Source organism: Marmota monax, unplaced genomic scaffold (assembly GCF_021218885.2).
Source record: "Marmota monax isolate L192 unplaced genomic scaffold, Marmota_monax_Labrador192_F-V1.1 WCK01_AAM20220418_F8-fsc00151, whole genome shotgun sequence".
NCBI classification, from domain to species: Eukaryota; Metazoa; Chordata; class Mammalia; order Rodentia; family Sciuridae; genus Marmota; species Marmota monax.
The window spans coordinates 3,233,858-3,513,883 of NW_026694226.1; the positions used below are offsets into that span (position 1 = coordinate 3,233,858).

The following is a 280,026-nucleotide window of genomic DNA, read 5'->3' on the forward strand; positions in this document are numbered from 1 at the left end:
GTGAGGCACTGGTTTCGAGCCTCAGCAACACAAAAAGATAAATAAAGGTATTGTCCATCTACAACTAAATAATAAAGATATTTTTTTAAAAAAGAGTTTATGGTTTTAGCTCTTATTTAAGCAGTTAGCCAATTTTGAGTTCATTTTTGTGTTGTGTTTAATGTAAGGTGGGATCCAACTTCATTCTTTTTTTTTTTTTTTTTTGGTACCAGGGATTGAACTCAGGGGCATTCAACTACTGAGCCACATCCCCAACCCCATTTTGTATTTTATTTAGAGACAGGGTCTCACTGAGTTGCTAAGCACCTCACCATTGCTGAGGCTGGCTTTGAACTCACAATCCTGCTGCCTCAGCCTCCTGTCTCAGATGCTGGGATTAGAGGCCTGGGCCACCAGGCCCAACTTCATTCTTTTGTATATGAATATATGGTTGTTGATGCACCACTTATTGAAGAGACTGTTCTTTCCCCTATTGAATGGTCTTGGCATCCTTGTTGAAAATCAGTTTACCAAAGATATGCTCTTTATTTTATCTTATTTTTTTATGTGGTGCCGAGGATCAACTCAGTGCCTCACACATGCTAGGTAAGTGCTCTCTACCACTGAGCTATACCCTCAGCCCCTAAAGATATACTCTTTATTTGTGGATTCTCAATTCTCTCCCATTGGTCTGTATGTCTATGTATATGCCAATAACACTTGTATACTTGATACTGTAACTTTGTAGTAGGTTTTGAAATTGGGAAATGGGATTTCTCCAACTTTGTTCTCCAAGATTATTTTGGTTTTCTGGATTCCATATAATTTCATATTAATTTGAGGATTACCTTTTCCATTTTTGCAAAAAAGGTAATTGGAATTTTGACAGGGATTTCATTCAAACTGTATTAGAGGATAAGGAAAACCAAAACCAAAAATAGTGTTTGATCCCCTGCATCTCAAGGGAAAAAAAGAAAACCTACACTTTTCCCTTTTCCTATTTTCTACTCTCATTCAACACAATACTTTTGGCAGCAGATATACAGGAAGGTTTACTTCCCATACACCAAGAAATTCTGCAGCAGATAGCAGCTGTGTCCTCTAATTCAATCCAATTCTAACACAATTTACCTGGAGATAGCATCAGATCCTATAGATTGAGGGTTCAGTTGTATAAGAGTACCCCTCCCCACTTCAGGTACTGAGGTTGCCAGGCTCCTCTTCTTGTGTTTGATTAATCTGTTAGAGCAGCTCATAGAACTCATAGAAGTAACTTTACTTCCTGCTAAGGTTCAAATGTCCCCTCCAAAACTTATGTTGAAATTTAAAAAAAAAAAAAAAAAATATATATATATATATATATATATATATATATATATATATTTTTTTTAGTTGTCAATGGACCTTTATTTTATTTATTTATATGTGGTGCTGAGGATTGAACCCAGGGACTCACACATGCTAAGCAAGTGCTCTACCCCTGAGCCACAACCCCAGCCCTCATGTTGAAACTTAATATTCACTGTTTTAGTCAGCTTTTTCACTGTGCAACCTAAAGACCTGATAAGAACAGTTTTAAGAGGAGGAAAAGTTTTTGTTTCAGAGGTCTCAGTTCATAGACAGCCAGCTCCATTGCTCTGAGCCCTAGGTGATGCAGAACATCATGGCGAAAGAGTGTGATAGAGGAAAGCAGCCGGAATATGGAACCAGGAAACAGACGGAGAGAAAAAGAGAGAGAGAGAGAAAGAGGTATGGGGGGGAGAGAATCCCCTGACTACAGATAAAATATTAGGAGATTAATGCACTGATTAGGTTAAAAACTCTCATAACTCAATCATTTCATCTCTAAACCTTCTTGCATTGTCTCACACATGAGCTTTTGGGGGACACCTCATATCTAAACCATAACATCCATTGTAACAGCATTAAAAGGTGAGGCCAGGGCTGGGGTTGTGGCTCAGAGGTAGATTGCTTGCCTAGCATATGTGAGGCACTGGGTTCAATCCTCAGCACCACATAAAGTAAAATAAAGATACTGTGTCCACCTAAAAATTAAAAAGAAAGAAAGAAAGGTGAGGCCACTGGGCACACACCTGTAATCCCAATGACTCTGGAAGCTGAGGTAGGACGATCAAGTTTGAGTCCAGCCTGCACAGCTTGGTCAGACCCTGTATCAGAAAATAAAAGGACTGGGAAATAGCTGTGTTAAAATGCCTCTAGGTTCAATCCTTAGTGAAAGAAAGAAAGAGAGAAAGAGAGAGGAAGGAAGGAAGGAAGGAAGGAAGGAAGGAAGGGGAAAGAAAAGAAAAAAAAAAACTTCCATTACTTTAGTCACTTAGGATATTTCAAGGGAAATTTTAGGAGCTGTGAGCCAGGAACCATGGATGGAAACCAAAAAGTACATTTCATAAAATCAGTCTCTAAATTATTTTGGGTATTATTGTCACATTAAAAATATTAATGTAGCTGGGCGTGGTGGCCCACGCCTGTAATCCCATCAATTTAGGAAGCTGAGGGAGGAGTTATCACGAGTTCAAAACCAGCCTTAGCAATTTAGTGAGGGTCTAAGCAACTCAGCGAGACTCTGTCTCCAAACAAAAATATAAAAATGGCCTGAGCATGTAGCTCAGTGGTTAAGCACCCCAGGTTCAATCCTCAGTAGCAAAAAAAAAAAAAAAAATGTAGTAGAGCTGGTGTGTAGCTCAGTGGTAGAGTGTATATATACATATACACACATATGTATACACATACATACATAAAGGGGGCTAATTAAAATAATCATTTTATAAATGTCCTTTTGTTAGTTTTTAGGAAGGACTATCTTCTGGGAGTGACTTTTGTTGATCTATCTCCTGGAGTAACACATAGTCCCATACGAAGTGACTGAAATGGGGGAACAGAGAAGAGAAAAGGTTAGGAAATAATTCTTTGCAAATATCTCCGAGATGGTTTTACACAATAACCACAGGTCTACATGTACATTTTTGGTAAATGTGCTAATTGTGGACAAAATTCATCTTTATTTTGAAACATCTAAGTTTTACAGGTACCTAAAGGTGACAACGTGTGACGATAACAGAGGAAGTAAATTAGTCAATTGGTAAATATCTTTGTTATAGTAGAGAAGATGTGTCTCAGTTATGGAATTGTTAAACTGCCTCTGAGAGGTGTCTACCAGGACTTGTTCATTAGGTTGACAGCAGCGGAGTAAGGTTAAAGGCAGAGATGTATGCAAGTATGTTCATATTTAAATTCTGACACCAGACAATGAATCAAGTGTGTGCATCTTTTGGTTTTATGGTCTTTCACTGCATAATCGTCACAAATTTTATGCCAAATCTTTTGCAGAAAAAAGTGGGGTGGGCCAGTGCATGCCTGGGAGACTGAGGCAGGAGGATCTCAAGCTCAAAGCCAGCCTCAGCAACTTAGCAAGGTGCTAAGCAACTCAGTGAGACCCTGTCGTTAAATAAAATACAAAATAAGGCTGGGGATGTGGTTCAGTTGTTGAGTGTCCCTGAGTTCAATCCCCAGTACGAAAAAAGAAAAACAAAAGTGGGGACGGATCATTTTGTAAAGCTTAAAAATATTGTGCCAGTATTACTTAAAAATCATTTACTACTAAACTGTTTTTGGTACAAAATTAGGATACACAGAATATTTATGAAAATACGTTAAAATTGAATAGACCAAATGGATGAACATCATTTCTTCATGACAGTTTATGGAACATTTTTCTGGTCTGAAAATAAAAGTTAACATATTAATTTTTATTCATTTGTGCATTACAGTGAAAATATCAGACTTGAGAAAATTTACTACTATGTTGCAAAGTATGAATTTAGAAAATTTAACCTTCTGTCTGAAGATGCTGCACTCCTATCATTTGTTTCTTTATCTGACCAGCCCTCTGCAGCCCCACACCTTTTAGATGTGTTTATGGTTAGTACTGCAGGTTTCTTAACAAAGGCAAGTTGGCTTTTGGGGCTGAGAATTCCAGTCATTTGGACTCATAGTGCATAATACAAATGTGTATCTGTATGCCCCTGGTGAAAATACTGCTATTCTATTTTCTTTTTAATTCTGTAAGGAACAGAATTAAATCATGCAATGATTCTTCGATGAAAGGTTATAATTCAATTTTTGGACTGAAAAAAACAGGGTGTGACTATTATGCAGTGGCAACAATTATGAGATAAAATACAGTAATTCAGTGGAAACATACTTCCTCTTCCTCTTTTGGTGTACTGGGAATCAAACCCAGGGCCTTGCACTGATTAAGAAAGTGCTACTCTACCTCTTCTTTAACCCCAGATAAAACATATCTTCTTGATAATATTTTAGTAGTATAGATCTGATAATTCTCTTAAGAACACTTAGTGTAAATTGAGCATTAAGAGAATGCAGTATTAGCAGGGTGTGCTGGTACATGCCTGTAACCCCAGTGGCTCTGGAGGCTGAGGCAGGAGGATTGCAAGTTAAAAGTGAGCAACCTAAGGAGGCCCTAACCAACTCAGCAAGACCCTGTCTCTGAAAAAACATAAAAAATGGCTGGGGATGTGGCTCAGTGTTTCAGTGTCCCTGGGTTCAATCCCCAGTACCAGACAAGAGAGAGAAAGAGAGAGAGAGAGAGAGAGAGAGAGAGAGAGAGAGAGAGAGAGAGAGAGAGAGAATATGTAGTATTGCTAGGTGTGGCAGAGCACAGCTGGTATACCAGCGGCTGGTGATTGAACCTCAGTGTTAACATGTCCTGGGTTCAGTCTCGGTGTTGTTTTTCCCCTCATTGTTTATTTGTTTTTAAGAGATAGGATCTAGCTAGGTTGTCCAGTCTGACCTCAAACTCCTGGGCTCAAGCCATCTTCCTGCCTCAGCCCCCCAAGTAGTTGGGACTATAGGGGCTTATCACTGCTTCCAGCTCAGTGTTTTAAATGTAACTCTGCCAATTTGTGTGTGTGTGTGTGTGTGTGTGTAGGCATGTGTCATAACAGTGCATGCTTCTAGGAATAGAACAACCCAGGGCCTTGGCATGCTAGACAAGTGCTGTATCATTGAGCTACACCCCCAGCTCTGGGCCAATTCTTTTATTTAGAAGCCTGTTGTTATTTTTATATTCCATGAAATTTTGTTGCCAAGAAAGTCAAGATTGCTTTTTTTTTTTTTTTTTGCCTAACAGATTGAGTTGGTAGAGTGTATTCTTGGTTATCAAAATACTCATAAAGCTTTGGATTTTGAACTGGTAAATATGCATGATGAAAGCATGACACACACTGCAGTTTTAGTCACATAGAACTGGATGTCTGGGTGTTCACACATAGGCCCTAGAGGACTGGTCAAACTGTAAACTGCTCGTGATGGTGGATGGTCTTTTCTCTTTTCTTTGCTTTTGTGATTTTCAGATCCCTATAATGCACATATTAACTTATAAAAAGTAGAGGTCATTTTATAAACCTTGTAAAAAAGAAAGGGAGAGAGAGAGAGGAAGGAAGGAAGGAAGATAGGCAGGTAGGTAAATTGATTTGCTCAGCTGAACACCCAAGATCATCCCTCATAAATTCTTCCTTCCACAAAATACAAGAACACAATTCAGCAATGTTCTTTCCACATTATAATAAGGACCATCTTTCTTCCAGTTTCCAATAACATGTCCCTATATCCATCGAGATCTCACCAGAAACCCCTTAATAGTGTGTGTGTGTGTATATATATATATATATATATATATATATATATATATATATAGCATATAACTATATAACTATATTCATATCAATATCTGTATACGTAACTACACACACACACACACACACACTCACACACACACACACACACACATATATATATATATATATATATATAGAGAGAGAGAGAGAGAGAGAGAGAGAGAGAGAGAAGAGAAGAGAAGAGAAGAGAAGAGAAGAGAAGAGAAGAAAAGATTGAACCCAGGACCTTGCACATGCTAGGCAAGTGCTCAACCACTAAACTATACCCTGGACATTGTTCATATTTCTAACAGCATTTTGTTTATGATCATGTTGATCATGTATGTATTCTCTGAGGTAATAGGAGCTTTCCCTACAGTTCTCCCCCCCACCCCACCGAGCCCTTTTGATTTCCATGAGGTTCATAGCAAGTCTACATTTTTATTTCTAGTTTTAGTTATTTGTGTATCTCTTTTTTTGTTAATTGGGCTAGCTAAAGGTTTGTCAACTTTGTTGATCTTTTCAAAGAACCAACTTTTGGTTTTGTTTATTCTTTCTTTTTTCTTTATTTTGGTTTTCTTTATTCTATTGTTTTTTAAATTCACCATTTCTTTTATCTCTGCTCTAGTCATTATTTCTTCCTTTTGCTAACTTTGGGTCTTGTTTGCTCTTTTCTAGTTCCTTGAGATACAAAGTTATTGATTTGAGATCTTCCTGGTTTTTTTTCCCCCTTTTGGGGTGCTGAGGATCAAACCCAGGGCCTACTGCATGTTAGTCAAATGCTCTACCACTGAGCAATATCCCCAGCCCTTTCTCTTCTCTCTCTCTCTCTCTCTCTCTCTCTCTCTCTCTCTCTCTTTCTCTCTTAGATCTAGATGGACAGTATGCCTTTATTATTTATTTATATTTTAATATTTATTTTTTACTTGTAGTTGGACACAACTGAATTGAACCCAGTGCCTCACACATGCTAGGCAAACTCTCTTCCACTGAGCTATAGTCTCAGCCCTCTTTCTCTTCTTTTTGACTTCTAAATGGTGGAGAGTTCCAAGACTCGGTGGATGAACTGTTTCATCTACTTTCACTTTCTGGATTAGGAACAGGAAGAAGATCAAGTAGAGAGAGAATGTATATTCAGTGAAGTAGAAAGAAAACTAAGAGAGAGGGGTGTCCCAAAAGACAAAAGAAAAAGATTTCAAAGAAGCAGAGACAAATGCTTCTGAAAAGGCAGTAAAGATGAGATCTGAGAATTGGCGCAGGATTTGATCACATCTAGAGATTTTTGATGACCTTGACAAGTTTCTCTCAAATGATAGGGATTAAACCTGCTATATGTGGGTTGAAGAGAGAATGGGAGTATCTCCCAAAGACTATTAATGTTGTTGCCAAAGGCTTCAAGAGCCATCCTGAAGAGTCTCCTAATGTCATTATCAACAAGGATAATAACCACAATGGATTAGAACATATTGAATAGATTTAAATCTATGAGTCTTTCTTTCTTTCTTCCTTCCTTCCTTCCTTCCTTCCTTCTTCCTTCCTTCCTTTCTTTCTTTCTGTACTGAGGATTGAACCCAGGGGTACTTTACCATTGAGCTACATCTCTGTTCCTTTTTATTTTTTTATTTTTATTTGAGACAGGGTCTCACTAAGTTGCTGAGGCTGACCCCAAATTTGTGATCCTCCCACCTCAGTCTCCTGAGTTACTGGGATTACATGTGTGAAACATCATGCTGAACTTTAAATCCATGAATTGTTTTTTATTTGTTTATTTTTATTGATACTGGGGATTGAACCCTGGAGTGCTTAGCCTTTTTAAATTTTTTTTTTTTTTTTTTTTTTTTTTTTTTGAGACAGGGTGTTGTTAAATTGCTTAGGACCTTGCTAAATTGCTGAGGCTGTTTTTGAACTTTTTTTTTTTTTTTGGTACCAGGTACTCAGGGGCATTTGACCACTGAGCTACATCCCCAGCCCTATTTTGTATTTGCTTAGTACCTCACCCTTGCTGAGGCTGGCTTTGAATTTGCAATCCTCCTGCCTCAGCCTCCTGAGCCGCTAGGATTACAGGTATACACCACCATGTCCAGCATTAAATCCATGAATTCTTAGTATTGTTTTTAAAAATGTGAACTGAAGCCAGGCATGGTGGTGGATGCCCATAGTCCTACCTACTCAGGGACTAATACAGGAATATTGCAAGTATGAGGTCAGCCTCTGCAACTTAGTAAGACCTGTTTCAAAATAAAATTGGAAAACAAAGGTAGGGGGTGGTGCTGGGCACGGTGGTGCTTGCCAGCAGCTTGGGAAGCTGAGGCAGGAGGATCAAGAGTTCAAAGCCAGCCTCAGCAATTTAGCAAGGCACTAAGCAACTAGTGAGACCCTGTCTCTAAATAAAATACAAAATAGGGCTTAGGATGTGGTTCAGTGGTTAAGTGAGTTCAATCGTCGGTACAAAAAAATGAGGGGTGGGTACTGGGGATGTAGCTCAGCGGTAGAGAACCCCTGTTTCAATCCCCAGTAAATACACACACACACACACACACACACACACAGGAATTGCTTATCATTGGAAAATGATAGGAAACCAATCCATGATTTTGAAAACTCTAAATAAATAAAAAGTAATAAATTTTTATTCTTCCTGTCTTACATGAACAATATGTCAGAGTAGCAATTTAGGAACAACGGGAAGTTTCTCATAAAAATATAGAGCTGAGGCTGGGTGCAGTGGCACTCACCTATGATCCCAGCCACTCAGGAGACTATAGCAGAAAGATCACAAGTTTGAGGCCACCCTCAGCAACTTAGGAGGCCCTGTCTCAAAAAATAAAATGGGCTGGGCATATGACTAAGTATGCCTGTGTGTTCAATCCCCAGTCCCCCTTACTCCCCCACAAAAAATAGGGCTGAGGATATAGTCAGTGGTAGAGTGTTTGCCTAGCATGCCCAAGGCACTGCAAGGGGAAAAACAAAAACAAACAAACCAGCAAACAAGTGAAGAAAGAATAATATAATTAAAATATTACCATATTTTGACTAATAGATTTATTAATTTAGGCTTTGAGCATCAATAATTGAGAACAAAAGTCCAGGGATATACCTCAGTGGGACAGCACGTGCCATAAATGATAAATAAAGATATAAAAAAATAAATAACACAAAAAACTTGTGGGGCTGGGTTTGTGGCTCAATGCTAGAGTGCTTGCCTGGCATGTGTGAAGTACTGGGTGTGATCTTCAGTACCATATAAAAGTAAATAAATAAAATAGAGGTATTATATCTATCTATAACTAAATTTTTAAAAATCTGTTTACATGTGCTTAAAATACACAAGAAACTGCTTCTAGAAAAGGGAAGTGAATATAAGACATCACTATATGTATTTTTACATCTTCTATGTTTTGTTCCTGTTTTTTTTTTTTTTTGGTGTGTGTGTGTGTGTGGTGCTAGGGAATGAACCCAGGGCTTTGTGCATGTGAGGCAAGTACTCTACCAACTGAGCTATATCTCCAGCCCTTGTTCCTGTTTTTTTTTTTTTAATATTTATTTTTGTCGTTGTTGTAGTTGGACACAATACCTTTATTTTATTTATTTATTTTTATATGGTGCTGAATCAACCCAGGGTCTCACCCACGCTAAGCAAGTACTCTACCGCTGAGCCACAACCCCAGCCCCTTGTTCCTGTTTTATGTGATCAAAATATAACATAATTGGAAAGAATGGGGAAGGGAGGAAAGAAAGAAGAAATACAGACCAAGTTGTTTTTCTTGGTAGCTTCTGTCAAGCAGATCTAGTTCTAACTTCTCTGCCTTCTATGTAACAGCTCTTCAGATCTTTGAAGATGTTTCTCTTTCCCTATTAGTTTCCTTTATTCTAGCTAAATGTCTCTAGGTCTTCTTTTTGTTCTTCAAGCGACTTACTCAATAATGCCTCTTCTGTTACCCTGGCCTCTTTTTTATTTTATTTTATTTTTTTAATTTTTTTTATTGGTTGTTCAAAACATTATAAAGCTCTTGACATATCATATTTCATACATTAGATTCAAGTTGGTTATGAACTCCCAATTTTACCCCAAATACAGATTGCAGAATCACATGGGGAGCAGTTACCAGGGATTGAACTCAGGGGCACTCAACCACTGAACCACATCCCCAGCTCTATTTTGTACTTTACTTAGAGACAGGGTCTTACTGAATTGAGTTGCTTAGCACCTCTTCATTGCTGAGGCTGGCTTTGAACTTTGTGATCCTCCTGCCTCAGCCTCCCTAGCCTATGGGATTATAGGTGTGTACCCGTCTGCCCTGTTCTCTTTTGGCTTTTCCCAGTCTAGTTTTTCAACGTGTGTCGCCCAAGACTGAATATCAGATTACAGGTGGGACTATAATTTAGCACATCAGGAACACTATTAATGGAGCCAAGAGTAAATTAAATATACTCATATATTGTTGGTGGGACTGCAAATTAGTACAACGACTTTGGAAAGCAGTGTGGAGATTCCTCAAAAAACTAGGAATGGAGCCATATATGACCCAGCTATCTTATTCCTCATTATTTATCCAAAAGAACTAAAATCAGCATACTATAGTAATATAGCTACTTTAGTGTTTATAGCAGCACAATTCACAATAGCCCAAACTATGGAATCAATCCAGATGCCTGTCAATAAATAAATGGATCAAGAAAATGTGGCATATATACAGCATGGGATTTTACTCAGCCATAAGAATGAAATAATGGCATTTGCTGGTAAATAGATGGAAATGGAGAAAATTATGCTAAGTGAAATAAACAAGACTCAGAAATCAAGGGTTGAATATTTTCTCTCATACGTGAAGCTACAGCAAAATAAGGGACAGAAGGCCATGGGGTAATGGAATGAATATCATGAAGATGTAGGGAAAATGACTGGAGTAGAAAAAGGAGAACCAGAGGAAGGGAGGAAGGAAGGAAGGAAAAGAGAAAGAAATATGGAAGAATCTAACAGCATCACGCTGTATACATATGTAAATGTACCAAAGGGAATTTCACCTGTATGTATATGTAGAAAGTACCAATTAAAAATAAATAGCTGGGCATGGTGGCACACACCTGGAATTACAAGCGCTTATAATTCTGCAGCTTGGGAGTCGAGGCAGGAGAATCACAAGTTTGAGGCTAGCCTCATCAAATTAGCGAGACCCTGAGTAACTTAGCAAGACCCTGTCTCAAAATAAAAAAAAAAACAGCTGGGGATGTGGCTCAGTGATTAAGCACCCCTGGGTTCAATCCTCCCAGTACCAAAAAGAAAAAAAAAAAAAAAGAAAAGGAAGACCAGTGGAGTAGAGGAGGGAGAAAAGGAGAGGGATAAAGGGAGGAAATAAAATAAAATTGAAATAAAATTCCTTGTATGTATTTTGTCAAATGAACCAAAATACTATATATAATTAGAACACTCTAATAAAAAGAAAAAGAAAAAACTCAAAACAAATTGGTAAAAATCTCCTGTGTCCAGCAGCTCAGGAGGTTGAGGCAGGAGGATTGCAAGTTCAAAGGCAGCTCAGCAAAAGTGAGGCTCTAAGCAACTCAGTGAGATCCTATCTCTAAATAAAATACAAAATTGGTCTGGGGATGTAGCCCATTGGTCAAGTGCCCCTAAGTAGTTCAATCCCAGGAAAGGAGAGGAGAGGAGAGGAGAGGAGAGGAGAGGGGAGGGGAGGGGAGGGGAGGGGAGGGGAGGGGAGGGGAGGGGAGGGAATATTTGATTGTGGGGAAAAAAAGAGTAAATTAAATGATCTAGTAATTCCTATCCTGAGGGTATACAAGAAAAATAAAATCATAAGTCCTTACCACCAAAACTTGTACATGAGTATTTATAATAGCATCATTCATAATAGCCATGAAAACCACCCAGGTGTCCCTCAATGGAAGAGTGGATAAATGAAATGTAATATACATCCAAGCAGTGTAATATTGTTCAGCTCTAAAAAGTATCCAGTTAAGTTTTGTATAAAATTATTGTAAAAGCCTATTGGCACATGCCCAAATATCACTGGGGAGGCTGAGGCAGAGGATCACAAATTGCGGCCAGCTTCAGCACTTTAGCAAGACCCTGTCTCAAAAAATAAAAAGGACTGGGGATGTGGCTCAGTGGTAAAGTGCCCCTGGGTTCAATCTCCAGTATCAAAACACAAGTTATTATTAAAAGAAAATACGGAACAGAAAAACATCTCTACAAAGAAAGCATGCCAGAAAGAGTGAGATATGCTCACAAAACAACTGAAAATTATAACATTTTGATTTCAAAACGAGTTAAAACACATTAAGAAAGTGATGTGAGACATGAAAGATAACAAGTCAGAATTATAAAAGTTCCAAAACAAAGTGACAGAACTTAATACATAAAAAGAAAAAAATTTAGCTGGGTATGTGGTGCACACCTGTAATCCCAGCGGCTCAGAAGCCTGAGGCAGCAGGATTACAGGTTGAAAACAAGCCTCAGCAACTTAGTGAGACCCTATCTCAAGATAAAATATATAAAATATATATTTTTTTAAAAAAGACTGTGGATGTGGCTCAGTGGCTAGGTGCTCTCCTGGGTTCAAACCCCGGAAGGAAGGAAGGAAGGAAGGAAGGAAGGAAGGAAGGAAGGAAGGAGGGAGGGAGGGAGGGAGGGAGGGAGGGAAGGAAGGAGGGAAGGAAGGAAGGAAGGAAGGAAGGAAGGAAGGAAGGAAGGAAGGAAGGAAGGAAGGAAGATTTTAGATATTAAGACTAAACTATTAGGGCTGAGGGTATAGTGCAGTGGTAGAATGCCTGCCTAGCATTAGTAAGGCACTGGTTCCAATCCTAGCATCTTTAAAAAAAAAAAATCAAAATGACATATTGAAAGAATATAGCAGGTACTGTAGGGATCCAGTTAGACCTGACTGTAGCTATCTTGAGTGATAACCAACATGATTGCTTCTGCATAACTCTGACCTGTTTTTCTTCATACTTTCCAGCATTTTACAGATAAACAAAACCATTAGAACGGTATGTGGAGTGTTACAATCAGATCTTGGCGCCATAAGCACCAGGAATGTACTTATTTTCTGATGCCCAGATTTGCCCTGAACTCCTGGGCTCAACTGATCCTTGTACCTCAACCTCCCCAGTAGCAGGACTACAGGTGTGCACCACTGCACTCAGCTGGCCTAATGTCTTTGAATGTAGCTTGGGATAAACCAGGTATGTTCTGGCCTGGATGAAAATTACTTTTGTCCTGACTAGTAAATGAGCCCAATCCTCTGACAAGTCCTGTCTCTTTCTTGTCTTGGCACTTTCCACGTATGGATTTTTTTTTGTGTGTGTGCTGAGGATTGAACCCATGGCCTTGTGCAGGGCAAGCATTCTACCAACTGAGCTGTATCACCAGCCCTGTATTTTTATTTTTTTTACACTGGATTTTCCTAGAACAGGTACTTAAAAATATTGAATTAGGGGCTGGGCTTGTGGCTCAGGTATGGAGCGCTCGCCTGGAGCATGCGAGGCCCTGGGTTCGATCTTCAGCACCACATAAAAAGAAATAAATAAAACAAAGACATTGAATCCAACTACAACTAAAAAATAAATATAAAAAATACTGAGTTAGAATGACCATCACCAAGACATATTTGATGATAATTATTGGACTTCCAAGGAAAAAAGTATTCTTTACCTGGCAAAAAGAGCTGTAACTCATAAAGGAAACATTAGAAAACTGTCACACTTTTTGATAACAGTGTTTTATGCAAGAAGAAAATGGAGTTGTCCTACTTAAATATTTAAGAAAGAACATGAGCCAAAGCAAAATTAATATTCAACTATAATGGGCACAAATTGTTATAAACATGCAGGTACTCAGGGAATATTTTCCCCATGAGTCTTTCCTAAGAAATCCAAAAAAGAATTAACTTTAGACAACCAAACCATTTAGAGAGTCATCAATTTAAGGACCAAGAGTCAGCACCGTATATTACTGAGACTAAATGAAGATTAAAAGAAAGAGTACAGGGGCTGGGGTTGTGGCTCAGCAGTAGAGCGCTTGCCTAGCACATGTGAGGGCCTGGGTTTGATCCTCGGCACCACATAAAAATAAATAAATTAAATTCAATTAAAAAAGAGAGAGAGTACAGAATGTAATGGTCATATGATCTGAGAGTATAAATATCATAACTATAAGGAACAGAAGAATAACTGGGCATGGTGGTTCATGCCTGTAATCCCAGCAACTCAACCCAACTCTTCCTTAAATTTTTTTTGTAGTTGTAAGTGGACAACATGTCTTTATTTTGTTTGTTTATTTTTATGTGATGCTAATGACCAAACCCAGTGCCTCACATATGCTAGGCAAGTGCTCTGCCACTGAGCTATACAGTCCCAGCCCAACCCAACCCTTTTGTAAGATTTTATTTTGAGGCAGGATCCCATTGTGTTGCCCAGGCTGGTCTTAAACTTTTTTTTTTTTTTAACCAGGGATTGAACCCAAGGGCTCTCAACCACTGAGCCACATCCCCAGCTGCCACCATCATCATCATCATTATCATTATTATTATTTTAAGGCTATGAACTTTTTAAACTTTATTTATTTATTTGTTTGTTTATTTTTATGAAGTGCTCAGGATTGAACCCAGTGTCTCACACATGTTAGGCAAGCACTCTACTTTACCACTGAGCCACAACCCCAGTCCCTCCTTTTTATTTTTATTTTTTAAATTCTGAGACAGGGTCTCAGTAAGTTGCTTAGGGTCTCAATAAGTTGCTGAGGCTGGCTTTGAACTTGCAATCCTCCTGCCTCAGCCTCCCAAGCTGCTGGGATTATAGGAAAGCATCACTGCACCCTGACTTAAGAGACATGAATCTTGTGTGTGTGTGTGTATATGCGCACTTAAACCAAGGGCCTTATGTATGTGAGGCAAGCACTCTACCAACTGAGCTATATCCCTAGTCCAAAAGCCATGATTCTTTTTTTTTTTTTTAAAGAGACAGGGAGAGAGAGGGAGAGAGAGAGAGAATTTTAATATTTATTTTTTAGTATTTGACGGACACAACATCTTTGTTTGTATGTGGTGCTGAGTATTGAACCCGGGCCGCACGCATGCCAGGCGAGCGCGCTGCCGCTTGAGCCACATCCCGAGTCCCCATGATTCTTTTTTTTTTTATATATATTTTATTTTTTTAGTTGTAGACGCACACAAATACCTTTATTTTATTTATTTATTTTTATGTAGTGCAGAGGATCAAACCCAGGGCTGCGCACGTGCTAGGCAAGCACTCTACCGCTGAGCCACAACCCCAGTCCCAAGAGCCATGATTCATGATTCTCCAGACTTTCTGTAGTTTTGTAATTCTAAAATGAATTAGAAATATCAATATAAATGCTGATATGTATCAGCTTTCTACATTGCCTACTGAAAAGACCTAGAATGACCAACCTAATGAGCATTCCTAGTGCATAGATGGTGTTCACTACCATTTCTCATTAAAGAAACCAAGATTCTTAGAGAGAGGTGGAGTCTGCTAGGAGCTGGGGAAATGGTAAAAATGTATTGGAAGTGAAATAAAAGAGACAAACTGTTGAGGTGGACTTGGTGAGCAAGAGAACTGGAAAGATAAGTGACTATTGGAGACATGGTTTGAGATTTCTAAGATGATGGTTTTTGCGTGATGCCAAGGTCTAAACTATGACTGGTGGAGTAGAGGAAAGATTATGGAGGACAAGGTAGTTAAGAAATCAAGATTTAGATGTAAGAGTGATCTGGCTGCAACATCTGTTACTCCAAAGATTGCTAGGTTTGATTTGGCTGATCTGACTGGCTAGGTAGGTGTCCCCTTCCTCCCTCACTGCTTCTTGTGTATCCCTCCTGAAGCTGTGTGCCCAGTTGAAAAGGGCAACTGTCCCTAATAGAGAAGGACGTTTTTCAGTGAAGGGTATACAAATAGCTCCCCCTGCCTCCTACTAGAACTTCTAAATAAGCTCTCAAGAAACCAAGAGGTCAGAGTATGTGCTGGATGATCCAAAGAGATGTTGAGTCCATCAAGAAAGATGAAAGAGAATGGTCTATGGAGGAAGACAGTGAGGAGCTGAAGTTTTCAGTGAGTTTGGGTAAGTGAACTAAGGGTGATGGAACCTAGCTAATGGAATCTGCAGGGAGCCAGGGAGGTTAGGCAGAAAGGCGTAGTAAGCGGTTCATGAACCACTTAAGGAGAAAATGGGATAACACACACATCCCTGAACCCAAGTTACTTGGAGTATACAGAAATGACAGCGTTTTCTGGAGAAAGCTGTTCACTAAGAGGTGTGCTTTTGCCTTGCTGAGCACAGTGGCACAAACCTAGCTATTTAGGAGGCTGAGGCAGGAGAACCACACATTCAAAGGTAGCCTTAATATCTTAAACCCTAAGCAACTCAGCAAGACTCTGTCTCAGAACCAAAAATAAAAAAGGGCTGGGGATGTGGCTCAGCTACCACTAGATTAAATCCCAGTACGGGGGTGGGGGTGGGGGTGGGGGTGGGAGGTGTTCTTTAGGCTTAGCCAGGCAGGTTCCAGTTAAGATAGACAGTAAGAATCTCCTAAGGTGATCATTACAGAATGGGGATTGAAGACAAAATATTTTTTGAGGAGGGGAAGAAGGCGAGATATAGCAGATCAGGGAGTATAGACCAATACTGGAATAAATATCTGGGTGATAATGAATGAATGAATAAATGTATGATAGGAATGGTCCAGATGGTTTCTTTGTGCAGGGAGGAGTACTAGGGATTTTTTTTTTGTGTGTGTGGGGGGGAGTACTAGGGATTGAACCAAGGGGTGCTCTTTCTACTGAGCTACATCCTCAATCCTTCTTATTTTTTACTTTGACACAGGGTCTCAATAAATTGCCCAGGCTGGCCTTGAGCTTGTGATTCTCTTACCTCAGCTTCCTGAATCACTGGAATTACAGGTGTATGCCACCATGCTCAGTGGGGCAGTTTTTCTTAAATACCTTTATTAAGTTATAATAAATACAATAAACTGCACATGCTTATAAGTGATCAGCTTAAGAAGCAAAAAACTTCAGCCAGAATTTCTGCCTCCTGGTGGTCCTGAGCTTTCAGAGTCCTCCTCCCTACTAGATAGTTTTAGTTCTTCCTACTAAGTATTACTCTTCCTTTTTTCTTTTTCTATGCTTAGAACATTGGCCAAAAGCTTTAGTGGTATGTGTGTGTGTGTATTTTTTTTTTTTTTAAAGAATTTGCTGTGTATGGTGGCTTGCTCCAGTAGTCCAGCTACTAGGGAGGCTGAGGTAGGAAGATCAATTGAGCCTGGGAGTTTGAGGCCAGCTGGACAACATAGCCAGACCTAGTCTCTTTCAAAAATTCAAATTATCACCGGGCATGGTGGCTCATGCTTATAATCCCAGTGGCTCAGGAGGCTGAGGCAGGAGGATTACAAATTCAAAGCTAGCCTCAGCAATTTAGCAAGGCCCTAAGCAACCTAGACCCTGTCTCAAAATAAAAATTTTATTTTATTTTTTTTTAAGAGAGAGTGAGAGAGATAGAGGTAGAGAGAGAGAGAATTTTTTAATATTTATTTTTTAGTATTTGGCGGACACAACATCTTTGTTTGTATGTGGTGCTGAGGATTGAACCCGGGCTGCACGCATGCCAGGCGAGCGCGCTACCGCTTGAGCCACATCCCAGCCCCTCAAAATAAAAATTTTAAAAGGCTGAAGATGTGGCTCAGTGGTTAAGTGCCCTGAGTTCCTGGTACTGAAAAATTAATTTAAAAAGTAAACAAACCAGATATGATCTTTATTCTCAAAGAACTTATGACAATATCCATCTGTATTTAGCTTTTCTTTTTTTTTTTGCAATACTAAAGATTGAACCCAGGGCCTCAAATATGCTAAGCAAATGCTGTATCACTGAGCTACATCCCCAGCCCATCCTCTTTTTTTTTGTCGGGGGTATGGGGATTGAACTCAGGGTACTTAGCTACTGAGCCACATCCCCAGCCCTATTTTTTTTTTTTTTTAATTTTTTAATATTTATTTTTTAGTTTTCGGCAGACACAACATCTTTGTTTGTATGTGGTGCTGAGGATCGAACCCGGGCCGCACGCATGCCAGACGAGTGTGCTACCACTTGAGCCACATCCCCAGCCCCCCAGCCCTATTTTGTATTTTATTTAGAGACAGGGTCTCACTGAGTTGCTTTAGCACCTTGCCATTGCTGAGGCTGGTGTGCACCACCTCACCGGGCCCCCAGCCCATCTTTTTGTATTAAAGAGACTATATCTAATATTTACCAATTAAGTATAATGCTAGCTATAGGTTTTTAAGCTAAAAACCTTCACCAAGCAAAGAAAATTTCCTTCTATCTTTGATTAATAAAAAACATTATTAGTGCTGGGGTTGTGACTTAGTGGTAGAGAGCTTGCCTACCATATGTGAAGCACTGGGTTTGACCTTCAGCACCGCATAAAAATAAACAAAATAAAGGCATTATGTCCATCTACAACTAAAAAAAAAGTTTTAAAATCATTATTAGTATTATTTGAAGAGCTGGGGATTGAACTGAGGGCCTTGCAAATGCTAAGTCAATTCTACCACTAAGCTACATCCCCCGCCTCCTCAATCCCCTTCTATTTTTATTTATTTTTGGTTTTTTTGGTACAGGATTGAACCCAGGGGTGCTTAAATACTGAGCCACATCCCCAGCCCTTAGTTTTTTTTTCTTCCTTTAATTTATTTTTGAGACAGGGTCTAAGTTTCTGTTTAGGGCCTCACTAAATTGCTGAAACTAGCTTTGAACTTTCAATCCTCCTCCTAGCCTCCCAAGTTATTGGATTACAGGCAGGTACCACTGCACTTTTCTTCCTCAATCCCTTTCTTAACCCCAGTAGAGGAGTTATTTCCATCACATATTTACATGATGGAGTTTGCTACCAGACAACAGTTTTGTTTCTACAGTGTTCCCTTCCTTGCTTCAGGACCTGTTCTTCAACTGTAGCATTTAAATTATTTATCTCAATATTTTCCCAATCGTGTTCTTGGAAACCCTGGGAGTGTTTCAGGGGCTTTTGAGGGGTAGGATGGGATGAACAGAAGGGAGTTAGCACCTCTGTAGTTATAGAGAGAAAATAAACTCAAACTGTTTTTCCTACCCTATGCTCATAACACAGATCACTTCTGTGATTTCCAAATGTGTGGGGATTTCTTCCCATCAACAAGCCAGCAATCAGTTCTGCTGTGGTAGATATCATCTGGACTTCCTCTAATTCAATTCATTCAGACACTCTCTAGTTGGAGATAGCACAGTTTGAGGGTTCAGGCCTACTAGACTGTCCCCCACTTCAGATCAAGTGCATGTTCAGGTTTTTGAGACTTCTGACCTACTGGCCACCAGCTAGGGTTTCTACAACCTCTCCTGGAATTCAATTAAATTACTAGAACAGCTTAGTGACCTGGTGGTGCATACTTGTAATCCCAGCTATGCAGAAGGCTACGGTAGGAGGATTCCAAGTTTGAGGGCAGCTTGGGCAATTTAGCAAGACCCTGTCTCAAGATAAAAAAATAAATAAAAAGAGTTGGGCATGGGGCTGGGATTGTGGCTCAGCGGTAGAGCGCTTGCCTAGCATGCGCAGAGCCCTGGGTTCGATCCTCAGCACCACATAAAAATAAATGAATGGAATAAAGGTATTGTGTCCAACTACAACTAAAAAAAAATTAATTAATTAAAAAAAAGAGTTGGGCATTTAGTCTAGTGGTAGAATGCGTTGGGTTCAATCCACAGTACCAAAAGAAAAAAAAAATTTTAAGGCCTGAGGGTGTAGCTCATTGGTAGAGAGTTTGCCTAGTATACCTAGCATACCTAAGATCTAGGTTCAATTCCTGACACCACCAAAAATAAAAATAAAGAATAATGAAAATTGTAAAATCAGCATGCAGAACTCAGATAAACATTGTACTTATTTACCATTTTTTTTCTAAAAGATATTTTAAAGAACACATTTAAATATCAACCAAATGAAGAGATCCATGGGGCAAGGTTTGGGAGGGTCCTGAGTGCAGGAGCTTCTTTCTTTCCCTACAGAGTTGGAGTGCCTGCCTGTGGATGAGTTCATTTCCCTTCCTGTAAGCCTCCTACTGTTCAGCCATCCAGAAGCTCCCTGAAATCTATCCTTTTGTTTTTTATGGAAACCTCATTTCATAGACATAATCAAAGCATATACAGTTAACCATGCAGAAATGTGATAGGACAGAAAGGATATAATCTAATGCTAATCAACTGAGTGGGGGAAACCCTGAAAGGCCTGTCTGTTCAGATTCTTCTTGGTTTCTCTGTGCAGCATTCCTGCCTCCTGGGTATGGGGCAGGTCTCCTTTGAAATGGGAGTCTTCTGACCCACTATCAGACAAGGTAGATCAGAGAATTTCTTTATGGTCATCTCTAAGAGATAAAGATGGGGGAAGATTAGAGTTTCTATGACTTGGCTTGGGGAAGACAGATAAATTCTATGCCTTACTCTGGGGAAGGGAGTTTTGAGTCAGGAACAGTAGATCAAAACATATATATTACAGCATCCCACAGACACATATACAACCTGCTTCAAAAAATCAGAATTTAGCCAGTTATATGTTGAACTTATAAGTTAAGTAAGGATTCTGAAACTTAAAATAAATGGAGAGACTCAGCATGGTGGCATATGCCCCAAATCTCTGAGACACAAGAGGCTGAGGCAGGAGTATCACAAGTTCAAGGCAAATCTCAGCAATTTAGTGAGAATCTGTCTCAAAATAAAAATTCCTTGGGACATGACTCAGTGGTAAAACCCCTCTGGGTTCAATCACTGGTACAATAAAAAAACATAGCAAGGAAAAAAAAAAAAAAGCCATAGTCATTTAGGGTCCCCCAACTTGGGGCAGAGGGAACATTTTTGTCTCTTATCTTTGGAGTCCAAGGACCTCATGTAGATAAATCTCTGTTGCTGCAACTATCAGATTCTTAGCCTTCATTAAGTCAATCTTCATAAATTCAGACTAACATCCAGATTAATAGACAAAAAAAATATAGAACAATCACATTAATCAGAGTGCACATTCAATACATAGGAAAGAGATGGGAGTCAGAGTAGAGAATGAGGAAGGGGGAAAGAGAGAAAAAAATGAGTAAACCACAATCAGGGAAATTGAACCCCTTTTACTTAAGCTCACCAACACTTCAGGGGATCAGTTTTATTTTCTTGTGGTGATTTCCAGGGTGATCAACCCTGGTGAGGACCTCCTGTGTCACCACTCAAATGGGTACAACTATGGACCTTGTTCCCCAATGGACATCTGGTGCCCTGATGCAGGGACTAAAAGACAGAGGAGAAAGGGGGAAAAGGAAAGGATTTCAAGGAAAAGGATCACTGGGGGGCTGGGGGCATAGCTCAGTTGGTAGAGTGCTTGCCTTGCATGCTGGATTCAATCCCCAGCACCACACACACACACACACACATACACCCCCCCCCAAAAAAAAAAAGTGTGTGTGGGGTCCACTGATTTCCTGTGCCTTTAGAGGTCATAGAAAGTCAAAGGGGCTGGGGATGTATCTCAGTGGCAGAGCACTTGCCTAGTATGTGGGAGGCATTGGGAGGCACTGGGTTCAATCCTTAGCACCAAATGAAATAAAGATATTGTGTCTATCTATTTAAAAAAAAAAAAAAGTCAAGGGTCTTATGTTTTCTCTCACATGTGGAAATGAGAGAGAAAAAGGGAAAAGATCAGAGAGCCAGAGATGGTGGTGTATTCCTGTAATTCCAGCAACTGGGGAGACTGAGACAGGGGGATCACAAGTTTGAGACCAGTCTTAGTAACTTAGCAAGACCCTTTCTCAAAAAACAAAACAAAATAAAAAAACACCTGGGAGTGTAACTCAGTGATAAAGTTCTACTGGATTCAATCCCTGGTACCAAAGAAAAAGAAAAGAAAAAGAAGATTTCATGAAAATCAAAGGGAAAATAGCAGAATAGAGAATAAAGAGACCAGGGGAGGGACAAGGGGAGGACAAGGGTAAATATTGAAGAACAATATTGACCAAATTATATTGTTACATTATGTGCATGTATGGATATTTAACATTGAATCCCACTATTATGTATGATTATAATGCACAGTAAAAATATGAAAAAACTGTTAACTTTCATACAATGAAATCCTACTAAGCAATAAAAAAGGAACCAACTATTAATACATGCAACATTTGATGAATTTCAAAATAATTATGCTGGGTAAAAAGAAGCCAAGACAAAAATATATTTATGGTAGGATTCCAATTATGTAACTTTCTAGAAAATGCAAACTATTCTGTAGTGACAGAAAGCAAGTTCATGGTTAGCTGGGATAGGGCTGGGAGTGTCAAAATGAAGATATTACAAAAAAACTTATGGGGTGACTATATGTTCATTATCTTGAGAAGGGTGATGCTTTCATGAATATATGCATATGTCAAAACTTTTAAGCCCACTGAGCACCATGCGCATACCTGTAATCCAAGTGGCTTGGGAGGCTGAGGCAGGAGGATTTTGAGTTCAAAGCCAGCTTCAGTAACTTAGTAAGGCCTTAAGCAACTCAGTGACACCCTGTCTCTAAATAAAAAAACAAAAGGGCTGGGGATGTGGCTCACTGGTTAAGTGCCCCCTGGGTTCAATCCCTGGTACCAGGGCGGGGGGTGTGGGGGGAGAGAATTTGTGGTTGCAGAGGCCCTGGGAATTGAATCTAAGGTCTTATACATACTAAGCATATGCTCTACCACTGAGATATGCCCCTAATACCTATAAGGTTGTTTTTTGTTTGTTGGTTTGGTTTTTGTTCTGGGGAGTAAACCCAAGGCCTCATGCAACCTAAGCACACACTCTACATTGAGCTACATCTCCATCATAAAAAGTTTTGTTTTTTTTTTTTTTAGTATTGGGAATTAAACCCAGGAGCATATTACCTCTGTACTACATTTCCAGTATTTTTCTTGATTATTTTATCTTAAGACTGGTCTTGCTAAATTGCCCAAGCTAGCCTGGAACTTGTGATCCTCCTATATGAGCTTCCCAAGTAGCTTACAAGTGTGCACCCCAATGCCTGACAAAAGTTGATTTTTAAGAAAGATATACAAAAGTGGGGCTGTGGCTGTGGCTCAGCATTAGAGCACTCGCCTAGCATGTGTGAGGCCCTGTGTTCGATCCTCAGCAACACATAAAGTAAAACAACTAATATATATATATATATATATATATATATATATATATATATTTTAAGATATACAAAGGTGAAGAGTGGGCTAGGAATAATAACTCCAGCCATTTTTAAAGTTGCAAGCTACATTACATGGCAGATACTATGCAAAGCCCTTGGGGTGCTTAACCACTGAGCCATATCCCTAGCCCTTTTTTTTGTTTTGAGACAGGGTCTTTCTTTGTTTGTTTGTTTTTGGTTCTGGTGATACTGGGGATTGAACCCAGGGTGCTTAACCCCTGAGCCACAACCATTTTTTTTTTTTAAAGAGAGAGAGAGAGAGAGAGAGAGAATTTTAATATTTTTTTTTAGTTTTTGGTAGACACAACATCTTTGTTTGTATGTGGTGCTGAGGATCGAACCCGGGCCGCACGCATGCCAGGCGAGCGCGCTACCGCTTGAGCCACATCCCCAGCCCCGAGACAGGGTCTTTCTAAGTTGCTTAGGGCCTTGATAAATTGCTGAGGTGAGGCTGGCTTTGAATTTGTGATCTTCCTGCCTCAGCCTCCCAAGCTGCTGGGATTACAGGCACGTGCCACTGCATATGGCAACTATTACAATTTTTAAATGATGTTACAGAAACTTAGAAAGTATAAGTAACTTACCCAAAGTTGGAAGGCATCAGAATGGCTTGAGAAGGTTTCAAAACCAGGTCTGTCAAACTTTCAAACTATGCTGTTAACTGCTTCACTATGTTGCCCCCTATGGTCACCTCAGGGTACTAACATGAATGATGCCTGTCTTTCTGGCCCTGACATCTTTTACTGTAACCGGAGAAGCTCACCTTTCATTCAGAATGCCTGATGCTGATAGGCTCTGTATACTGCTTTATACAATTTCTCTCCTGGGCCTCTTGCACCCCATTCCAAGGTTTCTGTGCCTCTCTCTCACTTTACTGCTTTCCCAGGTAGCCTCTAAGGTCAGGGAAATAGCCTTGGGGAGGAGTTATGAATAGGTGAGATGGGACTCCAGGCCACATGGCACACTGGGCTTGTGAGGCATGATGTCTGCCCGGATTAATTGTACCTGGCCCTATTGTGTTCATATAAAGTCAACTTAAGAAGCCCAGATCTCTCAGAAAACTGGCTCTCCCCAAAGGACCTCTGAGCAGCAGCTGCAACTTCTTCTTGGTTTCGTTTGTTTTGGTTTTGGTGTTGGGGATCGAATCCAGAGCCCCATGCATGCAAGGCAAGCACTCTACAAAACTGAGGTATATCCTCAGCCCTTCATAGTTTCATTTGCAAACATCCCATCTCTGAACTTTTTTTTTTTTTTTTTTTTTGCTGCTTGTTGAATCCAGGGCCTTGCATGTTAGGCAAGTGCTTTATCATAGACTGAGCTATAACTCCAGCTCCTGGCCTTTTATTTTCACCATCTTGAAAGTCCTAATACCAACCAAAACTTGAACCTATTAATCATATACCACCATTTTCATTGGACATCATACCTCCCTTACCTTGCCCCCCACCCCTAATCCTATCTTTTCCTCCTCATGCACTTTAACTTTCATGGTCAGTCATTGTAATTGCTCCCTTGACACTACCTTCAATTTCTTTTTAGAATTAGGTTTAGGGTTAGTTACTCATTTTGTAACTCACAGTTTGGGTTAAATCCAATTCTCCATCTACTTTGGGTTTGTATCTGTAAGGAGAGCTGGTAAAAAGTACTTGACTATGCCAACTGGGCTCACTTTAAATACCTGTCCTCTAACTTCAAGTGCTTGTTGGGTATCACTCCATTCCCATTGGCCCACCAGGAGTGTGTAGCTCACCATGCTTCCTGAGCCGCTTACCCATGTACTCTCCAGATGGCTTTTCTGTTCTTACTCTCCTGAAACCACCAACTCCACCATGTATCCTCATTCTCAGCTGATAAACCTTAACTCCTACTTCACTGAGAAACAGAAGTAGCAAACAACCCATCTACATTTGGACTATATATTCCATCTTCTCTCTTGCTTTTATAGATAAACTGTCCACACCTGTATACAAGGCCAACCTTTCTGAGTACTAAGATTCCATCCATTTTTCTTGACTATTTAAGGATATGCTTTTGTCTTCTATATTACATACTTGTCTAGTTTATTTTTCCAATCTCCAGCAAACATGCTATTTCTACCATTTTATAAAATCCCTCTTCTCCCAGCTACTTCATCCCACTTATCCTTCCAGCATGGCCCTATTTCCCTCCTTCCTTTTTCAGCTAAGTTCTTTTAAAAAGATGTCTCCAGAGTTCTTTCCTCCCTCTCTTACAGTCACAATTTAGGATAATGTATCTTAAGGAGACATTCCATCCAATTTTCTTTTTGGTACTGGGGATTTAACCCAGGTGTGTTTACCACTGAGCTACATTCTCAGCCTTTTTTAATTTTTGAGACAGGGTTGGAGTTGCTGAGGCTGGTCTTTAATTTGCTATCTTGCCTTGGCCTCCAGAGCTGCTAGGATTACAGGTGTGCTCCACCATGCCTCCCTTTTATTTTTTAGTTGTAGTTGGACACAATAGCTTTATTTTATTTATTTTTATGTGGTGCTGAGGATAGAACCCAGGGCTAGGCGAGCGCTCTAGAGCTGAGCCTCAACCCCAGCTCCCACACCTGTCCTTTTAAAAATACTTTTATTTTATTTATTTTTTACATACATGACAATAGTGGAAAAATCTTTTTTAGTTGTAAATCGACACAATACTTTTATTTATTTTTATGTGGTTCTGAGGATCGAACCCAGTGCCTCACACATTCTAGGCAAGTGCTCTACCACTGAGTCAGAACCATAGTGCCTGGCTTTTTTGTTGTTTTTGACAGGGTCATTAGGTTTCTGAGGCTGGCCTTGAATTTGCCATTCTCTTGCTTCAGCTTTCCAGGTTGTTGGGATTACAGACATCATTACCATGCCAGCTTCATTATATACTTTCAAAAACTTCTTCAAAAAAAGGAAAGCAAGCTGGATATAGTGTTACATAACCGTAATCCTAGTGTTTCAGGAGGCCGGAGACAGGTGGATGGCAGAGTTCAAAGCCAGCCTCAGCAAAAGCCAGGTACTAAGCAACATCAGTGAGACCCTGTCTCTACTTAAATACAAAACAGGGCTGGGGATGTGGCTCAGTGCCCCTGGGTTCAACCCCTTGTATCTCCCCCCCCACCAAAACAAAAAAAAGAAGGAAAGCAAGATGAAAGTGTGCTAAATATATTTGAAAGTAGTTATGCATTTGCCTTCTAGGTAGCTGGGGACTTATTTTCACTATAGATAGCTTCACATCTCTTGCATTTTGTGCCTTCTGAGTTACCCTGTCACCCTTATTTGTCCCCACCCTCACCTATTTGGGGGGATTGAAGACAGTGCCTAGCATATTAGGCAAGTGCTCCCATACTGAATGTTCCCTAACCCCTTTTCCCAGCATCTTCCTTAATTGAGCTTGAACTACCCATCAATCATGACTGAAATAGTACCATGTCTTTTTCTCTAGTATAATTGCTTAATATTTTTCAAAGTTAACAGCCAGACATGGTGGTGGTATGTGCCTGTACATTCAGCACTAGGCTGAAATTTGGTGGGAAATTTGTTCAAAGCCCGATTTGGCAATTCAGCAAAACCCTCATAGTGAAAAGTTAAAACCATTCAGTGGTAGAGTACCCCTAGGTTCAATCCTCAGTATCACACACACACACACAAAAAAGCCAAACCAAACGCCAAAAAACTCAAACAAAAGACCCAAATATTTCTCAAAATATAATTTATAGACCAATTTCAGCAGTCACTTGGATTGCTGTTAAAAATGCAGATTCCTGGACTCTAATCTGAATAATGCTTTGGGGAGGTGTGGCTTTAGGACTGCATTTTGTTCAAATGGTACAAGTGATTCTCATTCATAGATTATTTCATAGGCTGAGCATACTTATTCATCCACAAATGGTAAGCACTGGCTGTACATCAAGCAATGTAACTGACCAACTGGACACTGTCCCTGACTTCATGAGTTCACAGCTCAGTTTCCTAGGGACACTTTCAGGATACCTTTGGTTGTTACTGAGCTACAATCATTTCATTTTTTGAGACAAGGTCTTGCTAAATTACTGAAGCCAGACTCAAACCTGTCATCCTCTAGCCTTAGCCTCCCAAGTCATTGGGATTAGATACATACCTTCCTGGCTAGTTTTAATTTAAAAAGCTATCTAAACTGAGTGTATGGCACACACCTGTAATACCAGTAGTTTGGAAGGCTGAGACAGGAGGATCCCATATTCAAGACCAGTCTCAGCAATTTAGCTGGGTTTTAAAAAAAAATTTTTTTTTAGTTATACATGGACATAATATTTTTTAAAAAAATATTTTTTAGTTTTAGGTGGACAAAATATCTTTGAGGATCGAATGCCCCACGCATTCCAAGTGAGCGTGCTACTGCTTTAGCCACATCCCCAGCACGACACAATCTTTGTTTACTTTTTTTTATGTGGTGCTGAGGATAGAACCCTGGGTCTCTCCCGTGTGAGGTGAGCGTTCTACCACTGAGCCACAACCCCAGCCCTTTAAAAAAATTTGTATGTAGTACTGAGGATTTAACCTATAGATCGCTACCATTGCGCTACACCCCCAACCAATTTTTCTTGGCGTGTGTAGTGCTGGGGACTGAACCCAGGGCTTTGTGCATGTAAGGCAAGCACCCCCAACCAATTGAGACAGGCCATGTTGGCCTGAAATTGTTATCGACCTCAGCTTCCCAAATCACTGAAATTAACAGTGATTTAATCACTGAATTGATCACCACCATGCCTGGTGATTTTTCACAAGTTTCTTTGAAGCTATTTGTCATAAGTTTCCAAATAAATAGTCCCCCCACTAGGGATTATTAACATCTGTTCCCCCCCCCACCCCAGTTCTGGGAATTTGAACCCAGGGACACTCTAGTGCTAAGCTCCACATAGATTTTTTATTCTGGGACAGGGTTCACGAAATCACTGAAATCAGCCTTCTAGATAGGCATCGAAGAATCAAACCAAACCTAGGGCCTTATACATGCTAAACTCCCAGCTGCTTCCTCAATTTTAGGGTGCCAACTTAAACTTGTACAGGCTGAATTAACCTAATATTCATATATATATAAAAAAAATCTAACATGGTTTAAACCTCCATGTTCCACACAGCTATGCAAAATTATCAAGACCAAGTACTCAATACAAAAGAATTAAAAATTAAGGTTCCCTATGAAAACTGTGGTACTTGAATACACAGCATAAACACACATACACAAAGCCTACAGATACACTCAACATGCAATATGAATTATAATTTCCATTTTATTTTTTTCCAGAAGATAGATTTTCTTCACTCATTAAGGATGCAGTTCCTTACATGGGCTTTGGTGGAGGTCGTGGGGCAGCACCCTGAAAGGGGGGAAAAAAAAAAAACAATCGATCAAAAACCATGAATCTGGTGGCACACACCTGTAATCCCAGTGGCTGGGGAGGCTGAGGCAGGAGGATTGCAAGTTCAAAGCCAGCCTCAGCAAATGGCAAGGTGCCAAGCAACTCTGAGACCCTGTCTCTAAATAAAATACAAAATGGGGCTGGGGATATGGTTCAGTGGCCAAGTGCCCCTGAGCTCAATCCCCGGCACCCCCACCCCCGCAAAAAAACAAAACAAAACAAAACAAAACAAACAAACAAACCAAAAAACCCCAAAAACATGGATCTGAAATTAGAATACAGTTCAGTGGCTAAGCACTTGCTTACCATGTACAAGGCCTCAGGTTCCTTCCCCAGAACAAAAACATAACAACAAAACAATGACAACAATAACCAAAACCCCCACATAAACAGTTAGTAAATATGGAAGGAGAATACACTATTCAACCCAAAAAACTCCTGAGAAGTATCTATGCCCTTTTATGAGTTTTAGGTGTGGGTCCCACCTGCCCTACCACAAAAGATCTTAATTTGATATTTCTCTGGCCCTCACTTATATTTTTATCCATAACTCCTCAAATGTACACATCCTTCTTTTAAAATACTCACAGCAGGTCTAAAACGAGGTGGGGGTGTCCGGTCCTTCCGGGCTTCACGAGATCGATTCCTGACTACCTTGCTGTGAATGGCACAACTCACACAGTAATGCAGCTTCACATACAGCTTGGGAAGCACATAAGCTGACAATAGGGGAGGAGGGAAAAACATTATTAGGTATCATATACCCACCTTATATTATTCTTTCTTGTTCATTCTATCAGTCAAAACTAAACCTATAGTCAAGCATGGTGGCCTACACCTGTAACCCCAGCAACTTGGAACCCTAAGGCAGGAGGATCACAAGTTCACTGGAGATTTAGCTCTGTGGTGGAGTACCCCAGGTTAAATCCACAGTACTAAACAAAGCAAAACAAGTATCAAAGCATATGTCAGACACATCCATGAAACTTTGTTACTTCCAAAACTGTTCAGCTCTGACACCTAAAAGCATAACTGTCAGTTTCACAAATGAATAACAATATCCCCTCCAAACCCATCTTGACACCATGGGAACCAAAATCACATCCTGTTTACAAGTAATAAACCCAGAGTCCAGTTCCTTCAACAGCTTTATCAGTTCTAAAGCTGGCCCCCTTCTTGTTGCCTAAGAAAGTAATTTGAGAAAAAAAAGTTACATCACTATAAAAACTAGTCTTCTTTCATCCCATTCCCTACTCCCCTATACCGATGAGCTAAATCCCCAGCCTTTTAAAAAAATCTGAAAATTACCCAAACTGGTCATTAACTTAGCCTCCTCTTGCCTCTGTCCTCGGGGTGGCTTGGAGGCCAGGACCACCCCACCTAGCCTGCTTCCATTCTTTAAATAAATCTTCGTGAAACTCTGACTCATTTGTACTTTTCTACAAGCATTTAGATGCTCTTCGCTAATTTAAGAATTGTTACGTTCACTAGGTTTGTCTACAGAAGAGTTTCTGGAAATACAGGCAGTCACATGATGTAAACCTCGGAGTAAAGCTAGGGCACTATCACAAAAAGGCATACTATGCTTCAAGCCAAAAACGAGAACAAATATACCATTCTCTTTTACCAACAACCTTAAAGAAATTGTCTAGAATACTCCAGAAATGCGCCAACAGAGTCTGCAAAAGCGCGAGGTCGGGGGATAAGTTCAGGTACTAGACCCTTACACAATTAGCTCCAGTGGCTCACTTACCGTCGAAAACACTTGCTTCGGAAATGTCCCTGACGGCTGCGGCCTCCACGATGTTTCGAATGACGAACTTCTTAATGGCCTTGTCCTTGGGCACGCACCTGGCACAGTTCGTGCAACGAATAGGCTGCACATGCCCGCGGCCCTTTTTCGCACGACCATTATTCCTTCTTTTTTTGGTCTGTATCAGGAAAGAGATCCCATTAGGAATTAAGAGGGTGGAACTCAACCAGAGTCAGCCATCTACGGGTTCCATTTCGTGCCGGCAGCCTAAAAAGGCGCCACTCAGGTTTCTCGAATTTCTAAATCCAAAATCATACGTCTCTCCTCCACCATGGCACTGGCTCTCAATTCCCCACAAACCCCAAATCTGCTCCTTTCAGCCTCCACCCGGAATCCCACGCTCACCACGCGCCAGAACTCACCATCTTGGAAGCGAGGACCCGAGAGAGGACGTGACATCCGGCCGGACCTCTTATATAGCGCAAGATCCCTACGCTCACGTGGGGAAAACCCGTAGTATCAAGAACGGAAAACCACTTCCAAAAATTTCTTGATTACTTAGCGTTTCCAAAGAAACCCAGAGGAGACAGAGGTTCCTAGGGTTTATTTATGCATGGAACAAGTTACCTTTGGAACTACTTAGCCTGCTGGCGGAAGAAAATTAGTGTTATAGGTTTCGCGAGAAACATCGCGACACCGTAGGCCGGAAGTTGTAAATTTGCGTCATGCGTCGCTAAGATCAACTTCCTCCCGGTGCTAGGCCCTAAAACGCTCTTCCAATTAGAGGGCAGAGGAGGAAAGATGTGTGTTGGGGATTGTAGTACAAAGCTCAGAGGTCTCGGCCCCACGTCCTTAGGCCCCAAGTGTCGCTGCACGCGTTTCTTTTTTCTTGTTGTTCTTCTTTTTTCTTGTTGTTCTTCTTTTTATTGGCACGGTCATTTAACCCAGGGGTGCTTTGCTGAGCCACCTCACCATCCCTTTTTTAAAATTTTGAGACAGGGTCTTACTAAGTTGATTAGGGCCTCGCTAAAGTGCTGAGGCTAGCTTCAAATTTGGAATTCTCCTGCCTCAAGCTCCCGAATGTCTGGGATTACAGGTTTGTGTCACCAGTCCCGGCCCCTCATATTTCTTTTCTCTGCCCTGCCACAAGACATAGAATTACGAAGTGGAAGACCTTGAAGGAAACAACATTTTGTGAATAAAAAGACCGAAATGCGAGACAATGAACTAGAACATTTGTGCTGAAACTGTTTCTTTTTTGATACTTGGGATTGAACCCAGGGGCACTTAAACACTGAGCCACATCCCCAATCCTTTTTATATTTTATTTAGAGGCATGTCTAACTGAGTTGTTTAGGGCCTCGCTAAATTGCCAAAACTGGCTTTGAACTCAGGATTCTCCTGCCTCAGCCTCTCTAGGGATTATAGGTGTGCTTCGCTGCACCCGATCTAGAACTGTTTCTTATCCGCCCTTTTAATCCTTGGATCTTTTTAGCACAGTGCCATGAATTGTAGTAGCTCTTTGTAAATATTAACCCATTTAACCTCAATAAGTCTATAAGTTAGGCACTATTATTATCATCACTTTAAAGTTCGAAAATTTGAAGTGCAAAATGACTAGACAACTTGTTCAGAATACACAGAGCTAGTAAGAGGTGTATTGGTGCCACTGTATTATGCTGTCTCTCAACTAGCAAACAAATGAGTGCAGGTAAAGGGTGGGTCAGAGATTTTTCATATTTTTGACCCGGACACGTGGCAGAAATGCATTTCTCATTGGTACCCAAACATAAATCCAAATATACACATATATAAGCCTCATGAAATAACACCCTTATGACATAAGGCGCACTGGTATGTTTTGTTCTCTATTTTATTTTAATAAATGCTGACCAAGACCTACAAAGGTGATTTCGCTATTCCTTGGTGTAGTTCAATGGTAGAGTGCTTGCCTAGCATTCTGGAGGCCCTGGGTTGGGTGCCCAGCATAGCAACAACAAAAACAAAAGGCTGAAACAGGAAGATAACAGCTTGTAGATCAACCTGGGCAATATAGTGAGACCCTGTCTCAAAATAAAATTGTGGTAATGGGGTGGGGAGCTGGGGTTGTAGTTCAGTGGTGGAGTGCCTGCCTGGTATGTGTGAGGCGCTGGGTTCATTCCTCAGCACCTCATATAAATAAAATTTTAAAAATAAAGGTATTATGCATGCCTGTAATTCCAGCACCTTGGGAGGCTGAGGCAGGAGGAGGATTGCAAGTTCAAAGCCAGCCTCAGCAATTTAGGGAGGCCCTAAGCAACTTGGAGAGACCCTGTTTTAAAATAAAACACAAAAAGGGCTGGGGATGTGGCTCAGTGGTTGAGAGCCACTGGGTTCAAACCCTGGTACAAAAAAAAAAAAAAAAAAAGAGAAGGGGACCTGCTGGGGATGTTTTCAGGGGTAAAGTGCCCCTGGGTTGGATCTCCATTACTACAAATAAATAAATAAATAATAAAAATCCACACCTCCTTCCCTCACACATTTTCAGCTCCCTTTGAAGAGCCATCAGAAGGCTTGCGCCTTGAGCAGGAGAGGCTATCCTGCAACCACCTAGTAGCTCCAAAGTTAAGGACACTCTTAGAATACAGGCCACTTGAAAAACTGCTCTAGAGCATGATTTGTGAACTGATGGCAAGTGAGCCTCCTTGGGTGGCATTTGAGCCCAAGATGGAATAGATAGAAACCAAACATTTATTCATATGTCATTCTAAATTCTGAACACAGCAGATTCACTCTCTCTCCAACAACATTTCATTTAACCTTAACCCACTTTATTGGGGCTAAAATCTATTTTCTAATTTTTGGTTTTAGGCGGAAGCAACTATATACATTTTTTCTTTTAACTTTGAATATGTTATTTTCAATGAGACATAGTAAATAATCGATTTTAGATAGGAGTGTCTCCAATTTTTACTTCATTGTAGTATCATAGCAGTGAGATAGATCAGAGTAAAAACAAGTTTAGAATGAAAGGTATAGAAAATAGTTAACACTTAAGACATAATGAAGTTGATTTTTCTACTTTGTTTTTCTTTGGGTTTTTGTTGCCTGAAGGTTTCACTGTCATAAAGGCATAGGCAGGCTTTAGACTTACATATTCTTGGGTTCAAATGCTGCCTTTTACTTATTGGCTGATTAGCTTTGAACAAATTATTTAATCTCTCTTTGTCTTTTATTTTTCACCAATAATTGTGATTATTCTTATGCAGGTATTTCTCCAGTTAAATAAAGACTTGGACCGGGTATGGTGGCACATGCCTGTAATCCCAGTAGCTCAAAAGGCTGAGAAGGATTACAAATTCGAGATCAGCCTCAGCAACTTAGTGAGGCCCTAAGCAATTTGGTGAGACTGTGTCTCAAAATAAAAAATAAAAAGGGATGGAGATGTAGCTCAGTGATAAAGTGCCCCTGGGTTCAATACCCAGCACCAGGGGGAAAAAGAAAGATGACTTTGTACAGTGCTTGGGAATTATGAGACGCTGAAGTGGTGGATCCTATCATTATCATCATTCGTGTTATCGTAACTTACATCTCCCTAGGCATGTAATGTGTTTTGCACATAGTAGGTACTCTACAAAGGTTTGATGAATCTCTGCTTTGAATAGATAGGCAAGTCAGATTTTCATATCCTGAAGATACTTATAGGAAAATTTCCTCCACTTCTCATTCTAGGCTGAAATTTTCCCTGTTCTGTAGCAACAACTTGAGCTCTCTGGTCTGATTTACTCTCAATCTTTTTCACCTCCAAAACTTGTTTAGTACAGCTTGCTGCAAGGAGATCCCTCCTCCCTCCTAGCAGGAAAGTAAGGCAAAGGAACTCTGTAAAACAACCAGGGGTGTTAAATTACTCATGTTTATTTATAACAGACCTTCAGCCAGTACAGTACAAAACTTACAGTAGTATATCTCCGTTACACAAATATTTACTTACAATATATTACATATACAAAATGCTTTGCAATAAGTCTCAAAAGCTAGTTTAACTCCCATAGAGAAAGGAGAAAAACTTAAAAAAAGGTGGGGGGCAGAGGAAGAGAGGAGGAAGTGGAGGGGCAAGGGTCAAAGGAAACACCAAACAGGCTACAAAGGAAACCTTGGGAGAGAGGGAGAAGAGAGGTGGTATTGCACTTGCTTCTGTGTTTTTTTTTTTGTTGTTGTTCTTCATAACTTCTGATTAAAAATATATATATATATATGTATATTATGTACACAAGGAAAGAAGCTGCCAGAAGTATTACAAAATCCCACCCGCAGCTTGGACATTGACAGGAAAAAACAAAGTTCTGGAAAAGTGTCTATTTAGAAATTCTTATTTCTTTTTGTGGTGTTGATTTTGAATAGCAATATAAAAGGAAACACCTCTTTACTCCATGTGGGTTTCACCGTGTGGTTTTTGTTCTTTCTTTTTCTTTCTTTTTATTTTTTTATGTAAAAGGAGCTGGGAGAGAGCATGAGGATGTTTGAGGTTCCAGAGCTGGAAGGCTCTGAAAAGTAGGATTTTGTACCTAAGACCCTGGTTAAAGTGCAGTGATGGTCTAGAGAGAGACAGGATGCCCCTCTCTCTCCTCCCTAGCACCTGGTCTTGCCCTTCCAGTCTCTGCTCTCATGGGCACAGAGTATAGCCTCAGAGCATAGTCCTTCATGTTCTGGGAGGTTACAGGTGCCAAGGCTGGTTAGGGGAGGGGATGAGGGCACCCTAAGGCTTTGATACCCCAGAAGGGATAAGTCCTTATGAGGTATCATCAAATACACAGCAGACATAGAAGATGTGGGATGGGTAGGTCCAACAGGAAGTGGCTCAATAACCAGAATAGTTCAGGAGAAGCCCAGGTGTTAATCTCAGCTCTGCTGCCATCCTGAACAAGGAGCAAGTACCTAAGGGTGCTGTTGAGAAGACTCTTTACTTTCTCTAGGGACCACTCTCCTCTGAGCTGACTCCCCCATCCTCTGCCCTTGGCAGCACCTATTTATTGCTACATTGTCAAGGAGGAACAATCATCCCACAAGGCCTCTTCCTGCCAATCTGGTTCTCTTGGGAAAACCACAATAATGGGGAAGGAAAAGGGGGAAAAAGAGTTTTTTTCACTTCCCATGATAGGGTAAGGTAGACTCTTCCCAGACCCTTAAGAGCCCCAATCCCAGGATCTGATCCTTAGCCCACCTTTTACCAACCCCCAAACAAATATCCCTGATAGGGAGTGAGAAAAGAAGAAGAGGTGAAAGGCCAATAAGGAAAGGACACGTGGCAAGAAAGATGGACAGGAAAGGAAGAAAAGGAGAGAGAGAAGGACCAAGAGTTACAACTTGTGAGGTGTTGTGTTTGGTTTTTCACTTTTTTTTTCTTTTTTTCTTTTTTTTCTTTAAATATAGAAAAACAGCCTTTGGTTTGAATCTCAAGGAAGCAGAGAGTGGGATGGCTGTGGCCCCGGGCAGGGAGCTCTTTGTAGAAAGAGACCTTCACTTGCAGTGGAGTTGTACCTCCTCCTGCCCCTTCTCATGAATCCTTGGTTATCCAAATACCAGGGGTCTCTGCAGCAGCCAGGAGAAGAATGCCCCTCCTGCATGTCTGGGAGCTGAGTATAGAAGGGCAGTGAAGGATGACCCCCGGTGAGTTGTACCTACTCCATTCTTGATGGAACAAGGATGGAATGGATGAGGGGCACATATCCTTGCTCATCCTGGGATAATTTTTGGTTACACTGAAAATTAGAAGAGAGAAAAGAGACATCCTTTTCTCCCTGCCACCAATAACAAGAAAGAGCCCACGAGTGCAGGAATGAGAGAGTGAATCCTGCTGGGAAGGAGAGGAAGAAGGCAGCATGACAGAGGGGTTGAGAGACCCCTGGTTATCAGGCAGCTACCCACCAGTTTCTCATAGGATGGGGACTGAAAGAGTCCCTGTAAGCCCATGAAGGTCACTAGAGTGAAGAAGTCTGAGAGGTGGAGGAGAGAAAATATTTTGACCCACACCCTTCCCATGCCCTGGTTCCTAATTAGGCACCTGTGGCTCCCAATGTGCCTTAGACAAAGGGTTGCAGACCTAGCCTTGGCCCCTGAGAATATAAAATGGGGTTACTCCACAGAGAGAAAAGCCACCACTGAGCAGAGCGGCAGGTTGAAGAGACTAGGGTGGTGATGAGGATTGGGCTGGGGACAGGGACGAGCTATATCACATCCTGGAGAGAGATCCTGAAGGTAGGCTTTGGGGAGCTCAAATTCCCAGGGGCAGTCAAGAGGATCCTCAGTCTCACAGTGCCTGGGGAGAATTTCTTCAACCCCTCCTACTTCCAAATGAGGAAATTCTTCATTCATTCAAGAATAGTGCAAGCTGCCTAAAGTGAGAGGGCACAAGAGGTATGGAGTACCAGGTTGAAGGGTCCCAGAGAGGAGATATAATGCCACAGAGCTAAGGTAGGGCCATTGGGAGGTATCAGCATAAAAACTGAAAAATCAGATAAAGGGTGAAGATTAAAGCAAGAAGCTCAAGGTCTCTTAATGTGAAGAGGAGCTTCTGACCCCTGGGGCTATTGGATGCTAGATCCACAAGAAAAAAATTAGGCCTACAGTAGAAGGGAGCTGTGGGCCAGAGGGTGAGGGAGTGGCAAGGGAATGCCATAAATAAAAAAGGCAAAGTCAACTAATTAATAAATAACTCAGTGAATATGCTGAGATGAGAAGAGAAGAGAAAAAGAAGAAACATAAGCAAAAGATCTGTTTCATCACAATGCTTAAACAGGTCAGGGTAGAAAAGAATAGGCAAGGAGAGTCAGGGTTAGGTGTGAAGTCAAGTGGCCAGTGGTGGGGGCTACAATGCAAAACTCCTTGGGGTGTGGTGGGGACAAGGCTAGACACCTATAGTGGGGCAGTGGAGTAGTGGACTAAGGGCAGGGGGAGAGGTCACTAGCCCACCTTATGCTCCCCTCGAACAATGTGGGAAGAAAATTCGTACCGGTCCTGGCTGTGATAACCACAGATGTTGCACTCGAAAGGGTCTCTGAAGCCATGACAGCCCATGTGGATGGTGAACATGACGTGGTCCAGGAAGAGGATGCGGCAGTGTTCACACTTGAAGGCCTTCACCGGCTCACCGCTTTCCCCCACCACCCGAAGCACTTCTTTGGAGGGGCCTGGGGTGCCCCGTAATAACCCCTCCTGTGGCTTGGGGTCCTCTTTGGCATAGGCAGGACTGTGCCGGCCCACCACTATGGTGGGAGGTGGCTGGGGTGGGGGACCTTGAGGGAGAGACACCACCCCCCCAACTCGATCTTCATGGTTGCTCTCTGTGTCCGTGGAATCCTGGCAGCCATTGCTAGGGGATGCCCCAGGATCAGTCAGGGAGCTTCGGGCCCGGTAGAGGAGGGGACCCCCATCACCTAGATCCTCAGGTCCCTCACCTGCTTCTCGGGACCCTGGAAGCTCCAGGCGACCAGGGAGGGGTTGCATCTGGGTGTAGACAGAGCTGATGACAGGAGTGAGTTCTGAGATGCAGTTGGTGGGTGGAAGGCGGAGGGGACGCAGATGTTCTGCACCCACAAAGGCCAGAGAACTTCCAAAGCCAGGTTCCAGGCCATGGTGTGCCACCAACTCCACATCCTTTTCATAGCCACCAGAATTCACATCATAGGGGAGGTCTGAGAGACTGAAGCGCATCTGCTTTTCACCTGTGGAGAAAGATCTCAGCAAGGCTGTCTTTGAATAATTCCTAAGTGCTCCCCAGGATTGCTGGTTTGTTTCTTTTAACCCATGGGGCTGGATATAACATGATCATCATTATTATTGTTTTAATTGTAATTATTATTTGTGGTGCTGAAGATTGAACCCAGGTCCTCACACATGCTAAACATGTGTTTCACCACTGAGCTACACTCCCAGCTGCTTGTAACCTTATTTGTTACACCTCATTTCCTTCCCCCAAGATGGAATGATGAGTGCAGTGTGGTGGGCTCACTCCCTGACTGTAGGCTGTAATTTTAGACAAGTATTATCCTACCTAGCATGAATACTTCTTTCATCACTCTCCATAAAACTCCAGATCCTTAGGGACCTCATGCCAGAGTCATGTGGGGGAAGTACATGCTTACTTCTCCTCCAAGTCTTGCAAGAGCCTACACAGACTGAAGTCCTTCTAGCCTCAAAACCTCAGAGGGCTTGAACTCCCAAACACCTCCCCTTAGGCTACCACAAGTTCTCAACACTGACTCCTTTCCACCCTCTTGAGGTACATCCTTCCTCATTACTTCCCTCCTGGTCTGGGGAAAACTTTTGACACCAGAATTATCAGGTTGTTTTCTTTCCCTAGATCAACCACCAGACCAAAATCTCTGGTCTAATGGCAATCAGAGCTCAGATTTATTTGAGCTATGGCTTTAAGCTATCGTCTCCTTTCCAACTGGACTCTTACCTACAAACTTCTGGGGGGTGGAACGCTTGCGTTTGGTGAGGCTGTTGGCTAGACGATCGATGAAAGTTGGCCGATCAGATGATGAGTGCAGCATGGAGTCTGGCACCATATCCAGATCACGGATCTCCTCACCTAGTGGGAAGGAGTGGGGGCAGTAGTAGCTGAGTAGGAGTAGTACTACCTCAAGAAAACCAGTAGGTCAGTAGCCAAGGAGGGTCAGACCTAAAGCCTGGGAAACTATTTACTTTACCCTTCTAAAGCTCATCCCCATATTTCAGACCATTTGAGGATAAGTATACACATTTGACTCTTGATTCTATACTTCTTGTGTTCTCTCCTCTATTAGACTGAAGATAGAGACAACCTTTCACTACCTCTGGATCTCCCTATAGTACCTAACATAAGACCCTACTCTACACTGATGAGGGTACGTAGAATGGGGTGTTTGGAAGATTTAATAGTAGATTTAATGAGGGTAACTGTTTCCCATTTTATATATCTCATCCTTCTGTAGGAGGAGGAACTGGAATCACCCTTGACCTGCAATCCTCTGGATCTTCTCTCAACTCCCCCATAGTACTGCTCAGGGCCACACCTGGTTGGCCAGCCAAAGCTTGGGCTTCAGTGCTTAGACTCTGTAGGTAGTTGTGGCACCGTTCCTTGTGTTCCTCCAGGGTACTCTGCTGTTTGTAGCTCCGGCCACAGTAGTTGCACTTATAGGGCTTGCCCACTGTGGGAGAGGAAACTGTGGAAGATAGACAGCATCAGAGTTACTTCCATGCCCTTGTTCTCAAAATTATCCAGGAGCAAATATACACTGGCATAGGGAGGAAAAGATGTTGCTAAGTTGAATTCTTCTGCTTGTCTACCCTTCTCCAATTTTACCTGTAACAATGGAAAGATGGACCAATTTGGGGAAGAGAGACAATGTGCAGCTATGGGAGTGAGAGAATCCCAAGACATACGGCCTCAGACTGGTAATGGGCTTTGATGACCAAGATGCTGCTCAAGGGAAGTGAGGACCCAAGGCCTTTGTAGGGGAGCAGCAGGCAGGCAAGCAAGCCCCACCCCAGGATCTCAGAGTCTGGGGCCCAGACTGCGGTTTAACCTTTCCATGTGGCAGGCAGGTGTAAGTGCTGTTTATCAGACAAGGGGATTTTTTTTTTTTTTTTCTAACAGACTATGTGCCCTGGTTTGGGGGAAATTGGTGGGCTGGTGTGACAGAAATGAGAGCCCTTAGATCTGCCCTTGTGGGGAGAGGCAGTTTTCATGGACCTTTACTTGTATTTTTACTTCCATCTCTTGCCTGATTTAACTGATTATTTTCTCTTCTGTCTCTCTATACTGAGGTACCTACCAAGAGAGCAGCAGAAGTACCATCAGTGACAAGAAATACTGAAAAAAGAAAAAGAATACAAAAAGAAAGAAGAAAATAAGGGAGAGAGTGAAAAAGAATACCAGTTTTTTTTTCGGGAGTGGGGGGAGCTGGGGTTTAATCCGAGGGGGCTTAACCGCAGAGCCACATCCCTAGCCTTTTTTTGCATTTTATTTAGAGACAGGGTCTCACTGAGTTGCTAAGGGCTTTGCTAAGTTGCTGAGGCTTGTTTTGAACTCTTGATCCTCCTGCCTCAGCCTCCCAAACTACTGGGATTATAGGGGTGGGACTATGCACTTGGCTTGGGTTTTTTTTTTAAAGAATGGGTTATAAAGACAACTTTTTTTTTTTTGTACCAGGGATTGAACCCAAGTGTTAATCACTGGTATCTTAATCACTGAGATATATCCCCAGTCATTTTTATTTTTTATTTTGAGACAGAGTCTTGCTAAATTGCTTAGCGCCTTGCTAAATTGCTGAGGCTGGCCTGGAACTTGTGAACCTCCTGCCTCAGCCTCCAGAGTTGCTAGGATTATACGGTGTGCCTCCACACCAGCTTAAGGCAACTTTTGAGAGATGATATTTGTGAAAAGAGAAAAAACAGTGAAGAGTACAAGGTATTGTATATTTTATGTTTTTTTGCTTCTATTGAGCAGGGAGACAGGAGAAAATATCTCCTCTCTACAGGAGATACTCACCCCCTACACATGCCTAAGCTGTGCCTTGACTAAATCAACATTTTGCTATTTTGCTCTTGTTCCATAAACCCTAGTGTTTGGGATGAAATGAACACCAGAGTTCCTATCTATCCAACACCCTTGGGGAAATGACTTAACATCTGGGAGAGGAATGATCCTCCAGCCTATTTTTTCTTATGTGTCAACTGTAACAGGAAGCATCTTAACAGAGATGGACTCTGACAGTTTACCTGTCTCCTTTTTTTTCCCTTAACTTCCTTCAGAACAACATCCAAAATCTACCCAGCTGAATTTGTTGGGAAGAATTCTGGGGGCCAAGCCATTCTGGTTTCATAACAGCAGGGGGAGCAGCCCATTTCCTGAGAAAAAGGAGCACCTGACACTGGATCTTTTTTTCTTTTTTTCCCTTCAGTATTGGGGATCAAACTCAGGGCCTTGCGCATGTTAAGGCAGATACTCTACCACTGAGTTATACCCCCATCCCTTTTTATTTTATTTTTGAGATAGGGTATCACTAAATTGCTCAGATTGGTCTTGAACTCATGATCCTACTGCCTCAGTCTCCTGAATTACAGTAGCTGAATTACAGGCGTGTGCCATCATACCCAGCTCTGGCACTGATTCTTGATGGGGGTCCAGTCATGCTGCATAAAAACCATATGGCCTGCAACACCCCCCCCCCCCCCGGCTTCAGTTCTTTGTCAACAAAATGGGGATAATCACATCTATCTTGTAATTATTATGAGGATTATATGAGGAGACACAAATGAAATGCTCTGTAGATAATAAAGCATGAATCAGTGATGATCTTTCTCTCTATTCCTCCATGTATATAGAGATAAAGAGGTCCCAGTTATAAAGTGGAGAACCTGAAAGAAGGTGGGTAGATGGAGAAAGCAGAAATGATTGCTCTGTTCCTTTAAGTCCTGGCCCAGGAGAGTTTAAGAGAAAAACAGCAAGGAAAGTTTTCGAGGACAGACCCTGCTAATTCTTTCCTCTCTTCCCCTTTTCCTGCATTTTTTCAGTCTTGAGTTCCCTCCTTCCTGCCAGCTAAGTTCCTGGCATCTTCCCAAGTCCAAGCCAAAAGCCCCAAACTTAGTAAAATTTCTGACAAGTACTATTTGTCTAGTTGATTCTGAGATATACTGATTCAAATAGTCTTGATTGATCTAGAAAACCTTGCTGATCTAGTTCCCCAGCACTATTAAATACTGACTCCTAGACACTCTCTAGACTTGCTCCTGACTCTTGGAAAGTGACAGCCTTTTGGGATAGAACAGAAATGGGATACTTGTTTCCTAATTGGAGGTCTGAGGCTCCTTTTTTTTTTTTTTTCCAGTTTGGGAGGCCCATGGATATTTACAGGATCCTGTAGGAAGTAGAGGAGAGGATAGACAGTGCTTGCCCAAAAACTTCTGGTGTTATAGATGGCAGATTAAGATGGTGATAAGTGCAGGGCCCAGGGTAAATGGGAATGGGAAGAGGGCTTTCCATGGGCTCAAAAGTGTGGGTGTGGGTGTGGGGCACAGATGGCACCTGCATCATCACAGTCTTTAAAAAACAAAAATCAGAGCGGAGCCAAGACCATCCATGCTCCTTTTGTTCCATGTCACACAGTGTGGCAGTAAAATACCTCAACAAAGGGTCCTGCAAATTTCTCATGGGCCCTGCTGCCCAGAGGAAGAGTTAAAGAGGCAAGGCCCTATTTGCTCTGTATGAGTGCTCTCCCCTCCTCAGTGATAGACACTGTAACTCCCCAATACAGAAAAGTCTAGGAGCTCTATTTATTGGGTACGCTCGGGGCCCCACTCTCTCTTCTCCTGCTGGATGGTCACTGACCTGAGTGTGTGCGGAGGTGACCAGTGAGTGCATCACGCCGGCGGCAGGCATAGTTGCAGAAAGGACATTTGAAGGGCTTTTCCCCAGAATGCAGCTTAATATGGCGCAGCAGGTTCCCCTTCTGGGTGAAAGAGGCACCACACTGGTTGCAGTGGAAGGGCCTCTCACCTGCAAGTGAAAGAACAAGTTCCAGAGGGCCGGCATGAAAAATGTCAAAGGTTGAAGATAGTCCCCAACACTGCCAAGGGAAGTTTCACTGAACATATTGCTGAGGGGCAGGAGTGTGCCACACATGCTAATACTGCTTTATCAAGCATTACTTTATCAAGTATTAGTATCAAGACCTAGGGACGGTCTTGTCCTGGGAAGGTGTGAGTTAGAGGTGTGTGGCAGAAAAGGAGTACTGGGTCTGGAACACCAGACCACAAGTCTGTTACCCAAAACTGAGCTCCACAGGGCCCATTGGCCCCAGGAGCTCAAAGTCTGAAGAGGCTAAGAGGAGGAAGCCTTTGTTTCCTGCCCCTTACCTTTTGTTTTTTTAATAATTATGAGCTAGGAAGGCCCAAATGATACTCAGGAGTCCTATTCCTGTTGGACAAAGGGATCCTTTTTATTCTTTTTTTCCTTCTTTCTTCTTCTTCTTCTTTTTTTTTTTTTTTTAATTTTTGGTGCTGGAGACGGAACGTGGTGCCTCATTGCATGCTAAGCACAACTCTACCACTGAGCTATAAGAATCCTCCTTGAGACTACAACATCTCCTTTTCCCTCACATCCTCAGAAAAACAGTAGCTTTCCTTTATAACAACAGCTGAGGAAAGTGCCAGGAAGGTACAGGAGTTAATGGAAGTTCAAATTCCCTCTTTTTTTTTTTTTTTTTGTCAACTAGAAAATGTGCTGGGAGAGACCCTTCCCTTTCTGAGACTACCCCACTCCAGCATGGACTCCTGCAACCCTCTTATTGCCATTGCCCCAGCATTGTCTCTGCCTCTTAATCACCCCTCACCCAGCTCCTCCCTGAATGCCTCTGGCTTACTCACCAGTGTGGCTGCGCTTGTGCACCATGAGCACGTTGGGTCCAATACAGACCATGCCGCAGACATCACACTTGAGCTTGCCATTAGGCAGCCGGATGCCACCAGGGGAGTGAGGCTCTGGCCCACTCCCATCACAGTAGCCCAGGGGCTCGGACAATGAGTCCTCCACAATCACACTGTCGTCTTTTTCCAGGAGCCGCTCATCTGGCCCCAGCAGTCTGCTCGACTCCTCATCGCTGTACATCTCCACCTTGATGGAGTTGGCTGGAAGGTGGGATGATGTTTAGAACAGATATAGGCAAAGGAGAACCTGTTCCCAGGCCAGAGCAACACTCCTGAAGTCCAACAGGGTGTCTCCAGGTGCTGAGACCTACAGGCCTTAAGACAGAGTCAATACCCTAGTATCCTGGGTGGTGATAACAGAGTCCTCTGCAACCTGAAACAACATTCCCCTTTTCTCCCACCCACCAAAAAAAAAAAAAAAATCAAAACAAACAAACAAAAAACCACACAGGCTTCAAGAAGCCAGGTATGGTAGCACACACTTGTAATCCCAACACTCAGGAGGCTGAGGAAGGAGGATTACAAATTCAAAGCCAGCCTCAGCAACTTAGCAAGGCCCTAAGCAACTTAGTAAGACTCTGTCTCAAAATAAAACATAAAAGTGGCTGGGGATGCGGCTCAGTAGCTAGGTGCCCCTGGGTTCAATCCCTGGTATTCCCCCACTCAAAACAGGCTTTAAGAGAAAAAAGTTGAGGTACATAGGATGTATTCTGTCACTGGGGAAAGGAGGCAGCTTATTCTCTATTCTCTTGTCATTAAGAAAGATGTCTGGCTTGGGTCTGGGCAGGAAGCCAACAAGTAACAGTGGCGGGAAAACAGTCCTAGGAAGACTGAAGAGGGACAGCAAACTAAAGAGAGAAAAACTGGAAGATAGGCATGGCTTCCATTATCCTCCTGCCCCAAAAGACTGAACCCCCCCCCAATTCCCTCCATACAAATCTGAGAGGGGGGTAGTATAAGAGGGAGGAGCTATTGAGGAGAAGGCTTTGGCTCTAGCTCTGACCTACATTCCTGGCTATTTCAACCATTTAGAGAATGTCATAGATCTAGGGCCAACTGGGGAGGGGCAGTCAGGGAGCTCCTGCCTGGGCAGGAGTACATGGTATGGGGAGATGAGGTCCTTTTACTCTGTTTCCTATCAATCTCTAATGACCATTTCTATCTACCGACTTCTCCAGTTCCAGAATTTACCTACTTCATCTTAATGCCACCCATGTGTTCCACCCTTGTCTGGCAGTGACTACTGTTTTCAGAAGCCAGATGCTAAACTCCTTTATGCATTTATTTATTTATTTTGGTACTGGGGATTAAACCCAGTGGTGCTTAACCACTGAATTACATTCCCAGTCCTTTTTGTTTTTTATTTTGAGACAGGGTCTTAGGGCTAAGTTGCTTAGGGCCTCCCAAGTTGCTGAGGTTGCCCTAGAATTTGTGATCCTCCTGCCTCAGCCTCCCAGGTTGCTGGGGTTAGAGGTGTGGGCCACCAGGTCCAGTTCTTTCATGGTTTTAGAGACTCTAAGCAGGAGACCAGAAGGAGGTGATGATGGGAAAATGGTTGCCTATGGAAGGTGAATTGCGGGCCAAACAAAAATAGGGGTGCTGAGTGCCAGGAGGGGTAGGAGTTTGACTTACCACTGAGTGAGCGGCTGGGAGAAGAGTGCTGGCTGTTGGGGGTGCTCACCGAGGGCCCCACTGGGGCCCCAAGGAACTCCTTCTCCAGAGATGAGTCCCCGCTACCTTAGAGGAGAGAACAAGAAGGCAGGTAAAGCTGGGGCTGGGGCTAGAGCCATATACTGTCCATTGCCTAATTTTTAAAAAAATTCAGTTAAACTTCACAAACACTAATCCCATAGCCATGTACAAAGCTGTGTTGTATGCATGGCACCATACCTTGTGCCCCTACCAGCTTAGTGCCCAATGCCAACTTCCGTGAGCTCAGTGCTGGGCCTTGTCTACTCTACCTTTATCTAGGCCTGAGGGGAAGAGCATCACTGCCTGACGTCTGCAGGAAGCAGGACTGGCTGGGCGGGCCAGGGTAGAGAGGAAAATAGGGGCCTGAAGAGGAGGTGAATTAGAACAATGTTCTTTCCTACTGTTCCTTTCTTTTCTTTTGGTATCAGGGATTGAACCCAGGGGTGCTTTTCCACTGAGCCACATCCCTAGCCCCTTTTATTTTTGAGACAGGGTCTTATTAAGTTGCTTAGGGCCTTGCTAAGTTGCTAAGACTGGCTTTGAACTTGTGATCCTCTTGTCTCAGCCCTCCTGAGTCACTGGAATTACAGTACCACCATGTCCAGTCCTCCTGTTCCTTTCTGGAGGCCCACTACCGGGTTCAGGATCTGTAGGAAGGGCAGTTGGAATTGTCCCTGAATCTAATAATAATATTAGTAACAACAGTAATAGTAGCTAATGTTTCTGGTGCTTACTATGTGCCAGGCATTATTCTATATAGAACCCAGATAAATGAATTATCTCCTTTGATCTTTAAAACAACTCTACAAAATAATATTGTGTTAATTTTTCAGATAAGGAGTCATAAGAGAGATTATGTTACTTATCTAAGGTCACATAGCTGGTAGTGGTGGAGCTGGGATCAGGTCACAGAGAGTAAGTGCCCATTCCTTGACCATCACTTATTCAGCCAACTGGGAATCACTGTCCCAGGGGGAGTTGGGTCCATTACACTTTCAAAATTCAGCAAAAAATTTGAGTACTTCAGAAAGCTGATCTGATTTCAGTCACATATTTACTATTTGATGTTCCCTTGAGAATTAAATAATGAGTTTACCCTCAATATATTCATTTTAATTTCTTGATAAATTGTTTTGTAAAATGCTTGTGAGAGTATCATAATGTTTTCAAAAATCAAATAACATACCTGAAAATATGAGTGTCTTTTAAAAAATCCCTCCTCCCCACAATCTTCTGCATAAATATAACAGTGAAATAAAAACACATGTAGATAAACACATATACAGACACAAAGCAATATGTAGCTACATAGAGAATAAAGAGAACATACCTACTGAAATAAACATACCCATAGCCTTCTATATTATCTGCTAACATGAACATGCATTGTTATGTGCACATAGGCCTAAATATGGATGAGAGAGGGGGGAGAGAGAGACAGACAGACAGACAGAGACAGAGAGGGAGAGGGAGAGAGAGAGGAGAGACAAACCCTAAAATTCATCCCTAAAGTCCACCTATTAGTACTTTACCCAATTGCCCAGCTATGCACATACTTACTTTCACAAAATAAAGATTCCATTATAAAATGGTTGGAGTCTTGGGCCTGAGGCAAGAAATCCGGAACACACCCTCCTGAGGGATCCCTCTCCAGCTTTGGTCAGTGGGAAGAAAACAACCACTCAGGACTTTGGGACCATTTCCCATTCATATCCTCTCCTAAGAGTCCCATTTCCCCCATGCTATCCCATCAAAACCTGAGGAAATTTGTTCACTATCTATAGAAAAAGCCTTATGTATAGCTTGAATCTGAGTTTTCCCAGCTGGGGCTCTTTAGGTGAGCCATGGCTTCCTTGAAAAGTTGCCTGAAATCAGAACCACACACATATCATGAAGCGAGCATCTCAGGACTGTGGGTTAAGACTTGTGGACTCAGACCCAGTTTTAAAATATGACCTTTCCATTAAGTGTAGGATTACCAAGGTTAGAAGGTCTGAAAAGGGCATCTTCTTATTCATTTTCAAATGTTAGTAGTGACTTGCTCTAAATCACTTGATATTAGTTACAGGGAAAGAACAGGGCCTGGTGCTAGACCTTGATCCTAAAAGGATAGGTGAGCTTGCTGAAATCCATAGCTAGCCTCAGCTTACCAGGGCTGAGGCTGCCTTATGGGGCCAGGGGCTTACTATATGGGAAAGGTATCCTTAAAGGAATATTTAAGGACACTGAGGAGAAAGCATCTGTGGCTTTCCCAATTAAGGCCTGGAAACAGGTGAGAAAGCTCCAGGAGCCTCAAGTCCACCAGTAATTCCAAAGGCTTACTGATGCTATTGCCCTCCCTAGGATAAAGGTAAGAGAGAAAACAGGATTAAGTCTACTTTCATGGGACTAAAACATAAGACTGAATTTGTTTTGGGGGTCAGCAAGTATTTGTGGGGCTCCAGGGATTTTTGAATTCTAGCCAGAGGGTGAAGGGGACTAGAGTTGGATTTAGAAAATTCAGCAGTTCCTCTCTCAGCCCCAGAAACCTCAGTGAGGGAATTTCAAATGCCTGGGACTCCCAAGAAATCCCAGACTGTCAAAGCCAAGAATTAAGGCTGCTCTAATGTCTTAGAGAAATTTTCTTGGTCAAAGTCATCATAGATTGGCTGAACCCCCAGAGGGCAAAGCCAAATCATGAGGTTCACATCAGAGGAACTGAGAGGTAGGTAAAGGGCAGAGAAACAGGAGGCAAGGAACTGGGAAGCAGTGCAAAAGATAAATGTGTCTCACATGTTTAAGGAGACAAGCCCTCTGCTCCCGCTGCCCTCTCCCCATCCTTTCAGAGAGTGGCTACCTCTAGAGAACAGCCATGAGCTCAGCGAGCCTCCACACTTCTCTGCAAGGGACCTCATCCTGACTGCTTATTCTGTTGACTGTGGGCTCCAGGTGGCAGGATGCTAGCCTGCTAGCAGGGAACAGTGGGTACATGAGCAAAGAAAGACGCCCATCCTCAGCTCTATTGTGGGGAGGAGGCTGAGGCCCCTTAGATCTTGGTTCCAGGCTGAGGCATTTGCTGTCAAGGCGCCTATTCCTTACCTCAATTCTCTATCACCCATTCCCACCCAGGTCTGCTTTGGTATTTCACCCCAGGCAGCAGTACCTCTGTCCCCAAGGCCTAATCAAGATGTCACCACAAGCTCCCACTGTCCAAGTCAATGGTCTTTGCTTAGCAACACCAAACACCCTTTCCCATCCTCCGCAAGTGTAAGGAGGAACGCCCCCTCCCCCGCTACACACACACAGCCCCCATCCTCTCCCTCTCAGGCTTGGGAGTTGTTACTGAATTGGCTCCCTAGCCCCAGCACCCCCCTTCCCCCCTCCACTAGCCGCCTTCTGCCTGAACTTACATTATCCTTCCCTTGCCGGTGAGACCCTGGGGTGCGAACACGGCCGCCGCCTTGGAAACGGCGAGGGAGTGCGGGTGGTGTGTGCATGTCTGCGTCTCGGTGGCAGGCAGGGGTGAGCCCAGCCACTCACCTTCCAGGAAGCGTGGATTCCTGGAAGTGAGGGGAACCGCCGTCATTTCGCAGGCAGCGGCAGCGGCACGGTGAGCAGGGGCCCACGGCTGCAGCCAGCAAGAAACAGCTCAGTCCAGAGTGTATGTGTGTTGGGGCGGGGGGTGGAATGAGAGAGAAAGAGAGAGGGAGAAAACACGCTTGGATGTGCTTGGGGAGGGGGCTGGAGAAAATGTATATATGTGTATGGTGGGGGGATGCTAAGCTACAGCATCCCTTTTCTAAGACAGTGAAGGGGTGGGGGGTATACAGGGAGGGGAGGTGGGTGCTTTTGCCCTCCTGCCCAGCAGACAAAGAAGAACTGCACGACAAATGCTTGAGAGAGGAGGGAGGGAGGGAGGGAGGGAGGGAGAGAGAGAGAGAGAGAGTGAGAGAGAGACAGAGAGTGAGAGAGAGAGAGACAGAGAGTGAGAGAGAGAGAGATGGATGGGCCTGCGGGCAGGAGGGAGAAAAGGGGGGCCCAAGGGAAGGCTCAATCCTCTGCCAGCTGGGGAAGCCAAGGCCCCAGAGGTCATGGGGCCCAGGACACGGGGCAGCTTCAAGGCTTTCCAATTGGCAGACAGCCCCTCCCCCAGCAAACTCAGGCACCGTGTTCCCTTTTCCCCTCCTCCTCCAGGAGGGAGGTCTGGGGACTGACAGCCCCCTTTCCCAGCAATCAGAGGGCCCAGCACAATCTGGTCTCAGGATACTGGTGCTCTGTGGCCCTGAGCCTTTTCAGATCCCAGGCAAAAAGGTTGGTACAAACTCCCGGCCTCTCCTCCTTCCTGTGCCCCTGGGGCTCCAGCAGCCCACAGCCCTGGATGAATCTACCCTCTTAAAGGACAAGGCCTCTGCTCCCTTCCCTTCCAGAGGAGCTGTTCACTGAGGAGCTGACCTACTTTGGAAGACTACATTTTCTAATTCCAAGAATTTGGGGATAGGAGGGGCCATGAAACTTCGGGCTGCCTACCCCTGGATCTTTTTCTCTTAAGGTTCCCTTAAATATTTTACAGCCCTATAATACTTTGGACAAGCATTGCTCAGTCAATTAATTGCATGAGCTAGGTTTGAGCAACTACATTTCTTTTGCAAGATAGGGGCATGTATGTGTGGGAAGGGAGTATAGAAATCTGTGCTGTAAATTAATGGACTCCTTTTCTCTCTCATGGTAATAATGATCTGTGCCTTTAGAAAGAGAAAGGGAGAGGGAAAAAATGGACTTTTCTTTTTGTTCTTTTGGCAGAGTGGGTACTGGGGATTCGGCCCAGGGGCACTTTACCACTGAGCTATATCCCTAGCCCTTTTTACTTTTTGAGAAGAGTCTCACTAAGTTGCTTAGGGACTTGTTAAGTTGCTTGAGGTTGGTCTTGAACTTGCAGGTGTGCACCACCACACCACACACACACACACACAATAAAAGGACTTTCTGAATCAGGTTCTGTGAGGTAAAATCTCTTTAAAGAACAGGAAAGCTACTGCCTTCATCAGTGGCCAGGTGAGGGAATACAACCTGGCATGGAGGCACACAGTAGTGACAACCTGATAAGGAGCTGTGGTGTTTATTAGGAGGGTTGTACACTGTAGCCCACCCCTCTGCTTCCATATCAATCCAGGAGAAGGTGGGTCAGTGATGGGCTCTCAGATGCCCCTCGGGTGAACTGTCTCAGCAATGCCCAGTCCTACAGGGGGCATTGTTTAAAGCCAGTGTTAGCCCTATCTTGTTTTTCCCTCTAAGGTAGCTTCTGACATCTAGAATTTTCAAAGCACAGATAAGGAGTTTTAGGCCTCTACTCTCAATCAAGAACCATCAGTGCAGAGCCTGTTTCTTATCTAGAAAATGCCAACTTTCTCTAAGCAGGTGAAGTTTGATTTCACGACACAGTGAAGCAAACATCCTCAGAAGTTTTCTGCTAGTATCCAGTAGTTTCTAGAGACACTACTGAAAAGAGCCCCATGGGATAGTCCCCCAGCAACTTTCATAGTTTCTCATTAACCTACTCTGCATGAGGGATTGGTTTTTATCCATATGAGTGCTCCCCAGCACTAATGCAGGGTCCTGAACATATTTCTTGCTCAGTAATGAATAGGCTTAACTAAGCAGGAGGTAGGAGGACTGGCTGGTTCCTTAGAACCATGACTTAGTTCCATTAGTCTTTTTCAATTGGATCAGCCCATCTGATCCCTGTCATTCTGTTCAGCATGTGGCAGGTACTGAATGTCTTTATCCATTCCAATTCCTTCTCTCTTAAATGAGAAATGGGTCAGAGTCAACATCTTATGCACATTACCTGGGTGTTGCACAGAGTGTGACCCACCCGTCTTGCTATCTCTCGTAGTGCATGCCAATAATTCCTTCATTGGTCCCACTCTAGAGTAAAAACAAACTACAGGTCATTACAACAATGGTTCTTGGATTTCTGATGGGGAAACTCATCACATCAAAACCTAATTCTGACTTCCCTTACCTCTTATAATCATTTCTTGCCCTGACGTTCTAATGGTCCCAAAAATAATTCTTTCCATCTTAGAGACTCTTTCCTATACTCTCAGAAAAGGATCTGGATAAAGTTTCTGATTTCTTTTTACATCATTAAAATTGTTAAACCTGATTATTCTGATATCTCCAAAAGCAATTCATACTACATGTAATGATTTCTTCTGCCTCAGTAAGAATATTTGGTAGGTGTGAAAAGCTATATCATGCTAAGACTATGGAAAAGGATTGAGGGGAATGTGAATTGGGCTCTCTATTCCTACCTTTGAAGGTGCAAACTGGTAGTCCATGGGCTGAATTCAGCTCATAGATAGTTTTGACTTGTGTTATGGAACATTTTCTAAAACACTGACAGCCAGGCATGGTGGCATACAGTTGTAATCAATCCCAGCTACTCAGGAGGCTGAGGCAGGAAGATTACAAGTTTGGGGTCAGTCTGAGTAATTTAGGGATGTAGTTTAATGGTAGAATATCCTTGGGTTTAATTCCAGTACAGAAAAAAAAGTATTATTGTAAAACAGAATTATTTCATATAAAAATTCAGATTTCTGATGTCTAATGAAAAGTTGGAAGATACAAATTACCATATGGCAATCACTAGTGGACTCTGAATAGCTGCTGTTCCTTGAGGTATGTTCTCTAGTTCATGTCAGTCCTTCCTATTCTCTTCTGCTAACTGACCTAGCTCACTTCATTCATACACCTTCCTAGGCCCTGTGGGCTTCTGAGGTTTGAAACACTGCTCCACTTTCTACTTGGATGGGACAGAATTTTATTTTGGCTGGTTATTTCAGAGCATGGGAAAAGAAACCACATCTTCTATTTACTTCAAATCATCCCTCTAATAGTGTCCACTAATAGTCCTCTCCTATTTCCTTTCCTCTTCCTTATTCCCCAAGAAGTCTGGGAAAGAGTTACTATTTTAGGGAATATAAAAATCACAAAATGATTGTGTGCCACTATCAACTACCACCAAAAGTGAATGTCAGCTCAATGACTGATGTTTATGTTGAGGTGGTGTGCTTGAGTTAAAGGCTCTCTGCCCTGCCCCACAGATCAGTGTCTGCTCCCAGCCTGTCCAAATGAAACACATAGAAGGCATACCAGATACATAGGAGCGGCCATTGCAGTCTTCTATGTCCATCTTAAAGAGATCTGTTTAAAGAGAAAACAGCTGCTATTAGAAGTCAGATCTAGGAAGGGATAAGGTTTTTCTTTTAACATTCTGGAGTAAGCAAGAAAACTAGAAGATCACGTAAGCATGGTCTGAAACTATCCTAAAGTACTTTGTCCTGGTGAGAAAAATAATGTACTCTGCCTTCCAAGCCCCAAGATTTCCTCCTACCTACAACCTCTTCAGGCCTCCCCAGCCTCTGGGGTAGAAATACTACCTTGGTCTAGAATGGTCTTGGTTTTGAGAGTATACCTTCTCCCTGTAGTGGAGCTGATGCCATAGGAGCTAGTTTATACTTCAGCCCTCAAGAGATGAAGAAACAGCCCTGTAGAGATGCCAGACCTCAGTTAAGAAGGAGTAGGAAAAAATATAAGCTCAATTCAGTCTTTCATGGAATTCTTTTGTTTTTTTTGGGTACCAGGGATTGAACTCAGGGGCACTCGACCACTGAGCCACATCCCCAGCTCTATTTTGTATTTTATTTGGAGACAGGGTCTTACTGAGTTGCTTAGCACCTCATTATTGCTGAGGCTGGCTTTGAACTTGCGATCCTCCTGCCTCAGCCTCCCAAGCCTCTGGGATTACAGGCATGCACCACTGTGCCGATTGTGGGATTCTTTTTTGGGGTGTGCAGCAGGAGTGGGGATAACAGGAAGGTGGAATATGATAGAAAGAAGCCCACCTTAGGGCTCAGTGATAAGTTTTCTACTGAAGGTATAAACAAATTTGATGTGTGTGTGGGAGGGGGTGATGCTAGAGATTGAACCCTGTATGTGCTAAATATAGGCTCTACCACTGAGCTACATCCCAGCCCTTTTTATTCTGAGACAAGGTCTCAAAATATTGCCCTGGTCTTGAAGTGTCCATCCTCCTGCCTCAGCCTATTGAGTAGCAGGGATTAAAGACATGACCCACTGTGCCTGGCTTAAACAAACCTTTTAAGTGGCTTTCTATACCCTCTGGTCAATTACTTTGTTATGCTTATTTTTTAAAAAGCAGATGGGTAGATTAAAAAGCAGGTTGGTCTATTTGAGGTAAGGTGAGCAATAATTGGCAGTAGAGTATTAAACTAATAACTGGGCTGGGGATATAGCTCAGTTGGTAGAGTGTTTGTCTTGTATGCACAAGGCCCTGGATTCAATCCCCAGCACCACCAAACAAATAACTGAGAACAGGACTGGCGATGTAGTTCAGTGATAGTGCACTTGCCTAATATGTAGGAGGTCTTGGGTGTGATTCTCAGCATGGCAAAACAAAAAAACTAGAGAACAATTAAAAGTGATAATTTTTGCAATGAATTATCTCCATAGGAGAAGATTTCTCCTTTGAGAAGATGGGGAAATCTAGCTGGTGAAATTTTAAAAACATTTAAAATTGCTTTTTACCATTCATCTAATAAAAAACAAATGCCCCAGAGGCAGATTTGGTGGAGCCAAAATGGAGCAAGGTAACAGCCTGAGCTACCACTAGGATTCTTAAACTCTTTGAAAGCTGTCACAGAGGCAGATGGATGAAAATTTGGTTTGTTTGTAATACTACAAACAAACCAAAGTAGGGAGAGTAAGAGGGTTCAGGGAGGTACACAGGAGAGAAGTATCTGTTTTCCTGCCCCTTCCTCATTCTTATCTGGAGGAAGGCTCATGAGAAACCCTGAATCATGGGTTTAGCTTCACTCTGCAAAGTAACTCTCCCTTACATTTCATCAGAAAGATTTGTAGTCTCAATCCTAGGTGTGAGGGGAAAATTCTCTACATTTATATTTGACCCCTATTTCCTTATTTTTTCATTTCTTTCTCTTCTCTCACTCTCTCTCTTTAGTACTGGGGATTGAACCCAGGAGTGCTTTACCACTGAGCCACATCCCCAGTCCTTTTTATTGTTTTTATTTTGATACAGAATCTTGCTAATTTGCTCAGAATCTTGCTAAACTGCTGAAGCTGCTCTGGAATTTTCTGGGATTACAGACATGTGCCACCATTTTGGTACTGGGGATTGAAGCCAAGGGTGCTATTTCACTGAGCTACATCCTCAGCATTTTATTTATTTATACACACACACACACACACACACATATATATTTATTTATTTTATTATTATTTTTTTTTTGAGAAAGTGTCTCAATAAGTTGCCCTGGCTGACCTCTAATTTGCAATCTTCCTGCCTCAGCCTTTGGGGTTGCTTGGTTACAGATATGTGCCACCATGCCCAGATAGGGGTCTCTTTCATTTCCAAATCAATAGTTTCAAAAGTCCCCTTTGGAATTTTTCAAAACACCTGCAAAGTTTGAAGTGTCATGAATTAGTTCTCTCATACATTCCCCCATATAGAAAAAGCAAGAGCAAGTCAGATTTCCTCCATTTTCTGCTCAGAGAAACTGAAGCTCAGAGCAGTTGTTTGTCCCTTAACTCATAGTGAGACTGGAATAAGGAACAAGAACATTGGTTTCCTGCCTCTCCCTATGGCGATCCCTTTCCATTACACCATATTGCTTTTTATCAAAAGCCAGGCTACTCAAGGCTTTCATGGATTTTCTTGATTTCTGCTCATTCTAACAGCAATTAAAGCCGCTTTTCTTTGGTGTGATCCCTGTAGGAGTGGGGTCTGTTACTCAAAAAGGAAGAACAAGCCAGGCACAGTGGCACATTCATGTAATCCCAGTGACTCCAGAGACTCAGACAGGACTGCAGGTTTGAAGCCAGCCTAGGGGTGTAGCTCAGTGGTACAGTACCCCTGAGTTAAATCCACAATACCCCCACTCCTCTCCCCACACACAAAGTAGCAGAGTGCAGTTTACTACAAGGAAGAAAGTCCAACTCAGAGAGCAATCCTTTAGACCCTTCTGGAAATTGTTTTGGGACTATTTGATCAAGAATGCAAGAATGAAATGCACTCTCTGAATCAGTGTTAGCTGAATACTATGATTCAACTGCTCTGCCCACCTAGTGCTTATCTAGATCCTGGTTCACACAGGCATACACACACAGACAATATTGCATTAGCATATTTCTCTCTGTAGAGCCACTCAACTTGTTCTTTCTTATTAATTTATTTGTCGGTACTGAGGATTGAACCTAGATGTGCTCTACCATTAAGCTACATTTCCAGTCCTCTTTATTTTTCATTTTGAGACAGGGTGTCATTAAGTTGCCCAGGCTGGCCTCAAACTAGGGATCTTCCCATCTCAGTCTCCCCAGTACCTGGAATTATATGAGTGAACCATTATGCCTGTTCTCCTAAATTTTGAGGTGGGGAGGGGTACTGGGGCTTGAACCCAGGGATGCTTAACCACTGAGCCACATCCCCAGCCCTTTTTATTTATTTTTTTTATTTTGATACAGTGTCTCATTAAGTTACTGAATCTGGTCTCCAACTTGGGATCCTCTTGCCTCAGCCTCCCAACTCACTGGGATTACAGGCATGCATCACTGCACCTGGCTCTCCCACTTCTTAATTGCTCTTAACAGGTGTGCTGTGACACATCTTGGGCAAAATCAATACTTAGCTGCTTTCAACTGCTCTAAATGCCAAGTTGGTGATTCTGGAAGTTAGAGGTATTGAGACTCTGTTGTCCTCAGTCCTGGTTTTCTGAAAGCTAGGAGCAAATCAGCAGATGTACTTGTCCTTTTGTTCAAATCTCCCCTCAGCACATCCCTCCCATCAATCCCATTCTTTATCCCTAAAAACCCCTCCTCCCCTACTTGCCCAGGCAGGCAGATCTTAGTGTCTCTTTGAGGAACTGGGTCAAATTAGTGCTAATATTACAGGAGGAGAAGGTTAAGAGAAATTGGTTATACAAGACAGGTTTGGCTCAAAGTGCTTTAAAGTAACATAAACATCATCCAGTGATGGAGGTAGACACACATGTACTGTGAATTCAGCTCAGTGAGCTGAATACAAACCAACTAGAAACAACCAGCCTCCCAATTCAAATGGAAGAATCTGTGAGCAGAGAGCAAAGATTGGTCGTTGTAACCTTTGGAAACAAAGATCCTCCCAGCTCATCCTTCTGCTTCCCCCCAACCCCAGTGGTGGAGGGCCTCACACATGCTAGGCAAGCACTCTACCACTGAACAATATTCAGATTCTTTTTTTTTTTTTTTTGGGCGGGGGTACTGGGGATTGAACTCAGGGGCACTTGATCACTGAGCCACATCCCCAGCTCTATTTTGTATTTTATTTAGAGACAGGGTCTCACTGAATTGCTTCAGGTCTTGCTTTTACTGAGGCTGACTTTGAATTCTCCACCCTCCTGCTTCAGCCTCCTGAACCACTGGGATTATAGGCGTGCCCAACTGAGCCTCTCAGATTCTTCACTTTTTTTTTTTTTTTCAGTTGTACATAAACATAATACTTTTTATTTATTTGCCGCAGTCTGGCTGGGCACAAATAACCGAGCCGCCACAAAGCCTTGTAGGTTCAAACAGCAACTCTTTATTCCCGAACTCTCACCGGCATCTACCCACACCTCCGGGAATACACTCCCTCCAAATTCTCCCGGAACCCCCAGGAGAACTCAACAGGAACTCCAAAGTAGCATCCGCCCTAATCCCAGAGCCGCCTTGATCCTGGAGCTGCCTTATTCCGGAGCAGGGTCACCTTTCAACCATTCCCTCTAGCAAAATGCCAGGTGTCATTCTGACTAAACTGTGGCTCTCAACATCTCCCCCCTTCTGTTTAATTAAACAACAAGCATGTGGCTTAGGGTTAAAAAACCTGTCTTAGGTTGTCTAATACTACATATGGTCCTTACCCGTCATCAGATGAGCTGACCTCAAGGCGTCAGCCTCCTGTCTTAGGTTGGTACCATTGTAATTGGATCTTATCCGTCATTGGCTACCGGTCCAGCATACAGCCATACTTGTGGATAGGCCTTTGTAACAGTGCGGGGGTGAGGTTCTTTGCCTCACTTCTATTGGCCCCCAAATTTGGCCTTTGCACCAGTTGGGGGGTGAGGTTCTTTGCCTCACCTCTGTTGGCCCCCAAATTTTAGACCATCACAAGCAGAAGGGAGGAGGATGCAAAATGCCACGGCACCAAGCCAAATGACGGCTCTTTTTGGAAAAATTGTACCACCGATGACACCATCAGCAAAGATACCCCAGCACTACCATAATTCGCTGCACCAACAGATAGTTCACAATGCATGCAAGTGATACATAGTCCAGGCAAGTTCTGCAAACAGTTCAAAGCAGAGGAATCTATTAATATGTCCATTTCCTCCCAAAGTAAATCGACTCCTTGATTGAGCATCACTTGCTGAGTTATTATTTATTGATGCATCAGTTTATACAGTTTGTTGTGATAGCTATCGCAGAAGCTGTAGTTTGGTTTTATCTTTGTCTTCACCGGCACTGGGATGAAGATAGGAATTCTGGCAATAATGGCTAAGAAAAATTATGTAACATTTCAGCAGGCACTAAAAGAAAGCAATTTTCTGAACAATTTACATTATCCTGAAGAGAATTATTAAATATAATGAAAAGGAAAGGTGAAAGTAAATAGATCTGTTAACCTCCTTTTTTGTTCACATATTAAAACAATCCTCAATAGCTGTTTACCCAATTTAAATTAAACCATTTAAATCACGTGAATAAAAAAAATATTTGGATCCATATTTTTATGAGTGCTCCTCATATATGATATATGGACATACGCACATACAGATATACAACACAAAACAGAAGTGTGCACACATAACATAATACATACAACACATAACATAATAGTAAAGGCCTTGTAGCTTTTCACAGGTGAAATCTCCATTGCAATGTTTAAAAACTCCACAGTCAAAAAATAGAACTGATTAGAAAAACATTAACCTAGGTCTGTATGAGCTCAAAAATAAAATGAAACTTTATGATGTGGGAAAAGGCAATAATAAAATAGATATTGAAAAAAAGCATCTTGGTTACCACCTAGGTTTGACTCTTTTTTTGATATCTCATTCACTTACCTCCAAGCTTCAGGCGTTCCCCGTATGGGCCACCAAATGCCGCAGTCTGGCTGGGCACAAATAACCGAGCTGCCACAAAGCCTTGTAGGTTCAAACAGCAACTCTTTATTCCGGAACTCTCACCGGCACTCTACCCACACTTCCCGGGAATACACTCCCTCCACCAATTCTCCCGGAACCCCTTGGAGAACTCAGTGGGAGAACTCAGTGGGAGCTCCAAAGTAGCAGGTGCCCTGAGGCAGCAGGATCTGCCCTAATCCCTGGAGCCACCCTAGTCCCTGAGCAGGGTCACCTTTCAACCATTCCCTCTAACAAAATGCCAGGCGTCATTCCAACTAAACTGTGGCTCTCAACATTTATTTATTTTTCCAACCTTTTTTTTTTGGTATTGAGGATTAAACCCAGGATTACTAGTAATAAAAACTCTTCAAATCCTCCAAAGGATCCGGTTTTATTCAATGATACTCTGAAGGATATGGAAAATGACAACCCCCCTAAGAGAGTGTGACCTGGGAGGCAGGCGGGAGGAAGAAGGCAAAACTAATATTTCCCAATAAATCCTCTCCCAGTGATAAGACAATCCCTGGGAAGGAGGTGAACATCAATCCTAAAATGGCAGTCCATAAGAAGAGGACAAATATTGACTCTTTTACAATATATTCTTTCCCAGTGATAATGAAGCCACACATTAATCCTATCCCAGTGAAAATACAATGAGCGTTGGAGGACAAGATAAGCACTGGGCCTGAGCTCTGGACCTTCGATTCTTGCCCAGTAAAAACAAGTTTCACATTTTTTTTTTTTAATTTTAATACTATGTAGACACAACATCTTTGTTTGTATGTGGTGCTGAGGATCGAACCCGGGCCGCACGCATGCCAGGCAAGCGCGCTACCACTTGAGCCACATCGCCAGCCCACAAGTTTCACATTTTTAAACCTATTTCCTGAATGCCCAAACTGACACATTCTGTTGAAGTAATAAAGTTGCCCCTCAGTGGAACCTATAAAAACCCAGATCCCTTTGTAACCAGAGGCCATTTTCTACCCAGAAAGTGAGCCCCTCTGATGCCTGACTCTGCTGCTGAACAAAAGGCATTGCTGATCCATGAAATCTGTTCCTGTTCCAGTTATTTGTGGTTTCATTATAATGTCAAAACCATATTGGTTATTTTTGCTTATATACTCTAAAATTGGAATTTAAAACACAATCATAAGCCAGGCAGGGTGGTGCTCGACTATAATCTCAGCTACTTGAGACACTGATGCAGGTGGATTGCAAATGCAAGGTGAGCCTCCGCAATTTAATAAGACTGTTTCAAAATAAAAAATAAAAAGTTCTGGGGCCAGGCGGCACATGTCTGTAATCCCAGCAGCCCCAGAGGCTGAGACAGGAGGATCAAAAGTGTATGGCCAGCCTCCTTAGCAAGGCCCTAAGCAACTTAGAGAGACCCTGTCTCAAATAAAAAGCAGAAAGGGCTGGGGATATATCTTAGTAGTTAAGTGCCCCTGGGTTCAATCCCTAGTACCAAAATCAACCTACCAATCAACCAACCACATTCATTGGGGCTGGGGTTGTAGCCCAGTAGTAAAGCATTCATCTAGTATGTGTGAGATCCTGGGTTCAATCCCCAGAACTGAAAAAAATAAAAAATAAAACATACTCATTGTGGCCTAATGGGTAGAAAGGTGGCAAGGAGAATGTTCAGAAAGAGGGTGAAGATGGAGACAGTGGCAAGGCTCCATGTCATCCTTTTGGTTATTATTCCCAAACTGCAGCTGGGAGAAGTGGAAATTTTTATCTGGTTTCCCTTAGGACCTGGGTTCTGTGGTGGAGCCCAGTGGTTCTTTTTTTTTTTTTTTTTTTTTTTTAATGTTTATTTTTTAGTTGTAGTTGGACACAAAATCTTCATTTTATTTATTTATTTTCTATGTGGTGCTGAGGATTGAGCCCAGGTCCCTGTACGTGGTAGATGAGCATTCTACCATTGAGCCACAACCCCAACCGCCCCCCACCAGCCCAGTGATTCTTAATAAGAAAGAACTTCCCATGTGCCTTGGGTGTGAGCAGTTCAGGTACTCCAAGTAGACCAAACCCACAGCATCATCCTCTCCTGTCTGTGCCTTCCTGAACTGAATAAGACATGAACAAAAATATGTTGGAGTCACATAGCTGGCTCTATTCTCTACCAGGGCTTTGCAGAATTAGGGATAGGGAAAGGGCTGGGAAGATATGGAATTAGGCATTGTCTGCAAACTGCATCCCCCTTTCCAAAACACAGACCTAGACATAGAGAGCAAGTTGAAGCTCTGAAATAATCTGTAGGATACACCTAGAAGCTTTTGAAGGAAACTCAGCAACCTTTATTTCATGTATCTGTCTTTATAGAAGAAAGACCTCAGATTTTACCAGGTTGTAGATGGTGGCTGTGTATGTATAATACACATGAAGACAGCTCAGCTTTATTATCCAAATGCTTGAAGAGCAGAGCAGAGGATATGAATTCCCAATTATCCTAGGAATGGCCAGTCTCTAAAATAAGAAAAGGTAAAAGGTAGAAACATAACATCTGGGTGGAGGAAAATAATGTCACCTCATTGTCTCCTTTCAGATCTCAGATGAAGCACATCTTTTCTCTTGTTCTTTGTGATTCCCTGTCTTCCTTATGCAGACTGGAAGAGAGAGAAGGCTGAGGTTTATTGGTGGGAGAAGAAACAATCCCATGTCTCACTGCAGGATGTAAAGAACTAAGGAAAAGGGCCAATGTAACACTTTAAATTGCCTGGTGTGATGCACAAGATACTTTCTGGGTTTTTTTGATATATCTCTGAGTACACAAATATTTATGAAAAGGCCCCACAAGGTCACTGCTGTTCAGTTGTATGCTTGGGCAGCTGGGAAAAATAGAGCAGGGGAGTTCAATTTGAGTTTTATAATAATCAGTCTTTTTTTTTTTCCCCCATTTGTTACAGGGGATTGAGCCCAGGGGCACTTAATCACTGAGCAACATTCCCAGCCCTTTTTATATTTTATTTTAAGACAGGGTCTTGCTAAGTTGCTTAGGGCCTTGCTAAGCTACTGAGGCTGGCTTTGAATGTGAATCCTCCTGTCTTAGCTTCCCAAGCCACTGGGATTATAGGCATATGCCACCATGTCCAGCTAATAATCAGTTTTGAAGCCAAAGTTGCTCAAAACAGGAATAGTTCTCTCAAGTGTTTGAAATTACCATTAACTATTCTGATTGGGGTAAGGTGATAAAAATGACAAAAATGTGGGAGAGATGGGAATAACTATCTTTAGTAGCAATTTTGGCTCAAAGTCCCTAATACACACTAATCAAAAGAGTTCATTTTGGGGCTGGCAATATGATTCAGTGGTAGAGTACCTGCCTGGCATGTGTGAGGCCCTGAGTTTGATCCCTAGCACCATTGAGAGAGAGAGAGCGAGAGAGCGAGAGAGCGAGAGAGAGAGAGAAATATTTCTTAGGCTTCTCTGCTAACAAAGAATCTTGCTTTGACAAACAAGTTTGATAAGCCTCTCTTCTTTGTATGGAGGGCCTAGGACAGGTGTTGGAATGGAGTTAAGAAATGATCTATAATCCCATGATTTTTAACAGAAGAAACTAAGCCCAGAGTCATTTATGTGTTTGACAACAGAAGTAGCACCATTAGAATCTTCCAGTGGTTCTCTTCTCTGGAGTAGAAAGTTTAATCTCACTGCAACTAGAAGGTTTGGGCCACCTTACTTGCCTTCTTTCTTAGGTTATAAGGTGAACAGTTTTTAGATCTTCATCTTGGTGACTTAAATCCTTGAACTGGAAACAAGGACTTATGCATAAGAGAAGAACTAATCCTCTTACTGCCATGTCTCTTTTCAGAAATTATGGGCCTGAGGAAAATACCAAACAAAGTCTGATGCTAAGTCTTGTTACAATAGAACAACATTCCTTGATTTAGGGATTACTCCAGCAAGTGTGTCGCATCAGAGTCTACAAGGTGGATACAACATCCAGGGACCAGCTCATTCATAATCAGCAGTGTACTTTTTAAGATGTTTTTGTCTGTTAAACCTTGACCCTGTCTCTCTGTTTCCAGAACAGAGTCCATAACTCTACTAAGAAAAGAAGGCAAATCATAAAGCCTAGAATTCCAAGTTTTCTCCAGCAATCAGTCAAGAGACCAATAAAGAAAGGGAGTCCCTCTGCCTGTGACATTGTTCATACCAACAGGGTCCCACACTCTTATTGTTCCTGCAGATTAAAATAAGGCTAAAAATATCTGCTCAATATCAACTTATCTTTAATTTCCTTAACTACTCTGGTGGGGGCCTGGGGGGTACAGAGAGGGAGGGAGATAGTGCACCAATCTAAGAGTAAAGAATTCCTTTGTGGATGTTGGGGACTGGGGTAGAGTATAAGGAAGGATAAGTTTCTCCCATGCTGGGAAGTACAAGTTTCAGATTTGAAACTAAGAGGAAATAAAAAGAAACGTTCAGTTGCATTTTCATTGGAAAAAAGTTAGGATTTATTTCTGAGTACGTCCTAAAATATGCCTTGCCTTTAACCTACTGAGAGGAAGAGGACTGCCTAGAAGCCAAAAAACAACTAACTGCACTCAATGGCCACAAAGACATTACATCTTGTGCATGACACATCAATATCTAGTGACTACGACAAGATACAATTCTGAGGCTGCCCAAAAGAGGGTAGCTTCCACTACCCTGAGGCCCACTCCAGAAGCTCCAGTGAAACCTCTCTACTCCCCAATGGTAGGATTATTTTCTTCTAAGACTTTATCTCAGGAGTCACTCATCTGACTGTTCTCATGATCCAAGGGGCACCTGGATTCCAGCTTTAGGTTGTTAGTAGGGAAGCCTGAAGTCCCTTGCATACCGCCAAGGAAGATTCACTGACTTACTGGCCAACATTTTTTAAAAATTATTTTTAATATATTTAGTTGTAGATGGACACAATACCTTTATTTTTATGTGGCACTGAGGATTGAACCCAGTGCCTCACACATGCCAGGCAAGCACTCTACCACTGAGCCACAACCCCAGCCCATTCCTAGGCATTTCTTACATGCCTATTAATCAAGGCACTATGCTTTCAAAGATTATCTTACTTAGCCTTTTATCTGGTCCTTTCCTCAAAATCCTACTTAACTAGAAATATTCAAGGAAGTCAGACACCTGTTTTTCATGCTTCTTAAGGATATGTGTACTTTCACACAAGCAAAATAAGCAGCATCAGTGAAGAGAGATAGCCAGGTCCCAATGGTCTTCTGGATGGCCATAGGGATGGAAGGCCTAAAGCTGACAGGTGAGCAGGTCAGGAGGATACCAAAGTTACCATGGATGCTTTGAGGTCTTAGACCATTAAGACAGGTACAATAGAAGTTACTAAACATGTAAGAATAGATAAGACTCACACAGATAATTTTGCTTATGAGAGAAGAGGCCAAATAAGGTATGCAAAGCTGGACACACAGTGGTTGGTAATGCATCAAATCTTCCTGGAAGCAGAGTCAAGTAAATTCTTGATCTGAAGGGGTAAATGGGTTACCTTAGTTCTCAAATATCTCATATCTAAAGGTCCATATTCCACTAAACATTCTACTGTCCCCAAGACAGGACTAGCCATAATTTAAACAAAAGAAAACAAAACAGAAATCCAATAAAAATTTAAAAGTGAAAATCTACAACTCTAGCAGACAAGGGGTAAGGAAATAACTGGGGATGGGTCTATACAAAAAGGCACATGGAGGGCTGTTTTAGTACTGAAGAAGCAGGGAGTGCTCCCCAAGTTTGTAATTCCATCAGGATGTCTTCCCTAGGGCTTCCTAGATTGCATTTCTTTCTTAGGACTCTTATACAGTGAATCCCTTCCTTCCCAGCCTTGCTTCCCAAGTTCCTTACACTTCTTACCCCAACTAGTACTGTAGACAGCACTCCATCCCAAGTTTCTTCTCTAACACATCTCTCCCACTTTGCTCATTGCTTCCCAGATGTTCTCACCTAGGCCTATGTTTTTTCCTCCAGTCTTCTCGATTCTCGTCCTCTGATACCCTCTCCTTTCCCGGCTGTCCCTCTGTTCCACCCTAGCCATACCCACGGAGAAGCCTCGTGCATGCCAGTTGCTCCCTATTTTCAGTCTTCTGGCTTGACCCACCTCCTGCCTTTGGACCCTCAGATCCCTGCTCTCCCTGCCCCAATACTGGGGCCTCAAGCCAAAGTGCCCCAGGCAAGCTAACGTCCCTCCCTCCTCAGCTCACCCCTCGCCCGCCCACGTCTCCCCTCACTTCACGCCCAAGCCCCTAAGGCCCCGCCCCCGTTGCTGAGGCCCCGCCCCCACTTGGTCGAAGCCCCGCCCCTCACTCACCTGAGGCGTCTCCGCGCGCGCGCAGGCTGTTTAGGGTGGGGAAGAGGGGGGCGGGGGTCCCCCACTCTGGCCCGGGTGGCCCAGTGCGGGGGCAGTGGGGTCACTGAGGCGGCGGCAGCCAGGCCGGAGCCAGGACTTGTGCACTCAGCGGCGGCGGCGGCGGCTTCATCTCCATCAGCGGCTTCACCTGAGGAGGGACCGGCCCCCCCACAACTCCCCCCCCATCAGAGCCGTTCCCCCCTCCCGAACAACTTCCGGTCCCACTGCCAGGCGACAGGCAGCTGGGCCGAACGCCGAGCGCCCCCAAGCCGGGGAGACTGCTGGGGAGAAAAAAGAAGGGCTAGGGGAGAGTAGCCGAGTGCCGAAAGATTCAAGTCCGAATGGTTCTGTAGCTCCTAGAGGATAACTCGAAAATACTACCCCTTCGTCTGCATCTAATTTGCAAACTAGGTCTACTTTGGGCGCCACACACGTTCTGACACGTCTGACCCTAGTACCGAGGTTTTTTAAAAAATTTTTAGTTGTCATTGGGTCTTTATATGAGGTGCTGAGAATCGAACCCTGTGCTTCTCAGCCCCGCTAGTGCCGAGTTTTGCCCCTGCCGTTCCTAAGACTATTGATGTCAACCTCTTAACATTCTTTGCCTTTCCTGCCAAGCGCATACAGTTAGCGGGATAGCGGTTTGAGGGTACCAAATGTTTTTAAAATAATCTCTTAAGGGGTACCCCGGGGTCAATAACGTAGGCAACACAGCAGATGACGACGGACCTCAAAATAACAAACTGAAGCCCCACTCCTTGACTTCCCAGAGATTGCTTTCCTCCACTTCCCACCTCCTACCAACACCACCATTTGTTGGCTTTGGTATAATCTCACCTGTGCCAATACTTCCCTCTTGCAACATGACAATTCCCCAGGCCCCAGAGGCCCCAGACTCACAATCTTAAATAGACACTTTATTGATGTATTTAGATAAATGGAGAGGGATTATGCCTTTCAATGCCCCCACAAGCCCATTACAACCCAGAGAAGCAGTAGAAAGTAGTATATGTTTTTCTTACACACACCATACACATTCTCTGAAGAATCCAAGAAAAACAAAATACAGCCTGGACAGCAACAAGCATTTAGAAGTGGAGGTGGCATAGGACGAGAAAATGGTGCTTGGCTCCAGAATTATTTTTCTTGCCTCTAGTCTCCCTTGCTCCAACAGCTCTTATCTTCTGGCACAGGGTTAGAGGCCAGGAGGGGTATGTAACATACTGTCAAAGGAGAGAGGATGCCTGGGTGGGAATGTGCAATGCATGAATACCTGTATATGACTTAGGAAGGCACAGTACAAGTTTTTGATCCAAGAAGTGGAGAAGAGGAAAAGGTTTTTCTGTGGCAGAAGACCAAAGGATGGGTGGGGAAAGGGGTCAAGGTGTTTTCTATAGGATAGTTGACTCCATTCCATGCTCTCATGATGTGACATGGACATGGACACGGTGCCAGGCATTGCTGAGTACACCTCGCAGGTTCCAGATTGGGGCTACTGTGTCTGGCTGCACATTGTAACTGTCATCTACAGCCTTACAAACAATGTTCAATTCTTTTTGTCCAGCTGGCACAGAGGCTTGCAGCTGCCATAGACGCCAGGCCCAGGCCTTCCTGGGTGGCTGCTTTTCTCCATCCAGGTCAGCTGCATGCCAGGTTAGCCCCCCATCCAGGGACACATCTACCCGGATCACAGCCCTGCCACCACCACTCCATGCATAGCCCTTGACAATTACCTCCCCTGACTCTATAGTCTCTCCATCCCGAGGCTCTGTGATGGCTGACTGGATAGGGAGTTCTTGAATAGATGGAGCTGAGTCAAAATCTACAGTATCCCAGTCCACAGATGGAGAGAAGCCTTTATAATCCCGCCGCTGCCAGTGGCTGTAACTTTCCTCTGGCTCCACACTCACTCTGCCCAGCCATTTGACGTGGCGGGCACCTACCACACCAGGAACCACCACCCGCACAGGAAAGCCATGGTCACGAGGTAAAGGCTGCCCATTCATCTCATATGCCAGCAAGACCTCAGCTTCAGGATCCATGGCCCGAGCCAAAGGGATAGAGGCTCCATAGGCAGTCCCAGTGGGGTCTGAATCCAGTCCCTCAAAGCAGACATGGGCCTCATTTTCAGAAAGTTGGTGACCAGCCTGGGCTAATACATCACAGAGCCGTGCCCCAGCCCATCGTGCAGTGCTGATGGCCCCTGTTCTCCACTCTAGACCTCTTACTTCTTTGACTTGAGTCATTTCAGAGCGCCGGTTGCCAGCACACTGCAAAGTGACTGTGACCTCATGTTTGGGAAACTTGTACAAGTCACACAAGGATAGAGACAGTGACTGACCTCCAGGTGGCCCTACTATATGCAAACGATAGGTGTCTGGGTCCAGATTAGGCACAGGCAGATGATTCCGGGTGAAGAAGATAGGGTTAGGTGTGATGTAGTTTTCTGTCAGCAGCTCAGGAGGAGGCTCCGCATTAAAGGGACGTTGGCTGTTGACATTTAGGGCTGGATGTCGCATAGGATCATGAGCATAAGGGTCAGATATTTCCAAGGTGGGGGGTGCACTGTCTTCAGGTTTCAGCTCCCCAATCTTGTACTGAGTCAGTAACTCATATACATGGGGCTGGTTGTGAATAGCATAGAGGGCCCAGAAGGGTTCTAGGGGACCCCCAGCTGCTAGCATCAACTTAGATGGTCCCCCTGGATGTAGTTCCACAAATTCTGTGACATCAAAGACCTCACAGCCCAGAGTTACCCAGATCCCAGTCTCAGGGCTTCTGTGGGAATACACTTCCTCCTTAGTGTACAAGGGTGGTGACTCCTGAGAAGCCTGCAGGAAGGGAAGGAATGAAGCAAAAAGAGAGCAGAATATTAAGAAATAACTCTAGTTCACTCCAAACCAACCCACAGTAGTAGCCTTTGGGAAATGAAAGTGGAAGATGCCATCTATACTGTGCATGAAGACAATGCCAGCATGGGCTCTGTGGTAATAGCAAGAACATGAGTCACAGCCTAGGTTACCTAAGGACCCCTTTATTTTAATAATGAAGCCCCTCTGCACTTACCCTACACCGATGATCATGATAGGCCAATGCTGTGCCAAAGCCTAGCAGGGCCCCCATGATTCTCCATCCCCTAGTGCTGGAATTATCACCAGAGAAGTTCAGGCTGGGGTGCTGGGGCTGAAACGATTCATTTGTAGAGCAGGCCTGGATGCAGAGCCTTGAGGGAGGTGGCCTGAATCTGGAAGAGAGAGATCTTAGTAAACACATATGGTCATGTTCTGTCTCTCCCTGGTTGGTCATTACTGTTGAAAGTTAGTTTCTCTAGGAATGGGTGGGACAAGTGGAATGTGGCTTTCCTTTTCCTCCTTGGCTACCACTCAACTATCTTTATCTGCCAGATAAGATAATCACCTGACAGATAAGATAGTTATCTAGGAGATATGGTAAGGGGGCGAGTCCTGGGATGGGATGGCCTACCTGCAGGCCTGTCGAAGTGCTGAGACCACAGCTCTGTGCAGCAGCAGCATTGTGGTAGAACTGCAGGAGGAAGATTCCAGGATTAAACTATGAAGTCCCTTAAGAAGGGATATTAGGGAGGCCTGAGGAAATAGGTTGGAGGATGAAACAGAAAAAATCAGCAAGGAGCTCTCTGGGAAAATAGAGCACTTTAGAGATAAAGATTGTGCTAAGAGGATGGAAGGAAATGGGGGGACAGGTGCTTTTAAAATCACCTATTTTCCATCCTCCAGTGTCTACTTTGTCCACTATAGAGAGCAATACCTGAAGCCAAAGGCCTAAAGGGCAAAAGACAAATGCCTACTGTCCAATTTGCAGTTTGTTTATTTATTTATTTTGGATTGCTGGGGCTCAAATCAAGGGCCTTGCCAATGGTAGGCAAGCACCCTATCAATGAACTACAGTTCCAGTTTTCTGGAGATTATTTCTGAAGTCAATAGAGGATAACTGAGGGTAAGACTGATACAAACAGGGACAAAAGGTGAAAAAGGTAATGGCAGCCTAATAAATGAATAAACCCAGATTCTAGAGACAAACTACTTTGGGTTTGTAAAGCAGCCCTGCCATTAACCAGTTCCCTGGGCAAGGTACCAAGCCTCTCTGAACTTCTGTCCTCATCTCTGAAATGAGATCTACCTAGAGAACTGATATAAAGAGTGAACAAGCAATAACATTGTCTCTGAAGGCCTTTCTCCTTCTCTCCCTCTGCCTCATGCTCTCCAAATTGACCCCAGCTGGGAATTGGATCCTAATTCCATGTCCCCACCCCAACCTTCTCTATGCCATTCTAGTGAGCTCAGCAAGTTGATGAGTCAATGGCCAGGGTGTCAAGGTATGGGCTGGAGAAAGAAGTTAATTTTTCTCCTCTGTCCTGCAACACATCTTCTTCACAATCCAGTGCCTCTGAGCAGAACACAGACCCAAGAAAGTCAAAGTGGGAGGATAAGAACTGTCCCAATTGCTAATGAAATGATGGAACATGGGTGGGGAGACAAAGAAACCTCCCGAGAAATGGGAATAGGAACAGAGACTATAGTTTACCCTTGGGTCATGAGACCCTTGCTCACTCTGCCACCTATCCTTAATTCCAGCAGCCTTTTTGGACCAGACTGGAGTTCCAGGTTTGGGAGGGTGGCTTTCTGCTGCACTACAGAAATGCTACACCTTGGTGATGGACCTTTATTCCCCAGGAGCACTTTAGGTAGAGGATACGTCTAACATTCGGGGGAGAGCAGAAGACCCTATGCCCCTAACTAGCAGCTGGCACAAAAAAAGTCTGGTATCAATACTCAGCAACCCCAAGAGCATCCGGGCATCGGGAGTGGAGGCAGTGGTACCTTTGTTATCCCTAAGGTTCAAAGACTCCTTGAGACAAAGCCCCAGCCGCCGCCGACCCCTCTCTGCCCCCTCTGCGGCCCTCCCTCCTTTCCCTCTCCGCCGCAGCCTGCTTACCCTGCTTACCCTGCTCAGTGTCCACACCTCGGCAGTTTTACCCACCCAGCGCCTAGCGAGTGCTCGCGCAGGGGCGGGGCCGGCACGGTGTGACGTGCACAGAAGCTTATACAGACTCCCTCACGCCCCTCAGCGGGTACCCCAGTCATTGGCCGGTCGCAAGCCGCCTCCCAGCCGCCAGGTCCGCTTGCTGGACGCCGGCCAAGGGAGGCGGCGCGCCACGAGGGCTCGGGACTGAGCTGGCGATGTTGTTTCCACTTTTGCTGCACAGCCGTTGACTTGAGTAGATTACAGCTCCGGTGGGCAAAGAAGGGACCCTCGCCTATGTCCGGAACCCAATGGAAGGTGATGAGGGATCCAAAGATTGAGCTGAAAGATGGGAAGACTGAGACTCCCCGCCTCTCCAGCTGGAAGGTCTGGGCAGAGACCGAAGTTCCCCTGGAGGCCTCCGGATCCAGCTAGTCTCCCGGCGCTGAGTTTCGTCTCTACTAATTTTGACAAGCATTCGTATTGCAACTACGACAGCCCTGTTTGTCTTTTAGGGAAAATAAGGTCAGTCGCTTAATTCTCTTATATCCAAGAATGACAGCAGAAATGAAGCCTAAAATAGTGGTTCCAAGACGTCGAGATTCCTTGGACTAGTTGAATTTTCTCGTTAAATGTATGGAGCCAACAAGGAATAGCCATCTTTTAAATTTTGCGTAGTTTTTAAAAATCATCACCCCTTAACGAGACAATGGCCCCAAAGTACGAATATTATAGTCTCTTATTCTAATTTAATTCTCTTAAATTAGAATAAATTTGTTATACCCTTTTAACATTTGCGCGGGATTGAAATTTTGTCAAACCTAGTTCCTGAGCCTGGAACAAACGTATCCAACACTGCCCTCTAGAGATCAGAGTGTTGAGCTATAATTTAATCAGTTTTAAGTGAAGGTTTGATTAAATTTGTAAGATCATTTCCCTTTCTGCTATCCACTAGAGTTTTTTACCAGGAATCATGGACTCTGGTTTGTGGTTGGAGGCTGTATTAACAAATAGAAAGGGAAAATGACAATGAAGACACTCTTATAAAGATTTTGGAAATGGAAAGATTTCCAACCTGTGTATAATTAAATCATTGGAGAGACCTGAAGTCAGACCTATTCTAATAGTTGTTTAAGGAAAAAAAAAAAAAAAAGGGCATGGGCCAGGATTGTAGCTCAGTGGTAGAGCTCTAATTTAGCATGGGTGAGGCACTGAGTTGGATCCTCAGCACCACATAAAAATAAATAAATAAAGGTATTATATCCACCTACAACTATAAAAATATATTTAAAAAATATTTAGTTTTTATAAGTAGCTGGACACAATACCTTTATTTTTATGTGGTGCTGAGGATCAAACCCAGAGCCTCACACATGCTAAACGTGAGCTCTACCACTGAGCCACAATCCCAGCCCCTAAAAATATTTTTTTAAAAAGGCCTTGTTACGTGCACATATGAATGTCACACAAACCCCCACTACTATGTATGACTATAATGTACTAATAAAAAATTATTAAAAAGGTTCAATTTTAGAGAAATGCACTTCCTATACCTATTTGTGTGACACATACTTCTTTACTACCGAGCTTAGAGCTTCTCCAATGCTAGACAAGTGCAGTACCATTAATCTATATCCCCAGCCCAACAAGATCCACCCCCCTATCCTACCCCAACACTGGGGATTGAACCCAGGGCCTTGAACATGTTAGGCAAGTGCTCTGCGTTGAGCCACTTCCTCAACTCTTTTGAGAAAGAGTCTCGCTAAATTGCTGAGCAAATTCAAATTCAAAGTCTGGCCTTGAATTTGTGATCCTTCTGCCTCAGCCTCCCAAGTAGCTGAGATTAGAGGCATGCACCACCACACCTGTCCACAAATTACTTTTTAACTTCAACTTTTATTCCTTTTTACAGATAAAGAAACTGAGGAAGAGAGCACTAAGTAACTTGATCAAGGCCACAGCTGGTAAGTTGGCAGAGATGGAACTGGAATGAAGTCTATTTGGCACCAGTACTCCTTAAGACTCTTTGGAATGTAAAACTCTTCCTGCAAACACCAACCAACCAATCTAATCTTTTCTGTTTTATTCCTCCTCACCCTGCCCCCACCCCCTTTAAATTGTGATAGACTGAAGGGCTTCACGTACAGTAGGAGTCAAAAGCAGATCCAGGAAAAATTTTCCTGTTGGGGTGGAAGCTACATGAGCAATCAAAAAAGCTAATTCAGGCCAGGTGTGGTAGGTAGGCATGCTTATAATCCCAGCAATTTGTGAGGCTGAGGCAGGAGGATTCCAAATTTGAGGCCAGTTGTAGCAACTTAGTGAGACCCCATCTCAAAATATAAAAAAGACCTGGGGATATAGCTCGGTGGTAGAACACCCCTGGGTTCAATTCTTTTTTTTTTTTTTTTTTAGAGAGAGTGAGAGAGATAGAGGTAGAGAAAGAGAGAATTTTTTAATATTTATTTTTTAGTATTTGGCGGACACAACATCTTTGTTTGTATGTGGTGCTGAGGATTGAACCCGGGCCGCACGCGTGCCAGGCGAGCGCGCCACCGCTTGAGCCACATCCCAGCCCCTGGGTTCAATTCTTGTTCCACAAAAAAAAAAAAAAAAAGAACGAAAAGAAAAGCTAATTCAGTAATTTCTTTCTTTCTTTTTTTTTTTTATTCTTTGAGACTTAGTTTTGCTGTAGTGCCCAGGCTGGTCTTAGCCTCTTGAGTAGTAGGGATTATAGGCATGTGCCAGCATGCTTAGTTTTTTTTAAACCTGTAGATCATAGACCTCTTTGATAAATTAACATAGTAATGCATCCTAGAAAAATGCACATACATTTCTGCCTATTACTTCAAAGGATTTATAAATAGAGAATTCTTCCAATCACATCAATGAATCAAGAGATTCATAGACCACATCTCCATACATATATATACATCCTTGTTCCCCCCCCCCCCAGTGGTGCTGGGGATTTAACTTAGGAACACTTCAATAGTAAGCTACCTCCCAGCTATTTTTAAATTTTACTTTGAGACAGGGTCTCACTAAATTACTAAGGCTGGCCCCAAACTTGTGCTCCTCCTGTCTCAGCCTCCTGAGTTGCTGGGATTGTGGATGCACCACTGAGCTGGCAACATACTTATATACATTCTGTTAAGAGAACCTGAAAGATAAAACAGGTTCAGATTTGATAAGCTATCTATCTATCACCCTCTTTGAATAGGGGTGATTCAACAGCAATAAAAGAGCTATTTTCTAAATTGGATTCTTCACTGTTCAAGAAAAGATTAAAGGGAATAAGAACCAAGGTACAGAAGAAGGTATGTTTTTCTTTTTCCTAGTACCTGAGAATCAAACCCAGAGCCTCAAGCATACTAGGCAAACACTTAATCACTTAATGGAATGTATGGTTCTGATTCAATAAAACAGTTGTATGCCCTTTCTTCTAAATTTCTAGAATCAGGAAGACAAACAGGAAAAAAACAATCCAACACTCCGATGCGCTTTTTTTTTTTTTTTTCCTTTTTTACTTACATTAAATACATCGGTAAATCAGCAGTCGCATTCTGTTACCACGATTGTTATGTTGGGAGAAGAAGAAAGGGAAAGAAAGACAAATGCTTTCTTTGAAGGAGGGGAAAAAAAAAGAGAGAGAGAGAGAGACCCCCTCCTCCCTAAAATGAACAAAATAAAAGAAAACAAAAAAACTGATCAGAAGGAAAGAAAATGAAGAGCTCGGAAATAAAAAACTAAGAGGCCCAAGCCCAACAGAGCTCAAAGGAGGGCAGAAGAGCTGGTAGGAGTAGAAGGCAGACAGGCCCAGAAGCTAAGGCCAATACTGTTCCTAAGGAGGTGAAGGAGGAGAGAAGCCTGGGGAAATGGTTTCCCAGCCCCAAGGCAATGAAACATCTTCACTCCTATTCCATGAGGAAAACCATACAAAGAATTTAATTCTAAGAGACTTGGTGAGCCATTCTAGTTCTTCCACTTGTAAAAAGGATGCACTAGGTACTTGTAGGGAGTGTGGAGGCTAATGGTTTCTGGGAAGGAAAGGGAAATGTATGTTGTTTCAGGGCCTTGGGAACTAAGGCTGCCCCTGGAAAAGGAAGGGAATTGAGGCCTAAGTGGAAGAATCTAAGCTGGGTCCTACAGATTCTCAGCTTCCTGGTTTCTCAGCTGGCCTGGGACACTCGTGGCTTTTCCTGTGTTTTTTTCCCCCCAAATTTCTCCAAAACTCTAGGCCAGAACAAGAAAGAACTTAAGAGTTCTCCCTTGCCTTGATGGCTTCCCACAGACATCTAAAACACCTGATGAGGGATGTGAAGAGATTAGAGTTTAGAAAAGACCAAGGTCCTCTGATGATGTGAGACAGCTGTGAGGCACATTCAGTGCTAGTCACTTCCTGTCCGTAGGAACAGGTGGTATGATATGAAGGGACTACAACCAGGCCTCTGTGGTACTAGCCCCTAGTGGTATGTGGATTAAACTATTGGTTGGGGAGGGTAGGTATGGGGATAAGGATGGAGGAACTAAACTCAAGATACTAACAAAGGAGAAAAGGAATAGATCCTGATGGGAGACAGGGGATAGAACAGACTGTATAGTGAGAATAAAGATTATACCTATTTACAAGGAAGTAGAAAAGACATGGTAATGGATAGCAAATTGAATGTGAACCCTGGGAAAGGATATAAAACTACTCCCTTTTTCCTGACCTCTCTTACTCCCCTACTTTGGCCTATGCTACTCTGAGGCCACTCCCCAATTGCTCAGTTAATTCTCCAGGAAAGGCAAACCTATACTCACGAACTAGGTTGGCAAGAATATAGGTTAAGAATCAAGAGTTGGAGGAAGCCAGCAGTGGAGACTGGGCTTGAGTAGCTGCCACTGGTTCTGTTCTCTAAAGCCCCTCCCCAAACCTCATATACTTCAGATTCCATTTACTTAAAAAGGAGGGAGGGCAGGTAAATCAATCAAAACTCCCATAAAACAAGTATCCCGACTGAACTACCATCAATTAAAGTGCAAACTGCAGGGGGATGTGGTGGCTAGGACTGAGGCCATCTAAAGGCCAGAGGAATGGGGGAAAATGCATATGTATAAATCAGAGGATAGGTGTCAGAAACTCCTCTAATTAGATCACAGCAGAGCCAAAGATGCAGGCAACCAGTGAAGATTCTTTGGAGGACTCTAGGGTCCAGTCCCCACTCTAGGGGAGAAGCTACCTAATAGGCTGGGTGTGAGGAAACTGGGCCTTGGAAGAGTTCCAGAGCCACATCACCTCCACTTTGTCCAATTAGCTAACAATATGACTCCCACGTGGTGCCTGAGAGCTTGCCTCTCTATTCTCAACTCTATCTAGGAACACCCTCCACAGGGCCAACTAATATATGCTGCAATGTTTTCAAACACGAGAAATTCCAACCATAAAAACAAAAAGGAAATGTTTCCTTACTGCCTCTTGCTCTGAGCTTTTACTCTTCCCCAGGGCCATTAATATAACTAAACTAGAAATCTCCCTCCAGTTCATGGATTCACTACCTTCTCCATCCTGGGGAGAGGAAGAAAAGAGGATCAAAAATAGGGACTGATCAAAAGTGGAAGGGAGAAGGAGACAAAAATGTTTTCTGCAAATATGGGAAAGAACAAGGGGGAGGAGGAGGAAAGATAAGATCACTGTCTTGCACCTATAATACAACGTGAAGAAAGTTTGTTTTGGAAGTTAAGTCCTGGGGAGATTTGACCCCTAAACCCCAAAGTAGGGGGTAGGAGGCCAGTGGCAACAGCTGCCTGGTGTTGGTTGCTGAAGCGTTAAAAAGTGCCATGACGGAGCTGTCAGGAGGCAGCCCTTGGGAGCCAGGGCTCAGTGTGCTGTTACCGTAGGGGCTGTGTGCTGAGGGGTGGGGATGGAGGTTATTTCTTAGCTCTCGTGCTAGCTCCATACTCGTTTGCTGCTAGCCACCCCTCAGTTGCTACAACACTGGCTCTTGTTTTGCTGGGAAGGCTCATGGAGATCCACACCCCGACTTCGGCCTGCTGTACCTCCCAGATTCTGGGGTTCGCTCTTTGGCAACTTCTTAGCTAAAGAAAAAAAAGAGAAGGGAACAAAGTAGATTTTACTTACCCCATTCACACATACAAACAAACACAGGCTATTGGGTACAGGAAAAATAAAGGGAAAGGAGAGATTAAAAGAAATGTCCTGAAGAGGGGAGAGTTCACTATTTGCAAAGTACATTGAACACAAGGGAGCTAAAGCTGCAATCAAAAGATGGAGATTACAACAGAAAGTTAAAGTATTTTTAAGTTTTTTCATTTTATTCTTTTGTGATGTTGGGGATCAAACAGGTACTCGTGCTCCTAGGCAAGCACTTTACCACTAAGCTACACCCCCAGTCCCATACCTAAAGTTTTTACAAAAGCAGACATTTCCACCTATTCTTGATTTGGGTCAGTAATAATTTTTACCTATATACAAAGGAAAAATAGGAAAACCTCAGGGTGTCTGACTTTACCTATTGCCAGGAAGAGATCATTCACGTTCATAGCTGTCTTGGCTGAAGTCTCCATAAACAATAAGCTGTTGTCATCTGCATATGCTTGGGCCTCCTGCAAGGATGAGTGATTGGTGTTCAGAATGCAGAGAGGAAATAAGTATTGCTTTTTTCTTTTTTTTTGTGGGGGGTACTGGGGATTTAACCCAGGGTGGTCTATCACTGAGCTATATCCTCAGTCCTTTTTATTTTGAAACAGGGTCTTGCTAAGTTGTCTAAGCTGGCCTTGAATTTGTGGTCCTCCTGCCTCAGCTTCCCTAGTCACTGGGATTATAGGAGTGGGTCATTGCACTTGCTAAGTATTGCTTTTTTACTCACATGTAGCACCAGAATTAGGCAGTGTCCCTCCCTTAATTAATGCCCCATTCTGCCAGGTGGCCCTAGACTCATAATTTAATGATGACTCCCTTAAGATAAACCTATGACCACTCAGTTGAACAAACAGATGTCAGGATCTTAATTATAGAGAAGCAAGTAAGATGGTGGGGGCTTTGGATTCTGACACTTGAATAGTCCCTTTACCTCAAATTTAATTGCTCCCTCCTTCCTGTTTTCACATTGGTACCCAACAGCTGGTACTTCTCTAACCCTCTGATATTTCCTTCTGAATCCTCTAAAAATCACTTGGCTGTAATTAGGATCACAATGTTGGTGTAGTTTTATTTTTTATATTTTGGGTAGGGGGAAAGGAAATGCTAATATTGATTTTATTATTATTGTTTTCTTTATGCTGGGGATCAAACCCAGGGCCTTGTACATGCTAGGCAAGCATTCTACCACTGAGCCACTCACTTCCCAGCTGTATTAACTTGGTGTTCAACTAGGGAATGAGACAATGAATGTCTTCAGATGAGATTTTCAGAGTGTTAGTTTGGAAAAGAGGTCCCAGGTACAGAGGGAATGTGTTCGAGAGGGATTCTATGGGCCCTCTTACTTCATACTCCACCATGCGCTTGTTAGCCAGGTCTGCTTTGTTCCCTGCCAGGGCAATAACGATGCTAGGACTGGCCTGCCGCTGTAGCTCCTTTACCCATGTCTTCGCCCGGGCAAAGGTTTCCTAGGAAAACATGAGGAAGAGAATGTATGGGCTGCAATGGCTGCCAATCAACAACCATCACCTTCAAAATCTGGTCTCACAACTCACCTCTTTTAGGTGTGTTTCCCTCACTGAAACCATAGGTCTCTGATAATTCTTGACCTCAGTCTTCTTAGCACTTGGAAGTATAATTTGTATTCTTATTTTGCTATTTCAAGAACCAATTTCCGCTCCCCCAACTAATTTAATTCCTATAAACAAAAGTAAGGACTGTCTTCTTAGCCCACTTACCTGATTAGTAATATCATAAACCACAATTGCAGCTTGGGCACCCCTGTAGTACATGGGAGCTAAGCTGTGGTATCGCTCCTGCCCAGCTGTGTCCCAGATCTCAAACTTGACAGTTGTGTCATCTAGACAAACGGACTGGGTGAGGAAGGCCGCTATGGATTAGAGAATAGAGAGGAAGAAGTTGTAAGTGGGAGGATGAAAGGGAATATCCCACCCACCTTCAGAGTATTTCTCCATTCTCCATCTAAGACTAGTCATTATCCATGTCACTCAGCTACAGGAAAAGGTTTAGAGTTCTCACATTCAAATCCTGGAGCCAGGATTAAGACTGCCTTTAGCCAAGTCCTTTCTGCCAAAAGTTTTTCTGGCTGGTGGGTGCAAATTGAAAAATATGGAGGGGAGAAAGGATCACTGCAATTATACCAGTCAACCAACCCTCTTCTAACCAAAATAAGGGTATAACAAATAATAGGAGAGACAATAAACTTCAGATAAAAGTCACATCATGAATTAATTAGAGGAGCTGGGTTTGTGGCTCAGTGGTAGAGCGCTTGCCTAGCTTGTGTGAGGCACTGGGTTCAATCCTCAGTACTGCATAAAAACAAATAAATAAAGGTATTATCTATAACTAAAAATATTTTTAAAAAATATGGTAGAGCGCTCGCCTAGCATGCACAAGGCACTGGGTTCGATCCTCAGCACCACATAAATGTAAAATAAGATATTGTATCTACCTAAAACTTAAAAAAAAAAAAAAAAAAAAAGAGGGCTGGGGTTGTGGCTCAGTGGCAGAGCACTTTTGCCTAGCATGTGCAAGGTCCTGGGTTTTATCCTCTGCACCACATAAAAACAAATAAATAAAATAAAGATATTGTGTCCAACTACAACTAAAAAAAAAATATTAAAAAAAACATTTAAAAAAGAAAGTATTAATTAGAATTAGGGCTGGGACTGTATCTCAGTGGCAGAGTGCTTGACTTACATGTGTGAGGCACTGGGTTCAATCCTTAGCACCACATAAAAAAAAAAATCAACAAATAAAATAAAGGCATTCTGTTCATCTACAACTACAAAACAACAACAAAAAAGAATTAGAATTGAGGTTGTGATTATGGCTTAGTGGTAGAGCACTTGCCTAGCATGTGTGAGGCACTGGGTTAGATTCTTAGAACCGCATATAAATAAAGACCCACTGACAAATTATTATTATAGATAATTTAAAAAAAAGAATTAGAATTAATGGCAGATCCCATCATTATTAATATTATTTGGCTATTGTTTTCTCATGTAATCTGGTACATGTCCAGGAAAACCACATTTCCAAGGTGATTAGTGAGAAGAGGACAGAGTAATATGGGAATTCTCATAAAAGATCCTTTATTGAATTAGTACCTTATTTTGGCTTATTAGCAGGGTAGTATTAGTAGTAAAGGTAGAAAAGGCAGATGCCCTTTTATATTCTAGCCTCTATCTGATCAGATATGTACATCAGATCATCTAAGGAACTTCTCCAAACACTTGTCTGTGCTGCTACAACCAATTTCACCCTACCTCCAATATTAATCAGTAGATTTAGGGTATACCTAAACACACATAGGTAAAAAATACTCCCAGGTTAGTCCCCCCAACCCACTATCCCATACTAGGGATTGAACTCACGGGTGCTTACTACTATTGAGATACACCGACAGTCTTTTTAATTTTTTGAGACAGGGTCTCTAACTTGTCCAGGCTGGCCTAGAACTTGTGATCCTCATGTCTCAGTATACTGAATAGCTGGTATTACGGATGTGTGCCACCACTCCTACATAATACTGACACACATCTTTTATTTGGGAGGGGCGGTGGTATCACGGATTGAACTCAGGGGCACTCAACCATTGAGCCACATCCCCAGCCCTATTTTGTATTTTATTTAGAGATAGGGTCTCACTGAGTTGCTTAATGCCTCATTTTTTGCTGAGGATGGCTTTGAACTTGAGATCCTCCTACCTCAGCCTCTAGAACCACTGGGATTACAGGCATGTGTCACCAAGCCTGGCATCTGACATACATCTTGAATTATGACTCACTGCTCCAAACCAACCTTTATTTGCTTAAGATGACACTCAGCTGAATTTCATGGGATTAAGATGATATTGAGGAGCCAGTTGCAGTTGCACATGCTCGTAATACCAGCTACTTGGGAGGCTGTGCCAGGAGGGTCAAAGTCTGAGGTCAGCCTTGGCAACTTAGTGAGACCCCGTCTCAAAATAAAAAAATAAATTTAAAAAATAAAAAAGACAAAATGAGATGTTCTCCTAGAAAGTGAAAGGATGAACAAATACCTGATTTTTGGCATTATGACAATTTTTTTTTTTTTTAAAGCAATACTGAGGATTAAACCCAGAGCCTCATGCATGCTAGGCAAGTATTCTACCACTGAGCTATATTCCCCAGCCTGCTTTTCTTAGTTTTCATTCCTGGGGGAATGAGAGGAACAGTTCCACAATCAGGTCCTAGATCTCCTATTCAAAAATCTTACCAAGCTTTGAGCTTCTTTCCCTGAGGTACTTACCTCCAATAGTACTCTCCTGGTACTCATGGAACTGTCCTTTGACAAAACGTAACACCAGGCTAGATTTCCCCACTGCAGATTCCCCCAGCAGGACCAATTTGAACTGGCATATTTTGCTGGTTTGAGGCTGCCCATTGGGCCTGGCCGTGCTTCTGCTAGTCATGGCCAGATTATCAGATGGGAAAGGGCAGAGGGAGGGGGATGCCACAAAGCGGCAGAGGGGGGAGGGGAAAGGGGAAGGGACTTCCAGGCTTCAACAGTCCTGCAAGAAAAAAAGTGAGTAAATTTAGACGCAGATTGCAGTTGCAATCACTTTTTAGAGAAAAGACAGAATCTTTCCTTTCTCCTATGAGATGTTAGTTCTTGTAATCATCCACTACTAAAAGACTATACCTCTGAGAAGGACCTAGGCAGCTCTGATACTCAGTGCTAAGAGTGGAGAACAGTAAAATAAGAACTGCTTTTGAAATAGTTTGCTCAACCACAAAGTCTCCAACTGCCAAGGGAGCTGAAATGGAAGAACTGAAAACTGAGATTTTAATCCCCCATTATTTCTCCACCAGGTCTTCACAAAGTTTTTTTTTAAACAATATCCAGACCCACTCACAGGATTCCCAGCAGCTTCTTGGTATTGTGATGTTGTGCTTTTTTCTAGCTCTCAAAATAAGAGATTCTACTCTAGGAGTGGGTTAAGAGTCACCCCTCCTAAGGGTAGAAAGGTAGCTTCTGGTTCTGTATCCTTCACATATGAACAGTCTTTTTGCAAAGTCATTTATTAAGATCTAAGTCAGGGGCTGGGGTTGTGGCTCAGTGGTAGAGCGCATGGCTTGCATGTGTGGGGCACTGGGTTCGATCCTCAGCACCACATAAAAATAAAATAAAGGTACTGTGTCCATCTACAACTTAAAGTCAGTGAGACCCTGCTTCAATAAAATACAAAATAGGGCTGGGGATGTGGCTCAGTGGTTGAGTACCTCCCAAGTTTAATCCCTGGTACCAAAAAAAAAAAAAAAAAACAGGGAGAGAGATATCTAACCAGGGTCCATCCTATTTTTTTTTTTTTTTGAGAGAATTTTAATATTTATTTTTTAGTTTTCAGCGGACTTTGTTTGTATGTGGTGCTGAGGATCGAACCCGGACTGCACGCATGCCAGGCGAGTGCGCTACTGCTTGAGCCACATCCCCAGCCCCAGGGTCCGTCCTATTACCAGGCAATTTCCTTTCTCATTTCTGGTCATAGGTAAGGACAGAAACACAACCAACAGATCACATTTAGTATCAACTCTGTTTCTGCCACCTCTCTGAATCTGAAAATCTATCAGTTCCGAGTCAGTAAACTCAGAACTGATAGATTACCCTCCACACCAAAGGGGACTAACAGTTGTAGCTCTCCAAACTAGAAGCAAAGTATACCTTTTAAACATATGTAGGAGTCTCTAGGGGATGATACAGACAGAGGATGTCTTTAAGTAATCAATGTTTAAAGAAAGAGTACTCTTGAATCAACTTGTCTACCTTTCAAGGGGGCTAAGAAAGTTGGTGTTGGCAGGGGGGAGGTAGAGAGAAAAGTTGGGGCTTTTAAATTCTAATCAACCATTCCAATTCATCATAGGGGGCTGGGGCTCTAGCTCAGTGGCAGAGCGCTTGCCTTGCATTTGAGAGGTGCTGAGAATCAAACCCAGCCGGATTCCATCCTCAGCACCACATAAAAATAAACAAAATAAAGGCATGCTGTCCATCTACATCTACAAAAAACAAACAAACAAACAAAAAAACTCATCATACTGACTCTGAGGGGAATGTAAGGGAGCTATGAAATTCAAAGAGGAGTTAGCATGGGCAGAACACACAAAAACCTCTTTCCAAAACACAAGTATTACCTGAGTTATACTTTGCTTGTTCAAATTAATCTTTCTCTTTTCCAAGTTTGATCCTAGTGACTTCATAGACATCATACTCTTATGTGTGGGAAAACACTACAGTGAGCAGCTTTCGTGTCAAATTAGTGTTAAAAAATCTCAGCAATTCTATTTATTAAAGACACCAAGATAGAAAATCATACAGGAGACAACGCAGAGGAATAAAAGCTCTTAAGTCCAGTTTTCTGGGTTTGTTTTCCGATTCTACTTAATGGCTATGAAACTTTGAGCAAATTGCTAAATATATGTGTACATTTGTTTCCTCATCTGTATAATGGGATAACAGCTTTATAAGCAACTACTGCATAAGGTTGTAAAGATTAAATGAGATAATATTTGTATCATTATTAAATTTCTTTGGAACTCATTTAAATAAGTATTTGATATAGACTACATGCTCAATAAATATTGAGCTACTAATCAGTATCAATAAGACATGAAGAATTTCTTTACATCTCTGAGCCTTACTTTCCTCCACTAGAAAAATGAAAGAAAAAAAATACTATCCTCATAGAATAGGCTATGGGGATTAAATGAAAGATGTATTTAGCATAAAGATGTAGTAGCTAGTTGTTATTAAATAATGGCCCTGCTTTTTTTGCGTCCAGAAAAGATTTAAGTTAATATATTAAAGAATAGCTCAATGTTAGTTATCAATAATATTCTACACACAACACACACAAATTTTTTTTAAAAAAATTTTGTACTAGGGATTGAACCCAGTACAAAATTAACCACTTAACCACTGAGTCATACCCCTAGCCCTTTTTTATGTTTTATTTAGAGATAGGGTCTTGCTGAATTGCTTAGGGCCTCGCTAAATAGCTGAGGTTGGCTCTGAAAAAGGTATAAAGAAAAAGAAAAAAACAAAAAGGTTAAAGAAGATTATGACAGAGGTAAGAATTCAAAGTCCCAAAGTAGACTAATTTAGAGGAATATCAGAAATTACTATGATCCTATTGAATATTCTGTAGTGTCCTAGGTCAAGGAGTTCTGAGAATCCAGATATACATGTACATTTTGTCATTAAGTTTTCATTGGTTTATGATGAAATGATCAAAATAAAGAGGATACAGCAAAATTTTCATTAAGCTAAATTTATTAAGTTTGTATATTCTTATGAGAAACCAAGAATCTCATAACAGTTTTCTCTGGAAAAAATAAAACAAAACACAGATTAGATCCTATTTCTGTGTAAAAAAAGGTATAGAAGGGGCTGGGGTAGAGTGCTTGCCTAGCATGCATGAGGCATTGGGTTCGATCCCCCAGCACCACATAAAAATAAATTAATTAATTAATTAATTAAAGGTATTTTGTCCATCTACAACTAAAAAAATTTAAAAAGAAAAAGGTATGGAAGGACACACACTTGCCTATTAACAGTAGTTACTTCTGAAAAGAGTAGGATTAAGCAAGGCATGATGGCACACACCTGTAATCCCAGTAGTTTGGGAGGCCTGAAACAGGAGGATTACAAATTCAAGGCCAGCCTCAGCAATTTAGTGAGATCCTGTCTCAAAATGAAAAATTGAAAAAAAAAAAAAAAAGAGCTGGGGATGTAGTTTAATGGTAAATTGCCCTTCGTTAACTCCCCAGTCTCCCACCCCACCCCCAGCAAAATAGTTAAGTTTAAGGTGAGAAATATATTATGGATTCTAAATTTTTTTCCACTCTAAACAATCCCTTTTTAAAAAAATAGGGACACACAACACACACACACACATAATTAAAAAAAAATTTTTTGTACTAGGGATTGAACCCAGGAGCACTTAACCACTGAGTCACACCCCTAGCCTTTTTTTATGTTTTATTTAGAAACAGGGTTCTTGCTGAGTTGCTTGGGGCCTCGCTAAATAGCTGAGGTTGGCTCTGAACTCCTGATCTCCCTTTCTCAGTCTCCTGAGCTGCTGGAATAACAAGAGTGCACCATAGTGCCCAACTAGGGAACATATTTTTAAAAATAGTTGTCTAAAGAAAAAAATTTTTTTGGTACCAGGGATTGAACCCAAAGATTCTTTACTAGTGAGCTATGTCCCCAGTCCTTTTTCTTTTAGAAAAAAAAAAAATGTGTCTCTGTTTGTGTGTGTATACACACACACACACACACACACACACACACACACACACACACACATATATATATATAATGGACACTTTTTTATTTTTAGGTGGTGCTGAGGATTGAATTCAGTGCCTCACACATGCCAGGCAAGAGCTCTCTACCACTGAGCCACAACTCTATCCCCTTTCTTTTTTTGAGACAGGTTTCACTGAGTTGCTAATTTGTTAAATTGCTAAGGCTAACCTTGAATTTTCGATCCTCCTGCCTCAGTCTCTAGAGCTGCTGAGATTACAGACATACACCACTGTACTGAACTACCATGTTATTATGTTATTAAAAACAAAACAAAAATACAGGTCAAGAAATATCAAGCCCAGCATGGTGGTGAACACCTATAATCCCACTAAACACAGTTCTTTAGCTGTTCTTCATCTTCAAACCTTTAGGGCAGTGTTTCTCAAACTGTGGGCTGTAAGACAAAAGTGACCTTGACATCAGTTGATGGGTTACCATCAGTTTTTTTTTTTTTTTTTTTTTAATTTTTGCAGTACTGGGGACTGAACCCAGAGCATTCTATCTCTAGCTCTTTTTCTAAGACTGGTTTTCACTAAATTGCCAGGCTGGCCTCAAAATTGTGATCCTCCTGCCTCAGCCTCCCATGTAGTTGGGATTACAGGCATACACCACTGTACCATGTTATTTAAAATAAGAATAAAAATAAAAAAGGACATAGGTCAAGAAATATCAAGGTCAGCATAGTGGCACACATCTGTAATTCCAGCAACATGGGGAGGCTAAAGCAGGAGGATCTCAAGTTCAAGGTTAGCCTCAGCAATTTAGCAAGGCCCTACACAACTCAGTGAGACCCTGTCTCTAAATAAAATACAAAAAAGGGCTGGGAATGTGGCTTAGTGGTTAAGTGCCCCTGGGTTCAATCCCCAGTGGGGGGTGGGGATGCTAACAATAAGCATAAGAATCATTTTGTGAAAATGTTTCACTTATATGTATGTGTAGTTTACACAGAGTCAGGATGTAAACTCCTTTTTTCACTTTTAATACCAAGGATTGAATCCAGAGGTGCTTAACCACTGAGATATATCCTCATCCCTTTTTATTTTTTATTTTGAGACAGGGTCTCACTAGGTTACTTACAGCCTGGCTAAATTACTGAGGCTAGCTTTTAACCTGCAATCCTCCTGTCTCAGCCTTCCAAGCCACTGGGATTACAGGCAAGCAACATAATGATGACAAGTTTTGTGTTTTTAACTGTGAATCATGATCAACAAGTTTTAAAAACTTTGGGAAGGACTGACAATGAAAGATGGGTTAATAGGAATGGAAAGAAGTCGACTCTGAACGGCTTATGGTTATGGTTACTATAAAGCACTTCTAGATAACATTTGGATAAAGGTTGAATATATAGCTCTCCAGGGATCAGAAGATTCCCGAACCCTGCTACTTAAGTTATAGAGCAATCACGAAAATGAGAAGAGCCAACCTAGACAGAAGCAAACCCATGTATTGGTAAGGGCTTTGGAATCAGGCAAACTTGAGTTCTTCTCTCTGCTTTGCCACTTAACTTACTGTGAGTTTAGGCTACTCCCTTTGCCTTTTGGAATCTCAGCTTCCTTATTTATATAAGGATATTTGGGAAAGAAGGGGATTTGTGAAAATATGAAATAGCAGAATTTGAATTCCCTTCCAAAGTTCTGGGTACATTTAAGAAATTCACTTTTCTTCTTCCTGTACTGGGGATTGAACCCAGGGGCATTTTGCCACTGAGTTATATTCTTGGTCCTTTTTATTTTTTGAGACAAGTTCTTGCAAAGTTGCTGAGGCTGGCCTCAAACTTATGATCTTCCTGCCTCAGCCTCCTTAGTTGCTGCAATTATGGGTAAGCAAGCAGAAACTTGCTTTCCTTTTTTTTTTTTTGCTTTTTTTTTTTTGTGTGTGTGTGTGTGTGTGTGGTGCTGGGGATTAAACTTGGTTTCTTTAAAGCATCTATGTAGATGAATTATATCTAAAAAAACAAAACAAAAAACATACATTTATGTGATACTTCATATACACTGTCTCAGAAAAGAAGATGGGCCCTCGTAAGTTGAAACTTTAAAAACAGAAAACAACTGACACAATAGAAAAAAAAAGATAAAGATGATAAGTTAACAAGTTTTTTTTTTTTTTTTCAGGTGACATACTCTCAAGAAACATAGGAAAAGTTACTAGTTTTTCAGCTTATTCCCTCACATTTTTATCTATTTCAAAGCATGTTATCTAAGGGGCAAAACATTAAGCCTCAATGTTACTATTCTACAATAATAACATGGAAGTTAAAACGGATTAAATTCTCATGGCCAGACCCATTACTCTAAGCCTGGGAAAACAGTAGGGGGTTGGAGCAGTGTGAAGATAGGAAAGTTACAGGTACACTTGGGTTGCAAAGTCTTTGTCACCAACCCCCAAACACTCAGAAGTCAAGCCAGAGCCCAGAATCAGTCAGCAAATTTTCTTGCTACTAAACAACCTTGGATCATCAGAGGTTAGTAATAACTGGGTTAGAAAAGACTACCTCCCACCCCAATATGTAACCTCAAAAATCTGTCCTGCCTTACTTGTTCATACTAATTGATGGGATACCCATCTGTAAACCTTGAGCTTGAATCTCATCATGTTTATAAGGATATCATTTTTTAATGTAAATAGCTAGACTCTTGAAACATCAGGAATATAGAAATGAAATAATACATAAAAGATTCAATTGATTTCCTTCTTATTCTGGTGGTGACTTAAATTTTTTTTTTTTTTTTTGGCTGAGTTAACAATGGGCAAATGATCCATTCAAAGGCAAAAAAGAAAACCAAAGCAAACTAGTCCAAGCAGTGTGATGTTTATTATCTTCAAACCTGAGGCCAAAAAAAAGGGAGGTTACACTTTCCTCCTTCAACCCTTTCATCTCAGAAGAAATCAGATTTAACTTTCCTTAGATGTGCAGCTCCACAAAAATGGCTTATTAAAAACCCAATAACTAGGAAAACTTGAGGCCTGACCATAGGTCAGTCCACTGAGGTGGGGTAGAGGTGGAAGATGTTCTTTAGTGTGGGCAGTTCTCCAAGCAATGCTGGAAAAGAGGCATAACAGGAAAGGTTTTTTAGCCTGCCCAGCAAGAGCCAGACTTTTCTTGAGGCCCCCCTTCCACCTGTTAGCTTTAAATCCTTATGGCAAATCTACAGACAACCTCAAGAATTTCATCACCTATTAGTAGTCAGAGTTCCCAGTCTATAGTCATCAGAGTCTAGTCCAGTCCCAAAAGTCAGCCCTATAAGGTCAATTAGCCAGGTAAGAGTCAATCTTAAAAAAAAAAATCAATCTAGATGGGTGTGGTGGCCCACAACCAATAATCCCAGCAAGTGAGGAGGCTGAGACAGGAAGATCAAGAAGTCAAAGCTAGCCTCAGCAATTTAGCAAGGCCCTAGGCAACTCATCAAGACCCTGTCTCTAAATAAAAATACAAAAAAAGGGCTGGGGATGTGGCTCAGTGGCTAAGCGCGCTGCGCACTCACCCATACACACGCTCTCACATCAATCTGCAGGTCAGGTGATCTAGTCCAGTCTCTGTATTTTACAGGTAAGGAAAATGAGGCACATAAAATTAGTCAATTTGCCAAGTGTTAAATACAGCCAGCTATCAATAGCTACTGTTTCTCCCTTTTTTATATCCCACCCTCATGCTGAAGATTGATGGGATTAAACTCAGGGTCTCCCATGTGCTAAGTAAGTGCTCTGCCACTGAACTACATTTCCAGCTCTTATAATTTTTTAGTTTGAGACAGGATCTAAGTTGCCAAGGCTGGTCTCAAACATATAATCCCCTTGTCCTAGCCTTCAAGTAGTTGGGATTACACTTACAAAATAAGTGGTGCATCCTACATCACTTATTTTTTCTGGTGGTCCTGGGGATGGAACCCAGGAGTGTTCTATCACTGAACTATATCCCCAGCCTCCAATTTATGATCCTTCTGCCTCAGCTTTCCTCATAGCTGGGATTATAGGCATGCACCAACATATTTCTTTTTGGTACCAGACTGAACCCAGGGGAGTTTAGCCACTGAGTTTTTTTTTTTTTTTTTGCAGATGGACACGATACCTTTATGTGGTGCTAAAGATCAAACCCAGTGTCTTACATGTGTTAGGCAAGCACTCTACCACTGAGATACAACCCCAACCCTTCGTTTTTTTATTTTGGGAGAGGTTCTCACTAGATTGCTTAGAGCCTTGCTAAATTGCTGAAGCTGGCTTCAAATTTGTGATCCTCTTGCCTCTGCCTCCAAAAGCAGCTGGGATTACAGGAGCTGCTGGGATTATAGGTACCCGCCACCACACTCAGCTCAACAATATATTTCTTAAGGAAGCAGAAAATGCTAAACTCTTAAGTAGACACCAGGACAGGGACATGGACTTAGAATGGATATTTCCTGCCTCTTCAGTATAGGTAAAAATACTGCCTGTTGGATTAAAAACAAGTTAGGAATATCCAGGCCCTCCCTAGAAATCAGGATTTAGTCCCATTTTCTTCTTCTTCTTCTTAAAAAAAAAAAAAAAAATGTATATATATATATTTAGTTGTAGATAGATAACCTTTTTTTCCCCCCATTTATCAATTTTTTTCTGTGGTGCTGAGGATTGAACCCAGTGCCTCACATGTTCTAGGCAATCGCTCTACCATTGAGCCACAAACCCAGCCCATGTCCCATATTCTTCTGACAGAATGATTAATTAACAGTTCCTCTCTCTAAATGGTCTTAACCATTCTCTGCCAGGACAGTTGGAATTGAAGCAATTTTCAATTGGGAGAAAATAGGGAAGGAACTGGTAACTTTTACATCATTTGGTGGGCCTTAAGACTAATGTGAGAGATTTACTAAGCACGGACTATAGAGCAGAAGCCAGTAAATGCCTTTGTCTCCTTTCCAATTTTGTTTAGATACAAATCGCCCAAACCTTGAATTTATGCTACTTAAAATCTTGAGCTATGCTACTTAACTCACCTTTCACTGTGTTGATCCAATGCTATCCAATGACTCATGCCTTAAATGAAAGTCATTCTACTTCCCCCACCCTCTCCCTTATAGTTCTCCAAGAGGCAAAACACATACTTATCTCTTATCAGATGGTAGTACAAACTCTGTTATTGACCTAGGAAAGGCTGGAATGCCCTTCCCTTCTTTTTCTGCCTAGCAAAATCCTAATATATCTTATAAGGCCAAAACAAATGTCACTTCTCTGTGAAACTGCATAATTATCTTCTTACCTCAGCAGAATTCATCATTGCTTTCTCTAGTATCTCACACAAGGTCTCACAGTGTTAAGACTATTTCTACCATAGCCTTTATCACATTATAGTTAATTATGTATCTGGTAAACTATAAACTGCTCACAAAGTAGGAGTATTTTTTGATATCATGACTCTTCAGAGTAGAGTACAATGCCTGGTCCCTCGTAGGTGCTGATTAAATGCTCCCTAAATTGCTTGTAAGGACCAAAGAAATCCTGCTTCACTTCCCTATTGTGCCATCTAAATAGATCTCACTCGGTTTTGTTTGGGATTTTTTTTCCCCCAGGACTAGGGATTAAACCTGGGCACATTCTACCCAAGATACATCCCCAGCCCCTCTCCACCTTTTAAAAAAAAAAACTTTATTTTGCAACAGGGTCTTGCCAAGCCTGGCTTCAAATTTGCAGTACTTCTGCCTCAGACTCCAGATTCACTGAGATTATAGGTGTATACCACTGTGCCTGGCTAGGGAATGTTTTTAATAGGCCTCAGAAAGGTCTCTCCCTGGACTCTTTGTGATCTCCCTTGAATGGGGGGCCCCCTTGGGACCCAGCCCACAAAGGTACTGTTGTAACTCACATGGGTTAACTGCTTTTCCTGTTACCATGTCTCAGATGGCCTAATCACAACCAGTATGTGGCCCTCTCACCCTAACACTGAAGTGGCTGTGCCTAAAAATAAAATTCCCTGTTTTAAAGATTGATGTTAAGTAGTTAAAAAGCTTTGAGTCATTACCTCTATTAATTCCTGGACTTGAAAAGTAAGTTTTATAAAGAAATTCATACCACCACAGAGCCAGGAGACACTTTGAAAAGGTACCCACTACCCCTAAACTGAAGCTACAACCTGGCTCAGAAATCTGCTTAGCTGGGTGGCTCCTTATTCAGCTTAGTTACTGTTCACAGTCAATGACAAAATCTTTCCTAAAACACTCTTGAGAAGTAGGAATATAATGTGTAGGGTTTTATGGTACCCTTTCTCCCAAAGGACTGGTGCATTTCCTTATTTTAAGTTCACTGTCTCATATTCTGGTTACTTTCCAATCAGAAATGCTTTAGGATTAGGGAGTGGGCTGTATGCTTGCTTCTACTCCATGCCGCCTTCTCAGAAGTCAAATTCATATTAATGCACACAAACAAACTATAGAAGAGTAATCCTTGTTCTCAGGAAAAGTAAGCATTAAAAGATTGAGATATGATCAAGGGCAAGAGAAAAACCCTCTTCTCCAAACATATTTTTGTTTGAAAGTCCACATTGATAATTCCACTCATTAACTTTCTTAAGATGAACAAGCCAATGGGAGAATACTTTTAGGGATTATGTGCTATTTACATTTTAAATTTGAGCAATTCCATACCTTTTCTTTCTTTTTGGGTGCTGAGATTTAACCCAAGGCTTCTCAAATGCTAAGCAAGCACTCTACCATGGAGCAATCCCCCTACCCCAGAACCTTTCTTAAAAGTAATCTCTGATTAAGAAGATGGTGGGAGGAGGGGGAACATACAGAACAGGATACCACCAAAGTTTAATAAGTGACAAGGACTACAGAGGATTAATACACACATACCCCTAGTTTTCTCTAGGACTGGCTTTTCAGGTGAGAAAAGTTCTGTGATGGTGGTAGGGGAATAACTGAGGTTTCCACTGGGTAGTGTAAAAAGGTAGAACATATTAGAAGCCTTCTAAAGCTAGTAAGGTCAAATTCAATTAATAAGGTGGTAGCATGAAATGCCCCAGCTGTACTGAATCTAAGATTTAAAAGGAAACCAATTTCAAATCCAGAGAAACTTGGGAACTTCTCAGGTCACTATAGAAAGTCAAATTCCAAAGCCTCTTAGGCAATCATCACCATCTTCTGAGATAAGGGACAGTTAAATACTGCCCACATATAGAGAATACCAAAGGACAGAAGTCTCAAATGCTTCACTTTGTAGCAGAGATGACAATAATAACCCCAGGGGAAAAAAAAATGATTAACCTTCAGATTTCTTTCCTTCCCTAAAAAGAGGAAAAATATTTTGTCCATCTATTTGGGCATGGATACCCAATGCACAACTGGGCTGTGTATTTATTTGGAAGAAGGAAAAATTATAACCCAATGATGCAAACAAGCAGTACAACCCTCTGCTTATCTGAATTGGATAGAAGATAAAATGAACTGTGAAAGGAGCACAATAAATAAAAGTATCATCCAAGAAGGGAAAACTAGAAAGAATGAGAACAGAATTTAGTGAGAACATGAAAACAGAATTGCTTAGGTGGTAAATCCCCAAAACAAATATAAGTCTGATCTGCTGTCTCTGATCTCTGACCTTCCTAAATGAAATATAATAAGATATGTGTGGGAGAATTTACATTTTTGATACTTTATAGCACTTAAATATTTTAAGATATGTATATATTACTTTGGTAATTAAAAAAAAATGTAGTGATAAGATATACTGGTATAGAAGGGAAAGATGGGGAAGTACCAAAGGGAAAATCCATAGGCTCCAAGCTATGGGAGACTAAAAGGTCAGCAGACCATTAAAAATATATGGACTGGGTGCAGTAGTGTGTGCCTAAATTCCCAGCTACTTGGGAGGTAGAGTCAGGAGGATCACAAGTTGCAGGCCAGCCTCAGCAACTTAGCCAGACCCTATCTCCAAATAAAATATAAAAAGAGTTGGGGATGTAGCCCAACTGTGGAGTATCCCTGAGCTAAACCCCAGTACAGCAAAAAGAAAAGGAAAAAAAGCCAGGGGGCTGGGAGGTGACACTCTACTTCTTTGCCTTAGTAATCCATCTTCATAAAATACCTCACCATTTGACCCAACTTTTTAATTGCATTCCTGGGCTCCTGAAGAAGTAGACAAAGAACAAGAGGTGATGCCAACCTTCTGGAATGGAATTTCTCTTCCCCAAATCTCTTCCTCAGTGATATCACCTCACAGTTCCCGGACTGGTTAACTCCATTACCTGCCCGGGAAATACCCAAATCTAAGTCTCTCAAAAGTTTCACCAACTATGATCAAAAGATCTTTTGATGGCTGGGAGGCTCAAAGCCCCTTTCCATGCAGATAATGAATCATTCCCCACTTCTAGGTAAAAAATATACTATTCAGTACAGGCCACATTATTAAATGGGAAAGCAACAGATAAAAACATCCCCCAAATCCAACTTCTTAGCTCTTTCACAAGATATGAAACAGAAGAAACAGACTACAGTCTAAACCAGCTAAAAAGCCAAGAGAAAGAGTAAGGGATGTTTGGTGGAGCAGCCCAACAGTGGGGGGGGGGGGAGTTTACATTTGTCTTCATCTCCTACCCTGGGAGTACCAAAAAAAAAAAAAAAAAAGGAAAGGAAAAAAAAATTCAGATTACCACATCTGAGCACTAAAGAACAAAAGAGTCAGTACTTCCAAGACCCAGAGCCTCTAGCCCACCCTTGAACACATTCCCAGAAGCTCCCCAAACTGACACCAGGCTCTCCTTCCATTTGCTCAAACTACGTTGGTTTTCTAGATCAGTAATGCCTCAGTTCTCCCTCAGTGAGCCCAAATCCCTCTCGACTCAACACTAGCGCACCCTCAGTTCTCTTTACAATAGCCACTTTCCCTGAAAATAATGCCTCTCACCTAGCTAAGAACCCTTCTCAGGCCTTCCAATTACACATATCTCGTGAGACCCAGCCCCGGTTACCCTCCGAGCCGGGCGTCAGGGTTGACCCCTCCTCACCTCCCGGCAAATGGGCTTACCTCACCCGCAGCCCCGTCCCTTTCCCCAGCTCCTCCCTCTTCAGCACTGCTTAATGGGTAATGAGGCCTGTGGCTGCCCTCACAGAGGTTCTGGGCCTCCCGCACCCGGCCCCCAGCACCCTGGAGCCTCCCCAACTTCGGGCTCCCAGCCCGCCCGATCCCCTCCTCAGCGCCCCCATTAGGCCTGCTGGGGCCGGCCTCCTTCTCCCCTCTCTAGTGGGCCACTCTAACGCCTCGCTTAGGCCTACACCCGCCTCCGCTCTCAGGCCAGGCAGCTCTCATCTCCCGGGTGCCTCCGCCTCTGCCCTTGTGGGCTCCATCAGCTCGGTACCTGGGGCTCCGTCTCCCCCGTCGGGCCCGAGCCTGTGTCGAACAGACAAACAGCTGCAGCTCAACCAAACCCTCTTGCCCCTCCTCCTCCTCCTCCTAGCCCCGGGGCGGGGGCTTCAGCCAATAGCACGATTACCCGCCTACCGTCGAGGGTGGGCTATATGTGCATTCATCCGCCAATCCTCTGGAGAAAGGCGGGTCTTTAGGGGCTCTATCTCCAACGAGTTCGAACGAAGGATTGGAAAGGCGGATCCCCAAACCAGTACTAAGAGAGAAGCCTTGAAGATGAACGAGGTAAGGAGCCATTAAAGAGAGCGCCAGGAAACACGGGGCGGCACTGCGCTGACAGGCATATGTCTCAACCAATAAAATCTCGACACCCCATGACCCCGCCTTTTGACTCATAAACATCTAATCAGGTGAGTGATGGAGGCGGGTCAAAGTGAAACTTTAACCAGTACTACAAAAGTTCGGGACTTGAGTGGCAGGCCAGGCGAGGTCGTACAAGCCTTAGGAAGCCGCTACTGACCTTCGCCCCTCCCGCTGGATTTGGCGGGGGGGCGGACTACTGCCCCGCCCTCTGTGACAAATTCGCCGGCGTAAAGGGAAATGCTTTTCTTAGGGAGCTGGATCCTGGGAATTTAAGTAACCTTCAAGTCAGAACTAACTAATTTTTAGTGGGGCTTCAGACGACAGGAGTTTTGGAGGTGACTCGCGGTCTGAGGTTGTTTTTTGGTGGAGGGAGTCAATGGCAACTACATAAAGTGGTAGCTTGAAGACATTTTAGCCCTTTCCTGATAATTTTTCATATAGACAATTGATATTTTCTGAATCGCAGGTAAATGTAAATAAAAGAATCTTTAGTAAAGGGCTTTTCTGTTTGTGATAAGCAACAAAAAGGAAAAGTGGCAAGCTTAATGGAAAATGAAGCGTCAAGGCGAATTCCCCTGGAGTCCACTTCCAACCCATATTGCTACTCCTAAACCCTTCCTAGCTTGGAAATTCTATAACAGCCACTTCTTACGTCTTTGTACAGTGGTGTGTATTTGGAGGAGGGGGAGCTGCTGGTCCATGAGGAAAGTTAACTAGAAAATAAAGAGGCTTTAGGGCTGGGATTGTGGCTCAAGGTAGAGCGCTCGCCTACTATGAGTGAGGCACTGATATCGATCCTCAGCACTACATAAAAATACATAAATAAAAAAATAAAGATATTGTGTACAACTAGAAAAAAAAAAAACACAGAGGCTTTAGTTTCCCCAGCTGTAAAATGGGTGGGAAGGTAGCCCTGTATAAACACAGATTAGGAAAAAAGGGGTCTGAAATCAATTATCACACATTCAGATTCTTTCCCACACCATTCTTTAAGTAAATCTTAAAGAGGAAGAAGATGAGCTATAAAACTAGGAACATTTCTTTTAATGAATTACAAACTAAATTACAAATAATGTTAATAGAGAAAGAGCACTCAAGGACAGGGTGGGAGATGAGAGACAAAATCATAAAAAGAAAAAGTACTTTTTTTAAACATTAAAATTACAAAACCCCAAGGTGCACACGGCAACAAATCCAGCCACTCTGACAAAAGACCAAAAAAAAAAAAAAAAAACCCAACTATAACCTGATATATAAATATAATTGTTCATCCTTCTTTTAAAGAAATAATTTTTTCCCAATGCCCCCACTCAGGCACAATCCTGAAAAAGTACCAGCATTCTCCAAATGATATCTAGACCCTAACTTCACTCTTATGGGGTAAGAGACAACTTCCAAAGAAGATGGGAGCAGAGATCCCTGGCAAGAACTAAAATCATAAAAGGAAAAGAGAAATTCAAACATCTCACCTGCCTCATAAGGCCATGGTGAAGCAACAGGTCAGAGTGCAGCACAATCCCTGTCCCCTGGGCCTCCCAGACTCCTCTTGGCCCCTAGGAGGGGCAGACAAGGGGTCTATAGGCAATCATTTCTTCTGCTTCCCCAATGGGGCTCTGTCTTGAGTTTCCCAGCCTGTTAGGCAAGATGAAACACTAAAACTAGGGTATAAACTGATTGGATCTATTTTTTAACCTAATTCTTTAAAATAGATCCCTCCCCATGGTTTTGTTTTGCTTGGTTCTCAAACATTCCAACTCTGCCTCCTGCTATCCTCTGGTCTTTACAAAAACAGTGGCAGCAGGAGGACTGGGGTCACTGGTCATCCCAAACGCAGGAAATAATATCTATGGGGCATTCAAAGATATTCAGAGATTGGGATGGCAAACCCCACGTGGGGAGAGAACAGTCAGTTTTGTTTTGTTTTGAAAACCAGCCCTCCTCAGCAATGACTAAAAAAAGAGAGAAAGGGTGGCAGAAGCTGAGTTAAGTGCATCTAATACTGAAACTTCTTTACATTTTCACTTATTCCTCCTCTCTACCTCTGGATGCCCAGAGCTGGTTGGATGAGAGGGGAAGGCAAGTGTTAAGGCACCCAGGAAAGATGAGAGGGCCCACCTGAGTCCAAATAGCCCAGAGTCAAGCCAGGTCAAACCCACACTGGAGGACAGAGTGAGACTGGGGGTGAGGGCTTGGGGAAGAACATCAAAGTCGAAGGTGGGGTACTGGCTTGGTCACATCTTGGAAGAATGGGTGAGCCAGAGCTGCTTTTGCTGAAATCCTCTTGTTGGGGTCGTAGTGCAGCATTTGCTAGAGGGAAAGATGTATGCTGACTTCAGTGATGTGACACTAGACTAAGTGGGCAGCAACACATTCTTAGAAATCAGGAGACCAGACTACTTTTACACAGGTTCTCATTTCCCTCCTCCCATATATATGAACCAGCATGCTGACACAGGGAAGCAAAGGACTAGGGAAAAGCTGAGGCCCAGCATTCAGGGTGTCAGCCTTCCTTCACCCTGGAAAAGCCCTTCCCTTAGAGAATGAATGAAGTGCCCACTCCCCATTCTTACCGATAACAAGCTTCGTCCATCTTCATCCAGAGGAGGCACAACTTTGCTAAAATCTTGCCGGGCCCATTTGGGGAAACTAGGCTTATAATCAGGCATAGAAGTAACTCCTGGCCAAACCACCTCATCTGGAGTCCCCAGAGTCCGAAAAATCCGGAAAAGCTGGTCAATCTCAGAATCTCCGGGGAATAGGGCCCTGCGGGTCACCTGAAAATGGGAAAAGAGGAAAAGCCAAGACCCACAATGGTGTCAGTCAAACTATCCCCTGTCAAAGGAGGTTCCCACAGGCAGTAGAAGGTCAGCAGGGCCCCATGACTCCCTCCCCAGGGCCTTTCATGGGGTCGGTCACACAGAGCCTGAGACAATGAAGTCCCTTCATCTGTCTCCTTTCCCCCTCCTTCCTTCCCCCAACCATGGCTTTGCAGATCCCCAAGGCTGGGTGGGGCTGGGAGGGGGTGAATGTCTGGGGTGCCACTGACGTGTAGCAAAGGGATCCCAAGCCACTCACGGGGTGTGGGGTAGACACTGCGGTCATCCCCCCTCCTTGTGATGCAGCCACTTCTAGATAGGAGCACAGCGGGCAGAGACTGTGTCTTCCATTTCTTCTGTGTTCCCCACAGCACTTAGCATGGTGCTGGGTACACACTAGGTGCTTAACAAATATTTGTTGATGAATTGAGAGAGGAATATGGGCAATTGTAAGGTTATGCACTGGGGGATAAATGCACATTATGTATGCTTATATGTGTGTGTGTGTGTGTATATATATATATATATATATATAATATTTATTTATAGACTAATGGTCTCTAAGCCACCAGTTATAACCCAGATAAAGGATCACAAAATGTCTTTGCTGATTTGAAGACTCAGCTTACTCCACTGTTGTATTAAAGAGAATGGAAGAGCCCATGTAAGGCTGGGCCTCAAGGATCCTTCAATCTGAAAAGCCAGAGGTTGAGGGGGGACATGATTGAAGTCTTTAATTAAATGAAGGGTATAGATAAATACAGTTGGCTTCACTACCTTCTTGGCACCCTACAACAAAGTATACAGGGCAGGTGTGGTGGCACATGCCTGTAATCCCAGCTACTCAGGAGGCTGTGGCAGGAGGATCACAAATTTGAAGCCAGCCTCAGCAACAAGGTATATAAGCCAAAAGAAGGAAGCACCAAATGGAACTCATTCTTCCAAATATATGCAGACTAAAGCTAAAACAGCCTAACAACCACATAAATGATTTAGTTCACTTCAGTGATAAGAGATGTATACTAGATACTAAGTCTGTCTGAGGACATTCTAACTTTGTAGTTGATATCAAGGGCAACAGTCCTATCTCCCCAAATCCTGCCCCTGGTGCTGATCTGGTGAACTCTGTGACAAAAGGCCATAGTGCTGAGCCAAAAAATAATTCTGTTGTTGTTGCATGTGAGGAGGAGTAGGTGGGGTGAAACTTGGGCAAGCTTCCATACCATCTCTGCAAAGATACAGCCCAGGCTCCAGATGTCCACCGCTGTGGAGTAGTATTTGCATCCCAGAAGGATTTCTGGTGCCCGATACCATAGTGTTACCACCTAGGGGACAAGAATAGGAAGGAGAGGGATGGTTTATGGGACATGGAGATTCCCACATCTCAACTCCTCAACAAAACTCTGCTCTCAGCCTCTAAGTAGCTTCTTTCTCTCCTTTTGATTTCTAATAGAAATGACTACACACAAGTTCTTAGCCCAGAGTTAGCTTAGTCCATTACTCTAGGAACCACATTTTCTGAACCCCTATTTGAGACCTTCCTGAAAAACTCGAGACAAATGGTCATAATTTTAACAGTATGCCATCTAGCCATCTTGGCTTAAAATCTAAGCCCAATTTGCCTCAAATTATGACTTCTGTATATACCTAAGACTACTTAAGGTGTCAGAGATTCTTTCCATCTACCAAGAGAGAAATTGTTTGCCACATATTTTTAGTAACTTTGTGAATGCCCTTGTTAATACTTCCCAGGATGATCAGAGAGGAAATGTGTAGAGGGACTTACCTCATGGGTATAAGTACGAACAGGGACTCCAAAGGCTCTGGCTAATCCAAAGTCTGCTAGTTTGATGGCCCCCTCTGCATTGATAAGCAGATTCTGAGGTTTAAGGTCTCGGTGCAGGACCCGATGAGAATGGCAGAAAGCTAGGCCCTGAAGCAGCTGAAATAGATAGCTCTGAAAAAAGAGACATGAAGGATTGTGTTTTTTCCATCACAATGAGCAGGTCAGGGTTTGCTCTTTGCCCCCAAAACTCTACTTAAAACTATGTTATATCATAACTACACACTTAAAAGCTATTTCTTCCATTGTATTGTGAAGATAAAGACCAGGTCTTATGCCAGGTGCTGTGGCACATGCCCATAATATCAATGACTCTGGAGGCTAAGGCAGGAGGATTGCAAGTTCAAGGCCAACCTCAGCACCTCAGTAAAACCCTAAGTAAGTTAGTGAAATCCTGTTTCAAAATAAAAATTAAAAAGGGCTTGAAATGTAGCTTAATGTTAAAGCAGCCGTGGGTTCAATCCCCAGCACTCAAAAAAAAAAAAAAAGACAAGGTCTTATTCAGTTATGGATCCCTTTCTATACCCTAACACATTTAAGGTATTTAATAAATGTGTGATGAATAAATGTCTGTTGTTAGATTGAAAGAAAGTAGTTCCAGAAGTGAAGAACCCAGGCTTAAACAGACAATAGAGATTCACTAGCTATTTTTTCCACTAATAGGTGAAAGGGCTTTTTGGAGGAATCTACCAACTCCCATTTATCTCAGTTTCATCTGACCTCTCACCTGAGCTTCTGAGTTGCCTCACTAGAGTTTCAACTTTGATTCTTCAGCCCAACCCTAGGGTTAATGAATATAATGAGCAGGGAAAGAGACACAAAAGAAAGGGGGTTGGGGGTAGACTGGGAAGAAGGAGGCCAAGATAACAAATTATCATCCAGTCTGAATTGCCTACCTCTAGACCCCTAAAACATGTGCCCAATAGATGATGAGCATTACCTTGATGAGGGGAAGAGGAATGCCAGTGAGGGCAGAGGCATCCATGAATTTCTTAAGATCTTGGTGCAAAAATTCAAAAACCAGGTAGAGTTTGTTTTCTGTGTGGATGACATCAAGCAGCCTGTGGAAGAGAAGGTCTGGAAAATGGAGGTGCAGGAGAGAAATGCCCAGGCTATCCAGAAAGAATTCATTCTCCTTCCTTGTTAGATCACCTCTCAGAACATACTTACTTGACAATATTAGGGTGGTTAAGTTCCTTGAGCAGAGAGATCTCACGGATGGCAGTACTAGGTACACCCTCAGTCTCACTTGGAGAGGTTGGAAAAGCAGAGATGGGAATATGGTTACAAATATTCCTTCTTCCCAATCTAGTCATTCCTTTCCCCCAAGGAGACACCACCCCAGTATCCCCTTGGAAAGTCAAAGAGGAAGGGTGCTGTAAGGAGGTAATTCTTGGGTAGTCAGGGTGTGGCTTTCAGACAGACACATTAGGGTCATTATTTCCTTTTTTCCAGGGGTAAGTAAGTAAAGGCTCCTGGTGAAGGTGAAGCAAAGAAAAGGAAATTAAAAAAAAAAAAAAAAAAAGAGTAGCACCCAGTCTCCCCAGAGGGGCCAGCGAGATTCAACTGCCATTCTTTTGAAAGAGAGAGAGAATTCTAAGATGAGGGTGGGGTTGGGGCCGTGAGGCCAGCTGCTCATTCAGAAAAGTGTTCTTTACTGGTTTCCACATAACCCAAATCCATGGAAAGTCCTTGACTCAATCCCAGAGGCCTCCTTTCTTTTCCCGAGTCTCTCTTACTGCACTTTTGGAGACTTCAGTGGGCTCAGTATGGGAAGGAAGTTTTCCATGGATTCTACACTACCCTACACTCTGCTCAGGGGAACCCTCTACTACCCGCAGCCCACCCCTTCACTTCAAAAGAAGTCCCTCCCTGCTACCTTCCGGTCCCTGGACGGCTACTCGCCTGTTGGGGGTGGGGGTGGGGGTGGGGGTGACAGTCAAGGAGCTCCCTAGTTAAGAGTCCCGGTTACAGAGGCCACTCACGTGTCCAGGCGGATTTTCTTAAGCGCCACCACTTCTCCCGTTAACTTGTTTTTGGCTTTGTACACAACTCCGTACGTGCCCTCTCCGATTTTTTCCACCTTTTGGAAGTTCTCCATGAAGCGCCAGCGAGTAGGGTCGCCCGGCCCTGGAGCGGGGGCCTGGGAACCCTGCAGAAAGCGGGCCCCAACTCTCGGAGGCGGAGGAGGGGGAAACAGCTCAGCACCGTGGCCCCAGGTCGGGATGGAACGCAGTCTACGTCTGGCTCTTGTCAATTTGTCCAACTTGAAACAATGTTGCCGCCTCCCCCACCAGTTCCCGACCGCCACCAGAGGCCCCTCCCCTCCTTCCCGCGTTTCCCTGGCTCCGCCCCCTGCCCTTCCAATTGGTGGACGTCAGAGGGGACCCGGCGAGCCCGGCGAGCCCAGCTCTCCTCGCGGTGAAAGACATCGCCCGCTGCAAGTTTGATTCTGAGAGGCGAGACTAAGTTTCCTCCTCTGTGAGGCGGCGAACGTCTTTTCCCAAGTTCCTGCTTAGGACTCGAGTGTCCTGTGTCTCTAGTCTGTAGGAATTCCCTGATCTTTAAATCAGTACTTTCACTGCCTTTTGGGAAAATGGGTATCGAACTGAAATTAAATTTCTCTCGGCCCAGGGAGCCTACTTTGAAAAGCAGAAAGCCGGGAATCTTAAGGGGTTCACGAGCCTCAGAGGTGTTGTTGCCTCCGCCTCTCAGCCTACCCTGATACTGTCTCTCTGCTTTTGGATGCAAAGGTTCTATTTCAGTGTTTTTGAAAGTTCTTGGTTTGACGCAACTTATTGAATCAATAAGTGAATCACTCTCTGAATTGTGTGTGACGGGTGTGTGTTATATAGTTATCTATCGGTCCCCTCTTTCTCGGGTGATGGAGTGTTGACAAGGTGAGAGTGACACAGTAAAACCAGAAACTGTCATTGAGTAGCCTGATGGGAAAGGAATGTCTAGGGACCCGGATCCCTCATCAGTTCTGACTCTCTCCAGTCTTTTCGCTCCTCCCACACCACTCCTAGAGGGAGAGGAGGAAGGGCTATGTAAATGAGCACTCTTTTCTTATATAGGGTTTTTTCCCAGTCCCCCAGCGCCTTTGGTTGCTGAAGGGAAGAACAGGATGGATGTGGTGTTGAGAAGGTGCTTTCTCCATTTGTGTGTGCTAAGTGCTCTGCTGGCTGTGGGGGCCACAGAAGGTGAGTGTGGGTGTATGGACAGGAGCAGGTGTTGATTAGGGATTGAACACCTGTTCTGGTTTTCCCGCTCTTAATGTGAGATACCAGTAATATTTCAGGCTTCTCCCACCTGTTTGATTTAGTGAGATTATGGGCACTGGCTCCCTCCCTACATGGAAAATTGGGATTGAACATGAAAATAATCCTGTCTGCTTGGAGGGGCAAAAGGATAGTGGGTCTTTGTGGTGCTAAATCTGAGGACCCGCAGGCAGTGAGCTGGAGCTGGGACTCCACAAGGGTGAAAAGATCTTTCAGGTAATGTCTCAGGTACTTGGGGGTAGAGGATTTAAAGTGGGGAGTGACAGAATATGGTGTTGGATAAGAAGGCTAAAGAGGTACAATGATCCCCATCTTGGGATGGGGATGGGTGAACACAGCCTAGATCTTTTGTTCTGGGGTTGGGAGAAACAGGCAGAGGGGGGGTCTCAGCTGAGCATCACATGAATAGGCTCTGGGGGATTGGATCCTCGTGACAGGAGCAAGGGGTGGTGATGGTGGTGGTGGTGAGAGGGTCTGGAATGTCCCGTGCTGCTCTGAGGAGGGAGGGTTGGAACTGGAGAAAGAATGGCGCATCTCATGACTTCTCTTGCTCTACTGGTGGGAAACTCAGTGAAATGATTCCAGATCATCCCCCAGAAGAATCATCAAGGTTTCCAGTGTGCATTAGAAATGGGGTGAGGAGCCAGGCATGGTGGTATATGCCTATAATTCCAGCAACTCAGGAGGCTGAGGCAGAAGTTTGTAAGTTCAAAGCCAGTCTCAGTAATTTAGTGAGGCCCTAAGCAACTTAGGGAATGAATCCCTGTTTCAAATAAAAATAAAAAGGACTAGGGATATGACTCAGTGGTTCAAACCCTCGTACCAAAAAGAAAGAAATGGAGTGAGGATAAACCAGGTGTGGTGGTGCATGCTATAATCCCAGCTACTTGAGAGGCTGAAGCAGGAGGATAGCAAGTTTGAGGCCAGCCTCAACAACTTGGTGGAATTCTATTTCAAAATAAAATAAAGCCCTTCCTTTTGGCCTGAACTGCCATCTTCCAGTAATTTGCCAAAATGATGAACACAAAGGGAAAGAGGAGAGGAACATGATGTCTGTTCTCTAGACCTTTTAGAAAAGATGGAATTGTTTCTGTGGCCATATATATTCGAATCTACAAGAAGGATGATATTATAGACATTAGGGAATGGGTACTGTTCAAAAAGGAATGTCCCACAAATGTTAGCATGGCAAAACTGGGAAAGTTTACAGTGTTATCCAGCATGCCGTTGGCATTGTTGTGAATAAGCAAGTTAAGAGCAAGATTCTTGCTTAGAGAATTAATGTGCATATTGAGCATATTAAGCACTCTAAGAGCCGAGACACCTTCCTGAAATATGTAAAAGAAAATTATCAGAAAAAGAAGGAAGCCAAAGAGAAAGGTACCTGGGTTCAGCTGAAGTGCCAGCCTGCTCCACCCAGAGAAATATATTTTGTCAGAACAAATGGAAAGAATCCTGAGCTGCTGGAACCTATTACCTATGAATTCATGGCATAAGAAATGTAAAATAAATAAATAAAGACTACAAAAATTATTTTCTTAATTGGGAAAAAAAGAAATAAAAAGATCGGGAGATATAGATCAATGGTAAAGCCATGGGTTCCAGAAAAAGAGGAAAAAAAAAAAAGGAGGAAAAGAAATGAGGTGAGGGTGGTTTTTGCTATGCTGAAATGTATATATCATATCCCAACCTCTCTTTCTCTGTCTAGATCCCAATTTCACAGACTTCTAGGAAGTTTTCCTTGATTGGCTTTCCTCATTTGTGCTGCACTTTCAAGTCTTTTTCTTTCACTGTTTCTTAATGTTTTCTGAAAACATTCTGTTCACGTCCATTCACCTAAGCTCTTAAAAGATCATGCTTACATATTGAATTCTGATTTTTTTTTTAAATCATAAGAATAGGCTGAGGATGGAGCTCAGCATCAGAACTGTGATTAGCAGGTGAGAGGCTCTGGGTTCAATCCCGTCTCCCACCACAACCAAAAATAAAAAGCAAACATTTTTCTAGATATTCATGAAATTTTATATGGACTGCTGTTTATCTTATAATTTTTTCCTAGTGTGAAAAGACATTGTGCTTATGCAGGAAAGTGTTTTTTTTTTTTAAAGTCCATAGGGTTGGGGCTGGGGTTGGGGCTCAGCAGTAGAGTGCTGACCTAGCATGTGTGTGAGTCTCTGGGTTCAATCCTCAGCACCACATAAAAATAACTAAAATAAAGGTATTGTGTCCAACCAACTACAACTAAAAAATAAATATTAAAAAAAAGTCCATAGGGTTAACATAACCCTTAGAGTCACTTTTAAATATCTTAGCCAAAAACAAAAATAACAATGAAGCTGAGCGCAGTGGCCCATACATGTAAATCCTAGCATCTCTGGAGGCTGAGGCAGGAGGCTTGAAAGTTCAAAGCCAGCCTCAGCAACCTAGCAAGGTCATAAGCAACTCAGAGAGAACTTTTCTCTAAATAAAATATTAAGGGCTGGGGATGTGGCTCAAGCGGTAGCGCGCTCGCCTGCCATGCGTGCGGCCCGGGTTCGATACTCAGCACCACATACCAACAAAGATGTTGTGTCCGCCGAGAACTAAAAATAAATAAATTTTAAAAATAAATAAATAAATAAAATATTAAAAAGGGCTAGAGGTGTGGCTCAGTGGTTAAATGCCTCTGGGTTCAATCCCCCAATACCTAAAAAAAAAAAAAAAATCAATAAGGATAAAGCAAATACAGCAAAATGTTGATAGCTGTTGGATCTAGGTGAGGGTATATGAAGGCCCAACATATTCTTTTTTTTTCCCCTCAGACCTCTCTCTTGGTCAGTTACAATAATTTTGCTGCTCTGTCCCTACCCCGAACTTCTGCCTACTTCTCAACCATCCCCTGCTTGCTATAGTGATCTTTCTAAAATACTAATACAATTGTGTTTTAAAAGGTTTCAAAGCTTCATATGAAAATTATAGTTTTTCAATTTTGATCCCAGTTCCAGTTCTGATACTCTGTCTCCAATGAAGTTGACTTGGAAGAGTTACTTCCTTTCTTGAGTTAACTGATGATTCAAAACTTGGTTTTCTTTTTAGTGTATAACCCAAAAGTTGAACCACAACTGCAGTTTTGTATTAAAAAATGGAATATATTTAAAACCAGATTTATCATGTAGTACAATATTTTAAATAACTGTAAGAACTTCTTTGTTATTTAAAAAAAAAAAAAAGCTTTCAAAGGGTTGTTGGGCACAGCAGCACATGCCTATAATCCAAGCAATTCAGGAGGCTAAGGAAGGAGGATCACAAGTTCATGGCCAGCTTCAGTAATTTATTGAGGCCCTAAGCAACTTAGAGACAGCCTGTCTCAAAATAAAAATAAAAAATAATAAAAAGTAAAAGCTTTTGAAGGGTAAATTTTATGGTACATGATTAAATCTCAATTTAAAAAAAAATAGCTTCAAAGGTGGCTTGCCTACAGGATAAAGGCCAAACCCCCGAGTGTGACACTCAAAGTCCCCACCCCATCTTCTCAGCCATAGTGTGCAACAACACAACGCTGGTAGTCCCCTAGCATGTCAAGTGCTTCCATGCCTCCATGTGCTAGTCCTGGGGCAGCTCCTCATTTAATGTACTCATTTAATTCCACAAGAGTACTTCCCCAATGTACTCTTGTGGAATTAGTCTGTTTAGTTTCTCATTTTGTTACACTATATGGTATGTCTGTTATGGTACACATTAAACAGTGCCTTGAATTATAATAATGTGTGTATATGCTCATTTCTTATACTCAACTTTGAATCCCTTCAGAGCCTTATTATTCTTAAGTCTTTTGTGCCTAAAATAGTGCCTAATACGTGATGGGTATTCAGTAAATTAAAATGCCTTTGAATGTGAGAATGAGTGGAGTGACATGAATGGAGTGTTAGCCTTGAAAAGGAACTGATTGATCCTAGAGTCCTCATGGCACATTCCTTTTAGGACCCAGAAACCAGGACTGGCTTGGAGTCTTGAGGCAGCTCAGAACAAAAGCCTGGAACAGACAGCTGTATCCAGAGTGGACAGAAGTCCAGAGGCCTGACTGCTGGAAAGGTGGGAAATTGAAAGTTCTGGGGAGAATATGGTGAGAATAGGATGGGGAGGAATGGAAGAACTTGGGTGAATCCACCTTGGGAAGACAGGAAGGGGAAAGATAAATGGGAAAAGGAAGCCACAGAGTCCTCACTAATGCAACTTCGCTTCCCAGGTGGCCAGGTGGCCCTGGAGCTCAGTAATGATGGGCCTACACTGATTGGTGCAAATACCTCCTTCTCTATTGCCCTGCACTTCCCTGAAAGCCAAAAGGTACTGCCAGATGGGCAGGTTATCTGGGCCAACAACACCATCATCAATGGTAAGTACAACCCTACTTCAGACCCTTATTCCTAGGGCTCAAATTCCCTGATGTCTCCAGTGAGCTTCAAGAATGTCCCATTCCTGCTCTAATATTTATTTATTTGTTTGCTTATTCAGAGTGGTTCTGGGAATTGAGCCAGGAGCACCTCTGAGCTATATCCTCAGCCATTTTATTTTATGACAAAGTCTTGCTAAATTGCCCAGCCTGGCCTTGAACTTGTGATCCTCTTACCTCTCCCAAGTCTCTGGAATTATAGATTTGCAATACTGAACTCAGCCTCCTTTTATTTTTTAAACAAATTACATATGTGATACAAATTCATTATAGTAGTATCAGAAAACATGGATAAAGCAAAAAGTAAAGAAAATTATAATTCCCAAACTGAGGGACAGCAGAATCCAGAAGTTGGGCAGACCTAGTTTTCAATTTGTCACTAGTTTGTGTTCTAGACTAGTAACTTAACTGTTTTGTGCTTCCATATCCTTATCCATATAAGGGGGTGGTACCTTTCCTGAAAGGTGTTGTAAGAATAAAAATGTGATATTATATGAAGAACTCAGTATTAGGTTTCTCTAGCCTACAGGAAAGGCTCAAAAAATGTTAGCTGATACTGTTTTTTTTTTTTTTTTTATTTCACTGATTAGAGAAAATCACCATAAACATTTTGATATATGGCTTTCCAGTCTTTTTTTTTTTTTTTTCATACCAGGGATTGAACCTAGGGGTACTTAACCACTGAGCTATATCCCTAGCCCTATTTTGTATTTTATTTAGAGATAAGGTCTCACTGAGTTCTTAGGGCCTCGCTAAATTGTTGAGACTGGCTTTGAACTTGTGATCCTCCTGTCTCAGTCTCCTGAGCTGCTGGGATTATAGACATGTGCCACCATGCCCAGCACAGTCTCTTTCTTATGTATGTGTGTGAATGTGTGTATATAAGTGAATTTTAAATTGTAGTGTCCACATACCCCCAGCCCCAACTACAAGCCCAAATGGGTTATACCATAGAGATTGTACTTTCTAGCTACTATTACTAGAGCCCCTCTCTGATACCCTAGGAGCTATTATAGGGGTTTTGATGTATACAGTAGAATGCTAGGGCCAGTGGCGCATGCCTGAAATCCTGGGGACTCCAGAAGCCAAGGTAGGAGGCTTGCAAGTTCAAGGCCAGCCTTAAAATTAAAACTAAAAAGGGCTGTGGATGTAACTCAGTGGTAAAGTGCCCCTGGGTCCAATCCCCAGTACTGGAGGAAAAAAAAGAATGCTAGGGTTGAGGGTGACTGTATTTACATTTTAGGGAGTCAGGTGTGGGGAGGAGAACCAGTGTATCCCCAGGAACCTGACGATGCCTGCATCTTCCCTGATGGTGGACCCTGCCCATCTGGCCCTTGGTCTCAAAGAAGAAGATTTGTTTATGTCTGGAAGACCTGGGGTGAGAGTTTCCCTTCTCTGACCTGTCTCTACATACTTATATTTTCTTCTTCTTACATGTTCACCTTTCTTTTTGGCCTCAGCCCTTAACTTTTGTGATTTCCCCTAATCTTCATTTCCCCCCATGGCTATTTCTTCATTCATAGCACCTAACTCCCTTTCAATTCTTTTTCTTGGAGATGGGGGGTGCTGGGGATCAAACCCAGGGCCTTGTATACACCATGCACTATTGATCTATAGCCCCAGCCAACGCAGGCAACCCTTTCTCAATTATAGTCCCACTCCATGAAATGCCCTCTCACACACAATAGAACCCTTTCTCTGCCCCGTTATGTCATAGCCTTCCGAACACTCTTTGAAGTAATCATCCTTAATATATCTCCTGATGTTCTTTCTCTGGTGTTCTTTTTCATATCCTGCTCCAGTTCCCCCTGACCAGTAGCATCTCCCTTTCTGATTTTCTTTTCAAAAACCTCAGGCCAATACTGGCAAGTCTTGGGGGGTCCAGTGTCCAGGCTGAGTATTGGGACAGAACAGGCAATGCTGGGCACACACACCATGGAAGTGACTGTCTACCATCACCGTGGATCCCAGAGCTACGTGCCCCTTGCTCGCTCCAGCTCAGCCTTCACCATTACTGGTAAGGGTCTAGGAATTGGCAAAGCCAGCAATAGAGCAGGAGAATATGGAGAGGCTTGGGTGGACTGGAGGGGAGAGAGGAAATGGTGTGCTACCTTCAAGGGGCAGGGCCAGGAAGACCTTAGCAGAGGAATGTGGGGTTTAGAACCAGTGAATTGTCAGATACTACCAGCTTCTGGGTTAGATGGTATGGCTATGAAAGGAGAAGCTCTGGCCCAGGTTTGGTTCTCACCTTTTCTGGCTCCAATCCCAGACCAGGTACCTTTCTCCGTGAGCGTGTCCCAACTACAAGCCTTGGATGGAGGGAACAAACACTTCCTGAGGAAGCAACCTCTGACCTTTTCTCTTCAGCTCCATGACCCCAGTGGCTATTTGAAGGGGGCTGACCTCTCTTATACATGGAACTTTGGAGATGGTACTGGGACTCTGATCTCTCGGGCACTTGTGGTCACTCATACTTACCTGGAGTCTGGCCCCGTCACTGCTCAGGTGGTGCTGCAGGCTGCCATTCCTCTTACCTCCTGTGGCTCTTCCCCACTTCCAGCCACAACAGATGGGAATATGTCAACTGCAGAGGTTCCTAGCACCACAGTTGGGCAAGTGCCTACTGCAGAAGTTATAGGTACTACACCCAATCAGGTACCAACTACAGAGCCGTCTGGAACCACAGCTGTGCAGGTGCAAACCACAGAAGTCATAAATACCACATCTGTGCAAATGCCAACTGCAGAGGGAACAAGTACTACACTGCAGCAGCTACCAACCTCAGAGGTCATAGATACCACACTTGCAGAGGTGTCAACTACAGAGGTTATAGATACTACACCTGTAAAGATGCCAACTGCAGAGCCCTCTACAAAGGTGACAACTATAGAGTTGGTGGAGACCACAGCTGAAAAGATACCAACCCCTGAGCCTGAGGGTCCAGATGCTAGCCCATTCATGTCTACAGAAGGTACTACAGGTAAGAGGACCAGTGTAGGGTTGAGGTTGTGGCCCAGTGGTAGAGTATGTGCTTAGCACATGTGAAGCCCTGGGTTCAATCCTCAGCACCACATAAAAAGATAAATAAATAAAAATAAAAGGGGGCTGGGGCCGGGCATAGTGGTGCACACTTGTAATCCCAGTGGCTCAGGAGGCTGAGGCAGGAGGATCTCAAGTTCAAAGCCAGACTCAACAAGAGCACTAAGCAACTCAGTGAGATCATGTCTCTAAATAAAATTCAAAATGAGGCTGGGAATGTGCCTCAGTGGTCAAGTGCCACTGAGTTCAATCCTTAGTACCAAAAAAAAAGGGGGGGGGTGGTGCTTGGGTGGTAGAGTGCTTGCCTAGCATGTGTGATGCACTGAGTTCGATCCTCAGCACCACATAAAAAATAAATAAATAAAATAAAAGTATGTGTCCATCTACAACAACAACAAAAAATTATTTAAAAAAAAGGGGGGGGCTGGGGATGTGGCTCAAGGGGTAGCGCGCTCACCTGGCATGCGTGCGGCCCGGGTTCGATCCTCAGCACCACATACAAACAATGATGCCGTGTCCGCCCATAACTAAAAAAATAAATATTAAAAAAAAAAAAAAGGGTATTGGGCTCAAGCGGTAGCGCGCTTGCCTGGCATGCGTGTGGCCCAGGTTCGATCTTCAGCACCACATACAAACAAAGATGCTGTGTCCGCCGAAAACTAAAAAATAAATATTAAAAAATTTTAAAAAAGGGTATTGTGTCCATCTACAGATAGATAGATAGATATCTAGATAGATAGATAGATAAAGCGGGGGAGGAAGAGAGAGAGGAGACACACACACATACACACACACCAGTGTGCATGAGGTTCATTGAGAAGGGATATTTCTTACTTCTCTACTCTGAAAGTCTTACCCAGATGTTATCTAATCCTGTTTAACACTGTGATCTCCTCAGAGTTCTTACTAGCTCTAAAGCCCTCAAGCGTCTCTTGACATGCAAGAGATTTGGAGTTCAGTTATCTGGGGTCTTCCCCAGTATATGAGGAGAGAGCTTGTTGCTTTTCTACCCCTGAGAACAGCTGGGAAGGCCAGGGAACAGACTGTGATCATTTACATATTTATATCACATTTTCTGTTCAAGCATAAATGCACAGAAATCTTTCTCAGATTCTAAGACTCTGATCCTACCATTTTCCACTCCTAGATTCTTGTCCCAAAGTGAAAACAGAAGGGATGAGTTAGTGATGTTTAAATGAGCTACATCAAGTATCTAGCCTAGGACCTAGCATAATGTGGGGTATGATAAATATTTGGGAGACTTTTAGAAAACTACAACTCTTGCCTCTAACCTTGTGACTCTAAGGCAGTAATTTTCTTCTTCTGGGCTTCAGTTTATTTATCTATAAAATGATATTTCTGCTGGGTGCAGTGGTGCAAGCCTATAATCCCAGCGGCTCAGGAGGCTGAGGCAGGAGGATTGCAAGTTCAAAGCCAGCCTCAGCAACAGCGAGATGCTAAGCAACTCAGTGAGACCCTGATTCTAAATAAAATACAATATAGGGCTGGGGATGTAACTCAGTGGTTGAGTGCCCCTAAATTCAATCCCAAGTACCCCCCAAAAAAGATATTTCCAAGATCTTGTCTGACTTAAAGCCAGTAATTTCGGGATCCAGTAGCTCTACTTGGGAAAATGTCTGCTTGGCCTCTTCCTCCAAGTGAGTCTTCTTATCTGTCTCTTAACCTTGCCTCCTCAATCCTCTCCTGCCAGGGTCCCTGAGCCCTCCGCTGGATGGCACAGATACCTTAATGCTGGTGAAGAGACAAGTCCCCTTGGATTGTGTTCTATATCGATATGGTTCCTATTCTCTCACCCTGGATATTGTCCGTAAGTCTTGCTTACCCTGGGGGTTGATGAAGAAAGGTATATGCTGCCCAGGACCATCAAGTGGGAGCATACCTTGAGAGGAATTATTTACCCAGAGAGAAAGAATGCCCCAATGACAGGGTCCTCCTTTGAAGACAAAGGGATGGGATTGGGAGAGTAGCCCTACGGCTTTCCTCTCTATGGACCTGCAGAAGGAATCCCAACTTATACCTTGCAATTCTACAGAGGGCATTGAGAATGCTGAGATCCTGCAGGCCGTACCATCCAGTGAAGGGGATGCATTTGAGCTGACTGTGTCCTGCCAAGGCGGGTGAGTATCCTGATGATTGCTCTGATGATTCTTGAGTTGACCATTGATCTCTGGAGTCATGTCCCTTCCAAGATCCCCTGATGCAAGATGATCCTTATTCTAGGCTGCCCAAGGAAGCCTGTTTGGATATTTCATCACCAGGGTGCCAGCCTCCAGCCCAACGTCTGTGCCAGCCTGTGCCACCAAGTCCAGCCTGCCAGGTGGTTCTGCACCAGGTACTAAAGGGCGGCTCAGGGACCTACTGCCTCAATGTGTCCTTGGCTGATGCCAACAGCCTGGCAGTGGCCAGCACCCAGCTTATCATGCCTGGTACGTATTTAGATATAAGATAGGATGAAGGGGAATGGGCAGAGGCCAGAAGGGAGGGAGAAGACACTGTATGAAGCAGTGCCTGGGATTCTGTTCACAGGTCAAGAAGCAGGCCTTGGGCAGGTTCCCCTGCTTGTGGGTATCTTGCTGGTGTTGATGGCTGTGGTCCTTGCATCTCTGATATATAGGTGAGAACCCCACCATCTAGCCCAGACCCGCAATCCTTTATTACACCTCTTCCTCTTCCTTAAGGGGAAAATGAACTACCATTCCCTTTGAGGAAGCATGGTGTCTAGGAAAGAGTCCAGGAATATAAGTTAAAAAGACCTAGGCTGCAGTCTTTCTTGTGGGATACTGGGGAAATAGCTTAAAATTTCTGAGCCTCTGAGATATAAGAAAAACAATGCCTTCCCTGTGGGACTGTTGTCAGGATTAGAAACAATGTGAGTAAACCACCTGGCAAGAGTGCACCAATTGAGGACATTGATAACTGTTGTTAATATTCTATGTGTAGCACTTTTGAGAGGGGCAGATCCCCAGGCCAAGGTCTTCAAAGCAGGGAAGTTTATAGGTAAAGGAGAGAGGTTACCATAGAAATAAGAGACGATGAATCCTGGAGTTGGGAAGAAGGGAAAGGAGCTAGAATTAAGGCCAAGCATGGGATATGGGTGTGTCCCTTCTTTGGAGAAGCACAGATAATTGGCCTTTGTCCATTGCTAACCATTTCCCCCCCTTCTCTCAATATCAGGCGCAGATTTATGAAGCAGGGCTCAGCTCTCCCCATTTCCCAGCTGCCACACAGTAGCACTCACTGGCTACGTCTGCCCAGGGTCCTCCGTGCTTGCCCCACTGGTGAGAACAGTCCACTTCTCAGTGGGCAGCAGGTCTGAGTACTCTCATATGATGATATGATTCTCCTGGGGTTGACAGGAATGCCTGTCTTTTCTGCAGTCTTTCCTTGGAGACCACCATTACCTGAAATAAATACTTGGAACTTGGTGCTGTTTTTCTTGCTTTCTTGAGATCAGTCTTTTAAGGCATGAAGGTGGAAAAGAAGGAGGTGTATCACTTAACAAATAACCCGGTAAAATAAAAGTCACTTTATTTAGAAGAGGCACTTTTAACATATGTGTGGTGTATGTGCATATATGTATGTGGGTGGGGGACAGGTGAATCAGGATAATAAATACTGTGGGGGCAAAGGAATACTCCCCTGAACTAGCAGGAGGATGTGGCAGCAATGTACAGAGCCTAGGGGGTGGAATTCAGGGACAGGGAGGTGGATTCAAGGCTAGGTTGGAGGCTAAGTGGGACAAGAAAAGAAGCCAAAGAAATTGGAGGAGCGGGGTGGTGGGCCCATGAGCATGGGCATCTGGTTCTTGTGCGTGATCTTGATCTAGAAGGGAAGGGAAGGGAGCATGTTCAGAGGCTGAATCTGATACCTTGGAGATGGAACAAAAGGATTTGGGGGAAAGATGTGGCACTGTTGGTGGGTTTCTGGGGTTCTGGGGAGATCATGGTAGGGAGCCAGTCTGAGAAATCAGAGTTTTAGAGGAAGGGTATCAAGGGGAACTTTGGGTATTGGGAGGAAGTCAAGAAGGTTGTGGGATGGAAATTGAGGATCCATGGAGCCTGAGGATTCTGTTTTTGGCAGGCATAGGCAATACTTACTGTACAGGGTGTCTGTATCCAGGGTTCCCCGTCAATTTGCATGGGGAGGGTTTTTATGGTGCTGTGGGAGATCAAGGAAGATTGGTATAGATTTTTTACTGACCAAATATCAAGACTCTGGTTCCCCTTGACCCTGAGACCCTTTGTCACTGAGGATGATCTCTAGCCCTTCCCACTATTCCCATGCCCTCTTCCCTTCTTCCCTCAGGCTACTGACTGGAATCTTCCTTACTGAATGGTGATCTCAGAGCACTTGGCCAGCCGATGTCCAGCACTCTTGAGCTTGGTATAGATCTGGCCCATTTCAATTGCACCCTCCAGCCCCACTACTTCCAGTCGTTTGTCACTTGGGTCTGCAGTGAGAAATAGGGAGATAAGTTTTATAGAGGCAGTGTTTTCCCAAAGGGAGTCACACTTTCCCCTTAGTCCTGCCCACTCAACTCCTCTCACCTTGTACACAAGTTTTCAGGATATCAGGGTCAGTGATGACTTTAGCTGTTGTGCCCAAGGCCTGGTTGATCTCACAGCTATCCCCATGGGGTCTCTTGATATCACCCCAGAGGTTGGAGCCACCGTGCATGCTAGGTATGTTCAGCACTGCGATGCCTTCTAGGGACATGTTACTCAGATCCAGCGGTTTCCCACAGATCTGAGGGGAGTGGGGCACAACCCCAGTTGGGAAGAGCACAGATCCTCACCTCATGTTATAATCATGGATGTAACTGTTCCCTTGACTATGTAACAAACTAGGAAGGCCAGGATTTGGAGGTTTGTAAGAGATGAAAGAAAAAAGGAACTAGTGCATCTTGAGGACTTAGGAAGTCAAGGTTGGAGAGCTGGGAGGTCAAAGAAGTATAAGTTCAAGAATATGGGAAGTAGGGGCTGGGGTTGTAGGTCAGTGGCAGAGGACTTGCCTAGCACATGTGAGGCACTGGGTTTGATCCTTAGCATCACATAATAAATTTAAAAAATAAAATAAAGGCATTTTAAAGAAGAAGAAGAATATGGGAAGTTCCTCGGGGTGCCTGTGCAGGGAAATGCTTGGCTATAAGAAGCAGAAAGGACGTAGAGTAGGGTCTCATCATACATACCTCAACTGTCAAAGACTCCTCCAACTTTTTGCATGTTGAGAAGATGGATTCAGATGTGGCAAATTCGAAGTACCATAGCTTGTTCTTCATTCTGTAACAGCCCCAGCACAAGGCCCAGTAGGGAGGGAACAGGTTATACAGTGGTGGTAGAGGTGGTAAATAACAGGGAAGAGCATCAATCTCCCAACTCCAAGGGGAACAAGGGTAGCTTTATTTTTCGGAGGTGCAGGGTTTCCTAGAGATATCACTGCCCATCTAAACATTCTGAGTCAAACTTGGTCACAAAGCCAGTCCCTGACACCATGTATGCCCATGCTCCTCCCCTTTTTCCTTCACCTGCTATTGAACTTCTCAGGATATTTCTCTCGCATGATGTGAAATCGGTGAGCAATAGAAGCATCCTGGAGAGTTAAGGGCATATGATATCAGAAACTGGCCTAATCTCAGAGCATATTCATGTTCGTGTTCTCTCTCTGTCTCTCCCTCCCCCCCCTCCCCCTCTCCTGCCTCTCCAGTCTAGGTGCAGCATGTTCCACATGTTCCACATTCTTTATTTGCAGCTCACACCACTATACCCCATTTCTAATTTCCCCATATCACTGCTTCTTTAACCTCTCCCTTCCCTTTCTGTCCTCCTCCAGCCTCTGCCTGCTTAACCCCCACTTCCACCCTTCCCTCTGTGCCCCAGTCTACTGACCACACCAATGGAGAAGTAGTTATTGATGATTTGAAAGGGGACTGGATCAGTCTTTTCTTCAGTTTGTTGGGGTATCACTTCCAGGGACCATCGATCTATATATACCACCGTACTCATCTCTAATTCCCTGAGAATCTTTGCCAAATTCTCTCCTTCATACCCTAAAGGTGGAAGAGAAGACAGATTAGCACTGAGCCCTGAGTCTTCCAGAGCCCTCCTCTTATCCCCAGATCTGCAAATCTCCAAGAACCCTCTGCTCTGGTTCTGCAGAATCTCCTAGCCATCAACAGTGAAAGGGTAGGGGGCTGGGGATGTGGCTCAAGCGGTAGCGCGCTCGCCTGGCATGCGTGCGGCCCGGGTTCGATCCTCAGCACCACATACAAACAAAGATGTTGTGTCCGCCGAGAACTAAAAAATAAATATTAAAAAAAAAATCTCTCTCTCTTTCTCTCTCTCTTAAAAAAAAAAAAAAAAACACTGAAAGGGTAGGATGTGCAGCCTCTGTGGACCAAGGTTAAGAGGGGTCAGCCTTGCTGGGAATGGTGGGGCACACCTGTAATCACAGTGGCTTGGGAGGCTGAGGCAGGAGAATCTCAAGTTCAAAGCCAGCCTCAGCAATTTGACGATGCCCTAAGCAACTTAGTGAGACCCTAAAACTTTAAAATTAAAAGGGCTAGGGATGTGGCTCTGTGTTTAAGCACCCCTGGGTTCAATCTCAGGTATAAAACAAACAAAAACAGATACAAAATTCATCTGGAGAATTGGAGAGAACAGCTAGGAAAATGCTGAAAAAGATGAGTAAAAAATGGGGACAGTCTCCCTCACTCCCTCACGCTTTCTTGCTTCATTCCACCAGGAAGAACACAGAATAAAGGAAGTATCTAAACAGTATGATACTGGCACAGTGACTAGAATAAGCAATTTAATGGTAAAGAATAGAGCTGGGAATGGTGATGCACAACTGTAATCCCAGCTATGCAGGAGATCAAGGCAGGAAGACTGCAAGTTGGAGGACAGCCTCAGCAACTTATTGAGACCCTGTCTCAAAATAAAACATAAGCTGGGAATGTAGCTCATTGGTAGGCTTGCCCAACATGTGCAGGGCCCTGGATTCCATCCCTAGCATCACAAAAATAAATAAATAAATAAACAAATAAATAAATAAAAATTAAATTAAATAATAAGGATAAAATAAAATAAAAATAACTGAGGAGGATTTAGCTCAGTGCCCAGGTATTCAATCCTCAGTAAAAATAAATTTTTTTTTAAAAGGGCTGAGGATGTAGCCCATTGGTAAGAGTAGTTACCTAGCATGTAAGAGGCCCTATTCTTAGAACTTAAAAAAAAAAATAGTTTTCCAAATAGATTTCAACATATTTGGGAATTTAGCATACTACAACATTTCAAATAAATGGAGAAAAATAAATTATTCAGTACATGGTACATGGTACTAGATGAAGAAGTCTTTTTTTTTTTTTTTTTTTTTTTGTCCCCAGGGATTGAACCCAGGGGCACTTAACCACTGAGTAACATTCCCAGCTCCTCGCCTTTTTTTTTGTATTTTATTTAGAGACAGGATCTCACTGAGTTGTTTAGAGCCTCACTAAATTGCTAATTGCTGAAGCTGGTTTTTTAAATTTTATTTATTTATTTATTTATTTTGAGAGAGAGAGAGAGAATTTTTAAAATATTTTTTAGTTTTTGGCGGACACAACATCTTTGTTTGCACGTGGTGCTGAGGATCGAACCCGGGCCTCATGCATGCCAGGCAAGCGCGCTACCTCTTGAGCCACATCCCCAGCCCTGAAGCTGGTTTTGAACTTGTCATTCTCCTGCTACAGCCTCCCAAACTGCTGGGATTACAGGTATGCACCACTGTGCCTGGATAGAAGTCACTTTTTAAACCAATCTGAAGCAAAAAAAGCAAGTATGAAAAACTAAAGCAGTAGGGTTGGGGATACAGCTTCATGGTAGAGTACTTGTCTAGCATGTGCAAGTGCCTGGGTTCAATCCCCAGTAAACAAAATAAGCAAAAACAAACAAGCAAACAAAAAACAGGATTTGTACTAGAAGAAAAATGAGTGAATTTCTTTTATAATCCTTGGATGAAAAGGTCTTTATAAAGCATAATAGAGCTGGGGTTGTGGCTCAGAGGTAGAGTGCTTACCTAGTATGCGTGAGCCACTAGGTTAGATCCTCAGCACCACATAAAAATAAAATAAAGGTATTGTGTCCACCTACAATTAAAAAATAAATGTTTTTTAAGCATAATACAAACCTAGGTGCCAAAGAAGATGGATAAATATAATTATATTAAAATTTAAAACTTTTGGCCAGGTGCTGCATGCCTATAATCCCAGTGGCGGGAGACTGAGGCTGGAGGATTACAAATTCAAGGTAAGCCTCAGCAACTTGATGAAGTCCTAAGCAACTTAGCAAGACCCTGTCTCAAAATTGAAAAAAAAAAAAAAATTATAAAGGGCTAGGGATGTGGCTCAGTGGTTAAGTGCTCCTGGATTTAATTCCTGGTATTAAAAAAAACAAAAACTTTTGTATGGTTAAATAAACACACACCTAAAAAAATATAAAAACAAGGCTAAAAGGCACATACATAATAGGATTAACTTTCCCAACATTCAAAAAAATGCTTATAGAACTAGGAGTGTAGCTCAGTGGTAGAGCACTTGCCTAGCATGCCTGAGGCCCTGGGTTTGTTTCCCAGAACCACCCACACCAAAAAAAAAAAAAAAAAAAATTACAAATCACTATATTAAAGTCAATAGAAAAATGGGAAGTAATGCAAATAAGCCTATCACAGAAGAAATACAAATGGCCAATATGCACAAGAAAGATAATCAATATTACTAATAATTCAAAGAAATGTAAAATGATTAGTTAACTTTTTGTTAATCAAATTAACAATTTATAAGAAGATTAAGAAAACTGTTTATGAGTTTATGAGTAAACTGTCATTCTCATTTGTTGTTAGTTGGAGCATGAAATAATAACTCAGCCAGGCACAGTGGCACAGCTACTCAGGAGGCTAAGGCAGGATGATCACAAGTTTGAGGCCAGCCTTGTCTAGCCTCAGCAACTTAGTGAAACCCTGTCTCAAAATAAAAAATAAAAAAGATTGGGGCTGTAGTCAGTGGTAAAGCATCCCTGAGTTCAATCTTCAGTAACCAATAAATAAAATAATATAGCTCAGTGGTTGAGTATCCTTAGGTTCAATCCCCAGAACTGTAGGAAAATAAAAAACAAAAACACCTCATCTTTGGAAGGCAATTTGGCAATTTTTAATCAAAGCCATTTCAAATTTGATCAAAACAGCTAGGCATGGTAGCACTTTATAATTCCAGCTACTCAGGAAGGTGAGGCAGGAAGATCTTAAGGTTGACCAGCCTGGATCACTTAGGGAGATCCAGTCTCAAAACCAAAAATAAACAGGGCTGTAGGTATAGCTCAGTATGGGATTCAATCCCAGAACCATGTGCACACCAAAAAAAAAAAAAAAAAAAAAAAAAAAAAAATATATATATATATATATATATATATTGTTTTGACAAAACAATTACTTTTAGGAATTTCTCCTACAGAAATTAATGCACACGTACAGAGATGGATCTTTGTTGATGTGCTCTCTGAAATACTGGAAACAATCTAAATGTCCACCAGTAAGGGAAGGCCATATAAATTATGGCAAATTCATGGAATACTGTACAGATATTGGATATAGAGTGAAATCTATCTATATGTACTAGCATGGAAAGATTTCCAAGATATATTCAATGAAAAAGAAGTACTAGAACAATCTGTCTAGTGTGATTCCATTTATTTGTTAAAACGTCATATGTGTGGGTACACATACGTGTATACATATAAAAACACAAAAATTATGTTGGACATGGTGGCACACTCCTGTGTAATCCCAGCTACATGAAGGCTGAGGCAGGAGGATCACTTGGACCCAGGAGTTTTAGGACAGCCTAGGTAATTTAGGGAGATCCATCTCAAATAAATAAAATTTAAAAATAAAAGAACCTTACATGGCAAAAGAGACTGTATTTAAAAGAGACTGTGATTAAATTAAGGATCTTGAATGAGAGATTATCCTGGATTATCTGGATGGTCCCAATGTAATCACAGGGGTCCTTAAAAGTGAAAGAGGAAGGCAGGAGTGAAGAGTCATAGAAGAGGTGACAACAGAAGCAGAGATCAGAGTGATAACATTGCTGGTTGGAAGTGGAACCACAGCCAAGGGATGTAGGCAGACATTAGAACCTGGAAAAGGAAAGGTGAATGATTCTTCCCTAGGCTCTCAAGAGAAAAACAGTTCTGCCACTTCCTTGATTTTAGCCCAATGAGTCCTATTGTGGACTTATGACTTTCCAGAACTGTAAGACAATAAATATGTGTTGCTTTAGGCCAGCATTTATGGTAATTTGTAACAGGGAGAAATGGGAAACTAATAAAGACTATTTAATAATTCCTCTTTTTCTGCTCAGCCATTAAATATGGTGTTTACTAGGATCTTGCTATCCTTATCTCCTTGGGTAATCTCATCTCCTGTTAGGCTATCAACTACCAGCACTGGGAATAGATGACTCTCCAAGGTGTATCTCTATCCCTGATTTTTCTTCTAAATTCCTATTAGAAATAGACATCGACTTCTATCTTCCTACCACATCATCTCCATCTGGTTGCTCCAATGACACCTCAGCTCAACATGTCCAAAAGTAAATCTATCTTTCTTAAAATGGTCTTGCTTACATAGTCCCCATCATAACAAATGGCACCCCCATCTGCTCAGCTCAGTCTCTAAACCTAGAAAGTGTTCTATGCTTATCTCTACCTCCTCCTCAGTAATCCAGCAGATATCAAATGCTGTTGCTTCTATCTCATTAACTCCACTGCTGTTCTTTGCCTTTATGTTTATCATCTCTTATCTGAACCATTGTAATAAAGGTAATTTCCTATCCTATCTCTTTCTTCACCTCTTATCCATGCTCCCCAGAGCTCCCACGGTGACACTCCTTTCACTTCCTTCTGTTCAAACCTTATGGGTTTTTTTTTTAAATGCTGACATATAATTTTCATTTATATTCTTATAGTCATTATTCAGGTCAAGTCAGCAGAAAACTGCTTTCAGAGTTTCATTCATAGAACACACAGTGAAGACTCAACATATCTAATATCAAAGTGACTAGTACCAAATGAAAAATTTAATTGTTGTGGACTCGAAAACTGGTTTAAAAAAAAATTGGTCAAATGGCTGGACACAGTGGGGCATGCCGGTAATTGCACCTACTCAGGAGGCTGAGGCAGGAGGATTGCAACTTTGAGGTCAACCTCAGGAAGATCCTGTCTCAACATAAAATAAGAAAAGGGTTGGGAATGTAGCTCAGTAGCAGTGTACTTGCTTAGCATACAAGAAGCCCTGGGCCTCAATTCCTAGTAACACACATATACACACACACACACACAAAAAAAAAAAAATGTTGTATATCTACATACCTCAGTGCCTCAGTGGCTTAAAAGGTAAAACAAATGAGTGACGAGCAGAGAACAAGAGGATTGTGGAGAATTGAAGAATATATGCCCCACTTCAGAAATAATCAAGTTCAACTGCCCACTGTGGCATACTCCTGTAATCCCAAAGGCTGAGGCAGGAAAATGGTAAGTTTGAGTCCAACCTCAGCAATTTTGTGAAACCCTGTCTCAAAATAAAAAATAAAAAGTTGGGAGTATGGAGCTCAGTGGTAGAATGTCACTGGGTTCAATCTCCAGTACCATCAAAAATAAAAATTAAAAAAAAAAAGATTAATTCCAGAAATTCAAAAGGCTAAGGGTTGGGCTGGGGTTGTGGCTCAATGGTAGAGTGCTTGCCTATCACATGTGAGGCCCTGGGTTCAATCCTTAGCACCACATAAAAATGAAATAAAGATATCGTGTCCACCTACAACTAAAAAATAGATATTAAAAAAAAAAAGAGGCTGAAGGCTGAGGCAGGAGGATCATAAAGTTCAAGGTCAACCTCATCTACTTAGCAAGATTCTCAGCAATTTAGCCAGACTCTGTCTCAAAATAAAAAATAAAATGAACTGGGGATGTACCTTAGTGGTAAAGTGCCCCTGGTTCAATTCCCATACCAAAAACAAAAACAAAAAAAAAAAGAAATAATCAAGTTCAAAGAAATTGAAAACACTGCAAAGCAAACTACAAAATAATACAAAATCATTTCTGTAGGTTTTCAGCTTGCCAACTTTGGCAGAGTGTGGATAAAAACTCTTCAGCACAGCATTAATAGCTTCCAATAGCTTCCATAATCTGTACCTGCTCAACTGGGTCCTCCCTTTGTCCATCTCCCACCTTGCAGCCTAGGTTCCAATCACAGACACCACCATGTTGTTTGTTGTCTCCTCTGTCCTTTACCACTTTCCCCACCTAGAATTCTTTCACTCTCCTTAGCAGACCTTTATTACCTAATCTCCAGTGAGATTTTGAAGCTGAACTCTGAACATGACAGCTTCAATACCAAGACACTTCAAACACAATTTTTTTTTCAAACAAAAAACTCTTTTCTTTGAAAGGAATAAGATTAGAAATGGGAGTGCAGTTAGGAGACTACTGCAGTAGACTCAGAAAGAAATGATAGTGAATGAATGAATGAATGAATGACCACCTTTTCATCATTTGAATGAATGAATTAATCACTGACAAGCTCCCTTCTAGCTTCATTACTCTTCATCTGGCTTAGCTCTTACATAACCTTCCTCATTCCCACATGGTTCCATCTACCCCCGCTATGTTCTTTGATCCTCTGAGCCCTAAGAGTTGTTTAGGAGAGACAGACATTTATTTTTAGGTTTATAGGAAAGAAGACAGTCACCCTTGGTCCTTCTAGGCTCAGAATATGTTCCCTATTTCTTCCAAAACTCTCTTCTTTTAGTTCTTCCACTTTGGTACTCACCCATCTGTGCCTCTTTTTCCCCAATGCTCTTTCTATACCAGATGCCTACATTACTCCCCATGACTTTCCCTTCTTAACCAACTCCCTCCAACCCCTAGCAATTTCCAACCACTTACCTCCTCCCCACCTTAGGCAACGAGCCAGATCATTTCCAGTGCCCAGGGGCAACACAGCAACAGGAGGTACAACAGGCAAGTTGATTTTGTCTGGGGAGGCAGGTGAAGAGATATATGGGGAGAGTGGTTCTGGAAGACCACTGCCCCCATATTCCGCCTAGAGCTTCTCCTTGCACTGACCAATGGCCTCTAGAATCCAGCCTACTGTGCCATCTCCACCACACACCAAAATACGGCTGTCAGGAACATCTTTGAAGAATCTGAGCCTGAGACAAAAGGGGAGAGAGAAAAGATGAAGGATAATAGGACTGAGGTTATCTAATTCCTGGACAGCAGATTACTTCTTTTTTTTTTAAATATTTTTTTTAGTTGTAGATGGACACAATACCTTTAGTTTATTTATTTTTGTGTGGTGCTGAGGATCGAACCCAGGGCCCAGCAGATTATTTCTTGTGTCTCATTCATATTACCTTTTTCCCCTTTTTCAAAAGACTTGAGTTTTGGGCTGGGGATGTAGCTCAGTGGTAAAGTATTTCCCTAACATGCCCTGGGTTTTGTCCCAAGCACCTTAAAAAATGATTAAATTTTTTTTTAATTTGCTTTTTTTGTTGGTACCAGGCATTGAACCTGGGTTGCTAAACCACTGAGTCACATCCTCAGCCCTTTTTTGTGTTTTATTTAGAGACAGTGTCCTTTAAGTGTTGCTTAGGGCCTTGCTAAGTTACTGAGGTTGGTTGGCTTTGAACTCATGATCCTCCAGTCTCAGCCTCCCAGGTTGCTGGAACTACAGCTATGTGCCACCACACCTGGCCATAAATTATATATATATATATATATATATATATATATATATATATATATACACACACACACACACACACATATATATACATATATATATATACACACACACACACACATATATATACATATATACATATATACACACACACACACACATATATATATATACACACACACACACAATTATATATATTTATATATATATATATTTTTTTTTTTATTCCCCCCTGGTACCGGGGATTGAACTCAGGAGCACTAGATCACTGAGCCACATATCCAGCCATATTTGTATTTTGTTTAGAGACAGGGTCTCACTGAATTGCTTAGCACCTCGCTTTTGCTGAGGTTGGCTTTGAACTCGTGATTCTCCTGCTTCAGCCTCCCTAGTCGCTGAGATTACAGGTGTGCACTACAGCTCTTGACAATGATTTTTAAAATAAAGAAGACTTGAATTTCTAGAAAGAGAAAAGGACAATGGAGAAAATTATAGCTACTCCTTAGTGGTTAGGGGAAAAAATGGATCTTCATCCCTTGAAAACAGGACAAAGGACTGGGGATATAGCTCAGTTGGTAGAGTGCTTGACTTGCATGCACAAGGCCCTGGGTTTAATCCCCAGCACCAAAAAAAAAAAAAAAGAAAGAAAGAAAACAGGACAAAGATGGAAAGAGAGCTGAGAGGAGGAGATACCTTAGGGAAAGAAGCATTCGAAATTCTGGTGTCTTGGGTTCCCCTAGGCCTCCTCTCTCAATATGCACTGTGTACTGTTTACTCTCAACATGTATAGACACAAGAAAACACTGTGATATGGCCCCTAGCCTATACTCACCCTTGTTCAGGACCATCCTTTAGGAGGTTGATCACCTGCCGAGGGTTTAGTATATATTGGAACTTCCAAAGGACCCTGTGTGAGTAAAAAAAGGAAAGCTTCATGTTTTCCTCAAGGTGATCCAATTAGATACATATTCCTTTTCTCCCTCCAAGCTCTGGCCCTCCCTCTCCATCTAGAAAGACCCAATGTCTTTTTTTTTTAATATTTATTTTTTAATTTTAAGTGGACACAATACCTTTGGCTGAGGATTGAACCCAGTGCCTCATGCATGCTAGGTGAGCCCTCTACCACTGAGCCATAACCCCAGCCCCCCTAATTTCTTTTTCCTCACCTCAGTCCCTGCTTTCCACCACTCTTGGGATTGACAAAGACTAGAAGTGGGTGGGTGTTAGAAACAGGGTTGATCTGCAGTTGGGGAAGAAAATAAGAATAAAGAAAGCAGGATTTTGTCAGTGTTAAAGTGGGTCCTGGAGACAGGGGCAGAGGACTGGCATTTCCCAAGTGCTTTCCCCCTCCTTCATGTTCTTCTCTCCTCTCCTACCCCATGGAGCCTCTAGAAATCAGGCAGCACTTCCCAAGGATTTCCCACTTCAGTCCCTCCCATGTCAGCTCCAGCCAAAAACTGACCCCACCATGAAGCCCAAGACCTCAACCCTGTACCCGCAGAGCTTCAGAGATGCACAAATTTGAGTCATCTGTGGTCTTTTGGCTTGTTTTGCTGTGTTTGCGTTCCTGTTCAGATGCCTGGGAGGGGAGCAAAGCAGAGGGAAGGAGAGCTGGATTGTGTATAAATCCCTAAACAGATGGGCCTGACTCGAATCCTAGAAGTATAGGGTCTCCTGTTCTAAATGACATTCTATGTGTCTCACCAGGACGCTGGGATAGATGGAAGATGGAGGCAGGATGTGATCCCGGAGCAGCCCACAGTCACACTCAGAGCCCACGGCTTGCAGGCAGTCATCATGAATCTGAAAGACAAGATGGGCATACAGGATCATGCAAGGGACTCTACCACCTTTCAACTTGGGTCTGGATTGGAAAGAGAGCCCTTGGGAGCGAGGACAACTACAGCTGTAAAGGAGGTGGGATTGAGGAGGCCTGTGGAGAGAGGGCCCTTGAGGAGAGACCAGAAGGCATATAGACTGGACGGAGAGCTCTCACACCTCTAGGTGGCACCATACGCAATGCAGCCCGGTTAGACTGTGGTAGGTCCGGATCTTTTTCTGACAGCGGTCACAGCGCCCGGACTCACAGCCTCCTCGCACCCACACGTGTGATTGGACCTTAGGGAGAAAGACAGTTCCTAGTCTGCAGAGACTGGGGGAGGAAGAGGCCGAGGGGAGCAAAAAACTAAGGACCGGGGCCAAGATGGGGGTGGCAATGTGGGGAGTGGGAGAAGCTTCCAGGGATCACTCACACCAATGTCTTTCCGAGACTTGGCATAGGTGCTGACTTCACAAGGCAGGGCCTTCATGGCACACTGGTCGTGAACAGTGTACTTACAGACTGGGGGAAAGGGAAAAAGGTCAGAGCCTTAGCTGCAGTCCTTTCCCACATCTGTTCTTTACTTGGGGAAAGGATCACCCTCTAGAACAAGACATCAAATTCCTTGCTTTCAAGGGTGTAGCAGATAATTAATTTTTTTGTGGGGGGGATTCACCTCCAAAAACTGTGACTTCTTCTCACTCCTCCTCCTAAAAAAGCAACTACCACCCTAAGCCTGTCTCCACACCATCCATGGGCCAGCTGGAATTAGGCTGGATGATCTAAGGGAGGCCCAGAAATAACATTATCAATAATAACTAATATTTATTTATTTCTTGGTATTATGGATTAAGCCCAGGGGAGGTCTACACCTACCTACATCCCCAAACCTTTTTTAAATTTTGTTTTGAGACAGGATCTCACTAAATTGCTTGGATGGCCTTGAATTTGCAATTCTACTGCCTCAGTATCCCTGGTTGCTGGGATTACAGGCATGTGTACTAAACCCAGCCAATAACTACTTTTTGTATGTGTGGTGGGGGAGGGTGCCATGGATTGAACCCAAAGGGGCTTAATCACTGAGCTACATCCAAAACCTGTTCTTGCTAAGTTGCTTAGAGTCTCACTAAATTGCTGAGGCTGGCTTTGAACGTGTTATCCTCCTGCTTCGGCCTTCTGAGCCATTGGAATTACAGGCATTCACCACCGTGCCTGGCTAACTACTTTTTATTGCATTTTATAGTGTGTGATTACAACGTGTGAAGCACTTTTCTTTTTCTTTCTTTTTTTGCAGTACTGGGGATTGAACTCAGGAGTACTCTACCACTGAGCCACATCCCAGCCCTTTTTATTTTTTATTTTAAGATAGGGTCTTGCTAAATTGCTGAAGCTGCCCTTGAAATTGTGATCCTCTTGCTTCAGCCTATTGAATAACTGGGATTACAGGTGTACACCACCAAGCTTGGCTGTGAAGCACACTTTTTTTTTTTTTTTTTTTAGTATCAAACTATTTAATGCTCACAATGACTTCATTTTCAGTAGAGGAAACTAAAGCTTAAAAAAGATGCATGAGACAGTGGGTTTGATTCCCCAGCACTACAAAACAACAAGTTATGTGGCTTTCCCAAGATCACATAACTAGTTAGTAGCACAACCTAGTATTCAAACCTAGTATTCAAACCCATGTCTTAGTTCAGTGTCATGCTCCTGCAGATAATTGGGCTCCAATCTTCTCCCACACTCCCGGGTCCCATTACTTACGGTTACAGCTCAGCCCCTGTTTGCCAAGACCAATGCTCAACTCGCACAGGTTGCAGTAGACTGGTCTGGGAAATCTCTTGGGTCTCCACATGTGCTGCCCATCATCCTTCAGAGTCTGGGAGGGCACAGAGGATGCTAAGGAGTGTCTAAGCCCTTAGCAGGCTAATCTCTGACAAGTAGAAGCCATCCTAACAAGCTTCTTCTACTCACCATCTCCAGCCCCAGCAGTACTAGCAGCGGCACCGTAGTGGCCCCAGCTCGGACCCACTCAGCTAGGGAGACAGAGCCACTGCCATCATAGTCAATCTCTTTCATCATCTCCTGAAAAATCTGAACAGAGTGGGAAGGGACTTGGGTAGATATGCCCCTCAGAGACCTCTCCACTGTCTCCTGGGATACCCAGCACAACCCTCCTAGCTGAGGGAACAAGGTGGCCTATCAGAGACAGGGTAAGGCAGATGTAGGATCACCAAAGAAGAAGGCATAATAAAGGACAGGGAGGAAGAACTGCCTTACCGGCCTCAGCTCTGACACATCCCAATCCAGATATTCAGCCACTCGTGTCATCTGGAGTATGATTCTTTCCACTTCCTGGGGCAAAGAGGAAAAGAGCCACAGCCATACCCCCATTGCTACTGCCACACTAGACTCTTCTCCAGAAACCAGGGTTTCTAAGCTCCATTCCCAGACCTCTCTCTCATTCTTAGGTGCTTCTACCAAGTAAATAAATGTGTTTGTATATTTGCAAGTCAGCTTCCAGTTCATGTCTCCAGGCTTCTCTTTTAGGGGTCAAGAGCTTAGGACCTACTCCCAAATTTAGTCCCTAGAGGATTCAATGTCTTCTAGCCTTCTCTCTCTTTTTTTTTCCTTTCTTTCTTTCTTTTTTTTTTTTGTTTCAGTGCTGAGGATTGAACCCAGGACCTAGAATGTACTAGGCAAGTACTCTACCACTGAGCTACATTCTCAGCCCCTTCTCTGCTTTTTACCCTGGGGCAGGAAAGCACAGACAAGTGGAAGCACACTCCCTTGCCCAACATACAGGTCCCACAACTCACTGAGCTGTCCAGGATCCCATTTCCGTCCGTGTCATACAGCTTGAAGGTGACTGTGGGGTGTTTTAGGGAGGCTGGGGTCAGTTTGTGAGAGATAACTAAATAATTACACCAGAATACAGGGGAAACAGAGATAGGGAAAAAAACTTTTGGGTGAAGAGCCTAGGACTTAGGGTGGAACTGAAAAAGAAGACAAAAAGGGAAGGAAAGCAGGCATAGATGCCACTCTCAGTGAATCAGATGGGGGAGATAACACACATTCCCATATCCCGAGAACATCCCAGACTGCCTACATAAGAATGTACAAAATGTGGGAATTCAAGTGACTATGAGGGATGGCATTAGGTATAAGTAGTCTGGAAGAACAGAGGAAATGGGCCCAATCTCTGGCCCCACCTTTGTCTGGCCCTGTCAGCCTTTAGGAATCCTGAAAGAATGAGGGAAGGGAGGCTAGGGAATGAATATCTCCCTTTTCCCTCACCTTTCCTCCCCTCTCCCAGTCCAGAATAGCAACTCACATTCTAGCTTATCTTCTGGCCGGCCACCCTCCAGAAGGGAAAAGTAACAGGAGACATCACTGAGACATACCACATTTGCTACAAAAAAGTACAGCAGATCTGAGGTCAGGGCCCCTCCACTTTGGTTCTCTTCTCCTTTATTTATTACAACTTTCCCCCTTGAACTTTCCTCCAGCTAACTCCTAGTCCAGCCTTACTACCCTCCACCACTCTCTCCTGACCCACTCAACATGTGACTCAATTCAACCTCATCCTCAAACGCACTAATTTTACTTTTCTTCCACAGGCCCAGCCCAGTCCTACCATGAAACATACCTTTCCTTACATTCTCTTTTAAGCAGTGATCAGTGTGGAAGGAATGAAACAGTGCCAGGCTTAGGTGATGGGGAACATTATCCACTTCCAAATAGATTTTCAGGAATTGCTCAAATCCCTCATAGCCAATGGCCTGTGATGGAAGTGAGCATTACTCTGGGAGTTTGCAGGGTAGGAGTTGGGGACTGAAGAACTAGGAATAGTGGGCCCAGATACAGTAAGTGCAAAGCTGAGAAGCATTTGAAACAGTAATATGCTTCTTGGCAAGCCAAATCCAAAGGATCTCTTATTTTGTCTTAAAGCAAAAGCTGCAATGACAATGGACAATGGGGCATTTAGAGGCGAGCTGACAAGAATAATCCCTGAAGTGGGGATTCCAATGGAGTGGCAAAAAAAAAAAAAAAAAAAGAAGAAGTTGATTAAGGAGCAGAATTTCCAGCTGCCACTCACATCTCCTTGGAGATATTTGGCCATCTTCTCGTTCTCGAAGAGTTTTAGGACATCACTGACCTTTTGGTTGGAGTCTAGGTGTGAAGAGAGTAAGAAAAGAATATTAGTCCATCTTGGCATCTTGGCTCTTCTGGCCTTCTGCCAGAGTCCCACTCAGACATCCAATGGGAAAAAAAAGATTTGAATGAGATGAAGGAAGAATTCTAAGGAGAAACACAGAAATACAAAGGGAAAAACATTTCAGATCCTCTAACATGGTACCACTCTTTTCTTTTCTGGGGCTTGCAGAAAGCAGTCAAAGTATACAGAAGGTGGGTAGAGAGCTGAGACCCCAGGCATCTCCTTATCTGTTTTTCTCCCTTACACAGTCATGGGTCCATCTGACAGACTGGCTTAAAGCCACTGGGGAAACTGGGGCGTGATGGGGAAAATATAATAGGAATAAAGAGGGATTCTTTGGGTAGTCTCCAAGAACTGAAGAGCTGGGAGGAAGGCTCACATTCCATGTATTTTTGCAGCTGGGCAAAGTCTTCAGGGCTTAATAGTCCCCTTTCCTTGGCCATCTTTCTGTTTTTCTGAATGATGGCCAGAAAGATAGCTTCGTAGTAGTACTTCTTGCGGTTTGTCCTCTTCAGAGGGTAGGCCTGAAGGAAGATGACAAGAGCTACATGGAGAAGAGCCAGCTGTCTGGATTTCTTTGTTTCTCTCTGATCCATTCAGTCTTTACTCCCACTGTGATTTCTGTGCTTTCCTTCTCTGTGTCCCTCCCTAAACCTCCCCCTCTCTATTTTCCCTTACAGAGCCTGTCCTCTATCTCTGTTTCTCTGACTCATTTCTTAACTTTATCTCCTTCATTTCTGGATCTTTTCCCACTCTGACTTCTCCCCAAATCCATCTTGATTCACCTGACCCTCATCACCTCCCCACCTTCCACCCCTCCTTTCCAAGTCTATATATGTTTATATGAATATATCTCTGGCCTGTTTCTGTGTCTCACGCCACCCCCAGTCTCTGTAGTCTCTTCATAGCCCGACTTCTCTTCCATCTCAGGTCTGCAGTCCCCGCCAGCCCTCCGGGTGGTTCTTACTAAGCTAGCACGCCTCCCAGGCCAGGACCCCATCTTGCTCCGCCTCTAGCCGGGGTCCCCAGGGCGCTCAGCTACCCACTTCCCCGAGCCACCCACGCCCCGCAACGACCTCTAGCGCTTCTGACGCGCGACACAGAACCAGCGCAGGCTCTGGCTGGGTCCCTAGCTCTGGCCCCGCCTCGCCGTGGAGCTCCACTGGGAAAGGGTGGGGACCCAGGCGCGCGGGGCTGGGAGGAGGTAGTGGTAGAATGCTCTGTACACCAGCCTCATTTCCCAGGCGCCGCACCATGGAGCTGCGTGCTGGAGTCTTGGATGCCAGGGTCTTCCTTCCACCCTCCTAAGTTTAAGGAACCTAGGAGGAACCCTAGGTTTAGGGAACCCCAACTTTCTGCTATTGGACCCAGGAAACAAGGAGGAGCTCTCACGTGGATATTGCTGATCCTCACACTCCATCCCCCCAAACAGGGACCAAGTTGCAGAAGGCGACTTGCCTTGATGGTTCAAAAACAGCAATACAATAATTACATGTTACGGCTGAACGTGGTGGTGCACGCCTGTAATCCCAGCGACTTGGGGGTGGGGGCGGTTTAAGGCTGGAGGATCGCTGAAGCGGGAGGGTCTGGAGTTCAAAGTCAGCCTCAGCAATTTAGCGAGGCCCTAAGCAACTTATTGAGATGCTGTCTCAAAATAAAAAAATAAAATAAAAAGTCTGGGGATATGGCTCAGTTGTTAAACGCCCCAGGGTTCAAGCCCCAGTACCAGAAGAAAACAAAAAGTACGTTATTACATATTACAATAGTAAATAGTACAGCACGATTTTAGAGTCAAACAGAACTAAAAGTCAGTTCTATTTGGTTCCAATTCTTAGCTCTGATAGCTCTGTGTGTCTCGGGCAAGTTAAATCTGTAAAGTGGGGAGAATGATACCTAGCTTTCACAATTATATTAAATAATATAATATATGAAAAATGCCTAGTATAATGCCTTGCATACAGGAAGCCTATAAAAATGGTAGTTATTATATTAAAAGTTAAGTTTTTATTATTTATTTTGGATATTGGGGATTGGACCTCGAGGCACTTTACCTCTGAGCCATGTCTCCAGCCCTTTTTACTTTTTATTTTGAGACAGGTTCTCACTAAGTTGCTTAAGACCTCACTTAAGTTGCTGAGGCTGATCTCAAACTTGCAATCCTCCTGTCTCATCCTCCAGAGTCACTGGGATTATAGTTGTGCAGCACTGCATCCTCCTCCCCACACCTGGCAAAGCCAATTTCTTGCCTCAACTGAATATCAGCTCCTCCAAGAGAGCTTCCTTGACTGTTCCATCTTAAAATGGTATTTCTTCTTTGTTTCCTTCATAGAATTTATCACAAGTAGAAATTATCTTCCCTATTTATTTGTTTCTTTGTGTGTGTGTCCCAGGCAGTGGGGGAAGGGGAGTTATGGGATTGAATCCTGGATAATTCTGCTTCTGAGTTACATCAACAACCCTTATTTTTATTTTATTTTATTTTTTGTGGTGATGAGGATTGTGGTGCATGCCAGGCAAGCACCCCACCACTAAGCCACATCCCCAGTCCTTATTTTTATTTTATTTTGAGACAGGGCTTCACTAAATTGCCCAGGCTGGCCTTAAACTTGTGATCCTCCTACCTTGGCATCCAAAGTAACTGGAAATTTGCTTTTTATTTACTGTTCTCTTCTATCAAATGTGAGTTCCATGGCTGAGTCTGGAGCTCAGTGGTAGAGTGCTTGCCTAGCATGTGTTAGGCACTGGGTTCGATCCTTAGCATCACATACAAATAAATGTAATAAAATAATTATTTTAAAAAAATGTGAGTTCCATAAGGGCAGGAACTTGTCAGTCTTGTTTGCCAATATAGTCCAAGTACCTAAAAGAACGTCCAGCATATAGTGAGTGCTCAATATAGGTTATACGAATGATTGTATAAAGCAGGGGAGTCTTATTTTGGAACTGTTAATCAGTATGATTAAATGGATAGCAGTGTCTACTTAACAGTAAGGAAAGGATGAGATAATTTGGAACACATACAGTAGATGGTAAATCAATAGTTGGTAAAAGAGTAGATGATTCTATAAAGCATTTATTGAGTTACTTCATCAAACATTTTGACCTCCATTTACTCCTTTGGGGCTTATGAGATCAGGCAAAGCAGGGAGGCCTTTAGGGCCTATAATAGTTCCGCCCCCTTCCTTTCTGATGGCGCAAGAACCTTCTCTGCAACTTCTGCCCTTGGGACATCTCTGCTGTCCACCTCTATGCAGTACAACATTCCTGTTCCAGGGCTTTCTGGGAACACTTGGAAGAGGGTCCTGGGACACTGACATCCTGGAGAAAAGACTACCCATTTGGCCTTTACCAATTACTATAATTCAACTTCTGCTGCCAACAGATCTAATGAATATATAACAATCTTAGTATCAATAGGGCCTGCATTGCTTAATTAGCCTTTCTGATTAACCCCTTGGGGATTTTTACATTACTCCAAAGTTCTGGAAAAAATAGAATCTGAGGGAGAAAATGACAGCACAAGGAAAAATAAAAGAGAGGAAAATAAATCAACTATTGATTTACCACCTACTGTATGTGTTCCAGATTATCTCCTTGTCTCTCTTTTCACAATGACTCAACTTGTTTTTGCCTCTTCCTAGCTCTCCAGGCCTTAAACCTGGAGAAGTAGTATGTAGCAATTACTATATATTAGTAACCACTAGTTACTAGTTAACTAAGAAAACGGACTTTGGGACAGGTTTGTGGTATAAACCTGTAATCCCAGCACTTTGGGAAACCAAGGCAGAAGAATCCCAAGTTTGAGGCCAGCCTGGGCAACTTAGTGAAAACTGTCTCAAAAATTTAAAAAAGGTTGGGAATGTATCTCAGTGGTAGAGCACTTGCCTAACATAGCAAAGGTCTGAATTCAATCCCTCCTACCACAAAGGGGGCAGGGATGGACTTTCAAATTAGGCATAGGTTAAAATCCTAGCTTGTGGATGAGTCATTTCATTTCCTTGAATCTCAGTGTTGTATATGTATGCATAAGTGCCTCATGAATGCTGAGTAAGCATACTGCCACTGAGCTATGCCTCCAGCCCAACCTCAGTTTTCATCAGTAAAATGGGTACCTAGAGAAATCTGTCACAGAGTGGAGATTAAATAAGATTGTATAAGCAATGTATATAATAAACTGTGTGTCACAAAGAATTCAATAAACATTAGCTATTATTCTACCTAGAGAAGGATATGTGGACATTATGAAAAATTATGCCACTGAACCAGAAAGGCACAAGTTCTAGGGACTTCAAGCAGCAGTGAAGCTCGGGTGTATACCTTCCACCCCTTTTTATATATCAGGTACCGACATATAGTAATGTCAGAATCCTATACTTTGCTCTGGAATTTTTAGAAACTAGACTGTTAAGAGTCCAAGGACAGAGGCTGGGGATGTGGCTCAAGCGGCAGTGCGCTCGCCTGGCATGTGTGCGGCCTGGGTTCGATCCTCAGCACCACATACAAACAAAGATGCCGAAAACTAAAAAATAAATATTAAAATCTATCTCTCTCAAAAAAAAAAAAAAAAAAAGATGGGGAAATCCTTTAAAAAAAAAAAAAGAGTCCAAGGACATCCCTGGGTTGAGCTCTTGGACATAAGGACTCCTGGATCTGTTTAATCTTCTTTTTGACTTCTTTCATTGAAAGTTTGGATGCCTCTGGGGGTGAAGGACAGCAAGCTGCAGGATCCTGGGCCCTTAAAGATCTGGAACAAGTTCAATTTTGTCCTCTAGCTCCATCCCAACCCTGAGGCTATAACCTGGGCTAGTCCAGGCGAATGCCAGGGCTAGAAGGGTGGGGTCTGCTGCCTGCCTGCCAGCTATTTGTGACTCACTCTACCCTTCTCTCTTCTGGTTTCCCTACCCACCTCTTCCAACTTGGGGCAAAAGGAATATGTTGATTTAAAGGTGAAGAATGCTACAACATTCTCAGCTGGGAGTTGCCAATTCTCATATTTTACAAAGGAGGAAACTGAACAACAGGGCTCAGTGGCACATGCCTTTATATCCAGGTTCTCAGGAGGCTGGCCAGGAGGATCCAGAATTCAAGCCCAACCTGGGCAACATACTGAAACACCCTCCACCCCATCTCTAACAAACAATCAAACGAAGAGAATGGAGGAAAGTAAGACTTAGAGAAAATGACTGTCAGAGTCTTAGACTCTAGATGTGCTGTCCTTACTCCATCCCACTAAATCTTAGTATCTCTCATTCCCTAGATCTAATTTTAAACATCAAACACTAAAATTGGTGTTAACCAAGAGATAAATATCATTGCTAAAGCCAGTGCTAACATTTAAATTTTCACATTCCAGGTCATAAGCTGATCATTACTCAAGAATTAGCTATGTCCCCAGGACATTCAGGCTGTCCCAGCAAGAATCCCCAAGGGGCAGGCACTCCTAGTTTGAGGGCTCAGGCCTGATTACCTGGGCCTCTGAATCCCTTAACTCTATCAGGGACTGTATCCTCTTCCTCTCCCAAGACTGAAAAAAGGTTTATTATTCCCTGTTCATTCCTGCTTCTGTAAGTCAGTGGTCCCCGAGAGAGAATTATTTGGCCCGAAGCCTCAAAATTAATTAAACCTCCACAAACATCGCAGACGATAGTGTTGTCTGGTTAAGGGGGTGGTACATGTGGAGGGTATCATTGCGTAGTACTGGAGGAAGTTACGATATTGGCATGGTTGTGGGGATGTGGCCATGTATGTTCTGAGGCTGAAGAGATGTCTAACACTATTTGCATTTCTTCCGCGAGAAGACTCATTTCTTTTACTTGAAGCTGAAAAGTGGGATTCAGAATCAGGGATTTTTAGAAACTAGCTGGTGACAGGTGTGTAAAGGATGAGGACAGGAAGTTGGGGACCAGGAGGACAAATAAGAACCCTTCTCCACCTGTGCGGCACTGTGGAGATTCCAAAAGGGACTTCCTTGGGAGTCGGGTCCCCAAGAAGCAGAGCTTCATCATCCTTCCGAGTGACCAGGAAGGATGGAAGAAAATGTCTGTGGAGAGGCTGCCTACGCGGTTCTGGCCCAACCCTCCCCCTGCCCGCGGCGTCCCAGCGCAAACCACCCTAGCCACCCACTCCAGCTGTTACGCTTCCTCCTTCGCTGCCTCGCAGCCCCAACCCAGCCCGCGAGGCGACCCCTTTGGAGGCCGGCCTCCTACTCCAGTGGGAGAGCGTGGAAGGGCGGGGTCTCTACCTTGCCCGAGGAGGGCGAGCGGTCGGAGCTGAAGCGCTGGCGCTGGCGCTGGAGGAGCTGGAGCTGGAGCTGGGCTGGAGGGGACGGGCCAGGCAGACGCAGCGGCCTCGGGGCCGCCCCAACTCCTGACGACACAGCTGCCCGCCCCCCACCCAGCCTGCTCGGCTGCCGCTCCCGCGCCCCCAATACCGGGAACTTCGAGACCAGAGAGGCCTGTTTCCAGATTTCCAGTTCAACATAAACTGCTCCCTGTCCCCCGAATGTCTCCAGGTCTCTGTTCTGTACCACTTTCTCATTTTCTGCCCTCCATCTAGTCTTCTAGTGCCTGGGGTAGCTCTGCTTCCATATCCCCTTCTTTCTAATCACGGCCTCTCCCCTCATCCCAAACCTGGGAAGTCAAGAGCAGAGGCAGGCAGATGAGAAGAACAGCTTCATAGCTGTCCAACCACCCATCAGTTCCCCTATCCTAATTGCTGCCACCCTGGGCTTCCCTGTTCAACTCCTTTCCATCCACCATGACTTCTCACCCAGGAGATCCCACAAGGGCAGGGCAAGGTTCCACACTCCACTTCCTGAGATCCAGTCACCTCCCTTCTTGCATGGCTTGCTTGACACTTCTTGAAACAATCTGTCAGCCTTTCAGACTTATTCCTCCAGTCTATGGACACCTCCATGCAAAACTCATATCCTCTCCCTAATTCTAGGGTGCAAAGAGCTCTCTGGTCTGTGTGCACCATTCCTCTATGCCCTAACCCTCCCATTTTACCTACTGACCTCAGCAAGTGATGCAGAAGGCCCTAGTCAAAAGTAGGGGCTAAAAGGAGATCCTTTCAGTTTCTCTTGCCTGGAATCTGTTCAGGAGCTGTCAAGGCTCTGGGGGCAGCATGGATGGTCCTCAGACTGGTAGAGCAAGGGAGAGAGACACAGCCTAGGGACTTACTGTTAAGACCTGGGGACCCAGGCATCCTGCTCCCTAGCCCCGCCCCAACCCCTAACTCCCTCCTACCCTTCCTTTGAAGTAGGGCAGAATGACAAAGCCTTGAGTTCCTGGAATAGTCCCTCTTACCTTTGAGGTGGAAGGAGGGGGAGGAGAGACCTCTGACTGGGAGTGTGTATGTGTATGTGTGTGTACACACATATATCACATACACAAAATATATACTTATGCTTGGTAGGGGTCACAGAGGAAAAGAAATGAATGAATGCATGAGGCCCTCTAGTGGAAACAGAGGGAGGCAAATAATTCCCAATTGTCTCAAGACAAGCTAGTTGAAGAAACTGCTCCACTTTTTCCAGAAATATGGCTGCTGAGTAGTAAGGTTTGAGAACATTATTATATCTAAACTGGAGATCTCTAGCAGAGATTGGAGGAGGGGCTGTCTCTGCAACTGTGTCCTCTCCAGGTTTTATCCTCAGTTTTTTTTTTTTTTTTTTTTGGTACCAGAGATTGAGGAGCACTTAACCACTGAGCCATATCCCCAGCCCTTTTTGAGACAGAGCCTCACTAAGTTGCTGAGGCTGGCCTCAAACTTGCTATCCTCCTGCCTCAGCCTCTAGAATCACTGAGATTACAGGCATGTGCTCATCCTTCACTTGGAAAAGTATTTGCTTCATTGTTAGCAAAGGTTCTTTTTTTTTTTTTATTTTTTTTTAGTTGTTGATAGACTTTTATCTATTTATATGCGGTTTGAGAATTGAACCCAGTACCTCACACATGCCAGGCAAATGTGCTACCACTGAGCCACAGCCAGAGCCCCAGCAAAGCTTCGTTTTGTGACCTCCTTAGTCATGGCCAACAAATACTTTTGAAGGCCAACTATATATCAGGTTCTGTACTTAGTTCTGCAGGATAGGCAAAAACAGCCCAGTTTAGGGACTGTAGAAAAGAGTGTAAATATTATAAAGCTTCTCTGCTCTGAGTATACAAGTAAGAATAGGTCCATAACCCCTCTTCCGGTCTTTACATAAAGTTAAAGACACGCCTTTGAAGACTTTTTTTTTTTTTTAACTTCAATGGGTGTTATTTGTTTAGTAAGGAATAAGATGAAATCAATCTTACTCTAGCCTTCTTTGTATCTTGTTTGGATCTGTGCTCCATCATACCCCAAGTTAGTAATTGAAGGTGGGGAAGAAAGGCAAAGAAACATCTAAAGAGGAGGCATCTAATGCCTACAGTTCCAGATGCTCATTTCTGTAGTCAACCACATCATAAAAGTCAGAAAGAAAGAAACCGCAGTGAACAAAGGGAAAGGAAAAAACAACAGCCTGTTCTCCCCAGCCTCTTTTTACCCCCTTCCTCCTCAGGGTGGAGGGTCACATCCGGGGCCCAGGGCTGGGTACTAGGTTGGTCTACTAAGCAGACAGTTGAGTTTCACTTCCTGTCACCCAGAACTGGGGCAGGAGGTTTTGGGGCACAGTGGGGGATTAGGGTTAGGTAATGAGCAGTGCCCACTTTAGGATTCCCCTTGCAGAACAGGCCCATCAGAAGCCACAAAGACCATTCCTTAGATACTGATGTAGTCCACTAATTTTTAGAGGCTTCCTATCATACTCACCTCTTATTAGTTACAAGGCTAAGGACAGGATGATGGATGGGGCAGGGCTGAAGCACAACGGAGTCTGTCTTGGATTCTTGCTTTAGCCTCCCTAGTAGCTGGGACTAAGTGTGTGTTGCCCTTCCCATCTGTATGTAAATAGGTTTATTTTTCTGTTCTGAGGATTCAACCCAGGGCATTTAACCACTTAGCCACATCCCCAGCACCAACTCCCCCTTTTAAATTATATTTATTTATTTATTTTTAGGTATAGGTAGACACAATTTCTTTATTTTACTTTATGTGATGCTGAGGATCGAACCCAGTGCCTCACACATGCTAGGCGTGCATTCTACCTCTGAGCCGCAATCCCAGCCCACCCAGCCCCCTTTTTATAAAATATTTTATTTAGAGATGGGGTCTCCCAGTTGCTTAGGGCCTTGCTAAGTTGCTGAGGCTGTTTGTTTTTGAACTTGTGATCCTCCTGCCTCAGACTTGCCACTGGGATTACAGGCATGTACCACCACACGCATGGTTTATAGTTTTTTTTTTTTAACTATTAAAAAGTTTATTTAACAAAAAGTTTAATATGAAAATATACATGACCTGATTTTTAGGTCATAGTTAGTCCCTTTGGAGAGGGGTGATGGATTTCTCTGCTGAATAGTCATTATTTGTACCTGTTCCCAAACTTCTAACATGATGATACTATTTCCTTGTATTACCACCATTCCACTATTGTTCTGTTGCCCATTAGTTGTTCTGTTGCCCATTAGTTCCGATATCCACACATTCATCTATCACAAGATTCTTTTTTTTTTTTTAATTTTTAATATTTATTTTTCAGTTTTCGGCGGACACAACATCTTTGTTTGTATGTGGTGCTGAGGATCGAACCCGGGCCACACGCATGCCAGGCGAGAGCGCTACCGCTTGAGCCACATCCCCAGCCCCGATCACAAGATTCTTAAAGGGGTCAGATTCCCCATAATATTCCTTGGACATGTGTGGCACCATTTAATTTCAATGATAACTTCTTGTCCATAAATTTTTTCAGCTCAAGAGGGTGAGCTTGGTTTATGTTGTGTACTGAGCAGGCTCAGAGATGCTTTTTTTTTTTTTTTTTTAATAGTTGTAGGTGGACACAATATCTTTATTTATTTATTTATTTATATGTGGTGCTGAGGATCGAACCCAGTGCCTCTCACGTGCTAGGCAAGTGCTTTACCACTGAGCCACAACTCCAGCCCAAAGATGTAAATAGTTTTTAAATAAATCTTTTTGAGACCTGTGAGTTGGGTCCCAGGTAGAAGTCAAGGAGATGGGAGAACGGAAAGAAAGCACAGGTGTGGCCCTGAAAAAAACTTCTGAGGTTTAATTTGCTTGACTAAGGTCCTAGTCAGCCAATTGCTGTTTTTATTTTTGTTTTGTTTTTTTTAACTAAGGCATGCTGCCTAGTGTTAGAGGTGGTCACTAATATTCACAGAGGTACTGTGGGCATTAAAATAAGGGTTACAGAGGAAGGTAAAGGGGTTGCTGAAGAAAAATAAATAAGGGGATACCTGAGGAGAGGAAGCTGTGACTCGCCCCTCCCAGGCCAAAAGAGAAACTAGTTTAACAAGATTTAGCCCTGAGGAATTACAGCTACAGAGGAGTGGGGGAGGGAGAACTTTGAGGTTCTTTGAAGAACAATTGAGGCTGGAGGCAGGGCAGACCTGCCAAGGGAGTTACCGTGTGGGCCGGCTGGGATTATAGGCTAGCTATCCCGCTTTAGATCCTCAGCTCCCAGAGACTTGCACGAGGTTGAACCGAATACTAACTGGGTCCGCCCAGATGCCTTCACTCTGCCTTGACCCTAGGGCTCACCGTGAGGAGACTCCTCCGGTAGGCGGCCAGGGCAGGAAGTCACTTCGCCACCGAGTGCCCAGGCTGCCCGGTGCTGCCCGCCCGCCCCAACTCGGCCATGAAAGCCAGCCGCAACCCTGAGGGTGTGGGGACAGGTGACCAAGCCGCAGCGGCCACCGACTTGCAGGCCTCTTTCTTAGGTCTCGATCTAGAGTTAGCTGGGCTGTGAGGGCAAACAGCATGCCAGTTTGACCTCCCCACCTTCTAAGGGTTAGTTGGGGTCTTCCACATGCCTCCAGCAATATTGGTGCACTCAAGTACGTTGCTGGAGTTTGCCGGCCCCGTGTCACCAAGTCTCCTTGGTACCTGGGTCAGGTCAGAGCATGAATAGTCTTCCTTTACTTCTGTATCAGCCCCCTCTTTCGGGTGCAATTGGGCCTTGCGCCCCTTTCCCCTCGCATGTCCTAGATGTACAGTTCTGGGATGAGAGAAATTGTGTGTCGGGACCTCTCCCGCTCCCAGCTGATTTACACGCACCAGGCGCTTAAGGGTGATATGGGTGGCAATAAGAATCCAAGGCTTTATTTTATCAACTATCTCAGCTTTTAGTCCCCTCTTCCTTTCCCTCGCCCACGAAATGGTGCACTCTTCCTTTAAGACTAAAATGGTGGCTTGCTACAAACAGGACTCCACTTCCGGTAGGGAGGGGGCGGGACCCCAGTCCGCGCACGCCGGAAGTGGTTTGCGTTTTCAAGATGGCGACTCCCTATGTAACTGACGAGACCGGCGGTGAGTGCGGGAGTCGCGGACTCGCTTCTCCCTGGGCTCTCGGGGTAGGGGTTCGTACTTGCAAAGGGGTCTGTGCCCCGCCCATCCCGGGGCCCCTCCTTTGCCCCGCCCCCCGGACCGCCTTCCCCATTCATTCTCTCCTCCGGGGTGTCACCTGCGCCCCCTTCTGGTCTCGTATTTGGGGGGTCTCTGCTTCCGGTCACCCAAACCCTGGGTCTTTCAATGCTCCCTGCTTCAGGACCCTCACGGGCCCTCAGTTTTTCTGCAGCGATTGGAGCTCCTATATCTCTGTTTGGTTCTCCAGCCTTATGGACTCCTACACTCTTACTTCCGTCCAATTCCAGCCCCCTGCCTCCCCCCCCTCATGTCTTAGTTATACCTGTTTCCTGTCCTACCCATCCCTGTTTTCATTCTTTTTCTCGAAGCTATATCTACTGAAGACCAATCCATTGCTACCTAGTTCCTTTCCCACTCTCCCTCTCATCTTGATTTGTTGGGTCACTGAGGTCTAGATGTGTGAAGGGAGGAGGAACTTAATATAACTTTCAACTTGAGTTTTTTCCTTGATGGAGCCACCTATCTCTACCTCCCCCGGTGATGATGATAGGGATTGCAGAATCTAAGGTGAGAGAAGGCAAACAGGAAGGTGTCTAGTGACTTCTCCCAAGGTCTTTGGTTGATAGAACCTACTATTCCTTCTGGCTTGAGAAGAATTTTAGCCCGATTATTTGAGATGCCAAATAATGTCTGCTGTGTATGTGAGAAATTGAAAAATAAAGGCTTTCTTCATAGTTTTGTCTTATTCTAGTAATCTTGTCTTTAGAAAAATGTGCATGGTAGTAATATCGACCCAGTGAAGGTGAAATAGGGTAATATATACGAAAGTAGTTTGTAAAATGCTATGTAAGTGCGAGGTGATTATGTTTTTGTAGCCTGTATGGTATATGTGAGTCTTCTGTGTAGGTGACACCGAGCATATGCAGTGGTATGCACAGTGTGTTTTAAAATGTGCCATTCATGCCGCTTGTTCTGCTGCTTTATATGTTTCTTATATCTCAGCCCTCTATCTTATGGTACCTAATGACAACCCACGTCTCTCCTCTTCAAAGTGATACACCATCTTTGTTTGTGCTGACTGTTCAGTCTTTCTTTAATGTGTTCAACTTCTAATGTATGTTCTGAAAATACTACTTATCATCCAGTCCTTTTTTTTCCCCCTTAATCCTGACTTAATAAAAATCCAGATATCACATCTCCCTTACCCTGCCATAAAGAGACATTTTCTGTTCCCTTTGCCTGTGTGGGAAAGAGGGAGGAATAAACTGTTCTTTTCCACTCCTATACAGCTTTCTGATAATTGGCCTACCATTGTCACTGCAATCTTTGTAGAAGGTATTGCCATGCAATTATAGTAGTTTCTTTAAAACTTCAGTGCCATTATTTACTGTCCATAAGGACCCAGACCCATCAAACCATATTGTTTTCTCTATGCTGTTTCTTGCTATTATTCTCAGTGTCTTTAGCACTTTTGAAATTCTCTGATCTCCTGGTTCTCAGCATGAGACCATTGACTTACCTTTCTATTTTCAAACCAGATATATGTTAGAATCACTACAACCTGGACCTCATCAGTGACACTTATAAGATCAGGCAAGGTGGGCAGTGACCAAAGGACGAAGATTTAAAAAGGCCTCTGAATGAGGCCTTATTTGAGATATCACTCCTGGGCGGAACTCGATCACACCAACAGAGTGTCGTTAAATTTCCAGGTGTCATTAAATTTCCCATGACCATCTCTCTAATCTTTTCTACTCTCTGTGCCCCTCCCTTTTAATTTTTCCTTTTATGGCAGATAAGTTCACTATGTTTCATTGAAAAATCAAGGAGAAGGGTCTGAGGAGAAACCGCGTGGGAGCTTGACTGGACTGGAATTTTATGGGGCTTAGGCAGGAAGGGAAGGGCTTGGGACAGGAAAATGTGTTTTAGAGTCCCTTGTCCCGCTGGAGTTGGTGGAAAGCTGGCTGAACTCCAGGATTGTCCAAGGGGTCCTGCTGATTGACAGGTGGTAGTCAGGAGATCCTGCTAATTGGCAGGTGTTTCCGTGGGGGCCTGGTTGATGTTTCTTTCCCACACAGGCTGCTTTGTTCTAAGTCACTGCCACCAACCTGACAACACTACCAGTACCTTCCCTTCAGGTACCCTCCAAGTACTTACTTTAGCCTCCTTACCAGTTACCACCTTCTTCTTTTTTTCTTCTTTTTTGTGATACTGGGATTAAACCCAAGGTTTTATGCATGCTAGGCAAGCAGTCATCCACTAAGCTACATCTCTAGCCTTTTTATTTTATTTTAGGACAGGGTCTCACTAAGTTGCTCAGGTTGGCCTTGAACTTGTGATCCTCCTTTCTCAGCTTCCTATGTAACTGGGATTACAGGCTTATACCACTATACCCAGCTCCTTTACTTTTTTTTAAACTGTATTTATTTATTTTTTAGATGTTAATGGACTTTAATTTTATTCATTTAGTTATACACAGTGCTGAAAATCAAACCCAGTGCCTCACACATCCTAGGCAAGCCTTCTACCATTGAGTCATAACCCCAGCCCTCCTTCCCCTTTTTGACTACCTCAGATCTACAGAGGCAGCTATTTGTCTTTTTTAGGTGCTCTGATTCTTTTTTTGTGGGAGTGTGCAGTGTTGAAGATCAAACCCAAGACCTTGAGCATGCTAGGCAAGAGCTGTACTATTAGAGCTTCATTCCCATTTTTCTGGTTCTCGATCCTTCCCATTTTGTTGAGTCTACCAGTACCTTATGATTACCTTTGCTGCTGCTTAGTTAGACCTATATGGCCAACCAATTTGATACTATCTTTTTCATTTTCTTAGTAATTTTGATCTTCTATACTAAGGCAAGGGCTTCTGTTATATTGAATCATACCTATCAACTAGTTTCTTGGCTTCTGTTTCTAGACTGTTGCATGTTGCTAGAGAAAAAGCATAGAAACTAGCAGATTCCATATAATGTTAACTTCTGTCAGATCACAGCTTCTCTACAATACTTTTTTCCAGGTGTCATTAAATTTCCCATGACCATCTCTCTAATCTTTTCTACTCTCTGTGCCCCACCCTTTTAATTTTTCCTTTTATGGCAGATAAGCTCACTATGTTTCATTGAAAAATCAAGTCATGTCATTTCTGTTTCTTTCCTATTCACAGGCAGATTTATTGAATATCAGGTCTAAACCTATTTCCATTTCCTCACTGCTTAGTTTGTTCCTTAACTACAGTTATTATTCTTAGCATCACCCTGTCTCCTGAGTTGCCTATGCCTTTTTATGGTAGCAAGGGCTAGACCCAGGGATACTCTTAACACTGAGCTACATCCCTAGCCCTTTTCATTTTACTTATATATTTTAAATTTCTAAATATTTATTTATTTATTTTGTTATTGAGGATTGAACCCAGGGGTGCTTAACCACTGAGCCATGTCCCCAGCCCTTTTTATTTTTTATTTTGAGACAGGATCTCACTAAGTTGCCAGGACCAGCTTTCAACTTGGGATCCTCCTGCTTCAGCCTTCTGAACTGGTGGGATTACAGGCATGCATCACCACACCTGGCTTCTCTTCATTTTATTTTATTTTTGGTAATGGGGATTGAACTCAGGTACTCGACCACTGAGCCACATCCTGAGCCCTATTTTGTATTTTATTTAGAGACAGGGTCTCACTGAGTTGCTTCATGCCTCAGTGTTGCTGAGGCTGGCTTTGATCTAGTGATTCTCTTGTCGCAGCCTCCCGAGCTGCTAGGATTACAGGATTGGGCCACTACTCCTGGTTTTTCCATTGGAGACAGGACCTTGCGGAATTGCTTAGGCTGGCCTTGCACTTATTATCTTCCTGCTTCAGTTTTGAGAGTCACTGAGATTATAGGTGTGTACTAGTCACAATGCTCGCTGTCCATTGGAATTCATCTGACATTTTTCTCATGATTAGATGGGGTTATGTATTTTGGGGATAAGACCATAGAGGCAGAGTGATAATGATGTAGGATCACAGTGATTTTTTAAATATTGATATTGACCATGGTCATCAGGTAAGGTAGTGGTTGTAAGGCTTCTCTACTGTAGAGTTTCTCTCTACCCTCCTCCTTTCCATTATATTCTTTGGAGGGAAGTCACTTATGCAGCCCAAACATCAAGAGTAGGATATTAGGTTTTTTTCCTTAAGGACAGAGATCATTTGGAATTATTCTGCATAAGAGATTTCTCTCCTTTCTGCTTATTTTTTCAAACATTTATTTATATCAATATTGACATTGATTTTTTATTTTATAATTAGGTTTTTTAATCCAATACTATTTTTATTTTACTGCTTGACTGTTCCAGCCTTTATTTATTGATGCGGGGGATTGAGTCCAAGGCCTTGTGTGTGCTAGGCAAGCACTTTACTGCTGAGCTACATCCCTAACCCTCAACCTTTTAGACATTGGGAACTCTTATTTTTTTAGCTGGCCCTTTTCCTCTTTGATATACAAAGTAAGCTCTCCTTTTGAAGATGTTCCAGGCTCATCATGTATATATTTCCTGCTTCAATTCTAGAATCAGCCATTTCTCCAAGGAATTTTTGTTCATTTTTTTGGGGGGGGGGTACTGGGGATTGAACTCAGAGAGACTCAACCACTGAGCTACATCCCCAGTCCTATTTTGTATTTTATTTAGAGACAGGGGCTCTCTCACTGAGTTGTTTAGCACCTTGCTTTTGCTGAGGCTGGCTTTGAACTCGCTATCCTCCTGCCTCAGTCTCCTGAGCCACTGGGATTACAGGCATGCTCTTTGTTCATTTTCTGAAGAATGATGTTAGAAAGTAGAAACCAAGATTGGAGCACTAGGTCTTTTCATTGCCCTTGTATTTTGAATCATCTTTTCCTTTTTTTTTTTTTAGTAGTACTAGAGATAGAGATTGAACCCCGGGTGTTCTACCACTGAGCTGTGCTCCAGCCCTTTTTATTTATTGTTATTATTATTTTGGTACTGGAGATTGAACTCAGGGGCACTTGAACACTGAGCCACATCCCCAGCCCTATTTTGTATTTTATTTAGAAACAGAGTCTCACTGAGTTGCTTAGCACCTTGCTTTTGCTGAGGCTGGCTTTGAACTCTTGATCCTCCTGTCTCAGCCTCCCAAATTGCTAGGATTACATGCATGAGTCACCAGACTTGGCTTTTTACTTTTCTCATACCATCTACCACCTCCTCCCTTTTACATCAGTTGTCAAAATATGATTTTTTTTCTTTTTTTGCTTTATTGGGGATTAAACCCAATTGGGGATTGAACACCAGGAAATATTTTTTTATTTTGAGATAGGGACTCATATTTATTTAGTTGTAGATGAACAAACAGTATCTTTATTTGTTTTTATGTGGTGCTGAGGATTGAACCCAGTGCCTCACACATATGAGGCAAGCACTTTACCACTGAGCTATTTTTTATTTTGAGATAGGGACTCATAAAGTTGCCAAGGCTGGCCTTGAATTTGCTGCCCTTCTGCCTCGGCCTCCTGAGTAGCTAGAATTATATGCATATGCCATGACACCCAGCTTGTTGAAATATTCTTTTATTTCTAGTGGCATTACACTTATTCCTTCTTCAATACTTAGCTCTATGGCCTTGGGAATTCTTCTCATTAATGAAATATTGTGAGAATTAAAATTTAATTAAAGTGGGCTGGGTTGTGGCTCAGTGGCAGAGTGCTTGCCTCGCACATGTGAGGCATTGGTTCAAGCCTCAGCACCAAATAAAAATAAATAAAACAAAAATAGATATTAAAAATATTTAAAATATTTTTAAAAGTTTAAATAAAGCAATGTACATATCTGACACATGTGTCCAAAGCACTCTTTTGTAATTATTACTATTATGTAAGGGTTGGTGTATGGATTAGCAGAGATTATATACCAAGTGTCAAGCATAATAGTTGAGCTATTCTAAGTGCCTGCTAAAATTTTAGTTTCTATTATTCTACAAATATTGCTGTGACCTTTTAAATAACTTGTCTAATCTCTAGTCTCTTTCTATTCCATCTCATCTGACATACTATAAGGTTACTGCTTTTTTTTTTTTTTTTTGATACCAGAGATTGAATCCAGGGGCCACATCCACAGCTCTTTTTTATATTTTATTAGAAACAGGGGCTTGCTCAGTTGCTCTGGGGCTCACTAAGTGCTAAGGCTTCGTTTGAACTTGTGATCCTCCTGTTTCAGTCTCCTAAATCACTGGGATTACAGGCATGCATCCCCATGCCTAGCTCTATATGTTTTTAATATCTTGCCTTTCACTTAACCTTATGACATTAATTCTCTCTTTCTTTTTTTTTTAATGGTGGAAACTGGAGCCAGAGTTGCTTTACCACTGAGCCACACCTTTAGCCCTTACCTTTCTTCTGCCATTGGATTTTTAGATTATTTCCAGAACTTTTGTTTGTCTGCTATGGGGGTGGGGTTGTTTCTGGCAAAAACTAGCAAATCTTTTAGGCAGATTCTAAAAGAGCTGTAATACTCTAAAAAAATTTTTTTATAAGAACTTCGTGAATATTTTTGCACATAAATTTTTGCCTATATTTAGGGTTATTGTTTTGTTTTGTGATGTGGTTTGGGAATTGAACCTAGGGCTTAGTGCATGCTTGGCAAGCATTCTACAACTGAGCTGTACTCCCAGCCCCTCATTTAGGGTTATTATCTTAGGATAGATTGCCCAGAAGGATACATTTTGATTTATTTTTTTTAATTGTGAAAATTAATTCATATTTATTTATTTTACACATTTAACATATCCTTTTAATATCCTTAGTACTTTTTTTTTGGTACTGGGGATTTAACCCAAGGGCTCTTTATTATTGAACTACATCTCCAGCTCTTTTGGAGGTTATGGTACATGCCTGTAATTCCAGCAACTCAGAAGGCTAAGGTAGAAGGATTGCAAGTTTAAAGCCAGTTTCAGCAACTTGGTGAGGCCCTAAGGATTTGGTGAGACCCTGACTCAGTATAAAACACTAGAAAAATGCTCTAGGGATATGGCTTGGTGGTTTAGCGACACTGAGTTCAATCTTCAGTACCAAAAAATAAAAATATATAAATACATACATTAATTAAAAGGGCTGAGAAGGTAGCAGTGGTAGAGCAGCCCTGATTCAATCCCTAGTACCAGTGTAAAAGAAAGACTGTAGCCTTGGGAGCCCTTACTCTGAGTTCAATTTTTGATGCAGTTTACTAATTAACTTTGGGCAAGTTATTAAATTTCTCATTTTCTATTAAACTGGAATAATACTTTGGAGTTGTGAAAATGAAATAAGATAACATTTATAAATATTGAATAAAGTATTTGGCAAGTACTCAATAAAAGATTGCTAATGTTATTATTTGGGAGTTAACTTTTGGGAGTTAACTTTCAGATTGATACATGGACTCTTCATGCTACCTGCTTACGTTAAGACATGACTCTCTAGTATGAGCACAGACTAGTTTTCATTCTAGTATTTGTCACATATTGTATGTTTGCCTGTACCCTCTGGTGAAACTGGGCTTTATAGGAAAGTAGAACATCAGTGTGATAGTAAGTTTTGGCATCAGACCTGAGTTCAGAATGTAACTACAGCTAGCTACATGCTACCTTTATAAGATCTTGGACTAGTCTTTCTTATTAATACTAGAGATTGATCACAGGACCTTAGGCATTCTAAGCAAGCACTTTACCACTGAGCTATATCCTTAGCACGCCTACATCTTTTGAAACAGGGTCTCCTAGGGCTGGGAATGTAGCTCAGTTGATAGAGTGCTTGCCTCACATGCACAAGGCCCTGGGTTCAATCCCCAGCACCCCGCCCCCCCCCCAAAAAAAAAAAGAAGGAAGAAAAGAAACAGGGTCTCCTAAATTGCATAAGATGGCCTTAAATTTGTGATCCTCCTGCCTCACAGTCCCAAATAGCTGGGACTACAACAATAGGTGTGTACTACAACATACTACTCAATCTCTGTAAGACTATTTCCTCAACTTGTAAATAATATTTACCCACTGTCTAAACTCAACAAGATAAAGTATATGAAGTTCCTGGTGTAATATAGCTACTCATTAATAAATGCTTATTTGTAATCATTCATAACATACTGTGAGTTTTCTACTGCTATGATTTTGCTTCTTGTTGTTCCTATTTGTTTCTCTTCTTTTCTGCCTGTAAAATATTGGCTGCTTATTTGTTGTTTTTATTATTACTATTACCTAATCTTTAATGTCAATTTCTTAAGGTTTTCCTAGTTTCCTGCTACCTTCCCTCATCAAATGGAGTATGGTTATTTATTCTTTATCTGCATCTGTTAGGTTACTTTTGTTGTTTATACGTTTGTCTTATTTTTTGCTTGCCCAGCTCCCCTTACTTAGAATGTACATTTTTTGAAACTAAGCACCATTTTGCTTGCTCATATTGTTAATCCTAATGGCACTTAGTACAGTACATTTCTCATAGGAAGCTTTCAATAAATGTTTGTCCTTTTTTTTTTTTGGTCTCAGGGATTAATCCTATGGTGCCATAAACTGAGCACTTTTTATTTTTATTTAGTTATTTTGAGACAGGATCTCACTAAGTTGCTTAGGGCTTTGCTAAATTGCTGAGGCTGGCTTTGAACTCAGAATCCTCCTGCCTCAGCCTCCTGAGTCCCTGGGATTACAACTGTGAGCCACTGCGCCTATTTATCATATTTAATTAATTTGTAGTCTAGCTTCTGACCACCATGCTTTTCCAAAGCTCTATTCTTGGAGATAACCAGGGATTTCCAAATTGCCAGAAACAGTTGACTTTTACTCAGTTCTCCTTGTCCTAGATCTCACTGCAGTATTTAATAGTGTTAATCACTTACTCCCTTAAAATGGTACTTTTAACACTGTTAATCAACTACTGTTACATAAAACTCTTTTGGTCTCCATGGCATTATTCTGTCCTTTTCTATGAATCACTTCATGATTTTAGTACCTTTACTTCCTTGAGAGAAATAATCATGATCATTTTCCAGGGTCATTCCTCCAACTCTGATCTCTTTTTTGGAAACCACCTCTAGCTAGGTCTTATCATTGGCCGGAGATCATCCTCAGGCTCATCAACACATCTTTACCAGTCACTTTCTCTAGTCCCTTGGAGTTCTCCCAAGCCTTGCAATGTTGTCTCTGTACTGTCTTCCTGCGACCCCTCAAACAAGGCCCTTTTTGGATTAAGAGTTTTTATTACTAATAGGTTTAAGGAAAACAGGTTGAAAATTATAAAACAATAGATGTGGGAAATGACAAAGTTTAAAAAACAGAGTAGCAGTCCCTAATCTGTACTTTCTGATTCTCTCAAAAATGTTATCTGAAAGTCCTGATATTCTGCCCTTGGTTTTTATTTCTAGGGGTGGGAATCGCCAAACCTCTCCCTTCTTTTTGACTTCACCCTTGGATACCATCAAGGCCAGAGGATGGAACCAAGATAACATAAAATAGGTGCTCCTATGTGATAATGAGCTATTTGTATCTCAGAGGGCTTCCACACAGGATGGCCATTCAAGAAGCTCTGCCCTGCTTTCCTCACAATCTATCTTTACTTCTCTTAATTCTTCAGCTATGCAATAGTGCCCCTTTGTCAGAAGTTTTGTTTTCTATGGTTTCAGTTAACTGTGATCAATTCAAGTGCAAAAATACAGTATAGTACAATAAGATATTTTGAGAGAGTAATAGAGACCACGTTTAAATAACTTATTATGGTATATTGTTATAGTTATATTTTATTAGTTATTGTTAATTTCTTACTGTGCCTAATTTATAAATTAAGCTTTGGCATAAATATGTATAATTAGGATAAAACAGTATACAGGGTGAGTATCCCTTATCCAAAATGCTTGGGACCAGAAGTGTTTTGGATTTTGGATGTTTTTAGATTTTGGAATATTTGCATATACATAGTGAAATATCTTGGGATAGAAGCCAATTCTAAACACAGCATTTATTTATGTTTCAGATATACCCTACATACACAGCCTGAAGGAAATTTAATATAATATTTTAAGCGTAACTGCATTTTGACTGTGATCTATCACATGTGATCGGGTGTGGAATTTTCTGCTTGTGGCATCATGTCAGCAATCAAAAAGTTTCAGATTTAGAGCATTTCAGAGTTTGGATTTTTGGATTAGGGATGCTCAACCTGTGTATAGGGTTTGGTATTATCTGCAGTTTCAAGCATCCAGTGTGGATCTTGAAATATATCCCCCTCTGATAAAAGGGGCCTGCTATAAACTCTATGCATTTGACTTCAATATTTCTAGTATTCAATATTACTACTATTATCCCTTTCTCCCTGATTCCATGTAAAACATTGATTGTCTAGAAGTGAATTAGTTATTTTCACAAAGTTTTCCTTTCTGGACTTTGTATATGTCAGTGGTTTTTATTCTTCCCACTTTCCACATTCAAGAGTGATATTGTAATTAGTTTGTGTCCTCATTTATTATCTTCCTCACAGGAATGTATGCTATAAGCAGGCAAGAATCTTGCTTGCTTTATTCATTATTGTATCTCTAGCTTCTGTTACAGTGCCTGGCACAACAGTAAGTGCTCAATAAACATTTAAAATCCATGTGTGAATAAGTGTTATTACCATATGCCCTATTTACCCAAAAATATGGGGTGAAAAACAAGATAATATATATGAAAGGCATCAAATTAAATTCATTGTAACACTATTTTTATTATTTCCTCTCCAATTCAAATCTTAGCAGTCTTTGCATCTTGTTCATTTATCCTTCATAATGGATTTTTCTTTTCATTTTCCTTTTAATGCCACAAAGACTATCCCAGTTAGGTTTTCTTTTGTTACAGCTATTGTTTTCATTTTCTCCACTTTAAGTTTATTGTATAGTCACCCCTTCACATTCATGGGTTCTGCATCTACAGATTCAACCAACCTCAGATTGAAAATATTCATGGCTGGGTGTGGCATATACTTGTAATCCCAGCTACTAGGGATGCTGAGACAGGAGGATTGCTTGAGCCCAGGAATTTGGGATCAGCATGGGCAACAGAGCAAGATCCATCTCTTAAAAAAAAAAAAAAGTTGTTTTTTTTTTTTTTTGTGTGTGTGTGTGTGTGTCTCTACTGAACACGTCACTACTCTTGATTTTCTTGTAATTATTCCCTGAACAATGTAGTTTACAAGAATTTATATATCATTACATTGTATTAGGTATTATAAATAATCCAGAGATAATTCGAGTATATGGGAGGATTTGAAAAGGTTATATGCAAACATTATGCCATTTTGTATAAGAGACTTAAGCACCTGAGGATTTGGTGTCCTGGAAACATTCCCCCACAGATGCTGAGGGATGACTACACTATATTTTCAAATTCTTTTTTTTTTTTTTTTTTTTGGTACTGGGGATTGAGCCCAGAAGAATTTTACCATTCAGCCATATCCACAGACTTTTTAATTTTTTATTTTGAGATAGGGTCTGTCTATGTTGCTTAGGGTCTTAGTAAGTTGCCGAGGCTGGTCTTGAGTTTGCAATTCTCCTGCCTCAGCCTCCCGAGTCACTGGGATTAAAGGTGGGCTGGGATTACAGCACTGTGCCCAACTCAGGTTAGACTTAAAAGCATAGCTTTAAGCAGATCACCTGTACTCCATTATAGGTCTTTGGTGTTCTCCTGCAATCTAAGGCTTAAATCCCAAATGCAGTAGAGATTGGAGATCTTTCATATACTCACTAGTTTATTCTAGTTTCTTTTCTCATTATATATACCTTTTTGTCCAAAATTTGGGGCTGGGGATGTGGCTCAAGCGGTAGCGCGCTCGCCTGGCATGTGTGCGGCCTGGGTTTGATTCTTACCACCACGTACAAACAAAAATGTTGTGTCCGCCGAAAAAAATTAAAAATAAATATTAAAAAAATTCTCTCTCTCTCTCTCTCTCTCTCTCTCTTTAAAAAAATATGCTGGATTCTTGCTATTTCATGATATACTTAAACTTTCACATTTATTAATTCAACCAATATTTACTGTCTTCCATGAGCCAAGCTCTTCGCTACAAAGTTAAAAGACAAAGTCCTTGCATTCAAACAAGCAAACAATTACATTAAACATTAGATCATGATAAAGGCTGAAATAGGTGATATGTGTGCACGAAGGGCAGCTTCTAACTTGGCTTGTGTTGGGAAGCTCAGGGAAGGCTGCAGTGGAGTGAATTCACTTAAAGACCAGTAAGAATTAGCTAACATAAGAAATAAGGAAAAGGGAAATAAAGCAAAAAGACATAGAGAGTAGAGGCACAGTTCTGGGTGAGATTTGTGACTATTTCTGTGGCTAGAGTAGAAAGCGAGTGGCTGCCTGTGTGTTAGGAGGCTGGAGACTAGCAGGAGCTAGGTCAAGAGGACCTTCTGTATGTGACTCCATGTAAGTACCCAGAGGGAAATAGGAATCCAGGAAGAATTTTAAGTAAAGGTTCAAATATTTTTTGCCCCTTTGCTCTTGTTCCTTTACCTTTCTCTTTTTTTCTGAACTCTGCTTTCACCTTTACTTGTCTAAATCCTGCTCATTTTCCAAGGATCACAATAGGTGCTGTGTCTCTAATCTTTATGAATTATTTGGTCAAGATAATTTTGCTGTCCTTAGTGTACCATAATTCTCTAAGCCACCTAAAATTACATATTTAAGAAATCCACAATATGTCAGCAACATTAAAGGGAATATTTTAAAAGAAAAAAAAAAATTTCTTTTGTCCTGGATATTGACTCCAGGGGCACTTTAGCACTGAGCTATATCCCTGGTCCTTTAAAATTTTTTTATTTTGAGACAGGCTCTCACGTGTGTGTGTGTGTTGCTGAGGATTGAACCCAGGGCCCTGTGCATGCAAGGCAAGCACTCTACCCACTGGACCATAGCCCCAGCCAAGACAGGGTCTCTTTACATTGCTGAGACTGGCCCAAATTTGCAATCCTCCTACCTCATCCTTCCATTTTGTGGGATTATAGATGTGCTCCACCATGCTCAGCAAAATGAAGTATTTATAATTTTATTACCCTAACATAACATTTTCATTATTGCATATCCTTTTCTAAATTTACAAATATTCATAACATTTAATGGTTGAAATCATGGATGGCCAGGCTCCGAGGTGCATGCCTGTAATCCCAGTGGCTCTGGAGGACCACAAGTTAAAAGCTAGCTTCAGTGATTCAGCAAGGCCCTAAGCAACCTTGTCTCTAAATAAAATATAAAAAAAGGACTGGGGATGTGGTTCAGTGGTTAAGTGCCCATGGGTTCAACCCCTGGTACAAAAAAAAAAAAAAAAAATCATGGTATATGTATAATTTTCTTATATTTTCTATTAGATCACATCATAAGATTTTTTGAAAAATTTTATCATTGTGTGTGGGGGGTGGGTAGGTATCTGAATTTGATGCCAGGGGTGCTTTACCAGTGAGCTACATTCCCAGCTCTTTCTTTTATTTTTAATTTTTTTTTTTTACTTTTTGAGACAGGTCTTGCTAAATTGCTGAGGTTGGCCTTGAATTTGTGATCCTCCTGCCCCAGCTTCCTTGAGTACCTGGGATTATAGGTGTGTGCCATGGTGCCTGGCTTCTGTCATCATTTAAACATATATACTATGTATATTTAGCCATTCTTATAAAATTAGATGTAAATTTTGGTTTTAATTTTTATTCATAGATAATGCCATAAGTTTTACGTAATTATATTTTCCTCTTTCTTTGTATTTTTTCCTCTTGGAACTATTCCTTTATGTTAATTCTTAACAGTAGGATTACTAGAAATGTATTGAGTTATTTTTGATTTCTAACTTGCTTACCTCTCCTCTAGTCAGTGAATCACCAAGTATGGTTGATCCTTTGATAATGCATTAGCATCAGTGTCTTCTTTGAGTTATTTTTTAGCCAATTCTGCCTCTTCATGCCAAGATTACTACAGTCTTAGGAGGCTGAGGCAGGAGGATTGCAGATTTAAGTCCAGCCTGAGTAATTTAGAGAGACCCTGTCTCAAAAAATACTAAGGGCTGCATCTATAGCTCAGGGGTAGAGTGCCCCGAGGTCAATCCCCAGTAACCAGGGTGGGGATGGGGGAGGAGAAAAAGATTATTGCAGTCTTTTTTCTAACTGGTTTCCTTAGACTCCAGTGTTTTTCTTTTCCAATTTACCTTCTCATCATGCCGGATTAACTGGTCTAAAACACTGTTTTGAATAAAGGATTTATTCATATCCAAGGCTTTACAAAAATGCTTTGGATAAAGGATTCATTCATTTGACAAGTGTTTAGTGAATGCATGCCATGTGCCACATATTAAACTCCTTAACTGGCATTCAAGATCTGAACATTGGCCTTTCACTATACCAGTCCTTTCTTTGGCTCAGCCAGACTCCTCTACTTGCCATCTCCTGAAAATGCCATCTGTATTCTCACATCTGAGTTTTTGTTTTAGAATGGACTTCTGTTTCCGATCCATTCTGTCTGCTTTCTCATTTCCTATAGTTTGACCCTTTCTTCAGAGCCCACACTAGTCTTAGTCCTTTCATGAAGCTTTTCAGGTTTTTTTTTTTTTATTCTTTTGTTTTTATTCTTGTGTCTAACTATCACTCCTGGCCAAAAAATATCCTCCGTATTTCTTTTACTCATCTGATAAAGTCCAAATTCCTTGACCTTGTTTCTAAGACCTAAGATCTGGCCCCATTTCCCTTTTTCTTGCTACTGGGGATTGAATCCAGAGTGCTTAACCAACTGAATCATGTCCTCAGCCCTTTTTAATTTTTATTTTGAGCCAGGGTCTCACTAAGTTGCTTAGCTAGCTAAATTGCTGAGGCTAGTCTTGAACTTGTAATCTTCCTGTGTCAACCTCCTGAGTTGCCTGGATTACAGGCATGTGTGTGATCTGGTCTGGCCTGGTCCGATTTTTCATTCCCAGCCTGACTACTGCTTTTTTCTTTTTTGGGGGTACTTGGGGTTGAACCCAGGGATGTTTTACCACTGAGCACTAAATTACATTCCCCAATCCTTTTTTTTTTTTCTTATTTTGAGATAGGGTCTAAATTGCTTAGGGCCTCCCTAATTACTGAAGCTGGCCTTGAATTTGGAATCCTCCTGCCTCAACCTCCCAAGTCCCTGAGATTACAGGTGTATACCACTACATTTAGCTGATATTTGCATTTTGAAAAAAAAATCAATTAATGGAAAAATACATAATCCTCATAGGAGGTCATAGATTTGATTTTTCTGCCGTAATCCCAGCAGCTTGGGAGGTGGAGGCAGTGAGTTCACCAGCTCAGCAATTTATCGAGGTGCTAAGAAACTCAGTGAGACCCTGTCTCTAATTTAAAGAATACAGAATAGGGTTAGGGATGTGACTCAGTGATCGAGTGCCCCTGAGTTCAATCCCTGGTACCCCCCACCAAAAAAAGTACTACAGTTTTTTTTTTTTTTTTAATGAGTAATTATATATATAATTTTAAAAAATGGTTTTGCCATTTCTCTTTTTCCAGGTTATCCCTATTAAAGTAAACAACATTAAAGGCTTGGTATGTGTCCTTCCACACTTTTCTCTTTGTCCTCATACACAGACAACATAGAATTTCTGTTTTGGTGCTGGGAATCAAACCCAGGGCTACATCCATGCTAAGAAGCGCTCTACTACTAAGCTACACCTCCCGCCCTTTTTTTAGACAGGGTCTTGCTGTGTTGCCCAGGTTATTCTCAGACGCCTGGGCTCAAGCAATCTTCTTGCTTCAGCCTCCTGAATATTGGGATTACAGGCATGACCTGTGTTCATAGACCTTTAAGTCCTGCCTCATGCTTCACCAAAAATGGGACCCATAGTTTCTACCAGAGGTTCTGAAAGTGTTCTCCATGACTCTTGGAGATGGGGGTGGTGCAGGGGCCTTAAAAACCCTTTTAGGAATTCTGTAAGCAAAAACATTTTCACAGCTGGGTGTGGTGGTGCTTGCCTATAATCCCAGCAGCTGAGGAGGCTGAAGCAGGTGTTTCCCAAATTCAAGGCCAGCCTCAGCCATTTAGCAGCCCCTGTCTTACAAAATAAACAAAACAAAAACCTGTCAGATATATTTGACAGTCATTCTTTTGAAAATGAAGGAAGGAAGCAAGCCTGTCATTTCAGACGAGATCGTGAGATCGGGCATGTTCAGGGTGGTATGGCCGTAGACAAGCCTGTCATTTCAAGGAAAACAACTGACAATATTTATTATCAATGATAAAATTCAAACCCTCCAAAATTAGAAAATTAGAAGTTTGGGAAACTTTAGCCACTGTGAAATTTACAACTTCCTAGTGCTTACAGACTTTTCTGAGGAAATTAGTGCATTTTTTTGAATTGTAACATAAATAAATACATAACATTGTAAAATAAGACTATAAAGAGAGCTGGGCATAGTGATGCCAGCCTGTAATCCCAGCTCCTCAAGAGGTAGAGGTAGGACCATTGCAAGTTTGAGGCCAGCCTAGGCAATTTATCAAGACCGTATCTCAAACAATAAAAAAATGGCTGGAGATGTAGGTCAGTAGTATAATGCCTCTGGGTTCAATGCCCAGTACCAAGGGTTGGGGATGTAGCTAGCTCAGTGGTGGAATACTTGCTAGCTTGTATGAGGCGCTGGGTAAAGGGTTCCTAAAGTAAAAAGGTTTGAGGACCTCTACACATTATCCTACAACTCACTTTTTCACTTAGTGTACCATACACACTATTCAATGGTAGTACATTTATATTTAACATCCCCCCCTTTTTTTTGTACTGCTGAGGGGATGCTATAGCACCTGGCAGCTATATCTAACATTCTTTTTAACAGCGGTATGGTGTTCTGTTGTGTGGACGAACCAAAGCCATTTAATCATTCATCTGTTGATCACCACTTAAGTTACTTTCAGCTTTTTGCTAATTCAATAATTATCAACAAGTATCCTTTATGTATACTCTTGTGTACTTGGTGCTTTTCTTTGATGTCCTCTTACAATTGTTTTGTGTTTCTTTCTCTCTTTTTTTTTTTAAGCTGAAGATTGAAACCAGGGATGCTTTACCACTGAGCCACATTCCCAGCAGCCCTTTTCATTTTTTTAAATTTTGAGACAGGGTCTTGCTAAATTGCAGAGTCTGACCTTGAACTTGTGATCTTTTTGCCTCAGCCTCCAGAGTTGCTGAGATTATAGGCATGTGCTACTGCACTCAGTTTTTGATGGAGTCTCACTCTGTTGCCCAAACTGGTGAATAATTGGGTCTATGCCTATCCTCTCTTGCCAACTAAATTATAAAAACAAAAGCTCCTTGAGGGCAAGGGTGGTATGTTGTATAGTACATAGTTACTCAGTAAATAATGATGACAGGGATTGGGGTTGATAGAAGAAAATATAACTTAGCAGTTTGCATTTGGTAGACAAGATAGGTGCTAAGGGAAATGCACATTTACGCATTCTTTCATCTTAGAAAATAAGAAAGAATAACTCTCCACCTTAATCTCTCTCATTTCAGGCAAGTACATCGCCTCAACACAGAGACCTGACGGGACCTGGCGCAAGCAGCGGAGGGTGAAAGAAGGCTATGTGCCCCAGGAGGAGGTCCCAGTGTGCGTGGTTAGGCTTGAGAAGGGCTAGTTAATGGGGTCCTTCCAGAAGTATAAATTATGTGTGCCCATAAATTCAGGGATGACTCTCCAGTACCCCAAGGAAATGGAAGGAAGGGCACTGGAGAAAGGAGAGCAAGGTGCTGGGTGGGGTTCTCAGATGACTGAGGGTTACATGTGACTAGTCTTGATTCTATGACCTCTGATAATCAGAACCTCCAAATGCCAGTCACAATTTCAGATCCTTGGCACCCTCCAACAGCCTCTCCTGCAGAGCTAGGCAAAGTGGGGGAGGCACCTAAAGAGAGGAGGGAATTGGGAATGTTATGAGAATGAAGTGATTTGGAAGATTAAGAATCAAAAAGTCAGTGATTCTTAGAAATTTGTTGACTTCTTTTGTTTTCTGCAGGTATGAAAATAAATATGTGAAGTTTTTCAAGAGTAAACCAGAGCTGCCTCCAGGGCTGAGCCCTGAGGCCACCACTCCTGTTATCCCATCTAGACCTGAAGGTGGTGAACCAGGCCTCTCCAAGACAGCCAAACGCAACCTGAAGCGAAAGGAGAAGAGGCGGCAACAGCAAGAGAAAGGAGAGGCAGAGGCCTTGAGCCGGACTCTTGACAAGGTGTCCCTGGGAGAGACAGCCCAACTCCCCAGTGCTCCACAAGGCTCCCACTCAGCCTCAACAGCTGCTTCTGACCCACCTGATTCAGCTGCCACCACTGAGAAAGCCAAGAAGATAAAGAACCTAAAGAAAAAGCTTCGGCAGGTGGAAGAGCTGCAACAGCGGATCCAGGCTGGAGAAGTCAGTCAGCCCAGCAAAGAGCAGCTGGAGAAGCTAGCAAGGAGGAGGGCGCTGGAGGAGGAGCTAGAGGACTTGGAGTTAGGCCTGTGAGGCCTTTGGGAATAGGGAATGGACTGCAGAACAAACCGTGGGGCTCTCTGGGGTCCAGGGAAGTGTGGGCAGCAGCGGTCAGGAGGGGAACCCCTCATACTGACTCACTTCCACCTTTCGCTGCCCAACTCTGCCCTCCAGAGCCTAGCCTCTCCCTCATTCCTTCCCTTTTCTTCCAACTCCTAATTTTGGGACTTTCTCCCTCTCATTCCCAGTGTTCAAAATCTCAGTGTCTACCCCAGGTACCTTTGCTGCTGATTTGGGTGTCTTGTTTAAAAGAAAATCAGGTGGGTGGGACTCTCTTGGAGAACTGAGGTGGAGGGTAGAGGGAGTACGCCCAAATCTTGGAGTCTTGGTTCCTGTTCACAGTGTTTGAGTTATTTCCCTGTCTATCCTAATATCTCTCTCTTCCCCCACCCCACTTTGTCTCTTTCTCTCTCTGTTTTTCTTTTTTTAAAGAACAAGAATAAACTCAAGTAGACATGTCTGGCTTTGTCTCTTTCTTTCTTTCTTTTTTTGTGGTGCTGGGGATTGAACCCAGGCCTTGTGCATAGAAGGCAAGTACTCTACTAACTGAGCTGTATCCCCAGCCCTAGGCTTTATCTCTTTGTTTTATCCCATAAATTTGGCCCAGAAATACACATGTTGGGAGTAATATTTCTTTTAATTTTAAAAAATTATGAGTGTATTACCAAATTAGCAACACTGATTTCTGTACATGTCTACTCAGATATCAGTAAATAGAAATTAGTCTTAGAATCTAATGAAACTTGGAACAGATTTTTTGTTGTTGTTATTTTTAGATATACATCAGAGTGTGTATGTGTGTTTATTTATTTATTTTGTTTATTTATTATTTATTTTGTTTATTTATTTTTATGTGGTGTTGAGGATCGAACCCAGGGCTCCGCGCATGCTAGGTGAGCGCTCTACCACTGAGCTACAATCCCAGCCCAGTAGAGTATATTTTGACATTATACACACATGGAATGTAACATTCTAATTAGGATCACATTCTCATGGTTGTACATGACGTGGAAATTAATTGTGGTATATTCATATATGAACATAGGAAAGTTAAGTCCATTCTACTATCTTTCCTATTCCTATACCTGCTCCCTTCCTTTCATTTCCCTTTGTCTAATCCACTAAACTGTTCTTCCCCTCCCGCACTTGTTGTGTGTTAGCATCCGCATATCAGAGAGAACATCCAACCTTTGGTTTTTTGGGGATTGCATTATTTCACTTAGCTGGGGATTGAACTCTGTTTTTAATGTTTTTAAAATATCTTTATTTTATTTATTAATATGCAGTGCTGAGAATCAAACCCAGTGCCTCACACATGCCAGGCAAGTGCGCTATTGCTGAGCCCCAGCCCTAGCCCAGCAAGAGCAAATTTAATTTAACTTGCTAATTTATGTGTTGTTCTTATTGTGCCATAATATCAATGGAACTTTTGTACATTTATTGTTTCTTGACTTATTTCACAGCTGTACCTAGGACAGTTCTCAGATACCACACTAAGATGGCATTATGGGGTAAACTAATGATATGAATAGAGGAATTTATAAACAAAAGTACCTGTTATTCAATTTTGTAATACCTGTGATACCCACCCTCAGTTAATCACAGTCATTCTTTACTGTAGAGGTGAAGGGAGGAGAAACTCAGCTGAAGTCAACTATCTCAGGAATTCAGAATTCTTAACTTGACTCAGGGTCCTACATAATTCAGTACTACTTAACTTCAGCATTATTTTCTTTCATTTTCCAACTCTGGTCTAACTATACTCCAAATAAAATTAACTGCTTTCAGTCGATCAAATGAACCATATTCTTTTTGTGCCTCAGTCCTTTGCTTCTGCTGATCCTGCTACTTAGAACACTTCTCCTGATGGTCTTCCTGGTCAGCTTTCTCTTAGCCTTTGGATCTCTTAAATGTTATCCTCTTTGGGAAGCCTTTCTTTACCCTCAAATATTAATTTAGGTGCCCTTCTTATTTGCTTCCTTTGTCCTCTGTACTTATTTTCATAATGGCATTTATAATGCCATATTGTCACGCTTGTTGATTTGTCAGACCTCCACAAGGAGCTCCTTGAGCCCTGGGACTGTTTATCATTATTGGATCCCCAGTGCTTACCAGTGTGAGCTGGGTATGTACCTCAGGGCTAGAGCACTTGACTAGTGTATTCAAGGCCCTCAGTTTGATCCCCACAATCACACACAGTACAAAACAAAACAAAAAGTTATTGGGAAAGGGAAACTTTTCTTGTTCTATCTTATGTCAGTTTAAATTTTAGGCTCGGCCACAGCTCAAGAGGGTAGAGAAAAAATTTTATCTCCTCTAAAAAATCAATTTAGAGGGCTGTGGTTGTGGCTCAGAGGTAGAGCGCTCGCCTACCATGTGTGAAGCCCTGGGTTTGATCCTCAGCACACATATAAATAAAATAAAAATAAAGATATTTTAAAAACATTTAAAAATATCAATTTAGAAAGTTCTAACCAGTATTGTTTCTTCAACTGAATAGAAAAAAGCAGAGCCTGATGCTTAATAGATGTAAATATGTCTTTAATTAGCTTGTGCTGCCATAATAAAATAAAACAGACTGGGAGGCTTAAACAATAGACATTTATTTCTCATAGTTCCAAACCAAGATGCCAACAGACTTGATTCCTAATGAGGGCCTCTACCTTCTTGCTGTATGCTTTCATATGCCCTTTTTTTGTTTGATCCTGGACAAAGTCCCTTTTTATAAGGGCACTAATCCTTTCATGAAGATCCTACTTTTGTAACTTTGTCTAAACCTAATTCCCTTCTTAAGACCTCCTCTCTGAATACAATCACATTAAGGATTAGGGATTTAACATAAATTTGGAAGGGGTACAATCAATTCATAATATGTTCCATGATAATTATTTTTCTGAAAAGTGTATATGTATGCATATATAATATAATAAATGTAATATATATAATAAGTTTGAAAACCACTAATCTAATCAATAATGAGGGGCTAAAGTATCACACATTGTCCTTCTTGTCCCTGTATTTGGGATGGGTGAGGCAAAAGAATATTGGTATAATTATTTCCCCAACTGTAAATGATAGTGAAGAAAATAAGCCCCTCCCTTTATTTTCTATTCCGAGGCTGTATTATTTATTTGAAATTTCTCTTCTTGCATATGATTCCCTCTTTATATGGAAATAGCAAAAATTCTAGGGATCTGGAGGTGAATTATATTTGGACTAGCCATTTCCCCTCCTGTGCTCAGAGCCCATGTGTTGTTTTCTTATTGTCCACTAGGTGGTACTAGGAAGGTCCGATGTTTACAAATTATCCTATCCACAGATTGTACTTGTTTTCAAAGTAGCAGATTTATTCTGCTAGATTATCTTTTCTCTTTAGGCTCCCAAGCATTTCAGGAGAGAATGTCTAGATCTTGTTCCCCTCCCTAAATATAACCTAAATGAGCAAATTGAGGATTGAGAATATGGGATCAAGAGAGTACATTTTTGGGATTAGGTGTGTAGCTCAGTGATATATAGTACTTGCCTGGAATGTATGAGGCCCTGAGTTTGACCTCAGAACTGATTTGAAAAAAAAAATACATTTTTTTGGGGGGGATGTCAATTCTGCCACCTGTCAATGATCAGGAATGCTTTCAATTTTCCCCTGGAATTTAAAGATACTAAATTGAAGTGAAAGGGATAGAAGTCATACTCCAAAGTGAATAACTAGCTATGTCAGGGTAATAGAAATGGCTGAGAGAGGTAAAAAAGGCAAAATTAAGGGATCTCTTTCTTGGTTCTCTGGTTTGAATATGTCCCCAAAGTTCTCGTGTTGGAAACTCAGTCCCCAATGCCATAGTGTTTAGAAGTAGACCCTTTAATAGGTGATTAGGTCAAGAGGCATAGCCCTCACTAATAAATTAAGGCTATTATTACAACAGTGGTTTAGTTATTGAGGGATTTGGTTTCTAATAAAAAGGGGATTGGACTCCCACCTTTCATGTGCTCTCTTGCTCTTCCACCTTCCCTCATGACACAGCATGACAGCCCTCCATCTTGGACTTCCCAGCCTCCAGAACTGTAAGAAATAAATTTCTTCTTAAAATTCCCAGTTTTGGATATTCTCTTAGAATAAAACAAAATAGACTGATTATTGGAAAAGTAACATGTCTTGAAGATTGAGTAATTCAGCATTTTTTTCCCATTTGTTTGCTTTTGTTTTTGTAGTACTAGTGATGGAACCTAGGTCCTTGTGCATGCTGGGCAAGTGCTCTGCAATAGTTTGGATATTGAATCCCTGCATCTCAAGGGCCCATGTATTGAAGGCTTGGTCCCCAGTCCATAACACTATTGGGAGGTAGTAGAAACTTTAAGAGCTGGAGCCTAATGGAAGGAAGGAGATATTGAGAATCCCCACCTTTCCTCTTTCTCTCTGTTTCCTGGCTGCCATGAGGTAAGGAGCTCCTCTGACACAAATTCCCTCCATGTTGCAAAATGCCACCACTGTCCCAAAAGCAAAAGGACCAGGCAAACATGAGGTGGGACCTCTGAAGCTGTGAGCCAAAATAAACCTGTCTTTATAAGATGATTTATCTCAGGTATTTGTTATAACAAATAACAAGAGAAAGAGAAAGCTGACTAACACATGCTCTACCACTGAGCTACAACCCCAGCCCTGGAAGACATTTTTTCAGGAGCCTTCCTTAGGCCAGGAGAATACAATGTTGCCTAAGTTTTGGTACCCCTTTTCTAGAAGCTCAAAGAAAACAGATGTAAACACCCAACTTGATATTCTATTAGGGGCATATACAGGGTGCTCTGAAGGAGAACAGGTATCACTAAATCATGTATAAAATTGGGGATAAGGAGGTGGAGATTAGAGCAGGCTTCCCAGAGGAGATGACATGCTGTAGGCTAAAACTGAGTCTGGAAGGATGAATAGAAGATCTCGAACATCCTAAATCCCTACCCCCCAAGGTTATGTTTTGCTGAAGTCTTGGCAATTTAATTTACTCCTGGGATTTCAATAGTTACCTTTGTGTTAATAACTCCCAATCTTTTTCTACCCCAGTCAGCTCTCTAAAACCCACTCATCAGATTTCTCTCCCCCCCCCCCCCCCCCCCCCCCCGCACAGGCAAAGTACAGACTATTGAAAATGGAGGTAAGAGTAGCACTCTCTAAGGTAGAGTGGAGAGGACCAACCAAGAAAGAGAGATTCAAGGTTTTATTTGCGTGGTGGTACTTCAAATTAAACTTGTCGAAAACCAAACACTGAAAGAGCCTGAGGGCATGAGGTTTTATGATAATTATATATTTTTTATTCTTATTTTCATTACCTAGATATATTATTTACTTTTTTTTTTTTTTTTTTTTTGATACTGGGGTATGAACTCAGGGGCACTCAGCCACTGAGCCATATCGCAGTTCTTTTTCGTATTTTATTTAGAGACAGGATCTCGCTGAGTTGCTTAGTTCCTTGCTTTTGCTGAGGCTGTCTTTGAACTCTCAATCCTCCTGCCTCAGCGTCCGGAGACGCTGGGATTACAAGCGTCCAACACCGTGCCCAGAGCTATTAGTTACTTTTTATATGGATTACTGCAAAAGAACTGGCCTCAAACTCCTATCTCTTCCTACCACACACACAATTTCCCAGGATTCCTTTTTTTTCCCCCTTGGAATCAGAGACTGAACCCAGAAGTGCTTAAGCACTTAACTACATCCCCAACCCTTTTTAATGTTTTATTTTGAGATAGGGTCTCTCTAAGTTGCTGTGGGCCTAGCTAAATTGCTGAACCTGGCCTCAATTTTCCAATCCAGACTCCCAAGCAGCTGGGATTATAGGCATGCACCACCGTACTCAGCTCCCAAAATATCTTTTTTTTGTGTGTGGTGCTAGGGATTGAACACAGGGCCTTGTGCATGCAAGGCAAACACTCTACCAACTGAGCTATATCCCTAGCCCCCCAAAATATCAAAATATCTTAAACACTGATTTTCCACATGGTTTATCTCCTTAAAGCCCATTGTGGTATCATGTTGTTGAACAACAATCTTTAGTAGTCCCTTTTGTTTCTAGTCAATGGAGACCAAGCTCCTTCATTGAATAACCAGGCATGTAATATTCTGGTCCTCAATTGCTCTTTTAACTTTATACTTCATTATTCCCATGAATGCTGCCCCCTGCCCTGTAGTGGGGACCAAATCTGGGAGCATTCTGCCTCTGAGCTACATCCCCAACCCTTTTTATTTTGAGACAGGGCCTTGCTAGGTTGCTCAGGCTGGCATTGGATTTATGATTATCCAGCTTCAGACTACTGAGTAGCTGAGATTATAGGCATGCATTTTCTATTTTTTAATATTTATTTTTTAGTTTTAGTTGGACACAATATCTTTATTTTATTTATTTTTATGTGATGCTGAGGATCGAACCCAGGTCCTCTCATGTGCTAGGCAAGTACGCCACCGCTGAGCCACACTCCCAGCCCCCATAGTTTATGCTTTTCTACCTCAGTGTTTGAGAAGCATTGATAGATTTGATAAATGTTTAATGAATGACTATAGGAAGCAATGAACAATGGATGAATACAATTTTTGAAATTACAATTTGTGAAAGCTCATTTCTGCTGGAAATGGTGGCACATACCTACAATTCCAGTGGCTCATGAGGCTGAGACAGGATAATTTCAAGTTCAAGGGTACAATCCCCAGTACCAAAACAAACAACAAAAAAGGAAACAATAAAAAAAATCTTCTTCCTTATATTTGTAAGGTTATATCCTATCTAGTCAGAAGAACAATTCTAATTTTGCTTTCAGTACATGACCTTAATCTAAGCTAAATTTGGTTTCCCATGCTCCTTCAGTTCACCCAACCTGACTGCCCTTTTCACTTGCTTCTCTCTCTCTCTCTCTTAAAGATGAGTTGTACTAGGTTGCCCAGGCTGTTCTTGAACTTGAGATCCTCCTTGCCTTATCCTCCCAAGTTGCTGGGACTACTACAGGCATGATTTGCCTTTTCTAGCTTCTCACTTGCTTCTCTTTTACCCCCCCTCGACTGGCCACCACTGTTGGCTTGCAGATCATTTCTTCCTGATATTATTGTTCACCATGGCTACTCTGCTCAGTAGCCAGTTATGCTTTGTGGCTAATTATCAAAAGGATATTTTTTCTATCTGTTCCAACTCTTATTTTCCAAAGTGAAATCTTTCCTACCAGTGTGCTCCTATCCTCCTGATATATGGATTCCTTTTTGACGTTTTAAAACAGTTTCTTGCCAGGCATTGTGGTGCATACCTATAAACCCAGTAACTTGAGAGGCTGAGGCAGGAGGATTGTGAGTTCAAAGCCAGCCTCAGCAACTTAGTGAGGCACTAAGCAACTCAGTGAGACCCTGTTTCTAAATAAAATACAAAAAAGGGGCTGGGGATGTGGTTCAGTGGTTAAGTGCCTCTGAGTTCACTTCTGTACCAAAAAAAAAAAAAAAAAATCAAAACATTTGTTTCTTCATTCCTTTCTATTTCTTTTTCTTTTGGAGAATTTTTTTGGCAGACACAACATCTTTGGCTTATATGTGCTGCTGAGGATCGAACCCGGGCCGCACGCACGCCAGGAGAGTGCGCTACCGCTTGAGCCACATCCCCAGCCCCTCCTTTCTATTTCTTGAACCCAGGACCTCATGTATGCTAAGGAAGTACTCTTCTGTTGTGCTACCCCAGCCCAGGGCTTTCTTTTTGAAGGTAGGCAGACAGTTATGTATCATTTACATTTATACACACACAGGATAAGTAGTTTTTAAGGAATCAGAAGCAGCCAGGTATGGTAGCACACACCTGTAATTCCAGGAGCTTGGGAAGCTGAGGCAGGAGTATTTCAAGTTCAAGGCCAGTCTCAGCAATTTAGTGAGGCACTAAAGCAATTTAGCAAGACTTATTCTCAAAATAAACAATAAAAAGGACTGGGGGATGTGGCTTAGTGGTAAAGCACCGTTGGGTTCAATCCACACTACAAAAATAAACAAACAAACAAAACTTGAACTTATTTCACAGCTGAGAGGCATTGCTCATTATGCCAAAGCTGCTCAAACTCAAACTGGAATTGTGCCCTTTAGCACTTAAAATACTGTAGCTCTTTTTTCCTCACTATGGGTAGGATACATTTGTACAGAGCCTCAGCCCTTCCCCATTGTCAAATTAATGAACTCAGTTTTTAAAACATTGGTGAATGCCCAAAGCCTTCTACCTTCATATATATATATATATATATATATATATATATATATATATATATATATATATACACATAATACACACACATATTTTATTGTTGTTACAGGGATTAAACATTGAACTCAGGAGCACTTAACCACTGAGCTACATCCCAGACTTTTTTATTTTTTATTTTGAGATAGAGTCTCACTGAGTTGCTTAGGGCCTCACTAAGTTGCTGAGGCTGGCCTGAACTTGCAATCCTCCTGCCTCAGCCTCCTCCTCCCTCCCTCAATCAATAATCACCAGGATTACAGGTGTGCATTATCACACCCAGCTCTCCCTTCTTAAGTAAGTTAGGGGCAACATAGAGCCAAGAAGAGCTTCTCCCTACATGCCTCCCCATTAAAGGCAGTCCCCAACAATCTTAGCAACCCAACAACCATCTCTTCAATTGCTGGTCTGGCTAAAACAGAGCTCCCTTAGGTCTCCCTCCCCCATCTAGTTAATACTCTCTTCAAATAGAAAAGTAAGTGCTGGCCTAATTCCCTTGCAACTCTCTGTCAAGCCCTTTCCTAACAAAAAAAAAAAAAAAGGAGGCGGGGCAAACAGATTTTCCAGGCCCATGATGGTCCCCAAACATCAATACGAATCTGTTTCTTAGGGTCACAGAACAAGACCAAGAGATCAAAATGCTGTTCCACATCCCACCTTTCTTTGTCATAACAATAAAGATCAGATTGGTTTTCATTAAAGAAATAACTCCCATTCCCAGAAGGACAAACCCCCTTATGCTATAATCATTTTACTGTCATCCCAGAAGCCAAGAGAACACTGAAACTCTTTATTTGTCATCTCTTCTTCTCCTTTTTCCAAATAGCAAGAATTTTCCCCTTCATGAAACAGGCACTGTGCTGCAGAGGCCACCAGCAGAGGCCTCCAGCAATTTCCAGGGGTGTCCTGTGGAATGGCACCCTTTTGTGTGAATCAAAGAAGGGAAGTAGATCTTGGTTTCCTTTATACTTTGGCAGAAACCGAAGAACTTCAGGATTTGGGTCTGATGTTTTCTCAACTGAGCTGATTCAGCCAGTGCTGGGGCGGGTATGTATGTGAACTGCAGTGTATAGTCTGAATGCCAGGAAATGTGCACAAGGTGGGGTGGGATGCTGAGGAAGTTTGGGGGATCATGGGAAGATAATATGTAGCCCAGCCCCTGAGTCATCTCCACGCCCCTCCCACTTTCCTGATCACTAACCAGTTCCAGCTGTGCACAGTCCTGGACATCACTTCCCATATGACTACTTATGACTAATTAAAGGAGTGTGTGTGTGTGGGGGGGGGCACTCTTAAAAACAGAGGTTTCCAGGGTAACAGGCTTCCACTGGCCAGGGAAAGCTCTCTCTTCTCTTGAACTCCCTCAGGGCTTTCAGGGGACAATAGGCCAGATGCTAAGGCTGGGTCTGGGTCAGCCTTCACACTCAAGTTTTTCTTCCCTTCAGTTCTCAGTTTCAGGTCCTGGACTTTCCTTTTATATATTGGAATGTCCAACCCCTGCCCGCCTCCAGAGAGTAAAAGTGGCTGTTTGAGGGAGAGTAGATGAGAGTTAAGAGTTTGGCTTCTCCTAAGCCCAGAAACCTCTACACACTTTGACTCTCCCTCCACCCATAGCCCCATGGTCATTAGAAAATACCCTCAGAAATCTCTCTACTCACCTCTGTTATGATTTATTTTATTTTATTTGGTACTAGGGATTGAACCCAGAAGAACTTTACCACTGGCTCATATCCCAAGCCCTTTTAATTTTTTTATTTTGAGACAGGTCTCACTAAGTTGCCAGCCTTGCAAAGTTGCTGAGGATGGCTTTGAACTTGCAATCCTCTGCCTCAACTCCTAAAGTCACACCCACCTCGATAAGGTTTAATTTAAAATACTCCCCCCCACCCCGCCCCCTTGAGTACTGGTGATTGAAATCAGGACCTTATACATGCTAGGCAAGCATTCTACAGCTGAGCAATATCCCCAGCCTTTTTTTCTTTGTTTGTTTTGGTACCGAGAATTTAACTCAGGGGCACTTGACCACTGAGCCACATCCCCAGCCCTATTTTGTATTTTATTTAGAGACAGGGTCTCACTGAGTTGTTTAGTGCCTCGCCATTGCTGATGCTGGCTTTAAACTCGTGATCCTCCTGCCTCAGCTTCCCGAGCTGCTGGGATTACAGGCGTCCCCAGTCCTTTTAAAAATTTTTATTGTTATTTTGAGACAGTGTCTCACTAAATTGCCCAGGTTGGCCTCAAACTTGAGATCCTCTAATCTCAGCCTCTAGAGTAGCTGGGATTACAGGCATGTGCTATCACACTCAACTTACAAATATTTCTATGTGAACTCTTCTGCCATGATTGTGGGCAGAGAGGTAAACCAGTGTGTGGGAAGGGAGTAAGCAAGCCAAAAGAACCCAGTACTTTCCCCTCTCCAGTCAAGTTCTTTTGGGGGGAGAGCCGGGCCACATGTCCTATCTCTTTGCACACATCCTGCATCTCCCCCAGAGAGAGATGACAAATTCAGAGGGGAAAATGAGCTGGGTCAGCCTGTTTTAGGGGGAGGGGTCTGGCAGCAGGGGTGGTCATGACACATGGTGGAAGTAGAATTAGTCATGCAGTTCTTGCATATATGTCCAGACTGCAGCTACCAGCTCTAGGGAATTTTGTTTGGGTGTCTGTGGGAATTCCCTGGAGGCTGAAAAGTGTTCTGCAAAGATCACAGCTTTAGAGTCCATGATGGCTGCTTCCTAGATGTGTGAGCTAAAGCAACCCATTTGAGAGACACTCCTTTTTTTCTGTAAAAAGTTGATAGTATCATTACACAGGGTTGTTACAGAGATTTAAATAAAGTATTTGGCAGTTTTTCGCATTTTACTCTGCCCTGTCCTGGCTCCCTAGTTTCTAGGATGTGTTTGGGCCATCCCAGGCCACAGTGAGTGATGGAGTGGGTGGTAGAAAGAGGGAGAAAAGGGATGAGAAAGAGCCCTGCAGGGGGCCAAGCAAGAACTAGTCCCCAAACTACATCATTTCCTTGGTGCACCAGCCTTGATGGCCTCTGTCACTCATTGCTCAGAGACTCTCTGTCCTTCCTTGCCCTTTACCGGTCATTTGGGACTTAGTCACCCATGTTACCCAGTTGGGTACTGGGTAGGTCAGGAGACAAGGATCACTGAGGGCAGCAATATGAGTCACGAGTATTCTCCACTTTGATTCTGGAGTGTAGAGAAGGGGCCAGGAGTGAGGTTTTACTGAGAACATGAATTCAGTCACCCTTGCCTCTATTCCTCTGCCTATTGCACTGTGCATTTGAGTAATATGCAAATGTTGTGTGAGGCATAAGTGCTATTGGAAATTTCACTAAAGAACAAAGCTCTAAGTGTCAGTGTGGTATCTGGATAAAGCTCAGATTTTATGGGGTCAGCAGAGGAATTTGAATATAGGCCAGGCCAGTTGGAGCTCCATGTCCTTGTTCAAATTTCCTTCTCTGGATCTTCATTTCCTCTTATAAAAACAGCCATGCTGGGTAAGGTGGCACACCCCTGTAACTCCAGCTATTTGGGTAGACTGAGGAAGCAGGGTTGAAAGTTTAAAGCCAGCCTGGGCAATTTAGCAAGACCCTGTCTCAATATAAAATTAAAAAGAAAAAGGGCTTGGAATCTAACTCAGTGGTAGAATGCTTAACCAGCATGTGTGAGGTGCTGGGTTTAATCCCCAGTACCCCTCACGCCTCAAAAGGCAAGAGTGGTGGCTCATGCTTATAGTCCCAGCTACAGCTGGAGCTTAAGAATTCAGGATCACGGCCGGGCCTAGACTTTCTCTTCCACAGGCGGCCACTTTTCCAGGTACCTTGAAGCATCAGGGTGGGTAGTCACCATAGAGGCAGGCAGGGACAGCGCTGCTCCCTGCACCTGCCAGGGCAGGGCTTCCTGAAACTGAGTTCATTCTTTATAGAAATGTGAACACTGAGTTTATTTTAAAAAAATAATAGTAAAAATTTAAAAAAAAAGTCAAAAAAGAAAAAAGGAAAAAAACCCACAGAGAACAACTTACATGTATATAGGTCTTGAAGTGAGTGAAGTGGTTGCGATTTCTTTTGTTTTGTTTTGGGTTTTTTTTTGTTTTTGTTTTTGTTTTTGTAGAAGAGATTTGAGATGGTATTCTATTCTAATCAAAAATAAAGTTTTGTAGCGGGAAAAAAAAAGAATTCAGGATCAGCTGAACAACATGGCAAGATCTTGTCTCTCCTTTTTTTTTTTGGTACTGGAGATTGAGCTCAGGGGCATTTGACCACTGAGCCATATCCCCAGCCCTATTTTGTATTTTATTTAGAGACAGGATCTCACTCAGTTGCTTAGGGCTTCGCAGTTGCTGAGGCTGGCTTTGAACTCGTGATCCTCCTGTCTCAGCCTCCAGAGCCACTGGGATTACAGGCATGCACCACTGCACCAGGCTAAAGTCTTGTCTATTAAAAGAAAAAAAAAAAAGGAAAGAAAAAAGAAAAGGTCATAATAACCCTACCCTTATAGAACAGTTGTGAGAATTAAATGAGACACCGTATAAAACATCTAACATGATAGTAGATATGCTTAAATGTAAGTTTTTCTTCTTTTTCATAGCATTCAAGGCCTTCTCTAAACTCTGGGTTGCAGCTACGTGCCCCTCCTCCCCTATTAACTTAATAAAAGTCTATTGGGCACTGTCTCTCTAAAGCACACAGCTAACCTGGAGTAGACACTAGTGATTCAGTAGTGAATGAAGCAGCCCTGACTCTTTGGACTTAGCATAGCAGCCTTTCAGCTCTTTACTGCCACTTGACTGGCACAGTCCCTGTTGTTACTCCAGCTGATTCTTAGTTAGCCTTCAAAGCTCAGCTCAAAGACTGCCTTTCCAGTTCTAGGTTCCCCTCTGCCTCACCCTATCTGTAAGCTCTCCTTCTTCGTGCCCTTGCTAAATCCCATCCCACTCCAATATTCAGGGCTCATTAAATACTTAAAATAACGACTTTTTATAAAGCAGACATACATGGGTTCAAGAGCGATTACATTCCCAACTTGTTCTTGGGTACAAAGAAACTGAGACTTCAACCTTGATTCCTTCACCTGAAACCCAAACTATCTCAGTTGTTCCCTACCTTTTTGTTTCTGTTTATTTATTTTTCTTATCCAAAAGCTGGAAGACCTACTGGGAGTGACAGTGCACGCTTGTAATCGCAGCGGCTAAGGAGGCAGAGGCTAAGGAGGCAGAGGCAGGTGGATCACAAGTTCAAAACCAGTCTCAGCAAAAAGCAAGGTGCTAAGCAACTCAGTGAGACCCTGTCTTGAAATAAAATACAAAATAGGGCTGGGGATGTGGCTCAGAGGTCCAGTGCCCCCTAAGTTCAACCCCCTCCTTCCCCCAAAAAAGAGCTGGAAGACTGAAAGGTTGAAGCCAAGGGATTGCTGACCCAGGGTCCCTGGAGCACAGGAATGTCTCACTTGAGGTGACAGCCTGATTTTATTCCTAGTCTCTCCTGAAATTTTGCTTCTCACCCTGCCAGGAGGCCCTCCCCAGGGCAGTATGAAAAGTCTCCAAGAGGAAGGGGGTGTTAGGGGCTGTTTTGGGCTTCTGCTTTCTGGAAGGGCAGGGGTTAATGGTGAATTGCAACATATCTCTGGGCTGAGTCACCTCCCACTGCCATCCCCCATTCCCCTCAGTTGAAGTTTTATAAAGAGGACCAAGGGCTGGCAAGTGAAAAGAACTGAAGGTAAGAACCCCTTGTTTAGCCCTGCTCTTCCAGGCTTCTAGAAATCTCAGGTCAGAGGGCACCGACAGCCTCTGGAGCTCTTGTCTGGTGGCACCATGAACTGGCAGCAGCTGTGGCTGGGCTTCCTATTCCCCATGACAGTCTCAGGGCGGGCCCTGGGACCTACAGAGGAGGAGGCAGCTATGGTGAGTCCCTTGGGAAAGAGGGACACAGGCCAGTGGTTACCACTCCATAGTCCCATCCAAGCCTCCTTCCGCCCTTCAGCCTGTCTGCCTTTTCCTTCCTTCCTCTGTTCCATGATCTACCCTGCCTATCACTCGCTGTTCCTTTTTCTCATCCTTCTGAACCCCTTTTCTAGGGCACCTTTCCTTTAGGCCTTCTGTATATTTCTCCCCTTGTCCTAATGGGCCCGTTAGGTCACTTGGAAGATTTACCCTGAGTCTAACCTTCTTTTTACCCTGCTTTCCTCCACCCCACCATAGGATTACCTGTTACAGTATGGGTACTTACAGAAGCCTCTAGAAGGACTTCATCACTTCAGGCCAGAAGATATAACCGAGGCCCTGAGGTGAGAGTTCAAGGCACATGATTTCTAAGTTGAGATTGCAAGTTCTTCTTCCTCTTCTCATTCTTTCCCTCTTTCCAGGCCCACCTCTGCCTGATACAAATCCATGATAAGGATCTATCAGATGGGTGCTAGCATTGATAGCCCAGTAGAGCATGGGATGAGGTGTGAATTCAAGATGAGTACACTTATTGGATCTTCCTAGGCCCAGAGTGCTCCTTTGGAAACTTCACCCCAACATCACATTCAAAATACTAATATTTTACCTGTAAAACTATGAATTGAGTTGTTGATATGACTGCCCTTGAGGACTTTTAATTCAGCATTTATTTCTATTTTGTTATTTTCTTTTATATTTTGCTAATGAATTGTTTTTCTTTGTGTTTAGGTCCCTTGAAAAGCCTGTAGATCCTATGATAGTTCATAGGTAGATGAAATTGTCCCAAAGCAGGATGGGCTGGGCGGCAGGTCCAGCAAGGCTGAAAAGGACCGGACCTGGTGCAGAATCTGGAGAGCAGGGGTAGAAAATTTTCTAAAGCAGTGGGGCTGGTCACTTCCCTACAGCAGGAGAAGGTTAGAAAAGTACAGGAGTGGGGGAGGGAAGAATAGAAGTTCATTGGATTAAATAGATGAATGAAGGAAAGGGAGGAGAATGGGAATAGGAAAGACAGAAGAGTGAATCAAACATAACTTTCCTATGTTCATATATGAATACACGACCAGTGTAACTCCACATCATGTACAACCACAAGAATGGAAGTTATACTCCATGTATGTATAATACGTCAAAATATACTCTACTGACATGTATATTTAAAAAGAACAAATAAAAATAATTCAAGAAAAAAAGAAATTACAGGAGAAAGGAAGGCTATCTTTCTAAAAAAATATATTAAAAATGGACATATGAAATTACAGGGTTGTAATTTTACAGAAGAGAAAGTCCCAGTTATGAGAATTGGAAGCTAGAGCGACCCAGTCTGCTTTGGAGATTCTGTGCCACTCTTGGTCACCACATTGGGCATTCCTAGTCATTCCAGATTCACCTGCCTTGGGGAACCATTTCTCTCCCTCTTTCTAGAGCTTTTCAGGAAGCAACTGAGCTGCCAATTTCAGGTCAGCTGGATGATGCCACAAGGGCTCGAATGAGGCAGCCTCGTTGTGGTCTGGAAGACCCCTTCAACCAGAAGACCCTAAAATACCTGCTGCTGGGTGAGGGATGAACCTGGGAAAGGGAGGGAGAGGAGAAAATGGTGTAGCTCTGGTACGTGGATGGCATTGGGTCAGCCTGAATCAGCTCAATGTTGAATGGATTATCACCTGGTAATTACCTTGCTATTGTATGCTAGAGGGATTGTGAGTGTCCATTACACAGGGGTGCTCCCTGAACTTGGCAGAAGGATCTGTGTTTCTAATTTAGTGAAAGATCTGCGTTTCCAATCTGTTTTCTGGTCTCTTAAACAGGCCGCTGGAGAAAGAAGCACCTGACCTTCCGCATCTTGAACCTGCCCTCCACCCTCCCACCCCATACAGCCCGGGCATCTTTGCTTCAAGCCTTCAAGTATTGGAGCAATGTGGTCCCCCTGACCTTCCGGGAGGTGCAGGCTGGCTGGGCTGATATCCGCCTCTCCTTCCATGGCCGCCAGAGCACTTACTGCTCCAATACCTTTGATGGGCCTGGTAGGCACCAGTTCTCAGCTCTCATCTCACAGAACTCTGAGATTACCTGTGTCTCCTTGAGCCAGTGCCTCTAGAACCTTAATGTTCAGGATGCCCCTTATGCCTGCCTGTACCTTATGTTCTCTGATCCCCTTCCAACATTCCCCAGGGTACAATTGGTCACCTACCTGGGATCTTACCAAGGCTTTTCTTTGAAGGTTATACCTCCTTCCCTGGCTTAATTTCCCTTATCAAGGCACACCTGAGAGAGAAATGGGTCAGAGAGAGAGAGAGTGGCTGGAGAGGAAAAGGGACTGTGATGGACATCTCTGAGAAGATTTGGATAATGACAGGAATCTGAAAGAAGTGTTCAAGAGATAGTGACTAAAACTGGAGGAATTTTAAGGGAATGGAGTGATTAGAATTTATGCAGGCAGGGATGCTGCTGTGTTCTGGGCTCTGACTTCCTTCCTGTCCTCCTTTGCCTTTATCCAGGAAAGGTCCTGGCCCATGCTGATATTCCAGAGCTCGGCAGTGTACACTTTGATGAAGATGAACTCTGGAGTGAGGGGACCTACCGGGGTGTGAACCTGCGTATCATTGCAGCCCATGAACTGGGCCATGCCCTGGGACTTGGGCATTCCCGATACACCCAAGCACTCATGGCCCCTGTCTATGCTGGCTACCGGCCCTACTTCAAGCTGCATCCTGATGATGTGGCAGGGATCCAGGCTCTCTATGGTCAGTCTCTCTCCCTAGTGAGTATGAGGGTCAGTTGGATTAGCATCTCTCTAGATTTGAAGAGACAGGTCTGGCTTCTATGGAGGGAAATGGCTTGATTTCTTTCTCTTCCTACAGCCCAGTTTTTCAGACTTCTTCATTTTCAGGAATAGTTTCTCTCTGACTCTTGCTTGTCTAACCCAGGTCTCTCTCCTCTCACACCTGTTCTTAGAGACAGAGAATACATATTCTAGTAAATGTCCATCACCATTTCTGGTGCCTCTCAAAACTAAAATGTCTCTTGCAAGGATATTGCACATCACCAAGGAAAAGTCCCTAGTATTCTTTTTCCCCCTCTCTGTGGGGCCACTGAGCAGAACTTACAATGGACAGGTGGAGAGGTCAGGTGCTGTATGTCTCTCCCAAGCAAATATTATTTTACTTTGTAGGTAAGAAGAGGCCAAGAGATGAGGAAGAAGATATGGAGGTGCCCACTGTACCCCCAGTGCCCACGGAACCTGGTCCCATGCCAAACCCCTGCAGTGGTGAACTGGATGCCATGATGATGGGTGAGACCCTTCCCCTCAAGGATGTAGGCAGACAATGGAGGCAGCTCACTGATCTTGAGGCCTAGATAGATGGTAATGACATGAGACTACAGCATGAGCAATGGAGGTTAGACCCCAGGCAGGTATTGGTGACCAAGGAAGAAGATATGTATATAAAAAGGGAGGGTTCAGAGCCAAGTTAAAAGGGGACCAAGCAGGTATTTATTGAGGTTGCCATACTCTAAGGGCCATTAGAACACTTCTGGAAATGCAGCAAGATAGAATTAACTAGAGGGTCTATTAAAGAGGGCTTTATACCTGGTTGAAGACAATTAGGAGCCCACTTTGGGGTAGGGCATGAGACTCCCAAGGAAGAATGGCTATCTGCAGAGCTTTTGTTTTTGTTGATTGGACCAGAGATAAAATACTCTAAACAATAAAGGAGAGGCTGAGCACTGGGTCCTCTTTCTCTGTCTTTAATTTTTTTACTTGAATTAAAGTTGAATGGATTTTTGAAGAATTTGCCTGTGAGCAGGAGGGCAGATTAGCAGTCTACCTGAGACACCTACAAGTCTTTGTCTTTTTTTTTTAATCTTTATTTTATTTTATTTTTGTATGTGTTGCTGAGGATCGAACCCAGGGCCTCACATATGCTAGGCGAGGACTCTACCACTGAGCCACAACCCCAGTCCAAGTCTTTGTCTTTTTGACGGTGTCTTTTGCCTTGCTGATGACACTTTTGTTCTCAGGGCCCCGTGGGAAGACTTATGCATTCAAGGGGAACTATGTGTGGACTGTGACAGATTCAGGACTGGGGCCCATGTTCCTAGTGTCTGCTCTTTGGGAGGGACTCCCAGGGAACCTGGATGCTGCTGTCTACTCTCCTCGAACACAATGGATTCACTTCTTTAAGGGTAAGGGGGCTAGTTGCAGTGTCTTACTTAATGACTAATTATAAAGAAGCCATAAAGGGAGGGGGAGTTGAGAATTTCTGAAAGGGTGGAATAGAGGGACCAAAAGCTATCACCTGACGACAGAAGTAACTTGTTCTTTCCTTATATACTCTCAGGAGACAAGGTGTGGCGCTACATTAATTTCAAGATGTCTCCTGGCTTCCCCAAGAAACTGAATAGAGTAGAACCTAACCTGGATGCAGCTTTCTATTGGCCTTTCAACCAAAAGATTTTCCTCTTTAAGGTATAAAGTTTGAAGCAAGAGCAATCCTTTCTTAGCAGGGGTGGGCTTATACTTAAAAGTAAAGACTTGCTCTTAAGGGAGACCTACTGCTGTTGTGGTGGGCGGAGGATAAACCTCTGGTGCTCTCTCCTCATCCTTCTCTTCTCCCTGTCTACTTGACACCCAGGGCTCCGGGTACTGGCAGTGGGACGAGCTGGCTCGAATTGACTTCAGCCGCTACCCCAAACCAATCAAGGAATTGTTTTCTGGAGTGCCAGACCAGCCCTCAGCAGCTATGAGTTGGCGCGATGGTCAAGTCTATTTCTTCAAGGGGAAAAAATACTGGCGTCTCAACCAGCAGCTTCTGGTAGAGAAAGGCTATCCCAGAAATACTGCCCACAACTGGATGCATTGTCATCCCCAGACTCTAGGCACTACCCGCTCAACTGGGGACAACACTTCTTCAGCCACAGGCATAACCTTGAATACCACTTCCTCCACCATGGAGACCACCTTGAATCTTGACCACTCACCCACAGACACAATCTTGGATATTACGACCTCAGCTATAAACTCCACCACCCTTTCACTTCCTGCTAATGTCCCCTTCCAGAGGCCTAAGACCTAATCAAATGTCTGCTCACTGGAACTACACAGGTGCTGGGGTCCTGCCTCAGAGGGGTCCAGGGGGTCCTGAAGGATGAGTGGCGTTGGTGCAAGGGATGGAGTCCTTTCTTAGACACAATCTCCAGAGAGACAACTGTCAGCTGCTTTCTCTCTGTCTCCTTTTATTTTATTTTTTCTCATCATTTTGGATACAGAATCATTAATAAAATGCGTCATCAATTTACAATCTCCAGATTTGACATTCTCTTATTTAACAGATACCAAACTATGTAACCAGACTCTATGTCTCCTAACCTGTCATTAACCTTCAAGTTTAAAGCACACCTGTACTTAAGATCCCATCTAAAAGTCCCCTTAATAACAATCTTATATTCTAAAAGCATCTAAAAATGCCTACATTTGTTCTCATAAAACTGGTTGAGCTGCTTTCTCAGAGAGTTTCCTTTTTCCTTAGTCAAAGTACACCAGTTCTTTACTAATCTTTAACTAAAGGACAGGCTCTGCATGTCAATCCCCCTGCTGCTAACATTAACTATGCTTATCTTAAATCCGTATGTAAAGTAAAGGAGGGTCTATTAGAAAGAAGATATATATTTTACTAACCTTTTCTCCCCTGGATGAATACCATATCCTATCATTAATTAAATAGGCTATATATGGTGGGCTTTGTGCAATAGGCATGATAACTATCTACTTAGGCTTGAGAGACTGAAAATATGAACTTGGATTCTTGGTTGATATAATCAATCATGGTGCCTAGAGTTCCTATAACATTTCCCAGAATGACTGTTGATATTTTTCTGTTTTGTTCTCAATGTCCTGAGAGATAGTAAAACAGCCTTTAAGTCATGAACCACCTGTTATATTCTTGGCCATCTAGAATTTAAAGTATACTCATGCCTTCTGTAAGGCTGAGTATAAAATAAAAAGTCCCAATTACATAAAAAAGGGTTTGGTTTCCCACAAGTGCAGCCTTGCCAAATACTTGCCCTCCTCACTTTGACCTTGTCAAGACAGTGGGAGGTGGAACACCTTCACCATACAGATACTACAGAAGGATCATGAATCATGGACCTCAGTTCCCTAAAAGTTTCATCTGCTTCTTTGCTCTTTCTTCTCTGCTCTCCTGGGAACTTCCCGTTAACTCTGATTCAGCCCCAGCTCCATCCATTTTATCTTTCTCTTAGATAGCAGTTCCAGCTGTGTTATGTGGAAGACAATGGTGGAGGGAGGCCTCAGTCAGGTCTTTTCCTGACAGGTGGCAACAGCTGGGGAAGCTGGATACCTGGGTCCTATTCGCCTTAGATAAAGTACAAGAAAACAGCATAGTCAGTAAAATGAACAAGGGCTTTGGAATTATTGAGAATCACATTAATTTGTTTGTGACTTTGGGCAAGCTAATTAGCCTCATTGAATCTTAGATTCCCAATCCTGTAGGGTTGTTGTGTTAAATGACAATATTCCATATGGAGTGCTTGGCACCAGTGTCTTGCACATTTCTGTTTAATAAAGGCTAACTCTACTGGGTGTAGTGACACATGCCTGTAATCCTAGCTACTTGGAAGGCTGAGGCAGGAGGATCAGGATGGGTAGTTCTTCCTCTAGCTATCTGGGTGTGTAGCACCTACAGTGGTCTATCCACCAAGGGTACCCCTGGTCAGATATTTAGGGAACAGAAAAAATTTAAATATGGCTATCTCTTTATTTTGGGGTAACAGAGTAAGAAAAGAGCAGCAACAGTAGAGGCCAGTTATCATAGGTTCAGTTTTCAATGCCATTTTATTCACATGTTCCCATGTTCTTCCTCCCTCCCATCATAGCCTTGCTGCCTAGGGGAGGGCTGTGTCTTCATGCTATCTAGGAAAACAGGGATTTGAGAGACTGAAAACATGAACATGAACTTGGGCAGGAGAGTGAGAGTAGGGAGAGTTAGAAAGGGTTAGTGGCTGGTACAAAATTCTGGTTACAGAGAAAATGAGTATCATCCACAGTGAGAGGCGGGGAAGGCACTTGTCTCCCATGTAGCCCTGAAGACCAGGCTCTTTTGGGCAAAAGGGCAGGACTCTCGTATGAGGACAATGCTCTCTTCTTGGAGCAAGAAGCCTGCTTTTAAAGAGTCTGGTGCTGAGGCAGGTGCTGTGATCTTCCCAGGTTGAGAAAAGGGGGATGGTGCTCCCCACTGAGGTAGGAGAAGGGGGCTCAATCTATGGGAGCCAGGGGGCAAACCCTTCTAGAAACCTAACTACCCCTTAAGGAGGAGCTCTTTTGTGTCATGCTTTCCATTAAAAAGCTATCACATGCCTTAGGAGGCTCCCTGATTTTCTACAGGTCCTACAAAAACAAAGCCCCTTATTTTAACATTTGTTATTTAACAAATAACCTTTTAAATACTGAAACAGTATTTAAAAGGTTATTTGGGTGATGGCTCTCCTTAGTTTGGAGGGAATTGGGGAGTCAGTATCTCTAGGGACCAAAGTACCTGTATTATTGGTCAGAGGTTGTTGGGGACCGCAAATCAAGATGGCACCTGGCAGTTTGCTAAGAGGAGTGGTTTGTGAGGCAACGCCACCGAGCCATTAAGATGATGGGGATTCCTTATTGGCTGACTGCTGTATCTAGATGATGCTAATGGAGTCAAGCTGTGTGTAATCAGTTAGGTATATATACCTCTGCTGTTTTGCAATAAAGCGGCTCCGCTACCTTGGGTGCCCACTACCTTGAGTTCCCGCTCAGTTCCCGCTGAGTTTCCCCACAATAAAGCAGTTCCCGCTTCAACCTTCAAGTTGCTTGTCACCTCCCGGTTATTTGGCCCAGCCGGACTGTGGCAAGAGGTAGGTACTCTACTTCCATTCGTCTCCCCTCCCCATGAGATTCCTCTGTGTCTGTCCCTGAAATACATCCCTACAAGTCTGGTCTGGAGCACAAATCCCATCCCAAGTCCAAGAGGTGGGGAAGTTTGTGTGTAGGTTCTGTGGGCCCATACTAGGGGCAGGAACATCAGCAGAGGGTTAGGTTTGAATGGGAGCAGAGGGTGTGGTGAGGGGTAGAGTGGAACCACAGTCAGAATCCAGGTTCAGGATGGTATAGGGGGCTGACACCTGGATGCTTGGTCCCAGTTGGCGCTCTTGAAGACTCTGGAGATAACTCTGAAGGGGTAGAGGGCAGAGAGGGCAAGAGGAGGAACCTGGATCAGAACACTACTCCCACCCTGACCACCTCCATATGCCCTCTGCCACAGTGGCCCCCCAGGCTGTCCCATTCTTCCCACTCACTGGAGCCAGACTGTCAGCAGGGCTCCGGGTATTGGCAGGCAGCTGGCGCCGATAGCTGCCCTCACATGGTCCCACCCCAGATGGAGTTCGGTGCCACTTGGCCTCTTGCTGATGATGGATCTGAAGAAGTTGGAGACGCCTTCGCTGGTGGCTCAAGACCACTGCTTGGGAGGGAGTAATAAGGACTCTAATCGTTTTTAGGCCCTGAATCCCACCCCCAAATATAGTCACTCTACAGAAGCCCATTTAACCTTCTTCTTAGGGTTCTCTCAAGGCTCAGCTTCCCTTCAGTTGTTGGAATTCTCCTATTTTTCCCTCCTGGACTTCCCTGGGATCCTCTCCTTTCCTCTCATACCTGTCCCAAATAAGTCTTTGTTGCATCCCCTGCCGATTTTGCTTCTGATTTTTACCCTGAGCTTCTTTGGCTACTTGTACCCTAACTTTCCTTCATGCTCTGCCCCATTTACTTTGGATATCCTCCCCGATCCTTGTCCCTCAAGTGTTTTTCTCCCCTTCCCCCTCTCAAGTCTGAGAACTGGGGACATGAGTAAGCACAGGCTGGCTGTTTCTATACCGCAATAGTAACTCACCGTTGGCGTGGCCTCCATGTTCCTCAGCCATGAGCTTCCACTGGGCCAGGGCCCCAAGAGCCCCCAAGGCTGGCCAGGTCCCCAGTAAGACCCAGCTATACCAGCAGAGAGGAGACAAGGCTGGAAGTGCTTGCAGGCGTTGGCCCAACCGACTGCCCAGTGACAGCCCCTCCAGGAAGTAGTCAGCACAGGCCACGAGCACTGCAGCACCCAGCAAGGCTGTGCCCAGAACTGTGAATGGACGTGGCCACCGAAGCGTGAGCAGGGCTCCCAGTAATGCCAGCCCCACCAGCCCCCCGGCTGGCACCCAGGCTGATGGGGGCTGGTAGATGGGCTCAGTGCTCAGCAGAGCCCCAGCACCCAGGGTCAGACCTAATAGGAGACCAGTCAGGAAGAGCCCAACACTGCGAACTAGCATGGTGACCAGGCCGCAGAGGAGTCCGATGCCCAGTGCGATGCCTGCGCTCACCTCCAGGCTTAGCTGTGTCTCCAGCACCTGTTCCTTGTGGCACAGCAGGAAGATGACCAGAGCTCCAGACAGCAGGCCCGAGAGAAACATCACTGCCTTAAAACAGCGGTAGCCTGGGAATGGAGGCAGGAAGTACTGAGAAGCAGAAAGGAGGTTCTACAGGGATGCCTGTGGTGAATTGTAAGAGGAATGATTAACCAGAGGAGGAAGACAGGAGCACCAAGGGGACCTCAAAGAAAGGGGGGGAAGGAATAAATTTGGGGAGGAGAAGCATTCAGGAACTGTGAGGAGATGGGGGTGGAGGTGGGGATGTGGGTGGGGAGTGGGGGTGGGGGGAGAATCAGGAGATACAATAGATGTGTTGAGGAAAGAATAGGAAGGTCTAGTCTTTCCAGGGATGGCATATAAGAAGAAATTGCCCACAGGCTGGTTCAGGTTTCTGGTAAAGTCTGAAGCATGGAAGATAATTTGGGAATGGACTTTTGAGGTAGGAAGCAAGAGGAGAGAAAATGATAGACACCAGAGATCAGAGCTGGATGACATGGGCAAGGGGGAAGGATAACAAGCTGGCAAGGGCAGCATGAGCCTCTCTGAAGGTAGGTGTTCCTTGATAGAGGAGGTGAGGAGGCCCAGAAGCAAAGAATAAAATTTGCATCATCCTTGAGGGTAATAGTCTTGGGCAGCTGCCCCCCACCGACCTTGGCCCTGCCCTCACCGAAGCAGCAGTAGATGATTCCAAAGCAGCAGCAAAGGGCACACACCAGGGCAGGTGCTAGTTCAGGATTGTCCTGGGGTTTCAAGACACATCTTGGGTCTGGAGGCTCTGGGAGTTGTTGATTAAAGGGCCTGGGGTCAGATGTCACAGTTAAGGGCAGCAAGGCTTTCTCCATGATTGAAGAGAACGTGGTCATAGAATGGAAGGTTGGTGTTGGCTCCTCTCATCTATCCATGCATGTCTTAAAGGGTTGGGAAACCTACAAGGGGACAGGGGTAGGAACTCAGGCACCCATGGATCTTGAGGACTCTGTACCTCTTTTTTTCTGTTGAAAAATGGCCAATCAGAAGAAAGAATGGCCTTGTCGGGGTAACTAAAGAAATCTACAGGACTGTGTTGAGGGGAGCAGGATGTTTCTTTCCTACCCTCTGGAAAAAGGACACTAAATAAAACTTAAATGAAAATTTTATAATGAGCTTTTGCCCTGCCCCACACTCCCTGCCCAGTTTTTCAGGGTCAGTGTAGGAGAATTGGGAAGCCCTGAGTCTTTGGAAAGCCCTAATGGGACTGGGGGCTAAAGCAGCCTGTTTCGGCTAAAAAGAAAACTTGCCTCTGCAGCTGGGACTCAATACTACCACACTGGATTGGGAAGGGTGGGGTTAACAGGGGAAAGGGTGGAGGAAGAGGAGAGAATGAGTCATGGTGGGGTATCTGGACAGCTGCTCCAATCCTAGGGAGCAGGGAAAGAGGGAAAAAATAATCTCCCCAAAAGATACCAAAAGAGTTTGGGACAAGGAATTAAGCAGAGACAGTCACCCTCAGTTTGTCAGGGTTTTAAAGCCTTGGCTTCATGCTGAGGTGGAGTTGTTGGGGGGAAGGATGTGCAGCCACAGTTAAAATCCCATGGCCCTATATAGAATAAGCAGGCACTTTGCCCACAGACATCTCACATCCTGGTAGCCCCTTGCTCCTCCCTAAGAACACTGAAGACATTTTTCACACCCTTCCCTTCCCCCAGGGATATCAGGGCTGCCAATGGCATTTCAATACAGATCCTGAAGGGAGATCACCAAGGAGGAGTTGTCATTTGGGGTATTGTGGGATGGCATGGATGCAGGCACTTTCCTTCAGCTGTCTTTTGGACATTAAGGTCCTAACAGGCTGAGAGTTGGCTTGGAAAATTCCTTTTCCTCAATCCGTTTATAAGTCTGGGACCCTAAACAAGGGGAGGTTGGGGAGGGAAGGTTAGCTACTCACCACCCTGCCAGGACTCAGGAAAGGAGCGGGGTGGAAATGCTTTCCTATACTCCCAGCAGCATCCTAGCCCAGAGGTTCAGACGTTGGGATGGGTGTCAGGCGTAGGCACCCCCAGGGCCACTGTTCTTTGCTTCCTAAACTCTTGCAAGTCGTAGCCCAAACCCTGTGAGCTAAATGCAACTAGCTGGGGGGGGGGGGGGGTGGAGGAAGGGGACAGGGTGTGTGTGTGAGGGGGGAGTGACATCACGTGGCGGGCCCCTCCAATCCTTTCCCCTGCGTGTGGGAAGATCGAGTTGCTAACTGTTCTAATCCAGGATCAGGACTCCCAAAGATAGCAGGAAAGGGTCTTGGAGATCATAGCAAGAAGTAGGGGCAAAGTATGAATACTTAGGAGAAGATTTCACAACTTGAAGCTCTCAAAGTCCCAAGTGGGCTCCCAGCACCCCCCCTAGCTCTAGCTTGGTTTCTTCCACTTCCCAGAGAATTGGAGTATTGTCTTTTTGGAGAACCGGGTAGTCTGGATCGGGGAACCGCGAAGGGGCTTTTACTGATCTGGGGGAGCTGGCGGGGACTTCTGGGGGGAAAAACTTGCTGAGCAAGACGGGGCACTAACAGAATTGTAAGGCTAGACATGTACGCTGAGGGGACTCTGCAGGGTCTGCGTGGGGACCGGGGCGAAGGTAGACATCTACCGAGAGGATCGGTATGCAAATGAGATGCAAAATAGCACGCAGATTAGTGCAGTTTTCTGCTGCACTTGGTTGTGATTCTGAGTCCTGCAGAGCTACGCTCGCAGTCCCCTGGCCTCGCTCTGTGACACGGTGTGGGAACCGCGTCCAGAGGGGGCGGGTCTGGGGCGTGGGAGCTATAGTTATTAGGGGCAGCTCTCCAGCTGGGTCAGGAGCGGAGGAGGCTGAGGGCTGCTGGAAAAGGAGGGGCAGCGCTTCAGAGCCAGGGCTGGGGCTGGCCGGGGCACCCACTCCTTCGCTCCATCTCTATAGGATACAAAGGGGCCTCTGTCTTGGCTACAGCCGTCAAGGAAGGTATCCAGACGGTGGCTTCTCATGGCTCCCCGTTTTGTCTGCAAAGGAAACAGACTATGCGTGGCCTGGTAGCTGTTTTTCATCTCCCAATCTGGGCAAAGCCCAGGAATACAGCCAGAGCAATTCTGAGAGTCTGTTCCCAGCCCGCAGGCATTGCTGCAGAACCGACTTGCTTCGCTCGCAGAGGCTCAACCTGCAGGGACAGCCATTGCAGCACGCGGAGGGCCCTTTAAGGGGTGGGGCCAGTGCTCCACCGGGCCGCCTCCAATTCGACTCGGCGCTAGCTAGACTGGCTCGCACCTCTGCCAACCGTTTTTTCTTTTTCTTCCCGTCTCTTCCCTAGTGACCCCGGAAGTGGAAGTAGGCTCAGGTCGGTGGCCGCGGCGGGGACGGAAGGCGGAAGCAGAGGGTGAACGGGAGGCGGAGCCGGGGGAGCTGCACTCGTAGCTCCCCCTGGCCCCAGGCCCAGCTGCTCAAGGGGGAGGAGTTACCGCGGCTCTTCGGTACGTTACTTTCACCTCTTCTATCTAGCGGGTCGGAGGGTTCCCTGGGGCAACCCTGAGCTCCGCCCCCAGCTTTTCCTTGAGGGCCGCACAGTCCCCACCCTTTTCTGACAGTCTGCGGCGCCCCCTTTCCGACCGTCTTTCTCTTTTTCTTAAGAGTGACCCTCGGACCACACCCTTTGCCGTCCTTCCCTCTCTTCCTGATTGAAGATTATAGCTTCCTGGGGAATGAAGAAAGACTACGGAGATCAGTGGTGTCTGTGTGTGTGTGTATGTGTGTGTGTGTGTGTGTGTGTATGTATGTCAAGCAAAGATGCAGTTAGTCTGGTTCTGGCTTATTGTTAGGGCTAATGAATGCCCTAGAAAAACTTGGGATAATGAGGGGAATGCCTACACTGAATATGTCCCCACTTTAAGATTGTTTAACTCTTCTCTTGGTTCCCACCTTGACCATCCCCATCTTGATACCTTTGTTCCAGGCATCTGAACTTATAATGATGGCTGTGACCTAAAACCCTCAGGAAGCCCTGGGGTCATGGCCCAGAAGCCCCCTGGAGAAAGAGGGTTGTGTGGAGCCCACCAAAGTGGTGGTGCCTCCCTCAGGACTTTAGGATCCTCTGCGGACCCTGAAATACTTTCATTCTCAGGACTCGGGGACTCAGCAGGGACTGCTCCTAATGGTACCCGCTGCCTCACAGAGCACTCTGGTCCTAAGTACACACGGCCCCCAAACCCATCCCACTGGTCGGATCCAAGCCATGGCCCCCCAAGGGGTCCAGGACCACCTAGGGAAGGAGAGGACCCTGATCAGAGTGGGGCATCTTCAGAAGAGTCAGGAGTGGACCAGGAACTCTCAAGAGAGAATGATGTCGGGTACCAAGAGGATGGGAACCCTTCTTTTCTTTCCATTCCATCTGCTTGTAACTGCCAGGGAACCCCTGGAGTCCCTGAAGGGCCATATTCTGAGGGAGGAGATGGCTCTTCTAGCAACTTTTGTCACCATTGTACCTCTCCAGCCTTGGGGGAAGATGAAGAGTTGGAAGAGGAATACGATGATGAGGAACCTCTTAAATTCCCCAGTGATTTTTCACGTGTGTCCAGCGGAAAGAAACCCCCATCTCGGAGACAGCGACATCGCTTTCCAACCAAGGAGGATACTCGGGAGGGTGGACGTAGAGATCCCAGGTCTCCTGGTCGACATCGGTTGGGCAGAAAACGAAGTCAGGCAGATAAGCGCAGAGGTCTGGGATTGTGGGGAGCAGAGGAACTATGTCAGCTTGGACAGGCAGGCTTTTGGTGGCTGATTGAACTGCTGGTATTGGTGGGAGAGTATGTGGAAACTTGTGGCCATCTCATCTATGCATGCAGGCAGCTAAAAGGCAGTGATCTGGACCTTTTTCGAGTTTGGGTGGGAATCTGGGCAGGGAGGGTGGGGGGCTGGGCCCAGATGATGTTCCAGTTTCTACGCCAAGGGTTTTACTATGGGGTAGGACTGTTCACCCGTTTTCTTAGGTTACTGGGTGCTTTGCTGCTCCTGGCACTGGCCCTCTTTTTGGGCTGTCTACAGTTGGGCTGGCGGTTTCTGGTGGGACTGGGTGACCGTTTAGGCTGGAGGGATAAGGCCACCTGGCTCTTCTCTTGGCTGGATTCTCCAGCCGTGCAGCATTGCTTGACTGTGCTGAGAGATAGCAGGCCATGGCAGCAGCTGGTAAGAATAGTACAGTGGGGTTGGCTGGAGTTGCCCTGGGTCAAGCAGAGGACTAATAGGCAGGGGAATACACCTATAGCTAGTGGACGCTACTGCCATCCTGAAGAGGAAGTGGCTCGACTCTTGAGCATGGTTGGGGTTCCTGAGGATGAGTTAAACCCTTTCCATGTGCTTGGGGTTGAAACCACAGCATCAGATATTGAACTGAAGAAGGCCTATAGGCAGCTGGCAGTGATGGTGAGTACTCTTCCCTGTATTTCCTATTCCTCTTTGTTTCCATATTTTATTTTCTGTTTCAGTTTTAGGGAGACAATAAAGGAAACTCAGAGAATCAATTGAAGCTGACGGATAAAATTCTTATGACATTTTTGGTACTGGGATTGAACCCAGGGGAGCTTTACTACTGAACTATAGCCCTAGCCCTTTGTGTCTTATATATTGAGACAGGGTCTCAATAAGTTGCCCAGGCTGACCTCAAACTTATGATCCTCTTGCCTAGTCTCCTGAGTAGCTGGGATTATAGGTGTGTGCCACGGTGGCTGGCTCATAAAGACTTATTCTCTGTACTATGGGATCTGACCTTCCTTCCATTTAAAGTATTTTTTTGTCATGATTTTTGCCCCTGTCCTCCTTTGGAACTTGTTATAGCAAGCATTGTTGAACTCACTCATCCTGGAATAGCTAGATGAAATCCCTTTAGGGTGGGGAAGAGCCTGCTAGTCACAGAGTACCTCAGATGCTCTCCCCTGAATAAAGGAGGATTTTTAAACATGGGGCAACCCTGCTGTCTCTCCTAGATAGGCAAGTGTGGATCTAGTCTGGGAAGATTCAGGGAGTGCACCTGAATGTTTACTCCAGGACCAGGTAGAAAAAACATAGTATTTCTAGATCAGCAACCCAGAATATGAAAGGGCAGGAAAATGGAACATAAATCACAAAGAAGTATATGCATATGTATTTGTACCTGAAAGTATGGTTGCTTTTAGTGATAAGGTTGTGTATAGGTAGGAGTTGTGATATTCCATATGCTTGAAGGAAATGGTTTAATGCTAGCATGCAGTCAAATTGCTATTAGAAGTAGGTATTAAGTTGCTATTTTTTAGATACATGATTGTTATTGATATTTTTTACAACTAAAACTGTTATGAATGTAAGTAAAGTGTGTAAATTGCAATGGAGACCTACTTCCATTGGTTATGGAGCTGGACTGGTTATACATCATAGTATGCAAATTACTTCAAAGACTACATGACACCAAAAAGGAATGGGCAACCAAAGTTTCCCTTAATGATTAATGGTACAATCAGGCCTGTAACTTACCAAAGAACTGGAAAATGCATACCCCTTAGTGGATAGCCTAAGATATTCTTAGTGTAGAAGCAACTGCTTACCCTCAGATTGTTACTACTAGTAGAGTTCTTTTTTTTTTTTTTAACCTTTGTGTGTTTTAGCAGTTATCTCCTGCAGGATATAATTCTTACAAAAATTCTCATTTTCAACTTACTTCTCTTGGAGTGAAAATAAGGTTAAGTTCCCTTTACACACCCAAAGTTCTTGTGTGTGGGCGTCCTACACTCTGAAGTTCTCTCTTGTTTTGGGCAAGAGTTTGTTAGCTTTTTTTATAGAGTTTCTCACTGACCTTACTAGGCCCTTGTGTGAACGTGTCTAAAAGGCTGTTATATTAGTTTGAGAATGTAGGAATTTAATAGCATTCTTTGTTGGGGGAGGGGTGGGCATCAGTGAGGAGACTCACTATATCTCTGTATTTTTGGGAACAGGGATAGTAACAATCAGGAAGCTGTAGAAAGAGAGGTTATTATTTGTCATGAAAGAAAGACTGAATTATTATAAGCCTATGACTTTTTTTTTTTTTTTTTTTTTTGGTACCAAGGATTGAACTCAGGGACACTCAACCACAGAGCCACATCACAATCCCTTTTTTGTATTTTATTTAGAGACAGGGTCTCACTGAGTTGCTTAGGGCCTTGCCAAATTTCTGAGGTTGGCTTTGAACTCGCTTTCCTCCTGCGTCAGCCTCCCTAGCTACTGGGATTATAGGCACACACTAGTTTCTGATATCTTCATATGCTATTTCATTTTGGAGACAAAAAAGCAGATTATAGTAGAAAGTTTTGGATATGAAAATGTTCTAGTTAGAGAAAGGACGAGTGTGAACATGTAACATCTTTGGGACTCTTTACCACTGAGCTACATGCCCAGCTATTCTGACTCTTAAAAATATTTTTTCAGCTGCTGAAAAAATATTTTTATTTTTTTAAAAATTTATTCATATGCAGTGCTGTGAATAAAACCCAGTGCCTCACACGTTATGCAAGTGCGCTACTACTGAGCCCCAGCCCTACCCCCCTATGTTTTTTAAGTATTTTATTTTTAGATGTAGTAGGGCACAATACCTTTATTTTATTTTTATGTGATGTTGAAGATCAAACCCAGTGTCTCACATGTGCTGGGCAAACGCTTTACCACTGAGCCACAACCCCATCCCCAGCCCTTTTTATTTTTTGAGGCAAAGTCTTGCTAAGTTGCTTAGGGCCTCATTAAATTGCTGAGGCTGGCCTTGAACTGCAATCCTCCTGTCTCAGCCTCCCAACTTGCTGGGATTACAGGCGTGTGCAACCATGCCCGGCATCTTTGGAACTCTTTATGGCTGATTATAAAACTGAAGTGCAAGGGCTTAGTATATGTGTGCCAGGTAAAGGGACCAACCATCCCTATTTGCCTATTTGAGGTTGTGGGGTTTCCTGACATGTGGAACTTTCAGTGCTAAATTGGGGTAGTCTCAGGCAAACTGGGATGGTGAGTCACCCTAGTGCCAGATTCAGTGCAATAACTCCCCCTACCACTAGCCCTAGACTTTTTTTTTTCTTGTACTGGGGATTGAACACAGGGGTGCTTTACTACAGAGATATATCCCCAGCCCTTTTTATTTTGAAAAAGGTTGTTGCTAGATTACCGAGGCTGGTCTCAAATTTGAGGCATCAGCCTCTTGAGTAGCTACAATTATAGGTATATGCCACTATGCCTGGCACATGTATTCTTATTTAATCCTCCTAAGAATTCATGATAGGGGCTGAGATTGTGGCTCAGCGGTAGAGTGCTCACCTTGCATGTGTGAGGCCCTGGGTTCGATCTTCAGCACCACATAAAAATAAGTAAATAAAATAAAGGTATTGTGTCCAACTACAACTAAAGAAAAATATTTAAAAAAATTCATGATAGATATATTCAAGGTCATAGAGCTCATAAATTACAGCTGGGATTTGAACCCAGATCCAGGGGCAAAGCCAGCATAATTAATCATATTGAAGGGTTGGGGTTGTAGCTCAGTGGTAGAATGCTTGCCTAGCATGTGTGAGGCACCGGGTTCTATCCTCAGTACTACATAAAATTAAATAAATAAAAGTACTATGTTCATCTACAACTTAAAAAAAGAAAAAAAAAAAAAAGGTATACTGAGTCTTCAAAAGGGTGATGAAAGAGAACTCTGTTATATGGGAATAGACCTAAGATGGGGAGAGGGTTGAAATGGATTTGTGATTAAATCTCTTTGTTCTGGTAGGTTCATCCAGATAAAAATCAACATCCCCGGGCTGAAGAGGCCTTCAAGGTTTTGCGGGCAGCTTGGGACATTGTCAGCAACCCTGAAAGGCGGAAGGAATATGAGATGTAAGTTAGAGATGGGAAATTGTTAGGTGAGATAAAATGAAAATTCCTCAATGGGAGAGGCCCCTGAACTTGTGGATGGAGGCTCTCAGGCAAAGAGAACTGCAGTTACTTTCTTCTGATGAGCCAGGTAGTTCAAGGGGTGAATAGATGCCCCTCTTGTTGTCCCTCCCTCAGTATTCTCTGACTTACAAAGGCTTTCTTTTAGGAAACGAATGGCAGAAAATGAGTTGAGCCGGTCTGTGAATGAGTTTCTGTCCAAGCTGCAAGATGACTTGAAGGAAGCAATGAATACCATGATGTGTAGCCGATGCCAAGGAAAGCATAGGTATGATATAGGACAGGGATGGGACAGCCACAGCTCAGGAACTGGGTAACAAAGACTTTCTTCTTGAGTATTTTTGGTAATTTTAGGATACAGATGGTGAGGTTTGTACCTTAGCCGTACTATCAAGAGGTTGATTCAGATTAGCAGTAAGACAGAAAAATTAGCTAAGATAGAAAATTGAGGGCATAGTGTAAACAGGCATATGTAACAACCTAGTGGAGATAATTTTAAATCTTTTAGCTATATTTGACAACAATGATGAGATTACTAGCATTGCTGTATGTAGGCTTGGTAACTATCAAGGAACTATCATTTTGTTTTGCATTTCAGGAGGTTTGAAATGGACCGGGAACCTAAAAGTGCCAGATACTGTGCTGAGTGTAATAGGCTGCACCCTGCTGAGGAAGGAGACTTTTGGGCAGAATCAAGCATGTTGGGCCTCAAAATTACCTACTTTGCACTGATGGATGGAAAGGTCTATGACATCACAGGTACACATCTATCCTCTAGAAATATGGGCTTGCTTCATCGCATATGGTCTAAACTATGATGTTTTGGCTAATTATTTCTCCTGTTTGCAGAGTGGGCTGGATGCCAGCGCGTTGGAATCTCCCCAGATACCCACAGAGTTCCCTATCACATCTCATTTGGTTCTCGGATCCCAGGTACCAGTGGTCGCCAGAGGTAGGTGGTATTCCTCAATTACCTATCCACCATTCTGGTTTTGAATGTGGTTTCAGATGATCTGCTGTTTAGAACACCTAGGTACCTCTCTAGGAAGTTTGGGAACTAACTCAATGTATCTGTACCTTAAGTAAGCATATGACTCTTAACATTTCTTGTCATATTGTTTTTTTTCCTCCTCAGAGCCACCCCAGATGCCCCTCCCGCTGACCTTCAGGATTTCTTGAGTCGGATCTTTCAAGTACCCCCAGGCCAGATGTCCAATGGGAACTTCTTTGCAGCTCCTCAGCCTGGCCCTGGGGCCACTGCAGCCTCCAAACCCAACAGCACAGTACCCAAGGGAGAAGCCAAACCGAAGCGGCGGAAGAAAGTGAGGAGGCCCTTCCAACGTTGATGCCCCTTCTCTTTTTTCCTCAAATCATTGTCAGGGAGTCAAAAGGGCTGTGTACAGCACAGGATGGAGTTTGATTTGATTATTTTTAAATATTTTAAAAAGGGAAAATGTTAAGCTTAAATTGTTCACTCAGTACTTGTAGGAAGCCCCTGAACCACTCGCCTTCCTCCCCCAGCACCCAGGAACTGAATCTTGTCTTCTGACAATACCAAAGAAACAGGGGGTGGCTAGAGCAAAGAACCTAAGGCCTGGACCTAGGCTGGACAATGTATCCCTTTGAGGTATGGGAATTGGGTATTTCCCTGGGGTCTGTATGCCTTTGTCTTGTCATTTGCTTTTATAGCAGATGATATTACCCTACCCCTGCTTTTTAAACTGAGTCTATCTTATTTCTTGACCCATTTCAGGGGGAAGCCCCCTCCTTTACTCTGATATACTAGTTAAAAGACAGAACAAGAAAGCATGTAGCCCTAATTTTGAAGATGCATAGAGTTCAAAGAGTGTAAACTGAACTTTTCCTCTGACTTTTACCTTGTGGGAAAATCATCCCACTTCAGGCTTATTGCTGCAAGGATGGCCAAAATTAATAATTTTTAAGAAGCAGACTCATGCCCTGTGCCCTTGGGTGAGGGGAAAGGATAAGGGGTTCCTAGAAGCCCTCTTGTGATCCAAGGGTTTGTATTTTTTTAAGTTTGTTCATATTTGTATGTACATATCTATTTAAAGCCAGGGGATTATCTTTCTATAAATATATAACTGGCAACCTGTATCTTCCCTTTCTTCTTTGCCTATATAGCTACAGCCCTTTTTTCTCATTTGAGAATCCTTTCCCTACTTTTATATGAGTGAAGAGGATCTCCTATTGGACCAAGGGAGAAGGGATAAAAAATTGCTTACAGTTTTATATAAAGAGTTTGTATTGCATCTTTCCTCCCCAGCATTATGAAGACATCTCCTTACATCTCTTGCTGATTGAATGTAGCCATCACTGAAAAAGTTACTTTATTATAAGGAAAAGACAAAGCAGAAGCTAGAAGGTGGTAGGGGTGGAAGATATGGAAAAATGTAATCACCAAACAAGCTGCCCAAACTTGGATACCTTCCTGTTGATTTGGCTCTTAACCCCATCTGTTTTTCCGGATTCAAAGAATCTTGCACATAGCAGGGCTGGGCCCAGGAGCCCCATTTCTCAATCTCCCCTTTCTGAGAGTTTGGGGAGAGGTTGTATACTTCTCGGACTTTCAAGACACACAAAGGGGAAGATGTTATAGCCTTATTTTCCAGCACCTTCTCCATGCCCGTGGAACTGTTCTTAGCCCCATCCCTCAGTATTTGTTAATGCCAAAGAGACGAACCCCATGGAATTGAGGTAACTTAGGCAGCAGTACACTGAGCAGTGAGGCAGTGTTGATGAGGAAGTGAGCAGCATCATATTTGGTGTAGAAGCTGGCCAGGAGATAGCTGGGAGAAAAAAAAAATAGAATGAGTGAGGTTGGCCTTCCACATCCCTGTTCTTGCTTTTTTGAAGTGTCTTATTTTAAATATCCTTGGATATCTGAGAATATTCCAGCTATATCAATAGTATTTACTTTGGGACAAAGGAGTAAACACACAGTAGCTTTAACTAGCAATTACAAGTCAGTTTGTTGTTAATGACAAATGGCAATGATAGTTGAAGTTGCTTCAGCCTGTATGACTCTTAAGAGTCCTTTTTGCTTCTACTGCCCAGTTTTTGAAGATTAATATCACTTCTGCCTTAATCTATTTGCTTTTAGAAGTGTAAAATTAGTTGGTGTCTTATATTTCTTCAGTTCTTTCTCTATTCCCCTGTGTCCAAGGAGGCAGTGAGGATTGCTTGATTACTGAATTTTACTTTTTACTGTTCTCTATAGGCTCAGGACTAGTGTATCATAGTATCTTCAAAGGGTCTTAGATGAGTAGTCTGCTTTTTAAAAGCTTCTCTATGAGCCATTCCACCTGGTTTTTGGAGCTGTTTCTAATCCAGCGTCTACCCTAATCCCCAGAGACTCACAGTATGATAGGAGAGATGCTAAGGAATTTGCGTGAAGAGGTAAACTGGAGCCCATAGTCCATCTGCTCCCAGTGCGTCAGTAGCCGAGCCTTTCCTTGGTCAGGGGTTTCAAAGGGTGTTCCTTTCACTGTATGTAAGAAGATATACATTGCCTGGGAAGAGGGAAAAGGATGGTGTTAGGGATAGAAAGTAGTCCTTCTACCCAAGAATTATGCTGAGACCCCAAAAGGAAGATAAAAGTCCCCAATTTAATTTTGTTTCCGATTGGGAAAGACCTAGGGTTGGTACAAGGGCCATGTTTTAGTGCTCACCAAGTTATGGATGACGTTGGTCAGGGTCCAGACAACAGGAATGCTGAAGAAGGGGATGCTGAGTAGAACCACATGCAGCAGTCCTACCAAGATGATGTAGGCCAGCCAGATGCCCCGACTATTCATCACTCGGGTGTTGGGGTTTACTTCACTGTGTGCCACCCCCACATTCATCCTACCACAGTGAGGGATCAGGTGGGAGTCCAACTCAGTTTCCTCTCAACCCCTGTTTGAGTTTGTTTCCCATAGTTATCTCCTGAAGAGCCAAAATTCTCTGAATTCTATTGGGAATCAAAGAATTTCCCTATCATGCAGAAAGGAAAAACTGAAGACTAGGGGGGGAAAACTTGAAAAGCCAAGAATAGTCCATCCTTCTTGTAGAGATGTGGTGATTTTTATTCAGATCCTTACACTTCAACTGCAACAAGGCAGTAAGCCTAGGCTTGGGGTATCCACTTCTAGGAGCAGGGGAAAATAGGAGTATCTCACTTTACCTTTCTTAAGGATAAGGAATGATGAAGAGGCCACATATACCCAAAGTTCCAGAAGAGTCGTAAAATCAATCGGGACCAATACAAGGGATTAGAGTAAAGCTACCTCGAGTCCCCACCTTTTTCGCTGGGGCTTGTCCGACCTGTCTCTAGGCATGTCAGCGGCTAGTAACCTCATTCCTTCCCTCAAGCGTGGAGGCTACAAGAACTTGCCCAGTTTCTAAATTGGGCCAGAAAGGGACCTGAGCTTAGCGCCTTGAGTGGTGCCCCAGTTTTGCTAGGGGCAGTTCTAGTCTGAACGTGGCACGATTTTAGTAGCCAACACTCGGGAGGCTGAGGCAGGAGGACTGCAAATCTCGGTGATTCAGCGAGACCCCTTCCCAAAAAAAAAAAAAAAAAGGCTGGTGATGTAGCTCAGTGGCACAGTGCCCCTGGGTTCAATCCCAGTATCATAAATAAATAGTGCTAGGTCTAACACAGAGGATAGGTAGTTAGGAAGCAGCTCTTGCCCTCCCTAAAATTCCCTGAATCCTAGTACTGAGCACAGCCCATACAACTCCTAGCTTCCCTCTTTTCGCTCGTTGGTGGCTTCCTAGGGCTCTCTTCAGCACTCCTTTCTCGGTATTTCACGTGCCGCCTCCCGCCGCCCTTTCCTCCTCCCTTCATTTTCACTCCGCAACCCTTTCCAGTCTATCCACAGCGGAGCCCATACCTGCCAGCTTCAGGAGCACGTCCGTATAGGGTCACGGCGCTAGCTCCTATACCTGTGGTCTCCAGGAAGTAGCCTCCACACCTGCGGGCTCCCTATTGGTGGAACAGAACCAGCGATGTCACCACCAATTGGTTGGCAGACTGTAATGAAGACGGACAATTGGCCGCCCTTTCTGTCATTAAGAGAATTCAGAACCCGCCTTTCTCTGGGTCCCACCTTTCAGAGAGCTGGGAAAGTTACTGAGGGGCAAGAGAGCGACGCCAGCCATTGACTAATGGGAAGAGCCTATAGTACGGGGTTTGAGTAAGAGTGGCAACGATTGGTCGGCCTTCAATCTTCACGCCTAGGCGGGAGCTCCCGGAGGCGGAGGCGCGGGGGGTGGGGTTTGGTGAAGTGGAGGGGTAACAAGATGGCGACGGAGACGGTGGAGCTCCATAAGTTGAAGGTACCGCGAAGTGAGGGAAGGGGTTAGGTGGGCTCTTCTGGGAACTGAATTCTGGAGAGTGGCTTGCGTCTTCTTTTCCTAAATGTCCTTCTTTCAGGCTTTTCCACTTCATTTCCCGCCGTAGTTCTTTTGTCTCCCTTCCCAGGCCTCCCCTAATTTCGCGTTTCTTCTCACAGTTTTATTGGTATCTTGTTATTTCGTCTTCCTTCCTATTGTTGTATTTCCCGTCACCCTTGCTCACCGGGCCGTGCAAATGCCTTCTATCTGTTATGCTGAACTCCTCGTTTCTCATCAGAACCGCATTACGTCAGTAGTCCCTCCTCCGGTCCCTGTGCCGGACCCAGGACCCGTTTTTCTCCCCAGAATTGATACTTTCCTGTCTGTTGTCTAAAGCTGAGATACTACTGTTAGCAGACGATACCCATTTTTCCTTATTTCTATTGGAACATGTCACCAAACAGGATCCAGAAAATGCTTCCAATCCCTTTTTATAGGTGGGCTTACGCCCCCTGGGCAAATTTTGAAACCTGCGTGAGGCCGCAGAATATAGACCTCCCTATAATAAAGACCTGGGAATGAGGCAGCTGGAAGAATTTGTAAAAATAAAACACCTCAGCTTAAAAGTTTTTCCAGTTTTCTCACAATTTACCTCTGACTGCCAGCCTTCGCTCTGGTCACCCCCAACCTCCAGAGAGAAACTCTCAGCTGCAGTATTTTTGAAAAACAGTTGCAAGGTTAGATTATCTCTGCCCTGTTTGATCTTTGATGGACCCTGCATCTCTTGCTGTCTCCACTGGGTGACACTCTGAATCAGAGTTTTAAGTTGTATCTTTTGGAACTTTTGGTAGTTTTGTTATACTCTCCTGGAAGGAGAGAGTACTTTCTTTTAGGAAGAGTTAAAAGAATATCTTGATTATTTGTGTATACTTTTGATTTCACAAGTAGTTTCCGTTAGATGTTTTCATCCTGTCATTCTGGGAACCTTGGACAAACCAGGCTGATTGAGAGAAAACTGAAAACTGATCTTTTAAATTTTAATGCCTGATTGAATTAAAAAAAAGAAAAGAAAAATATGGAGTAAATGTAGGAAAAGGTCCTATCCTTAATCATAAGCCTTTCTGTGAAAGTCGACGTATTTCTTAACTATTAGATTCTAAATTGTACTAGTGTTTTTAGAGGTACTGTTAGCTTGATGGTGCTGGAATGTGTAAATGATATCAGTAGTCTCCTGATATTTACTGTAACAAGTAAGAAAAACTGAGCAACAACTTCCATTTATGTGTGTGTGTGTGTGTGTGTGTATATATATATATACACACACACACACAATTTGTATAATTTATGTACTTCTGTACTGTTTGTATAAGACACTGAAGATAAATTTTAGATGAATGAGAATTAATATAAATAGAAGAGCAAATATTTTCTTCTATTTGTTCCATTCTTGAAACCCTAGATTAAGTCATCAGCTGCCCCATGACTTTTTATGGAGTTTTGTGGAGTTCCTTTTTCCATAAAAATCAGTATTTATCAGCCCCATATTAAATTTGCATTTACTTGGATAAGTCACTTTTACATAATGTTCTCTGACTTGGTTTTAAGTATTAACAGTCTAAGAGAACATGTGGCACTCCTGAGGGTCTAAACTGGGCTCATTCTTTAATCATATTTGCTTGTCTTTGCTTTTTCTCTAGAGTGCTTCTTAACCTTTTGGAGGTCACAGATATCTTTGAAACTCTGATGAAAGGTATGGACCCTCTTCCCAGAAAAAGGCATGTACACATACTTTGCATGCGATTTGAGGGGCTTCATAAAAATACCTTATTGACCTGAGGAGTCCATGGACCTCTGGTTAAGAAGCCATGCCTTTAATCTTTATTCTGGATAGTTAATGCTTGGTTCCACTGGTGATCTTGATAGAGTAATCCTGACTTTTGGGTTGCTTTAGGGTTTTATTGCCTTTCGAAAAATATCTTTTCAATTTTATGAAGAGAATTTGGGGCTTTAGTATGGGACTTTAGAAGAAAGAAACAAACTTTGAAGTAGGAAGAAAAAATATTTTATGAATTGATAGGTAAGTCCACATCAACTATAAACTTCTGAAAATTTTTTAGCAATGCAGTCATTCTAACACAGTTGGAAAGAGAGACTGAACTGTGGTTGAAAATGCTTGAACTGTAACAATACCAGACTTCCAGTTCAACACGAGGAAAGGAACTGTTGTAAAGGAGAAAGACAGAAAAGTATAGTAGTATCAGAGTGTTGAGAACTGTTAGACATTTGTATGATTGAAATGTGAAGTGCCTTACGTTGCTGACTGAAGGTAGTTTAGAAAGTTGATAAATTTTGTGATTAAAAATGTAAATTGGAGTGATACTGACAAGGGCTTTCTAAATTGTATGAGGAGTTCTGATTCTTGTCATATAGTCATAAGCAGAGCTGGGAGCCTTTGGAAATCTGAATGGAGGAACCTAATATGATTAGTTTGTGTTCTTTGGCAGTGTGGAAGATGGAATCTGGAGAGGGAAGGATTTCATCAGTTAGATGTTTATTATAGTATTTTCCCCAGCTTAAAACCTTTTAATTATATGGCTACCGATCTATCCAGCTTAATTTCTCACATGCCTACTACAGTGATCTTACTTTATTTCATTTCTTCAAAATGGGTGTGTCATTGATTGCTAACACAAATCATTTGCTATGTGGCAAGTACTGGTTGAAGCCATTTGTGTACATTAACTGATCTGATTCTTATAATAAGCCTATTAAAGAAATATCTCTATATCTTCATTTAAAAGTAAAAATCAAAGCCCAGAGATAGTAATCTGACCTAGGTCACACAGTTAATAAATGGGGTGTCATATCCAAACTATCTTCAAAATTCATATTCTTGGGCTAGGGTTGTGGCTCAGTGGTGGAGAGCTTGCCTTAGCACAAATGAGGCACTGGGTTCCATCCTCAGCACTACATAAAAATAAACAAACAAAATGTATTGTTACCATCTACAACTAAAAATATTTTTAAAAAATTCATATTCTTAATCACTATGAAGTGCCTTTCCTTTGGAACCCTGAACCTTACTTGTAGTTTACTTTTGGCTGCAGTGCTCCTGCCACTCTCACTTTTCAACTCTTCTAACTACTAGTTACCCTTCAGATAGCAGTCAAACAAGGAGTCCTTCCTGGTTCTGTTCACACATATATTTAGGCAACTTTTCATATGATTCTCTAGGCCTAATACTTTTATTAAAAAATTATACAGTGTTTACTTGACCACTAGTTGTTTTGTTTCCCTGCTAGATTGTAAGCTGGGTGTGTGTGTGTAAGAACTCTTTCTGTTTTGTTCATGATTATTTTCCTGTATCTAAGATAAAACTTGACACATTGTAGGTGCTCAGTAACTGTTTGTCAAATGAATGAACATATTAAGACCTGAAAGAAGATAGTAACTATTAGAATGAGAACAAATTTGAAAGAAATTTGAGATGTAAAATCGTAGTATTTGTAGATCAGACGTGGGGGGAATGAAAGAGGATTTGGGATTTATTTTACAAAAGATGGAGTGCCTGCTATGTAATAATTACCAGGGGTTCTGGGGTTACAATGTTGAACAAAGCACAGGAAATCCTTCCTTTCATGGAGCTTATATTTTACTAGGAGAAGGCACAATAAAAAAGTAAAATTTAGGGTGGGGGTATAGCTCAGTGGTAGAGCATGCAGCCTGTGCATATATGAGACCCTTGTTTCAATCCCTAGCACCAAAAGAAACAGTGAAATTTATAGTATGTCAGATGATGATAAGGTCTGTAGAGAAACCTAATAAGAGGTATAAGAGAGTATATTGGGAAGAATATTGTAATTTTAAATAGAATGACTGAAGATCTTATTGTGAAGGAGGTGTTTAAAAAGATTTGAAGCCTGGTTTGAGGTTCATGCCTGTAATCCCAGCAGCTAGGGAGGCTGAAGCAGGAGGGTCAGGAGTTCAGGTCTGGGGATGTGGCTCATTGGTTAAGCACCCATGGGTTCAATCCCTGGTACAAAAAGAAAAGACTTGGGCTGGGGATGTGGCTCAAGCGGTAGGGCGCTCGGCCTGGCATGCGTGCGGCCCGGGTTCGATCCTCAGCACCACATACAAACAAAGATGTTGTGTCCGCCGATAACTAAAAATAAATATTAAAATTCTCTCTCTCTCTCTCTCTAAAAGAAAAGACTTGAAGAAAGTGAAACAGTTAGCCATGTATGCAAAGTTTTAGAGGAATATAGCAGGAGGCTAGTTTGTTTTTTATCAAAGTAAAAAGTTCAAGTGAATAAGAGGTGATGGTAGGGGAGAGGGAGAGCAGATTGTGTGTGGCCTTGTAAACAATACTTGAAACAGTTTCTTAACCTTAATGAGATAGGAAGCCAGTGGATTAATTTTTATTTCATTCTTTTTTTTTTTTTCTTTTGTGGTGCTAGGGATCAAACACCGGGCATCAGGCATGCTAGGCAGGTACTCTACCACTGGGTTACATCACCAGTCCCCAGTGGATGATTTTTTAATTCATTTACTTTTGGTACCAGGGATTGAACTCAGGGACACTTAAACACTGAGCCACATTTCCAGCCCTTTTTTTTTGTATTTTATCTAGAGACAGGGTCTCACCGAGTTGCTTAGGGCCTTGCTAAATTGCTGAGCCTGTCTTTGAACTCTCAGTCCTCCTGCCTCAACCTCCCAAGCCACTGTGATGACAGGAGTGTACCACCATGCCTGGTGAATGATTTTTTAGTAGAAGTTAAATCTGATATGTACTCTTAAATTTCAAAAGAGTGGTCTACTTTGTTGAGAACTATAGTGAAGCAGGAGCTAAAGGGTTTTGGCAATATAGTAATCTGTATGAGAGAAACAAAAAAAGTGAGATGCTAAGCAACTCAGAGCAGTAGTGTTTGCAGTGGTGCAAAGGGATTAGACTGTGGACATATTTTGAAGGTGGAGCTGACAGGATTTGCCTGTGATTGGATTCAGGGAGGGAAATCTGTCTTTGATAGAAGTGGAGTAAGAAGAGGGCCAAAGAAGAAATCTTAGTGAATATTTATAGGGTTAGGTGGAATAACTAGTAAGAAGATTGAGGAAGAGAGATATCTGCCATCAATGAGTTTACAAATTATATGGGGAGAATATATGAAAAATATCTTTTTTTAATACCTTCATTTTGTTTATTTTTTATGTGTTGCTGAGGATTGAACCCATTGCCTCACAAGTGCAAGGCAAGCGTTCTACTGCTGATCCACAACCCCAGCCCCCATGAAAAATATCCTTATAATAAAATATTTTAATCAAAATTTGAGACTGCATGGAGTGGCACATGCCTGTAATCCCAGCGGCTCAGGAGGCTGAGGCAGGAAGATTGTGAGTTCAAAGCCAGCCTCAGCAATTTATTGAGGTCCTAAGCAACTTGGCAAGACCCTGTCTCTAAATGAAATATAAAAAGGACTGGGAATTTGGGCTTAGTGATGAAGTGCCCCTGGGTTCAATCTCTGGTACCAAAAAAAAAAAAAAAATTTAAATTAGTAACAGCTAGGTGTGGTGTTGCATGCCTGTAATCCCAGCACTTTGGGAGACTGAGGCAGGAGGATCTTGAGTTCAAAGCCAGCCTCAGCAACTTAGGGAGGCCCTGTCTCTAAATAAAATACCAAAAAGGGCTGGGGGGGGCTGGGGTTGAGGCTCAGCGGAAGAGCGCTCGCCTAGTGCGTGTGGAGTGCTGGCGAGCACCACATTAAAAAAAAAATAAATAAAGGTATTGTTTCCAACTAAAACAAAATATTAAAAAAAAAAAAAAAAGGGATGGGGATATGGCTTAGCGGTTGAGCCCCCTGGGTTCAATCCTCAGTACCAAAAACAAAAATTAGTAACAAAGAAGCATTAGTGGCATATGCTCCTAGTCCTAATTACTCAGGAAACTAAGATGGGAAAATAGACAGGCTGGACACCAGCCTGAATAACTTAGTTGCTCTGTCTCAAAGTAAATATAAATGATTAAATGAAAGGGCTGGGGATGTAGCTCAGTTGTAGAACACTTGCCCAGCATGTTCTGGGCCTTGGGTTTAACCCCCAGTAAGGGGAAGGGGATTAGTAAACAGGAAATCACAGAGCAATGAATGATTAATGTCAAATGTATTGTAGTCAGTGATCTGTCCTTTCTTTATAGGTTGGATAGGTAAAACAAGAATGCTTGATTGATACTGAAAAATAAGATTTTAACAATTTTTGAATATGTAATTTCATACACAAGTTCATATTTCTAAAAGTACAAAAGGGTATATGGTGAAATGTTTACCTCCTGTGCCTGTCCTCAACTAGCTTCCTTTTCCTGGGTTCAACTATTGTTAGCTTACCTGTTTCTTGTCCAGGTATCTTTTGTATGTATATCATACAGTGATATGTGTTTGTGTGCTTTTGACATTATTGTGAGTATCCTGTATATAGTCAATGTCCCATTATTTTCTTAAACAGCCTTACTGAGGTATAATTCACACATGGTAATATTTTATTCAATATACCTTAGTTTAAAAATACATTCTTTTATAACATGTAAAAACTGGGTAATATTTGATGTTGTTGTTGTTATTATTTTTTACTGATACCGGAGATTGAACCCAGCTACACTTAACCATAGAGCCATATCCCCAGCCCTTTTTATTTTTTATTTTGAGATGGGGTGGGGGTGGGGGTGGGAGTGGGGGGGTGGGGTGGGTTTGTCCTTGGAAAGTTGCTTAGGGCCTCACTGAATTGCGGAGGCTGATTTTGAACTCAGTATCCTCTTTGTCTCAGCCTCCCAAGCTGCTGGATTGATGTTAGTTTTATTTGAAGATTTTAAAGGTTTTAGTCCTCCTAATGTCATTGTGCCAAAATATTGTGGAAGAAGAAATTATTTTCAGCTATTTTATGTTTTTTTAAATATTTTTTTTAGTTGTAGATGAACACATTTATTTATTTGTTTTTATGTGGTGCTGAGGATCGAACCCGATACATGAGAGGCAAGCACTGTGCCACTTAGCTACAATCCCAGTCCCTATTTTATGTTTTTACTCATCTGTTTCACTTTAAAAATGTCTAGGGCTGGGGTTGTGGCTCAGTGGTAGAGCGCTTGCCTAGCATGCATGAGGCACTGGGTTTGATCTTCAGCACCACATAAATGTAAAATAAAGATATTGTGTCCACCTAAAACTAAAAAATAAATATTTAAAAAAAAATAATGTCTAGCCTGGCCTGGTGGTGTATACCTGTAATACTATCGAATTGATAGCCTGAGGCTGGAGAATTGCAAGTTTAAGGCCAGCATGTACAACTTAAGGAGACTCTGTCTCAAAATAAAAAATAAAAAGGGCTGGGGATGTAGGTCAGTGGTAAAGCACCCCTGGTTCAATTCCCTGTACTCCCCCTGCCAAAAAAGTTCAAGTGTATATGAGAAAAACCCTTAATAGAATAAAGGACGTAATACAACATTATGTAAAAAACTTGTAAAATTCCCATTTGACCAGAGAAGGGAACATAGTGGTGTTGAGAGGTCTGTTGAATGAGGTCACTGGAGACTGAAGTCTCGATGAGAGACAGTGGCAAGGTCATTACACACATATACTACACATATACTACAGGTGATATTTAATTTTGTTGTTGGAGATTGAAGCCACACATTGAGACACTCTACCACTGAGCTATACCCTAACTCCCTACAAATGATAATATTCAAAATATTAAGTGATCTGTAGATGCTGAGGTTACATATGGCTTTTATTTTCCTCTGCTTTTTAGCATTTCTCAACTATTCTAAGTATTCATAATACTTTGTAATAAACCAATTAAAAATTTAAAAATGTAACTGAAATCAAAACACTCCTTTTTGGGCCTGGGGTTATAGCTCAGTGCTGTATTGCCTCGCACTTGTAAGTTCGATTGTCAGCACTACATAATAAATAAATAAATGTAAGAAATAAAGATATTGTGTCCATCTTTAGAATAATATTAAAAAAAAAACACTCCTTCTTGGAGAATTTAAGAGAAAATAATACCAATGTGAGAAAGATTAAGAATTTTAAGTAAAGGACTTTAAAGATCACTTAGAGAACTGGGTGTAGTGAGGTATTCCTATATCCTAGCAACTTGGGAGGCTGAGGCAGGAGGGTTGCAAGTTTCAGGCCAGCCTTAGCAATTGAGTGAAACCCTGTCTCAAAAAATTAAGCCAGGTGCGGTGGCGCACGCCTGTAGTCCCATTGGCTTGGGAGGCTGAGGCAGGGGGATTGCGAGTTCAAAGTCAGCCTCAGAAAAAAAAGTGAGATGCTAAGCAACTCAGTGAGACCATGACTCTAAATAAAATACAAAAATAGGGCTGGAGATGTGGTTCTGGGGTTGAGTGTCCCTGAGTTCAATCTCTGGTTACACCCACTCTGCCAAAAAAAAAAAAAAATTAAAAGGGCTGGAGATGTAACTCAGTGATAGAGTGCTCCTAGGTTCTATCCCCATTGCGGGGGCGGGGGAGTGGGAGGGTTAGAGAGAAAGGAATAAAATAAAGATCACTTAGAGTATAGATTCTAGATTAATATTATTAAGAGTCTGATCCATAGACCAACCAGTACTGGTCTATGAAGTAGCTGTTACTAGTTAATGAAGAGATAAGTGCAAAAATTGAGAGAAAGCTTTAGAAACTCTTATAGTGGTTTAACATCACTGCTACATGCAAGTATGTGTTTGTTTTTCTGGTAATCAATATTTATTTTTACAAAATTTGGTTCATGACTTAGGTGGAATGTTCTAAAAAAACAACTGCACCAATCTACCTATTTTAAAAAATTGATCAGTGAAATTCAGAGGGTTTTGTCTAATCCCTCACCCATTGTCTAACACTTATAAAGTTGTTACTAGCTATCAGGCACTATCCTGAATGTTTTGCAAATATTTGCTGTTTAAATCTTTATAATGGCCCTGTGGGGGTAGGTACTGTTGTTATTTCCATTTCACAGGTAAGGAATCTGAGGCAAAGAGAGTTTAAGTTACTCCCCTAAGGTTACATAGCTATAAGTGGTAAAGTTACAATTTGAACCTAAGTAGTCTGACTTTAGAAGCAATGTTCTTAAACTACTGTGCAGTCACTCTGCAATAATTTTTTATATGCAGAAATCTTTTAAAAATAATTTTTAATGGTTCATTACCTGTCATGATTCTCAATATAGAATGCTGATGGCTTACTGGGTAGGAGTGTTAGTTCTCTGTATAGTTCTCAACCCTGCCTGCCTGCCTGCCTGCCTGCTTCACTCACTAAATACTTTGCCTCCTTAATCAATCATTGTAACATTAAAAACAACAAAATTCTACTCTCCATTTTTAAATGCACTCCAGGTTGAAAACTTTGTAGAGATGAAGAACATACTTCATAGTGGTGAAATGCTTTTTTCTATGGAACTATACTTTCTCACTTCTACTGGTTCATCTTAGATCTATACTTCAAAACCAGAAAGGTCATCTTTCAGGCTAAACGTCTATCTATGTGATGATCTGCATATATAATTTGTGAAGTTCTTCCATTTCCTGCTTTATCTCCTTGGATTGACTTATACTTCATAAAATAAGAGTATATAGGGCTGGAATGTTTTCTTTGATATGAGGATGCTAACTCATAATAAGGGAGGTAAGGGAAAATAGAAGTACTTTGGCTTAGATAAAGGGAATGAAGGGAAGGGAGGGGGAATGGGAATAGGAAAGTTAGTAGAATGAATCAAACATTACTATCCTATGTACATATATGATTACACAACCAATGTTAATTCTATATCATGAACAACCAGAATAATGAGAAGTTGTACTCCATATATGTATAATATGTCAAAATACATTCTACTATCATATATAACTAATAAGAACAAATTTTAAAAAAGTGTGTAGGACTCGGAATATTACTCAGTGGTAGAGTGCTTGCCTACCATGTGCAAGGCCCTGGATTTGATTCCCCAGCATTGACATATGTATACATAGTAAGTCTCATAAGACCGTTTATTATAGATTCTATATTTCAGTCACCTATAACCTAGAATTACTTTTTTAGCGATTCATACTGTTAACCCTCTGCTTTTGAGTTACTGGTGAGTCAGATCTGCCTCATCCAGATTTTGTATAATTGAAGGTTTGGATCTTAGGTATAAAATCATGCATTTCATCATTCTTTCACTCTCCCCTTCAGTGCTAGGGATCAAACCCAGGGCCTCATGCGTGGCTAGGCAAGCACTCTGCTCTTGAGCTATACTTTCAGAGTCTCTCTCCCTCTCTCTCTCTCTCTCTCTCTAAGTTGTAGGTGGATACAATCTTTATTTTATTTGTTTTTTTTAATGTGGTGTGAGGATTGAACCCAGTGCCTCACAGGTGCTAGATAAGTGCTCTACCACTGAGCTACAACCCCAGCCCTCCTTTTAAATGAAGTCTTCATTTCTTTGTTTTCCCCGAAAAGGATTCTTTTATTTATTTTTTTTAAAGTTTTGTTTTTTCTTTTTTTTTTTTTTTTTTTAAATATTTATTTATTTATTTTAATTCTCGGCGGACACAACATCTTTGTTTGTATGTGGTGCTGAGGATCGAACCCGGGCCGCACGCATGCCAGGCGAGCGCGCTACCGCTTGAGCCACACCCCCAGCCCCAAAGTTTTGTTTTTTCATGTTCTGTCAGTAATTCAACAATTCTTCATTCCTGCAAAATTGATAAGTATACTTTTTAATTTTAGTCAGATTACTGATTTTTTTTTTTTTCTTTTTGGTACTGGGGATTAAACTCAGGACCTCATACATGCTAGACAAGTATTCTACCACTGAGCTACATCCTTGTCCCCAGTTAGATGAGGATGAGTCATCTCTATGGACCCAGAGTCTCAGTAGGATTAAGGGCAGTGGTGTGGGATTGAATTTTCTTTTCTTTTTTTTTCCTTGTGAAAACTACCTCTTTTCATTCATTGGGATTCATCCTGGTAACTAAGGAAATGTTTAATTTTTTTTTTTTTTCTCTCAGCTTGCTGAACTAAAACAAGAATGTCTTGCTCGTGGTTTGGAGACCAAGGGAATAAAACAAGATCTCATTAACAGGCTCCAGGCATATCTTGAAGAGCATGGTGAGTACTTTATGCAAACAAGGTGATATGAGTAAGGGGAGTAATTTTTAGGCTCTATCACTTATATTTCTTCCTTTTTTACGTCATTGGTGATGTAAGCTCTTAATTAACTGCATCAAGAAAACTTTTATGGGCTGGTGTATAGCTCAGAAGTAGAGTGCTTATCTAGTGTGCATAAGGACCTGGGTTTGATCCCCAACACTGCAAAAAAAGAAAGAAAAAAAAAAAAAAGAAAACTCTTGGTCATACAAAACAGTGGTTATAGTGCAAAGAACTATTCCCTTTTTTAAAGACATAATTTTATATCAGCACCACCCACCCCCCCCCTTTTTTTTTGTAGAGATAGCATCTTGCTATGTTGCCCAGGTTGGCCTCTTGATATCTGAGCATGTTATTTAAAAGTTAGTATGGTTGTATGTTTAATATTTCAAAGTGCACTCTATTGCCATGCATATCTAAAAAGAACAAATTAAAAAAATCATTGAAAAAAAGGGCTGGGGATGTGGCTCAAGCGGTAGCACGCTCGTCTGGCATGCGTGCGGCCCGGGTTCGATCCTCAGCACCACATACAAACAAAGATGTTGTGTCCGCCAAAAACTGAAAAATAAATATTGAAATTCTCTCTCTCTCTCTCTAAAAAAAGAAAAAAAAATCATTGAAAAAAGAAATAAAGTCGGCATGGTAATACAAGTATTATTAGACTGAGAAATGGAAGGCTTGTTGTTTTTTTTTTTTTTGTACCGGGAATGTAACCCAGGGACACTTAACCACTGAGTCACATCCCCATCCCTTTTTAAAATATTTTATTTAGAGATGGGGTCTCACTGAGTTGCTTAGTACCTCGCTATAGCTGAGGCTGGCTTTGAACTCGCTATCCTCCTGCCTCAGCCTCCTAAGTCAGTGGAATTGCAGGCATGCAATAGAAGGCTTGTGTTTTAGTTTTATGCCAGAAATTTACTAGGTAACTTTGGATAGTCATTGTTTACAGGGCTAGTGTCTATTCCTGATCTGTGACATGAGACAAATGTCTAGACCCTCGAAATCTGTAAACTAGGTAATTTCTGATCCCTACCAAGTTTCCCATTCTGCAGTTTTTTTAAAACAAAAACAGGCCGGGTGTGATGGAGCATGCCTATAATCCCAGTACCTCTGGAGGCTGAGGCAGGAGGATAGTGAGTTCAAAGCCTCAGCAAAAGCGAGACTGTAAAGCAACTCAGTGAGACCCTGTGTCTAAATGAAATACAAAATAGGGCTAAGGATGTGGCTCAGTGGTTGAATGCCACTGAGTTCAATCCTTGGTACCAAAAATAAATAAATAAAATTTAAAAAATGAAATAAAAATGAGCGAGGTTTGGGGGCATATGCCTGTTCCTAGCATCTTGGGAGTCTCAGGCAGGAGTATTACAAGTTCAAAGCTGGCCTCAAGAACTTGGTGGGACCCTAAGCAATTTAGCAAGACCCTCCTGTCTCAAAAAAAAAAAAAAAAAAGCTGGGAATGTGGCTCAGTGGTTAAGTGCCCCTGGGTTCAACCCCTAGTATCAAAGCCAACAAGCAAAATAAAGAAATTAAATAAACAAACAGAAAACCCCACCATCATTGAAGGCATATTATCATCCCGGATTGTACAAGCTCCCTCTTAGTTTTCATTTAATCCCTTTATTTTGATTCCTCCTTTTACTTTCCCCCCAACCCCTTTAGGCATCCATTTTAATGTGTTTGATACACATTTTTTGTCTTTATTCCTATTAACCACATAGTGTTGATAGAATATTTTCATTTATGTAATTATTAATGAGTCTGTGTAGCCTTACTTTATTTCTAAGTTTGTTTTTTTTTTTTAAGTTGTATCTTGTTGATTGAGGCTATGTGATCATCCAGATTATTCGTTCTAAATCATGTGTATCTTTCTATGATGAATAGCCATCACATTTTTGCAGGTCATCCTGTGGCAGATACATATTGCCTTCAAGCCCCAGCTACTATAAATAGTACTACTATTTACAGTAATTCTGTATGCATTAGTAATACATATAGTAGTACATAAGATACTATGTGTTATACTAGTATATAATATATTCTACAGTTTGTTATATATAGTAGGATTTAGTATAGTGTATATAATAATATATGTACCATACATAATGTTATATTATGAACTACTTTTGTTTGCTCATGTTTTTGTGAGAGTCTTTCTGGGGTGTATGCTCATAATGGGATTGTTAATTATTATATATTCATAAAAACATATACAAACTGAAAATAACTGAGCACTGCCAAATTATTTCCCAGAATTGTCCTGTTAGTCTGTACTTGCATAACCAGTACATCAGGGTCTTTGTATCTTCACAAAACTAAATTTGGCATTATCTATTCAAATAGCCTAATTTTTGCTCCTCTTTTTTTTTTTTTTTTGTAGTTCCTGGCGATTGAACCCAGGGCCTTGTGCATGTGAGGCAGTCACTCTACCAGCTGAGCTATATCCCCAGCCCTAATTTTTGCTACATTTGTTGGATGGTTTAATTTACTTTGTTCTATTAAAAAAAAAAAACTTAAATTTACTTTGTTCATGATTCTTTGGGTTCCTTCTTTGCCCTTTTTCTATTATCGTTCCTATCATTCAGTTGTTGATTGCAGACATTTCTTTTATATTCTAGCAACTGTTTCCTTTTTGCCTTTAGGCACAAATATCTTTGTTATTTGTCCAAAAATTTTCCTTGGTTTCCTTCCCTAAATAGATGTCCTTAGTTTTGAAAAATCTTTCTTTTTTACCTCATGCTTTTGCTTTTGGGTTTGTTTCTTTTTGTAGTGTGGGGTATCAAACTGGGGGTCTTGCTCAGGCTAGGCAAACATTTATTTTTTTAAACAAATCCTTCCCTACCACTAAATTTCAAAGAGATCCTGCCTTATTTTTAAATTAATTCTGTTGTGACCTCCTCACATTTAATTTTAATTTAATTTTTCAGTCCAGATGGAGTTCAACTATGTACTAATGTTAAGTAGAGATATGGTTTTATTTTCTCCAAATGTAGCAGATTTTCTGAGCATGAGTTTTACTTTCATTGTTGATTTTTATTTTGGGAAAGCAAGGTGATTGTGATATTAGCCTCAGCACAGTGATCAAGATGGTTTTATAGCAGGGCTTGACCTGATTATTTTAATATTCTTTAGCTGAAGAGGAGGCGAATGAAGAAGATGTACTGGGAGATGAAACAGAGGTGAGTTGGAAAGATTTAAGGTTAGTCACTGGCCTGGTGATATGCCACTGCCTGGGCCACATTGCTTAATATCAATCATTAGAGTGCTTAGATGCTAATTTATTAGGGGAGCCTAAGGAGGGAATGAAGATTCTGAAAACTGACTCATTTTGGCGTTCTGATATCCCTCTTTTGATGTGTGTTAACTCTTGATTTATGTTAACTGTGTTGTTTTGTTTGGTTTTAGGAAGAAGAACCAAAGCCCATAGAACTGCCCGTCAAAGAGGAAGAACCCCCTGAAAAAACTGTTGATGTGTAATTATCTCTTTTTTTTTTTTTTTTTTTTAATTTTTTTATTGTTGGTTGTTCAAAACATTACATAGTTCTTTTTTTTTTTTTTTTTAAAGAGAGAGAATTTTAATGTTTATTTTTTAATTATCGGCAGACACAACATCTTTCTTTGTACGTGGTGCTGAGGATCGAACCCGGGCCGCACGCATGCCAGGCGAGCGCGCTACCGCTTGAGCCACATCCCCAGCCCCATAGTTCTTGATATATCATATTTCACACTTTGATTCAAGTGGGTTATGAACTCCCATTTTTACCCTGTATACAAATTGCAGAATCACATCAGTTACACATCCATTGATTTACATATTGCCATACTAGTGTCTGTTGTATTTTATAATCTGAATACAGAGCAGAAAGTTCTGTTTTTATTGGGTGTAAAATTTCACTCTCTTTACCTTTTATAGATTGTCATTGACTTTTTTCACTTCTGATTAGATCAGACATTTTCAGAAGGGACTACTTCAAGTACATGGTCCCAGGGAAGGAAGCAGTTTGTTTTCAAGTTATATAATACGTAATTAGAACCATATGACTTCAAGCACAGACTTAATTTAGTTCTCCTAGCCTTTGTTCTTTTGTAGGGTCACCATAATAGCTTATACTGTTAGAATCTGTATGATTCTTTATATGTTGTAAAATTCTGTGGACTCTTACACTTTGCAGAGTTTTACACTTTTACAGAAAAATGTAAAACTGTATATAAGGAATTTAATAAGGGAGGAGGGTGTTGGGTAGAGGTTATGTCTCTCAAGTAATGCTGTATTCTCTCTTGCTTTTTGATTTACAGTGGAGGAGGGGAGGACAAAGTACTAGAGAAAGTGGATCTCGATTTGTTTATACTAGCCCACAAGGTTGATCATCTTTTATTTGGGTTTCTTTCCACAAATGTCTGGCCATTTTGTACTACAGCACATTAAGAACAGTTGAGTCCCTCTTAACATTTTTGTTCCTTATAGCTGTATTAAATGCATTTAATTATACAAGGCAATGTATGTACAAGTAAAAATTCAAACAATACACAGAGGGGTATATAAATGGAAAATTGAGTACTTATTGTATCCATCTCATCACACTTTCCAAAGGTTTTTAGTTTGTGTGTATGTACCTATGTATGTGTATGCGCCTAAGTATATGTATGCATGAACAAATATATACACATGCTATGCACAGTTTTTCCATTTTTTTTTGTTCACGTTTGGATATCTTTATATTAATTTATTTATGTTAATGTTATATACTAGACATGGTTCTAAGTGTTTTACATGTATTCTCATTCAGTCCTCACATCAACTTATTGAGTAGGGTTAATTGTCCTATTAAGTGGCAGTCTTTTTTTTTTTAAGCTCATTAGGGAAATTACAAGTATATACAGAGGTTATGAAAATAGTTTGGTAGACTCTCATGTACCCATCACCCAAATATAGTGGTTATTAATGTTAGAACCTTATTCTTTTTTGTAGACAGTAGTATTTCACTCTATTTAGGAATCATAATTTATTTCACCTGTGACTTGCTTGATAGACATTTAGATTATTCATAGAGCAGAAAAAAGGCAGTGCTATCTGTCCTTATTCAACTATTTTTTTATACGTATGTATGTCCATCAGATAAATTTCTAGGAAGAGATTTGCTGTATCATAGAGAACGTGCGTTTAACATTGTGGTAGATTTTGTCAGCTATTTCTTCATAAAGCCATTAGCTGTCTTCTTATCACAGGTTCTTGTTCTTGTTGGTTTTTGTTAAAATATTTTTTTATTGCTGAAATTGAACACTGAGTCTCAAATATACTAAGCATTGCACTCTACCAATGAGCCACACATAGGTTTATAATTCAATATAGTGCCTTGAGAAAATGAATTAATGGGATAGCTTTAAAATAGATGTTTGGGGACTCCTGGGACAAGAAGGAAGACCAAATGAATACAATAATTGGCTTGCTTGGATTAAAAATATAATGAGGTTGGAAAATTTGTAGAAATTCATTATCCTTAGCATATGTAAAATGTGTTAATTCTTGTATTTAGGGGCTTTAATTCTATTGATGAATTTTGAAACAAGGAAATTGAAAGTGTGTGGGGGTGGTGGTAATTTTTGTTTTTTTAGAGGATAGTTATGGTTAGATTAATTATGTACAGAAAGGGGAATTAGGGTCCCTGTAGTTTTTTTAAAAAATATTTTTAGTTATACATGGACACAATATCTTTATTTTGTTTATTTTTATGTGGTGCTGAGGATTGAACCCAGTGCCTCACATGTGTGAGGCAAGCGCTCTGCCACTGAGCCACAACCCAGCCCCCCTGTAGTTTTTGGAGTGCTTTGTATGTGTCTGTGGGTAGGAGAAAAATTTGTCAATGACAAATGAAAATTTCCTGTGAATCCCAGAATGTGATATATATTTATTACTTAAGTTTAATTTTGTGCTTAAGAGAATTGGAATAGAGCAGAAACCTGGATAACCTTTTTGCCTTGAGATCTACTGCAGAGATTGTGTTTTCAAGATGAGAATGGTGGAGGAAGTCATTAGCCTGGGATTGATGGAGAGGAGTGTTCCCTAATGACATTGGACTTCAAGTAAAACATTAATCTTCTGTGGCCTTTTTTGCCTGAACATCAGAAAGTCCTGGGGAAGGAAATCTGGAGATGGGAATTATGTCGAAACTTCCTAAAAAAAAAAAAAAAAAATAAGGATATTCAGATCTAATATGTCCCTCAGGTATTCAAAAGGAAATTCCCTTGCTTCATCTTTGATCTGAGGGTCTCCATAAATATACTTTTGTTTTTGGTTTTATTTATTTTTATTTATTGTTTTAGCCAAAGCAGTTAAATATTGTAGGATTTAGTTGTGGTCAGCAGGGGGCACCCATTGCTTGTCTGTAGTCTTGAGACCTCCAACAAAAGGATGGAGGAGAAAGTAAGTTCCTGTTCCCGAATTACTTCCTCTGAAAATGTCATTAAACCATTACTACCTTTCAGGGCATCAAATGGGAAAAGTGTCCGGAATATTGGAACAAAAGCTGCCCATATCTCTAAATGAGGGACCTTAATGAGACTGGTTATGACCCACAGTTTTATGGGAGTTGTTTGGTGGAGGGTTAATGTCCTTCCATTTATCCTGAGTACTTCCGAACTTTGTCTCCCGCCCCTATGGTCCCCCTCTTTTGTTTTCTCTTAAACCTTTTGACCAGTAACTTACATGTTTTCCTAATTCAAACCTCACTTAGTCTTTTTTCTTCTTGCTCCCTTTGGCATTTTTATTTGTTCCAGTTTGAGTTGTTTTAGCTGCAGCTATATTTCCCATGGGAGAAATAAAGATTTCTAAAAGAAGGAAATAGGAGTTTGTAGAGCACTCATTTAATTATTGTTGTGATGAAAATTGAAACCTGGTATTTAAATGAAGGTTAGAGGGATAGTAATTAGTCGAAAAGTAAATTTAAAGTGCCTAAAAACAAATGAAATAGTTTCTGGTGTTCTTAGTTTCCCAAAATATCTAACCAGACTTTTTTCTTGATTATTTTCTTATACCTTAGTTAAAGTAGCTTAATATTATTTGAACTTTTTCTTTATAGTAGATGAAAGTTCAAGGAATCAGAGTTTTAATGGACTTCATATTTCTTTGGATTAAGGGGTAGCGGAGAGATATTGGCAGAGGACATGACTCAGGTGAATTCTTGATATGTTTCGAAGGTGTTGGTTTAGAATATCAATTTTCTGATTTTTAAAAAAATCTTCCTTTTCCAGGGCAGCAGAGAAGAAGGTGGTAAAAATTACTTCTGAAATGCCACAGACTGAGGTAAATATTTTGTTCGATGGTAGAACCATTTACATTTCTGTTTCTTACCCTTTATTCTGTCTATATAATTATTTAAAAAAATATATTCATAGGCATAAAATCAGTATTGACAGATTTTGATGTTGATTTTTTTACCAACTACTCTTAGAAAAATATTTGGATTGTCATAGTGGGTAGTCACCTTTGAAGCTACGTTGCATATAATTCTCTGGCTTAATGGTGACTCTCTAAGGTGTTTACAAACCTTGGATTAGTTTGGGAGGATTATTCCTTGAAAAAGTAACAATGGTAAGTATCCTTCTTGAATTGCTACTTGCCAATAGGTGAGATTAAAATTTCTTTGGATTTTTTCCAAGGTTTCTACCAGGTTCCCATTGAAATTTTGTGTTCAGTTTTATACCTTTAAAGTAGAGAATTACTAAACTCTTTTAAGATGCTATGAGACAATGCTGTGCCTCATTTCTAACTAAAATATTACCACTAGTATTGGAACCAATCTATTCCTTTGATCCTTTTTCAAAGGTCAACCAAATATAGCTTTTGTATTCTTGGTGTCATGCAAAATGTGGGTTTTATTTTATTTTATTCCTCCCTTTTGTTTTCAAAGACATGAATATAATAATAGTCGTTTTGTGTTTCCTTTCTGGAACTTACATTAAGTCCTAGGATGGGTACAACCTGAAGTCCTCTAGAATGTGTGTGTGTGTGTGTGTGTGTGTGTGTGTAATAAGGATTGAACCCAAGGGCCTTCTGCATGCTAAACAAGCACTCTTAATACTGAGCTACTACATCTCCAGCCCTTTTTATTTTTTGAGACAAGATTTTGTTGAGTTGATCAAGCAGGCCTCAAACTTGGAAGAAAGCTTCCTGCCGTAGCCTCTCTAGAAGCTGGGTGTGAGCCACTGCCTCTAACTAACATTTTTTTTAACTAGAAATTTATTTTTTCTCTTCTCTTTCATCTATTGTCACTTAGAGAATGCAGAAGAGGGCTGAACGATTCAATGTACCTGTGAGCTTGGAGAGTAAGAAAGCTGCCCGGGCAGCTAGGTGAGTGTCTCCACCCTTTTGAACCTGAAATGAATGTCAGGGTGAACGTGTGGGGTTGTGCCTTAGGTTTTAGACATGATTATTGATTTTAAGTAGAATAGTGACCCTGCTGAAAGGAAATGGAGTATATAATTTGGCCCTATTCAGAATATCTCTGCTGATTTGGATGTAGTAGGCTATAGATCATGCTTTATTAGTGAATAGAGTTTTTAAAAATAGGTAAAAGGAATGTGCTACTTCTAGTTTTGATAAGGCTTCCTTGTGGCTTACTCTTTGGACTTTTGGTGAAAGAGGGAACCTCTTTCATGGGGTTGTTAGAATTAGCTAATGATTGCAAAGTTTGAGATCACAAGCAAGAAGTGTCAGTCATGTGTACCATTAGTGCAGAGACAGACAACCAGGAGTGTGAACAGCTTCCTAAAATTTAGTTTGTTTTTCTTCCTACAGGTTTGGAATTTCTTCAGTTCCAACAAAAGGTAAGGATATAGAGGTTATTCTGAGAAAGTTTTATTTATTTTGTTTCTTTTCTGTCATAACATTTTATTTCTCCAAATTAAGCTAAATTTGTTAGCTCTAGAAACCCTTATGAGGTTATAGCATTTGCTTCTTTGCTTTAGGTAAAATTATACTTAATCAATTCCTAAGCAATTAAGAGAAGTTCTGAAATTATAAGAAAATAGGAGGAGGTACCAACATTCATTTCCTTTCCTTAGACATCTTCAGTGGCTTGGGAGGCTGAGGCAGGAGGATTTCAAGTTCAAAGCCAGCTTCAGCGACTTAGCAAGTCTCTAAGCAACTTAGCAAGACCCTATCTCTAATAAAATATATATAAAAAAGGCGGGAGGCTGGTGATGTGGCTTAGTGGTTAAGTGTCCCTGGGTTCATTCCCTTGCACCAAAGAAACAAACAAACAAAAAGTTTCTACTACTTTGCTTACTTATTCTAGTGCCTTATAGCATAAAAAATTATATTGTGTATCTATCAGTGTTGTGGGTTAGTATAAGTGGTAAAAGGGAAATATCTTTTACCTTAAGCATTCTACTTCTAGAAATTTAAGAAAATAATCTTGGATGTGCATAAAGATTTAGCCATGAGGACTATCAACAAAATTATTATAGCGATAAATAACTGGAAACAAATATACAGTAGAGAATTGTATAAATAAACGTGTGCCACAGTATAGTAGAATACACTATATTAAAGGTGATTAAGCTGGGCATGCTGGTGACGCATGGCCTATAATCCCTGCAATTTGGGAGGCTAAGGCAAGAGGATCAAAAGTTTGAGGCTAGCCTCAGTAACTTAGTTAGACTCTCTTAAAATAAAAAGGGCTGGGAATGTTGCTCAGTGATGGAGAGCCCTTGGTTAATCTCCAGTGTCACCCCCAACACAAAAAGATATTTAAAAAAATGTTCGATGTTAAGTGAAAAAGATAAGTTAAAAATTATAATTATGTTCCTATTTTAGTCATAAAAACTTGCCTGTATTAGGAAAAAAATATTAGAAGGACGTATACTAAATTGTTAGCATTTGGTGGAATTTTGAATGACTTGACTTGTCTGTGTTTTTACATTTTTTATTTACATATATATGGCTATATATCCATAGTATATATATATATATATATATATATATATATATACTCCTCCCCCGATTACTGGAGGTCGAACTCAGGGGCACTTTACCACAGAGTTACATCCTCAACCCTTTTTATTTTTTATTTTGAGACAGGATATTACTAAATTGCCCAGTTCGGCCTCAAACTTGCAATTTTCCTGCCTCAGGAAGCTGCTGGGATTACATGCATGTGCCACTGTGCCTGACTTCTCTTGTCTTTTTAAAATCTATACAATGATTAAAAAAAAAAAAAAAAAACATAGTCCCTTTTTTAAAAATTGAAAATGTAGTCTCCTAACCCTATTCCTGATTACCTTTTAATAATTTTAAATGGGTTGATAAAACATCCTTCTTGAAGTAATTTGCTGTGCTTTTAAAAAGATCAAATTCTGGCCACTACCTCTTAAGTGTTTTAGAAACAACTTATTTTTTGGCTCTTAGTTATATCGAGAGAGAGAGTTGGTAAGATGCAGCAGAAACAACTAAAGATGATTTTTGGAGAACAATAAAAGCTAAAGTAAATCATATAAAAAGGAAACCTGATCAATAAAATAATGTATACATAACATTTGCAGTGTTTTTATATAATCCTGACATGTAGAACTATAGAATAACTTTTTTAAAAAGAGTAGAATTTGGGAACATTTAAGAGGAAGGTTTTTTTTGTTTGTTTGTTTAAATGAGAACATAGAATACATATCAGTTCCTAGCCCATGGATTGTGTTGAAGTTGAATTCAACTGGGCATGATGGTGCATACCTATAACTAGGTACTCAAGAGGCTGAAGCAGGAGGACCACAGGTTGGAGATTATCCTGGGCTATTTAGCAAGATTAAATCTGAATATTAAAGTTTGACCAGATGTAGAGTGCTTGCCTAGCACATTCGAGGCCCTGGGTTCAATTCTCAGTACTGCAAAAACGAAAAACTTGCATCTATTTCTGAATGTTCACAATGGAAAGTTAGGGAATTCTTTGCAAGATTGAGATTGCTTAAAATAAAATTCCAAAAAGATTGAAATAAATAATTAGAAATTAGGTTAGAGTTGGGTCATCAGGCCAATTTATTGCTTGCTTCTTGGTGATAATTTCAAGACAGAATGTTAGCTTTAAGCAGCCATAATTTCAGCTCATGGTAGTAGTTCTGCTAATTTGTCCAGCTATAATCTCTTTTAAATAGTTTTACTGAGATATAATCTGTATACCATACAACTCATCCGTTTAAGTATATAATTCTTTGTTTTTTTAATTTATTCGGAGGGTTATGCAACCATCATCAATCTAATTTTAGAACATAATACCGCAACACCTGTTAGCATCTATCCCCCCATTCCTTCTTCTACCCCAGTCCTAGGCAGCCACTGTTTTATTTCTCTATGTATAAACTTGACTTCATATCATTGAAGTCATAACATTATGTGATCTTTTATAAATGGTTTCTTTCACTTATGTTTTCGAGGTTGATATATAGTATGTATCACTGTTCCATTCATTTTCATTGCTTATAATATTCCATGGTATGGATATGTGACATTTTATTTACCCAGTTGTCAATTGATGGATGTTTGGGTTGTTTTCTCTTTTTATCTAATATGAATAATGCTTCTGTGGACATTTGTTTAGACATGCATTTTCATTTCTCTTGGGCATATATCATGGAGTAGAGTTGCTAGATGATATGGTAACAATATGCTTAAATTTTTGCAAAATTACCAAACTGTTTTCAAAAACAGAGAATGCAGATATGGTCTCTGGATGCATTTTCTGCCTTCTTTCTCATCATAGGATAAAGGACATTTGTTCTCTGTGCTGTTTTTATGCATTCTAATTTTATTTGAAGACTGTTATCTTCCTTTCTGACTTTGAAAAATATTAAATAAAACTTTTTTATTTGCTTCATTAGGTCTGTCATCTGACACCAAGCCTATGGTATGAAATCTTTTTTTATCCCTTGAAGAGCCAGATCTTAACTCCATAGAGTTAGTTTTAAAATTAGAGACCCCTCCTCTCCCCAGATCGGAGGGAATTCATGAGTTTGGTAACTGTTTTCAGTATGATGTTGTGTGTTATGAATAATAAAAGAAAATTATTTGCTGGGCATGGTGGCATATACTTGGAATCCTGACTACTCAGGCAGGAGGATTCCAAGTTTAAGGCCAGCCTGGGCAGCTTAGCAAGACTCTTGTCTCAAGGGGCGGGGGAAATACACACACACACTGCTTGAAGTATGGAAAGTTGACACATCGTCATGTTACTGTAGACATCTTCCTTCCTAGTATTCCTCTTTTTGAAAAGACGAATAGATTTTGTTAGCTGGAGACATTCCCTTTGTTTTATGGTATTGGAATTTTAGGCTTTGTCCCGTGGCTTTAGATAATGTTTGGTTCTTAATTACCACAAGAGGATCTATGGAAGCAATTTATGAGGTCTGTTTGTAGAATTTTTTTCCTAGATATTACCTATTAAATATAAAGTCAAGAGAGTAAAGAATGTTAGAATAAGAATGGCTTAGGCCATTGTAACTAGTCTATGTTTAGAAAGTGAAAACATACTGTGGTAAAATATGTTCAGCTTTAAGAAATCTTGCCCTTGGGGTTACAGTTCAGTATTGTAAGTGAATGTGAAATGTTTTATTATTGTTGATGTTAATAAAAATGTCCTACTAAACAGCCTTATGATTACAACTCTCATATGCCAAGGCTTCCAAGAAAAGTGAGGGAAGAGAGTTCAGTTGGGTGGTGGAGGTACACTTGTCTTTTGAAGATGGGAACATTGAAGTTGTCAGTTTGTTTTTGGTTTGAAGATAAAGAACTATTTGCAGAGATTATGAAGGAATGAATAATTTTGGATTGTGAATGATGGACTTTTTTTGGAGGTAATGATTTGTATATATGTTTACTTTTTCAAGTAGTGTTTGGTCTACTTTGGCCATAAACTTTCCTTAGACTCTTGCCATCTTTGATGAATGAAGAAGGCAGGACTGAATCATTGACTGCATTCCAGAAGAGGCCTTTTAATAATCAGTAGGATGGATGGGTGATGCTTAGTTTCCATGTTTGGCACATGGGGTGTCTTTGATGTTATAGGCTTATTTGAACTCTTAATTTTGGACCATAGTTTCTGCCTTCTCTATTTTCTATTTTGATTTTTTAAAATATCCCTGTGTTTTTATAGGTTAACCTGGATAAGCTAAAGGAAAGAGCACAAAGATTTGGTTTGAATGTCTCTTCAATCTCTAGAAAGGTAATGTAGATTGGATAAGAGTGCTGTTTTGCAATATGAGAACATCTTGGGAAGCTCACATAAATTGGAAATGACACTATTGAATATAGCTGGTTATATTTCATCCAGTCCTTTGAATATCGCCCCTCACTGACTTGGTACATTATAGGAGCTATTTCACAAGCTAAATTTTTTGTTCTACATATTGTTTTCATAGCTTTCACCCATGCTTTTAAAGTATGGTCTATATTTTACTTGGTCAAGATGTTGAATACAGTAATGTTAAAACCTGTTACATCTGTTTTAACTTCTGATATAGGCATAATGGAAATTAAATAATTAGGAGAAAACAGTTTTGTCTTTTAGGTTGAAGGTACCAGAAACAAAATTTAAAGGTCTCAAATCCCCCAAAATTATCATTAAAAAACAATTCATTATTTCTGACTTTAGTATAGAAGCATTTAACTTTAGAAAACGGTTTCCTCTTTGAGGAAAGAAAAAAAAAAAAACTAAGAACTGAAAGCAATCACTTGTCACTATGGAATATAAAACCTTGTACATAGGTGTGCTCCATCTTTCTTTCCTTTAGGTTTTTTTTTCAGTGCTGCAGATCGAATCCCGGGTCTCACATACTTTAGGCAAGCACTCTGTCACTGAGCTATATCCCTGAACCTAGGTTACATTTGTAATGTTTTACTAGGCGTATAACATCAGGTCCATGTACCTAGTATGATGCTGAGGTGTTCCAATAAAAATACTTGCCAGTTATGTGAAATAAGAAAGAAAAAAAGGAGTTGGAAGACAGGCAGATTATTTGATTCTTAAACTACCTGCAGCTTAATTGGGAAGACTTAATATAAAACCAAAAGTTGTTTATGTTGTGGTAGATGGCCAAGGAGAGGCATCTCTTGGATCTGTGGTTCTGATTCTCATGTAGCTCCTTTTCTTGTTTTGTTTTTTGGTACTGACGATTAATCCCAGGACACTGTATCACAAGCTATATCCTCAGCCTTATTTATTTATTGGTACCAGAGATTGAACCCAAGGGTGCTTACCCACTGAGCCACATTGCTAGCACTTTCTAAACTCTTTTTTTGGGGGATACTGGGGATTGAACTCGGGGGCACTTGATCATTGACCACTTCCCCAGCCCTATTTTGTATTTCTATTTAGAGACAGGGTCTCACGGAGTTGCTTAGCGCCTTGCTTTTGCTGTGGCTGCCTTTGAACTCTCGATCCTCCTGCCTCAGCCTCCTGAGCCATGAGGATTACAGGCATGTGCCACCATGTCTGGCTTCCTAGCTCTTTCTATATTTTACTTTGAGACAGAGTCTTGCTGAGTTGCTTAGGAGGGCCTCGCTGAGTTGCTTAGGCTGCCTTGAACTTGTAATACTCCTGCCTCAGCCTCCTGACCACTAGGATTACAGGTGTGTGCTACTACACTTGCCTTAGCTCCTTCTTTTGAATATGAGGCTTAGGTGTTTAAAAACCTCAGCAGTAATTTCACCCCAACTTCTAGGAGAACTGTGTGTGTTTGTATCTTCAGAATTTAAAAAACTGAACATCATATGTCATACTACTTGGGTCATATGATCACATTCCTAAGAAAAATCCCACCATACTATATTGTCTACCTGAGGTTTCTTTCTTTCTTTCTTTCTTTTTTTAATATTTTTCTCTAGTTGTAGATGGACACAATGACTTTATTTTTTATTTATTTATTTTTATGTGGTGCTGAGGATCAAACCCAGTGCCTCACACATGCTAGGCAAATGCTCTACCACTGAGCTACAACCCCAGTCCTCACCTGAGTTGTTCTTATGTGTTTCATTATAAGGATATTAGCCCTTCTCTTCCTTCTTCCCTTCCCTAGAATCTTTCTTCATATTTGACCTATTCATTTTTAGTCCACAGGAGGCTGAATAAAATGTAAATATTTATACACATATATTTGCACACACATATATGTATGTGTGTGTATACACATATATATACATATATGTATATATTACTTTTGTGACCTTGAGAAAATGACTAAACTTTTTGATTTTCATTGGTAATGTTTGGAGTAATCTCCAGTATCCTGGTTGAGGAAAGTAAATAATTGTGTATTTAATTATTAATTGTAACCTACTAACAGTTTGACCCTCAGTAAATATTAGTTTTCTTTTTCTCTTAGCCCTTTTTTTTTTTTTTTTGAGGGGGTGGGTACTGAGGATTGAACCCAGGGGTGTTTTATCACTGAGCTATGTCCACAGCCCTTTTAATTTTTTATTATGAGACAGGATATTGCTCAGTTGCAGAGGGTGGCCTCAAACTTGTCATCCTCCTGCCCCCAACTCTTTTTTTCTTAGTTCTGTTGGTAAACTGGCTTTATTTATTTAATAAAAATCAGTTTGTGGCTCAGTGGTAGATTGCTTGCCTAGCATACTTGAGGCACTGGGTTTGATCCTCAGCACCATATAAAAATAAATAAAATAAAGGTATTGTGTCCATCTACAACTAAAAAGAAAAAAAAAATTTTAAAAATCAGTTAATTTTTTTGCCATGCTAGATCAAACATATTGGCTCCAGTATATACGTATACTAGGTAAATGTTCTGTCACTGAGTTATACCCCCATCCCTATAGCCCAGAATTTTTTAAAGATATTTTTTTAGTTGTAGATGGGCAAAATATCTTTATTTTTTTGTTTATTTATTCTTATGTGGTGCTGAGGATCAAACCCAGGGCCTCACACATGCGAGGCAAGCGCTCCACCACTGAGCTACAACTCCCATCCCCCAGAATTTTTTTTTTTTTTAAAGAGAGAGAGAATTTTTTTTTTTTTAATATTTATTTTTTAGTTTTCGGTGGACACAACATCTTTATTTTTTTTTTTTAATGTGGTGGTGAGGATCAAACCCAGCGCCCCGTGCATGCCAGGCTTGAGCCATATTCCCAGCCCCCATAATTTTTTTAATACTTGTAGAAAATATAAACAGTTTCAGAGTAAATCTAGAAGGAAAAAAGTTGGAAGAAAGGAAGTAAAAGATAGGAAAAGGAAAGTTTTTTTTTTTTTTCTAAGTAACTTTTTAATTTTTTATTTGTTCTAATTAGTTACACATGACAGTAGAATGCACTATGATCCAAGTAACTTTTTCTGAAATTGCAACTGGCTGAGTTCTCTAGTGAGAATTGCCTGGTTCTAAGACTTGAGCTTAACTTGTCTGTCACTGGAAAGGAGTTACTACCTTGTATTTGTTTGGTTAGCCAAAATTCTTGACATGAATATATTCATTTTGTGTTTATGGAACAGCTATATTAGCGTACTTCTGTCCATCTTTCTTGAGGTTCTGGATTCCAGGATAGCCTGTGTAGTTTGGCCACTTGTCTTTAAGTTTTAAGTCCATTAGGTTTCCTTTAGTTAGCAGTGGGACAGTAGTGGAGGTAGTGTCTAGTGCCTCTTCTCTGACCTAGTATTCCAAGTAGGACAATGAGAAACCTTTCCCCTGTCTTCTCCATTTCAGAGTTTCTGTTTCCTTGATCTGATTAAAGGCCCTGGCTTGTTTGCTTTCTCTTCAGTAGACTTGGCTCCAGAGCAGTATATATGAAGAAAGGAAGGAAGTATATGGGAGCAAATGAGCAAGGGATCAAGTAATATATATGACTGATGGTTTTAAAAAGTCATAATCTGATCATTTCTTTTCCATATTTTGGATTTACAGCTTAAGTGTATTATAAATTTGAGGAAACTAAATCTGTGCTATTCTTCCTAGGCTGACTTTTGCATGAGTCGAGTTCTCAACTTAACTAGTATACTATACACATTAGGCGCTACACAGAGTCTCTAAGAAATCTTGACTTCCCACACTCACCCGCCCTCCAAAATCATCATCTCCCTTTCTCCCTGCCCAATAAAAGTCTGTCCGTTCATGTTTTTAGCCTAGCTTTCAGTGAATAGGATCCTATTGGTTTAGGATAATGGAAAGTGACAGGGCAAAGAATGGCACTTGGCATTTATAGACATTTTTTACATAAGAGGCTATAAATTGTCCCTTCCAACTCTTTGGACTATTGGAGGATAGAATGGCAAGTTTTCTTTTTATATAAGCCGCATGATGACTATAGGCTAAGAAACCTCCCATCCCCTTAAACAAAGCAAAACCCAGATAAATAAGATCTGCCATTTTCAGTCTAGTGCTGGACTGTGGTCCTGTTCCCCCCCCCCCCCCGCCCGTTTTCCATGCCTGTCAAGAGAACTAGTGTTTGAGTCAGTCCTATTAGTGAAGGAGAGGACTTTTCCTGGCACATAGGAAACTCATCTTTGAAAGGACTGAGAGTTGTATAGAGGAAATGAGGATGTAAGTTAGCTCAGTTAATACATCATGGTCAAAGGACATTAGTTTTGGTAAAACTAAACCTAGGCTTAGAGCTGTAGTGTTAACTGAGGTAGCTAATTTGAACGGATTACCGGTTTTTTAAAAATATTGGCATATTTGGGAAGGTGAAACTTAATAGTTTAGGAATTTATAGGAAATTCATCTAGGTGGGTGTTATTTAAAAAAATAAAAATAAGTCTGAAGCCGGGTGCAGTGACGCACACCTGTAATACCAGCTCGGAGTCTGAGGCAGGAAGTTCATGACTTCAAAAGCTAGCCTCAGCAACGTAGGCCTAAGCAAGAGACCCTTTCTTTAAATAAAATATTAAAAAGGGGGCTGGAGATATGGCTCAGTGGTTAAATGCCCCTGGGTTCAATCCCTGATACAGAAAACAAAACAAACCAAAAAAACCAAGTCTGGGCTTGTATAGTAGTGTGTGGTTGATCAACTCACTCTTCTCCCTTTTGGTGTGTTTGTGTGTGTGGTACTTGTGATTGAACCCAAAGGTACTCTACCTCTGAGTTACATCTCCAGTCCTTTTTATTTTTTATTTTGAGACAGGGTCTCACTGAGTTACCCAAGCTGGCCTCGAACTTGTGATCTTTTTGCTTCAGCTTCCTCAGTAGCTCAAATCATAGGCATGTGCCACCAGTCCCAGCTGTCTCTTGATTAGTAGTAGAAAGTATAGAGATCTTGAACCCTAGTGACCTTACTATCTTTCTTTTTCCTCTATTAGAGTATGACTAGGGTTTGCCTGCACTTGTGGCTTTTCATATAGATGACTGTCTTAATAAGTTATCTTAAGGCCCATAAGCCCTGAAAGCCACTTTTATCTGATTTGTGATTTTTGCCGGTTTTCTTCCCTAATGGTTGTGGTCTGTGTAGAAATGTTAAACTATAAAAGGGTTGAAAGCAAACCAAATACCTTTTACTGACCAACTTCTTGTTGAGGATGGTAGCTGAGATATTCCTGAGTAGCTGCATTGATTATTTATGAGCCTTTTGTATTGTATCTTAGTATCATTTGGAGATGAACTGCTTCAAAGTGAGAGAGATATTAGACATGCCTTTCTTTTTTTTTCTTGTTTTTTTTTTTTTTTTCCTTTTTTGAGGAACTTATTACTGAAATGTGTTGAGATACCTAAGAAGCTAGAATAGTTAGTTCCAAGCCATAGGAAAGCCCTAGGGTCTTCTAGCATACAAGTTTCATTTTCTCTAACTGAGGGCAGGCTAGGTTCAATTCATACTCTTCAGGAAGGCCTATTTAATTCCACATTGATTCCCTTCCATCATCTAAAATAAATGAAAAAATATTTGGTGTTTGTTCCTCCCCTTTAGTGCTGAATTTTCATATAGAAGTTAGCCATTGGATGTGGACAAAATGAAGAAGTTTATAATATGGATTTAGAAGTTAGTTACCAGTTCTCAGAGGGTCCATAATTAGGATTTATTGGTTTAGGTATGAATGTATAAACCTTTTTCCAAAGGAAGAACTGTGGGGCCATACATAGGGCATTGCCAACATGGAGCTTTTAAAAAGCACCTGTAGAACCCTAAGCTATGGTGAGGAGTTTGGTGGAATGTTTAAATTAAATTAATTTTTTTTTAAGTTGTAGATAGACACAATATTTTTAATTAATTTATTTATTTGTATGTGGTGCTTAGGATCGAACCCAGTGCCTCAAAAGTGCTAGGCAAGGGTGCTACCACTAAGTTACAACTCTAGTCCCAGGTGGAATATATATATATATATATATATATTTTTTTTTTTTTTTTTTTTTAATTGTAGTTGTAATGGACAGAATGCCTTTATTTTATTTGCTTATTTTTATGTGGTGCTGAGGATCGAACCCAGTCTTACGCATGCTAGGCAAGAGCTCAGCCCCAGCCCTCAGGTGGAATATTTTTAAAGAGAGTCGTGGTAGAAAAATTAAATCCCAGGATAAATTGGAGAAGTAGCTGGCTGAATAGGTTTGGGTTCTTTCCATATATATTTAAGCAGCAGTGCCTAGTCCAAGTTCAGAATTAATTCTCACCAGACCTGGTGGCGAACGCCTGTAATCCCACTGGCTCAGGAGGCTGAGACAGGAGGATCGTGAGTTCAAAGCCAGCCACAGCAAAAGCAGGGCACTAAGCAACTCAATGAGACCCTGTCTCTAAATAGAAATATAAAATAGGGCTGGGGTTGTGGCTCAGTGGTCGAGTGCCTATAAGTTCAATCCCCAGTACCCCCCAAAATTAATTCTCCTTTCTCATGTGACAAAAAAAAAAAAGGCAAATATTAGAATTGTAGGTGGGGGAAAGTGTCAGTCTTACCGGTCGTCATATCTCATTGATAGGATGTTTGACAGAATTTTCCCCTCTTCTTCATCAGTTTTAAAAACATGCTTCTTCCCTTTGAAAAATTTCATTTTAATTTGATTAAATAGTAAGAGGATATAAATCATGTACAGTTGTTTTCAATCTGCATTAGTTCAACTTAACGATTTTTTACTTTGCTGATAGTGTGAAAGCAATACACATTTACAGGAAACTCACATTCAGTAGAAATTCAATTTCAATTTTTTTTTTTGTTTTTAATGCCCTGGGGTTTGAATCAAGTGTGCTCTATCTACCACTGACCTATATCCCCAGCCATTTTTTGTTTGTTTGTTTGTGTGCTGGGGGTTGAATTCAGGGCTTTGTGCATGCAAGGCAAGCACTCTGCCAACTGAGCTATATCCCCAGCCCTCCCCAGCCATTTTTTAAAAATGTTTTTCATTTTGAGACTAGGTCTCACTAAGTTGCTGAACTTGATGATCATCCTGCCTCAGCCTCCTGAATTGGTGTAATTATGGCTCATTTTGATTTCTGATCTTTTCCTGAGCTAGCAATATGTGGTAGGATACTCTTGCCATCAGCAGCAAGTTACAGCTCCCAGTCATCCATGAGATCACCAGGGTAAACAACCATATTTGCAGTGCTATGATTGCTAAGCTATGATGTTCAGTAGGCTAGGTAGAAGTGTGTGTGTGTGTGTGTGTGTGTGTGTGTGCGTATAATTGTCACTGGATATTTATTTATTTATATGCAGTGCTGAGATTTGAATCCAGTGCCTCACACATGCTAGGCAAGCACTCTGTCACTGAGCCACCACCCCAGCTCCCTTAAAAGCATTTTTGACTTAAGATATTTTCAGCTTATAATGGGTTTCTTGGGATATTATCTTAAGTAGAGGAGCATCTGTATATGGTAGATAGAAATAGTAATTGATATCATAGAAGATGAATTTCAGGAAGATCTAAGACCTGACCTCAAATAGTTTTCAGTATTTTATAGGTAACATTTCTCAGGACATTTTAAAGCTCAACAAAAATCTAACCTCTTCTTTAAATTTTTTTGCTAATTCATAATACTTTGAAAATAAGTATTTGACTTTTTCAAGGCCACTGACAGAATGTATAATCCTCTGTCTCTCTCTCATTTTCTTCTCTTCCTCCTCCCCTTTGAGATAAAAATGTGCACAGTTCTCCCTCCACCTGTTTTATGGAACAAACCTTGAGGGAGTGGAAAAGGAACAGTTTAAAGAAGAAACAGTAGGGGAAACTCTCTGACCTCAGTTTATCCTGTCATCTGGTTCTTCATTTGTCCCTGCTGAGGAACAGAACTTGTCTTTTGTATGTAGCACAAATACATCTTCACCTCCCTCCCTTCCCCCTGCCCCCCTTCATTCACTCTTCTATTATCGTTGCAATCAATGATGTCATTATGTGTGCTATTCAACTGCTGTTGAACCACTTGGCTATAGGAATTTGGAAGAGCAAAGGGACAAAATGGAATTTTTTGTCTCTTCTGCCCAGGGCTCTTAAAAATGTATTCTGATTTTAACTAGAGTCTTTCTTTGCTTAGCTTCTCTTTCTCCTTTCCTTTTATATCTGAATCATCAGACCCACACTTTTTACAGGACACTTTTCACCTAGTCCTGCGTGGGCATGGGCACACAGTGCGTTGGGGTAGAGTGGACAAGAAATGTGGGGGATATAAAATGAACAAAATTCCTTAAGAGGAATGTTTTTTAAAATTTAGAGGAGTAAGGTAAAAATTTTGATGCTAGGTCAACCTACATCGCTGGTATTTGTTTACTATACTGGATATTTTGGAAAAATCTGGTAAATTTCAGTTAGTGTTGAGACCACTAAGGTGTTGTACCTTTTGATATTATATTCTGATTTCATTCACTGAGTTTGAACCCAAAGAGTCAAGGTAAGAAAATTTGTAGTAAGAAAAAAACATTTTTTCCTCTGCTTAATACCTCACTCCTACTGGCACATGCCTGTAATCCCAGTGGCTTGAGAGGATGAGGTATGAGGATCACAGGTTCAAAACCAGCCTTGGTAACTTAACGAGTCCCCCACAAACACCTTAGTGATAGTGAAACTGTTTTCTACAGAAAATGGCTAGGGATGTGGCTCAGTGGCTGAGCATCCCCTGAGTTCAATCCCCGGAAAAACAAACAAACAAAAAACACCCCAGATCCACTGCTGCCAGTGTTGGAATTCCTTCTGACATGTCAGGACTGATTACCTTGATAAAAATCATCAACATTGACAACAAGTTTTATGCCTCTATTTGGTTCCCCTTGCCCCAACAATAAACATAGCTTGGAAAAAGTGGGGAATGCTGGATTCTGTTGTCTTTTTTATTTTTAAATACCTTCAGTTGTTTTTGCCAGTCAACTTCTTAAAATAGGATTATCCCCTGAGTGACAGTTTAAAAAGAAAATGCTATTCTTAGTATATAAGGTAAATTATTTTTAAATCACATTATGTCTGGTTGTTTATCTAGTTGCAGGTATAACATTAGGGTGATCAGTGACTGACCTGGCTTTTGTAAGTGAAATGTCTATCCATTCCCAGATGTTTCCTAGATGTGGTGAAATGTGAGATAACTGAATCCAAGTACAACTATCCTTAAAAATCTGTATGGGAGGAAAAAAGGAGGTGGGGTAAAGGATGGGTTTTTTTTTTTAGTAGGTTGTTTGTTTTTTGGTGTATGTGTTACTAGAAGTTTTTTTTTGGGGGGGGTATGATAGGATATTTTAATGTTAAAAGGTACCTCAGTGAGAACTATAGAAGTTTAGTAATATTTAGGATGTACTTAAGTACTTAAGAGGTGAAAACCTGAGTAATACTGTTCTTTGAGCTAGTGTTTATAAGGAGGGGTAACATTTTATTCATACAGGCTCAATTAAAATAAAATTTAATAATTACAGATAGTTCCTTTTCTTATGTATCACCAAAATAGTGAAATTGTTTTTCATGCCTGAGGGTGATGGTATTACTAAAGGCTCTGGTTTATGTATCACCAAAATAGTAAATGTTCTTCATGCCTGAAGGTGATGGTACTACTAAAGGCTCTGATTTTGTGTTTTTGTTTGTTTGTTTGTGGTACTGGGGATTGAACTCAGGGGCACTTAACCACTTAGCACATCCCTAGCCCTATTTTATTTTTTATTTTAAGACAGGGTCTCACTGAGTTGCTTAGTGCTTTGCCTTTGCTGAGGCTACCTTTGAACTCAGGATCCTCCTGCATCACGAGTCGCTGGGATTACAGGTGTGTGCCACTGCACCAGCCAGGGTGTTGTTGTTGTTGTTTATTTTTTAGTTGTAGTTGGACACAATATTTATTTTTATGTGGTGCTGAGGCTTGAATCCAGGGCCTCGCACTTGCTACGTGAACACGCTCTACTGCTAAGCCACAACCCCAGCCCGGCCTCTGTTTTTATATAATCTAAGATCCCTTGTTAAAATCTAGAAGGTGTTAATTCTTTTCCTCCTTTCCCTTTTTCTTTACTGTTTTCTCATAATTAAAAAAATCAGTACAAAATTCTTACCTTTTCATTACCAGAGCAGATTCTTAGGACAAAAGTAGAAATGTATTTGCAGAGTATATTACATTTGGATTTAATGTTAAATATTGAATCTTTGTTTTCTACTTTTTTTTTAACCAGTGCTTATGATATCCTTTATTCAATTCACTTAGAAAAATATGCAGTATTAATGTAAAACAGTACAGTCTTGGTGTAAAATATTCAGTGAACATTAGAAAAACAAGTCATTAACATACAAACCCATTTTTAAAGACCTCTATTGGCATACCAAACATGTCTAGAATAATATACTTTTTCAGAGCTTAAATTAAAATTATGCTTAGCTCTTACCTATTCCCATAGCTTCTCAGCTCTTCATTAAAAAAAAAAAAAAAAAAAAAAGATATTCTATTAGCCAACTGAAACATCTTTTTTTAAGGAAAAAAAAATTTTTTTTTAAAGGGAGAGAGAGAGAGAGAATTTTTAATATTTTATTTTTTTAGTTATCGGCGGACACAACATCTTTGTTTGTATGTGGTGCTGAGGATTGAACCCGGGCCGCACGCATGCCAGGCGAGCACGCTACTGCTTGAGCCACATCCCCAGCCCTTTTTAAGGAAATTTAAAGAAAGAAGTTTTCTTAAGAAAATAGAACAAGCAAAAATGCAACTATGCATTGTCACAAAGAACACTGACATACAAAGAACTTTATTACTCTGAAAAACCCTCCTTTATGATATAAATGGATCAAGAAGCTTGACAAAGCACTTCTGTACCTATACATCTGGAACAGTAAGCTATGGTGTTTAAGCTCCTTTAAACCTAACCATGCCTTCCATCCAAAGGAAATAAATTATGCTCAATTTCTGATTTTACATACACACAAAAAAAGATGAGCAAATATAAGCTACTTTATATAAAACGAATACTTTTATATATTATTTCATCCTAGCAGAACATTTTCACCAAAACTGGGCAAAGCATAATGTTTTTTTTTTTTTTTAAATGCAAGCATATATGTAAAACTTAAGAAAAAGCGTTCTTCATTAAGGTCTTGCTGAAAAGTTGGGCCACCACTAAACAAATAAAAGGGAGTACACAAGTAATCTCCATCCTAGTAGAAGCTTTAAAGAAACTCAAAGTCTTATGAGCAGTATGTAGACAATACTAGGAGTTTTATTTAAGAAACCACAGTTCTTTAGACACATTAACAGGACATTGTATTTAACAGTTAAATAAGATTCAAGAAACTAAAACACACCTAACCTAGATATAAAACTCTCTCTCTACCTTCCCAGGTCAAAAGATATCAAATAGGGCTGGTTATGTAGCTCAGGTGGTAGAGTGCCTGCCTCACATGCACAAGGTCCTGGGTTCAATCCCCAGCACCAACTAAAAAAAAAAAGAAAAAAAATCAAATAAAAATACAAATCTTAGGCCAAAATCTTTTCAAAATGAAATAAGTACTGTGAGTTCAAATTAAGCTACTATTCTGACTTGACGCTTTATTAAAGATCAAATATTGAATTTTTAAATCTCTAGCAATGGATATGCTGTTGAGAAGGGGATTATGTTTGAAATGCTTGGTCTGGACTTTTAGAAAGTATTTATTGGTGGAGTTTATTAGGGTATAAAGCAGAGGCAGTTACAAAATTCTTACTACCATGCCTCTGCTTAAGTATGTGATGATTGAAAAAAAGGAGCATTTGGAAATGAACAGAGCTTTACAACGAGAGGCCATATAGGATGGACCTCTTTAGTGCTCTAAATGAATATGTGAGCCTTAGGAGAAATCGTCTTCTCCCACTTATTGATATTCCTCCTTTTTCTTTGTATCAATTCCCTAGGGAAAAAACAAAATCCTTTTCATGCTTGGACCTAGTTACCTATCTTTTGCTCCTGTGCACCTGAAGTGTGCCCTCATTTTGTTTGGGCATGTTTTTCTAAGAAATGAGATCTGGCTGTGTTGCTCAGGCTGGCCTCCCAATTCCTTGGTGATCTTTGGCATGTTTTCCTTGTATTGAACTATTCTGGTGAAAAATTCTCTTTGCTTCTCTATTTGAATTTTAGGAAGGCAGTAAGATGATACTACTCAGAGCCCTGTGTGATTCCTTCACAGTTTTTTTACCTTCTTATCCCTACAGCTGAGATATCCTATTTGTAGGAAGCATAAACTTTTGGAAGACCCCTGCTGTTAGTGGGGAGAGATTGGAGCTGGATGGCCACTTATTTTAAACTATAAGAGAAATTATTTTAAACTTTTTGGTTTAAACCAGCATGGTGGTGTATACCTATCATCTCATAGGGGAGGCTGAGGCCCGAGGATCACAAGTTTGAAGCCAGTTTCACAATTTAGCAAGACCTTGTCTCAAAATCAAAATGGACTGAGGATTGTAAATCAGTGGTAGAGCTCTCATGGGTTCACCCCACTGCTACCAAATAAATATAGTTGTGTGGTGGGGCTTGTGTATATTTTGTCAAAGCTATTTGCAATTGTTCCCAAATATGGCTGCACAGAAGGATCACTAGGGGAACCCTTTCAGCTCTGTATGCCTGCTCTTTTTGAGATTCTGATTTATGGTTGGGGTGAAGCTAGGAATCTGCCTGCTGTAATGGGGTTTGAACCCAGGACTTTGTTTGCAAATGCCTTACCACTGCATCTCAGCTCTTGGAATCTGCATTTTTAAATACTCCAGGCAAAAAGCCTCTGTTTTCCGATTACTACTTCTAAATTTCTGAATGCTCAGGTAACTATCTTTTTTTGCCTGTTCATTCTCTTTATGTTTTGGTTAAGACAGCATTAACCTCCCTTCTAAAGTTTTAGCTTCCCTCTACTGACTTCTTGACATTTCTGCCAAGCTCTGCATCGCTTATCCTTAAAAGCAGCAGCTTCCTGGCTTTTAAGGGAGGGAGGTGGAGACTTTTAATAGAAACTCAGTTTCCGGGGGTCTCAAGTGTGAAACCTTCATTTCCTCCACCTGCTTTGCTTTGTCCTACAATCAGCTAGAGCAAGACCGAGACGACCTCCTCTGGGGCTAAAGAGAAGGGGGGTTGGGGAAAGAACCTGATTTGGATGAGAGAAAGAAAAAGTGATAGGAGCTAGTGAATCTTTAAAAGAGTGTTTGGGTTCTGAGCAGACTGTGATTTTGGTTTCAGATTCTGTGAAGATGGAGGAGATGACTGTTTTTAGTGCTTCTAATTCTGGTATAGCTTTAAAGTTCCTAGCCCCCTACTAGCCCTGCAAAGTTGATTCTGATTTTACAGGTGGAGATTGCTGAGAACAGGTGATTATATTGAAGAGGTGTTACACATAAGTGTGTAGAATGTTGGAGTATCTCTTTACCATGTTACCTGCTGAGGTGGCATACTCTACTAGTTTAGTCCTTCATCTTTTAGTCTATGTATTGTTTTTTGGGGGATCACCTCCTGTTCTGTGGTCTGGCTGGCAGAGAGGCTCAAGAATAAAAAAAGTTCAGATGGATTTCAGAAATAGGGGCAGGGAAGTGACAGCTGCGTGTTTAAGCATTGAAGTGTTTTCTGAGAGAAAAACCATCAGTTGTTGTCATTCACCCTGTGAGTATGAAATTGAAAGTTCACCCTGGAGTGTTTTATAACCTTTACATCTGGGAAGTCAAGGCCGTGTTGTCATTAATCTATCATCCCCTGCAAGCCCCCAGGCTCTGCTTTTCATCCTGCCATCAGTCATGTGGCAATGAAATTCAGAAAAGTGACCATAAAGCTCTCTTTTTTTGTCTCACTACCTTACATTCCCTTGGAAAATTAGATTGGCCTAAGAACTGTTAACATCTTAATGTGCAATTCATTTCAAAAGGGGGGTGTTGATCTTTTTTTTTTTTTTTTAATATGACCATCTTAGATTACTATAAGTCTCTCTTCCATGACTGCAGATAAAAGACTTCTGAGGGAAATATTCATTGCAGTACCAGAGTTTCTCCAAAATGTCCCTTTCTTTGACTGAATTCTTTAGATTGGAATTTGTGTTCCTTAAACATGGTATGAAAAGGATAGAGGGTGAGTTTGTTCACCAACCAAGAACAATGTTTGGCTTGGTTAAAATTCTTTTGGTATCCTCGAGAATATGAAGATATGTCTAATTTGAGTCCAGTGAATACTTTCTTTTGTGTTCTTGGGAATTACTGAGTTCGAATGTCCTAAATATGCCTGGGTTACACTTTAGGTCATTGTTTTGTTTCTCTTAGTTTTCTTTTTATGATCCAGAGTGGCAGTGGTAATAAGGTTGAAGAAGGTGAATGCTTTGAACACATGGCCGTGGGGTGCTAATTACATCAAATTGGACTCCTTTTGGCAGAACAAATAACCCTAGTACACAGGCCAGCACTATTCTTTATTGTAGTCAGGATAAAATTCTTAAGTTTTGAAAAATTTTTGTCCTCTTGAATTTGAATCTTAAAGACACAGTTGTATTGGGAAACTCACCAAGTTATAACTCCACTTTGTGTAGAGTTATTAATATTGGTATTCTGTCAGAAAAAAAGAGGCAGTTACTTTAGAAAACACCTATGGGGTGGGGGCTGGGACTGTAGCTCCTGGGTGGAGTGCTTGCCTAGCATCTGTGAGGCCCTGGGTTCTATACCCAGTATTGGAAAGAAAGAAAGAAAGAGAGAGAGAGAGAGAGAAGAATATGAAAGGAAAGAAAGAAAACATCTTTGGGCTGGGGATGTGGCTCAAGAGGTAGCATGCTCGCCTGGCATGCGTGCGGCCCGGGTTCTATCCTCAGCACCACATACAAACAAAGATGTTGTGTCTGCTGATAACTAAAAATAAATATTAAAATTCTCTCTCTCTCTAAAAAAAAAGAAAAGAAAGAAAGAAAACATCTTTGGTATTTAACTGCCAATTGTTGAAGCTGATTTTCCACTTGGGACTTAATTCTTGGCTACAGCACATGTGCCATGGAAACCATTGTCAAGAGTCCTTAATTTAAAATTTCTAGTTTTCACCTGGTACCTTCTTTTCCTCTCTTTTTCCTTCTCAGGTCATTGAAGTATTTTTAAATAAATTCCATTATATTTAATGAGGAGTAAAATTCTAAAGGGATCACCAGCAACCTTGTAACTGACTGCACTTCATCTTGCTTTCTAAGCTCCTACCTCTGGTTCTGATATTTGGGTTTTTCTTTCTAGATCTTATGTTTCTCTCATGTCAGTACTTCAGGACTCCCTTCCTTCCGTCCTTCCTTCCTTCCGTCCTTCCTTCCTTCCTCCCTTCCTTCCCTCCCTCCCTCCCTCTCTCCTAGGTATTTAACCCAGGGGCATTTAACCACTGAGTTACATCCCTTTTTTATTTTTTATTTTGAGATAGGGTTTTACTAAATTACTTAGGTCATCATCACTAAGTTGCTGAGGCTGGTTTTGAACTTGTGATCCTCCTGTCTCAATGTCACAAGTTGCTGGGATTATAGATGTGCACCACTGAGCCCAGCTGTCTGGCCTCTCTTATAATAGAAAAATTTTCAAATCACTTCTACAGAGACAAACCACACATTTGGCTCCAAACTTTATAATCAGCCAGCAGAAAGAGGAAAGCACAGTGCACTATTGATAGTGGTTCACAGAATTCACAAGGAAAAACTAACAGGTTGCTCATAAAAAGCTGGAGTATTTTGGATCTGGGGATCAGAAAGAAAAATTTCCTGTGGGTCCTCATAATTCAGTAATATAAGGAACAATGTGTACATTTTTTAAGTATTTATTTTTAGTTTTAGTTGAACACAATACCTTTATTTTATTTATTTTTAAGTGATGCTGAGAATCAAACCCAGGGCCTCGAGTGTGCTAGGCGAGCACTCTACTGCTGAGCCACAACCCCAGCCCCAGTGTACCCATTTTTATAGTAACTTGGTGGTGTATTTCTAAGCCTCATGAGACTGAGGATCTTTATCTTCTTCATTTCTATATTCCAGGGCCAAAACAGTGCTTGACCCAAAGTAGACACTCAGATGAATCTAATTTAAATGACTAGTGAATGAACGAATTAATTTTATGGTTGTAGCACTATTGAAAATGTTGATTTAAATTGATGCCACAGACAGGCGTAGTAATGTGCCTTTAATCCCAGTGACTCAGGAGGCAAAGCAAAGAGAATTGCATGTTGGAGACTAACCTCAGCAATTTAGGGAGACTTTCAGGAATTTAGCAAGACCCTGATTGAAAAAACAAAAGGGTCTGGGATATAGCTCAATGGTAAAGAGCCCTGGGTTCAATCCCCAGTACCTAAAAAATATCATAAATAATTGATGTCACATAGATCAACAAGAGCAATTCTTTAGAGGTCTTTGGAGTACCTGAGATTGGGTCTGTGTAGAGGCTGGACCCCTACTCTTTTCAAATATGTTAGCATATCTCTTTTTGTAGACATTGATACTTAGATGAAATAATAAAGCCTGGCAACCTAGTCCTAGAAAGAGAAGATGGTAGCCAGGTGCAGTGGTACATGCTTATAATCCCAGGCTGAAGCAGGAGAATCACAAGTTCAACTCCAGCCTTGGCAATTTAGTGAGGGTCTCAAAAAGTAAAAAGGAGCCAGACACATGGTGCACATCTATAATCCCAGCTACTTGGGAGACCGAGGCAGCAGCGTTGCAAGTTTGAGGCCAGCCTCAGCAACTTAGCAAGCCCCTGTTTCAAAATAAAAAGTAAAAAAGAGGAGGGGGAAGCTGAGGATGTTGCTCTGTAGTAAAGTGCCCCTGGGTTAAATCCATAGTACCAATAAATAGATAGATAGATTATATAGATAGGGCTGGGGATGTAGCTCAGTGGTAGAACCTCCCTGGGTTCAATCCCCACCACTCAAATAAATAAATAAATACATGCATACAGTAATAATGTTTCTTTTTTTTTTTCTTTTTTAGTAATAGTGTTTCATGGGAGTATTTGGTTTTATTAAATATAGATCATGCCTTCTGTTCTTATGGGTGCTCCCTCCTTTTTTTTGCAGAATTCTTCCTCATTTTATAAGTGAGATTTTAAAAAGGAGAAGCAAACAAGGCAGTTATTGGATGCCATGAGGCTTGTGTGTGCTGAAATTATTATCATCTGTCAGTTGCCTTGGTGTTTTAACTCTTGAGGAGGGAGAGAGTGGAGAAGGGAGTGAAGTATATAGATTAATCTGAACATCCAGTGCCTGTGTTTGGTCAATGAGGACAGGTTTCTCCTCTGATTTTAGATGCAAGTTGTATGTTTTAAGGAGTGTGCACTTGATAGGAAATAAAGCACTTTGGATTCAAGCACTTTTCCTCCTGCACAAGGTCATACACAGGAAGAAAAAAGAGATTTTTAGTAGTTGAGGATTTGGAGAAGGGAATTCAGAGAGTGATGAAGGGAAAAGGTTTGCAAATGTATATGACACCGAATTAGAGAGGTCAGTACTGTCTGCAGATGTATAACCCCATTTGTGCACTTGAGCATGGCCTGGGGGAACATTGGCCTGATGAATGCAGAGAGAGATGCGTTTTGATTGAGGTAATTTCCCTCAGATGGGTCTCACCATCCCATGAATCAAAACCTGTCAGGAAGGAGCTAAAGATGGAGTGAAGTTTATTGTACGTTTGTTTCCATGTGACTCCGTCACGCTAGAAGGGTCAAGTGAGAAAGATCATTAGAACTGTGTTGATTTACTGGGCCTCTTGTGCACTTTCCCTGCAGGGCAAGGAGGAAAGAGGCTGTAAGAGGGGTGCTAAGTTGGGGAGGGAAAGGCAGGCTGTTTGCGGTAGGTGGGGAAAGCAGTGTTAGCCCCCCCCCCCAGCCCCTGATGAATTTGGAGCAGATGCTCTGCCTGGATCTCTAGGAGAGGCCCCCAAAATCTGATTAAAAAGGGAAAGCTCCTGGGAAAATCTCTGATACTAGTCTTAGTGACTGAGGAAGTGTATCCTCACCTCCTTTTTCTGATGCTTGTCCTTTCCTCACTTTTGAGCTCAAAAGAAAATACAGGAGATTTAATTTAGAATTCAAACTACCCAGTTTAGGATATAGCAAAGTAAAGAACAAGGAAAAAGTCTGCCTCCCCACTTGCCAAGTGGATGTAGCTTTGTGGTGAGATTTGTGAAGGGAGTGACCTCAGGGTCTGTACTTTTGTTGTAACTATCAATCTATGCTGGCTGCCCAATTACTATAATCTAAACTACTTTTGTGTGTGTGTGTGTGTGTGGTGCTGGAGATGGAACCCAGGGCTTTGTGCATGTGAGGCAAGCACTCCAAATAAAGGCTAGGTTTCATCAGTAGTGTGTCCTTCTCTGACTGGAACTTGCTGAAGTACTTCTAGCACTGAATTGAATGAAAAAGAAAGCAAGCTCAAAGTGGTACTTCAGCATAATGATGTTCTATTTGTGTCTTTCCCCAAGAAGGGATGCTCCTTTGAACCCCCCTGAAACTGGTTCTCATTATGAAATTTCCATTTGTATCTCTTACTTGCTTTTGTCTTAGGGGTAATAGACAAAATCAAGGAAACTTTCCTCCTTAATAGTGAAAATATGGTGGGGCTTTGTGTTTACTGGAAATGCTTCTTAGCAGGGCCAGTTAGCCAAAATTAGAAACAAATTGAGGCGAAAAGAAACTTAACTAAGTGGAGCCTTTTCTCTAGATGTAATTTATAAAATGGAGATAAGTGATTACTAGAAAAGTGATGGAATCTTAGTGTTGACCCAGTTATATGAGTGATATGGAAATGGTTAAAGCAATTTCTAACTACTTAGGGTCTTGATTATCCTTTTCCTTTGAGAATTAAGCATCTCTTCTGTTTTGTTACAGTTCTTCCAAAGAAATACATATGTGTGATAGCAGAAGAGATGGTAAAATTAGGAGTGGGTTCTTGAGTAAAATTTCCTGGTTCTGATCCTGACTATGCCATTATTTGTGAGACATTGGCAAGTTATTTAATTACCCCAAGCCCCAGTTTTCATATCTACAGGATGAATTTAATCATAATGCTTACTTTATAGGATTGTTAAACAAATTAAATGTATTACTGCATGTAAAGAACTCCACACAGTACCTGACACATAGGAAGCACTCAAATGTTAGTGACTATAATGTTGTTATTATATTTTTATATGACAAAGGACAAGAATATGTCTCTTTTTCTTGGAACCTGGCTTAGTGTTTTAAAGTAGTTTAGATTAGGGCTGGGGATATAGCTCAGTTAGTGAAGTGCTTGCCTCACATGCACAAAGCCCTGACTTCCATCTCCAGCAACACACACACACACACACAAAAGTAGTTTAGATTATAGTAATTGGGCACCCAGCATAGATTGATAGTTACAATAAAAAAGGTGGAAAAACTGTGTAGGCAACAGTTTATTGTAGTAATATACTTTTTAAAAATAACTCCTGTGGGCTGGGGATGTGGCTCAAGCAGTAGCGTGCTCGCCTGGCATGTGTGCGGCCCGGGTTCGATCCTCAGCACCACATACAAACAAAGATGTTGTGTCCGCCGAAAACTAAAATAAATAAATATTTAAAAAAAAAAAAAATAACTCCTGTGTAGGATTCTTTACTCCTTCATGGCTCTCAAGCTTTCTGGCTCCCTTCCTATTCATTAGAAAGAAGGCACAGCAAAAGGGAGAAAATAAACTGAAAGAATCAAAGACTGAGATAGTATTCTTGATGCTTTGTTCAAGGAGCTGGATTAATTAAATAAATTGAGCATAGAATGCTGGATAGCTGCCCTGCCCTTTATTGTAGAGATGGCTGCTGTGGTCATGGGGACAAAGGCAATTCCTTGGTTGGGATTGAGAGCAGAGGTATTGAAAAATTCCTTTTTTTTTTTTTTTTTTTGGTAGGTCTTTTGATTATTTTTGCTTTTTGACTCTGTGGTTTTGGGACACCAAAGACACAGCCTACCTGTAGATGGTAGAAACATAAATTCCTTGTGGAATTTAATTTCCACATAGAGAAAAGCTCATTTAAAATAAACTCTCTTGCCCTATGGTGATGGTGGGTATGTCTATATGGAGTAGAGGGGATGTTGAGATTATGAGAAGATGGGATCTTTGAATAGATGTGCCAAGTTTTAGAAAATCTTTCTGGGGGAAGAACACTTGGGGAGCCCATGTGGTATTTACAAATCCTGAGGCTGAGCTTTTGATAACTGGTGACTAGGTGTGAAGGGAAGGTGAAGGTAAAAATAACTTAAAATGGGATGGGGATATAGCTCAGTTGATATAGTGCTTGCCTCGCATGCGTAAGGTCCTGGGTTCAATCCCCAGTACCACACCAAAAAAATAAACAGTAATGTTTAGGTCCTTATTTGAATATATCCAGGACTGTTATATTGAATAATGTTGGAAGTAAACAGTAGGTCAGTTTTTCTTCTCTCTCTCTCTTTTTATTTTTTTGTGGAGCTGGGTCTTGAACCCAGGACCTTGTGCATGCTAGATAAGTGCTTTACCACTCATGTATGCACCCAGTTCAGTAGCTCATCTTTAAAATAGCTATAAGTAGCTGGGCACAGTGTCACACGCTTGTAATCCCAGCAATTTAAGAGGCTATGTCAGGAAGATTGCAAGTTCAAGGTCAGCCTTGGCAATAGCAAGACTCTGTCTTGCTATTTAAAAAATAAAAAGGGCTGAGGAATGGAGATGTAGCTAACTGGTAGACACCCCTGGGTTCAAGCCCAGTACCACCGGGTGGAGTAGGGGGAGTGACCAGGTCTGATTCATATAGTAAGATGAAATATTCTCCCCAGTTACTAGGCAGGCATCATGAATGGTCATCGATGCTTGAAAAATATCTAGAGCATATCTCTTAAATGACTGCAGCTGTCACTTGGACACCTTTTCTCGAAATCATTTCAAACTATTTAGAACTTTCTGTGACTTTTCTGGGTGTTTCAAACACTCTGGCTCCCTTCCCCTTCTGTTCCCTGGTAAGTAAATGGTACTTGTTGGTATGTTCAACAGGCATCTTAGATACCTTCTACCAAACTGTTCTCTGCAGGAGTTACTCTGTCAAACCTTAGTTTTCCATATATTTGAGCTACCAAATTTCTTGAGCAAGAAGTTTGTTTTATGGATATTTCTTGCTGTTTCTCTACTCTAGTTTAAAGAGTATTGAAGCCCTACCTAAAATAAGTTTTTTAGTCATTCTAGGTATAATAGGCTACTATTACCGTTTTTTGTTGCTATAAAGAAATAACTGAGAACTCTTCTGTAACTAGCTTCATGGACAGGAATTCTTTGTATCAAGTTCTGAAGGTGCTCTGCGGTCTGCAACAATGACAATGTAGTGAGGGCTTACTGTTCTTAACAAATATAAGTTTGGCCCTGAAAAAAAAAATGGAGGCTGGGTAACTTATTTAGCTCACAGTTTTGGAGGCTGAAAGTCTACACATAGCAGTGAGGATCCATACACATGTGCCAAATGATACCGTGGCAGGAGTACTTGTGTGAGGAAAAGATCATATTTCCAGATGGGAAAACAGAACATAATTCAAAGGTCAGGCTTGGCCAGGTGTGATGGCACAACCCTATGATCACAGTGACAGGAGGATCAGAAGTTCGAGGCCACCCTTGACAACTTATTAAGACCCTGACTTCAAAATAGAAAATAAAAAGGGACTGGGGATGTAGCTCAATGATGAAGTACTGCTGAGTTCAATCCCTAATACTGCCAAAAAAAAAAACAAAACAAAAAACCACCCATCTCACAACATCTCCAAACTATACTACTAGCTTATTCAGTTTCTTATCTGTCTTTTCTGTTTTTGTGTGTGATCCTTATCTCAGTACAAGGTTGGCTTGCATATTATAATCAATAAATTATGATTTCTTTTCTATTTACTTTGTGAATAGAGACTAGCTTGATTCAACCATTTTTCTTGTCCTGAACAGTCTGAAGATGATGAAAAGCTGAAAAAGAGGAAGGAGCGATTTGGAATTGTCACAAGTTCAGCTGGAACTGGAACCACAGAGGATACAGAGGTAAAATATTCTTTGAATGCTTCATAGAGCTCTTAAGGGGAAATTAGGGTGAATATGTTGAATGAGCAAAACACCACTGTTTCCCCAGCCTACTACTACTTTTTATTTTTTTAGTTGTAGTTGGACACACTGCTTTTATATTAATCAATTTATTTTTATGTGGTGCTGAGGATTGAACCCAGGGCCTTGCACATGCTTAGACGAGTGCTCTACCGCTAAGCCACAACCCCAGCACCCCCAGCCTACTTCTTCAGTTCCCACAGGACAAGTCATTTGCCTTTTGCTTGGGGGGCGGTGTCATCTTGTGATGAAATCATGTAGGTTTGGATTTGAAAATTGGCTCCACCACTTTTCCTGAGCTTTTGTTTCATTGTCAGGAGAATATAATATACTCACCTCAGAGTAGTACTTCAAGACTGAATTGATGCTATATGTAAGACACTCAGGTTAATGCCTGTTGTATTTTAAGTATTGAATAAATAATAGTGTTTTTGTTCCTTACTGGGCATTTTTCCTTTGATTATTTAATAAAGCTACCTCCAACTTAGATATAAGTGTAATTTTGCCCAACTTTCTCTGGAATAGGACAGTGGACACAAATCAGAAATGAGAGTTTTTGTTCTTATTACTTTGGGTTTTTTTTTTTTTTTTTTTTTTTTGCAGTGTTTGGGTTTGAATCCAGGGCCTCATGAATGCTAGGCAAGGACTCTACCACTGAGTCTTAGTCCTAGCCCCAGCCCCATCCCCTTATTGTTACCACTTTATTTACAAAAGGAAAGAGTATCTTTTTTTTTTTTAAGGTTCATATTCATCCATGCCTCAGTTTCCACTGGAATAACTCATATTCATTGAGATTCAGCATTGACAGACAATGTTGCTTTGCTGATTTGAGAATATCTGTAATTGAGACCAGATATCTGTCACCTGGGGTGTACATAAAGTACAATTGAAATAATGAGTATTTGTAGTGTTACAGGAAGTTTCTTGAAGAGCAAAGAATTTGGAGTGTTCTTTAAAACTTCCATTTAATCCAGGATTTCTTCCCTCTATCTGCTTCTGGAGATAGCCACTAAATTTTGTTTCCTTATACATTCAAACTCTTGTTAAGCTTCTTTATGAATAAATATCAGAGATGATCTTGTAAGTAAGCCTAAAAATTATAGTCAGATCAGTTTGCACTTTCTACTTGGAACAAACTAAAGAAGTTTGTATTCTTTGTGCTTCTGAGAATAAAATGTCACCTCTTATATCTATTCATTTACTCTCTGATTTACCAGAATGAGCTTGAAGTAAACTTAGGTTTGTTTTAATTCCTGTTGAAATTGTTTCCTTCTTGCCAAAGAAATTATTGTTAAACCAGGCATGCTTGCTAAGTAGGTACACTTGGCCTCTTGTAAGGTAAGGAGGTTGTGGATTGGGTGGCCTGGAACAGTGGTTTTTATTGGAAGAATCAGCATATGTAGAGGAGTCATAACTTCTGTGGCTAATGAAGTTCACAAGAAGATTTTTGAGTTCAGAGAACTGTCTTAGTAGTCCAGGTGAGATGCAGTGGGCTACTGCGTATTTTTTTTTCTTTTTTAAATAATATAGGCTAGACCTTTGGCATGAATGGGCTGAAAAAGGGTTCCTTCTTTGCTGGAGCAGTGGTTGTGAGAATGAAGGATTTAAGCTGTTTTGTGGCCCCTCTCCAGTGTTGCCTCTCTTAGGAGTCATCTGTAAACACCCTCCTCTCTTTAAATTTATTCTTTTGGCATTGAAGATTTATATTCTTTTCTGTGGATTAGAGGCCTAAGGAATAGCTATTATTGGGCCTGACTGCTCAAAAGGGCATCCTCACCATTCTTTGTTCCCTGAAATTTTCATCTCCCTCCCCAATACCCTCCCCGATACTTTCCCCAACCTATTCAGGACCCATTATTTGCAGGCTCTCTTGTTTTAGGCTGAGGGCCCTGTCTCCTTAGAAAATCTTTCCATTTTCTACTACTATTCTCCTTTGCTCGCCTCCCCTCCCACCTCCTGTAATCTTTTCTTTTCATTCTCCTTTCTCACTAAACCTCCTCAGCTGACTAACTGAAGAGATTCAGGAATTAAATCTCTGGGTACAAAGCTTAAAGTCAGGGTCATCCCTTCTTCTTGGACCTTGTGACAGTTCATGTGAGTTTGGATTAAAGCAGCCAGGAACCTAAGCTACTGTTATCTTACTATTTTTTTCTTCTTGCTTTTTCCTTACAGGCAAAGAAGAGGAAAAGAGCAGAGCGTTTTGGGATTGCGTGATGAAAGTTCTTGATGCTTTCCATTCTCCCGTGGTTTCCATTTCTGATTCTTCTTGGTCACATGTATACCTAAATGCACAGTTATGTGCCTACATCCTGCCTCGAAGTGAGGGAGCATGTACCTCAGGTACATCAGTGAACTCCAGCAGCAATTTAACTTACTGTTGTTCCAACTTTAAGGTTGTTGTGGTTTTGTTTTTAATTATTTTGCTTGTTAATAAAAAAACAGAAAAGAGAACAATGTGTTTTATTAGGTGCTCCTAATATAAGTTCTTGGAGCCAGATTAGGTAAGATAAGGGGAGTTTTGGGAGCAAATATTATGGGGAATTAGCCATAATGTCTTTATCCCTTAGAAAGAAGATAAGGTTGAGTATGAGTCTACCCTTTAAGCCCATTTATTACCTTTGCTTGTACTCACAGGCATCCTTTTACCTCATTAACTTCTGTAAAGAGGTCAAGTTACTCCCTGAATCTTTGCTTTAGCAGGTTGGAGTGACCCATAGAGATAAACTAGAGGGAGCATAGGAGGTTTTAGGAGATAGAAACAATATAAATACAAGGACTAATGATTTATAATTCCCTACTATAAGCTAGAAACAAAGTCCTGTTGTTGGAAAAAATGGAGCCCAGACTCCTACAGTAAGAAGGACCCTATTTTCCATGTGGCCTGGCATGATAATTGGTTCCAGAACAAATCACTGTGTGGGACCTTGTCAGTTTTGCAGTTCAGGAAGATTGATGGGCTGGATGCTCCTCAGAGATAGAAGAAAATATAGGGATTCAAAGTATGAAAGAATATAAAAAATGTTAAACATTAAACATTATTAGATAATTGAGAACATAAGCAATGGGATGGGATGCTACCTTTCCCCCCCCCGCCCCAGTGGCAGGGATTAAACCTAGGGTCTTGCACATGGAAGGCCAGTACAATACCACTGAGCTATATCCCAACTCTACTTAGCTTTTTGTTAAGCCCTGTGCTAGTTTATCTTCTTCTGTTGCAGAAGGATGCTATTGCAGTTTTGGTGGTGTTTCATGGATATTACTAAAATTCATTTTCCTTGCTGAGCTTCCTACTTAGAAAAGGTTTGACTCTCCCCAAACAGGTTGCTTGTTTGCATTTGAAGTTTCCTATAAATCTGAGACTTGGTAGTCTTTTCAGATGTGTTGATGTAGGGTGTCTTCTCTTAATCATTATTAATATTTGGACATCTATAGAAGTTTTTTTTTTTTTTTTTTTGGTGAGGTAGGATTATAAAATTTACAAGCCTGGTAACTTACTTGAAGATTTTCTCCCATTATTAACTCTTACATTGCTGTTGTTTGTAATCTTTGTCTTTTATTCTGTGAAAACCTGCTTGTTTTTGTGATCAGTAGAAAGGTTATAATTTTTTCAAAACTTTGTAACATTAAGAATCTCTTAATTTCTGTCAAGTCTATAGTTGGTGACAAGGAACCAAAGTTGGATATTTTAAGAAAACTGTACCTTGGAGGACAGATCCAAAGGTTGCCTATTTTTTTGTGAATTTTGCCCCATTTGAGATTCTGGAGAGATGAACAAGAAGGAAAGTTGGTTAAATTTTTGTCATATCCTCAACCAAATAAACCTTATACATGGAGTGACTTTCCCTCCCTTCCTGTTAGTCTGTTCTGTTTGCCTCTCTTTCTTGACTTCAGGCTCTAATCTCAGAACTAGCTTTTTTTTTTTTCTCTGTCTCTCCTATGCCTTCATCTGAAAACAACCAAGAGAATTATTCAGTTTTGTAATATAAGAAAGATTATAGATTCAATAAGGATTTCTTACTCTAGGATGGTTTTTTAAAAAGGAGGAATAGGGTAGATGCTAATAATGGAACAGAGCAATGGGTCCCTCAGAAATTTTCTTCACTTTGTCTGTTTAGTCTTTACAACCTTACAGAAAGAAATGTATTCAGCCTTATTCGCTAGATTCTTTACTCTTTACATTTCATCATTCTCTTTACTCAGCTCAATTCCTCACTCCCCACTTATTTATTATTTAGTGGTACTGGGGTTTGAACCCAAGAGCATTCTGCCACGGAACTGCATCCCCAACCCTTTTTAGTTTTTGAGATGGGATTCTCTAAATTGCCAAGACTGGCCTTGAATTTGTGATCCTTCTTCCTGAGTTGCTGTGATTACTGGCATGTACCACCATGCCCACCTTCCTCAGATCTTTGATGCCATGTTTTCCTATGTCAGTCAAAAGACTATAACCTCCAAGCCTGACCACCATGTTCTCTTTCTGTCTCAGTGTAGTCATTTCACACATAACTTTTTGAGCATGAATAGTATAGAATGCTCAAAATTAGGATTTTTCCCCCCTGAATTTAAAACAGTAAGTCCAAGCCTGGGGATATAGCACAGTCGGTAGAATGCTGAGGCCCTGGGTTCAATTCCCAGCACCAAAAAAAAAGTCCTTTTTGTTTGCCTAACAGAATAGACACCTAGGTTTATAATTCTTATCTGGGATCCAAATACCTTTCCTTCCTTCTTATCCCTGAGTCTCACTCCTGTATATAGCTGACTGCAGTCTTTTCCTTGCTGTAAAGCTGTGACATTCTCCGCATACCTGGAGGCTCTTAATGAGGGAGTCTATAAAAGCTGTGGAGAGAACAAGCTTCCTTAGCTGTAAATCTGCACCTTTTTATGGTTCTCTAGGATCATTGTCTTCACCACCATCACCCTAAGCTGCCCTTCCCCCCAGAAGACTAAAACTTTCAGTGTGGGTAAAGGCTATAGGAAGAAAGGGGTGAATAAGGACAGAGCTTCTTGGTGTTTTGTTGTTTGTTTTTGTATTTTGAGACAGCATTACTCTATGTTGCCTGTGTTGCCCATGCTGGCCTCAGACTGGCATTTCTCCTGCTGCAGCCTACTGAGTAGCTGGGACTATGAATATATCCCACCGTGCCAGACCTCTTTTTAGTGCTGAGCTGAGTCCTCTTGCTGTGTCTAACATGAGAAACAGATGGGGTAGCGAGGAACTTAGGAGAGAATAACTTTCTCTGCTCCCCACCCCCCTCCAGTATTGAGGATTGAACCCAAGGGCACTTTACCACCAAGCTACATCCCTAGCCTTTTTAAATTTTGAGATAGGGTCTCACTAAGTTGCCCAGGCCTCGAATTTGGATCCTTCAGACTCAAGCTTCCTGAGTAGCTGGGATTACAGGTGTGTATCATTGTACTTTGCTTCCCTGTTCTCTTACATGAGGACTCTGACAGGCATTGCCACTTATGATTATTAAAGTCCTCCCCCCCACACACACACACATTCTGATCTCCCTTTCTCTTGCTGTTTCCAGATTCTTCTTGTTTTTTCCTCCAAGAGGACTGAAAATAAAAGGTTGCATGCCTTTGCAGACCCTTTGAACCATCTTGTTCCTGACTTTGTCATCTCTTTCCTCTTTATTGTCCCTGTATTTTGTTTTCTCTTATATCACTATTAATAGAGTGTAATGTATGTAGTAACTGTTTAGGTTTAATCTCTTATTCTGTCACACTAGCTCTATGACCCTGGGCAAATTACTTAATTCTGTGACTCTCTCCAGACTCTGTATCAGTATTATGAAGGTTGCTGTGAAAATTAATACTTTCATATTATGAACTCAGTATAATTTGCTTAGTATAGTTAATGCTTAATAATCATTGAAAAAATATTAGCTCTTAATTTTATAAGGGTAAAATAAAAGTAGGATAAGAACACTTTTTTTCCCACTTGAACAGATTCTAGATAAAGAATGGGGGGGGGGTGAGTTTGGGCCTGTGTATGTACGCATACACGTGCTTATGCAATTGTATTTGGGAGTTTGGAGACTAGGAAGATGGGGGAAGAGTTCCAGTTCTTCTCTTAATCCTCAGCCTATGGGTAGGAAAGTTAACATTGTCACCTGGAGCATTGACTTTCCTACTTCTGCCCCACTATCCACAAGAGACTAAATGTTACACTGCTTGCTGTTTATTAGCTTGGGGCATGCCCTGCACATACGAAAACTGGGCAAAGACTAATGATAGAATAGCTGCTAATGTACTTCTTGGAGGGTGTTTTGGGAAAAGGAGAAAAGACTTAAAACTCATCTTACAATTTCTTCTGTATTCCTTTGAGTAGTAAGGGGAAAACCATTTTGACTCAGGCCAAAAGCTAGGGATAGAATTGTAGATAAAGCAGTTCCCTAAGGGATGATACAATGCACAACACTGTAGTTACTTGCCCAGTCTCAACTTGTTTTGTAGTTGGTATAGGGTGGGGTCAGTCTGGTAGTAGAATGAACAAGGCAGGGAAAGCATGATGGCACATTGAACCCTTAGTATCCTTGCTGCCTGTTCTGGATCATGCTGGTGTCACAGGAGCTTTCCTTATGTTATTATTTGTCAGGCAAGGTTGTTTTGCCACCCCCAACTTGTAACATCCTGGAAATTGCCCTCTAGGTATAGTGGACTCAAAGATTATTTGAAATGCTTAATCACTTTTTTTTTTTTTTTTTTTTTTTGCAGACAAAGCAAACAACTGTCAGTTTTGTTTCATGAATTTTGGTGAAACTGTTGAGGAAACCTAGGAGTAGGGACTGCAGAGTAGCAGACATTAGCTGGATTGTCTTAAGAAAACTTCAGATTTCCTATTCTATGGAGGCTGGGAGAGTTTTATAATCTGGGGGACTGTTTTGAATCAAGCTCTCCAGAGAAAGGAACTCCCCTTCCTTTCTCATCCTCTGTCCATCTGTCTTGGACTGCATGTCCCAACCCTCATCCCACAAGCACTTTTGTGTTTTATTGTTGTTTGCATTACCATGGATTGAACCCAGGGGTGTTCAATCTGAGCCACATACATCCCCAGTCCTTTTTTTTTTTAATTTTGAGGCAGGGTCTTGTTAAATTGATGAGGCTGGCTGCAAACTTGCAATCTTTCAGCCTCTGCCTCTTGAGTTGCTAGGGTTACAAGTGTGCACCACACACCCAGATCCATAGTGGTTTTTCTCTTGCTCCATGGACCCCATCTTCTTAGTCCTAGAGCAAAAGGTTTCCTCTTTTAGATCCTCTTCAATTCCTGGACTCCCAAGTATAAATGTCGCGCTTGATTAGGGAGAAGAGCTTGGCACTGATTTCTAAACTCTTTGACTGCTTTTATTTTTCTTTTTTCAGGTTCAAGTGCTGGATTGTGTCATGTGACCATCCCAAAACTCAGAGCACCCTATGGCCATCTTTGCCCTCTGTCACATAACTTGAAAACTACCTGATGGCCTTTTTGCAGTGGTTCCCTCGAGGAAGCCTTGATCTCAGTGAAGAAGTCCTTTCCTGGCATTCCAGTGCCCCAGTCAGCCCCATACTCCTCAGACACCCTTAACAAACAAAGGCAATCACACACATGATGTATCAAATACACAAAGTAAATAATTACACCAGTAATGATATGTTCCGAGGGGCACTGGCCAGGTCCACACACTTAAGGTGGGGGAAGGGTGCCAGCCCCCACTGGGTTGCTGGGTTGTGTCTCCAAGCTTTTCTATCCCATGCCTCTTTGGGGATAGGGAGGAACAGGGGACTGCAATTTCAACTCAGATTTATATTCCTAAGAGAAATGACCCCTTTCCTGACTCTGCAAAGGTCTTTATTTGGTGGTATTAAAGGGCAATTTTTTTTAAGTGTCCCCCAAGTTTAATGCCCTAGCTGTTTAGATTTTGTAGAGGGAAGTTACCTAATGTTTATTGCCCAGTCCCCACCCTATCCAAGATCAAGAGGTATTTGACCTTGCGGGGAAGCATGTGCTATTCTTCACTTTTCTGCTCCTCTCCTTCCACCAAAGAAATGTGAATGGTCAGGTGTGTCTTGTTCTCCAAGACTGGGGCAGAAGGGTGAAGAATAGGGCCAGAGAGGAGAGACTTGGGGTTAAAATAGCTGCTATATGGAAGGTGAGTTGAAAAGCTTGACAGTCCCTGTTCATTCCTCTACTGAAATACCTTATCTCATTTTCTCACTATGAGAATAGAAGTAAGATGCTAAATTTCACCAGCATCACCTTCCCAAGGGTGGTCACCATACCTTTGCCCCTTCAGTGGTCTGGTCCAAGCAGGAGAGACATGTGCTCAGGAAGAATAAGCCTTCCAGGTCTGCTCTCCACCTCAGGCTTTACTTCAGTTCAGTACTGTTTCTACCAGACCGTAATTGCTGGATCTACTTAAGAGTACCATTTTGCTGTAGGTCTCCGCGCCCCCCCCCCCAGCCCACCCCCTGCTTTCCTGACATCCTTAGGCTCTTGCCTGGAGCCAAGAGATCTGCTGGTGAGGTATGGATAGGGTGTGGAGATTCTCAACTCCTTGGCTTCAGGCACTGTCCATCTGCGAGGCAGGGGAACTTGTACTTTCTGAAGCCTGTGACTCCTCTAAGCCTCACATATCTTCACCACTACTCTGGTGCCCTGGTTATCTTGTCCCACAGCGAGAGGTATTTTATGTCCATAAAGTGCCCGTGGTAAGTGCTCAGAATTCATCTCTTGGCTGTGGCGGGTGCTGCTATTTCTTATTCCATCGAGGGGAAGAAACTGAGGCACAGTGAGTCCAGAGGAGAGTGAGTCAGGATTATGGGAGGAATGAACTGGCCCAGCTAGTGAGTTGAAGTGGCAACTGCTTTCTGCCTGCTTCCTAGCCTTTCAAACCAGGGAATCTCCTTCCTTCCCATTCTTTGCCGTCAACTGGCCTTGTCAGATGCCTTTCCCCACTGTACTATCCCCTCCCTGCTTCCAGGTACTTCTATACTCCAAAAATAAAAGATTAAAAATTATATAGACACTCTGCTCCCTTTTTCTCCCTCCTTCCACCCTGAGCTTTGGGGGGTGGGGGACTAAAATGTCCCCCTTCCAGAATCCCTTCCACCTTGGTCTACAGATTCTATTCCCTAGCCCAGAGCAGTGATTTGGATTCAAATGCCCTGTAACCTTCAGCCTCCTTATTATTCCTTTCTTGACCCTTTATAATCTTACCCAGACCTGGGGGACTTTGGGGTCTCTACTCTTTTATTGACCTGAAGATAGAGGCTGGGAGCAGGGGCATTCCACAGGCTCTTTGGTCTCTCTCGGCTGAGGGTAATTTGGGCATAAACAGGCTATACCCTCTGACTAAATCAATACCTTGGAGAAGGTGGGTCTGAGGGTTAGTTTAGTGGCGCTCTCATAGATCCTGGATGTTGAGGATTTCCCCTCCCTCAGCTCTTAAACGCCAATCTTGTACTATTTCCATGGCCACTCAGTTCAACCCATTTGGTTAGTTAGGTTGCTTATGGGTTAGAAACACATATATCAGCCCTCTTGCCCTTTACTCCCATTCCCAACCCTGGAGGCTTTATACAAGTGCTTAAGTGGGTGGGTATTGGGGAAGAGCAGGGTTTGGGGCATAAGGGACAAATGGGGCATAGTGGGCAGGGGCCCTCCTATTCCAGTAAAGCCAAGTACCCAAAAATAAAAAGAAAAAACAAAGAAAAGTCACAATAAATAAATAAATAAAATTCCCAAATCCTTACTTTTGCCCCTGCCCTTGCTTCCCTTCCCCTGGTTATTGTTGTAGGGGGAGAGGGAAGATGCTAAGAATGGATTTTTTATTTCCTCTCCTACTGGATAGTCAGGGGATCTCCCCAAACTATACCAAGCCCCTCACCTTGCCAGTGGAAGAAAGGAGGCTTGGTGTGGGGCTTTCATTTATTACTCCATTTCTGTCTCTTTCTCATTGTTTGTCTCTGCCTAGTCTCTTGTCTCTTCTGCCTCTCTATTCCTTTGCCTTCTCAGTGTTGCTGTTTGTTCCTGTCTCTATCCCTCTGTACTTCTGTCTCTACATCTCTCTGTCTTCTTGCCAAACCTTCTTACTTGCAAACATCAAACACTCCACCCTAACTATGTCTGTCCCTCCTTTCCCGTTTCCCCAACCCCTTGTCCCTCAACCCCCACCTGCCTCCCTCTGTTGTATTGCACACTGCTTGGTCAGGGAACAAGGTGTGATGTTCATGGGAAGAGGTGGAGGGAGCTCTAGGGCTTGGGGAGATGGGGGCCAGGGCTGGGGTCTCAGGGTAGGGTCTGTGGGGAAAGCATCCACTGTCCCCCACCTTAGGAGCAGCCACAACGATCCACCACCATGCCAGGGATCTTGCCGTAGATAATCTGCTGCTTGTCATTGAAGTAGAGCATGTTGATAGGGGACATCTTGGTAGGGGTGCAGCAGGGCCCAGCAGAGCCTCTCGGATTGGCCTGTTGCACCAAGTGGGTATGCGGATACTTTTGCATGAACATGTACTCGCATTGGCCGGAGCAGTAGTTGGCTTTGTAGCGCTTAGGTGCGATGATCCAGTCCCAACCAAAAGCCTCAAAGTCCACTGTGAGGGGATATCGGCAGCAGCGGGACTCGCTTGAGTGCTCATCACAATCCAGGCCTAGGTTCCGCCGGGACCGTTTTGTGTTCTCTAGGACTCGAAGCTCCATGAAAGGATGCTGAAGGTCAGGGAGAGGGGAAAGAGATGTGACATAGCCCTGAAAAGTTCTTCCCTGTCCCCCCCACCCCCATCTGCCTCTCAATAGTGGCATCAGAACAGAAACCATTGACTTCTTGGCTTTTCCATTGCCCCACCCACCCCATCCTTATCTTGAACTCACTTTTCTTGCCATCTACCATCTCTCAACTCAGCCTTCCCTAGTTCTTTGTCCTGGCAACCTGACCTTCATCAGCCCCTTGGCTCAGGGCCTCATCAACGTCCAGTTTTTGGGTTCCATTATCTGACACCTTTACCCCAAATCCAGTTTTCAGCTGCTGCCTGGCTTGGTTCCCTGAAAAGTGACAGTTGCCACCCCATCCTCCAACTCATCTAGAATCAGCTCCTGGCCTAAGAAGTAATACTGGTCCCCACCTCCCTTTATGTTCCTGGTCTACTTTTTCTAACATCCCCACCTCCTCAGGGCCAGGATACACATATCCACCACCACTTCAGGCCCCCTGCTCACCAGCCCCTCAGCTCCTGGCCCCAGGGAGGTGACAGCCAGGTCTGTGCCACTGGGATCAAAGGCGTTGATCTCGATGCCCCAGTTGCTCTGTGGCTGGCGGAACCAGCTGTGTAGCACTTGCTTGAAGTCGATGCTCTGCCAGTGGCCGGAGCGCGAGTGCAGCTCAATCTTGAGTGAACGGATACGGATGTGACGGCGGCCTCCACCCCCTCCCCCTGCGGTCCCTTCCCCAGTTAGGGGTTTCAGTCGCAAGATCTGCAGGTAGACTGTGGCTGGGCGGGGCACAGGCCGAAGGTACACCCACAGCTGTGCCTTCAGTACCTTTGTGAACATCACCTTGGGGCTGAAGTGGAAATGGCAACAGAGAGGACTGCCATCTGTCTGCACTGCAGGATCCGCTGATAAGAGAGAAGGGAGCACAACATCAGCAAAGGGTATTTGTAGAAAGGATCAGCATCCCTGGGTGGCATTGGCAGTTTGGACTCCTCAGCCTGAGTGTTTCAGCTTTTGCCCTTCTCCTGTGACTATCTTATGGATTATCTGTATGGGGTTTCAGGTACTGAAAACTGCCTCCTCACTTTGGATGAGGGCTCTATCAGTCTTTACTGATCTGTACCAATTCCCTAATCCATTTACTTATCCTAATACACAGGTTCCCCTCTACATTTTAACCTGTAAAGGTAATTATCAGGGAATTCTCCCTTCCCTAACTATTCCCAGAATGTAAGGCTCCAACTTTTTCTGAATCTTTAAGCTCTTCATAGAAGCCATACCTCTTACCACACCTGCTGTCCTTAGGTTACCTTGCCCCATTTCTGCTGATTTGTCTGATGGGCAGGTGGAACCTGGCATCCCCCCGGCAAAAAAAAAAAAAAAGGTGGCCTCAGAGGATATAACTCAGGGTCCAGAGGGAATGTAGGCTAAATTTATCTTATAAACTAAACCAGAACTGAAATCTAGGCTTGTGTCATCCCCGGTAGCACCAGAATGAAACTACCCAAGCACATCCTATGCATCTGACTCCTCATTCCTTTTCTCCTCAAAAGAAGTTTCCTTAGCTGCTTTCTCATCATCACCACCATTAGTGCTTCAGATTTTGAGGGAGGGAAAAATTGTGTTTCTTCCTATTTTCCCAAAGCATCAGAAATAATTCGGGCTGGGGATATAGCTCAGTTGGTAGAGTGCTTACCTTCATTCACAAGGCCCTGGGTTCAGTCCCCAACACCACAAAAACAAAACAAATAATAATTCAACATACCATATCAACTATAATCAGCAGGGTACAGTTGGTGCACACTTGTAATACCAGCTACTCAAGAAGGCTAAGGCAGGAGGATGGCAAGTCTAAGACCAGCCTTAGCAACTTAGCAAGATCCTGTCTCAAAACTTAGGGGAAAAAAGGGATGGGGATGTATGTAGCTCAGTGGTAGAGGAAGTGCCCAGCATGTGTGAAGCCCTGGGTTCAATCCCTAGCACGACAAACAAAATTCAGTAGCTTTTTCTCCCCTGAGATTCCTTTTTTTTTTTTTTTTTTTTGGTCCAGGACCACCAGCAAGTCTACAGAGGTTCAGTATCCCAACTTCACATCTTGACCCTTTCCCCCTTGTTCTGGACCATAAATTAAACCTTGGGGATTAAAGATGATGCTCAATATATCCCTGTGCTCCCAGCTTCTTCCAGTTCCATTTCCTAATGTCTTAGATAGTTTGGGAATGCCCTGAATCATGTTTCTCAAGAATGACCATTCTCATTCTAGATAAGAAGAATCTGGAATGAGCTTTTCCAGGCCCATATAGCTATGATGCAGAAGTCCAGGTAGGCCCTTAGGTATTATGCCCACATAACATTCTGTGTAGTCATGGAGGACTTAACATCCATGAACACTCTCCCACTTCACTCCAGGAGAGGAGGACCTTCTGAATAGGATAGGAAGAAAGTCCTTTGTAATCTTCATATTTTAGGTCACAATACACAAAGTCCTCTGCATCATCGTCTTCCTTGTTTCTCTGAGGTGCAGTGTTCTGTTAGTCCTCCCATTTATCCTACTGGCTAGAGCTTCAGTAATGATGTAATAGAGTGGGGCTTGGGGAATGGAAATTCAGAGATTAGGAGAGTAGCTGGGGCAAGGAAGCTACTGGTGAGCTCTGGAATGACAAGCAACAATCCAAATGGCATATTATGCCTAACTTAGGCATAGGAAGTGTCTATTTCTTGCTATTAAGATACTCATTTTGAGGGTGGACACTGTCAATACTATATATTTTACTCACCACTGTAGCTTTAGTGCTTCCCATAGTACCAAGCAGTATTCAATAAATACATGCTGAATGAACTCCCAATTTTCAGTTACACAGGCAAGTGCTTGAGAGTTCTTCCTAAACTGTCCTTGGCTACATTGAAGTGGGTTTAACCACTGTTTGACTCCTCATCTGGCCTTTCCCATAGACTTCTTGGTATGATAGTAATGATTCTTGATTTAGGTGCTGAGCATTAAAGAATGTGAAAATAGTAGTAGTTTCTCAATAAGTGTTTGGTTTTCTAAACTCGAAACATACCCTACTACCTTTAGCTGACCTAAGATTTGAAGGTGAGGGATTGGGCACTTGATCCTTTGGTTCCTTCAGATAAAGGATTGCCCATCCCAGGGAATCCTCATACACTTCTCCACTGGATGGGAGACTAGTCAGTACTACTAGGGGACAGGACATAGGGAGAAAGTAAAGAGAAAGGTGAAGAGTCAGGAAAGACTGGAGAAGGTGAGGGAAGTAAGAATCAAGAAGATCCAGGAATGAAGTCAGGTTAGTAGAGATAGGCAGAAAAACGGAGGTTGTAGAAAGATTGTGGTATGAGAAGAAATAAGTTTGGGAGTTGGAGAACACCAGGGTTGAGTAGAAAGGAGTGGGTGGGGGTTAAAAAGCTAGAGGTGGGAGGGAGCTAAACCTGGTGGGGTAAAGATAAGAGGACAGAAAAGGTAGAGAGGGAGAAACAAAGAATAAGCAGGTAGAGCTATAGAGGGAAAGGGGCTTGGGAGAATCCTTAACAGCTCTGATGGGAAAGGGAGGGGGCCACATGTGTGTTGGATTGATCTGGTTGGTGGCAGGCAGCAGGTCAGGTTTAGTAGGCGGTGCTGCTGGGGGAGAGAGGTCATTGCACTATTTTCAGCAAAAGCCCAACCCCCTCCTTACTTACGGCCTCCCCTTTCCACCCCCAACTACACACCCTTTTCCAACTCAGGCTAGAAGGCCTAGGGGCAGGAGGTTGGGCTGAGAGGGCAGGGGCCTCTCTGTATGGGGAGGAGAGAGAAACTGAGGGGCTGGGCTCGGCTCCCAGAAGGGCAGGGGGCTGGGTTCCCAGGATGAAGGCTGGGGTGGGAGAGCCTGAGAGGGTAGAGGGAACTAGGGCAAGCAAAGCAGTCTAGGCGAGGTGGGGGCTGGGGTCCAGGGTTGAAGGCTGGGGGAGGGGAGACAGGGGGAGGGGAGCAGAGGCCATCTCTGCTGACAAACACCTCCCCCGATTAGCAGAGCACAAGTCTCTTATTAAAGCGGGTCCCTGGGGATTAGACTATAAAAGTCTCTTTTTCCTTTTCCCCTCTCTCCCTCCCCCCTCCCTCCACTCCCCCTCCCTCTCTTAAGAGCTCAGCTAGGCTCTTAAAGGGGACGTACAATACCTGGCTGGAGACCCAGTTCCCTAGTTATCCAAGTACTGTTGGTGGCACAAGAGTGGAAGTTGGGGTGAGACACCAACTGCTGGTGCCTCCTTCAGTCTTAACCTTCATTGCCCCATCCATGCATGCAGGGTCCCTTCACTTCCCACATCCCCACTACAGAGCTAATTCTGAGCTCAGACCTATAGCTAAGGAATGCTAGGCATAGTGAGGAGCAAGGGGAAGTCCAAGGCCCTGTCACCCATCCTGGGAATTCTCACACACTATACCACACAGACCAGAGCATCTTTTCCCTCTGTACCCTTCATCTTCTTCCAGCAAACTCTTGATCAGAATTCTTCTACTACTGTTTCCTAAAATCCCCACCCCCACCCCTGCCCTAGGTCAATCTCAGACTGACCCCAGCTTCCACAAGCAGAAGTCTTAAAAGGAGCAGAAGGGAGACTGAGGAAACAGGATCAGATCTCCAGCCCTTGGTGCGGGGTGCATAGCTCGCCTGTGTGCGCGTGCACACAAACACACATACAAACACATACACACACAAATCCAGTTAGTTTTCCTGGTTAGTTTTCTTTACAGTCCTGAATAAGTATGGTTCAGTTGAGTTCTACAGAAACACATTTGGCATTACCAGGTACTAAACCTCCCAGATGCACACCTGGGTTCCTGTGCCTCTCCTATGGATGTGGGCCACTAGGACCCTCAGCCCCCAGCATTTTATTACCCATCTGCCAATAAACCAGTCTCCCCCCTCTTCTGTTCAGAGCCATAAACCAAACTGGGGGGTGGGGGACCTTGCCAAACCACCAGGGAATAAGAGAGGGCTTGGTTCCCTGGAGTTGAAGAGTCAGGGGAGACTCAGTGGGGGAGGGGAAGAGGGAGTCACCTGACCTTAGGGAAAGATAGAGTTGGGGGTAGTGGTATTGGCCTGGATTTTCCAGGCCATAAAATTTCAAAGCAGCTCATGTCTATTAACGTGTTCAGTATTCAGCTTCCTTAAGCCAGGGACTCGGATGCCTGGGTCTCCCCCAACACCCGTCCAGTTTTTTCTCATTCTCCCTTGGGTCTTCCTCTCTCTTAAGTCCAGTTGCCATCGGGCCCGGTGAATAAGGGACGGAACACTGAGGTTTAAGTAACCAAATGATTGTCCTTAAGCCCCCAGCGCAATGGAGTTATCTTGAGATCGGTCGGTACCAAGAAGACAGTTTTCCTGGCCCCTTGGGATACCCAGTGTGAGACACGGCTCAGGATGAAAAGGGTGCCAGCTGGGCTGCCAGGAGGAACACTGGGTTCTGGGATCCTATTCCTGGGACAGAGAGGGGCACTCGGTTCTCTGGAGCCGGGTGGGCGCGTTGCGGAGCATCGGGCGGGGAGTTGGTGCCAGGACCATGGGAAGACAGAGTACTGCGGCCCAGCTGGGAGCCTCCCAATTCTGTTCTCTAGTCATCCCCACCCGTGGCCCTTCAGGACAGAGTGTCTGCCTAGTCCCCAAAGCTGCGGGCCTCAGCTTCCCCCCGCCCCCGACTCCTTTAACGGGGGTCTTTCTCGCACACCGGGGTTGGGAGGCAGTATCTTGCAACCCGTCGCGTTTGCCCCCTCCCACCTCCAGGAACAGGGCCTGCACACAACTCCGTTGCCCAGCTTCACCGCTGGAAAAAAGTTCTGTGGAATAGCCCCGGGTCCCTAATCCATCAAGTTTTCTCAGAAAACGCTTCCGGGCCGAAGCAGCCGGGAGCGCCCGGCTTGGAAGCCAGAGGCGCCCTTCCCAGAGCCGAGCCAGCAACGCACCGCTTGAGCCCCGAAGCCCACTTACTCTCCTGGGCCATGCTAATGACGGTCTCGGTGGTGGCGTGGTACTCGTCTTCCTCCAGGAAGTCCTCGGGCTGCAGCGCGTCGCCCTGGAAGTCATGCAGGTCCAGGATCTGCTGCAGCGGCGGCGCCTTGGGCAGCAGCTGCTTCACCACCTCTCGGCTGATGTTGGGCGCCTCCTTGAGCCGCAGTTTGCTTAGGATCTGCGACTTGATGCTCTCCAGGCGCAGCTCGCGGCTATGCTGCCGCCACACGCACACGGGGCAGCCGTCCGGCTCGGGCGCCACGGACGGGGCCGGCCGACTGGAACGCTCCCCCCCGGCCCCGGCCGCCGCCGCCGCCGCCGCCGCCGCCGCCGCCGCCGCGGGGCCCTCGGCCGCCTCCCCCCGGGGCCGCAGCTCCAGGGCGAGGAGCAGGAAGCCCAGCAGCAGCGGGGCCGCGAGCACCATGCTGGAGGGGAGGGGAGGAGGACTGGGGGGCGGGGACGCCGGAGTCCCGCAGGGAGGGGGCGGAGGGAAGAGGGAGGGAGGAGGAGGGGGTCCGGGCGGCGCGGGATTGGGGGCTGCCCGGCCGAGGGGGGGCCGGGGGGGCCGGGGGCGGCGGGCGCGCGGGCGGGGCGGGCGAGCGGCCGGGGCGGGCGGCTGGGGGGGCCCGAGCCCGGGCCAGGCCCTTTATAGCCCCGGCCCCCGTGTCGTCAGCGGCCGCGATTGGCTGCGGAGCCAACAAAAGAGGTAGCGCTGTCATCCGAGGCGAGAGAGGGAGCCGGAGAGAGCGGAGGAAAAGAGAGAGGGAGGGAGCGAGGGAGCAAGGGCCCAGAGAAAGGTGAAGAGACAGGAGAGGGGGAGGGGGTAGGTATAGAGGGAAAGTCAGAGTCAGAGAGACCTAGGAGAGACTGGAGGGATAAGGGAAGAAGAGACAAATCCAGAGAGACAGGAAGAGAGGTAAGAAAGACAGAGAGACAGACAAAGGAGGGAAAAGAAGAGTCGGATGGGACTAGACAGAGGTGAGAGACTTAGTTAGAATAAGAGAAGGGGTAGAGTTAGGGTGGAGAGAATCGGAGACAGAGATAAAGGAATGTCCAAAGAGAGGTGCGGCTAAACAAGGGAAGACTGAGGGGACATAGAGATGGGAACAGGGGCAGAGGAACCGATAGGACAGAGACCAGTACCCTGGAAAGACAAAGGGAGAGGGCCACAGACTGGGAGATACCAAGGGAGCCCCTGAGAAGGCAGACCAAAGGATCAGGGCAAAAGCAGACTCCTGAGGGAAGGGGTGACAGCCACAAGAGTCAACCTTGGTGGGAGCACAGAGAGCCCAAAAGGGAGAAGGTGAAGAACTTGAGTCCAAAAGAGCCCCATCTGCCAGAGGTAGCTAAAGAAGAAGACATGAGGAACCAGACTTAGTGGTACACACCTGCAATCCTGGCCACTAATGACGCTGAGAGAGGAGAATTGCAAGTTTGAGGCCAGCCTGGCAATTTAGCAAGACGCTGTCTCAAAACAAAAAATTTAATGGGCTGGGGATGTAGCTCAGTGGTAGAGTGCTCTGGGTTCGATCCCCAGTACCTCCCAAAATAATTAATAAACTAATAAATTAATTAACATAAAATGAAGAACAAAATAATGAGGGAGCCCCAGCACAGTAGCAGGCAGGGTGGCACACCTTTCATCCTGGTGTCATCCCAAGGTTAAAGCAGGAAGATGCAAATTTGACAAACCTGGACAATTTAACAAGATCCTATCTCAAAATAAAGTGTTAATTTTTTTAATTTTATTAATTTTTTGTTGTTGTTGTAGATGGACACAATGCCTTTATTTTGTTGATTTATTTTTATGCAGTGCTGAGGGTCAAACCCAGTGCCTCACATGTGCTGGGCAAGCGCTCTATCACTGAGCCATAACCCCAGCCCTCAAAATAAAGTTTGTTTGTTTTTTAAATTTTTAAATATTTATTATTTTTAGTTGTAGTTGGACACAATACCTTTATTTTATTTATTTATTTTTATGTGTGCTGAGGATCAAACCCAGGGCCTCACACGTGCTAGGCAAGTGCTCTACTGCTGAGCCACACCCCAGCTCCTGTTTGTTTTTTAAGAGAATGGGGATGTAGCTTTTTGGTAGAGGATATGCCTACCATGTAGGCCCTGGGTTCAATACTCAGTATTTCCAGTATCCCTCATTCCACCCAAAACAACAACAAAAACCATGGAGGCCACTATGTTTTAGAGAGGAATCTGGAGCTATGAATATCTACCTATGCCTTTGGACCTGCAGGATCTTAGATGCCTGAGAAGGGGCTCAAAGTTGCATGGGTGAGGATGGGGAGAGGTCTATTTTCAGATGTCTGAAAGGCAGCAAGTTACAAGAGGAGAAATCCAGAGGTGGTCATCTTCAAGTATGACCATGGACAAAGCCAGAAGACAGAGTGAAAGAGTGCAAAGTGACAAAATTATTTGAAGGTGCTTAACATCTGATGCTGGATACCTCTTCCCAGACATCAGTTTCTCCAAGCTTTCTCCTCCACTTCCTCCTCCTCCTCCTTCTCTTTTGAGGCAGGATCTCACAAAGTTTACCAGGCTGGCTTCTAAATTGTCATCTTTCTGCCACTGCCTCTTGAGTATCTGGGGTTATAGGCATGTGCCACCACAACATCCAGCTCCAGCCTTATTCCGTTTCTTTCTTCTTTTTTTGATACTGGGACCTGAACTTAAGGATACTTTACCTTTGAGCTATATCCCCAGTCCTTTTGATTTTTTATTTTGATACAGGGTCTTACTAAGTTGTTCACAGCTTCACTGAATTGCTGAGGCTGGCCTCTAACTTGTGATCCTCTTGCCTTAGCCTCCCAAGCCACCAGCATTACAGGCATGGGCTACCATCCCTGGCCCAGGTTTATTTCTTAATCCCAAGTTCCAGAAGATCACTAGGAAAATTGAAGATGTTTGAGGAATCATGTTTTACTCATTTCCTGACATTTTCTTTTTTGATTCTAATTAGTTATACATGACAGTAGAATGCATTTTTTTTTTTTTTGTGGTATCTGGGATTGAACTCAGGGGCATTCAACCCCTGAGTCACATCCCCAGCCCTATTTTGTATTTTATTTAGAGACAGGGTCTCACTGAGTTTCTTAGTACCTTACAGTTGCTGAGGCTGGCTTTGAACTTGAGATCCTCCTGCCTCAGCTCCCAAGCCACAGGGATTACAGGCATGGGTCAAGGTGCCTGTCCCGTAGAATGCATTTTGACACATTGTACACAAATGGAGAATAACTTCTCATTCCTCTGGCTGTACATGGTGCTGAGTCACACCAGTAGTGTATTCATACATGTATATAGGGTAATAATGTCTATCTCATTCTACTATCCTTCCCATCCCTATCGCGCCACCCCTCCACTCACTCCCCTCTGCACAATCCAAAGTTTCTTCATTTTTTTTTCCTGCCCGCCCCACAACTATGGATCAGCATCCACTTATTAGAGAAAACAAAGTTATGGAATGCTTCGGGAATTTGTGTGTCATTCTAGGGGTCATGCTAATCTTCTCTATATTGGTCCAAATTTAGTATATATGCTGCCCAAATAAGCACTCCTGGAACTTTCAATCCGCCCCCCCCAAGGAATTGAACCCAGGGGTGCTTAATACTAAGCCACATCCTTTTTTATTTTTCATTTTGAGACAGAGTCTTGCTAAATTGCTTAGTGCCTCGCTAAATTGCTGAGGCTGGCTTTTGAACTTGAAATCCTCTTGCCTGAGCCTCCTGAGATGCTGGGATTATAGGCATGTACCACCACCCCGGCACTTTAAATGTTTGTTGAATAAATGGATGAATTTCATTATTGAGTTGCTCAGACCAAGCCAAGGGGTTTACTCTTTGGAATTTGAGCCCAATAAAATATCATAAAGTTGACTTGGCATAAACATAAGAGCAAAGTTGGGTTGGAGAACTGGAGTGGAATAAGGAAGAAACTGAGGGTTCAGGTGTGAGGAGAGGGGCTAGGAAAAACAACCCATGGAGCTTTTAATAGATGATCCGTTTCCATGGGGAACAGGAACTGAGATAACAATGGAATGAACAAAAAAACTTAGCTCGTTCCTTCATTTGCCTTGGACCAAGATATGGGTATCTCAGAATTTCATCAAGTTTATTTTTTTAATTTTTTTATTCTTTTTACCTATAACATGGGGATCACAATGCCTACCCTCAGCTGGTTGTGAGAATTACATAGTGATCAGTCGATAGAAGTGCTCGTGAACTTTTCTGTGTGTGTGTGTGTGTGTGTGCGTGGTATGGAACATTGAATCCATGGCCTCACACACACTAGGCAAATGCTGTACCATGGAGCTATATCCTTATTCCTTTACAAAATTATATATCTGTATATATGTACATATATACATGTATATGTGTGTGTGTGTATATAAACTGGTGATTGTACCCAGGGATGCTTTACCACTGAGATACATCCCCAGTCCTTTTTATTTTTAGATGGGGTCTCATTGCTGAGGGTCTTGCTAAGTTGCTGAGGTTGGCCTTGAACTTCTGATATTTCTGCCTACGCCTCATGAGTCACTTGGATTACAGGCATGTGCCATCAAGGTGTCTAAAATATTTATATTTTGAGACAGGGTCTTGCTGAGTTACCCAGACTGGCCTCAAACTTGTAATCCTCCTGCTTCTGCCTCTTGAGTAGAGTAGCTGGGATTATAGGTGGGTGCCATTGTACCTGACTTTTTTTCCCCTCCTTTTTTTTTTTGTGGTGCTAGGGATTGAACCCAGAGTTTTGTGCAAGGGAGGCAAGCACTCTACCCACTAAGCTATATCCCCAGCGTACTTTTTCTCCATCTTTTTAAAAAATATGTATTTATTTTTAAGTTGTAGTTGGACACAATAAATTTTATTTATTTATTAATATTTGAACCCAGGGCCTCGAATGTGCTAGGAGAGTGCTCTACCGCTGAGCCCCAGCCCCAGCCCCTTTTTCTCCTTCTTAATGATTCTTTTTTTTTTTTTTCCTTTTTGATCTCCCAGAGGCTTTACCACATTATTCTGGTTTGTCCCATCATCTAAAATGTTTCTGTAATGTCACTTCCTCAACAAACTTGTAAACACCTTGAGAGAAGAGGTGGTGTCATCTCCTTCTGCTCCTGTAAAGAAGGCAGCACATGGGCTAAGGGTATAGCTCGGTGGTAGAGTGCTTGCCCAGCATGTGTGAGCCCTGAAATTTGAGTATCAGTACTTTAAAAATGAATAAATGAATATGAAGGCAGCCCAATCTTTATTTCCTCACCAAACATGAATATAATGGCAGGTGCAGAGAAATGATATGCAAAGATAATACTCAGGGAATGGATAGTCCAAACAAGACAATAAATAAACAGTATTACCCCAAACTCCAGGACAGAGAGATGCCTCCTGAACATGTCCATCTGGATAACCCAAGGCACTCAAACATCACAGCTCAAGTAGAGAATTCCTTCTCTTCCCTAAAATATGACCCACCTAAGTTTTTTTTTTTTTTGTACCAAACATGGAAGTCGGGAGAGCTTAACCAGTGAACTACAGCCCTAGCCATTTTTATTTTTTATTTTTTATTTTTATTTTTTTTTAAAAAGCAGGGGGGGCATTGATACCTAATATATGAAGATAACATATGCGCAGTTCCTGGTATGTAGTGGCTTTTTTTTTTTTAGAGAGAGAGAGAGAGAGAGAGAATTTTAATATTTATTTTTTAGTTTTCGGGGGACACAACATCTTTATTTGTATGTGGTGCTGAGGATCGAACCCGGGCCGCACGCATGCCAGGTGAGCGCGCTACCACTTGAGCCACATCCCCAGCCCTTTTTTTTTAATTTTGAGATAGGGTCTCTTTACATTGCTGAGGCTGGTTTTGAACTTGTGATCCTTCTGCCTCAGCCTTCTGAGCCATTGGGATTACAGACATGTGTCACTGCACCTGGCTCACCTGCAGGGTTTCTTTCTTTCTTTCTAAATATTGTATTTATTTATTTATTTTTATGTAGTTCTGAGGATGGAACCCAGTGCCCCACACATGCCAAGCGAGTGCTCTACCGTCGAGCCACAACCTTATCCCCCACTTGCAGTTTTTCATTAGTGAATGGCAACCACCTAAGCTAGATACCTGGAAGTATTATTCCATTCTTCTTATATTCTTGAATCTGCATAAGTTTTTCTTCTTCACAGAACAACTCCTTGGCTGGGGGTTGGAGTTCAGTGATACAGTATATGCTTAGTATGTTTGAGTCCCAGGGTTAGATACCCAGCACCCAATTCCCCCTGCCTCCCACAATCTCTAGGCCAAATTTACTCTTTCCTTAGCTCTCAGCATAGATGAGATTTAGGCATGACATCCAGAAGTCCTATGCTGACTCTAGCTTCTTGACTGCAACAAGGCTGCCTGGGCTCCAGTTCCAGTAGCCCCCCTTTTCTGGCTGTGTGAACTTCAACGATTTTTACTATTCTACCACTAAGGGGCACTCTACTCGAGCTACATCCCCAGCCCTTTTTATGTGTTTATTATTGAGAAGGCTGGCCTTGAACTTGTGATCCTCCTGCTTCAGCTTCCCAAGTAGTTGGAATTAGCAGGCATGTGTGTGCCCAGCTTTGAAAGTTCTTAAAAGTCTTTAAAGAAGATGAGATACATCTTATTTGATGAGATACATCTTATTTGTAAGATGAAGATACAAATATTATACCTATTTCATAGAATTATTAGGATTAAATATCTGGTAAAACACCATTCTAATAGGATAAATACTCTTCCCCCAATTTTATAACCATTACACTGGAACTTGAGAGCATTAACTTTTTTTTTTTGTTTTTAGTTCTTGATGGACACAATAACTTTTTTTTTTTTTTTTTAATTTTTACGTGGTGCTGAGGATTGAACCCAGTGCCTTCCACATGGGAGGCAAGCACTCTACCACTGAGCTATAATCCCAGCCCGAGAGCATTAACTTTTTCACCAAAGTTTTTCTCAGATGCTTTGAATACAACAATGAATGAGTTGGATGGGGAGAGAAAACTGTATATTTGTATCCATGAGGGGTTTCTGTTGTCTGCCAAATATCGGGGACTAACAATCAGAAACAGTTTGTGAGACAGAAAGGATTTCCATCTCCTGGCTTTCTGCCCACTGACTACAGGTAATCCAATAAATTGACAAGACTGCCATCTGGTGGTAGAATTTAGGATGCCAGTTCCTTGGAGGTGGAACTAAAATCATCCTGTTTTTTCTTACTAGTACTTGGAGGATTTTCATTTTAGATTTCTAGTTGGAGAAATGTCTCTCCTGCCCCTGGGAATCGAGCCCAGAGTCTCACACATGTTAGACACTCTCTCTACTGAGCTGAGCTACATCTTGTCTTTTCTATAAACCCATATAGATCTTGCCTTTTGAGTTCCATCAGGTTTGGTCCTGTCGGGTACCTCTGAGTTGAAGGAGTTAATCCCTAGGAGGTTTCTTTTAGGAGCTTCAAAACTCCAGCTGTCCCAGACCCAGTCCTGAAGAAGGGCCCTTGGTGATTTTACAAAAAAAAAAAAGAGTTGGAAGACAGTACACTTTAACATCTTTGCTTATCCCGGTACGTGGTAACCATGACTTGGAGTCCTGCCCACTGTCCTGGTCTCCCAGGCAACTGCTTGCTAAGGATGTAACTCCCTGCATTACCCAGATAACCTTCAGGCCCGCCTCCTTTAAGGTCCTGACTGGTTCACAGCAAATGTGGGATGGGGCCTGAGGGAGGCATTTAGATTTGAAGGTTGTGAGTTGTCACCAGAGGAGATGGTATTGCTGGAGGAGCTGAATGAAGTTTCAGGACCTAGCAGAGGGAAAAACATGCTGGTGCTGGTGTGTCCTGTTAGAGGATCCATTAACATTCTTAGGAAAAGTTAATGAAGCTCCTGAGAGCCAGTTGCCAGAGTTTGAGGTCAGAGATGCCTGAGCCACTACAGGTGCTGTTGCCATAATAGGGGAACTGAGTTAAGGAGGAGAGACTTCTGTTATCCTGCATCCCTATGGTGCAGGCCACCTCCACCTTGTCTGATGGACTGCTTTGTCCATCAGAGCTGGGCACTGACTTCTCTTTTTTTTTTTTTTCCCCTTGGTACTGGGGACTGAACCTAGGGACACTCTACCACTGAGCTACATCCCCAACCCCTTTTAAAATTTATTTTGAGACAGGTCTCACTAAGTTGCTAAGGCTGGCCCCGAACTTGTGATCTCCTGCCTCAGCCTCCCAAGTCACTGGGATTCCATTGCATGTGCCACTGTATCAGGTAGGAGTAGAAATTTTCCTCTCCTCCTCAGGGAGGATTCCCAGTCTAAATCACCTCTCCCTTTTTATGTTCCTAAAGGTCCTATTTTTGGGTTTAGTGTGCTCATTCCTTGGTGTAGGGACTTTCTCAAGAGGGGAGGTGTTGGGTGATTGAACTGTAGCTCTGGTGGAGAGGCCTCTCTAAAGGCTTATTTCCCCCTCAACACTACAGCTTGTGCCTCTGGGGATATGGGGAGGTTCTTCTGGGCTAGGGGTTGTATAGAGTTGTTGGACCCTTCCCAGACCTCTGACTATGTAATTAGTGTCCTCTCATTCTCTCCCACACTGGGCTCTAAACCCTATAATTATCTTGCCTGAGCCGCTTGGCAGTGCTGTTAACCTCTTTTGCCCCAAGGTCCTCTAAGAGAAGTTGGGGATTGAGAGAAGAGAGCCAAAGAGTTTGCATTTGAGGCTGTGGTGATGGTAGTGTAGATTTGATACAACTGGAGAACTCCAAGAATCATTGAGGGTCATGATTTCAGTCTTAAGGAATGGGCCAGCCTTCCTAACTCAACTGGAGGCAAACCCCTTCCTCTCTTCACTCTCTCTCCCCCCCTTTCTTTTTGCTACTGGGGATTGAACCCAGGGGTGCTTAACTACTGAGCTACATCTCCAGCCCTTTTAAATTTTAAGACAGGGTCTAGCTAAGTTGCTCGGGGCCTTGCTAAATTGCTGAGGCTGGCTCTGAACTTGCAATCCTCCTGCCTCAGCATACCTCTAGATCTTAAGGCTTGGTATTCCCATGTCTCCCCACCTCTTCCCTGTTTTTCTCACTTGCTCCCTCTTCAGGTCAATGGTGAAGACCTTACTAAAGGCCCTGGTGGAGATGGTGGCAAAAGCAGGCTGCATTGCCTAGCCTCGCCAGCAGGAGGTGCCACATTCCAGCTCCTGGTCAAAGAAAAGGTGGGATCTCAGAGCAATTTCTGCTTCTTCAGCGATATCAAAACGCCAGCAGCTGGGCTGATCCAGAAGGTTACAAAGCATGACCTGGATTGCCAGGTGGGGTAAGCTGGAGAGAAGCAGAGGGCAACTGAAGGCTGAAGTGTTAGGAAGAAATCCATTCTCTAGGGGACAAGTAAGGAGAGAGTATAGGGCAATGCAGATCAAAGTTGTTCCCAGATGAGAGGTGGTATGTTTATGCATCTTCATGTTCATGTATGTGCACTTGCATATGTGTGTGAGACACACATACACACACATACAGGAGGGAGGGAGGGAGAAAGAGAGAGAGAGAGAGAGAGAGAGAGAGAGAGAGAGAGAGGAGAGAGAGAGAAATAGCATTGGTGAAGGTATGAGGACAATCAGAGGGTGTGGCTAAGAAGATGTAAAGGCAGGACAAATGGCTCTGGGCTCTACCTAGGGATGCCAGTACACCCACACCCCATTCCAACCCTTCCTCTTCTCACTTCCAGTTTTCTGAGCTGTAAGACCACATTCTTGTGGAGGAATACAACTGGTTTGAGAATAGCCTGGGTGAGTGGTTTTCCCCCAAGGCCTTCAGGCCCTGCCTAGACCTTTTGACCCTTTTGACCTTTCAAGCCCAAGGAACAGGTCTGAGGTAGGCACCCAGCCCCCAGCACTGCCTATTTCTTATTTTTCCCATGTTCATTTCAGGAGAAACGTTAGTTGTGAGGCTCTGTGATTCTCAGGTGGATACTGCTGTGCTTCTGCACCACGTCCTGGACCAGGACCACAGGCAGATGGCATCCTGGCTGAGGTGGTGCACAGGGAAGCCATGAAGTTGAACAAGGCTCTGGACCCTGTCTAGTCTCCAGCTGAGCATTTGGGTCAAATCCCACTGCCCCCCCCTCCCCTGACATTTTTTGGTCCTTGAACTGGGAATTGAAACCACAGGTACCCTACCATTGAGCTACATCCTTGGCTTTTTTTATTTTTTATTTATTTTTGGTACCAGGGATCTAACCCAAGGCACTTAACCACATCCCCAGTCCTTTTTATTTTTTGTTTTGAGAAGGGAATCTCTCCAAGTTGCTTAGGGCTTTGTATAGGGTTTTACAGGTTTGAGGCTTGCTTTGAACTCAGAATCCTCCTGCTTCAGCCTTTTTTTTTTTTTTTTTTAGAGAAAGAGAGAGAGAGAGAATTTTAATATTTATTTTTTAGTTTTCGGTGGACACATCTTTGTTTGTATGTGATGCTGAGGATCGAACCAGGGCCGCACACATGCTAGGCGAGTGTGCTACCGCTTGAGCCACATCCCCAACTCCCTGGCTCAGCCTTGCTGGGATTACAGGAGTGCACCACCATACCCGGCTTAGTTTTTGAGACAAAGTCTCATTAAATTGTCCAGGCTGTTCTGCAATCTTCCTGCCTTGGCCTCTGGAGTAGCTGGGATTATGGGTATGTGCCACCATGCCTGGCTAACCCATCACTAAAGGTGACATTGTCTGGGAGGTAGCTGCAAAAGGAGCCAGGGAAGATGGGGAGAACCAGGCAGAGGTCAGAGTCTGGAGGTCCAGGAAGTAGGGAAAGGAATAAAGGCAGGTCCCTGAGGACAGTCTTGCAAAGGGTTGGATAGGGTGGGGGTGGGGTGGATTTGGAATAGGAGTTAGGCCTTGGGGCTTGTATTGAAAAACTAGACAAAGGCCAGAGTGCTTAGGAGGGGCAGAAGGAGGCTGGGTTTTTCCTTCCAACCTCTATATTGTTACCTCAATTGGGGTGGGGTGTCAAGATACTTCTCAAAACAAAATCATTTTAATTTCCATGAGTCTAAAAACAGGCTATGATGGGCTGGGGTTGTGGCTCAGTGGTACAGTGTTTGCCTAGCATGCATGAGGCCCTAGGTTTGATCCTCAGCACCATATAAAAATAAAATAAATATATTGTGTCCACCTCAAAAAATAAATTAAAAAATATAAAAATAAAAACAGGCTATGAGACTGGTCATGATGGCACACACTTGTAATCTCAGTGTCTCAGGAGGTTGAGGCAGGAGGATTGCAAATTCAAGGCAGTCTGGACAATCTAGCCAGACCCTATCTCAAAATAAAAAATGAGGGCTGGTGCTTTGGGTCAGTGGTAGAGTGCTTGCCTAGTACACATGAGGCACTGGGTTCCGTCCCCCCACTACATAAAAATAAATAAACAAACAAAATAAAGGTATGGGTCCATCTATAACTAAAAAAAAATATTTTTTAAAAAGGTGAAAAGGCCTGGGGATGTAGCTCAGTGGTAAAGTGCCCTTGAATTCAGTCCCCAGTAATGCGTACAATAGGGTATGATGAATCCTGATCACTTTTTTTCCCCAGACTCTAGCAACCAGTACCTTGGTGGTGATGTCACTGGAGAGCCATCCCAGGGTATCTTCCCCTCCAGGCTGCAAAAGTATCTGTCAGACTCTGGGTCTTTCTACCAGAAGGACCTGCAGATCTGTACCCTGTTTTGATCTAAGCTTGGTACTGTGGATCTAATCTAGTACCTCATGTATGTAAGGTAATCACTCTATAATCATTGAGCTATTTCCCCAGAGCTACTCTTTTCATTCCTTATTTCTTTATTTTGGGGTACCATATTGAATCCAGGGGTGCTTAACCACTGAGTCATATCCCCAGCCTGTTTTATTTTTTATTTTGAGACAGTCTTGCTAACTTGCTGAAGGTGGCTTTGAATTTGCCATCCTCCTGCCTCAGCCCCCTGAGCCATTGGGATTACAGGCATGCACCACTGCTCCTGGGTCATTCTTTATTTTTTCTTGGTGTTGGGGATAGAAGAACCTAGGGCTTCACAAATGCTAGGCAAGTGTTCTGCCACTGGGCTGTATCTCCAACCTCTGCCTTTTTTTCCCCCAGTGCTGGAATCAAACCTAGGTCCTTGCACATGCAGGGCAAGTGCTCTACCACTGAGCTACACCCCCAGACTATTTTATTATTTTTTAAAATTTGTTTTGTGGTACTGGGGATTGAACTTGGGGGGCTCTACCGCTGAGCCACCTCCACAGCCCCTTTTATTTTTGATTAGGGTCTTACTAAATTGTCCAGGCTGACCCTGAACTTGTGATCCTCCTGCCTGAGTCTCCCAAGTAGCTGGGATTACAGGCATGCACCATTGTGCCCAGACCTGTTTTATTTTTGAGTTGAGACAGGGTCACACTGTGCTGCTTAGGCTGACCTCACGCTTGCAATTCTCCTGTCTTAGCCTCCTGAGTGGCTGGCATTACAGGTATGTGCTACCGCACTGGCTTGCTTTATCATTTTTTCAGGTAATAAAATCAATATTCATTTTTTTTCTGTGATCCTCAGAACTATCTTATGAGATGGGGAAGGACTGTTTTCCTCCTATTCAACTGGGGGGAAGAATGCAAGAGTTTACCCAAGGTCACCACCCCCCTCCATGAGTTGGCAGAATCAGGTCTCATACCAATGTTTCTACCTCAGGAGTGTTCTGTGTAGGTGTAATGGACCTAGTATTGGAGAAGGTATGTCAAGATCCTGGTCCTTATCTGCAGGTTGTTGCTGAGGAGTGGTTTCATCTCTCTGAGCCTCACTTTCCTTGCAGTGAGGACATAAAGGGACTTTGGCAGTGTGTTTTCCTGGGTAGGACAGTAATCTAGTCCTGCCATCATGAAGCACATGGCCTCCCTAGACAGTGGGGGAACAGTCAGAACTGACCACCCACCCACAGTGATTAGAGACTCCAGGCTATTCCCCAGACTCTAGCAACCAGTACCTTGGTGGTGATGTCACTGGAGAGCCATCCCAGGATATCTTCCCCTCCAGGCTGCAAGGGTATCTGTCAGACTCTGGGTCTTTCTACTAGTAGGACCTGCAGATCTGTACCTTGTTTTGATCTAAGCTTGGAATCTGGAAATTGTCATTATGTACCAAAGCCTCCCTCCTTATCCAAAGCTCGGACCTCTTGCCTTAAATCTCAGGCCCCTAATTCAGACCCAAACTCTTGACTATTTCCAACTAGCCCTGGGTAGAGGCATTGGTGAAGTTGTAGGGTAGATTGGATTTGCTTGGTGGGGAGGGATGAAGGTTCCTGCCCCAACTTACCTACCACCAGCCAGTGCCAGGCACCCAAGGGGCAGCAGTCCGGGTCAACCAGAGTGATTTGGTGGTGTATCTGGATGCACACCTGGAGTAGGTACTGGAGGCTCTAAAGGATATGATGTGAAGGGCCAGGTCTGAGGTCAGCCCCTTCTCCACTCAGAGGCCTCTCTGCCCTGCAGCCCAGCAGATACACAGGGCTCTATGTTGACTTTCTAGGATGTAGGAGTGGATTGTTCTTTTATTATTATTATTATCATGGTAAAATACATATAACATGAAAATTACCATTTTAACTATTTTTTAGGGTACATTCATGTTGTGTATATTCAAACTGTTGTACAGTCATCACCACCATCCATCTTCAGAACTTTTTCACCTTCCCTAACTGAAACTCTGAACCTATTAGACACTAACTCTCCATGCCCCTCACCCCTGCACATGGCTACCACCATTTTACTCTCTGTCTCAGAATGGGCTATTTAAAAAAAAAAAAAAAAAAAAAAATATATATATATATATATATATATATATATATATATATATATATATTTTAATTGTAGATGGGCACAATACTTTATTTACTTACTTAAGTGGTGCTGAGGATTGAACCCTGGTCTAGGCAAGGCTTACACGTGCTAGGCCAGTGCTCTACCCTGAGCTACACCCCCAGCCTAGAATGGACTATTCTTACTTTCCCCTTCTAATCCCACATAGGCTTGTTCTCTGGGGGTCTCCCTGGCCTGTCACTGCTTTACCAAGTTGCTGCTACCACTGTGCATTTGCCATAGCTTGCCTCTATCCCTCCCGAGGTGTTCTCTAGGAGGGCTCTTGACCTTCACCTTACTCTTCCCCTACCCACCTGGATGTCTCCACTTCCTCCTTTTACTCCTGGCCCCAGCTCGTGCTCTTGACATTGCTCTGGAGACCATCCCACTAAATGACCTTCTCTTGCTTGTCACCCAAGTTGACCTCCTTACACTATTCAATACTTCAGGCCCTGTTTTCCACTTCCTGTCTTGTTCTCTTTTCTCTTGGCCTCCTGGAGAAAGAGAAAAAAGTATAGGCTTTGGGAACTGCAGAGATCTGGGTTGAAATCCTAAGACTGACTTTCACTACCTTGGATTATGGATCTGTTATACCATGTTTCCAAGCCTCAGTTTCTTTATTTCTAAATAAAAAAACAGCTGGGTGTGGTGGTGTATACCTGTTAATCCCAGCAACTTGGGAGGCTGAGGCAGGAGGATCTCAAGTTCAAAGCCAGCCTTAGCAAATTAGCAAGGCCCTAAGTAACTCAGAGAGAACTTGCCTCAAAATAAAAAATAAAAGGGCTGTGGTTAAATGCCCCTGCATTCAATCTCTGGTACCAAAACAAACCAAAACAACCTAGGAAAAAATAACACTGTTCTTCCAGGGTTGTTGTGAGGATTAAACCCTGAGTGAACAGATGTTGGAGTTCAGCACAGTGCCTGGCATAGTTCAGAGGTCCAGCTCTACAAAGCTCTTTCCCTTTCAGTCCCTTTACCCCATCCTCATGTATCTTTTTCTTTTTGGTACTGAGGATTGAACCGGGGGTGCTCTATTACTTAGCTCCATTCCCAGCCCTTTAAATTTTTTATTTTGAGACACAGTCTCACTAAATTGCTCAAGCTGGCCTTTGACTTGCAATTCTCCTGCCTCAGCCTCCCTAGGTACTGGAATTACAGGTATAGGCCACCACACCTATTTCTTTCTTTCTTTCTTAAAAAAAAAAAAAGTATAATATATATAGTTGTAGTTGGACACAATATCTTTATTTTATTTTTTGCGGGGGTGGTACCAGGGATTGAATCCAGGGGTACTTGGCCACTGAGCCACAACCCCAGCCCTATTTTGTATCTCACCGAGTCGCTTTGCGCCTTGCTTTTGCTGAGACTGGCTTTGTGGACTCGAGATCCTCCTGTCTCTGCCTCCTGAGCTGCTGGGATTTCAGGAGTGTGCCACCACACTAGGCACAATACCTTTATTTTATTTATTTATTTTTTTGTGGTGTCGAGGATTGAACCCAGGGCCTCGCACGTGCTAGGTGAGCGCTCTACTGCTGAGCCACAACCCCAGCCCCCCCTGTTTCTTAAACATAAAGGCTCCCTGAGGTTTTTCTTGTTTTCCCTTGCTTTGGGCCTCACCACCATGGGTTAGTTAACTAATTAACATTTTTTTTTTTTTAAGTTGTAGATGGATACAATATCTTTATTTATTTATTTTTTTGTGGTGCTGAGGATCAAACCCTGTACCTCACACATGTGAGGCAAGCGCTCTACCACTGCTATAACCCCTGCCCATAATTAATTAACTAACATAATTAATTAACAGGGTTTTGCTATGTTGTCCAGGCTGTCCCTGAATGTCTGAATTTAAGCAATCCTACCTCAACCTTTCAGGTAGCTGGGACTACAAGTGTGTCACTGCACCTGGCTTCCATCCATGGATTTAGATATCACTTTTTTTTTTTTTAGTACCCACGGGCACTTTACTACTGAGCTACCTCCTTAGCCCTTTTTCTTTTATGCAAGGGATTGAACCCAGAGGTACTTTACCACTGAGTTACATCCCTAGTCTTAATTTTTTTTTTTTTGAGGCAGGGTCTCACTAAGTTGATTAGGGCCTTGGTAAACTGTTGAGGCTGGCCTCGAACTTGTGATCCTCCTGCCTTAGCCTCCTGAGCCACTGGGATTACAATCTTGTGCTACCCTGCCTGGTTAATATTTAACTTTAATATTAATTCTTACCCCTCTCCTGATTTTCACATCCCCAAGTCCTGGCAGGATGTTTCCACCTGGATGCCCTTTGTGTGCTTCCTGCCTTGGGTGGCTACCTCTTTCTTTCTTGTAATGGGTCTCATCCTCTCTCCTGTGGACTGTGCTGTCATATCTCAGTTGTTTTTCAGGCCATATGACATTCATTTCTTCTCATTTCAATGTGGGCCTGGTCCCACATTGGGATCAATGCCAGGATGGTGTCACCTTCTCAAAAGCTTTTATCTTGCCCATTGCCTTTAGAACATACCCAACATAATTTAACGCGCCATGGGTTCAGTCCCCAGTACCATAGTTTGAAAAAAAAAATGTTCAAAGAACATACCCAACATAGCCTTCAATACCCCAATAGTCCAAATTACCTAGACCACCATCTTTCTGCTTTATCTATTGTTTTGTGAAGTATTCCAAAGCAAATTACGGATGAGACATTTCACCATTTATATTTTAGTGTGCATCTTTATATATATATATATATATATATATATATATATATATATATATATATACACACACACACACACACACACATACACACTAGGCGAGCACACTACTATTGAGCCATAACCCCAGCCCCTTTAGTGTGCATCTTTAAAGAAAGAGTAATTTCCCTAACTATCACTATCATAGCTAACAAAATTAAAAAAAAAAACAAAAACAAACAAACAAAAAAACAACATTTTTTCAATGCTGGGGATTGAACCCATGACCTTGTGCACAATAGGCAAGTTCTTTACAAGTGAGCTACACCCCTAACCTAACAAAATAATTTTGTCATGTTTAATTCTCATACCATATTCACGTTCCCCGAACTGTTCTAAAGTGTGTTTTGCAGCTGATTGTTTGGATAAAGATTCAATAAAGGGGGCTGGGGTTGTGGCTCAGTGGTAGAGCACTTGCCTCGTATGTGTGAGGTACTGGGTTCGATCCTCAGCACCACATAAAAATAAATAAAGATATTGTGTCCATCTACAACTAAAAAATATATTAAAAAAAAGATTCAATAAAGGACCAAGCACTGTACTTGTACTTGCTTATTATGCACCATGTACCTCAGGTCAGTCAACCTTGATCTTCAGACCATCTTCCCATCCATCTTTCCCTCATCCTTTGTGAGCCCTTGGAGCCAGTCAACTCCAACCCAACCTGTCATATAACTTTTTTAAAGATTGCAACTCATTTATTTATTCATCCCCTGCCATATACTTTTAAAATTCATCCTTTTCTCCATCTGTGGTGGCACACACCTTTAATTCTAGAGACTTGGGAGGCTGAGGCAGGAGGATCTAAACTTCCAGGTCACTCTGGGCAACTTAGTGAGAACCTGCCTCAAAATCAAATGAAAAGCACTGGGGATATAGCTCAATGATAAAGCAAGCACCCCTGGGTTCACCCCTGCCCCCACACAAAAATTATTTTTTACAGTTGACCCTCTCCTTGTCTCTGGAACTCAAAGCTTGCCATTTATTCTTTATTTCATCCATCTCTGTGAAATTCCCTCTCCTACTCCCTGTCTGTCCCTCTGAGCTCATCCAGCTGCAACAGGGGCTTCTACCTTTCTTCATGATGGACAGAACTTGATTCTGCCTCCAAGCACAGGGCAGGTCCGCTGTCTTTCTCTCCTTTTTGCCCCATGCCTAGCACATGCCTGGCATCTAGTGGCAGGTCAAAAAACAAACAAACAAACAAACCAAACCAAACCAATCAACCAAACAAAAAATCCTCAAACAAAAAACCTGATAAATACTTCTTTCTTTGGCATCTTGACTCCTCCTCCACAGCCTGCCTGCCATGATAAGGGAAGCAAGGTCCACAATGGGATTGGTATAATGTGCTGGAAGGGTGTGATCCTGGTAACTGGTTCTCAGCCAAGGGTGGATGCCTTCCCTTTGCTCTTATAGTTTCCTTCTTTGTGCACCCCATCCCCCAAAACTAAGGGAAGTGGCTCTTGAGGCAGAACCTTAAGGACCTAAGTGTGTGTGTGTGTGTGTGGGGGGGCCCAGACTGGGAGTGTGAAGTCTGGTCCTTTATATCCTTTTGCCTGTTCATACCAGCGCTTTCTAGGGACCACTAGTGGCACACAGGCAGGGAGGCAGCTGGAACCCACCCCCGCCTTACAGTCACACCTAGCTTTGCCTTCTGGGATGAGAAGGGCTGTCTGCTAGAATGAGATGGGGAAATTCAAAAGATACAAACCTCCCTTGTCTAGTATCTTCCCCCACATCCTCATATAACGGTATGATCCGGAGCAGGGGAGTACAGGCTCTCAATCTTCCCCCCAGAGGGAGGGACCTGACATTTGACATATAATAATTGAGTAGGATGGTCCTGGATAAAGGCCTCCTCCCGATTTCTTAGTTCAAGAGCCCTGGAAAACGAAGAAACTGAGCTCACAGAAGGGGACATGAACTTCCCCGCCGCCCCTCCACGCAGGCTAGAAATGTTGGGAGACTCCCAGGACCTGAGGCCAGGGACTTTCTGTAAATGTTTATTCTGGCCCCACCCGATCCCAGGCAGCCCGTAGCTTTCTGCAGACCCGAGAATGGGGGCGGGAGCTTAAAACAGAAAGCGCGAGGAGGATCCGGGTGGGCTCTGGGCGATGAAGGATGAGGACGCCTCGCGCAGACCACCTTTTCACTTTGCCTCAGCTCTGCCGTCTGGGCGCTTAGAGGGCAACTCTGTGTCGTCCATCCTTCCTTTGGCTCTTACCCGCCTCCTCTGCTTCCAAGAATCAAAGAGAACCCGGCGGCGCTCCGTCCTGCTTCCACAAGGGCCCCGGGCGCGATTAAGTGCGGCCCTGAGTGCCTTCCCTTTGCGGGGGTGGGTACTGTCTTCTGGGTTAGTGGCCACGTGGCCCTGCCGGGCGGGGGGCTCGGCCCTCCCCTGGCTGACCGTGGTGACTCAGGCCGCAGCTGTTCCCGCGTCACATGAGGAGGCTGGCGGCCACCGGGCGGGGAGGCGGCGGGGGAGGGGGCTGTGGCTGGAGCCGGGGCGGGGCCGCGCGGCAGGCGGGGCAGGAGCTGGGGGGCGCAGCTAGAGAGCCCCTGAGTCGCGGCGGGAGAGGAGCTCACAGCCTCTGGGAGCCCAGGTGAGGCCACGGGACCCACGGCGGACGTGGGCCTGGGTTGGGGAAACCACTCTGAGTGTCCTCTTCCAGGGGCTGGCCTCAGCCTCCGAATACCCGCCCCAAGCTCCACGACTCTCCCGAGGCCCTCGAATAACTTTGCTTCAAAGTTCGAGAAGCCTGGGCAGGGTGGGGTGGGGACACCGACCGCACTTTTTCGCGGGGAGGACAGCACCTGGCGGAAAGAGGTTGGGGGCCGGGGTTGGGCCGAGGACTGTCCTGCGGAGCTGTTTGGACGGGCAGTGGGTGTTTGACTCCTGCGGGCAGAGGGTCGGCGTCAGGCTCGAGCCCCTGTGGGTGCCCTCGCATCTGTCCCGGGCTCCGGTGGCGGCCGGGGAGGTCCGGGCTGTCGCCCCCACACCTCTCTGGCCGCGGAGCAGAGGGGGCTGGGAGACGTGGATCTGACCGCGGGTTTCCGGGT

The 280,026-nt window shown here is 42.5% G+C and overlaps 15 protein-coding genes, 1 long non-coding RNA gene, 1 other non-coding gene and 1 pseudogene across 44 annotated transcripts in view; 8 read left to right on the top strand and 10 right to left on the bottom strand.

Annotated features, from left to right (window-relative positions):
• Positions 1-28,190: 28,190 nt before the first annotated feature.
• On the bottom strand, positions 28,191-30,666 carry Rps26 (ribosomal protein S26). Its single transcript, XM_046466655.2, has 4 exons — positions 30,513-30,666; positions 30,091-30,268; positions 28,926-29,056; positions 28,191-28,295 (listed from the first exon to the last, which is right to left on the bottom strand). Exons 1-4 carry the CDS (start codon positions 30,513-30,515, stop codon positions 28,260-28,262), a joined length of 348 nt encoding a protein of 115 aa, XP_046322611.1. The 5' UTR covers positions 30,516-30,666; the 3' UTR covers positions 28,191-28,259.
• A 3,300-nt stretch (positions 30,667-33,966) lies between these two features.
• Positions 33,967-64,965, bottom strand: Ikzf4 (IKAROS family zinc finger 4). Of its 7 annotated transcripts, XM_046466618.2 has the most exons (10): positions 52,366-52,408; positions 51,056-51,135; positions 48,621-48,770; positions 46,792-46,885; positions 45,172-45,276; positions 43,480-43,740; positions 42,443-42,610; positions 39,126-39,275; positions 38,531-38,662; positions 33,967-37,790 (listed from the first exon to the last, which is right to left on the bottom strand). In XM_046466618.2, the coding sequence occupies exons 3-10, from the start codon at positions 48,705-48,707 to the stop codon at positions 37,030-37,032; spliced, it is 1,758 nt and encodes a 585-aa protein (XP_046322574.1). In that variant the 5' UTR covers positions 48,708-48,770; positions 51,056-51,135; positions 52,366-52,408; the 3' UTR covers positions 33,967-37,029. The 7 variants fall into 7 exon arrangements, with proteins under 7 accessions (XP_046322574.1, XP_046322575.1, XP_046322576.1 ...); XM_046466619.1 differs by lacking the exons at positions 46,792-46,885; positions 48,621-48,770 and adding an exon at positions 64,768-64,965 and having other exon boundaries at positions 52,366-52,416; XM_046466620.1 differs by lacking the exons at positions 46,792-46,885; positions 48,621-48,770; positions 51,056-51,135 and adding an exon at positions 64,768-64,965 and having other exon boundaries at positions 52,366-52,416.
• Positions 64,966-65,710: 745 nt separating this feature from the next.
• On the bottom strand, positions 65,711-69,921 carry Suox (sulfite oxidase). Of its 3 annotated transcripts, none has more exons than XM_046466630.2 (4): positions 69,790-69,921; positions 68,290-68,349; positions 67,873-68,050; positions 65,711-67,637 (listed from the first exon to the last, which is right to left on the bottom strand). In XM_046466630.2, exons 2-4 carry the CDS (start codon positions 68,337-68,339, stop codon positions 66,228-66,230), a joined length of 1,638 nt encoding a protein of 545 aa, XP_046322586.1. In that variant the 5' UTR covers positions 68,340-68,349; positions 69,790-69,921; the 3' UTR covers positions 65,711-66,227. The 3 variants fall into 3 exon arrangements, with proteins under 3 accessions (XP_046322586.1, XP_058442154.1, XP_046322587.1); XM_058586171.1 differs by having other exon boundaries at positions 69,781-69,804; XM_046466631.2 differs by lacking the exon at positions 69,790-69,921 and adding an exon at positions 69,666-69,689.
• On the top strand, positions 69,919-86,993 carry LOC124108229 (uncharacterized). 3 transcript variants are annotated; one of them, XR_009228814.1, is made up of 4 exons: positions 69,919-70,332; positions 71,720-71,771; positions 81,332-81,479; positions 86,410-86,993. It is a non-coding gene; the product is annotated as an uncharacterized LOC124108229 (long non-coding RNA). The 3 variants fall into 3 exon arrangements; XR_009228813.1 differs by lacking the exon at positions 86,410-86,993 and having other exon boundaries at positions 69,923-70,332; positions 81,332-83,338; XR_006856635.2 differs by lacking the exon at positions 81,332-81,479 and having other exon boundaries at positions 69,925-70,332.
• Positions 73,306-93,893, bottom strand: Rab5b (RAB5B, member RAS oncogene family). Of its 4 annotated transcripts, XM_046466637.2 has the most exons (7): positions 93,621-93,637; positions 92,429-92,510; positions 80,240-80,501; positions 77,683-77,834; positions 77,290-77,412; positions 76,317-76,410; positions 73,306-75,882 (listed from the first exon to the last, which is right to left on the bottom strand). In XM_046466637.2, the coding sequence occupies exons 3-7, from the start codon at positions 80,400-80,402 to the stop codon at positions 75,767-75,769; spliced, it is 648 nt and encodes a 215-aa protein (XP_046322593.1). In that variant the 5' UTR covers positions 80,403-80,501; positions 92,429-92,510; positions 93,621-93,637; the 3' UTR covers positions 73,306-75,766. The 4 variants fall into 4 exon arrangements, with proteins under 4 accessions (XP_046322593.1, XP_046322594.1, XP_046322592.1 ...); XM_046466638.2 differs by lacking the exons at positions 92,429-92,510; positions 93,621-93,637 and adding an exon at positions 93,764-93,893; XM_046466636.2 differs by lacking the exon at positions 92,429-92,510 and having other exon boundaries at positions 93,621-93,743.
• Positions 93,894-95,014: 1,121 nt separating this feature from the next.
• Cdk2 (cyclin dependent kinase 2) lies at positions 95,015-100,966 on the bottom strand. 2 transcript variants are annotated; one of them, XM_046466632.1, is made up of 8 exons: positions 100,636-100,966; positions 99,821-99,898; positions 99,591-99,711; positions 98,594-98,764; positions 98,031-98,132; positions 97,067-97,210; positions 96,562-96,765; positions 95,015-96,298 (listed from the first exon to the last, which is right to left on the bottom strand). In XM_046466632.1, the coding sequence occupies exons 1-8, from the start codon at positions 100,749-100,751 to the stop codon at positions 96,194-96,196; spliced, it is 1,041 nt and encodes a 346-aa protein (XP_046322588.1). In that variant the 5' UTR covers positions 100,752-100,966; the 3' UTR covers positions 95,015-96,193. The 2 variants fall into 2 exon arrangements, with proteins under 2 accessions (XP_046322588.1, XP_046322589.1); XM_046466633.2 differs by lacking the exon at positions 97,067-97,210 and having other exon boundaries at positions 100,636-100,964.
• Positions 100,967-101,725: 759 nt separating this feature from the next.
• Pmel (premelanosome protein) lies at positions 101,726-112,844 on the top strand. Its single transcript, XM_046466629.2, has 11 exons — positions 101,726-101,853; positions 105,892-106,002; positions 106,157-106,303; positions 107,604-107,738; positions 108,216-108,377; positions 108,630-109,340; positions 111,111-111,227; positions 111,453-111,537; positions 111,641-111,846; positions 111,947-112,034; positions 112,595-112,844. The coding sequence occupies exons 1-11, from the start codon at positions 101,778-101,780 to the stop codon at positions 112,734-112,736; spliced, it is 1,980 nt and encodes a 659-aa protein (XP_046322585.1). The 5' UTR covers positions 101,726-101,777; the 3' UTR covers positions 112,737-112,844.
• On the top strand, positions 102,729-103,427 carry LOC124108228 (large ribosomal subunit protein eL21-like; annotated as a pseudogene).
• An 87-nt stretch (positions 112,845-112,931) lies between the features above and the next one.
• On the bottom strand, positions 112,932-136,405 carry Dgka (diacylglycerol kinase alpha). Of its 6 annotated transcripts, none has more exons than XM_046466624.1 (24): positions 136,241-136,405; positions 129,605-129,749; positions 129,106-129,179; positions 128,656-128,788; positions 128,341-128,418; positions 127,826-127,875; positions 127,287-127,361; positions 126,981-127,100; positions 126,771-126,885; positions 125,443-125,531; positions 125,189-125,308; positions 124,895-124,993; positions 124,686-124,769; positions 124,357-124,430; positions 124,023-124,097; positions 122,572-122,657; positions 122,392-122,481; positions 115,306-115,466; positions 114,945-115,009; positions 114,609-114,699; positions 113,968-114,166; positions 113,750-113,870; positions 113,518-113,578; positions 112,932-113,242 (listed from the first exon to the last, which is right to left on the bottom strand). In XM_046466624.1, exons 2-24 carry the CDS (start codon positions 129,666-129,668, stop codon positions 113,150-113,152), a joined length of 2,217 nt encoding a protein of 738 aa, XP_046322580.1. In that variant the 5' UTR covers positions 129,669-129,749; positions 136,241-136,405; the 3' UTR covers positions 112,932-113,149. The 6 variants fall into 6 exon arrangements, with proteins under 6 accessions (XP_046322580.1, XP_046322582.1, XP_046322578.1 ...); XM_046466626.2 differs by lacking the exon at positions 136,241-136,405 and adding an exon at positions 135,467-135,764; XM_046466622.1 differs by lacking the exon at positions 136,241-136,405 and adding an exon at positions 130,193-130,240.
• Positions 136,406-139,868: 3,463 nt separating this feature from the next.
• Positions 139,869-159,661, top strand: Pym1 (PYM homolog 1, exon junction complex associated factor). Its single transcript, XM_058586173.1, has 4 exons — positions 139,869-139,884; positions 140,531-140,634; positions 158,191-158,284; positions 158,691-159,661. Exons 2-4 carry the CDS (start codon positions 140,601-140,603, stop codon positions 159,172-159,174), a joined length of 612 nt encoding a protein of 203 aa, XP_058442156.1. The 5' UTR covers positions 139,869-139,884; positions 140,531-140,600; the 3' UTR covers positions 159,175-159,661.
• Positions 159,662-173,098: 13,437 nt separating this feature from the next.
• Positions 173,099-178,687, top strand: Mmp19 (matrix metallopeptidase 19). Of its 2 annotated transcripts, none has more exons than XM_046466681.2 (9): positions 173,099-173,351; positions 173,649-173,734; positions 174,813-174,943; positions 175,196-175,411; positions 175,886-176,131; positions 176,560-176,679; positions 177,408-177,572; positions 177,728-177,855; positions 178,022-178,687. In XM_046466681.2, the coding sequence occupies exons 1-9, from the start codon at positions 173,262-173,264 to the stop codon at positions 178,460-178,462; spliced, it is 1,623 nt and encodes a 540-aa protein (XP_046322637.1). In that variant the 5' UTR covers positions 173,099-173,261; the 3' UTR covers positions 178,463-178,687. The 2 variants fall into 2 exon arrangements, with proteins under 2 accessions (XP_046322637.1, XP_046322638.1); XM_046466682.2 differs by having other exon boundaries at positions 173,112-173,166.
• LOC124108259 (transmembrane protein 198) lies at positions 178,603-184,988 on the bottom strand. 7 transcript variants are annotated; one of them, XM_046466689.2, is made up of 6 exons: positions 184,765-184,984; positions 183,508-183,638; positions 182,324-182,905; positions 181,734-181,897; positions 181,560-181,607; positions 178,603-179,761 (listed from the first exon to the last, which is right to left on the bottom strand). In XM_046466689.2, the coding sequence occupies exons 3-6, from the start codon at positions 182,880-182,882 to the stop codon at positions 179,645-179,647; spliced, it is 888 nt and encodes a 295-aa protein (XP_046322645.1). In that variant the 5' UTR covers positions 182,883-182,905; positions 183,508-183,638; positions 184,765-184,984; the 3' UTR covers positions 178,603-179,644. The 7 variants fall into 7 exon arrangements, with proteins under 7 accessions (XP_046322645.1, XP_046322639.1, XP_046322640.1 ...); XM_046466683.2 differs by having other exon boundaries at positions 183,508-183,766; positions 184,765-184,978; XM_046466684.2 differs by having other exon boundaries at positions 181,734-181,894; positions 183,508-183,766; positions 184,765-184,977.
• Positions 184,989-185,345: 357 nt separating this feature from the next.
• Dnajc14 (DnaJ heat shock protein family (Hsp40) member C14) lies at positions 185,346-193,877 on the top strand. Its single transcript, XM_046466680.2, has 8 exons — positions 185,346-185,467; positions 186,151-186,310; positions 186,790-188,255; positions 191,599-191,705; positions 191,911-192,030; positions 192,361-192,521; positions 192,612-192,714; positions 192,898-193,877. The coding sequence occupies exons 3-8, from the start codon at positions 186,846-186,848 to the stop codon at positions 193,106-193,108; spliced, it is 2,112 nt and encodes a 703-aa protein (XP_046322636.1). The 5' UTR covers positions 185,346-185,467; positions 186,151-186,310; positions 186,790-186,845; the 3' UTR covers positions 193,109-193,877.
• A 216-nt stretch (positions 193,878-194,093) lies between these two features.
• Positions 194,094-196,808, bottom strand: Ormdl2 (ORMDL sphingolipid biosynthesis regulator 2). Its single transcript, XM_046466691.2, has 4 exons — positions 196,655-196,808; positions 195,452-195,626; positions 195,141-195,292; positions 194,094-194,569 (listed from the first exon to the last, which is right to left on the bottom strand). Exons 2-4 carry the CDS (start codon positions 195,623-195,625, stop codon positions 194,434-194,436), a joined length of 462 nt encoding a protein of 153 aa, XP_046322647.1. The 5' UTR covers position 195,626; positions 196,655-196,808; the 3' UTR covers positions 194,094-194,433.
• Positions 196,809-196,996: 188 nt separating this feature from the next.
• On the top strand, positions 196,997-252,679 carry Sarnp (SAP domain containing ribonucleoprotein). Of its 2 annotated transcripts, XR_006856642.2 has the most exons (12): positions 196,997-197,099; positions 208,122-208,221; positions 211,390-211,436; positions 211,663-211,730; positions 215,506-215,557; positions 216,531-216,604; positions 217,052-217,080; positions 220,123-220,148; positions 221,394-221,462; positions 243,519-243,608; positions 245,841-246,008; positions 251,037-252,679. XR_006856642.2 is itself a non-coding variant. In XM_046466693.2 (11 exons), the coding sequence occupies exons 1-11, from the start codon at positions 197,064-197,066 to the stop codon at positions 245,880-245,882; spliced, it is 633 nt and encodes a 210-aa protein (XP_046322649.1). In that variant the 5' UTR covers positions 196,997-197,063; the 3' UTR covers positions 245,883-247,505. The 2 variants fall into 2 exon arrangements, 1 of the variants encoding a protein (XP_046322649.1); XM_046466693.2 differs by lacking the exon at positions 251,037-252,679 and having other exon boundaries at positions 245,841-247,505.
• Positions 252,680-252,731: 52 nt separating this feature from the next.
• Positions 252,732-260,793, bottom strand: Gdf11 (growth differentiation factor 11). The gene is made up of 3 exons (XM_046466692.2): positions 260,349-260,793; positions 254,872-255,269; positions 252,732-254,364 (listed from the first exon to the last, which is right to left on the bottom strand). Exons 1-3 carry the CDS (start codon positions 260,791-260,793, stop codon positions 253,984-253,986), a joined length of 1,224 nt encoding a protein of 407 aa, XP_046322648.1. The 3' UTR covers positions 252,732-253,983.
• Positions 260,794-263,830: 3,037 nt separating this feature from the next.
• Positions 263,831-263,932, bottom strand: LOC124108343 (U6 spliceosomal RNA). Its single transcript, XR_006856656.1, has one exon. It is a non-coding gene; the product is annotated as a U6 spliceosomal RNA (small nuclear RNA).
• A 15,519-nt stretch (positions 263,933-279,451) lies between these two features.
• The window catches only part of Cd63 (CD63 molecule), a 3,191-nt gene continuing 2,616 nt past the window's right edge, over positions 279,452-280,026 (top strand). Inside the window, exon 1 of the mRNA XM_046466733.2 lies at positions 279,452-279,569. The gene's annotated coding sequence lies outside the window, so the exon portion shown is untranslated. The remainder of the gene's footprint in view (positions 279,570-280,026) is intronic.

Coding starts and splice junctions, on each gene's coding strand:
- Rps26 (XM_046466655.2), bottom strand. Junction 29,057..30,090: donor CGAAGCAAGTGTTTTCGACG/GTAAGTGAGCCA, acceptor CCCTATTGTCAG/CTTATGTGCTTCCCAAGCTG. Junction 28,296..28,925: donor CACCTCGTTTTAGACCTGCT/GTGAGTATTTTA, acceptor CCCCCCTTTCAG/GGTGCTGCCCCACGACCTCC.
- Ikzf4 (XM_046466618.2), bottom strand. CDS start 48,707: ATGCACACACCACCCGCACTCCCTCGCCGTTTCCAAGGCGGCGGCCGT. Junction 46,886..48,620: donor ACCGGCAAGGGAAGGATAAT/GTAAGTTCAGGC, acceptor CACTGACCAAAG/CTGGAGAGGGATCCCTCAGG. Junction 37,791..38,530: donor CACCCCCCAGAAGTTTGTAG/GTAAGAGTCCAG, acceptor CTTTCTCCACAG/GTGAAAAGCAGATGCGCTTC.
- Suox (XM_046466630.2), bottom strand. CDS start 68,339: ATGCTGCTGCTGCACAGAGCTGTGGTCTCAGCACTTCGACAGGCCTGC. Junction 68,051..68,289: donor GCACTTCGACAGGCCTGCAG/GTAGGCCATCCC, acceptor TCTCTCTTCCAG/ATTCAGGCCACCTCCCTCAA. Junction 67,638..67,872: donor ATCATGATCATCGGTGTAGG/GTAAGTGCAGAG, acceptor CCCTTCCTGCAG/GCTTCTCAGGAGTCACCACC.
- Rab5b (XM_046466638.2), bottom strand. CDS start 80,402: ATGACTAGCAGAAGCACGGCCAGGCCCAATGGGCAGCCTCAAACCAGC. Junction 77,835..80,239: donor CCAGGAGAGTACTATTGGAG/GTAAGTACCTCA, acceptor TCTAATCCATAG/CGGCCTTCCTCACCCAGTCC. Junction 77,413..77,682: donor TTTATGATATTACTAATCAG/GTAAGTGGGCTA, acceptor ATGTTTTCCTAG/GAAACCTTTGCCCGGGCGAA.
- Cdk2 (XM_046466632.1), bottom strand. CDS start 100,751: ATGGAGAACTTCCAAAAGGTGGAAAAAATCGGAGAGGGCACGTACGGA. Junction 99,712..99,820: donor AACCACCCTAATATTGTCAA/GTAAGTATGTTC, acceptor TCTCTTCCACAG/GCTGCTTGATGTCATCCACA. Junction 98,765..99,590: donor TTCCTCTTCCCCTCATCAAG/GTAATGCTCATC, acceptor CTCTTTTTTCAG/AGCTATCTATTTCAGCTGCT.
- Pmel (XM_046466629.2), top strand. CDS start 101,778: ATGGATGTGGTGTTGAGAAGGTGCTTTCTCCATTTGTGTGTGCTAAGT. Junction 107,739..108,215: donor TTATGTCTGGAAGACCTGGG/GTGAGAGTTTCC, acceptor CAAAAACCTCAG/GCCAATACTGGCAAGTCTTG. Junction 112,035..112,594: donor CTTGCATCTCTGATATATAG/GTGAGAACCCCA, acceptor TCTCAATATCAG/GCGCAGATTTATGAAGCAGG.
- Dgka (XM_046466622.1), bottom strand. CDS start 130,225: ATGGGGTCCTGGCCTGGGAGGCGTGCTAGCTTA. Junction 115,467..122,391: donor TTGCCTAAGGTGGGGAGGAG/GTAAGTGGTTGG, acceptor TTCCACCTTTAG/GGTATGAAGGAGAGAATTTG. Junction 113,243..113,517: donor GGATACAGACACCCTGTACA/GTAAGTATTGCC, acceptor CTTCCCTTCTAG/ATCAAGATCACGCACAAGAA.
- Pym1 (XM_058586173.1), top strand. CDS start 140,601: ATGGCGACTCCCTATGTAACTGACGAGACCGGCG. Junction 140,635..158,190: donor TGTAACTGACGAGACCGGCG/GTGAGTGCGGGA, acceptor CTCTCATTTCAG/GCAAGTACATCGCCTCAACA. Junction 158,285..158,690: donor CCCCAGGAGGAGGTCCCAGT/GTGCGTGGTTAG, acceptor TGTTTTCTGCAG/GTATGAAAATAAATATGTGA.
- Mmp19 (XM_046466681.2), top strand. CDS start 173,262: ATGAACTGGCAGCAGCTGTGGCTGGGCTTCCTATTCCCCATGACAGTC. Junction 176,680..177,407: donor ACTGGATGCCATGATGATGG/GTGAGACCCTTC, acceptor TTTTGTTCTCAG/GGCCCCGTGGGAAGACTTAT. Junction 177,573..177,727: donor ATGGATTCACTTCTTTAAGG/GTAAGGGGGCTA, acceptor ATATACTCTCAG/GAGACAAGGTGTGGCGCTAC.
- LOC124108259 (XM_046466683.2), bottom strand. CDS start 183,703: ATGACCACGTTCTCTTCAATCATGGAGAAAGCCTTGCTGCCCTTAACT. Junction 181,898..182,323: donor ACATGGAGGCCACGCCAACG/GTGAGTTACTAT, acceptor CTCCCTCCCAAG/CAGTGGTCTTGAGCCACCAG. Junction 179,762..181,559: donor AACTGGGACCAAGCATCCAG/GTGTCAGCCCCC, acceptor ACTTTATCTAAG/GCGAATAGGACCCAGGTATC.
- Dnajc14 (XM_046466680.2), top strand. CDS start 186,846: ATGGCCCAGAAGCCCCCTGGAGAAAGAGGGTTGTGTGGAGCCCACCAA. Junction 191,706..191,910: donor AGGCGGAAGGAATATGAGAT/GTAAGTTAGAGA, acceptor GCTTTCTTTTAG/GAAACGAATGGCAGAAAATG. Junction 192,715..192,897: donor GGTACCAGTGGTCGCCAGAG/GTAGGTGGTATT, acceptor TTTCCTCCTCAG/AGCCACCCCAGATGCCCCTC.
- Ormdl2 (XM_046466691.2), bottom strand. CDS start 195,625: ATGAATGTGGGGGTGGCACACAGTGAAGTAAACCCCAACACCCGAGTG. Junction 195,293..195,451: donor CCAACGTCATCCATAACTTG/GTGAGCACTAAA, acceptor CCCTCTTCCCAG/GCAATGTATATCTTCTTACA. Junction 194,570..195,140: donor AGCATCTCTCCTATCATACT/GTGAGTCTCTGG, acceptor TTTTTCTCCCAG/CTATCTCCTGGCCAGCTTCT.
- Sarnp (XM_046466693.2), top strand. CDS start 197,064: ATGGCGACGGAGACGGTGGAGCTCCATAAGTTGAAG. Junction 208,222..211,389: donor GGCATATCTTGAAGAGCATG/GTGAGTACTTTA, acceptor AATATTCTTTAG/CTGAAGAGGAGGCGAATGAA. Junction 211,437..211,662: donor TACTGGGAGATGAAACAGAG/GTGAGTTGGAAA, acceptor GTTTGGTTTTAG/GAAGAAGAACCAAAGCCCAT.
- Gdf11 (XM_046466692.2), bottom strand. CDS start 260,793: ATGGTGCTCGCGGCCCCGCTGCTGCTGGGCTTCCTGCTCCTCGCCCTG. Junction 255,270..260,348: donor CATTAGCATGGCCCAGGAGA/GTAAGTGGGCTT, acceptor CTCTCTTATCAG/CGGATCCTGCAGTGCAGACA. Junction 254,365..254,871: donor GGCCAGGAGCTGAGGGGCTG/GTGAGCAGGGGG, acceptor CCTGACCTTCAG/CATCCTTTCATGGAGCTTCG.